Source organism: Pezoporus wallicus, unplaced genomic scaffold, assembly GCF_028554395.1.
Source record: "Pezoporus wallicus isolate ANWC-B61680 ecotype Strahan unplaced genomic scaffold, APGP_CSIRO_Pwel_v1 scaffold_2584, whole genome shotgun sequence".
Classification (NCBI taxonomy): Eukaryota; Metazoa; Chordata; class Aves; order Psittaciformes; family Psittacidae; genus Pezoporus; species Pezoporus wallicus.
This window is the reverse complement of record NW_026642851.1, coordinates 9925019-10143207: the sequence shown is the minus strand read 5'-3', so window position 1 is coordinate 10143207 and position 218189 is coordinate 9925019. Positions and strand designations below refer to the sequence as shown.

At 40.1% G+C, this 218189-nt stretch overlaps 2 protein-coding genes across 4 annotated transcripts; both read right to left on the bottom strand.

Moving 5' to 3' along the window:
* Positions 1-42273: 42273 nt before the first annotated feature.
* Positions 42274-79912, bottom strand: GAD2 (glutamate decarboxylase 2). Its single transcript, XM_057432490.1, has 16 exons — positions 79714-79912; positions 79389-79448; positions 79089-79238; positions 77734-77967; positions 72791-72881; positions 71864-71976; positions 67820-67935; positions 59085-59164; positions 54862-54916; positions 53502-53618; positions 52308-52372; positions 48769-48847; positions 46930-47079; positions 45080-45187; positions 43244-43333; positions 42274-42559 (listed from the first exon to the last, which is right to left on the bottom strand). The coding sequence occupies exons 1-16, from the start codon at positions 79787-79789 to the stop codon at positions 42386-42388; spliced, it is 1758 nt and encodes a 585-aa protein (XP_057288473.1). The 5' UTR covers positions 79790-79912; the 3' UTR covers positions 42274-42385.
* Positions 79913-82654: 2742 nt separating this feature from the next.
* MYO3A (myosin IIIA) lies at positions 82655-198948 on the bottom strand. 3 transcript variants are annotated; one of them, XM_057432489.1, is made up of 36 exons: positions 197171-197353; positions 191280-191462; positions 188303-188437; positions 167776-167880; positions 166958-167057; positions 150162-150238; positions 148685-148830; positions 146996-147061; positions 146437-146592; positions 136165-136264; positions 134244-134360; positions 133168-133272; positions 133001-133084; positions 132029-132231; positions 129348-129446; positions 129133-129247; positions 125664-125790; positions 124465-124675; positions 122344-122491; positions 115009-115162; positions 113933-114021; positions 112065-112194; positions 109600-109679; positions 109423-109464; positions 108891-108968; positions 106685-106890; positions 104471-104582; positions 102814-102976; positions 102126-102212; positions 99004-99127; positions 96907-97876; positions 96094-96232; positions 89056-89165; positions 86611-86651; positions 84701-84841; positions 82655-82852 (listed from the first exon to the last, which is right to left on the bottom strand). In XM_057432489.1, the coding sequence occupies exons 1-36, from the start codon at positions 197216-197218 to the stop codon at positions 82738-82740; spliced, it is 5106 nt and encodes a 1701-aa protein (XP_057288472.1). In that variant the 5' UTR covers positions 197219-197353; the 3' UTR covers positions 82655-82737. The 3 variants fall into 3 exon arrangements, with proteins under 3 accessions (XP_057288472.1, XP_057288469.1, XP_057288471.1); XM_057432486.1 differs by lacking the exons at positions 109423-109464; positions 197171-197353 and adding an exon at positions 198779-198948; XM_057432488.1 differs by lacking the exons at positions 109423-109464; positions 191280-191462; positions 197171-197353 and adding an exon at positions 188946-189300.
* Between the last annotated feature and the right edge of the window lie 19241 nt (positions 198949-218189).

Here is a 218189-nt window from a genome sequence, read left to right as displayed (position 1 = left end):
AAAGAAATGGTGCATTCTGTGACACTAATTTTCTGTCTTCTTCTAACTCTTCCATCACACCGTTCTTTTTCTAATATATGTAGAGTGTTTTCTCTCATTGCCTCTCTTTTCCTTCACAAACACTGCTTCGCTTTCCTTTTTCATTTCCTTTGTTAGGAGTAAATGGTACACGCTGTCACATAGCTCAACTCTTTCCAGTCTTCTTTCACCATCCCTGCTAAAGAATAGATGTATGTCACATGTTATTATAGAAGAGGGAGATTAATAATGCACTTGCAAGCTGCCTTATATCAACCTTACTGAAAGAAGGAATATTACGCATGATGTAGCTTTAATGTAGTTGTCTGCCTGAGTATTTATTTCTAAAATATATGTACTTTCCTGTGTTCTCCACCTGTTTTGGAGTTAATCACACTGTTTTTGTTGTATAGTCTCCTCCTATAATTTTGTGTAAGAGAATGAACCCAAGTGCAAGGTTTCTCTCTGGCAGTTCTGTTTTTACTTACAAGTTTATAACTCGGACCTTAACAGCTACAGTTATCTTTTCATCATCTGTTTTTTCTTCAAGTGTTCACTTAAAGATGCAGGCTTTGGACAAATTGCTCTCCTGTTCCAAATAGAGAATAGTAGTTTTCCTTGCTTTCAGCTGCAAAGTCTAAGCAGTCCACCACAGGGTGGGCACTATTGTAAGGCAGCATGAGTATGCAAACCATAGTAAGTTCAATCATGGTGTTCCCAAAGTCTGTGACAGGGGTCTCAGTGCCTGTGTATAGCCAGGCTCTCATTTGTTCTCACAAGGTCATCATGAAGGGTGCATTGAAGCTAATATTAAAGGTCTTCAGCATTTGCAAAGCACTGTCGTTGTTACAGACGATATTTTGTAGTGATAGTGAGAAGACGTCTGGAATGAAGGCATATATATCTGTGATACACAGAAGAGCTGCATTACCTAGAAGCACAGGAGTTTTTCTGGGTACTTCACTCTGGAAGTCTGCTGAGACTGAATAAAGATGAAATGCCACAGAGTTAAAGTTTTCTGATCTATCCATCTACTTTCTGTAGAAGGCTGCACATGATGTAAGAGCAGCCCTGCTGGGAGCAGTCCTAGGTATTTCTAAGGTAATATTTCAGGGAAAGACAATGTTAGAGAAAGCTCAAAATGATATACTTGTGATTTTCTTTTTGAGGAAGTTAAGAAAGTCACTGTCTCACAAACATAACCCCTTGTTTTCCTTTGCTGTTTTGCGCTATGAAGTTGTGTTAAAGGCTTCACTCCCCAGAACAGTGGCAACTTAAGAGCCATTCTAGATTTAAACCTCTGTAGCAGATACCAGAATCTGACATTAGACATAATATAGTACATTTTAGCAGAGTGCAGATGTTACTTGAATATAGTAACCATTTGCCTATATATAGCATATAGCAAATGTAATGCTATGATTTGTATGAGTATGCTTTAGTTGAGTGAGATTGTGATACCAGTGGAATTGCTTGACTATGGAAGAGACTGGTAACTCAAGTCCTGTATTATGCACACGTTGCTGGTACCTGCATTTAAGTGCACCATTGTTAAAGAATACAGAAACTACCATGAAGGTACAAGTGAACATTACTACAGCTAAGAGAGATTTCAGAGAATGAATTCTTCAGTGTAGTAAATCTTTGCAGAGGATTCTGGGGAGAGTGCCTGTAATTACCTTTAAATTCAGAGTAGATTTTCAGATGCACAGTATTTTGCATCCATTTGGTGGTGATAATGCATCTAATATGATTTTGCTAATGTCATCTGTGAAAAGGTATTCACATAATTAAAAAAAAAGGTCTACTAAATATGTAGTAATTGCAACTTACAACAACTTTAGCCTTATTTCAAGCAAGAAAAGGCTGATCATTTGAGCCTCTTCTACGTCTCTCCCTTTTGGAAAATCAAAAAAGCCTGAATCTGTAGTTCAGGCTACTCACTGACCTTGATTGTAGTAACATGAATTTGGAGGGCGTGCGTTGAAGTCAGTGTCCATTTATGATAGCCTAATTAAAGGCATAGTTTATAGCCTTTGTGTCTATGAAAATGATATATATTGCCTCACACAATGCAGCATTGAGTGGTGCACTATGATCCTAAATAAGATAAAGTTCAAGAGGAATCATAATGTACAATGAAAGCTACTTTTATGGCACTTATCCCATTTGCTGTAATAAATTGCATGTTTTATTGACAGGTATATCTTATTATTTTTACAACTTCTGAACTTCTGTATTTTTTAATATGTTTTCTTTCTATTAGCACAGTATAATACTGTGAAGTATGGAATTAATTTAAAAATTTTCATTTTGTATCTTTTGATACCATGTTCATGAATATGGTTAAAATAGGTGGAGACAGTCTCTCCAGTCCTTTCTGCCAGACAGTCTTTCCAATTGAGGTATTCATCAAGTAATAGAGTAGGTATGAGGCTGGCAGAATCTAACTGTACAGAGAGTTTAAGTTAGTAAGTACATCCAAGAAGGCAGTTTTTTTTTCACTACTGTTATGCAAATAATGGGCAACAGGTTGTAGAAAACTTGACCATTACAGAAGGAAAATAATTTAGGTTGTATAGTGCTGCTCATACAACAGGAAAAAGGATTTGGTTTAAGAAAACCTTCATTGTTTTGTATTGTGAAACATTTTGCAAATTCAAAGATCTTACCTGAGTGTCTTCTATTACCTATGCAAATTTTTTATGCTATGAAGTCAAAACCAGGCAGAATATGTTAAGTCTGTTCTAATATTGTGGATGCTTCCTCTGTTCTGTGGTCTCTGCAGATTGCAGTGCGCTGTGAAAACTACACAAGTTTCAAGTGGTGCTTTTTTATGAAATTTGCTACTTTAAAATATTAACTTGTTTTAAAAACACTATTCTTAATTCACCTCTGTTAATATTATATGTAATATGTTTTAAAATAATAACTGAAATAAATAAAACAATAAGTCTTCATTGGTGTTTTTGTTCCGTTTTGAGTAAGAGTAATTGTGGCTATTGCGATTTTTACCACTGGCTCTCCTGGGGCCAGGATTTCACAGTTGTTGTTATCTGAATTAGTTACCTGTGTTTGCTGAAGGGGCAAACTAAGCAAGAACAGTAATGGTACACCTTCCTAGAGCTCATTTAGTCTACCTGTTTTCTGTTCCTGTAGTTATAACTGTAGATCTGAGAAAATGGAAATTGCATTTAATGCTACTATACTAATAAATAATTGGGTCAAAAGAGCAGTACAGTTTATCTTAGTTGCACCACCCTAGTAATACAGAAAAGAAAAATGAGAATACATTTTCTTAAAAGAAGAAATTTGTCCTGGCTTGGTGCTTCATAAAGCTTCTGCTGTATGTGGAAACTCTGATGTTGTTGTGGATACTGATTGGACCTTTGCAGTAGCGCAGCTATGCTTTTGTCAGGGTTTGTGCAAGTTAAAGCTCATGTGTTCTCAGTAGAGACTCTTTTTGATTATTTTAAATTTCAAAACTGTTTCTTCTTTTCAGAGATGTTATTGTTCATTGTATCTGAATGCAAAAAAGGTGCTGTCAAATGACCTTCATTTAGAAATAATTTTGAAATGGATTCCTCCAAAAACCAAAATGAGACCAAATTGATTTTACTTCAGCCTTTTTCATTGAAAGCAAAAAAGAGAAATTTCATCCTATACATTTTTCATCAATTGCGTTTGTACTGATTTGAAAGGCTCAAATGAATAATTACTCTAAGAAGGGGATTACAGATGTCATTAACATAGCCTAAATTAGCCAAGGATGAAAATCAGAGGAAGGTCAGGAGAAGTATTGGTGAAATACTGGTGAAAACAATAGCATTGTCCTTGGATGGGCCTAGTTGCCCTTCTTCAGCTTGGAGGGTCTGCTTTAAAATAAGGCTCCAAACATAGTAACTGTGGTAGTGGCCCTGCATGTGGTAGTGGCACTGCCTGTACTAGTGTGATAGCAGAAAAACAGGTAGGGAGTGTGTTCCAAAATAGCTCTATACATGTCTGTCTGTCTGTGGATGAAGGAAAGCCAAATGTCTTCAAAAGGGGGATCCAAGAAGCTTGTTTGCATTAAGTAATTGAATTGTTATTGCCAAAACAGTTTCTTGGCTAGTTGCAGTTTATGTAGTTTTCTTCAGACCTTCTTTGGAGCTCTGCTCACATATTGTGACCTGCAGGATTGTATCATTTGTTTTTAGGCTCTTCAGAAGAGAAACTAGCTGCTATCCGGACAGTCTAGTGCAATCTTGTTAAATGGCATTGCTTGAAAGTAGCCTTAAAAGCCTGGATGTAATTTTCTTGCTAGAAGGGTATTAATGCCTGGCTTTTGAAGAAGCTTGAAGTAAAAGCCTATAAAAAAAAATAAAAAAAAAAATATATATATATATATATATACCTTGGGTTAAATATTATTTTCTCTAAAAGGAGAACTGTAGAAATAGGATTTTCAAAAGTTTTTACATATTTTTTTTTTAAGACAATTTCTCTGCCTTTCCTTTTTGCCATTTTTTCTACTGGAAAGGTAAAGGAAAGAAAGGAAAATAAGAAAGGGAAGGTAGCAGGAATGGATGTAGAAGGGGAGAAAGTCAGGAGAAGGAAAAAGCAATCTGTAGTGTTTAGGTAATTTAATGTATGAGATTTTTAAACTAGTCTTCTGCAGAAATTTCTGAAATAAATTCTTGGGGTGTTTTTCCAACCAGTTGTAATTGTAAATTTGTTCAACTGAAAATAATGTCTATCGGATTTGGATTCATTTCTCTCTCTTCATCAAAGCACTTCCCATCCACCAATTTCTGTAAACTTCAGTAACATTAGAGTGTCCTGAATATGTTTAAGTATTTTGTTGAACTGGAACATTAAGTTGGGTATTTGGGTTTATTAAGTGCCAACTTACATCAGGAACCCTCTCATACTTGAGGGTTCTGGCATGCAAACCTCAGTTTTCATCATTGCCTTTTAACTATGTTTATTTTGGGAACTGCTTCTCATTAGATAAATGAGCCTTCTATGAGCTCAAAGTAATCACTTGACTGCTAACGGTACCTTAACGTTGCTCATTTAAGTCTCCTTTGGGTATTTTTCTATTATACTGCAGTCAATAACATAGATATGTACTGAGTATCTTCAGGACCTCTGTATATGTGGGATGTTGACAGAACGTTCTTGTCACAGTTAGTTTTTCCTGACTTGCTTCATTGTTTTAAATTGTAGGTTGAAATCAGTTCAGGAATCCATATGATAGATACTGGCTTTCAAAGCAAATGTGACCTGGTGAGTGATTTAGACTAGTAATCACATCTGAGTTGCATGATTGAAGCCTTCTCTTGCAGAGTGTAAAAAACTTCTGAGAATATTCATAGATTAAATGCAGGTGTCTCAAGTAAAGAGCTGGAGATGTTTTGCATCAAACTCAAATAAAAGCCTCATACTCTACTCAGAAGGTCAAAAAAGTAAAAAGATTTAGTATATACTGTAAAATATGCTATTCGTTGAAGAAGTGTGTTTGTTGGTTTTATTAGGAGAGGAGAATGAAAATGTGTGCTTTATGCCAAGCAGACAAGACAAATTGCTTAGGATGCCTTCATGCCTCAAAATGCTCTGTACTTCACTTTTCCTTGAACATGTACTTAGATTTGTTTAAACCTTTGCTGCAAACTGCTGCCATATCAATGACTTACTGCAGTCTTGATTTGTGCTAAAATCTGTTTGAACCCCCTATATGCCAGGCGAACACAATACACTTTGAGTATGCCTGATTAATCCTTGGACAATAGCGTACAACACTGCAAGTCTCCTGAGAAGTGTGCACCCTGTGGTCCTGGCTGAGGCAGCAAGCTGTTATCCTCAACTGCTTCAGCCTCCTGAAGCCTTTGTCCTAAGGTGTTCTGGCTTTCCCCTACCTTTTGGTATGCTAGAGGGGTGCAGTGACATCTGTCTTCCCTGGGAAGCTGCAAATACTTGTTTTGGATCAGCCATGAATGTTTCCCCCCCCCCCCCCCCGATTTTGGTCTTTCTGCCTTCCACTCTTCTTTCATGGTTATCCATGAGGCTGAGAATCCACTTTTCCCACATCTTTATCCCTGATGTGCACCTTTACTTCTGCTCTCTCATGTTTTGGTGTGTGGCTGTGGTTTTAATTGTTGTTTTGTTTGCTTCCCTCTCATGCTAATCTGTGAAGGACCACATACGCTTAAGCACCAGTTTCCTTTGAGAGGCTTAGACATGTGCACACCCAGAGGTGTTTTGTCCCATTTGGACCTGCCTACGTCCTTGGGAGACCAGAGTAGTGACGTTCTGCAGGAATGATGGGAGTCACAACAACAGCATTTGTAAAGAGCACAAGATAGTTAAGGCATGTAACACCCCTCCTCCAGTCAAGACTGGGTTTTGAGATTCTGTATTTTGACTGTGCTAGGAGTTTCTTTCTTTTGTTTAAAAAAGAGGTAAAACCTCTAATAATTTTGAGAACAAGTATGTTTTGTGTTTGTTTAGTTTGTTTGTTTTGTTTTGTTTTGTTTTGTTTTTCCTGGCCACCTTTTCTCCTTGTTACTTGTGCATTTCAAGATAAGGCAGCAAACAGCCTGCTTGCCTTTTCTAGAGTGTCACTGTGCTTTATGCTGCAAGCTTTGAGAACATTTTGACAAGTCCGATCCTGCCAGTCTGCTGTGTGCCTTGAAGAAATACTTCATAGCCAGAATAAGTAAGCCAGAGCACAAAGTGAAATGGGTGAAAATCGAGTACACGATTTTAGGTTATCCATCAGCAGCATACAACTCTGCTCCTAAGAATAGTAACTCCTTATGGAAACACACTAAAGATCAATTCAGAGCCTACAATGTGCTTGCTACCGTGACAAGTACACAGTCATTTCTGTTCCATAGCTTGGGCTACGATTCAGAGTGGACTTTGATGCACCATTCACCCATAGGCCCTGTTCTCAGCAGAGGTTTTAATTTCCCCAGTTCCCACTTCTGGAAGTAGATAAATTCATTTACAAATTCCTATAATTCTGCTTTTCATACCTAGCATCACTTGTTTCTGTAACAGTGCTCTTGCAGCATTTTATACCTCTTAGTCTAAGTAAGGCTGTTGAAACACTGAAACTTCTTTCAGGTCTGTGTGTATGCATGTGCACTTGAGAATTCACTTATATACTGGGGAAGATGCAATACCTCTCTTTCAGTTGCCCCCAAAGTCAGCTGTATAGAAAAGATCTGCTTTCATCCAATTTTCCTGGTACTTGATTTCTGGAGGCGAAAATACAAAGCAGTGTGTTTCCTATTCTGCATATAACATATTGATAAGTACCTACAATGTTACTGGTGCGCTACTGATAAAATCTATTTCAGAACTGATAATCTTAAATCATCAGATGCTTCAGTTGCTTTAATTATGACTATAAGGTTAATACTCCAAATGTTCTAATACTAATGTTAATGTTCTGACTAATAAGAAATGTAGTTCTTTAAGATTTGCAATACATGGTTGGGGTAATAAATGTTTTAGCTTGTGGTCACAAATATTTTTTATAAAAGTTATTTTGGTGAAGACTATCATAAAGCTGCTTTTTCTCCCAACCCCACTTATTTAGATGTGGTCTCTTGGATTATGGCAGCTACAACATGTAGAACATTTTATGGCTTTTTTGAAGTTATGCCAGAAGACATTTTATTTCCAGTTGCTCTTAGAGCCATAAAAGAGCACAATTGGATTAAAATTTTCTTTCTACCAAGCTGCTCTGCTCCACACAGCTCATCTGGTATAAATCTGGCAGCATTATCGGGTTCTGAGATGGATTTATAAACATTTAGATTGCCAGTGGGCAAAATAAATGGAACAATCCTTCATACTTGGTAACAGTGGTTGGATAGTTATTTCGCATGAACTATTCCTTAGCAAAGTCCCTTCAAGTGAACTTTATATGATGAAGAAAATATTAAATGCATACCTTGATGCTGCAAGGAGTTTATTTGCATAAAAGCTGTGCATAAGTGTAAAAGTCTAAGTCCTAGAAGTAACAGGCATTCTCATGCGTGCAATAAATGTGGCTGTGGTTAGGATCTGGAGAACTTGAGCAGTAAATGTTGGTATTTTATTTACATAAGGCAGATGCGGGAGGTGTATGATGCTCAGTGACTGGTGTGTGACCCTTGATCTGTTGGCTTGATACTGTTGTTTGCTAAAAGGCACTGAAGTGTTAAAGTGCTTTCTGTAACTTTGCCTATGGACACAAGGGGTAGTGAGTTTGGCCAGCTCTGCAGCCAGTACTTACATCACAAAGCAGTATCAAATTCTTTCAAGTTTTGTTTCTGTTTAATCTGGGCACAATATTTTTTGACCAGAAGCAGGTCAGAGAGACTCCAGGATATGCTAAGCTTTAGGTATTGCTGGGGGGTGTTTGGGCTATTTTGCTGTTGTAACATTTTTGTTGCTGACTGCTATACTCCTAAGGGCAAACAATGCTTTACTTGGAAGGTTGCCCACATTCAGTGCTGTATCTAACTGCAACTTAAAGAGAAATTAGTCCCAGGAGCCCAACCTGGTTTGAATATCTGAGCAAAATACCTACAGATTAAGATTCTGTAGCACAGAGATCTTGCTGAAGTGGGATGAGTTTTCACAAGTCAGCAGGGGCACAGGGCACATCACTCGACAATAGGGAGACTTAGTCTGGAACTCTAACATATACACTTAATTTTTGTATTGTAAAAAATGCCACTGGCAGGCTCAGAGTGGCATGTTAAACTATGCAAGTATCCAGTCTGAGGTCTGTATTAGGGACTAATACAGAGACTAATACTCTATCAGGGGGTAATGTTGTGGGTCGTCCTTGATCAAGAAATAAAAAATGGTTCTGCCACAACTCAAAGAAGACCATTAATTCTGCCTGTGCTGTAGTTACCACATCTGTAGCATGTGCTGCATACCACAGTACCTCTGAGGAAATCAGCAGATATAAATTCACCGGACTTGAATCTGACGGTGAAGTTTTGAGGGATCCTAGTCACATGCATCTAAACTTATGGAGTAAAATTTACAAATTTTCTTCCACAATCATTATTTCCAGCTATCTAAAAGAACCACATAGATCTGCTCTCTTCTAATAACTAACTACTTTGAAACAGGTATTTGAATTGCAGTATTTTTGATAAATTGAAAATCCTTAAATCGGTAGCCTTGCTGTTATTAACTGACCAGCTACATCACTGAGGTCTGGATCCTTGTTTCAGGTGACAGCTACTCAATCCATATTCAAGCTCTCAGCCCAGACTTCAAACCTAAAATGTGTGGTGCCCCCACGAAAAGCAGAAACTCGCACACCTGACACCAGCATTTCCTCTGACCCAGCCGCTGTGCAGAAACATCCCCCCACATTTCATGTCCTTGCAGCCAGCCACGTGGAGGAGGGAGCCAAGCTGGGCACTGCCCACTGCAGCGCGTGGCCACGCGGTGTGGTACCCTGTCAGCCAGGGAAGGCTGTGGATGGGGGGCTGAAGCAGCCTGTTGTGAGACAGAGCCAGGAAAGAAGTTCTATGTTTTCAGGCCTACTAAGTGCTGATGGCGCCTCTGTGCCCACCCGGGCTGCCAGTAGCAGGTTTGACTGCTAGAGAGGATTTTGTTTCCTTACAGTGAAAAGCTCTGAGCAGGAGGAGGTCTTATTTATCACTGCCTTGGCTTAGCAGTCATAAAAGTGGCAATAATCGTTAGCTGATAAGTGCAGTAAAAAGGCAGGTCTCCAGCCTTGGAGAAGGGTTTGACAAATGGCTGCTTGCTAGGTTGGAGGTGTTGCTGGCCTGGAGACAGATGGGCTCATCAGATGAATGTAGGTAATGCAACAGGTAAACGATAGAGAAATTACTGTAGGCATAGTTGAGGTAGTTAGAGCAATCTCTTTATCTACTGTTGGCATCTTTTACCTTCATAGTTAGCCCATTTTTCTTTTAAAGAGACCTTCAGACACTGGGGAGTGAGGGATGAGTGAGCTCTTTGGGCACAGAGAAAAGGATGTCTTTTGCTTTTGGTGCCATACGTTAAACAGCTGTGTTTGCAACAAGTCTTTGCCTCAGAATGTTTTGTTACAAGTTGCGCGGGCTTCTGATTTTTAATCAGCTTATGATAGATTTTCATTTTGGTCTTTGCTCTTCCAAATTTTTTCTTTTCTGCTTCCTAAAGTGTATCACAATTTACATCAGCTGGTATTCACTGTAACCATTTGTTATAAATTTCTGTACAGGTTGAGATAAGTAGTAATTGAATGTTAAAGCCCATGCACATTTTCAAACTGGAAAGGAATGCACAGTCTGCAGTTTGCCTTGTACAATGCTTTGAGCAATACAGATTTTGTTATATTTCTCCTCGCATCTTTCTGAATGATCAAATCATTGTAAAAATTATGCATTGTAAATGTTATGCTTCAGGTAGCTTTTCTCTTGGGCTTGAGTCTGTTTCTGAATGTGAACATCCATGATGACTTGCTTTAGGTGCCCTGAGGTCAACAATGAAGTCTTCAAAGACTGGATTAGTCTGACGTAAGAAAATACTCAGATACAGAGGATGTAAGAACGAAAACAGAGGAGGTCACAGTCACTCCATTCCCTCAATTTCCTTAGATTCCAGCTAAACCCTTAACTCATTTGATACAACAGGATGTGTTGGCCTGCTTTATTAGAAAGAAAAAGTGTGTGTGAGCTAAGAAGTCTGGGTGTTTCTACATCACAGGCCTTGAAACTGTTTTTGGGCTTTAACTTTAATGGCAGAAGTACTTAAGACTGTTTCTAAAGCAAATTAGATAGGATTCTGTATACTCTTGACACTCATTTTTATTTGTTTTTTTTTCAGCTTGTTCATATTTTAAATTTGGAAAAATATCTGAGAAAAATATTTCTCATGGGCAGGTGAAGAAGTTCCTTAAACAAAAGTAGACAGTAGACATCTTCAAAGATGGTTTTAGGACATAGGTATTTTCCCTTTGTGAGGACTATTGAAATCAGGTTCAGGTCTGTATTAAGAATGACAGAAGTGTTGTCTTCAGCCATTTAAGTGAATTAATAGTTACCTATTTGTCCAGATAAGACAGTCTAAAAGGAAACAGTACTTTTGACAAACTAAGCAAAGACTGGCAGAAAGGACATACCATTCCTCTTTTCCGTAGCTCACATTTTGAGATTGAGCCACAGCTTAGAGAACTCCTCTGTTTTGAAGAAAGGATGTTGCCAAACTTTTGAAGCAGGTTTTCAGAACCGGCTCTGACACACAGAGCTCATAACAGCAACTCTGAACCAGATGTACATCCTGAAATTGCTATGGACTTCTCTATTCACTGAGGACCATTTTTTCTGGTGCTCTTGTAACTTATCTCTAGATTTCTTAAAAGGGCCTGAAAGCCTGTTACCATGGCCTGTGTTTTCAGGCCATCACCTGTCAGCCACAGCTTACCCTGAGAGCCCTTCACTGTTCCTTCTTCATTAGGATCTAAAAAATGCATGTCTCAGCATAGCAATTGCTATTATATGAATAATGAGAAATAATGATTGCTTTAATTGTTTCTTTGTTCTAATAAGAACAAAGTTTGCTGGGCATGTGATAGACTGGAAAATAAAATTAAAATAAAGGGTAAGGAAAACGCAGCCTGAATATTGGGTAGCATATCAAATGGTCTATTTGCCTATGACTGCAGCTTTCCTTCATTCTCCCTGAACAGGGACAACTTCCCACCCTTTCTTCTCTTCCAAGCTTACAGGCAGCTGGTGCTCCTTTGAAAGCACAGCTGAATGCAGCATGATAAAAGTTGGATTTTGATGGGTGATGTCTGCTCATTGCCTTATCTCTAGCTTTCCTTTGATATTTTAAATACATGTACCAGTATGTTTATGATAAGAGATTTTTCCTACACCTTTATTTGATTCTGAAGTACAGAGCCCCAAATCATACCCGTGTTCCCATGCTTCATTTGGGGAAGAAAGTGTCACAAATCTTGGAAATGAACTTGGCACCATTCCCAGACCTGGCAATGGTCTGATGGCCAATATGAGGAGGTGGACTTTTGTTATCTTTGTGTTCTTCCTTAGTAATTTATTGTTGACCCGTATCAACGTCATGACACTGGCTGGATCACAGGTATAACTGCTGTGTTCTTGTTTAGATTTCGGAGGTCTTGTGCTGGAATATGCTGGTATGTGATGGTATGACTGGGCAGCTGGCTCTGTCTATTTGCTTTTGCTCCTTTAAAATAGGATAAAGTGCCAGTATACTACAGGGGTGTTACAAGGGTAAAATTCATTATTAAGGACTGTGAGGTATTCAGATGCAGTGCTAATGAGGCTATATGAACGTCTGGAGTATGTGCTTCACTGCACATCTGAAGCAAAACATGTCTGTTTCCTTGACAACCCCTCTGCATCTGTACTGTTGTAGCTGCTCTCCACCGTATGTGCAAATATCAAGCATCATTACTAAAGCTTGCTCACATTTTGCTCCATCCATTTTCAGCTATTAAAAGAAAATCTCTTTGTTGCTGCTCTGAATGGTGAAGGTCCATTCCTCCCTATTGCTTCCTGTTTTCCTCTCTCTGCCTCCCCAGTAGTGCAGACCTCCCCCTCTTTCTTTACCATCAGAATCCATGCTCACCCCTTCAGGAGGCTGATTCAGTTCAGCTGACTTATGCAAAAATGAAATAAAGGAATAGTTTTCTGCTGAGCTGCCTTTCAGCAGGTTCAGCCCAGCATTTGGTGCTGTGGGGATAGCAGGGGCCGAGCAAGAGCAAAGAGAGGCAGGAGAGAGGGGAGCCATGGGAGCTCATTTAACCCTCTTCTCTGCTTACAGCAGAAGCCTCAGAGTCACCCCACCAAAAGTGGGAACCAGCAGCACTTCTCTAAGTGGTGTGCAAATGTGGTAATATAGAAACACATCATGCCCATGTCCATGCATTGCCCTTGAGAAAATTAAAACAACGTGAACTTTCTGAACAACAATTAGTGCTGCCATCTGTTACTGTCAGCAGATGTACGTGATAACCTTGTGTTCACTTCCTTGGGAAAAGCTGTGTGCATTTTACTTGTGTTATCTATAAATGTTTTCCTTATAGTAATGTAGAGATATGTGGTATAATCTAACAGTTTTATCTTGACATGTGTCCTCGTTATATGAATGCCTTTACACAAAACCAAATATCAAAGTGATCTGCGGTTCTGAGATGCCTATGAAAACTGTTAATAGATAGGTGAGAGTTTATAGCCCATGGAAGCCTAAAGACTGCTCATGTGAGAAAGTGCTCACTACAGCGCAGAAACTTTGTGCAGCCTCATCCTCCTAATGCAGCCAGTGTCTGTGTCCTTCTTTGAACTCCTGCGTGTTAAGATGATTTGTGGCACCTAAGTGAACTTTTGACGCTCTGATTGTTCCCAGCACCTATGTTTCTCTAGCATGATCCCCCAGGGTTCATTGCATCAACCGGTAATTCACTTGCTTGCATTCTGTTCATGAACAGGTTTGCAGCTCTGTGCATTTGCACTGGGTGATGTCCCAGGAAAAAGTGCCAAAGAGAAGGTCAAGGTGCTGAAAAACTGAACATGAAAATCTATTTTTGCTTAAGAAACACTTTTTAAGGGAAAAGGAATCAGAGAAAGAGGGCCATAAATTCTTGCCCTGTAATCTTCCCATTCATTCAGTATTTATGTATGTATGAAATTACCACAATTAAATTTTTAGTGAAAGTGAGACCTCCACCATTACGTAAAGTCTGGAATGTGAAAGATGGGGGAAAAAAAAGAGAATGTTGTTATTTTGGGCTAGCACAGGAGGCAGTTAGAGGAGACTTTTTACATGAGATCTGGAAAGATTAACCTAACAGTTCCTCCTTACAGTGTAAGTTCTGTCTCTTTCAAGTTTATACATCTTATTTTGCCTAAAATAGGTTAGTCACTACTAAGATCAATTTCTTGGAGTAGTATTTGTAGCAAATTAAGACATAAGGAATCACTGGGAGACCGTTCTCCATTTTAAAATCAATGCTAATTAATTGTACATACTTTAATGTTAACATAAATCAGCACCAAATTTACATGTTACCAATACCTTACAAGACAATTTTCCTTGATTCTAATGAGATCTTCCCTCAGTGTGGGTTTTTTTTTTCACTCAAGTTAATTAAGTGCCTTTGTTTTTACATAAACATAAACACACAGAGGCACCATATAGTATCTACACATTGAATTGATGGGGATTTAGGTTTTTTTGGCAGATTTGGGTAGAAATTCCCCTTAGGTATAGGACCCCACTGAAACCAAATCTTCTAAAAGATCCTAAGTAGGCTGTTGGGAAAAATGACAAATCTTATATGTGTTTGTGAGAAAGCACTGACACAGATGTCTAATTCCAGGGCAGGGCTCATGGTGGCATATCCAAACTGCAAATAGTCACCTTCTATGGCATTCATGTAGGAATTAGAATTCTTGAAAGAGATGGAACTTCTCCCTGTATCTTACTGACTGTTTCATGCAAATCCTCAGTCTCCAGGGATGCTAACTTTTGTTAGGAATGTTCAATTTCTCAGAAAGTTATGAATGGACTTGAGCATTTTCATGCCCAGCAGGTATTTTATACAGCTGAGCATAGGCTGCTCTATAGGAAGCATATAGAGAATGGCAGAATGTTCTTTGCAATTGACATACATACCAGGAAAACACTGGCTACATGAGAAAGAGATCTTATGGTACACATGTTTACTTTAATGAAGGGCAGGGTAGGAGTACATATACATGCATGTCTACAGATAAAAATATACTCCAGAAATGTGAAAGCCATATGAGGAAGCACAGCAATTCCCTGTACTGGGAAAAAGACTCAAGTCTGACAGACCTCAGTGAAAATAAACTTCAGGATTCAGTAGACACTTCTGCAAGGGATTAATGAAGCAAATGTGGCCTTGCCTTTAACAAGAAACAGAGTCCTATCTTCAATGCAAACCAACTAGCCCATTGTGTTTGGGTCACGACAAAACTTTGAGAAGCAGGGAAGCACTCTCCTTCATATTATAGATTGCTGTAGGTGTGCACCACATTTCATACTCACTGGACTTCTAGACTGTGCCCAATCAGCAAAAAGCCCAAGACCCTCACTGTGCAGTGCCTAATGGATGGTATTTCTGTAGGGAATCAAGTCAAGCCTGTGTGCTTGCTCCAGTGGGAAGTTGGTTTAAAAAGCTCCTTCCTTTCTGCATAACAGCCATGAACAAGTGTTGCAATCCTATGCTGAAATTTACTGCCTCTAAGTTATGAAGTTATGGCTGGTTTTGAGGCCATGGTGTAAAACAGGTCACTGAAATGTTTAAAATAGTCACCAGAGGCTCCAGGGCAGATACTTCAGAAGCCAACTTTGGTATCATAGCCAGCACTGCATAATCACAGAATAAATATCATAGCTGAGTGCAAGTCCATGAAGGAAGCATGGAAATCCTTGAAAGAACGTGAAGAATGAAAAATGCAGCCTACCTGTGCCTTCCAGTCATACGATAAACAGCTACTGGCCACAGCTGCAAAGAGCAAATGGAGCAGCATCCAGACCTTGGTTTAGTTATTTACTGCACATTTGATCACATCACATTATTGCCAGCTACAGATTTGTTAGGACCTGTTTCACAATTTTGCCTCGATTGCTGGTGGGAAAACCCCTATGTGATTATCCTCAGGATCCTCTATTTTTGGCTATTCCTGAATTAAATGTTTCCATTGTACTAAATTGATTATTTTGATTTATTCAAAATCAAGAAGAACCAGAAACCTTGTGTCCTGGGTTTAGCAGTAGCAATCAATTTTTCTCTTTCTTGGTAGCTGGTGCAGCATTGTATTTTGACTTTCAGCCTGGGAACAGTGCTGATAACACCGATGTTTTTAGTTGTTGCTAAGTAATGTTTACCCTGACCAAGGACTTTGTGAGCCTCATGTTCTGCCAGGGAGGAGGGGAAGCCGGGATGAAGCAGAGACAGGACACCTGATCCAGGCTAGCCAAAGAGGTATTCCATACCACAGCACGTCATGCCCAGGGGGGTAACTGGGAGTTACCTGGAAGGGCTGGTAGACTGCGGGGTTGGACGAGGTATTGGTTGGTGCTTGGTCAGGCTTAGGGCGGGAGTTATCGGTCGGCAGGTGGTGAGGTGTTGTATTCTCTTCCCTTGTTATTTCCTTTATCATTATGATTATTGGTGGTAGCAGCAGTGATTTGTGTTATACCTTAGTTACTAAACTGTTCTTATCTCAAACCGTGGGAGTTACATTCTTTTTGATTCTCCTCTCTGTCCCTCCGGGAGTAGGGGGAGGTCAAGAACGGGGGAGGGTGAGTGAACGAGCTGTGCCCTTACACATAAAAAGGTGTTTCATTTCATCCCAGCTCATCCCCACCCTTCTGCTGATAAACTTCCAAAACTATTTTGAGAAAGAGGGGCTTAAAACCAGATGTAAAATCCCTCTCGTATAGAGATCAATTATCTTTCTTTCAGAAAGCTGCCTTCTTGCAAATCTAGCAGTGATCCTTAATACATTGACTTATACTTCTGACCTATGATCTCAGCATCTTCTAAATAATAATCTGGAATAGCAACCTTGTTGGCAGACTTCAAATGCTTCTGTAGGATTAAGGAGTAAGGAATGCAGTTGTCCTGTCCACAGCTCTGATTTTGCAGGCAAATCTGCCAAACTCCTAGAAAAGTACTGGAGGCAGCTCTGGGGCACTCTCATTTGAGTTTCTGCCTCTACAAGCAGATATGGAGGAGCACAAAAGTAAAAAACCTTGATCATCCTTCAGAGTAGGAATCAGTACAAATTCAGGGTGGGTATGCCATAAGACATAACCTCTGGAAATGGACATTACCTTGAACCAGAATGGGCTGCTTGATACAAAGGATACGAGGATGTTGTGTTGCTCACTAGCTGTTCACAAAACTACATCTCAGAGAACTCTTGGTCTGCTTTAATTTATATGAACTGTATGAATAGTCTGTGACAGCTCAGTGTTAGAAGGCTGCAAAGGTGACTTAAATCTCATATGTCTGTCATGCTTCACAGTATTTTCCCCTTTTCTTGCCTGCCATGCTTGGTGGTTAATGATTAGAATTACTTTTAATAGATGCAATCATGCAGTGGTAACACAAGTCCTTTGCTGCTGCTGGGGCTACAAAACTTTTCATGTCTCAAAGAGAGTTTAGTGGGTATGGTGGAGGCAAGGTATGGGATGTTTAGGTCACTCTCCATGAGTGCGCCCAATTACAATGTTGGGTCATCGCAAATGCTGAGAATGGAAATTTAATCATGTACCAAGAGGTATTGCCTTCAGGCTATGTTTTCCTTAATTTCCTATTCTTTTAAAGTGACTGTCAAGGGTAATAATCCATTAACTTGAAAAATATTACTCTTTTGAGTCTATCCTTAAAGAAGACTCATCCATTTCAGCAGGCTGAAAGAGTTTAACATTGTCAGCTGCTCTATTTCTGGATCACTATGTGTGTGTAATTGCCTGGAATCCCAGGCTTTCCCATCTGCTTTCACTAAAGGACAGCACTTTTCTGCCTTAAAGAGATTAAAACCAGACCTTCTAGTTTTTTGGGCTGTGACCATCAGGCATCAGAAGGAGAGGACACTAAAATTTTGTTTGAAAGAAATTAAGTGTAACAGAAGCTATCTTAGGAAGAATTGCAGAGTCTGTATGTATTTAACATGAAAATGATGCTTTATGCTTCACCAAAGCCAAAAGCCAGAAAAATCCATAGTATTTGCAGTGTTTGAAAGTGTCTCTGAGGGGGTACTCTAAAAACTGGGGGGATGGTCTACATCTTCATTTTCTAGTTTAAGGATAAAGACTGAGCTTTCTCTGGGACAAGTCTGAAAATATGCAGTTATGAAATTCAGAAGAACACCCTAACAGAAGAATTTCTGTTAGGGTATTTCTTCAATTCACTTGTCTAAAATCACTATAGAGTAATAAAGAGACTAAATGCCCAGTCAGGTAGGGTCCTTACCAATACAGGATGTGATGTTTTGCAGACACACACTGAGCCCTTGAGTAGTATCGGGAAAGAAAGCAAAACACATGTTAACAAGTACTTGCTGAATCACTTGGTGTACCACTGGAAGATGTTCAGGTTCTTTGTATTATAGGAATACACAGAAAACAACATATGATTTTAACTCTTCTGTTTTTTATAACAGAAGTTACATTTCCTCATTTTATAGGTTTGAATTTATCCTCTGTAATCTAATTCTTCTTGGCTGAACTTAGAAGCAACCATGTTCACTTGCCCAAAGAGCAACTGCATTAGGGCACAGATTATTCATAAATGAATTATTGATATCTCTGAGCCTGAAGACTTGTATTGTGGACCAGCCCAGCTTTTCCATCTGTCTGCTTCTGGCTGGTCCTTTTCAGTCTAACCTCCAGAAGTTTCACGTGCTTCAGAGACACAGCTGTGTGTTTCCCACCATTCTCCTTCCCTTTGCATTTTCTGCTTCCTAAAGTGGCCTCAGGGTATCTTCGTAGAACAGTGGTGATATTCATGATGGCAATAGTTGCATAGATTTTTCAAATATTGTGATGAAAGATTTGAGTTTGTGAAAAAAAGATTTTCTTGATCTTCAATAAACTTTGAGAGAGGTGCTGACACAAATTGATAGCTTAGTCATTCACAGATAAGATTGTGCAACACATAAAAGCTTAATTCTGCTTCCAACACAATCAATGTGAAATCCCCATTGACCAGACCTGGGTAGGATCTGGTTTTGGGTACTTGATCTTATGTCTTATAAAGGCAAGAAGTTTTGTACTGAATATAACAAACACACGAATAGCCACTAGAGTACCTTTACAACATTCAGGAACTAAGAAATTCAATAATCCTTGTACTTAGTTAAAGAACTAACAAGAAAAAATGTAGATGTCTTTTGCTGTGCTTAAAATAAATCAGATTTAATTGTGTTTTCTTAAAGATTTTTTCTTTTTTTAAATAACGATTTAAATATCATTATTCAATGGAATTTTAAACATTAACAATCTACGTTTTTAATGCAACGTTTTGGCCTCCCCTTGGAGCACACCTACCATGGAACAGCTCTGGAATTTGACAGGAATACTGCCAAGAGCACGGTGTAGCAGCCACCTCTTTCACTGTTCACAATGTAATGTTTTTATGTTGTTTATACTCAAGCATATAGTACCGATGTAAAATCAATACTGCTGCCATTTCTATTTGTTGTGCTGCAAAGGGTGATGTGGGTAAGCAAATTTGAGAATGCTGTCAATACATTTATACGTTCAATACAGTGCAAGCTATATGTGCAGATTGTGTATAGATAGATGACATGGTATATACATACATTAAAATAACATCTGAATGAAAAGACAAAGCCTTAGTTTTACAGGCATGTGTGAATTATTTTTAGGAAATATGCACAGTCATACTAATCTGAGTTAGAGGGAATGTGTGTTACCCTCAGATAAATACATGTTTCTGGAGTGAGATTCACTTACCATCTTTTCCTGAAAATCTACACTTTTTTATCAGCAATAAAAAAATAAAAAGAACAGTCCAACAAAAGGCACTTTAAAATAATTCATAGCACAAGGTACTTTTCCTTGAGGTGTGAGATTAAAGCTGTTGAAGCAATGAAATATCATTTTCCCATCTCTGACCGTGGATGCTTGAATAAAAGACAGAGCAGCGTCTCCATGGGTATTGCTGAACCCCATCTGTTTTTTGTACATGAGGGAAATCTGCAGAAGGAGTCTATGTATGGAATGAGATGGGACAAATGCAGTTTGTAGTCCAGAAAGGAATACACTGAGTTGAACACTCACCTGATTAGCTACACCAATGTATTATATACACCAAGATGTAGGTGTTTAAAGAAATTGTTTTCTGAACACCACCTAATAGGCTTCTACAGACTGACCATAGTGAGAATATGTGCTTCGAAATTTCTTATGTTTCAAGGTGAGGTTACAGATTTTGAGGCTTTACTGGTGATTAGATCCAGTTGCTTTTGTCCCACGTTTCAGTCCAAAATAAGCCTCTAGCTTGCCATGCTTCTTTGGCCACAAAAGTATTTCTGCTAACCAATCTACTCATTAGGGATCACACTGATGTTCTGAGATTATAGATTTCAAATGCTAATTGTTGTTACAACCATAAAGTGTACAAATATCACTGTCACTTTTTCACACACAAAAAAAAAAACCCTACTGCTTAGAGCTCATATCATGCCATAAATATCTGGGTATGAGAGGTTCTGCTTTATAAACAGGAAGAGCAATATGGTTCTGCAGTGATGATTCAAGATGCCTTCTTGAAGGAAAGCACTGATCAAGCAGCTATTGATGGCAGGATTGTGCCTACCTCGCTGACACGCAGACCCCCTGGAGAGCCACCTGAATAAGGGTAGCTTAATACAGCTTCTAAAGTGAAGTTTTTTGTATTGCCCTTTCTCATTACCTTTTCCTACTGTACGTTTTTTTTACAGGTGAGAATTTGTTGGTGCCCCTGTGACTCCACCTTTCTGTTGAAGCAGCACAGGAATGTAAGCAGCGATGCCCTCCTTACATACACCTCTAACAACTTACAAGATAAAAAATCCCAGCCCAAAATATCATTTTCATAATAGTGTAATTTAGAAGGATTTGCAATGAGTAGTCACCTTGGAGTTTTGTATAGTTTTGGACTGATGTTTTAATGAAGCAAAATTTGCTACTTGCAAAATTTTCCAAAACACAAACCATCATATTTTTCCCACCTAATTCTTCTTCTTGGTAGAAATATATCATTACCTTTGGCAGACACTGTATGTGTTCACACTTGCCTTTGCACAGCTAGCTACTTGAGCTTTCTGCAGCAATAGCAGGTAAGATGAGGGTCAGTAACCAGAAATTGGGGTCAGTTTTTCAGATATCGCATTACATATCTCAATCACTAGCTCTTTCTGGAATGTTTCATCTAAAGACATTAAAGTTTAGCTGCCTTTTAAAGCAAGGTCATTCAGTTTCTCCAGATTAAATCACCATCCTTTGGCTTTTTAGACAAAGACCCAAATAAGATTTGCTCACAGCTGGTTCTTACCATATGAGTGGGCTTAGTTTGCTGGGAAGCAATTTGAATATTGACAGAAGGCTGAAACAATGCTGAGTTAGTGCTCCAGTCCAGTGCCTTCTTAATTTAAAGGAGATGGAATTGAACCTGGAAAAAAGCTACACTATCACAGCACTATTTTCAGCTGTGGGAATTTCGCATACAAGTCGCAACAAATGTGTGCAATTCAGAAAACAGAATTTCCTGCTGTCACATTGGAGGGATCAGTGCATGAAGTAATTGGATTATGAATAGAGCAACAGCAATGAAACACTTGTTCACAGTGTGTGAAACTACGGGGAGAACAGAAGTTTCCCTGCTGTGCTGTAGTGTTTGACTTCCCCACTGGGGAAATCCCTAGCCTCAGCCCCTGATCCCCACAGAGGAGCACAGAAGGCTTCATAGGGAGCTGCTGTGCAGGGAGCTGCTGCAGCCAGCCAAGGGTGAAGGGCACAGGCAAAGGCAGGGGTGAAGGGCACAGGCAAAGGCAGGGCTGAAATAGCTGACGTGACTCAGAGGAGACTCATGGAGCCAGCTCCTGTTTATTTGCATGCTAGTCCTCAAGCTAGTTGGTATTTTTCACAAAAGTTATGTGATGACAAAGCCTTGAAATATAGTAATTCCGTGACATCAGAGCAGTGAGATACGGCTCCTTGCAATTGCTGTCCAAATGATTTGTGCTTTTCATTACAGCAATATGATAATAAAATCAGGGCCCGGAGAAGGAAAATGACAGACGAAAGCAGACGCTTGCCAGTAGCGTGGTATAACAGTGTCACTTGCTCTGTCTGGAAATGTAAGCCTTTTACATCAGTAGAAAGCTATTTAGTTCATTCTCATTAAATTTATTGGTAGGGTGACTTTTTATAGGTTTGACACAATGATTCAGTGAAGCTGGCCACTGCATTTCTTTAGCGTCTTTTTTTCAAACACTGAAATGGCCCATCAAGCATTAAACCTGGCTTTAGTGAGAGAAAATGGTCAGAATATGCTGAGGTTTGTAAAGCAATTCCTCTGCCTATTTTTAATCACAGCTTTCTGGAGCGACACTGAAAATCTGAGAACATGCTACCAAGGAATTCAAGCTCCAGCACTTCTCTCTATATGTGTTAGGAACTGTACTAGGGAAAAAAGACAAAAACATTGCATGATTAAATGGTTTGGATAAAGTGGAGAGGCTTGATCTTAAAGCAGAATAGTAAAAAAATTAAATTAAAAAAGGGTCAATCTTTTTCCAGTAGAAAAAAGCTGATGCCCAGCTCACTGCAACCTGTCACATTCTTTTACAGCAAAGATACAGGAAGGAGAATCATCATAGGCGTAAAACTGCATGGAAGATCAGACAGTGCTTGAGAGAGATGCTTAATGAAAGGGAGCATCTTTAGAGACAGAAAGAGAAGATAAGCTCCTTGGGTAAACATTTGTAAGACAATGACATAGTAACCAGGGTCCAGAAGTTTGCCAGGGCCAGAGTGACCGAAGTTTTATATTACACATGATGGAAACACATCTTAGAATGGCATGAGGATGAGTTACGGAGGGTAGAGCTGTCTGCCTTTGTGCTATATCTCCTGTGGCTTTGTTAAGTGAACAGTAGCAGATTCTCCCTCCACAAGGGAATCCCCAGAGGATGGGGACCCAAACCCTTGGTACAGAGGATGAAACAAGACCATGCCTTACTGCTGCTCTATCCCTGTGGTGCTCCGGATTCAGAAGGATCATGCTCCAGAGAGTAGTGGGATGCCCCAGCCTCACCTCTCTCCAGCCCTTGGTTCTTACCTCATAGTACTTTTCTTGCTTACTAGTCCATGTCTGTGCCCAGATCTTGAGGCACTGAGCCTGCAATACACCTCTCAGTAGGGCCTGACTTTTCAAAGAATTGTCAAACTGGTATTTTTAGCTCCACATCTGTCACTACGCTGTATTTTAGTTGACATGTCATTTTTCAGACTGATTTCAGTAGCTGCCTGAAATTATGAGCATTTGTTTCGACAGGAAAGCCTGCACTTGTGAGAAGAAATAGCTTTTCTGATTGGTATCCTGAAAAGAGCAATAGGGCTGATGACGATGCTGGCTGAGAAAGGAAACACACACCTGAGCATGGGCCACAGCAAGATCCTTTAGAGCTCCCATAGAAAATCCAGGAGTATCCAGAATAACCTCCAGGATACTCAAAAGCAGCAAGTGAGCTGAGTTAATGCTGGACAATATTAAAATATCCCACTTAACTGAATATTCAGTGCGTTGTCATTTTAATGTATGGCAAAGGAAAGCTGGGAAAAGTACTCACAGTGTTTTGCTGTTTAAATGAAATCTGTAACATACACAGATTTCATTTAAACAGCCATTTGTACCTTAAGGAATGCAGAGATTATCTCCTTCCTATTTGTAGGAGAATACCAAAGACTATCAAGCATCAGACAGAAAATGAGGGCTGGTGAGCACTTCTAACATGTTAAGCATTATAGAGAAAATTGCTATACATACTGTGCCTGTACATTTGCTGTGGGCATAAATTGTATGCACAGAGTTATCTATTCTCATTAGTTAATTGTGGTAAATCTGAAGTTTCATCTGAATACACTGATGTGTATGCACACATTGTTGCTCAAGTGTTGAGTTCTGTAAGCAGATTTTGCTTCTGGCTCTTTATCCAAATAAGGAGGACAAAAAGTATACAGTAGGCTTTTGTTGTAAAATAGGGGATGAATCTGAAAATCACTGTTTTTCATGCACCATTTCTCAATATTTTAATTTACGAAGCAGACTAAACAACCTGAAATCTATTAAAAAACCCCAAACATATCTCTGAGAAAGTGATTTCCCATACTAAAATCAGACTAATGCAACAGTTTCCTTTTAAAGCTACATATGCATACAAATTCTCATATTTTTCTTAGAATGCTACAAACTAACTCATGACCATTTCAGAAATATCCCTGTCTTCACTGTCTTTACAGAAGACTATAATGAGTTTAAAACCACCGTTCAAAACCTGAACCACATGGTGTTTTTTCAGAGTTTTAGAACTGTGAGGTTGTTAAAGCTACAGTTTTGTGTTGGGTTTTGGTAGGGATTTTTTTCATTGCATCTCTATGTAGTAGGGCCTCTTGCTTACTAAACATTATGACTAAGTGTAGCTGTGTTTGCCTTTATTTTTTTAAACTGCCACTCTTAGAGTAGCAGCCAGACTAGGAACATGTAAAACTCATTGGAGAAAAAAAAAATAAATCCCTGTTCTCTCTTAATTCACGCTTAGAAAGTGTAGAGATTTCTTTGTAGTCTTAGCATCTCATAAAGAAAAAGAAATATTTAGTATATTTGAAAGTATTTTCCAAGTTACGTCTATAAAGTTATAGAAAAAGTAGCAGATTAGTCACAAGCAATGAAATGCAGCTGACTTAATCCAGTTTGTGTAAATGCTAACAAGCATTAATGCCTGTTGAATAATAGGTCATACATCTGTAATCTACTCTTTTTGTATCCAGAAAGGCGCAGAGGTCCAAGGTTTTCCACATCCTAGTTAATCTTGTCTTGACCCCTGTTCTTTTGCTTAAAAAGTCCCAGGCACATTCCACCTAAAGCTGTTCTAATAGGAAACATCTGCTTAGGATAAAGACAATGTCTCATTGACTATGATAGAATTACTTTACTTTCATTTTTCAACAAATGCTTGATTTCCATATATACTTTGTGTGTCTGTATCTTAGACTGAGCAGAGCTGATACCCACTCATGATACATTTTCCGAACACTTCTGTTACCCTTGCAGAATGGAATTTTGTAGAAAGCAAGCTAGGCTTCAGAATTAACAGAGAATGTAATCCAGCCATGGAGGTCTGTAGGAGGCTTCAAAAAACACGTGCAAGCCCTTGCACTTTCCTTTGGATGTTCCAGTTTCTATTTATTTATATAGCAGTGCAGTGCTTCTGTATACTGTATTGCCAAGTTTTCCAAATACATTTTCAAACAGTATAGAGTCATCATTTTATAAGTATTTTAAAGCCATTGCATGCATTCTGCTCATATTCAGATGAAACACCTTGTTTAATTTTTATCAAAGAATTGTCATCCCACGGTCCACCCAGAATAAGGGGTAACACCTCACTGCGGTGTCCAGAAGCTGGATAAACTTGCACAGTTTAAATTATTCTTTTTCCTTTATTTCCTTGGGGTGCGAATCAGCATGCATGTTTTTGGAGGGTGACTGGCAGCCCTCTCACACCCTTAGCCCCGGAGGATGGACCCCCAGTTTGTCCATCTCTGTGCTAGCCTTCAATTTTCTGCCCATCACTCTGCCTGGAAGCAGCAATATGGAAGCAGCTGATTTTACAATTTCAGATCCTCAGCCCAGGGTGGCTTTACAGTTTAGCTCTAAAAAGGACAAATTGTCAACCTATCTGTGCCAGTCTTGTCTTGAGAAGCGCAGGGTCTGGAGAGGGTACCACCTTATCTATGGTGAAATGCAGTCCCTATGTCACTGTGGCTTGTCATCACACACAAACTCACCATCAAACCCAACCACCTCTGGTGGGAGCAGCAAAGATGGCCAGTGGGTTCCTGGGACCACTGGAGTCAGCAGTGCTTTTATCTCTGACTTCAGAATGGTCAGGATTTTAGGCACCAACTGAATTAGACAGGTTGTAGGAACTGGAATTAGCTCAGAAGCACCCCCAGTACTTGCAACTTCTTTTATAACACGGTCTTCTGACATACACGGTCTTGATCTAGAGGAAAGCATTACCCCAATGCCCAGCTTTGTGGTGTGCTTTGCTGCACGTGGTACTTGCAACAGCAGACTTGGCTGGAGGTGGTAAGGCTGCATTCAGACATCATCTCCTCATCTAAGCACAGCATCCTCACATCTGCTTGCCTTGTCTTTTAAAAAACTTTCTCAAGGTTAATTTGTATTGGAGCAGAATTGTGAAATGAAAGCACCAGGAAGCTCTCTGCTCTTTGTTAGTGCTCACCAAAATCAACTCTCCTGCGCTTCAGCTGTTCCTTCTTAATGGACAGTGAATGCCTGAAACGTGAAAGCATTTGTGCCTTGCTGTAATCTTTCTGACTCACTCTTCCCCAGACCAGTTGAGGTACCTTTCTTTTGAGCTTCTCTCTTTTAAGCTACATTATGTAAAATATCCTCTACAGAAAAGTAAATGTTACTAGGCAGAAAGTTAACTACATAAAAGTACAACTGAGGTTTCTTTTATTCACAGCTTAGTAGGTTTAATTCCACGCTGCTATTCATCTCCAATGTGTGCCTCATTGATAAAAACATTATCTTTATAGACATATGGCAGTAAAATTTGGATTAAGACAAAGTTTGCTATAGGTATAAATACGAGAGGAAAAAGAAATAAAAGAAAATGAGGTACTGAGGAGAGACACAGATTCATGCATTAGAAACACATAAGAAAATAAGATGAGAGGAAGTTTCATCTAATAAATTTATAAAGGCTGGTTATTAAAATGCCTAGTTGAAAAATACGTGACTAGGAAAAAAATTAGGAATCGCTGTAATTTTATATAAAACACTGTTTAATTGTATCAGCAGCTTTCTCCAGCTACCAGTGTGTTATTAGTCTGTTTACAGATCGAACAACTTAATTGCACAGTCCTGATTCAGCCTGTCTCTTTCTAAAAATAATGACATCCAAGGTTAGAATGAAGCAAAACATTTCAGGCTGTTAAATTAGCCACCAGGGGGAAAATTATAAGGTCTCCTGAATACAACTGAGGTACAGAGAAATTACAGGAACACTAACAAAGAAATCCATCTACTTAATGATGGCAGTCATTTGCACATTAAGTGGCCTCCCTGCAAGGGTACTGCTAAACCCAGGACACAGTGTGTCAGGTAAATCCTTCAGCTCTTCTAGGTTAGTGGAGCTCTGTGTTATTGCTGTCTGATGTCTACAGCAGGTTTCTGTCCCTTCCTCTGTCAAATTCAGGTTTCCATTAAACAGTCAAACCCGCTGCTCACTAGAGGTCTGATTCTTGTAAGAACAACCGGATTGCAAATGTGTGATGTAGAAAATAATTGCCTACTCTAGAAACATCATCCTTTTTACAGAGAAAACCCAATCAAGTTCAGAATGCTGCAAGGATATCAGAGAAATCCCACAATCCTTATAATACATGGGAATTTCACTGCTGACGTGGCAAGGCTGAGGTTTCATCTAGCAGCTGGACTGCAGAATCCCTTCCCATAGCCAGGGTGCTACAACTCAGGATATTGTAATTTCTCATGTAAGCGAGAGCTCTTAGCTTGGCATCTCTTTTCCCCCCTTCTAAATCAAAACTCTTGTAGTCTATAAAAATTGCTCATTTTCCGTGTCACAGAGCTGCAATTTATAGGTTGAAAATATCCAGTCTACTGTAAGGGCTGCACCTTCACTCTTCCTGTACAAATGTAAGTTGTCCTTGGCTGCAGGAAAGCTGAAAATTTGCATTTGTGTGAAATACATTTCGGTGTACCTAACTCTTCTCTGTCTCTCTAACGTGGCTCCCAGTCTGAAGCAAGAGGGTCTTTCCTGAGGCCTTGAAGAGGCACCTAGCTTTCTTCATGAGCTATAGGAGCAACTTGGGCACTTAGGTAGTAAAATGAAAAAAAGCTGGAATTGTTACATCAGAGTGGTCAAACCACATGGCTGTTTGGTACTTTGCTGTTTTACCCTGAAAACACTGCTTGCAGGCAGAAGACTCTTGGAAACCATTAGCTGTATGGCTGGTATAGGGCATCTGGCTCCAAATTAATGACCTGGTGTTCTTTCTCATGCTACTCAGAAGCAGAGACAGCATCGCACTGGTTCCTTCACTGCTTCGCAGCACTGTGAGGGAGGGAACATATCCCCGAAAAGACAACTGGTGGACTCCACAGCATGGGGTAGACATCTCAGCCAGCTGAAGAGGCTATCAGAAGCCCCAGTGTGATGTGAAAAACAGGCCAGCTCTGAAACATGGACACTTGCCAAAGCATGTATCACCTTGTATTTCCCTCCACACTCAAGCGCTGCACACACCCTCACATGGCAATTGCTATCATTTGTCCCAGTACACAGTTTAAAACCACTTTACAGTCTGCATTTGTGAGGGGAGAATGTTTTCCTTGGTAAATGAATGTTCTCAACATAATGTGATATTGCAGCATTTTTGATGTGATATGAGCTTTTTCTCCTTCTACTTCTTTGGCCAAATTCTTGAAAACACCCCCAGTGGAAGAGGCTTGAAGAAAATCAAACATCTTCTCCCACCTGCCCTTTTCCTCATTTAGTAGAAAAAAGAAAAAGTTAAAAACACATTAACAAGTAACAGTACCCACAGGAGCATCTACTGTCCTCCGAGCCACCCTGCCTTCTGCCAGTGGTTGTGTCTGTGCTGTGTATTTCAGCTTTGACCTCTGATCTCTTACACTGTCTGATAAGTTTTTTACATTAACCAACAGCATTTTGTTAGTTTCCTCTCATTCATTTTCAACCTCAAACTGCTGGGTCCAGTACCCAGTGATCTGAGCGGAGGGAAGACTGCATGGTCACACAATGCTTCAGTGGCTCACAAAATCCACCATTTCATGTGGGAGGCAGCCAGACTGCCTCCACCTCTACAAATACACCTTTGGAGCAAGGTAATTGCTTCAAGAAACAAATGTATGACTTGGTGAGAGTGGAAGGAGTGAATTTTCACACACGGTAACTCTGCTTTGATGGAAGTTTATATTGAAGGCTCATGTCTTCAGACTGAGGGCGTACATGAGGAAAACCCCTATCTGGTACAGAGTACTCCAGACCCATTCTTCATCATGGTGCAGTGCGTGGTCGGTTTTAAACTGCTTCTTCTCATCACACCTTTGCTCTTCCCTTCCCTATCCATCACAGGCAATATGATACAGAGAGAATTGATTCATTTGCTGTAATTAATGCACAAATGTGGTCCTGTCAGGAGGTAGTGCAAGGCCACATCTGTCACCAGCCACCTCATGGCTGGCTGTGATGGACTCTGTCCGAAGGTAATTGTGTGGGATGAAGCAGAAACTCCTCCAGAAATGAAGTGAGGTCTGGATAGAAAAAAGGGCCATGTGGGCTTCAAATACAAGTTAGATCAAACTAATCTTGATCGATCACTCAGTTATGCTGGCCAAAAGTGTAGTTAACAGTTTGAACATGTTTGAAGTATGTAATTTCTGCATTTTTAAGATGAAAATGTGAAATTAATTTTGAAATAACATTTTTATGTTGAAAACCTCAACCGTGCTGAAAAATATATCAAGTTTAAAAGGCTAAATTATCCCCAAAGGAAGCATGATATTGGTTTTAACATCATTTGGTAGACCAGAAATTAAATTGTGGAGGGACACACATATATTTTTTTTGTACAACAAAAATTCATTTCAGGTTAAGTTGAATAGATTTTTTAAGAAACATTTTTCTTACTATTCGCCTGAAAAATCCATTATTCCTCTTCCAAGTCTCTTCATTCGTATTTCTTAATTTTTCCCTTTTAATTTTTAAAGGTAAATATGCTTTCTTAGTTGGATTTCCTGAGTAGAATAGCTGTTATCCAGTTTCTGGTGCCTATTACAATTCCCTCACACGTACAAACTGAATATTTACCTCCAAAAATATGTGCAGGTCAGCAACCAGGTAGTTTTCATCCTGTAGACCTTTGTGATGGTTTGCCAACACCTTACTTGTCCTGAAAGCAGATGAACACCCATCACTGGCCACTGCCTTTGACAGGGCATAGAGACCCATCGGGGCAATGTGAGGATGAGCAATCAGCTGCTTCCTCCCATTCCAGTTAACCCTAAAGGCACATTCAATTGCTTGGGTAATGCCTTGGCTGAGGTTGAAGAGCAAGTGAGGGAGCACTGTCCCAGGGAAGGCTCCCTGAGAAACAGCTATGTCCAAGGAGCTGCTTTGCAGCAGCAGTGACAATCCAGGTTTCCATTTCATGTGACATGCCCTGCCTCTCCCCAGCCTCAACCAATTTGTTAAGTGTCATAAATGGCATCGAAACAGATGGACATTAGTTCAGGCAGCCAAGACATCCTGTAAATTATGTGGCTCATAAACTCGGACCAAGTCCATTTGCAGTCAGTGGGAATTTTGTCACGGACTCAGGCAGGGGCAGATCAAACTCAGCTTATGTGGGTGTAGAGGAGTGGGATTTATGGCTGCCTTCCTCCAACACATATCTGTCAGTAACTAAGGATACAGGGATATTTTATCACCTACTCACCGCTGCACTGGGTTAATTTTCAAGGCAAGTCAGGGTGAGAGAGTATCCAAGATCACCCAGCTGGAAAGATGAATTAAAGAGGAGTCACCACCAGCTGGATCTAGTTTCTGCATTTCATCTGGGACTAGACCGCAACAGTCCTGTGATGTGCAGCATCAGTGCCTGTCCTCCTTCTCCAGCCCCCAGGGAAGTTCAGCCATCTTGCAACTACACCCATCTATCTCTCCCTTCTCCCTCCCCGTGCCCTGAAGGCGCAGCTCAGTGTAGGAGGGCTGTCAGTTTATTTACATCAAATACTGTAATATCTATATAAACAAATGATTAATGCGCCAGTGCATAGTGAGGTGAGAATACACAGGCAAAACAAGCTGACAAATTTGAAACAAATGCAGAAGACTGAGTTTGTTTCCTCCCTGGTCCTAGTTGTAAGGGGTCCAGATGAGCACCCAGGCTGCTCCTCCAGCAGAGCTGGTGAGAGCAAATCTGAACTCATCCCCTTCTCTCTCTCTTCCTGTTTTTACTTTGTTAGCTTCAAATCTCAGTCACAAGAGTCATCGGGGTTTCTTGTTCTGATCTCTCTTACAGTGCGTAGATTTGAGAATATTTTAAAGGAATTTTCAGATGTGTTTTGCAACAGTTAATGGTTTAGGAGGAGACAACTAGCTCCTATCCTGTAGGATAGCAGCAGTCTAGGGAGCTGGCAGTACGGAAGGTCACTGCCTTTGCCAGAGGAGGATGATCAGTACAGTTCTTTACATCTGTTATGACATTGATTGCCTGAGAGCTTTAAAGTTCTCCTGCAGCAGTGGATTTCCTAGAAATTAACTTCATGTTGATCCACAGCATTGTCACGGTCTTGAAAAGTGTCATTGAAAAGAGCTACGTCACAGCTTAACCCAGGGCTGCTGCCCTGAGTCACAGAAAAATACAGCAGGAAGGACTTAAGGAGGGTCCCTGGTCTGTCCCTCTGCTGAATGCAGGATCAGCTGCTCCTTGCTTAACATCATTCACTCTGCCCTATAGACCTCCAGCATCCCATTTCTCCCAAGGTAAGCTGTTTTGATGCTTTATTACCTTTATCACTGGAAACTACTTCTAGTATTAAATTGAATCTCTTCTGCTGGAGTTTGAACACATTATTTTTTTTGTCTGAGCTTTCATTACCCCAGAGAATAAGAAAATCCTTTCCTCTTTATAGCAAACTTTCAGGTATTAGAGGACTTTCATCATAAATTTTGACATGTTTTTTAGGCAGACAGTTCAGCTTTCTGTATTTCCTTGTAGACTGTATGTTTTTAGATCACTAATAGTTATTGTTGCTGTCATCTTAATGCCTTCCTGGAAACATGATGCCTAAAACTGAGTATTATGTCCCCATTAAGGCTGTACTAGTCATCACTGGTGACCAGATTAGAGGGATGACTCAGCTTGTGATGCAGGCCATTTTCCCAGTCATATATCCCAGAATGACTACATCCTTTTTCTCTGTTAGGGCATTGTTCACTAATAATTGAGCCCCTTTCTTGAAAGGCTGCTGCATAACCCACCCCTCCAATCTGTGACTGTGATCAGTTGTGCTTGAAATGACACCCTTCACTTGCCTTTACTGAACCTTAACTTATTTTTTTCAAACTATTTTTCCAGGTTGTCAGATGGATTTGAATTCAGCTGTTGCCCTTCCCCTGTTCTTTCCAGACTTCAGCACCTCCTTGCACCATACCATCTAGGCACTTGATAGACATAATCTGTATTTCACTGTCCAGATCGTTCGTGAGAAGAAGATCAGGTATGGGACAGGCTCCTGCGGAACCACTCTCTGTGTAACCCACAAAAAACTCTCTGGGCACATTTATTAAGCAGTTTTTTTACCAAACCCATCATAGCTTCGTTCAGACCACATGTCACCAGAAGGGATTAAGAGGATTTCTTGCCCCTATAGGCACCAATGAGCACTTTGTTGGAGTGTGCTGGTGTGGATTCAGATCTCGTTAGAAAAAAATTAGTTTGAACCTGAAACTTCATCGTTTGTTTTTGAAGGTCCCAACCACCAAATCACTGAACAGGAGGGGAAACCTCCTCTTCTCTGAGCCTATCTTGATCTTCAGCCTATTTCATCTGCTGCTTGTTGCTTTTCCTGTGGCAGTCCTTCAAGTTTGAGTTAGTTCACGCTCAGTGACTATGTAGTAATACAGCAAAGCATGATGGACAGCAGCAGCTAACAGCTCGTGCATGGTCTTGGGCATTGAAACTAGGGATGGATGGTCAGAAATGAGGATCCTCTCTTTGCTTTCTAAACTTCTACTTACGGAACTACTGTGGACAGTAAAGAGCTCGAGGGAGGGTTGTATCAGGTGAAGCAATAACAGAGGTCTTTGCCTCCTCACTGACTTACTGTATAGTATTTTATAACACAGTTGTTTCCGTTTGATTATTTTATGGCACTGAGCTAAATCCTTGAGCCAATGACTGTATACATCCATCTTCCTACATAAAGGGCAAAAGACAACAAAGTTCTGGAGCTCTTCCTTGAGCAGCAACACAGCAGTCTCATAAGAAATGTGCTATCAGTGAGAGCCCCTCAGAGAGGCCATTGCTACCCTGAGGACAATTCTTTCCCCATTTTTGAGGATCTCCTTCCTGTCAGTCCCATGACAACCAGAGATAAAATCAAAACACTCACCATCTTACTGTAGTAGTACCTTTTCAGATATACTTGAACAAAGATATCCTGGCATATCCTAACCCCTGCTATGTGGTATTTTCTGGAGTGCTCAGATTCCTTTAATGCATTGATCCTGTCACTGTGCCTGTCATACCTCTGTAGATTGACACCAAAGACTCCCTGAGTCAGCTGGATGAGCTGATTTGTATCAACCCTGCTGAGGGCCAGCACATTGCCCACATCCACATTACACAGCACTTTGACCAGGTCTCTTTCAGGGTACCATAGGGTAGTCCTGAGCCATAATTATTACTTTTTCATCACTTCCTGAAAGATGTGTGAATGTGAGTTAGGGACATAGTTTAGTGGTGGACTTGGCAGTATTAGGTTTACAGTTGGACTCAGTGATCTCAAATGTCTTTTCCAGCCAAAAAGATTCTATGATTCTATGAGTTCTGAGATTGCTCTGTTACAGCCTGCAGAATGATGTCTTTATGCATGACAGTAGGGTATTTTTTGTGTACTTGAGAGAGAGCAAGGATATTTCTGAAATTGCAACGTCCCGTATGATGCAGAAGTTAAACTTGGTGCGGTCTGCATCTATGCTGTCTGCATCTATGCTGTCTGCTTGGATCAGACCCTGCGGTGACCTATCCTGTCAAATGTGCCCGGTTTCCTGTAGTAAAGGATTAGTTGGTTCACTCTAAAAAAAAGCCTGGGAGCTAGTGAGGCAGCCTAAAATGTGAACAAATAGCCAGACTTTCTGGGTGGAAATATGAAAGCAAGTGATCAATAGCTACAATTTAGTTGAGATTCCTACCAGAGTTACTGCAAGAAAATTGCTTTCAAGAACTGTAATACATCAGTAATTTCAGCTGCATTGCAATTGAGGCATCTACAATCAGATCTAATCACTGGAAGGTTTTGAGTTTGATTATTTTTATTTCCTTTTTTCATAGTGACTGCAGATGAACTAGCAGAAGAAAAGGAGAAAAGTGATTGCAAGTTGTCATCTGTAGAAGACAAAGTATATCACAGTGGTAAATAAAAGGCTCACTGTTTCAGAAGCAATGGCAAAGTAGTGAGATGATCCGTGCACAACTCTTGGGTTGCCAGTGTCATTTCAACAATACGTGCTTTGCTTGTAGATTTTCCCGCAGCATCAGCTCATAAAAACGTGCCACTGTGAATTAAGAGAAATGGCAAAGGGAGAAATGAATCAACACAAATTGAACCATATTATGCACAAACAAGGCACTGAGTGTGTGTATCAGCTGACATTTTTGAGCACTACTGTTAATCGTACATATTTTGTATTTCATTTTAATGCGATTATTTTTTCAACTACTGACATCTACTGAAATTTTAGTAAATGTGACATGGAAATAGACCTCTGTTCAGTTAAGCGTGGAAAACACCTCTGTAGCAAACAGTATCGCAACTCTTTTATATTGAAGGTAAAAGGACAGAGTGAGAGATGGAAGCACTTGCACTACTTCATAACTCTGCCATTTATCATTCGCCTGTTGGATACTCATTCCAGAAGCATCTTGTTGGGTCTGTAGACTGCAAACAGGAAACAATTATATTTTTTATCCAAAGTTATTACAGAAAAGAACCTAACAATAATCTTGCTGTCTAAAAATTCCTATTGAAGCATCTATTCAGAACTGACACAAATCTCATTGAGTAGAAGGAGCTTACTGGAGGCACTCTGCATTTTATTAACATCATCCTTACCAACTCTCATTGGTATCACTATTAATGGAATTTAATTCTCTGTCTCCCAAATTTAATATAGACAGGCTTGTCTGGAGCAGCAGCCCAAACTGCTGATGCAAGAGCTGAAGCCACAGAATAAGGGATGGGGAAGGTATGTGGAAATAAATCTGTTGCAGGAGATTCACAACTCATCTAGATGTGTTCCGCTCCTGGGTGGGACCTTGGTCTCTGCTGCAGGAGGAAGGTGCACTATCACACCTCCCCCAGCAAGGACGGCTTTATTGGCCCAGTCTGTGGGAATCTTTGTCGGCACTGTGCAGAGGTGTTGTCCTGGTTTCTTTGAGCTTTCTGTAGCCAGAAGGATTTATCAAACATGCTGTTGGAAGTCATGCATCTGGGAACTTGTGAAAGGAAATGGAGCAGCTCTGAATACCCTGTGTCCCACAGTCAAGTCCATTGAAAGATTAATCCAAACAGAGAATTGCCTGAAAGCTTCATATTTTATTTCCACAGTCTCTTCTGATCATAAAGAAAGATTAGTAAATGAGAAAAATCATCATGTCAGACAAACTCCTCAGACAAGCTCTGTGCACCAAGTCTCTTCTATGCTTTCAGATCTCAAGCTAACAGTGTTACATCTTTTACTGCTACAAGGCTTGGGCTTCAGCTAGTTGCCAACGTAATATAAACAGCAGTGGCTCATCTTAATGGGGAAATCATCTAGATTAGTGTTAGCTGAGTAAGCTGTTTGGCAGGGGCTGTTGTGGAGTTGTTTCCCATGGTGGGCATTGCCTCTCAGCACAGGAGCACCTGGGGAGCTCTGCCTGGTAGTCCCGACATGTGTGCTGTCCTCAACCACACTGCCTCATCACTCTTTATAGACTTTATAGACCATCTTTATAAAGCTGCAACCTGCAGCTAACTAGTTTAACACAAGACATTTCCTTTTAGTTTTTCAGAGCAGCAAAAGCGTGTTTACATCAAATCCCAAACATCTGTTCTTTCTTCCAGAACCACTTTCATTACCAGCACAGAGGAGGATGTGTAGGAAATCAGAAGTCCCTCATGCAGGCAGTGCAGAAGCGTGAGAAAATGGAAATTTACTGATACAGAATTGTAAAAAATAATGAAAGTTTCTAGGATAAAGGGGCGAGTTCTGTATACCTGTTTATATACTGTCCTGTGTGTTAGTTTAATGCTTGTGCAGAGCATATCTTTTGGCTGCTGGATAATTAAAATCTTGTATGATTGTAGTGCCCGGTGCAGGTCAGATGCCAGCAGTACGTTAGACCTTGTTATTTGTAATACAAAATGAAGCTGTTTAGAAAAAAATGTTGCTGAGTTGTTTTCCAGCTCTTTTGAGTTGTGAGCCTCTCCAATTTGTCCTTGGAAGGTGAAGACCCCTTTAGAAAATTCACATACTGTGGAGCAGTGACTGGTCACAGACCTCCGGGAAATTATCCTTAGGGATTTATGGGTCACAGGCTGAAAGAAAATAGTCTATAGGACTGGGATTAAGCAATCTGAGTTCACATCATGGAAGTTAAGTATCAAAATGCCTTTGGAAAACTCAGCACCATGGGTCAGCTGGAGTAAAAACACACAAAGGGGCAGCTCTTGCAGAGCAGTGAGAGGTTTCCACCCTTTCTTGGCTTATGACTTTTCTGTGCCCTGACAAAATAGCCTTTGCTCTGTTCATGCAATGTGAAATTATAGAACAGGTTTTTTTTTCTTTTCTTTGTAATGCAATAATCCCAGCGGCAACATACAAAGGCTTTTATTCACATACAAAAAAGGTACATAGTCCATTGACTAATCTCAGACTCTCTACTGCTCTGAAGCACAGTGTCGTGTCACATCTATAAACCCACATCCTACAGTGCTATCACGAACAGCCCCAGTGACATGCATTAGTTTCATCTTTTCAGTGAAGAGCAAAATCAGGTCTGTAATTCTTCCAGCTGCAGTGCTTGGCTTTCCCTTAATGGCTGAATTACTCCCTTTAGTTAGGCTGGTCAGGTAGAAAGCGGATAGTTCAGACATTATAAATCCAAGACATTAGCACATTAAAGACAGTATCCTGTGGCTTTCTATGGGGCCCGCTTTCTACCTAGAATGATTTTCCACTTGGCAGATAGCCTGGTGTGACAGTTTAAGCCCAGCTGGCAACTAAGTACTATGCAGCCGCTCACTCACCCTCCTACTCCCCAGTGTGATTGAGAGGAGAATCCGAAAAAAGGTGAAAACTCGTGGGCTGAGATAAGAACAGTTTAATATAATATTAAAAAAAATATAATAATAGTAGTAGGAAATAGGGAGAGGAAGGAATAAACCCTTAATAATGGAAACAAATAATGGAAATAAGATGGAACTTTTTATATAATGGATATGATGGAAATAATGTTTAATAATGGAAACAAAAGTAAAATATAATAATAGTAATAGGAAATAGAGAGGGAGAGGGAGGAGTAAACCCCACTCACTAAAAACCCCAAATGATGCACAGTACAATTGCTCACCACCTGCTGACCAATCCCCAGCCTGATCAGAGCAGCAACCTGCTATTCTGGGAGTTTCTATACTGGGCATGACGTGCTGAGGTATGGAATATCCCTTTGGCTGGTTTGGGTCAGGTGTCCTGTCTCTGCTTCCTCCTGGCCTCTTGTGCCCCTCCTCACTGGCAGAGCATGAAAGACTGAAAAGTTCTCGATTAGAGTATTACTGAGCAACAACTAAACCATCAGTGTGTTATCGGCATTGTTCTCAGACTAAAGCCGAAACGCAGTGCTGCACCAGCTACTAGGAAGAAAATTAGCTCTATCTCAGTCAAAACCAGGACAGCTGTCTGAGTTAGCTAAAAGATGTGCATTTCCTTGAGTTCTGTCTTGCTTTGTTCCTTCCTTAACCAGGTTGGAACATGAGTTTAATACAACTATCTTGATATTTAAACTTGCCTTCCATGGAGCTATGGGCTGTAGTGTAGGTGAGGGCTTCTCTCTCGGTCTCTCCTGAAGGCTATTTGCAGCGAAGCAAGCAGCATCCTTGAATAGCCAAAATGGTTGAGACCCAGCCACCTCATCAGCCATGTCTTTGGGTGGTACAATTTGTGTTATCAGGCTAGTTGGACTGAGAGCTTCTCCTGCCTCTCGTCTGCCCCTAAGGTGCTCCCATGCTCTGACCAACGTGGCCCCAGGGAAGAGGATTTGCAAAAGCTGCAGAAGAGCACAGCTGTGCTGTTGTTTCTGCATTAACCACCTCAACAGCTATTAACTGCTGGGTATCAAGGCAAACATCACGTCAAGAAATTGCTTTTACGTATTGTGCTGCTGTTCCTTATAGCTATGGACTTCAAAATCATGTGCCATTGTTTGTTGTCCTTCCCACTCCCCCCAGAAAATCCAAACCAACCCCCCCAGGGTTTATGTCATTTGAGATATGTCTTGTCTTGATGCAAACACAGTTCTCAAGTTTCAATTCTGCTGTAGCTGGATAGTGCCAGAATTAGTTGTTTCAATGGCTGAATCTGTTTCCTGGTTTCTCATAGCATGTAGGCATCATCGGTAAAATATTCATTTCATTGACATTATACAGTTCTGCACTCTGTCCGCTTCCCAACACAGCAGCCATTTAGGTAAGAATGGATATCTTCAGTAGTGGGAGGAGTGTGTCTCTGGATGAAATTATGCACTACTGAATGAAATCCCAGAAAAACCAGTATGTTAAAGCTCCACAAAGCCATGTACTGGCGCTATGACTTTGGCTCATTCAGCCATTCTCTGCTTTATAGAACTTGGTTTATCTAAGCTTTATTAAACTATATTTTATCAAATTCAGATATAAGAAGTGAAATAAGAAACAATTTATCAAGAGCACTAACCACAATTAGTGGATTGTGGTCAGTTGGGATGACTCCAGGCAGGTTTTGAGACCTCCCTGTGTCGGTCTTCCTTGGCACTCTGCCTTGTTTTGCAGCAGACCAGCCTGAGGATGGGGTTATCCATTGATATGGCGCTTCTCATGACAAAGGAAAGAACGTGTGACTGCCACGATGGTATGCTGCTGCAACAAACAATGCCATCTCCTCTAGATTCACTACTCCCCCTGTGCAGGGTGTTTCTGGGGGGGTTGTGGTAAGGAGCAGAGAAAGCAAACCAGAGCTTTCATTCTTCTAGGACTATGGCAAAGGAGGCAGCCTTTGTGAAAAGCAGACACTCGGGCTGCTGTGCAAACTCCCTCTAGCTCGGCTATTTTATTTTGCCTTCTTTGAGCACAGCCAGGACCCTGTACTCAACTGAGTTGGGCAAATCCATTCCAGCCCCCTGTCTCTCATGGAGACTCCATGCAGCTCTGGGTGCAGCAGGTTTACAGCAAAGCCCAAGCTTCATGCACTCCCATGGGGCTAGTACTCCAAAATGCTAAACCAGTGGTCCCTTTCCCAGTGCCAAACGAAGATCTTTATTGAGGTTGGATAGTATCTTAATTCCCACATCTTCTCCCTCTCTGCAGTTCCTTCCAGAGCTCCTAGCTGAGCTCTGTGTGGGTACTCAGCAAAGGCATTCAGCTCCAATTCTGCTGCAGACTTGAAGAAATGATACAGAAAATCTCATTTCAGGCATAAGCTTTCTGACCACTCTTGCTCTGATGGCATCATTTTGTTTTCTCTCTCTGCTGCTGGCATCTTCCTGGGTAGCACTTAAGAGGGTGGAAGGAAAATACAGTAGACAGGTGGCAGATTTTGGAGGAATGAGGCCCTGGACCAGGGGAGACATGAGGATTAAAATGTTAATTTTTGTATCAGCTGTTTTGTCTTTTTTACTTCATGGCCTTTTTAAATTGCTGCCATAGTCTAGTCTGTGTTGTCCTGGAAAGTGCCCTGACTGCTTTTGCTGCTGTGCCAGAGGCTGTTTAGAGCCTATGGTTAATTTGAGGATAAGTGCTTGTGGAATAAAAAGACAAAACAAAACACAAAAAATAGTTGAGCCTGTCTGAGGAGAATAAAGCAACTAAATCTGTCTGTAAAGATAAGGTAAAGGAATGCCAGATGGCAGATTTTCACTTGTAAGCTGGTGCTGAACATTGCCTCAAAAAGGGTCTGGTGATGGAATTGACTTTTTTACGTTACAGTAGTTAGCAGAATGCATCTCACCATGAAAAAATCCAACAGGAGCCACAGAAAGTTACAATTAAACATTCTCTTTATTGGGGCCTTGCTCTGAAATGGCACAAGTGATAAACGCTCAAAGTGCCCGTCAGTGCTGCTAATGAAAAGACCCAGAGTCATGTTTTACACTTTTATTTAGATTTAGATCAACACCACAGATAAGATATTTTGGTCAAACACAAGAACAGATTGCTATGCCGCTCTTTCCTGGCTGCAGTAAATACAGTAAAGTGGAAAAAAAAGTGCTGGTTCTCCTGGAACACCGAATGTAAATCTTGGATTAGCACATACAGCTAATAAATGTTGTTTGCACTTAGCACTTCTTTAAAATGGAATTGCACATGCAAGATGTAACCAGGCTACTGATCACTTCATCACTGTCCCTGTACTAGTTTTACTTTTTAAGCTCTTTGCTTGCCTTTTTCCCAGCAAGAAAAAAGGAATCCAATTTGTGGCTCTAAGAATTTCAGTGATTACTCTGCTGATTTTGACACATTTAGCAAAGGTCACATGGAAGGCCTTCCTTATGGAATTGGTATCTCCTCTAGAGCTTGGCTTGCAACACTAGGCATCGCAGGTAGCAATGGAAGTCCACCAAAGCGAGGTGAGAGGTCTACCCAAAAGCTGATGAGGAGAGGTTAATACCAAGCAAAGATATAGTAAAGGGACCGGCATGAATGCAGTTCTTACAATATCAAGAGTCAATACTACTACCACACAAATAATGACATATCAATAATATATTGTACAAGCTTATACAGCAACACATGTTGATTTGCAACATTGTACAGTTTAAATCTAAAGTGCACAGCCTCAATCTGAGGTGACAAAACAGTACTATCAATTAATAAAGGCAACACAATTACAGACACAATTTATTTCCTCTTACTTCATGTCCTCTTGATATTACATTGACTCAATACTCCACTTATCTATTTTAAATGAAATTAAAACCACACTGCACTTTGCTTTACAAACAAAAGTTCAGGCAAAGTTGAAACCAAAACTTTAGTAGGGTTATAAGTAGACAGGCCTGAGTCGCAGAACTCTTACCAACACTTCCAGATGTTAGGGGGAAAGAGGATAAATTTCAGTTTTCATGCCAGAGACACGTCTAATATTAAAGAATGATGCAGCACATGAATTCTTCAGTAGCTGTGCCCATGGTTTCCAAAAAGGTTGTGAGGCTCTTCATGGGCTGTTTTAGGCAGATGTAGCCTTATCTCATTTTTTTTCTGCAATTTCAAAACCTATTGCAGACAAGGATGGAGTCCAGCACTGGGAAAAACCTTTGACAAAGCAGTTTGTTACTTAGACCCCATCCCTGTCACTCAGATTAGTTACATTTAATTTAGGCCTTGTCTTGCAGACCTGTACATCTGTAAGAAGCCTTTACCTTCTTAATGCAGCTGTGAGGTTTTATTAGTAAGCATCTATTTCTTTAGTAAGAATTTCAGCCAATTTTAATTTTCAATGTCATTTTGGACTGCTCATAGCATAAATGGCTATGAGGTGAGCATTAATTCAGACATGTGACTTTTTTCTGGACAGGCTTTTTTATTACAGGACACAGAAACCATCCAAATACAACCTTATTTCAGTCTTGGTTAGCACTGTATATTGATTGTGTGTCTGCTTGTTAGGCCAAGTGGGAAACATAAGTAAGAATAATAGCATCCTATTATTGTACTGTAACTGATCTTATTAAGTGGTATTAAGAGCTGCAGTACTCTTGAGGTTTTTCAGTAATCAACCCTGGAGATGTACAATCCATATGATATGAAGAAATGAGGTACTGGAACCTCTTAAGAACGTAGTATGTGGGCTTATATTTTAAAACAAACAGTAATAAATATTTGAGGCACCTCCATCAAAAGAAAAAGGATCCTAGTTAATTTTCAGTTTCTGTCCTCACAGTTTTATAACCCATATAAAATAAAAATATATAGTTTACAAAATAGGATTTTTATATATATATATATATTTCCTTTTGTAAAACTATACCTATTTAAATACATTTGAAATGCTGCTTTAGGTAAATTAGAAATTCTGTTCTAGTACTACGAAAAAGGCAAAACATTTTCACTTTTAAACACACAGCTTTTATACTCTGCTTCTCACTGTCCCCTCCCACTTCCCCCAATGTGATTTTGTTGTCATTTTGGGCAAATTTACATCATTCAGTCCAATTGCTTTTAATTTAAAGTAGTTGCTGTGTTAAAATTGGGAAAAATATTTTCAGTACCTTCTGTTCTTCCTTATTTGTTTCAATGCAGCTTTTATGTAGCTAATTATTAAGGAGGTTTTCTAAAATTCAGGAAAGGACTTTAAAGGAGCCATGTTTCTTGATTTTAAACTGTACTCTACTCCAACGCCACAATATAGAAATAGATTTACTTTGGAACAAACTACAAATACATTCGCACAGTTTGTGACAACTTAATTGTCTACTTGGAAGTCCAGGAACAGACTTTCACACCCAATTATTACAAATCTTGTCCCAGGCGTTCTATTTCATCAATCAGGAAATCAATGTCTTGGTGAGTTGCTGCAGGGTTTGAGATGACCATACGGAAGAAATTCACTTTGTCTCCCAGGGGCTGATAGCTCACCATGGTTGTGCCATACTCCATCATCCTGGCTTTTATCACCGGTGCCACCTGCAGTGTAACAAAAAGCAGGGGATTTGGACCATGTTTATTATCATTATTTTCATTATTACCATCATCCTTATTATTATTACAACAAAACACAGAGCACGTTTTCTTTTTTTTATTTTAAAAAAAGATGAAGAGCTACAAGAAGTAGTTTAAACGAAATTATGTCCAATATTGATGAAAACGTTAAACTCCATTATGGAATAAATGTCCCACTGAAAAGACATTTGGTTTATCCTGTTTCTTTGCCCTGTTCTTAAAATCACTGGGGAATTTACTCTCCTTCTTTCGCAATATTGCTGACAGGGACACAGTGGCTCTTTTTTTTCTAGTGCTGAAATCACAGTTACAGTAATTTTCCATCTTCTTTTCATATGCGAGATTGCCATAGTATTACTAAGCTCTTGTTGCATTTGTTGGGTTTAGCTACCGCAGTTGACAGTAACTTCAGTAAATACACACACAGTAAGTAAGTGCTCTACAGATGAGGCAAACCAAGGGAATACAAACTTTGAGATCAGAGTAAGGTGGTGCCAGGCTAACCTGCAGTAAAATGACCATGGAGATATCATTTGCCAGAATATTGTGAGGTGACCTTGCCCTGTGCCCTGGGAGATCATTTCAGGGGCTGCCTGCCTTCAAGGGTTTCACTGTTCCCTGCATGATGTCCTGGAGGACGCTGCTTACCTTCATAAGGCGGCTCATTCTTTCTTCATTGTCTTCCATACCGCGCAAGCTGGGAGGTATGTACCAGAAGCAGACGTTTGTGTGCTGAGGCTAAACACAGAATAATAATGGTTTACGCTGTAAGAAATGGTCATAATACCTCAATTGCAATTAAGTTCACGCCTTCTCTCCCTCTCAGCACATCATGCTGTTGTCAGCAGTCAATGCTTTTCATTATTGTGGTCCATTGAGAGTCATCATCATTATTAATGCAGAAAAAATAATTTTAGGCAACTTATTCCCAGGGTGTCAGATGCAGAAGCAGATCACCCTGCAGAGCAAATGCATTTATGCCCTACTGAAAGGCATCTAGTTTTCATAGGTGCTGTTCCCTCCAGAGGCAGAAGAGATTGTGCAGCTAAGGCTAGAGTCTCATTTAGAGATAAGGACAGTGTCATTTGCTGTTATTACATGAGAAAAAAATACAGAATGTGGTCCTGTAAACAGGAGCCACAGGTGGTGCAAGAGACAGTCTAAGATTGTCTTACATTTAATAAAATTTATTACTTCTCAGTTTGATTCAGCTAGCTGCGCTATTAACATGCATGCACCACAGCATCTTAGCTAATTTAACTTGCATGGGAGCACCAAGTAGAAAGGTGTAAAACCTAGCTGACATTTTGTGTATTTTTGCAATGTCCCAACAGTTGCTTGCCTTGCTTTGTTCCTCTTTGCTGGATGCTAAATGTATGAGTTACAGCAACCTCTGTTGCTGTTCTCTGCTGCCAGTTCCTTTACTCATCATTAGACCCAGTGGACCAAATTCAGTGATGATGTGTGAGGCAGGGGAAATAAATCACATAGGGGCATACAGGTATGAGCCTGTGATCTCTGCTTGAAGAAATCTAGTGGCTTTATCCTTGTGCTGTAGAGCACTTAGGCATGCACTAAGTGATCGCTACCAGGGAGCAATGTTCTGGGTGACAAAATCTTCCAGGGCAATTACAGAGAGCAAAAGCTATCACAAATATGAGGAAAAAAGCTAAAATGAGATTTTTTTTTTTTTTCTGTTTTACAGGCAAAACACCAGTTAACTTTGCAACAGGTCTTCACCAGCCTGTCCCCACCCAGAGAGGGTTGCCCACAAAGAGATGGCCAAACACCAATCTGATGCAGTTCACAGGTGCAGCCACGCAACCCAGGCTGCACTACCTTGCCCTGGACACTGTGCTCCAGCTGAGTACCTGGCACCTACGGTCCCATCTCAGCTTTCCACCCCATATTAAAAACATGCCTAGAGATATTTACAGTCTCCACCGTGGCGTCACTTCTGCCACATGAGCCAGCCAGGCTTCCGAGCAACACTAGCCTCTCTGCTGCATCCCATCACAGCAGGGACTGCAGTGCAAATGGTCCCTACAGGTCACCCCAGGTCCCTGCAGGTCTCCTGACTGCCCACTGGAGAACGCTGATAAAAGCACTTTGCACAACTGTCCCCATTCAGAGTTGTACGGGCACTGCAACCCACACTTGTAACAGACTCTGCTATTATGAACCGCAACTTCTATTCGTTACTTAAGAGCTGGTTCCAACTGTGTGTGTGCTGTGTTAGCCTGAGATGCCAGTGTTTAGTTTCATCAGGGTGAAACCGAGCAAACTGAAAACGTATGCACAGCTGCCTCAAATCCCTTGTCCCTGGATCACACAAGGCAGAGAGATGGGGAAATGGTGAGATTTGTTACAAGGAACACTGCTTTCTGTCATAAGCTGTTTGGTTTAAGGTGTTGGTAGCATCCCAATAGGTTGGCTAAGGCAAGTGCTGTTGCCAAAATGGGAAAAAGAAGTTGCAATACATACCTTTCCGTCAAACACCATTTCATACCCTTCTCTGTTCTTTATTTTATTGTATAGGTATTCAGCAAGTTCCAAGCACTTATCAATTTGTGCTTCAAATCCTGTGGTTCCCTTTAGAAAGAGAGGGAGAAAACAAAGCTGCATAACTGTTCTGTAAACCAGAAGAGTGAAAGAACCATGCAGCACTTGCCGAAGCATCAGCACAAGTCACCTATCGGAAGTCTCTCTGGGACAGATGAAGGATCTGATTCTGTGAGATGAAGGACTTTGCTAAGCAGAGCTCTTTTGTCTCTAGCTCTTGCCCCCGACTTCTCTATAGCCACCTCTACAAAATAAGCACCAGGTACTAGCTTGGTTCTCAGCAAAATATTACTGACACCTTCAATGAAGGGCATCCTTTGTAGATTTTGCAGAGAGCCTGAGCACAGTTTTGGATAGCCTGGACTGGCACAGAAGAGTGTGTCCAGAGGTATTGAGTTTCAGACATGGGGAGTCTCCTGCTATTTTGAAAGTAGGGGATTTTAGTCTTCCAAGGGTGATGTGCTGGGGGCTTTTCAAGAATAATTTGTCTTTTCAGTTAAATGCAGAATGAGCAGATGGGCTTTTAAAACCTGGCCTGATGCCTCTGAAAATGCACATTTTGTTTAGATACTGCCCTGCCTCTGTAATGTTTTGTCTCTCTTCTAATAAACTCAGAGGCTGTGGTTTTAAGAGCTGCAGCAGATCTTGGGTTTTCTTCTCTGGCAGAAGTCCATAATCCTTTCCCTGTGACATCATAATTGTTCCTGCAATCACAAGCTGTGATGCCACAAAGAAAGGCTCCAGCTTCATGAGGCAGGAAGGGGAATAAACAGCTGGAATAGACAAACTGTTTAAGAAACACATTATATCATTAATATTACAAGCCGGGTGTGAGAAGAGAAAAAGCAGTACAAGGCATATTGAAAAATCAGGGTTTAGAAGAAAAAATGTCTGAATAATAGATTCACGTCCCTGCTAAATCTGTTCTGGCAGTGCAGAACTGACTTAAAAGGCCACGTCATTATCCCTCTGTGTATTGAGATTTCAAAACAGGGTAGAGCTAGCACAGCCCCAGGAGAAAGTCTTGGAGTGAAAGAGAGACATGTGGCTAAAATTGGCTGCCTCTCTGGAGACACCAGTTAGCACAACAGTTACTGAGACCACAGAAACTTCCACCCTCCTTTAGAGACTCCCACACCTCCAGCGACATTTGATGTCTGCCTCAGAACTGCTTTCAGAGTTTTAATGAAGCACATGAGGATCTTCAAGGCTTTCTGAAAATTAAAACAGTGATGTCATCTCCTCTGAAAAAACTTGAGGCAACTTGACATAACAGACTGGATAAATACATGGAAGAACTTAGCAACATTCTACAAATACAGATGAATTAATCAGACTTCTCAGAGAACAGATTTTGATGAGTTTTCCTCCACTCCTTCAAAAGATGACTTTATATCTTCTGCATGCACTGAAACTGGGTATTCCAGTCTTGATTTGCCATGTTTAATTTCTGAGTGTTGTTAAAAAATCTTTTTATTTCCAGAAATTTTCTTAACAACATTCCTAGGTATATGATTTATGTTGTTAAGACTCCTATAGTTACACAAAGCAAATGCTGTGCAAAGCCATGGAGTTCAAGTTTCAAAATCATGTGTGCTGCTTTGAAGCTAAATCGTTAAAAGGGAAATCCCAGAAAATAATAATGTTCTTTCTTTCATGTTATATACAGGAGATTCAGGTCAGATATTTTCTAAAATGGTGATTGCAGGAAAAAAACCTGTATCTGGTGTGCATTATTTTAATGCAAACAAATATACTGCAGGCAGTCCTACCTTTGCCCTCCACATCAACCATAGCTTGAAGACGTCAACATGCCGCCCACACTGCAAAGCCTTGTCTCCAGTGTCATAAGACAGGTCATAGTGCTTGTCTTGTTGAAAGAGATAGGAGGCATGCATTTGATTGCAACTCTGCATCAATCCCTTGTAGAAACAAAGACACAAAAACGTGATTTTGGCACAGATGTGACTACTGTTTTGAGGGCTGCTTTGGGCAGGAAATTACAAACACCCAAATTCGCTGGAATATGTGTCGAAGGGCAAAAGGCAGACCAAAAAAAGAAGTGACAAAAGCAGACTTAGCTGGTCAGTAGTGGACTAAGTTTGTCACATCCCATTCAGGGCCCAGGACATTTAGGTAATGTGGAATGCAGTTTCAGAGCCAAGACATTTTTTTTTATTAAAAAGCTGGACATGGTGTTTCTTAACATCATTACACATTAGTTTATTTTTGGATCTTGCCTTTATACTTTTCCTCCTTTCCTCAGAAGGCATCTTTTCTGGTTGAGTCAGACAAAGCCAATTTGGTGACTAAGCAGTATTACACTACTTTTCTAATTGCTTTGGACTCTGAAATTCTGATTTTCATTGTTTCCTTTCTCTGTAGGCACAGCTCTTTTCTGCAAAGCCCTCAGCTGCATATTGGATGCTTAAGTGGTATAGAAAGCTTTGAAAAGACCGAAGAGCTTATGGGCTTTAAACAGCCAGCTAGAGCTATTTCTGGGTTTCAAGACACCATTCTGAGAGGCAGCTTTGTGGGAGGGCCGGAAGCCAACAAGGTGAAGACACCTGGCTCAGAAAAGCATGAGGTTTCCTTTTTGACGTTTTAAGTGAAATGCAGGGAGCCATATTCTGGCTCTAGTTAAGTCCTTAACCAAGTTTAAGGTATACCTTAGGGCTGTTGCCTAAAACTGCTATTTCCAGTCCAAGAAGAATCAAAATATGGCTGTTTATCATCAAGTCTAATCTTCATGTGTAACTCAAAACCGAGATAGCAAAATAAGAGCAAAAAATATTACTTTCCCCTAATCTGAGCCATGTGTTCTCACTAGAGGTCAAGGATGGTACTTACTTCAGCCAGGCAGGACTTGTCTCAGGGAACTGACCCAGAGGGCAAATAAAAGCCAGCTTCTCTTTTCCTAAGTGCAATCACTTTGTGTGCAATCTGTTGTACAGCTGTTAGCAAAAAAAGGAACCAGCTTTTTGATAGCTGGTCTAGTAAGTGATGGTTGTATAGCAGCTGTCCCAGTAACTGATGGTTATATGAGAATTACAAGCCTGGAGGGTAATTTAAATTCTAGTACTAAATGAAAAGTCTACTTTTTACTCCAAATGAACTTAGTGTTCCATTCTTAATTCCACGTGCCCCAAAGTGGATATCTAGATCAGGGCTGGATGGAAATATCTACCATAAAAATCTAGAAAGTGTAATGATGCCTAGATCCTGAACCAAATGTTCTGCACATATACCATACCATTCACCCCAAGAGGACTTGAATTTGCCTGCAGCTACATTTTATGTTACACAGCAGCTAGTGGAGTTACACAGTTATGCACTCAGTATTTATCTATGGACATTTTGAATGGAAAGCCACAAAACTCTGTAAAGATTTTGCCATGGATTAGGTCTATTATTTCTGGTAGACAGCTGCTTTAATTCCTTTTGCAGTCACAGCCTGAGCACTAGAAGTCTATTTCTCAGTTTCTTTCATAACCCTCCTCACATTAGCTAATATTAGCTATGGCACAGCTATGAAGAAAACATCCAGGATATTTAGAAGCAAAATGTCAGAAAAGATCAGGAAAAAAAGAAGCAAGTATACTGGGACATACCTCCTCTCTTACTAGCAGGGCTGAACACTGCAGTGGGACGCCCATCATCTTGTGAGGGTTCCAGGTCACTGAATTGGCCCTGGGACAGTAAACCACATGAAACTCAAACACTGTACTATGGTTGTGAAACTATGCAGACATTTAGAAATAGTTAGAATAATAATGAACAATGTGCACCTTTTTCTGAGCAAGCAAAGCTGAAAAGAGTCATGGCTGATTATTAGGAAAAGCAATGTCTTCATAAGGGACCTAATCCACAGCAGTTGGTTTTTGAATGACAATCCTGGCAACTTACCACACGGTAATTGCTCTGTTCACTGAACTTAATCAGTATTAAGCTTTCTGGGGAGTCACCTATACTTTATAAACATTGGGCAAACTTCCTGAAAACACCCACTTGACTGATGAAATTTCTGAAGTCACACAGCTGATTAAAGATGCAGATAGGAAGCCGGCAAAAAGGAGCAGATTCCTTCCTGTTGGTTCCAGTTTCAGCAAGATTTTAGTAAGTAGCTGACACAGGCATTTTTTAAAATGACTTTAAATGCTTCTGTGTGTGTCTAAGTCTCTGTGTAACTCGGAAAACCTGGCCCAAAGTAATTTTTGCCATTGCTCTGCTGATGGCAAACTCGCAGCTGCTTAATTTTAGCTTGGCTATGGTAATTCACACAATGGGAGGACTGGGTCCAAAATTACCACAGTAATAAACATAGAACCGATCCACCCTTCTACAAAAGAGTCTGATCCTGCCTCCCTTCAGGACACATTCATTTCAAAAAGAGCTGTCAGCCTAGATCTTGTGAACAAACAGGGTGCTGTTGCAATATAGCCTAGAGAAGAGACATTAGGGACTGCGGCAAGGGCTGAATGGAAGATTGTCCAGTTGTTTATTATTTTAATTTTGTGTTATGCTTGACTGGCTGTTTTTAAATTACTATTATTACATATGATGATTAGCTGATAGATGTATACATTTGCATCCTATTTGGCAGGCTGTCAAGGATTCATAGTACACAGGATTTCATGTGGTGCAGCTTTGATCATGTAAGTTGGCATAAATCAGTCAACTGGTACATAAAAAAACTTGAAGGACCCAGGATAAACTTGCAGGTAACATTTATGTGAACAGAGGTGAGCATGTTAGAATCTGGCAGTATTTTGCTTTGTAGGATTTGGAAACAGTACTGTAGGTTTATGCATATCTTTATCATTTCCTGCCAAATTGTTTCCACTCCTTCAAAGCAAACAACTCCAATATTCACATGGACAGCGGGCAGCCCTTCTCCGTTTTCTTCTTTGCTATTTAAATGGAACTGCGCAAGTGCCTGATGCAAACTCTGTAGGGAACCATCTTCCACAGGCAACATCTGGCCACTTGGCTTGGTTTTCTTTTTGAGTATTTGGCAGCTTTTAATCAGCTCAGAGTCAGTCATCTGATTACAACACCAAAGCTAATGATTCCGAACATGCATCCAGGTCTGTGAATTTCCTTTGATATGTTACTGTTTAATTTTTATCTGTGCCAATGCAGAATCAGGCGGAAATTCTTTTAAGACTTCTAGGTAATAGTAGTGGTATGGGTTTTCTCAAGTAAAAGGATTATCAACAACAACCAGATGTTAATTATCTGCCTAAAACATTTGATTTACCCTCAGGTTGCTCATTTCCCCAATTACATCCAAATACACACAGGAAAAAAGAAAAAGTAAAATAAAAATCCACCATTTTTCATTTGTTATCAGTTATTCTGGGCTTCAATCATCATCAGTCGCTGACTGAGCCAAACAGTGAAGTAGAAAAGCTACAGGGATCTACAGATGTTTTTTTTAAAAGCATGCTCGGTACTAAATAACTGAGCACCAAGTTCCTGTGTGATTTTCTGGCTGTGGGTCACAGAAAATAAAGAAGAAATGCTTTTCCTTTAGAAATTTCAAATGGATGAAGGAGAGATTCAAAACTGGCAGAATTTGGTCCTCATACATCATTAAAAACAGACTGAGGTGCATTCACTGACCAGCTGCAGCCCCAGGAAGGCTTCCCAGAGCCTGCATGGGACCACTCATTCAGCCGCAGACATGCTTTTCTCAGGTAGCTGTCATACCCTGCCTGCGACTCTCGGAGACGGACACCAGACTGAAACCCCTGATGGTGGCCAGACCTATGTGCTGCACAAACCAGGGAACGTGCTTCCTTCAGGGTGTCTTGGAGCAGCTTGAAATCTGCTCTGTGAGGACTCTAGAGCATAGAAAGAATGGTTCTGCAACTCCTCCTGCCTTTTATAGGGGTATTTTTGCTGGACTGCCTGTTACCAGAAGGATGTGAGTACTCAGAGCACAGAGCGTTCCATTTTATGATCTCTCCTTGTACCTTGCTAACCCATCAAACACGAGTACCAGCTCCAGTTCTCTTCTATTCACATCTGTAGTGACTGGGTTGTGCTTGAATATCTACCATGAAACAGGAATGCCCATAAAAGTTGTTAGTCTTGTTCTTGTTAGTTTGCTCTAAAGGTATCCACATTTGAGATTTGGACAAACTGAAACAAGCCGTGTCCATCAAGCAGAGGAACAGCACTGGAAATGACAAATTTCATTAATCCATTGCCAAACATATGGAGATGGTGCCTATCAAAGCACTAGATAAAATCCAGTGGAATTCTGGATATAATGCATATTATTTGGAAAATCCTCCAATACAGATTCAACCTGAACTTCTCATTCCAGCAGAATCTGCACAGCAATTTGGGAGGCAAACTTTCGTTCTCATACTCTGTCCTCATTGGCAACTGGGTAAATTTTTTAACTTGCTGGGTATTCTGATGTCCTTTTAATGCATAATATGTAAGTTTTGAGTGTTGGAGGCAGTGTTAATTGAATCAAATTCATAGAGCCATTGGCGGCTTTCCAAATTTTGCATGTGAGATGTATGAGAAAGGAACTGAATTATCAAGGTATCCTCCTAATCTTCAGGAATTGGATCAGGAAGTTGTTATATCACGTTCATGAGCTCATGACTACAACTGTGTATATATCCAGGCACACATTTACTGAGAAGATGTCATTTACAGCTTGGAGAGGCGGTATTCTCTCCAGATATGCGAGAGTAGTGGTCAGTGACTGCCAGGATACTTATCCAAACTGCAGGTGCACCCACCTTTATGCTTAAGACTTCACCATATGAAACCTCTAAGATTAATTTTTTAGAGAAATGCAGTTGCTAATTCATGCTGGATGCTGAATCAGAGAATGTTGCAGAAACCACTCTGGGCCTAAGAACTGATGCTGCAAGGAACAGAAAAGCAAACAAGAAACGTCTGCTGTTTCTACTATAAAACAGCTTGGTAGCTGCACTACTGTGGCACTGAACAAAGGCACTCAGCAATGCACCTTCAACTGGAAGGACAGTTTGCATAATTTCTTCATATTGTATCTTGGAGATAACATTGATTTTTGTTTTTATTTATAGACATTGCTATGGTAATCACAAGTGGGTTAAAATGCACTTAATAAATGTGTTTAATTAACATTAATAAATCATACCTTTCAACACCATTTAACTTCCATTTGTGTTTTCTTGACATCAGGAGGCCGCCTCCCCATGCTCCCTGGAAGGCAAGACACATTATCTTAATGAGAACTCTGCTTTTCTCCATGATGACATCTGTGCTTTCAGATCAGTTTGGGGTCCTTTCTTTTTTCTTGCTGATATGGCATGTTCCAAAATGACCAGGCAAATGGGGCCTGAGACATTAACTGTGCTAACAATTTTCTTCCAGTAGCTTGGAAGCAACAGTTTATAGCCCATAATCTGAGTGCCCACCCTTATCATCCTGCTGTTCCCTACCTCGACAACCTCCTCTGACACACACACATTGGGCTTCCCCATGCTACAATTACTGACTTGCAGAGCTGCCCCGAGGTGAGCTGCCTTTTCTCCTTTAGTGACGAAGTGATGATAACAAACCAGACTGGGATTTCAGCTGCTCTGGTGAGTTTTCGTCGTACTTCCAACCGCTACTGCTTACTGCTTGCCTCTTACTCATTTGCTTTTGCTCACACAGATCTGGGACAAACAGGCATTTCACATGACTCAAAGTACTTTAAAGTACATACAAATTCTTCTTTTGAATTGGGCTGATTTTGGCTGACACAGTAATCCAAGAGCAAGATGCTCAGCCCTATGGAAACTCAATGACCAAGCCGTTTTGGGGAGAGAATTCACAAAAATGACACAAAAGCCATTAGAGGACTGAAAGATGATCCTTCAGAAAGATTTATTGGCAAGAGCTCAGATGAAGCTAAGTAGCCAATCTGATAAATTTCCGTGGCATTTGCATTAACCTGTTCAGCAATTTGTAGTACTTTATTCCAGACAAATGTAGGCTTCTCTTCTGTATTTATTTTGCAGCTGCTGCAGAAATGGAGCCAGTGCTCAGTAGGTTTGTTATGTATTTCTTGTACTAATAGCATTTAGAGGTAAAGCTGATGGCCAAAAGTATTCAAACTTGGACCTCTTCAGTGTCCCAGTTGCCTAAAAGTACTGCACAGCCACAGCTCCTAAAATGTCCCCCTGCTCTGAGCCTTTCTGAGTGGAAAGTCAGTGCTTGGATGTTAGGCTTAATTACAGAAACCAAATACAACTGATTTCGTACAAGCTAACTGTCCAAAATGCTAATTAATTAATGAATGCTAATACACCTTATAATCCAGCCCCCCTCATAAAATGATACTTACATCCACATGCATCCAGATTTTGTACTTCTTGCAGATGTCTGCAATAGCTATGAGAGGATCAAATGCCCCATACACTGTTGTCCCAGCTGTGGCACTCACCAGAAAAGGAACAAATCCCTGCAAGAAAGCACAGAGGCATTTGGCAAAGTCAGAGTGCTGCACCCTCCTCAGCCGGCAGCACCCCCAACTCCTGCGTGGTGCCTCCACGGTGAGCCCACAAGCGGCTCCTAGAGGACATCCCCGCTACAATTACGCTGGTCTACTCTTACTTCAGCTGCAGTGGTACTATAATTTCTACCTTAAGGTGGCAGCAAACCTCCAAACCAGCATCCTTCATTTATTAGGATGCATGAGACAGATAAGGGCTTAGAACAATTCTGCTCCACACCACCTGCCTGAAACAAACAGGTCTGCTCTTCATGACGTTGCGTAAAACAAACCTCACCCAAGCACCACAGTGCAAGAAGTATCTTTGATGGACCGTGTGCTGGGCTGCATCATTAGCTATCCCAGCGAGTGCCTGAACATATGGTGGTCCAGTCCTGTCAGTGGGAGCACCATGTCTGGGGGAAGCGCGCAGGGGAGGTGTGGAGCTCACCTCTAGCTCCGTTCCTTGTGCAGAGGCAGGAGACAGCTCTTTTTGAAGAGAAGACAGCAATCTCTGTAAGGGCCAGGGACCATCTCTTGCATTCCCCCTGCTAAAGCCTGAGTCTCACAGAGGAGCACTCCCTGTTTTTGCACTATGATGTCTTCGGTCTGCCATTTTTATATCAGTGTTTCATTCTAAATCCATTTGTACTTATATTGATTTCATAAACAGTACTCTGAGCAGCAAAGGTGGAGTGTTTAGACTAGGGTTTAAACTATCAAAAAAGTCTAAACTTCCTTCTGTGACTGTCAGCAGGTTTGAGTGGCACTTATGTCATTTTGCCTTATTTTTTATCTACTGTATTGCCTTTCTTTGAAAAAGTGAGCTTTTAATGATGATTTGTGTTATTAATTTGGTAAGTCTATGAGCAATACTTTTCACGTGTTAAAATATATAAAAGTTCCTCAAATGATTACTCTGGTCTTGTCAATAGTCAGCTGAGTAACTGCGTCACAGGCTAATATAAAAAGGGAAGATGTTATGCAGAACAACATATTTAAATAAAGCCAAATAGCTCATGGAGATTATAAAGTAGCTCTAAACCTATTTTCTCAGCAATGCTTGCCCCACTAATTGCCAGTCTATGTTAATGGACAAGCCGGTGTTATTTTACCAGGGAAAATAAAACAACTAGCTGTATCATTCATGCTTGGGTTTTGTTTGATTTTTTCTTTTTTTTTTTTTTGGAAGCAGAAAAGCCAGTAAACTTACTTTTTGTTTGGCTTCAAGAATTCTTCTTTCAAGGTCTGATGGGATCATTTTCCCTCTGGAGCAAGAGAGAGTTGTGTTAATAATTTGATCTTGAAATCAGCTCTTGCTGTTACTTCTTCGCTTAATAGGAAGCCCAGATAGAAACAAAGTGACTTTTTTGCCCAAGGGTTATATAGCTTTGAAGAGCACAGAAAGACTCTGTCCATTAGTTTGAGTTTCTACCCTAATTATTTTGTTAACTAATTTGCATCAATATGGTGATGGTAACGGAGAGAAGTTATCTTGTGGCCACCCCCATTAAAGACTGATGCTACTCCATGGAACCTCCTGTTCCTGAAACTACAGTCCTATGAATATGCTCCAGGCTCCTAAGGAGAGGCTCAGCCCACTGTCCCAGGAAGCTCACTGGGTGCCAAATCCCACGGTTCCCTTCCAGTAGGCACAGAAAGTGCCAGCTGAGCTGCATGGCCTTGAGCAGCGCAACTCAGCTCTGGTGTAAGCAGTCACCTCTGTGTTTCCATCCCGGGGATGAACTTGTTTCAGGCAACTCTTCCACAGTTTGGTGCATTACATCTTTGCATTTGCTTGCACCAGCATAGGAGAAGAAGCCACCAGTACAGATGCATTAAATGCACTCTCAGGCCCTTTATATTGACTGTATTTGCAACACCTTTAGTATGAACCATTTACCTGAGATTCAGACTCAGTGGTATAAGGCTTGAAGGCTAATTTATGAACTCCTGTAAATGGATTAGGCACAAGATAGAACAGTGCTGATGCTGAATATTGAAGTTAATATTTTCTTTGCTTTAGCCACAAGCAAGACTATCTAAGAAGACAGTATGCATAATGGCAATACAAACATTACAGCTGCTCACATTAGGGGAATAATGTTTTCACTGGTTTGGATGTTGTCCATTTATATTAACACTACCTTTTTAAGACTTGTTCAGATTTTTTTGTTCACTAAGCATTGATCTCCTATTGCTATAAAAAAAAGAGCAATCTGTACTAAAACTCAAAATAGTTTCAGGGAAAGTAATAAAACCATTAGTCTTCATTTTGATTTTGTATAAAAAAACCCTGAAGTGTTTTCATGACATTTGGATGGATGGACATTAAAAAAAAAAGAAAAAAAATTCTTGTAATAAGATACCACTAGTTTTTCTAAGTGTTAATCCTTACACAGCTCATATTAATGCAGTACTATTTCAGTAGAAATAACAGGTTTGTATGTTTGAGTTTTCTGCAAAATCTGTTCTGCATTTCAGTTATTCAAAATACTGAAAGAATAATTGAAAATATTCTGAAAATATGATAGACTTTTAGAGAAGCTCTGAAAGCCTAAAAATCCCTACTTTTTCTTGCAGAAGTTCAAGGAAGTTCTAAAGAGTATTCAACTCACTGTGAGTTTCCGCCAGTTAGTTACATGCACATGGTCAGAGAAAAGCAGTAGTTGTCTTATCAACAAAACCTGTTTCTGGCATCATTAGAGGAATAAAAAAAAACAAACAAAACCCAAATCAAACAAACAAAAAACCCCCACAAAACACAAACAAAAAAACCATGAAACAAAACACCAACAAAAACCCCACAAAAAAAAACCCCAAACAAAACCAACAAACCAACCAAAACAAAACCAAAACCAAAAAACCCCAACAAAACCAAAACCCCACCAAATCCCATGCCAAAAGAAGGCAGTGGGTTCCTCCTCCAAACACAGATGTTGGTCTTTTAGAAGTTTCTAATTGATTGAGCTTGTGCATAGAAAAACAAGGAGGTGGGCAGATCCCTCCATTGCCCAGATTTTTACCAAGATAAGTGATTATCCAGCCCCTGGTCACATTGAGTATGTGCAGGAATTCATAGTCAGAAGAGTACGATGTCCAATCAGCATCAAGCTTTATCAAGGAGCAAGCAGTAGGTTGGCTTTGAGTATAGTCCAAGCACATACTGCAACACACAACACCCTCCGGCTCCAAATCTAGCAAGCTAGCCAACAGCATTGCTTACTTTTGCACAGCATTTTCATGTGCTATCACCTGAGCTCAGATGACCTACAATGCTTAAAATACACTGCAAAATAATAGGTTTGTCCTTTCACAAATCTTACCCAGACAATGTGGCAGGGAGTTGCATGAGATGTGCTAGATGGCAAATATCTAGAGGCAGGAGGGCTCCTGGGTGAGGCAGAAGAGATTCAGAAGCAAAAGGCTGCTGAGTGCAGAATGAGTGTTGGTGTCAAGGCATTCTGTTACCCACATGTGTACACAGTCTTCACTGCTGCCACATCAGCAGAATTGACCCTTCACAGCTTTCCAATATCTGAAGGGGGCCTACAAGGATGCTGGAGAGGGACTCTTCGTCAGGGACTGTAGTGACAGGACAAGGGGTAATGGGTTCAAAGTGAAACAGGGGAAGTTTAGGTTAGATAAAAGGAAGAAGTTCTTTACTGTGAGGGTGGTGAGGCACTGGAACAGGTTGCCCAGAGAAGTGGTAAATGCTCCATCCCTGGAGGTGTTCAAGTCCAGGCTGGATGTGGCCTTGAGCAACCTGGTCTAGTGGGAGGTGTCCCCGTGAATGGCAGCAGGGTTGGAACTAGATGACCTTAAGGTCCTTTCCAGCACAAACCATTCTGTGATTCTATGATTCCAAAGCTGCAGCTAATGCACTACTGCTACCAGTATGTCTACACAGTAGCAAAAGAGGCAACAGAAATGTATGGTTGTCCAGTCTGGGGTATGAGCAAGAACATGATTTTCTGCACATTTTTCTGGCTTAAAATTCGTCACACATTTACACTATACAGCAAAAACAGGCAAACTTTGTGGGTGCAGGTCAGGATGAGGAAGACCCAACAGGAAGCATTCCTGGTTGTGCTAGAAATATCAAAAGGATGTCATGGTACTCCTTCACTCTCCCACAAGTCCGCATCTTCATGGAGGGTTGTCTCCACCACATCAGCTCAGTATCCTGTGCTAACAGCCTGCTTTGTCCTGGTGACATCTGTTGGGATTTTGTGAGACATGAAGTAATCCTGCTGTTTACTTCAGGGTGGGCAGGGTAAGCATTGTGGTCTCCAAAGAAAATTATCACACTGAATTTGCACAGGAAGAAAAGGAATATACCACTTCATTGATCCCTGTCTGTCTTTAGTGAATAGAAACAATTGGATGTTTATTTTGATGTGTGTTGGTTGTGTTCATGATGTCATTAATTCTTCTTCACGGTGTGCTTAGTCTTTTGTTAATAAATAAGTCAATATGCAGGCGCTGTGCTTAGCACTGTGAATTGCTTAGTTGGTGCTCTTCTTTTAATGTGGGAGCAGAATATTTTGATAGCAGTAAAATCTTCCATAATTCAGTACCATATAACAGTGATATTTGGGATTCACTGTAAGAGCATTTTGTATTAAAAAGATTCTCAGTAGAATCAATAAAGAGTCGTTCTATTAATTTTTGTCACATAGAAAGTTTTTCCCTAAAACTGAAAATTTTCATTATAACATGTTGATTTAGTTAATATATCCTTGTTTTCTCAAAATGGGTTTTCACAGTGAATCAAAACTTTTTAGTGGGTGACTTAAGCAAGAAGTTATCTACCACTGATTTTGTAGAGCCTGTGGGACCTGTAGGTTAGGTGCCTGCTGCACTACTCGTTTCCATGGGCCATCATCCTTGGTCACAATGCTGCCAAGACCCTTCTTTCTACATCCCATCACAAGGGTGTCTCCTTCAAGGGCAATGCAGAAAATGTTGTCCAGCTGAGTAAGATGGTGGGGGCATGAATTAATAGAATTACATTTGCCCCTCAATATTTCACTCCTATAAAAACCCCACTTCAACTCATTTTAATGGCTCAAAATGTGAGAGTCTCTAAACACTCTATTTTGACCAAAACATGGTTCTTCCTGGTTTCTTAGCTGAACACGTAAGGAATGATTGCTAGTTTGGCATTTTGTGTCATTTCAGAATGAAAGAAAAAGAAGTATCAGAAATCCCTGAGGAAGGCAACTTTTTTGATGAGATCCAAAACCTGACTTGTAAAGAAGCTACTGGCAGAACCAGTTCCTCAAGTGGTGTTGGTCAGTGTAAGGCTGGTGAAGAGGACAGTTCTACAATGAATTATGCCAACTGCTGACCGCAACCTATACGCTTTCTTTGAGCTGAGTACCTGATGATCCTCTTCCAATAAAAAGAGATGTATCTGGCATCCCCACTTACCTTTCATCACATCTAATCAAAATCACACTATCTGTACCAATACCCAAGGCTGCAGCTCCTTTCTTCACAGAAAAGTGACTCTGAAAAAGAACATTTTTTATTATGTATTATTTTTACTATTATTTCCTGTCTAATTTAATATGAAACACTACACTCTTGCAAGCCCTTTAGCAACTAGCCCCACACAGGCAGTAATTCTATTCATATTCATTTTGAAAACTATCACTGTAATTTGAGGCTTCATACCAGGTCACTACCATCAATTAGAGAAACAGCAATCACTCTATAATCTGGATTTACTCCTGGAATATTAAATCCATAACTGTGACTGATAATGGACCCAAATTCTGTCCTTGACGCATACCTGCAGCTTCTATTGCTTGTACAGATTCAGTTATGACCTTGGTTTACTGAAACAAAAAATGTGACATCCAGAGTGATGTGCTTCTGCTGTGTAACTTCTGGCCAAATAATACACTGAGAGAAATTAAGATAGGAAGCCTAATTGTGATCTCACGCCAGTGAAACCTAGTAAAACTCCAATTAATAAACAGAGCTACAGCAGTTTTAAGCCAGAACTGGGCTATTAGTAAGACTAGTAGTTAATCTGTATGTATAAAATAAAATGTGGACGTTATATACTGGAATACAAGTCAGCCTAATTTTCTCTAGCTCATAGGACTTAACTCCTGAGCCAGTCCTGGTTTGTAATTTTAAATCCTAGTGATTATAATAATGAAATAGTTTTAGATCAAATTATACCTCCAAGAATCTGATTTTGTATTAACTTTTTCCCAGTTGTAACAATATTGTCCGAAGTAATTTTAACTACAGATTATGAAACTTAAAAAAAAGGGCAATTCTTTCTGTGTGCTATAGTACCATTATCTTAGGATGTAGCACTATTAAAAAGATCACAGAAATAAAAATCTAACAGGGCTTTTTAGGTGTCCATGACGTTAAAGAAGAAAGGAAGACATATACTCTGCAGAAGACCACAAAGCAGAGAAGTAACCACTATTGCTTTGCCAAAGGGGTAATTGGCTTCAATGGTAATGTGAGCAGCAGAGAGCTGTAGAGAGAGACGGACATAATGGTTACACGTCTGCTTCACCTTAAGGCTGTGAAGTCAGTGGGATTTCACTGCATGCTAAAGGGCTCTGTACATAATGAACACTTGGAGAAATGAAAATCAATTCTAAACCAACTCGATGAGAGAGGAAGAAGTCTCTTCCCAGCCCTATGGGTGTCCCTGAGCCCCATGATGCAGCAGTGCAGATTTATGAGAGCAGGGAGGAGAAGAGGCCATGAGAAGACTACTGGCAGGAGGTTTATAAAAATTCTCAAGTTTAGGAAGATACTTTTGAACTTTGCAAAAACCAAAGAAGAGCTAGAATATTGCCACCATAGGGACGGTTCACTGATACATTGTGTGAAGCTGAAACTGGATTTCTATTCTTAAAAAAAAAACATGTTTTATTTGTGTATTACACAAACTGAGGTGCACATACTACATAGTGTAATATATAAATACAGATAGAGATGTAGGAGTGAAGAGTCATAGATACATTTCATTGGGTTTTGAGTCAATGACATTACACTGATTAATTTTGCTTCTTATTCCATACTAGTTAAAATAGATTTACTATCGTAATTTGTTTTTCTAATAGAAAATAGAACTATTTAAAGTGCCTTAAGAAAAAAGAAAATACAGATTTGAGTAGTTTACTATGAGAAAGAAAATTAAGCCCATGTGCTCAAAGACATCATCCACTGGAATATGGCCAGGCTCAGCTGCCTCATTGAGAAGTCTCATGGCACTGCTAAAGCAGCAGTGGGGGAAAAAAAATTAATGTAGTGCTGATAGCTTGGCTGCCTGGAGGCTTTTTACAGACTGAAGGGAATACAGCAGTCAGGAACTAAAACAGGTTTAGGGATAAATTGGGAAGAAATATAGAAATCTGTGCACAGAAGGGCAAATGCAATTACAATTTCTAAACAAACTTTGAACATGATATCGTCAATCTGTATATACAGTCACAAACATATGACTGCTGTTCTGTTTTTTATGTCTTAAGTTAACATCAGAGGAATTAGTCCAATTGCCTGAGAGGCTCTAAAGAGCTAGGCTGAAAGTGAAAATGGAAAAGATATAGTTTGAAGAGCAAAGAAAACTTTGCTCACGATAATGAATGTTAAAGTTTAGGTTAATATTCCTGGGACGGTGCTGGAAATCTGGTTGCCTGTGTAATATAAAGGTAAACATAGGAAAATATAAAGGTCAAAGAGAAGGAAAGGTTTGCACAATTAAGCCTGATTAGGCTGAACTAATGAGGAAAGAGGACATTAATCGTGACCCCTTTGGGAATACGGGGCTACAGACTGTTCAGTGACACAAAGAAGTGGGCTTGAACATCATTTTTCACAACATAGCCATGTAGGAGTTATGCAGATCTAAAGTCTTCAGGTGAGAAAACCAGGGTCAAAGAGGGAGGATGGGTCAGACTGCCTGATGCTGGTCCTGAAGGAAAAACCAGCCTAGGAGAAGCTGGCAAGTCCAGGGTTTCACCACTGTCCTACGATTGTCAGAGACAGGAGGACACGGGGTGGGAACAGGCTGCCACAGCATCTTTCTCCCTCCCTCCCTTCATGCACTGCAAAAGGGTGCATGGAAGGCTACAAATACACCCTCAATAGAGCGGGACCTCAGTTTTTCTCTGAAAAGAAATGTGGTTAAAGTTCAGTGGTTCTCAGAAAATCCTCAGAAGGAGAATGTATAAAGAATTAGCCAATATTAGTGACAAAAGCATATTAGTGATCAAGAAAATAAACTGGTGATTTTGAGTCATGGGAATTTGCCCTTTGTCTAGTATTTCAAATGCTGTTAAGAATACGTCTGCTTGCCTGATAGTAATTTTTTTCGTAGTTAGATTTGTAAGTAAAAACACAGGGGATTTTTACTTATAAAACACAGTGTAAATTTATTACAGGTGCAATAATGAATAGGCCTATTGGAAAAAGGAGGAACTAGAATAATTAAAAATATTATGATGAAAATATTGAGTATTTATCTTAAATGAACAATGCTTCAATACACAGATGTTTCTCTTTTTGTAGCTTGCTAAATTACTTCCTAATAACCTGGCATAGTTGAAGCTGTCAGGAAGAACCATCCTACTTCCATGAGCTGGGTTTTCAGATTGCTGTTTCTCCTTGCTCACATAAATCCGGAGTGGCACAAGCTTTGTGGAGGGCTTATGAGGGGTAGTAAGTTCCCAAACACTGATCAAGCTGAGCCATCCACCAGCTGAATCCTCTGGCTGGCAGCCTGGTGCCTGGCAGACCTGGAACCCCAGGCTCACCCCATCAGCCACCCATCTGCAAAGGAGGTGAACACACTTTCTGATCCACCTCTCCTAGACTTTAAACAATGTGGGATCCCTGGATGTGTAGGCTGGGCTCCTTCTATCGTAATTTTAACCATCTAAACGTGTTGCTGGTCTAGGCTTGCTGTCTGGGCTCCTGCAATAGTGGGGAAGAAAAACCACCTCCAGAAGGCGCCTCATTCCTAAGGTTTTGGCACCCATTTTAGAGTAGGATGAGGTGTCTTCTGCAGATCTCGCTCTCTTTTTGTCAGCTATAAAAAGTGTATGAACTAATTCAGATTAAATGTTTACACTTCAGGTGATTAAAGTGACGTGGCATGAGTCCTGTCTTTAACATGAAATTGTAAGCTATAGCTTTTCCTTCAATTATCTACAAAAAGAGTAGACTGTCCCCCATCACAGTTTTAAATACATTGCAATGACATATGTTTCCTATTGTTTCCTGTAGCTACTGCTATTCAGTTTTCAAAGCTATTGGCTAATGTCAGGAGAGAAATTAATGTATTAGTGTTCCTGCACAACACACTAATACTTCACATTTTTTAAATGTATGACTTCATCCTGCTTTTCTAACACACTTGTTTTTTTCCAGTAAGGGTAATTTTACATTATCTGTGGATAAGAAATGTTGCACTGAGTTCAGGAGGATCCTGTAGCAGTGTAAAAGTCACAAGTTGACTCCTATCCCAAATGACTCTTTTGGGATAGGCTGCCCTAAAGCACTGTTTTTCTGGATAATGGTTTTAGATTGATTTGAATGGTGCTATTTGAATTAAGTTGCTCTTCAAATAAGACCAAATTTTCACTGTTTCCCCCTTGCTTCAAATACCAACAAAAAATACTTTTCTAGTTGTTATGCACTGGGTAATTCAAAGAAAGAATGCGCGTATCCATGAGTTTGATTCTTAGTTTCCTTAGGTGGAAACAAAACTACTTCCTACTTGCTCTATATGCTCCAAAATGTAACTTACGCCTTCATCATTCATGCTACCAAATGGAAAACATGATCTCCAGGCTTCTCAAATCCTTCCCTGGAAGCCCAGCCACACAGGTCTTGCCTCCGGCTGCTTCTTTCATGTGGCAGTCCTGCAAACGCCCTCCTAAGCTGCCAGCCAGAGGGCAATGCAACCTGCCATGGAAGCAGTGGGACTAAAGATCAGCTTTTCATTCTATGCAGAAATCTACCTAAAATCTCCCGTGGGCTGTGTGAAATTGAGATCTATTGAGATGTTTGATTTGAGACAGAAGTTACTTCTTAATTTCCTTCTGCCTCAAATGCCAAGAACTTCCACACTAGGTTTCAGAGACTGTTAAGACAAAAACTTTTCCAAAGCCACTCTTCTCCCACAGCTATCAGTGTAGTTTGCTGTATTGCCTGTAAGTAATGGGGCTTATCCACAAGGGAAAATCAGCATGCACAAAGCTGAAGCAGTGATTTATTGCTAACTGTCTCGTTTGATCTAGTTGCTGTGTATATGCTGCATCCACTATTGCTGTGAAGGTGCTCCCCTACCACCACAGACAATCCACCTCACACAGGCACTCCCCACGCTCCCCGAGATGAGATCCCTCTGAGCATGTGTGGCTATATAGAATGTGACCTTATACCTGAGCAGCCAACAACACCTCCCTTCACATGGATTCCAGAGCTGCACACCCAGTGAAGCCTCAGGCATCAGCTAGGTCACCCCAAGAGCAGTGCAAAGCGGATGCCAGAAGCAGACAGAGCTTCTCTGTGTCCCCCTGGTTCCGTAAGTGCATGAAGAGGTCCCTTATTGTCAGATCAGACTCAATCACCTGCCAGTTCTTATTCTGCATTTTCTTTTCCAGGACTACAACAGGAGTTATATTGCTGTTTCTTTGGTGAGCACCTGACCATGCATTCTTCACTGGGGGAGTGCTAGAGGGGTGGGAAATGAGAAAATCTGGACAACATAAGCACTACTGTAAGTCTTACTGAGTTGGAGAACAGAGGAGATGAAGAAATTTATATGCCTTTCCAATTATGCCCAACTTTTTTCTTATTCTCTGAACTGTGGATTGAGTCTGTACAGCCCCTAATTAAATATCAAATCCATGGAAAAACTGGAATTTTCTTAAGCTATATTTATACTACAAATAAAAAGGCCAAAGGCTGATGTGCAACCCGACTTGTTCTCTACAGCTGAACTTTCCTTCTCTACACCCATTTCCTCATCAATGTAAGATGACTGTCCTTTTTGCCTGCTACGGGTTATCCCTGCCCCATACTGTTCCCAGCTACTGCTGGATTACTGTTGTTTAAGAGTGCTAGTTGGCCAGGTCAAAATCACAAGAGGGAATGGCTTAAAATTCAGCAGGACTTAAGTTATAGACAAATGGATCAATAAAAATATTCTGAGAAGGCAACTCTCCCTTTCAGCCACTTTCTCCACACTGATAAAGGGATGTGCTCAGCTGAACACTCACAACAACCTAAAGCTAATGTGCTGGGACACAGGAGGAGGCCTTCATCTTACAGTTTTCACTGTGTTTGAAACGACAGACAAAAATAGTTTTTTATGACTGACATCCATCACTTTTACCACTCTGAGTCAAGGTCTCTTCTATCATACACAGTCCAGAACAGCTTCCCTGAAGGACATCACTTTGCTCCTGCACTGGTGCAGATCAAAGAAGTGCACTGATGATGCACTACAGAGGACTGAATTATGTCCTGAGCACAAGTGCATCTCAGTGAAATTATACCTGGGCCAAGACCAACCCAAGCAGTTATGGCGTATTTCACTGTCACTGGTGAAACAAAACCAGACAGAATCAGAGCGACAGGTAAATCACGGTCATACTGAACAGATCAGGGAAGATCCGCTTGCTGGGAGTGTACAGAGCTGCAATAGTCACATAACCTGGTTTAGGTGCCTAATGTAGGTTGAGTATATTAGGAGGCTGATCTCTCTGTGTGGTAAATGCACAGAAGTAGGTGAACACCTCCCCACCCCACACCCTCACCTCCCCGAAGGTGGTCTAGAACATCTAAATTAAGGAATATTTAGGCTCCTAATTCGGATGCTCCGCGTTTCTCTCCAGAGATGCCTCTCTTCACTGGTCATGCAGAGAATGAGCCTCCTAATTTAGGAGCATGATGCGCTCCTAAATTAGGAAGGGAATTACTTAGGAGCTGTGAATTACTCTTCCTTTCCCTTCTCCCCCACTAGCAGCTGAACCTGTCATGGTATCAGACTGAGGCCAGATTCTGATTACAGTAATACTGGCCGCAATTGTGGCATAACTTAAATTAATTTATAATAATGGAAGCTCTAGACTGGTAGAAATGAAAATAAAGTCTGGTCTGGTAGAAATGAAAATAAAGTCTGATCTGTGATGCTGAAACTCTTATCTGAGGCTTGCTGATACCAAATCTTTGCTTCTGTCTGAAAATTTTGAGAGCAAAATCTTCAAGTTTCAAAACAGATACAATAGCTTTAAGCTTTGTTTACTATCATGTCACATGTGCAAAGCAAATGGGAAATGATAGTATCCCACTTACAGTCTGCTTGTTCCATGGCTATCGTCTTACAAGGGCATGCAACTGTGACAGACAGAAACCAAAATCAGGCTGGGGAGTCTAAACCTCACATAGATTGTCAGCATGGTGTGATAAATGAGACAAATGACATTCTCTTATCTTAGTGTCTATTCAGGTTCTACACTACATTTCCTACCTAAAATGGGACTGTACTTCTAGGCCTCTGCAATTCCTGTGAAACAGCCTCTGCTGTTTTGAGGGTGAAATCCTGACCCTATATCCTCTGGGCAATTAAGTGTTAAAGGGTTCTGTCTTCACATTGTGTGGTTTCTTAACTTCCCTAGAAGATGTGCCATTACATACTTCATAAAAAACTTGACAGAAGAAAAGACAAACCTGCAATTTCAAGATATTTCTAAAATTTAACAATTTCAGATGCTGTTCTATGGATTTTCCAGTATATTTGATTTTGGAATGTTTAATTTGCTAAGGGAACTGCTTCTTCCCTGGCATGAAAACACAACTATTAAAGCTCATTTCATTATTTTGAGACTGATAGCACAATTTGGTTCATTGTTTAACATTCCATCACTATGAACACAATGACATTCTCTAATGATTAATAGGATTTGTTATTTTAAATAATCATTCTGAACCTTATTTGCAAGACTTATTAGGTCTGTAACTTCCATATGAATAATGCATCTGTAGCTGTACAGCCAGCTTTGGAGAGTTGCTACTCATTTGTAGAATACCCTTCTCTTTGACTGCTTTGGGGACAACTGTTCTGCAACACGGTGCCCGGAGTTGTGTTATTATATCTCATCCTAATGCCAGAAAAGGCATCCTTAAAGGGATTTCCTTTTAGATATTTCTGATTTTAGACTTCTTGGGACTCTTTGCTCTTCATACTTGCACAGAATGGAAACGGGTTCTCAGATAAGTCAAAGAAGGCAGCCAGGAGGATGTTGTTACCTCACAGGGACAATATCCTGCTGAGCCCCAGCCATGGAAGAGTCCTTCCTGGCTGAGCCCTTACAGCTAGAGAGAAATTTTGAAAGGGACCATGAAGCCTGAAGAGGGCTCGCTGCCTGTCTTGGATATAACCCTTCCTCTTCCCCTTCCCCCTGCACCTGCATTCTCCACTATAAGATGCAAGGATTTTTAGATGGCCATAAAGCCAAAATAAACTCCCCAGTAAGTATGACTTCTGTATGGCTGTTCAAAGAGCAAGATACTTTGTGCCTCTCCCATATCTGACCACTCCGGTATCTCTTTTGCCCACCTCCCCTTTCTGCTTCCACTGCCAGCTCCCATCAATGCCTGTGCTGAAGCTTTTGCTCACAGGCAGAAACCCACATCAGAGTCTAGTTCCCCACTGTACACCACAGCTGCTCTGCTGTACACACACAGAGCATTTCTGTACTACTCTCTTCATGTATGTTATCATCCTCTCATTAAATAACACCAGGAGTGGTTTCAGCTAGAAACATTTTGACTCAAAGCGATTTTCTGTTCCCCCAGAGTGACCTGAATAAAAGACATTCCTTGCAAAAATTGCTGAAGCCTGATGATGAGCTCTCTTCCTCTAATGTGGTCCTTACCATTCACATTGATATTTATACAGGCACAAGTGAGAGCAAAATAATGGCAGTGGTTTGTTCAGACACAGATAACAGCACAGCTCATCCCTCTACATACCAAAAAGCCAGCCCCTTCCATTTTTCTATTCCCAGTGAAGGAACAACAGAAATGAGGACAGTTGGCTACAAATTCCCATTCAGTTATTCATCAAAAATTCATACAAGCAGATGCAACAGATAGGAAAAAACAGAAACACATACATGTTCTGATGTGAAGGCAACCAGTCTGGGAATAGCTGCCATTCCTTTTTCTTTAACTTCTGGGAACATCTTGAAACGTGCAATCAACATAGCATACATGTTAGATATGGCACCACCTGGAGTCCACAGTAATATACTGTTACTTTTTCTATGCATTGTAATATCATTGCAGAACAAACGACAAGTCTTGCTACAGATTTTCTAACTCTAATGCCACATGGCAGAAACATGGGTTCTTCTTCCTGATGCCCCTCACAGCTGGGTTGCACAATAACAGAATCTACTACTCCCAAACAGCAATTTAGGCAAAAAAAACTACTGCAAAAAGGTGACCGGGGCTTCCTTTTATCCTCATTTTTTCTGCCCTTTCCCTTTCAGTCCCCAATCTTATATTGTCATATACCATCAACACATAGTCCCCACTCTGTTCCACCTCCCAAGCAGACACCTTACAAGGCAACTTCCTAAGGGGCTTTGAAGTGAAACCTAGTCTGTGCCTTCCCCTCCCAAATCAGGGTGGTGTTTCATGTCCCGGCTCTGAGGAAACCCACACAGTGAGTCCCAATAGACACTATCTTTTTGGATAACTGGAGTTTGGGGAGGGAAGAAAAAAGGTAAAGGGTCATTCTAACACATACTTTCCTTCTTATTTGTCCTCTGATGGGAGCAAGGAAAAAAAGCTATATGTCCCTAACATCAACCGTAAAATCTCTGGCATACATTCAATTAAAATACCTATAAGATGGATACTTTGCCCACTTCAAGATGGTTATTGGATGACAGCTCTGCAGTACTTTGTTCCCTTATTTCAATTGTCAATGCGTAAATTAGAAACAAGCACTTTCCTTTTCCTTTAAAAGACTTTTACAAACTGAATCTTTGTGCCCACAGTGGAACAATGTTTGGTTATACGTTAATGCTGCATGAGCACTATGGGAATATAATGCAGAACCTGAGGCAGACTCTGAGAACTTTTATGTATGTATGCACACAAACACACTCTCGCACATACACACACATAAAATCCACCAGTTTTATCCTGCATATATACTATATATATATACAGACTGATTATATATTGATATGTATATTTATATAAAGTAAAAGTGTACACTGATCATGGTTTTAGGGTTTTAAATGAACAGGTCAGAGTGCAGCTGAGGTAGAGTTCAACTAACCCAACTTTTAACTATCTAAAAATGGAGTGAAGAGCACAAGACATGCACTTCCAAAGACAGCTCAGCTCATCCTAAGGTAGCCGTTTGTGGTAAGTGGGATGACTTGCCCTGCAGACATATACACCCCTCTCCCTTGAATATATGGCAGCAGCTGTAACTAGCCTGGGTAGACACCCAGCGCTTGGATAGCCAAGTGAGATAAGAAGAGATAATCGACCCTTTAAGCAGATCAGCGTAGCTCTGGTGAAAGCAGCGACATTACACAATGTTACACCAGCAGGTATATGTGCTGGGAAATTTAACACTGTTTTGATTTTTGTAAGATTTGTATTTATCCCACTGGAGATTTATATACTGTTCCATAGCCCAGAGAAACCATGTCCTTTGTTTCTAATCAGTGTCCTAGCTCTGCTCTTTGTAGTGAGGCTACCTCTGCTCTGGGCTTTCCCTGACCCCCCTGGTCCTCCTGTGAATCCAAGGGAAAATGCCATAAAGGGATGGCATCGCTGGCAAGGGGGTCAGTACAAATCAGGCTTTTTCTTCCCCTTTCAACTATCTTGAGAGGTATGAACATATTCTTACACTTCTTTTCACAAATGACAAAAGAAGAAATGGAGAGATTAAGAGGAAATGCTTAGGTATCTGTCCCAAAAAAATGCAGATGCCATGTAACCGCTGCTGTTGATGACTTAAGTGACTGAACTAAGGTGACCAAGTCGAAGAAATCTGGCCTAACTTGTCCAAAGTCATTGGCTCAGTGTCAAAAGAATCGAGACTGAAATGTTAAGGTTCCCCAGTAATGGGCTTTCCTATTAGTATTTATTACCTTGCCATTTAACCTTAAGCGTATTAATAAGCCTGCATTCTGCCTTTAATTTTGCAGCTGTGTTTACACCCACAGTTAATTACAGGCAACAAAACACACCTACAGAATCTGGAGAACCTAATCAGGCCTTTGAGCTTTGCATGTATTGATACTGTATATTTCATTCCAGAGAATGCAGAGTGAGAATCTTTTCAACAGTAAGGTCTTCAGCTGAAGCCGTGACAGCTTGAAATAAGAAGACAGCATAGAGATGATTTTGATTATTGCCTAAAACAGCAGAACCTGAACACTGGGTGCTGCTGAAGAGTGAGTTAGAAATACGCACCTAGCACAAACCAGACATTGCAGAGAAAGAAAGGATGAGAGGGGGCAGCACTGCAAACGCCAGCACAGCCACACACACCTGCCAGAAAGCCCGACCCCAGGCAGGTTTCAGCTAGGTGAAGTGAGCTCCCATATCTGACACACTAACGACAACCTGATCCCCCCCTGTCAGGCAGGGACCTCTTGCAGACCTGGGATGGATGGCAGTTCCTCCTGAGGCATGTATCTTTCCTGACTCACACTATCCTGAGCACAGCTTGCCACACTTGGGCAGATCTGGTGCATGGACTGAGCCTCTCTCCCTCCCACCTGCCACCCCAGGTCTGGCTGAGCAGCTCTGCTCCTTCCTCTCAGGTCCCTGACAAACCTGGCTGGGCTATTAGCACCCCAAGCCTGCAAGGCAAGGAACTTGCAAGTTCCTTACAATTACAGCAAGACCAGCTGCACTGAGTCAGGCCAGGCACTACACAGTAACCAACCACTGTCCAGTTTCCAGAGCCTTTGGCTTAGGTCCTGGGCTCGTGATACACGTTTAGATGCCGCTCTGTGTAATGGAGGCCACAGGAGTGAAATAAAAGCTGTCAGAGCTTTTGCTCTCAGTGCTTTTTAAATAAGGACCCAACAAAAAGTGTAAATTCTTCTCATCCTTTTCTCCAGCTCTCTGCAAAGGCCCATGAAAAAACTCGTGCACCACTACCCACATGTGCATTCACATGTGAAAAGCTGAAGATGAGCTTTGCCTGATCCTCTGCATAGCATAAACATTACCCTCCATGTCTTTGGAGAGCTAAACATACTAGGTTGTTATCAGTGAGGCTTTTCCTTTGCTCAAGAGTCCAAACACTTTCACTCTCCATTAGGTCAATGAACTTTCTTTCCAGAAGGGCTCCCTTCCCATCAGCTATCAGTCTGTTATCTTTTGACAAGCCAATATTCTATGCCCAGTGTCAATTTTTTTAAATGTTTTGCAATTTGGTGAGATAGATAGGCCAAAATTTTTAGCAATGAAATTCCAGAATAAGACAGGAGGCGACAAAGAGCATAAATCAAAAGGCTAAGTGGAATGATTGAAATAAAAGCATGTCTTAACAATGTCATGTTTATCAGAGTCAGTGATTTCTCTACAGTTAACCACGGTCATTTTTTGCCTCACTGACTTGCCCTGAAGGAACCAGATTTCGAGCCTTTAAGCACTTAGGTTAACTAGCCACCCAAGTACCCTCCCTGGCCTCAACAGGCCAGCTCACACATAGAAAGCTAACCACATACTGTAATGTTGGCAGGATCTTGTTGACCCCACTAAAATTACTCTGAAAGGGGTGCTATGTCTTTCCCTCTTTGCTTTAATTTCCCCTGGAAAAATGGAGAGCATTGTTGTGTTTCTTCCCTCCATTATTAACACAATGGGTTTTCTATTTCATGTAATCCAAAAAAAGTGGGGGGCAAAGCAAAACTGCAAGGCAAATGTCTTTTCTGATTATGTTTCCCATGTGCCATTACAGCTGCTCATAATGCAGTGCAATTTGCTCAAACAGACCTTCATAATCACATCCCTGAAATTCATAAACATGCAATAACTTTATCTCAAAGAGGCCACTGGTGGTTATTAGCAAGTGTCCTCTCAAACATGCATATTTAATTATGTTTACTCTTTAACTACAGGGGATGTCATATAGCATAGTCTGAGAAATATAGAAAGCTTGAAATGTCATGTACCAGGTGAAAATATCCCATCGCCACAGCCCCCTGGCCAGCCAACCATCTCTCTCATTTTCCTTAGTGTGACATATTCCAAAAGTACAAACACTGGAGCAATTTCATAGGTGAACCTGAAATGTAGTAATGTCCATATTTAATGCTTCATCTACAATACTAATACATCTTTTTTCCAATATTACATTACATTATATCCATAATATACTCTACATTGCACTGGTAGAGTTCTGTTTTACAATACTTTTGATAACCTTCCTTCTGATTTGACAAACGTCTAGAAGTAGAAATGCTGAGAGTGCTTTCCATTTCCACCCTTTTCAGTGAAACCAATCTGGTGTGGCTCTTCCAGGCTCAAGGCTTTGTCCTATATTCAAGAACTGCTGAGCAGAGCCAGACCTTTGCCTTGCAAAAACCTGTGTGTATGTCTAGAAGCATACACATCAGCAGCCCTATTCATGACAAGACACTGCATGAAGCTAAGCAAATGCACAAAAATGCTTCTTAGCCCCAAAGTAAAAAGAAAGCCCACGCTTTAAATTCTGCACCTCTTTCTTACAAAAAGCAATGGCTCTAACTGCTCTGGGTACGGATTGTACGTAACTCCTCTACATGAATGCAGCTGTTAACTTAGCACACCTTTCTTTTTACATATTTATGCGTGCAAAAAGCTAAAATATTTTTTCTGTATATTTTAGGGGGAGAGCAAAACCAACATCATATCAATATGATGAAATTCTATAAGAGACAACCTACAGGACAATGTTGAAAGTCTCCATGTAAATAGCTGTAGCAACCATTTAAAAAGCAGACAACTGTTTTTCCAGCAACCTTTCTTTCTTTCATTCAGCTACAGCATCCACTATTTTAGAGTATAACTGCAAAATTATGTTAAATATTATTATGGGGAAAAAAAAATCTGCTACTTACATATTAGTATTTGCTGTTGATGTCAGCCAGTCTGCTGCCAATCCAACCATGTCCAATCCAGTTGAAAGTTGATTAAAATATCTAGGGTGCCCTGCATAAGATGGAAATTGTTACCGTAAGGCTGATGACTCTGAATGAAACTATTCAGTGCCAAGCGGTGTATTTACCTCCTGATTTCTACAGAGAAGGAAGTGCTTTCAAGGTACGAAACAAAGCAAATAGCAATAAGTACATTTCTTGGAAAAGGCAGGATTTCTCTTCTTTCTCATTGGAAACTCAGTAAAATCAGAGTAATTACACTGAACACAGAATAATGAATTCCAGCATTCCTTATTATCCTCTCAATATGCCTTGAAAATTAACACAATGCTGCCGCACAAAAATAGCTGTTTGTGCCTGTTAGTGTGTCACATGTTGTCACTGGATGTGGTTTTGCCTGGCTAGGTTTGAAAGGCAACCGCGAGACACCATCTGAAGAGGTTGCCAGTACATATAACATCAGTGATGAATGGCTAATGATTATAATAGACAGGGCGAAATGAGAAAATGGAACATTTTGGTGACTGCTTTGCACATGACTCAATGGCTGATGATCGTACGAAGATGGCAGGGAAGGTGAAGGTCCTTGTCATTTCTTCCCTGTCAGAGAGCAATTACAAATAGCCTGGCTGCTCGCAATTGTGATTTTAAACAAACCCCATGAAAACCAGCACTGCTGCCCCAGCAGAATGATGCATAAGAACATACTCAATGAGCTGACAGTCCATTTACCTGGTTAATCTAATTGGCTCCTAATTTTTTCCTAAAATCCTGCTAGAGATTTTTCTTAAAAATGTGCCTGGACACATTAAACCCCATTAAACCCAGGCACCATTAAAGCTGTGCTTTTACTGGTTGCTTCGCGCAAGCCCCTGTTAAGTGACATAATTATCAGTACAAATTACAGATGATTCACAATTACTTAAACACCATCCAACGCAAAGGAAGGCAGACTCTGCTTGGAAAACACCTGTCCTGACCCACAGACAACATGCTGTATTGCCATCAGAGAAAACAAAAGATAGAGCAATATGGTCGGCAAAATGCAGACCCAGCACCAGGAGAGAACTTATCTTTGGTCTCCAGTGGCCTCTTATCAGGCACCGACACATGGCTGGCAGAACAGCACAGGGAATTGTTCCCCAGCTCCCACCTTGCAGCACACAAAGGCAGAGTAATTGGGCTGTGTGGGCAGACCAGAGCAGGGGATAAGCGCTGGGGGTGCACATATGCAAAATCCAGTTCCCTGTGCCCTTAATCTGAGATGAGCCTCATGCCATTGCCATTCAGCCTGACTGTGTTTTGCACTGAGCCCTCCCCACCAGAGATATGAACTGGCACCTTCCCCTGGTCCATACTGACAGGTGGCTAAAGCCCTTCAGGGACAGAGGGACTTTCCCAAGATCCAGCAGGATGAACAGGATCTGGACCCTGCCCTCCATGCTGTCTAGTGGAGTAGGTGGCCCTGGGGCACATGTGCACCCCACCAGCACTGCCAAAGCCACAGCAATCCCAGGGGCTCGGTCTGCAGAGGACTGCATCTCCCCTGATAATGGGATTTTGAGAGAGATTTCAGTATGTGCAGCTCAGGTTCCGTCTCTCAGCCAGACTGTAAGCAGGGTCCCAAATTCCAACAGAAAGCAACAGAAAATTAGGAGCTGAAAACCTTAGGTGAATCTGTGCCACAGGAAAGCTTAAAGATGCCAGAAAAATTCCTGCTTTGGAAATAAATCCACACTGAAAAACCGAGGAATAGTAGAATTCATATTTGCAGCTGCAGTGTCTCAGCAGCTCTCTGTCAGCCCTGTACCCAGCCCCAGGCGACAGCCCTGTTGTCACTGCTTGTTTCTTCAAGGAACCTCACCAGCACACCTCTTGCTTTGGGAACTGCGGGAGGAACAGGGCTGGCTGCACATAGGGCTCAGGTCAGCTGCACCCTGGAGCAAGTGAGGTGGGGGAGGAGCAGCACTGTGCTCCTACAAAGACATAAGTTCAGGGTGAGCAGGAGCTGCTTCTGCTGGCACAGCTGCTGGCAAAGCCTGCAGTGCCTACACCTGTAACATGGTCCCCTACACTCAGCTCCGCTCCCTTCTGCAGCATGGCTTTAACATGCAATGGCAGAGAACACAATGCCCCAATCTGACCCCAGCCTCAGCTGAAAGAGTTTGTCCATCCATGTGACACCCTAATATATAACCGAGCTCTTTTCCCTTGGCTAGATGGCCACAGAAAATCGTGGCTTTCCTTTAAAATACAGGCTCCACTGCCAGGTAAGAAGAATTTGTGAGAGATGCTCAAAAATCACTGCCCCGGTGCCTTCTGCCTGAAATGCACATCCTTTGTCATGGCTGTCACTGAACAAAGAGGTGCCTGGAAAAGAGACCAACAGGGTGTGGGGAAAGGGATGAGATGTGAAAATAGGAGATTACTGCTTACTGATTGGTTTAGCAGTACACAGTGTATTTACAGATAATCCAGAGTAAATGGGCAGATGATGGGCATGAACCAGAGCTGTTCTCCCCATGCCAAGGTTGTTGCTTTGCCCTATGCACCCTCCCCTCAAATATGCTTCTTCCTATGCTTGGTTTCAGGCACAGACATCTTCTAGCATGAACATGAAGCCTCCACAGCCTCGACAGGGAAGAAATGAGAAGGTCTGAGCACAGCTGGACAGCATGGATAAAGGTATGGCCAGTGGCACTGTCTTTGGCCTTCTCACAACCGCCTGGTGCATGGCCTTCTGCCAGCACCAGGGCCTGCCAAGGATCAAGGCTGGACCAGCACTGGCTTCTCTCACCCTTCCCGGGGTTTCCAGGCCATTGTTCAATGCTCACATTTCAATTCCCCGGCTCAGCATCACACAGGAACTGAATTCCACATCCATCTTTCCCTGCATTTGCAAGCTGCCTTTTGCATTCTCACAGACAAAATTCTTGCTGGGGGAGGATGCTGGTAGTTGGTAAGGGGCAGAAAGCCCTGTGTGACCCCCCCCCCCCGGAACCCCACTGAGCCGTGGCACGCAGGCAACATCTGGGAGCATCCCACACCTGCCCCTTGGCCAAAAAATCAGGCAGCCAGTTCCTCCAGTCCCAACCGGGGATTGGTGCTTGGACTTGGGGATCCAGCTGTGAGGCTCTAATTTAAGCAACGCAATTTATTTTCCAATCAGCCTCCCGGGTCCCTTCAGCCAAACACAACCTAGGCTTCCCCCCAGCTCAGAAGGCACCATGTCCAAACGGCTCCTGGAAGCAGGAGCTGGAACAGAACCTTGCACTGCCCTTCCTCTGAGGGTAATTCAAGTGTTTTGCTCTGAAGCACATGTGAAAGGGCTTTGGGTGTAAATCCCGAGGATGCTGAGGAGCAGCGACAGCCAAGCGATGTGGCTCTGCACCCCTCAGCTGAACCCCACCCCACCACCACATCTCCCCCCCCCCCCCCCCCCCCCCCGCATCAGCATCAGTCCGTGGCCTCTGAACGCATTATTTTCATTAAAACACAATCAAAAAATGCCAAGAAGAGAAAGCTTCACATATTTTCAGGGAGGGAGACAAATTGTAACGTTCTTCTAAAGGGTCTGCTTTCAATGCACAAAATGAAATGGGTCCATTATGTGAAGCAGTTTTTAACAAAAAACGATTAACGAAAATCACTGAAGAAACCCTATTGTTTGATTTCCCAGATCCACAGATCCTGTTTCACAGCATTCCGTGGAAATATCTTTCCTATGCCCTGCCCAGACACATCACATGGATCACTGGACTGATTGACTTTGTTTCAGTGGACATCATTTATCTAACTATTTATTCCAATATTTTATGGGCATTTTGACAGCACCAAACTCCTACATCCAAAATATTCAGCTAGACATTTCCACATCTAAACAAGAAGGATTATACAGATCCCTCACAACCTTTACTGCGATCAGTCTGTTCTGTCCCCAGAAGGTGACAAAACCTGTTTCGTGTTTCCCCTAAACCTCCATTCACAAATCAGCCTTTTGCCTCCTTCAGTAATTGCTACACATTTATTTCTAAGCAATTTCTCAGTAATTCAAATTCCCACTAAGAGCTCCCCTCGCTCCAAATCATTTCTCAATCACAGCTACGGGTTTTGTTCGCTCTGCCGCAGTTTATTTAAGGTGACCCCGGGTACTAAGCCGGGGGGAGACCCCCGCTCGCTATGAAGCCCACACGGCAGCACAGCTAAATGGGAGATGAGGGGGGCCAGAAAGCAGGAATCAGCCCACCCTTGCCTCCCCAGAGAAAACATACAGCAACAAAAGGCTATTAAACCATTTCGGGCTTCTTTTTTTTTAATTGCTTGAGCCTGAAGTTGTGGGGGAAAAGCCCTTAATACCCTTGTGCACAGTTTCGTCAAATTCTCCTATTTTTGTGTCCTGCAGGTAACGGGAGACACACAGCAAATGGCCGCTGAGAGCTCCCATTTACAAGATCTTTATTGCGATTTTGGCTTTTAAATGGGCCGGTCCCTGCTGCCCCCCCTGCAGGGAGACACACACCCTTCACATCCTCACCGCCCGTTCCCGCTGCCTCTGGGCTCCGGTCTGCGGGGAGCAAGAGGCAAGCCCCGGGCCATCTCATGTCAGATGGGTGCAAATGGAAGGAGGAAAGTAGCAAAGGCGGTGAAAAGGCGGCTCTGTGTCACACGCGGCACCTCCGTCTCACAGAAGCATTAATTTTAAATGGGAAAGGGTGCACAGAGCTGCACGGACAGCAACCGGGATTCCATCACCCCGGAAAACCATTCCTGCCTCTGCTAGGAACTGCTTGGAAGTGACAAAACACAGTCGCTGCTTCAGTCTCTAACGTTTCAAGAGAAAATGAAATGACACCTTTAATCAATGCAGGAGACCACAGAAGGTAGAAAACGAGAGTGGCCATTACCTGTTTTAATTGCATACTTCAGAGTTGTTCTGCAGTTCAATAAAATCTCTTCCAAGGTTTGTGGCTGGTCTGCCAGTTCCCAGTTATACTCCTGGAGCAGCTCATTTGGGTAATGGAAATCAATAACTTTTGTTGATCTATCAAAACTTTTCACCACATACTGAAGTAAAATGTCCACAATGTCTTGTAGGAAAGACATAGTCGCTATTTCTCCATCACATGCTGGCAAAAGATCTGGGAAAGGAGAAATTTAAAGTTAACTTCGTTTTACAACCTTATACACAGGTTTTGGACAAGGGCTTCTTCAGTTTATGTTTAGGAAATCGTTTAATCGTGTTGAATACAGATGGACTTTGTTTTCATTTAATAAGCCAATTGATAAGACTATTTTAAGGAATGTTCTGAGAGACGATATCTAGGTTTTAATATCCTACCTAAAATGGCAATTTTTCCACACAGTATATTTCAGACCAATGTTTTGGACAATGGGAATGGGAAACAAGAAAAAAAAAAGGGAAAACGAATCTCAGGAAAAATAAGTATTGGGAAGCAAATGCTACAAGAAGCCCTCTAAAACCTGCCATCTGCCTTGCAATAAAACACCTCCACTGTGACTCTCCGATGCACGTAACTTGTTGATAATTTAAAGCCTTTTTCTGAGGCGACGTTGCACGGTGTCTCGGTGGGCAGTGGCTCAGGCGGAGCCGAGCTATGGCAGAACCCCACAATTCGGGTACCCCGGGAACTCTGGGGCTCAGCGGGAGCAGCGCGGATCTGCAGCCGCCCTCCCTCCCCTCTTCTCTCCCAGCTCGGCGGAACCGGTCGCGCCGCGCTGCCCCGCTCCGCCGTGAGAACGGGAATGTTCGTGGCCAGCGGATTTCCGCGCGGAGCGGGCGTCTATGTAGTAGCGGGGACGCTACCTCTAAGGTCAGGAAAGACGAAACGCAAAAATACCTCGAATTAAAACAAATCACCAAGAGAGCGCTCTTTCTCCCTCCTCCCCTCAAACCTTAATTACAGGCGACTTCAACGAGAAGGTCGCTGCTGTCAGTACTCCGTAGAAAGAGCAACCTGCAGGCTCCAGCGCGACGGGATTTTATTGCTCTTTCATTTTTTTTTTCCCCGGGATCTTTTGCCTTTGGAGTTATTTTTCGGAGGGTTTGGGAACTGCCCAGCTGCCACGGAGGCGCAGCAACGGGCCGGGCCGGGGGTCCGGAGCTCCGCGGAGCCTCTGCCGCGCACCGTCGGACTCCCCCCAGATCTCTGCCCACGGCGGGAGGAGGCGATTTCCCTACCCAACCGCTGTTTTAATTTGTTAGCTTTAGAGATGCAGCGTGGCCCGGGAGCGCTGTTACCTGTTGAGTGCAGAAAGGCGTAATTCACCGCCGCTTTCTGGCAGCCGCAGGGCTTTTTGTCGCAGGTACAGGCCGGCCGCATCTCCGCTGCCCCCGGGGCTGCCCTGGCTCCGGTTTCCACAGGCTTCTCGGCATCTCCGTAGAGCAGGGCTTGACAGCGACACGAACACACGGCCTCAGCCCTGCGGCTTCACCCTCGCCCAGTCCCCCCGCCCCCCGCCCCGGGTTAGAGCCCTCGGGCGCTCCGCGGTCGCGCAGCCGGGGCTCCGCCGCGGGCTGTCGGGGCCTCCCTCCCCTTACCGCAGAGTTTGTTTCCGATCCCTCCCGTGAACTTCTGGGCGACCTGGCACCAGGCTCTGGCTGCAAGAGAAAATGGAGCGGAGGGTCCGTGGGGACGGGCGCGGGCCGAGGACACCTCGCTCGACACCCGGCACTGCTCCCCAAAAACCCCCTGCCCCGCCGAGCAGAGCCGCGTCGAGCCCGGCAAGAACCGCTGCCGGTCCCCGCCGCTCCGTCCCGCAGGTCCAGCAGCCACAAAGGGGTCTCCGGTGACCGGGGAGCGCTGCCTCTGCGGCTCCGCGGCTCCGTCGGGCCGGTCCATCCCGGCTGTTGAGCGCTCCCCTACCTGTGCCGGGGCTCTCTGAGGCGGCGGAGCCCTCCTCGGCCCCGAAGGGCCAGAAGCCGGAGCCGGGGCTTGCCATGGCGAAGGCGAACCAGCGGGGCGGGCGCGGAGCGGCGAACTGCAGCCCCGGCGGCCCGAGCGACTGTGCGTGAGCGCGGCGGGCGGGTGGGTAAGTGCGCGCGTCTGCGCCGGGCGGCGGCAGGAGGGGCGGGGGCGCCCCGGGCACGCGTGGGTGGGAGCCTCTCCCGTGGGCGCCCCCGGGATGCGTTCCGCCGCTCTGACACCGCACGCTGACCCCCGACCGAGACGGGGCGGGCGGCGCCGGGAAGGGTCCCCCGCGCCCTGCACCTAGGGGGAAGCTCGGGGCAGAGCCGAGCCATGGGGGCAGCGTGATGTGAGGCTGCAGCTGTCTCGGCTGGGGTGGAGGGGAGCGAGGTGCCCTGTGCCGCCTCCAACACAACGACGGTCCTGCGGTCCCTGCGGCCGCAGCCCGGCGGGATGGGAGTGGGGAGCCGAGACCCTCTCGGCGCCGCCGAGCTCTGAGTGGAGGGGAAGGGTGATTTTCTGGGCCTTAGCGTGGTAGACAGCGACGGTCCAGCCCAGTGCCCCGAGGGGAGGGCTGGGACACGGATCACTGGGGCTACGGGGAAGCCACAGCAATCCTGTGAGCTAAAAAGCACCGAAAAATGCCCCCCTCCCTCCCAAGCCTTCACTCGGGCACACCCGCGGCTGCGAGCAGGGGACTCCCGGGCAGCAGCGCCGAGGCGGGGGAGTCCCTGGGCGGGGAAGGGACCACCTCCCGAGTCCCGGCCGCCCCCCTGCCTCGTCGGCCCTGGCCGCTGCGGCGAAGGCGAAGGGGCGTGTGCTGGGCTGGGGGAACTCCGTTCCCCGCTCTTGCCCCTGAGCTGGACAGAGAGGTCCCAGCTGCGCTCCCGCGGAGGTGGCGGGTGTAGCCCAGCGCGATGCCGTGGTGCTTGGGAAGGTTCCTGGGTCCTCCGCCTTCCGACCGGGCACCGCTCCCGGGGTCTCCCCGCAATCCCCGGGGATGGGTAGCCCGGCAAAACTCGGTCTCGGAAGCGAGACTGGAAGAGAATGAAAACTGCTCCTTTTCCCTCCCCGACGTCGTTTCTGAGGGCAACCAAACCTCCCCTTCCATCCAGACGGCTCCCCGCTCCGAGTGACCCTGGAGCCCTTCCTTGCCGTGACTGCCTCTCCTGCGGCACAGGAGGGCCTTTAAGCCCTAACCCTTGAAGGGAGGCAGGCCAGGATTCGGCCCTGCCGGGAGCCCTTGTAAGGCAGCCCCCCGGGTCCTCACAGCCAAGCCCGGGGGCTCCCAGGCTGTGGTCAGCCGAGGGCATCTGTCTTAGCATGCACCCACATGGCTGTCCCCCTGTGAAAGCTCACTGAAACGTTTTGATGCTTTAAACCACCGTCCTGATGGTAAGGTAAAATAAAACCAGCCTGGGCATCTCTATGTGAAATTACAGGTATATTCCAGTTTCCAAATCACATCAGCATTAAGGTAAAATAGAGGGCAACTCTGGCTTTCCATGGCAAGAGGCTGCTGTGAGGTCTTCCCGCTTTGGCTTGCTCATGCCCCAGTCCATGGTGTTTCCTCAGCTCGGGGTGTAATTCAGGCACAGCCAAGTGTATCACTGCTTTGTGCATTTTTTATTTACATTATCGTTTTACTAGTACACGAGAAAGCAACTTTAAAACAGATGTGGATATTTAAATAGTTTGTCACAAACTTTACATTGCAGCAATTTTTAATCCAGCACCTAGCCTTATAACTAGTTAGAGATGAGGAAGCAATGATTACCTTTTTCTAGGGAAAGAAAGGGCCAAGTGTGTGTGTGGAACAGACAAAGCCCAGCCCCTGTGGCTAGCTGCTGCTGCCAATTGTGGGATTTAGGAGAGCTAAGCTAGGGAGCAGGATCAGGCCTGTATCCTGGCATCCTGAAATTTGCCATCACTTGCTTTGCAGCTGGGAACACGCAATTATGAATCCTGAAAGGAAGCACGGCAATTATCTGTGTGGTTTCTGTGAAACAAGGTCTTTTGAATAAGGAAGGGGGGGGGGGGAATTTGAACACGGTGGCTATTGCTTTTATTTCCACTTAATTTCTAGCGGAACTGATTAAGAATGATCATTACATTTTGACAGCAATCAACCAGAGACTGTATTTCTATTCTTTCTATTCCTCTCTTGGCACCCCAGAGATTAAGATTTGTAAAAATCTAATGCAAAGGAGAACAAAGCAAACACGATTTAAAAGTTCATCACTTAGTCACAAAGCTCAGAGGCAGAGGAGAGGGCTGGATATACTCCCCATAAATGGACATTGCCAACATAAAGATTATACACACAATAGTGACCTTTAAAACTGGCTACTAGCTTTACAGTAAAGTCAATAATGAAATAAACTCCCATAATACGCTATCCAATTAATCATTTATATTTATTTTCCTTAAAGGGACGCTTGCCACAAACAGTTCATCCCAAAACTCAGGCATTGTAAATCTAAAATGAGCAGAAATTCCCCTATGTTCTTGTCATCCCCCCCCCCCCCCCCCCAGTAAAACAATTTATTAGAAACAATAACTAGGGTTTTTTTGAAGGTGCATGTGGGAATTTGAAAGCTTAACTAGGGAACTATAAACTAAATGATCTATTTTAATTGGATGAGATTGATGAAATTCCAAAAAGAACCATGCATTGAGGAATGTAAACTAGATTTAAGCTCCTTAATGTCTAATAATTTTAAGATGTAGCAGTCATATCTGAAAGAAAGATGATTTTTATATTAGCTTTTTTTTTAAAGGATATGATGCGACTGACAGTGTCCCTTTGCAATGGTGTGGGCCTGTAAACCCACAGTATTCACATTCACATGAACACACACGTTGTAAACTTGAAACATTGGAGATTTAAAAAAAGAAAAAATGAGGAAGCACATGGTATAAAGTGATAAAAAAAAGATTATGCTAATAAAAGCCAAATGGCAGCAGGAACAGCAGCAGCAGCTAGAACTGCTGGATAAGGCGCCGGCGCTGTGAGGTCTTCCGCAGCAGTCGTCTGTAGTCATAGGGATTATCTTCGGTTTTACTCTCTTCCAGGGGGCTTTCTGCAACCCTCGACCTAGGGATTCAGTACAGAAGTGGTTTAGAAATTGAAGTCAAAACATTTACCTTGGCAAACACTCCTAATCGACTGCTTCACCTCCTCCCTCAGAAGGGGGAAATAAAAGGAGAACGAAAAAAAACCAACTGACTTTGCTAGGCCTCTTCCTGCGCTGCATAAAGCAGGCACCTCGGAACAAACACACTATAGACTAAAAGCAGATGAACACAGAAGAACAACATGTTCTTCTACAAAGGGGACATAATAAAAGGACACAAAACCCTTGAGAACACAGGGGTGCTTTGCAGTAGCGTTTGCCTGATGGTTATTGAACCAGATTTTCAGTCAATTTGTTTGCTCTGTTTCTAACCTGCCTGTGGAGCACAATGTAAATGTCCATTTCATCTTATTTATGTGTTTTTTTCAGATGGCAAGATGCACCTTGGAAGCCGCCTCTGACAGGCTGGAATGGTGACCTGGCACCAGGTGTTACCGTGAAGCAAGATTAAAAATAAAACTCAATTATTTTGCAAGTGTATTACTTTGAAATAATTACAAACATTTCTAGTGTTCTACATTAGAGGTGTACCCACCAGTGGTCCTACAACAGCATTGGAGATAAACTGCCAAATAAAAAATACTCAATGCTTCACTTCTGTAGTCTGAAATGATTGTGTAGTATTTAGATATAGGTAACCCCATTTGAGAGATGCTGAAGGGCAGAAGTATTTATTAATTGCATTCATCTGCTCTCAGAGATAACAGTGTAAATTTAGAAGTTACACAGATATTTTCACTATGGGTAATTAGGATGCAGCCAGAGCAGCACCTGAAAAAAGGTAAGAAATTCCTTTTAGTAAGCTCAGTGGCAAAATTCTCATTCATCTAAACCAAACCCCAAGGTAACAGATTTGATGTATTTAAGCACCTTAGAAATTCAACATTTTCCAAGAGATGTAAGTTATACGATAACTCCCTGATATTATTATTTGTAATTCCATGCCTCCATAACACCTTCCTGAAACTAATTTAGATCCTACCTGAAAAAATCCACTCCCCCCCTCCAAAAAAAAAACCATAAAAAAGGAAGTGGCACAACATCTTTTATGAAAATTTTCTTTATTACTATAGATACATTTTCAAATTCACTGATCATCCCAGGTTTACTGTTTCCCTTAAGCTTTTGACCTTTATACTTCCCAAGTTTTTCTTACATATCTGAAGATCCAAGAAGATACAAATATATCAAGACATATAAATATGTGTTTGCATGGGCAATGTGTGTGGGTACATTGGCCAGAGTGAGAATACGAATTCCCTTAGCCCAGCAGAGGTCACCCTCTATGAAGTCTATGTGGGAAGAGAGGAGGTGGAGTAAACCATCCCTTTAGGTTTCCCCTTCTGACTGTCCACCTTGGTGGGGTCCACCATAGGCTAGAAACATGAGTGCTGCTATAGAACAGTAGGAAAAGGACGCAGTCAAGCTGGTGTCTTATCTACAGAAAGCAGGCAGAAAGTTGGCACGCATCCACCCTATTTAAAACCTAGATCAGAAATACAACTTTTAGGTTCTCCTTCAGTTTAATCTGATTTAGAACAGATATACAGCAGGATGTCTGTCCATCTCATCTGGCACTTGGGAAGCCAAAAACTAGCAGGTAGGCTGAGCACCAATCATACCACCATTTGTCCTTACTGCATAAAGATAGGAAATTTTCAGCTACACGTTTTACAAGTTAATTTGTCAAGATTGTGCGGATAAAAACATAGGTTTGAAAGTCTATCTTTCTTTATGTGAATCTTTTGAATATCTCAACAAGGTTATACAACACTTATTTTTTCCTACTATTATTTTGTCTGAATTACCTTTCAGCAGCTCTTAGTATTGAAGTCTTGCGCTCAGCTGGGTATCTCTTCTTTCTTGTGGTAGAACTGCTGTCCTTTGAGGTGGGATCAGTAGATGAAATTTCTTGATAGTAGATATCTAAATCTAGGACTTTGCTTAGACTGTCAATAAATAAGTATACTAGGTTAACAGTTAAACTTTTGAATATTACATTCAACATTCAAAAACAAGGCAACCAAATATCATGAGTTGTGTTTATCCACTGAGGTTCTAAGGAAAAGCATACGTAAGTGCCATAAATGAGTCTTTGAAATGTGACTGCTGTATGATGCAGATAGATACTGAAAATTCTGAAATCCTAAATACTTTTATATGTTCACAAAGCAGACATATATGACTGAAATTGTTTGCGTTTGCCATTATACTTCATGGAGAGGCATTTTTAGGGTATAATTCATCTGACCTATTTTAGATATCTCTTTGAGGAAGAGATGAATTATATTGCTGAAAATGACCATTTTTGTCTCTCAGTACAAAAAGAGAGTCTAAGGCAACTAGTTCAGATATCAGTGTCAAGAATGCAGATGTCTCATATTTTGTTAGATGAATGCTATCCAAGGTATCATATGTACAGAAAAAAACAATCCAACATTCAGCTTAGAATGACCAGGGAAAAAAAATCTCCTAAAAACAACCTGAAAAAAGAAGTTCAGAATTCAATTCTCACATTGGTAGCAACCAGAAATAACTCATTGATTTCAGTTGCTATGTTCTACTAACACAGAGTCAGCCCACAAAAGAAGATGCAGTCATGGAACTGATATAAGATGGAGCTAGATTTAAGATGATTAAAACCTAACTAAGGTCAAATGAGAGAAAACACTAGATTTGGATTTTTAATTTTTTTTTTGCTAAACAGAAGACAATAATAGGTGTGGGTTTTTTTCTTTTTTTTTCTTTTTCTTTTTTCCAGGATGCAACTGACATCAGAAAAAGAGCTGTAATAGACCAGCCATGGGGGACATGGACATTAAGTGGATCCTTTAAGCAGTGGCATAATCAAGTGCCATTTAAACTGTGACTGAATGAAGCTAGATGCTCTGAGCACATATTGTGTGCATGTAATGTATTTAACTTCCTTTAAGATATGTATTTTAGATACAGAGTTTGTATTCTGCAACTTCAGCTGAGGATAGTGCTAAGAGTTCATTTGTCTTACATGTGTGACCTGCCTACCATAGCCGGCATTCTGTGGTACCACAGCAATGTCACTGGGAAGCAGCAGTAAAGTACAGAAACACCGATAAAATAAAGCTACAATGTATGTCAAAAGCTGTGAACCATGTCTACAGCACACATAAGGATCTAAGATACAGAAAGGCAGAATATATCTATTGCTTGCTTTATTTTTGCAGAGATCCATCAAAATGGGTTAGTTACACTGTAAAGACTTCTAGTTGAAATTTCAAGGACTATTCTTCTTTACCTGTTATTAATAATTATTGGTTTCTTTTTTTTATGATCTATTTCCAGTCATACATTTTTAGGTGACAATTTTAAGAGTTTTTGTATTTTTGCTAACAAAAAAGAACTGGTTGCTCATTTGCTTTGACTGGAATTTTAAGCACCTTCAATTATTTTCTGTGTCAGAACTATCTTTGATGTGGACCTTATCTTAACTTATTACTATGCTTGTGTTGCCATGGTAAAGGGCCATGCTGTGGTAAAAACTGAACAACTGAATTGTATAATGGGTTTTTGCGGCTGAAAATTGCCTATTTTAACTTTGTATATGATGTCCTTCCTGTGAATCACCAAATTACCATGCTTCTTTTTTTTTTTTTCATGCTTTATTCTCCTGGTTGAAGTACAGCTAAGAACTGTTCTAGAGTACTAAAATGACAATAGAGAGATAATGAAAAAAAATTACCTTTCTTTCCTTGGTTTCCGTTTTTCGTCTTGTATGGATTTCTAAGAAAATACAAAATCATTTAAAAAATACTAAAACAAAAGTTTATGCAAAGATATAATTCATCAGCATGTTAGGTAGGAGGGTGTTGTATATCCGAAGAAAAAAGTATATCTAAAACTTTTAAGTATCTATAGTTGTTTTAATGAATGTTTTAATGACAACACTGTCTCACTGACAGTGATCAGTGTCTCACTGTGATGCCAGAAGAATTTCCATGAATGCAGGCAACTCAGTGGAAGCAGGAATAATCCTATTCTCATTAATGTCCATGCAGTCTTGTCACTTCTTGTGGCATGTCAGGTTTTAGTAAAATAAAATGGACACAGGCCCCATTTAAAAAGTAGTATATTAGGTGGCAAGAGTGCCCTTTAGGACACAAGACATCTCAAAATGCAGCGAAGATTCATAGGGAATGTGAGTAATTTCTTGCCTCTAATAGATTTCTGTCCCTACAGCAAAACCAATGTTATATTGCAGCATCTAATGCACCACTCTTCAAAAGCAGTACTTTTAAGTGCAGATGGTCTTAATTTTGGTCTTGTGCTTCTTGCAAATGAGTGAAAACTCACTAGGATTAGTAACCATAAAGTCACTGAGAATCAGAAAACCTGGTGGACTTCAGAATGCAGGCAAATTGACAAGACATATAATTTCAAAATGAAAGGCTGATTTAAGGAAATATACCACAAAATAAACTTCTAGTGCCTCGTATGAACAATATTGTCAGGCTTCATTTGTGCCTGTGTATCCCTTTAGCTCATTTGATATGCAAGGAAATGAGTGAGAATGGAAGGTGTCGAATTAATATCTGTGACATGATGTGAGACAAATTCTGTTTTTCACAGAAGATACAGAAAAAACGTCAAAAAATGCACTTAGATTGTGTTCTTTCCCTTTCATGTGATCTGGACCTGATAATCATCTAGAATACCTGCAGGTCACAGTGAATTTTAATAAGGTAAGAAATCCATGATAGCTGGGAAAGCTGAGGAAACCCTCAAGGACCTCAGGTGAGAGCTCAATGACTTACCCAAGGTCTACAGATTTAAGAACTAGTAAGTCCCCTTTCTAAGCTTTAGTGTATAGATGTTTCTGCTGAACCTTTCCCTTACCAGTGAACTTTTGGTCAAGAAGACAGGATTCTCTTTTTCACACCTTCTTGAAAAATATGAGTAATTATAGGTAATACTGATTAATACCTTGAAAAACTGCTGCTAAAAATTAGTTTAAAAGTTCCCTAGTACTAGTGCAGTTTTTGTTTGCACTGTTGTGATGGCTGTTTTCTGATATGGAGCTAGCTGTGTAACAAATCACCTTTCAGAAAATACTATATTCCTGACTGTACAGTATTGGTTTTCTAAATATGCATTTACTTCAGAATTCCCCTTCTCCTCAGAAATTTCCTAACACAGAATTCAGTGTCATGCCTTTCATTTCAGTCCTTTATGTCACCAGTCTTTCTTTCACGAACCAAATCTTATTCTTACATGTGATTTTATTCTTAAGAGTGTAATTTCTTTTCAAAATATCACTGTTCCAAAGCTGTGCTATTTCAAAGCCCCCATAATAAAACATAGTCGTATTTGCCCTTTTTGGTATGCCAGACACAACTATCCCTAAAGGCCCTGGTGACACCTTCTGTTGAAAGGAGAAGCAATTGCTATGGTTAGTTTATTAGCTGGGCTCTCACCGGCTGTTAAAATAGGTCACTAAGATACAGGCACCTCGAGCAAATGAGTTTAATTGCTTTTTTGTTGGAACTGCTTTCTGAGCTGCTTTTACATTTTCTCTGCTGCTTACTTTCTTGCCTTTTTTTTTCTATATTTAAGGGCACTGAAGTCAAGAGTGGAAACCAGCACTTGGTATCTGAACTTGGACCAAAGGCTATATATAGAGACACTCAAATCCATTAGTCTCCTGAGCTGCTGGTGTTTGCCAGTTCCTTCATAATCACAATCTGACACATTTGTAAAGGAAGTTACAGTGTGCATACTAATACAGCCTGTTTTAATATTTCCTCTCTCTGCAAGATCAAGCGCTAATTTAGATGCTCAAAATAGCTCTCCAAACAAACCTCTTTCTCTCCCATGACTTACAAAGAAACTATGGAGACCGGGCACTTAATCTGGGTATTGAAAGTGCAAATGCTGCTTATGCAGATAATGGATGTACGTACATTTAAGTATTTACCAAAAAATTGGTCTGACTTAGGTCCCCAGCCAGGGTAAGTGAACCTCAATTTCAAATCTAGTTTGAAATGTGAAGTTTGCGGCCTGCCTCCTTTCAGCAGGACACAGCTTTAATGCTGCATTAGAAAGGAATATAGCAAGTTGGGTGATTAGTAAGGAAGTTTAGGTGGAAATTATCTGGCAGCTTTAGCCCACAAAAGCTTGCTAAACTCACATGTATTAGAGTGTAGTAGGTGGAGTCTTCTGGATTATTTAATGTCTTGGGCTTCCGTGGCCTCCTTGGGGGTCTCTTCATTGGGCGAGAGTCTTCTACTTTGGCTGCAACTGTAAAAAAAGCAGAAGATTGCAATGATTATTTCTTCTTAGAATGGGAGGCTTTTATGAAAAAGGGGGAATTTCACTGAAGAGGAAAAAAAAAAGCATCCATATAGCCACTTTTACCGCTTTCAGTAATTGAAGAAAGCAACTCTTTCAGGCATTTCCACCACTAGCCTGGAAATAAGAATGCTTTTATCCATTTGAGTCCTGACTACCCACAGGGACACATACCATGTAACAAATGTCAGGCTGAGGCAGCCCAGCGGTCTACCTGGCACAGGCTTCTTCTGAAAAGGGCTGGTGCTCCACATTGAGAAAAGGGTAATGATGAAAAAATGGGAAAAGATGTGTAATGGCTACTGGAAGGCCACCATCTTGTAGCTGGATCTGGGTGCTGTGGATGCTATTTTTTTCAGGCCCAAGTTATCATTAAGGTGCTGAATCAGAGCAATAGCATCAGACCTCTGATTCAGAGGTTGGTCCTTTACATTATCATGGTGTAGATTTTCCTCAAGGTCTCCTGCTGAGGCTATTCATTTCAAGCCAAATCATGTACCACTGGGCAACACAGCATGACCATGTCCATTGCATCCAGTGTAACCTAGTTTAGTGTGCTCAATTTCTGGTCCTTATATCTACAAAAACTTTCTGCAAACATGCAAAAAATGCTTTCATTCTAATGGAAACAAAATGAAGATTTTTAACACAAAATGAAATTGCTGTTCTCTGGCAGTCTCCAAACTCAGAGTTGGACACTGACTCGTGGATTCCATTGGTTGGCACACAAGAAACCAGAAGAATCTCCTGGATATTTGCTTCCTTAAAATTTATATGCAATTCTGGCAGTGCTAAGATGTACGGCTGATACGGATTCATGCCTGTTTGTCACATAGCCAATAGAGTGCAGGGTTCCTGCAGAATTGACTGTGAGGCTGAGGGACCACAAATGTACAGCATGGTGAGCATGATCACCTTACAGTCAGCTTCAGCTACAGGAAAAGTTAATAGGAGGCTATCGCAATTCCTTCATGATGAAGGGGATTGCACGGCAGCAGAACACTGATGCTAGAGGTGGATCATTGGGACACACGCAGGGAGATGAATGATGTCACAGCACAAGGTTTAGGCACAGTGAACTGTGCGTCCAGGTATATTGCGTTATCCAGTGAGGTTTTATATTGTCCTTGTCCCATCACAGAAGTATTCAGGGGACGGTACATGAAAGAAAACATCTCCTTAGAAATGAACACAGTGTGAGGGTGGAATGAGGATTTAGCTCCCAGTGAATTACTGAATTGTGTTTTGCTGATCTAATCCTCCTTCACATGAAGCAACTTTAACTCTCTAACCCAGATGTGCTAAATACATGTGATTGAGTCTTGGAAGGAAGGATGTATTTTGTTCTCTAATGGCCATCAGAAACCCCTTTTACATGATAAAAATAAAAACTCTTGCATGTACCTCAGGCAACATTTTAATTAGGAGGTAGCACAATCATTTAAAATGAGAAATGATCAGTGATACATCAGTGTTGAAGCCTGCAAAATTAGCTGTGTAAGTTTTTTGTTCTGTGTGATAAATAAAGGCTTGTAAAGGTCACAGATATACACAGGAGCCAGAATGAATAATGTTAATTTAAATTGTAGTTGGATAATGATTACATTTATTGTTTTAGTTTCTTATCTGAAATGCAGACTGCTTCTCATGTAATCAATGAACAAATATCTTTTAACGTTTTGCACTTAAGGAAACAACAGTGTTTCTAAGCCAGGGTACAGATAATTCATGTTAAACAAAGAAATTTAGATGCAATAAATTCATTTCACTAACCTGTGTTAAATATAAATTACATTCTTTGATTTGAATAGGTATAGCAGCCCTGACTGTGCTCTTATGTGTGCTGTTGTTACCTCGCTGCAATTCAAATGGGACACCTGGAGTTACGCAAGTTTCCATTTGTGAGAGAGTACAGGCATATCTTCCCTATTTTAAACACAACAGGAGCCTAAACTGTAAACAATATCTTAAAAAAAAAAAAAGAAACAACAACCAAACTTAAATTTCAGTGTAGTTGAATAGAAACACCCAACCCTTTGTCTGTAGGATGTTTTCAAAAATTGTGTCAAATATCATGGCTGCATGAAAATCTGGAACAAGAAAATGAAGCCAAACTGGGGCTTTAGGAAAATCCCAAGGAAAAGGCTCTCATAACACCTAAAGATTTGTTATTGTTTCCTAAGAATTCATCACTATGTATGCTGTTACATTCTTTAATTCATCACTGTCAAACACATAAAGCATTATCATAGTCTAGATTACAATTATTCCAACTGAAATTACTTATATACTTCTTCTGTATGTGCTCTTCAAAGAAGACTCCTATTACACTGAAAACCCAGCATTTTGACAATGCTAAAGGTTTCAGTAAAAAACAGATTTTCATCTCTGCTTATGTGTTGTATATATGTATGAGCTATGCAAAAACTAAATAGAAATACTATGTTGGGTTAGCCAGGCTTTGAAGCTTGGATCTCATTCATTTCTATTTAGAATTACATACGGGGCTGAAAATGCAATAATGAGTTTTGTCTCCAAATCACATAGTAAGTAAGTAAAACATAGTTTGATGGGCTTAGCTTGCTTTGCTTCACCAGAAAGTGAACTTGTGATTTCCTTCCAGACTTAGATTTGTGTTCATTGCCATTGAAATAAACTGATGTGGTAGTTGTTTGTACTGGACAACTCACTGCACAAAGCAAAACTTGTTTTTTTATTAGTTTCCAGTAATTTGAGAAATCATTTAATTAGTAGAGTTAAAGATGGAATGGAAGTTAAATACCCAAGCCTGATACAGGGTGAGTTTGATGCGCTTGTTTTCCAGATGGCCTATACTTTCCTGTATTAGGTGATGAAGCAAAAAGGAGGGGTAAAAGCATTCATTTTTTACTAGGCCAATTATGTTGCTTCTAGAATCCATGACAAATAAAAGGTTTTATTGAAGCCCACTCTCTCCATAGTAAAATACCTTATATCCTATTTTTCCTTAAGACTTAAGTATCCCTAGCTAGATCTGGCTGTGTGCTTTACATGTAAAAGGAAAATTGAGGCTTTCTATCTAACAAACATTTAAAAACATCCATTACAACATTGATAAGGAAACCATTCACAACAGGAGCAGTCAAAGCACTTTGGAAATATCAGGTTGGTGTTATCATTCCTATTTTACTAACAGGGTAAATAAGATGCACAAATCAAGATACATTAAGACTTGCTTAGGGTTTATGTCCCAGTTAGTCATTAACACAACTAAGGGCTGCACCAAAGGACTGTGCTGAGACTCCTGCCTCTGCAGCCAGCCCATGCCCTGTGATTACATCCACCCGAACAGGTGCTGTCAGTTCCACAATATGTGCCTTGTATCAATGCACAGGAGAAACTGACTCCACCACATTTGGTGCTACACAGACGTTCCTTTGTAAAGGTTTTACCAAGAGGAAGACAGGTTAAACAAGTTGAAAGGAAGGATTTTCTTCAAACTGCCCAAATGCATACAGTCAGTACTCAGTCGAAACAAAGAGGTTTTGCTCTTGTGACCTGGATGCTTTCCTTTTGAACATCAAGATTGAATGCTAGCTATGCCATAACCCACACCCAGGAAGTTAAATCTCTCTCTTGCCCAAACCTGATGCAGTCTGTCAAAACATACATTTGATCAAGTGATGATAGAAAGCTTAATAAAAGTTAAGGTCATTCTCTGTCAGAATGAATAAAATACAGAGTTAAGGGTCAGTGAAGGCTTGTGGACAGTGTGGCTGCCAGGTAACATTAAAGAAAGTTTAGCAAATCTAAGAAAAATTCCTTATTCCTATCAGTATCTCAGCTAGCTCATTTAACACTACCTCAAAGGTTCCCACTTAAGTTGCATGCATACTCTTAATTCTATAGTGTTCAGTTACAAGGTATTACTACTTTCATACTCAGCCCTCACTGAAAGATCCAGATACACTGAAACAATAAGAAAATTTAATTTAGAAACAGCTAATCTAACGTATGTGTTTGCTGGACACCACCACAAACTATGGGAACTGTGGAGAGCTGCATGTGCTTGAAACATTCAGGTAGGAGCAAGAAATGCTTGAATAAAGATGAGTCAGTATCAACAGCCCTTTAGGTTGAACTGTATCTGCACATTCTGACACACAATGATAAGCTTGGAAGACAACAATCTCAAGGAATCAACATCCAAGGATGCTAATGTAAATTAACTTATGTCTTACTGCAGATCTTATACTGAAGACTGAAGGAATAGTGTGGTTACAGCTGTGATAATCATCTAAGTGTTGAAAGGTCTCTATTTATTAGGCCACCTGGAGAAACAGATAAACCTCTCTTTGGGTCATTTAAGTGAAATGTGACATGTTTGATTCAGCGCTGTTCCACATCTTATGGGGACAGAAGTATAAAGACAAGCTCAGAATAAAGTAGGAAGAAAACAAGAGTAAGAGCAGGGTTTTGTAGAGGAGCTTGGAGGAAATCAGAAAATGCAAATATACTAACTGGAATTCCAGGACTTGACAACAAGAAGTTAATAGGTATTACTGCTTACAACATTTATGTGCACGCATTTTTACTGTCCTAATTATACACAATTACTCAAGTTTCAGATTTGCATATAGAAAAATGCTCTTTAGCATTCTGGTTAGCAATTTTTAAGGTATTGTTTGTTCATAGGATGCTTACCACTGCCCAGTTTGGAAATTACACTTGATAGTGCAAGTTCTTAGCAATCGGGGAAAAAATCAAGGGATTATTCTGGCACACATCTAGAACTAGGAACAGGAAGAGACCGAGAACTTCGCAATTGCAAATGCCTAAGTCCCACCACACCCACTGAGAAAAGCAGTTTTCATCTCTGGCTGACACTAAATAATTTCTGAGAGTCTGGTAACCTAGGATTATTTCTATATCAGAGAGGGTGTTTACGGAAAATGGCTGTATTCCGCTTCCGTGATTTCCCCAATCTTATGCTCTGCCATGAATTTGGCCAACTCCCAAAACAGATTTTGTATGTCCTGGCTGCATAGTGCTCAAAGGACCACTCCAACAGCTGAGAACAACCAGGCAGCAGAAGTGCTTGACTACCCTGCTTTCCTCCAGTCCTATGCCTTAGTGTTTCCTGGCTTGCAAAGAAGAAAGACCAGTCAGTGAAAACTGCTGTGCTCTCCCAGTGCTATAGGCTCCCTTTTCCTTGCAAAGGCTGCCCATGAAACCCCTATAAATAGTGCTGGGGCAGACTACAGCAGGGGGAATCCTGGATTAAAATCCTGCCTGTCTCACTGCTTCATGTAGCTGAAAAGGTCCTCAGCTGCAGCAGAGCTACTTGTACCATGTGAATTTCATTCTAAATATAGAAAATTATCTTCCTGAGATTTTGCACTTGAACTGTCATTTAATACTTAGAAGGATGGGCACCATTACTCATCTGGAGAAAAAAAAGAGAAAAAAAGTGCTCCCATAATGATCAAATTCCCCTCACTTCAGGCTTTGACCTCAAAAAACTTGCAGTGGCTGTTTGTGCATTTATTCTGACACCACAGTAACCCAAGGCTCACTAACAGTCCAAAGGTGCAGTCCTTGGATGGAGCCATTATGTTAAGCTGAAAGCATTTAGCAAGCAAATATAACCTACTCAGAAATTCGAGCCACAGGGAAAATTGTTTATTCCAGGAACTGTGTGCAGCTTGCTTTATGCATTTTTATAAATACAAATAAATTCACTTAAGAATAACTTAACCTTGTGGATTTAGGATTCATTTCACCTTTTCGCTTGTATGTTCTTTAAACTGCAGGCTTTGTGTTTTTTATTAAAATAAGCAGTTTTGAAAATCTGAACATGTTTCCGTACGCCCTACAGCTGTCCCACAGTTCCTCCCCTTCTGTGGCTAGCAAGGTAATAAATGTTTTATCTAGCTGATCAATGGCCACCTACCCACAGATGAAGGCAGGCAGGTATTCCGACCTGGCATACAGCTATAAAATACAATTCATGTGTTATAGCTGTAAAACGACGTATAAAACTAGTGAAGCTAAGGAAGAAGTGTAAATAAATGCAAAAGACCAAACTAATTACAAATAGGTAAGTACTGCATGATTTATAGAACAGCTAAAGCTCAACAATCCTTGCTTTTATAAGGGTAGGACAGCAAAGGTAGTCCTAGAGGGAAACCTGCAGTAAAAGCCTATCTTTCTTCTGTAAATGTGCGTGTACAAATTGTACTGTAACGCTGTCCTGGGTTTAGCAGTAGCTGTGTGGCTGAGTTTAAACCATGACAAATGTAGGCAAGAAGACAAGAAGGCTTCTCCCTGTTTAATAGACAGTGGATCACTCACCACGTTTACCTGATTCACTTTAGCATGATAATATGCAGTATATTACCCCAAGTCTTTGTTTTATATAGTTATCTTGCTTTAATATCCTGTGCTTTGGTCATAGCTAGAAAGGAAATGGCTTTCCTGTTGTGTGGATTATGTTCAAAAGTGGAAAGAGAAAGCTCACATTCCGCACCAAGAAAGGTCTTTCAGTGGATCTGTTAGCTATCATAAATATTGCCATGGGGATGTGAGAAATCATGGCTTAGGTCCCTGAAGCCATCGCTCCATATCCTAGACGAGTGGCTGAGCCTAGTGTACACTGTCAAACCTGCTGTGCTGCAGAGTGATATGTCACATCATGGGCAGGAAGGCCAGCAGAAGGCAGTGCTTGACTAGAATCCAGCTGTCCTTTGTGCTTTCTTAAAGTTCAAGTCTGGTAAAAGACACGTTTGTTAAGCCTGCCATCAGTAGCCACAAAAGTTGTATGAAGTACTTGGGTCAGCAACAGGAAACAGTCCCATTTACCAATGAAAATTCTGCTAACAGGAAGGTTTGACCTTACCTGACTGACAAACATGAGAAGGAAGTCGGCCATTAGCTTGCTTATCTTTGGGCAGCATGATGGGTCTCAGCTGATGTGACAGTATCATTTCATTCAATTTTTGCTGCAATGCTAAGTAGTCTTCGGATAATTTTGATATCTGATAAGCATAACACAGGATTTTACATTATTATATGAATAAGTATACACATTCCAAGGTAATCAAAAGTAAAATAGTGGACTAGAGAATGAATTGAAATGGTATTGCTACACTTACTGTAATGTAGACTCCTACCACATTTACCTTCCCATCCTCCTTAAAGAGGAAGAAGAAGTAAAGGAAGAAGAAAAAGACTCATAAAGAACTCCACACTGCCACCCACTCCTGCAGCTACTTCATATTGGTTCACATATATGAGCAGATGATACCTTGATGATGCAAATTAGCTTCTACAGCTGTAGGCATCCCTGCACATGTGTGAGTGACTGACACAGCAATTTTGAGTTTCATTTACAGGATATTTTGCAAGTTTACTGATTTAAGGGCCTTGCCCGGTAAATGCACATTTCAACAAAGGCAAAGCTTCTGCATTTAACTTAAACCAGGTTAAAGCTAACATTTGTTGCCAGTGCTCTTTGTCTTTGTTTCCTTCCTGAAAAGAGCATTTTCTCTTGCAGTCCAAAATATGCATTTTTATAGAACACTCGTTACAAAATCTCAGTCTCAGTTTAGAGAGCAAAACCTTGGTGCCACTGAAGCCAGTAAAAGAACCTTGCCATTCTGTCACTGTTTGGAGTATTATGCTCAACATACGTAGCTTACAAGCTTCTTACCTGTCGTGAAAAGGCTGCCAAATCGCAAGCCTCTTTCTCTGAGTCTCCCTTTGGTGTCTTAGGGTCTTCAGCCTCTGTATTAATGCTTTCCCTATCTTTTATTGTCTGGGGATTATTATTTGGAACATGGACTGCTTCTGTTGGCTCCTTTAGAGTTTTCTCTTGACTTTTGCAAGGTAGTTTCCCTTCTTTTCTGAGTTGTCCCCTCCTTCTGTAACCCCGGTAAGTGCTCTGAATAACCACTGCTGCCTTCTCTTGGTCTTCAGAACTTTGTTTTTCTGCCTCAACTTGCTTCCAGGAGCCTCTTAGTGACTCTTTTCTTATAATTCCTTTACATCCTGTAGGCATCGCTGCTTCATGTTTCAGGTGGTTTCTTTCCACATCCCTCTTAGTCCTGGGCTGGACCACACCAGGTTCTTGATTTTGCCCATCTGCACTGAGTTTGTCTTGATTATCTTGCTCTTGCTGGGGGCTAGGTTCAGCTGTGACTTTAACAGATTTGTTGGACAACTCTTCCAAAGAAGCCTGCTCTTCACCTTCAACAACATGTTTTATTGCAGGGTTCTGCTTTACAGAAGCTCCCTCTCCTTCAGTAAAGGTTGCCTGTTGGTCCTGTACACTTCCTGTGACACCAGTCCCAGGGCACTCACTGTCACTAATAACATCAGCTTCATCTGGAGTCTCCTCATTTGCTACTTCTTCCAGTATAGCATTTTCAGCTGGCTGCAGTTGTGCTTCAAGGAATTCCACAGCAGATAATTCTTCCTCTGCTATTTTTTTCTGCTGTTCCTTTAATTTTTTACAGACCCTGTAGCTTCTATAATAGCTCTGAACAATGACAGCTGCTTCTTCTTCTGTTTTAGGAAGGGCTCTCTTCATTCCAGCTGGACTTCCCTCATTATCTTGAAGTTTTTCATTTTTTCCACTAATGGATGCTGCATTTTCAGTTTCTTTCTTTCTAAGTGATTCCCTGAATGGAACAGAGTTTAGGGCAAAAATTATAGCTGAAGGAGATGAAAGATAGTGACAACTTTACAAGTATCTTTGGTGGTGCTTGTGTACTAAATGGCAATTTGATACATTAAAGCATGGGAAAGATTGTAGTGCATATAGCTGGAATTCAAGATAGCAAGCTAATTGCTGTCTTTCTGCTTATTACTATTTCTGAAGTGAAAACAGACATCCCTGTTAAACTCTTCATGGAAAATTGCTAGAGGATCAATCTAGGCTGCATAAGGGCTGGTAAAACAGTAAAAAATTTATTTAAATGTTAACAAGAACATAAGGCAGAAACTTTTTATCACCTCAAATATGTATAAATACACAGAATCCTAAGTGTATTCGTGAAAGAAAACTGCTTCAAGTCACACTCACACTAGAAATGCAAAAAAGAACAATCCTGACCCCAGGTTCAGGTCAAATTTAAAAGACCTGTTCTCTAAACTGTCTCTGTTATGATCAATATCACTTCAGTGCCAGGTGAAATACCACCCTATTCCTTCCCTCTGAAAGACTCTGGACTCCTTCACAGCTGTTTTCCACCTCCCTAGACTAGTCTTCACCTACTTAAATTCTATCACTGAAAAAAACGATGGTGATGAGCAAATGCTGCTACCTCCATTTCAGAGACTGGTCCTACAACCACACTGCAGAGATACTCAGAACGTGATTCATCTCACCTGACTTCTAGCTGTTTGTTCTGAGTAAGACATCTGAATTCCTGCTGTCACCACCTATACTTATCTCAGTGACTTAAGATGACAAGAACAGTTCCTTGTAGATAACTATTTCTTGTTCCTGTCCACGTTTTATAATGAGCTACTTCCAAAAAGATACTAATCTACAGATTACATTATTATTAGAAGTAAGCACAGTATTGTTGATCTTTCCTCTAAATATGCTTTTATTCCCTGGGCTTAGAAGTATGAGAATATTTGCTACTGACATTAAAAGCCTCCACATAAAGGTACATTACCTTTGCATCTATACCTAGAATAATCCTAATTCACTTTACTTTTAGTTTATATAGTTGCTCTTCATCAGTGCAGCCACTGAAAGGAACATTTGAGTGACATAAGACACAGAAAATAAATCTACCTTTTCTTTTTGAAGATCTGCCTCTCGTTATATCCCCTGTAGTGAGACTGAATTGTAACTGCTGCTTTGTTTCTTTCCTCAGTTAGTTCTTTTCTCTTCTTCCTGAGTAAGTATCCTCTGGCAACTGATAAAAATTGTAATACAAAACAACCTTAGGCAACAAGTAATGGGTGTCCCAGACATTTCAGAGAGTCAAATGGTAACAGCATTAAACAAAAAACAGTAAGGAAATACAGACTGGGGTGGTTACTACAATTACATTTCATCTGAAATTATTCTGTCCCACAAAACTTTTTGAGATTCCCAATTTTACAAACAAACTCTTTCTTTGTGTTTTATTGGACAAAATTAAATACAGGAAGATGCAGAATGAAGCAGAAGCATAGGGCTATAGAAGTGCCTCTAGAACATAGTGTTGCCAGCTTCATGTACCTGTTTTGTCCGATTCAGGCAATTGATTTGACTCAGTCTTTCATTTGGAAACATGCGATTATCAGACTATGGAGATAACCAGGCTCTCTTCTGGCACAGGCTTGGAATTAGCTGAACATTGAACTGATCAGAAAAAAACCTGAAAATTTTATAGCTCAGCAGTTACAGAAGTCTCAGCTCATGCTTCTTTTGCAAAGATTAATTCAAAATGAAAAAGCTCAACATGAAAGATGTGCTAAGCTCCACAGTAACCACGTACACCACGTCAAGGGTACTCGCTACTTATGTTTTGTGGGAGGCACAAGTTCAAGTTTCTGGTCTGAGCCAGGATGAGTAAGGACTCAAAGCAGGGGTCTTCCCTGAGACATGAAGGTGCTGACTGCTTGATGCAGTTGCCAGCACTTAGGTATCTAGTGCCAGCTGAAGTGCTCCAGGATAGCCAAGGATTCTTCTACATGGAGCTGGCAAAAAAACCAAGTCAGACAGGACTTTCTGGAGAGAGAAAGTCTGGTATACCACATGAAATAAAACTAGAGGCCAGAAAAGATAACCTAGGGCATCTGAAATGATCCTAGATACCAATATGGGGGCAAATGAGCTGAGCATTTGGTAATTTTGAATAAAATGAATCAAACTCTGGGCTCTGCTGATTTTAGGAGGAGTTTATACACCTAGGTCACTTTCAGACATCTACACTGAAATGTTTTAATGAAAAACTGAATTGCATTCAGAATGTTGCTTCAAAGGTTCCTGAACTTGCAAAAAATTTCCTTATGGGAACTGGCACAGCCTCCACAGTACTGTGATTTGGACAAATCTGCAATTCCAGGGATTCAGCACAAATCTGCTAATCCCTGGCAAATTAAAAAGAGCATAGTGTTTTCTAAAAATACCTCTGTTGAACTTTAATTCCAAACGCAGTACCAAGGGTATGGGCATAGAGGATTCAGGTGATTTAAATACCCTGAGGAGATGGTAGATATGGGAGCTCTTACTTTAACTCTGCCGAAAGTGGTTTGTATCACAGGAAAAGCCAAGCTCACTTAAGAATGGGGAGGGAGCATAAACAGTCTATTCTAACACATTCATTTAACTTGGCACTTGGCTTTACTTGCTTTAGCATTCCCTACTCATAATTTAGAACATCTTGGGCTCCACTAGGTGCAGGGGTTCAGTGTAATGAGCACTGTATAAAAGGGACATAAAACAGGGCAAAGAAATCCAAATATTTACTGCAAGCAGCACAACTGTTTTTTTTACTGCAGTCTGACAGGGCCTTAGAAAAGCGCTAATGGCAAATCACTTGGAATACTAGCTTCTTGGACTTCTGAGGCAGTCCTCATTGCATTTTCATACAAAAGCAACTCAACAGGAGTTATTTTGAAATAAATCAGATTACATTGTCAAGGAACATGCCAATATAAGCTACGTCTGGTCTTTTTAGACTTATTCTGGTTCACTTTTGAAGTTTCCTGAGAACTATGTGATAATACCCGTTGAAGCTTTGTTTTCAAACTGGAAGAGGAGTTTTGTATTGCTTTAGAAATAAATGGGGTGGGGGAAACAGAAAGCTAAGAAAAATGGATATCATTTTGTTCTGCCTTCTCATGCACTGAAAAAAGTTGAAATAAAACTGCACAAGGGACAGAGAAGGTGCACAAGAAGCACTGGAGAGATCAACAAACAGAGCAAAGTGGTAAATTCCTACTTTTGCATTTGTTAAATACCCTAGTATAACTGACAGCTTTCAGATGTGTAATTACCTTTGGCACGTTACCGGATTTTATTCTGGTTTTAGGTTGCTTTGTACACTGATGAAGTTCTACCAACTGCAGTGAAGTGCTCTTCAGCAAATGCTAACACAGACTCAGTGCAATTAACAGATGCATCTGGCAATGATTAAAACTAGTTCTGGTGTACTCATGAAGGCGTATCTGAGGTAGTTTAAATCTAGATAGCCTGGGTACTGGCAGCACTAGCTTATATTTGCAGTTGCCACCTTTGTAATTACTAAAGTATTGTGCAGATATGTGCCAGCTGTTTTTAGACCAGTGCCCCTCTAGATGTACTGCTGCTGATTTCAGAGCATCTCTGCAGGGATCAGGGAGACAGAAACATAGGGAGGGAAAAGGGATGTCACATAGCATATGTCTGATTATTTTATTAAGGTGATTATTGCTGCAGAAAAGAAAAGAATATTTTGCTAGACTGGATTTAGCAATGACAAAAAAGAATCAGAGACATGGGTGAAATTACAGGTTGTTGTCTTCTCAAACATAATTATTACTGGTACATAACAAAACATATTTCTAATAGGATAGCATGCACACACAGATTATATGCAGACAGTGTCACATGGAACTTCAACCAGATGTAATACTTCAAGGTATCAGACCAGGAATGAAAAGGCTTGCTATGGCATTTAACCATCCCACTTCACAGCTGTGGAAAGTGGCTTTAAGCCACTCTGATGTACAGGTAACAGAATACACTGACTGGTTTCAACCACTGTATATAAATATATATTTGTATATATATAAATATATATATGTATATAAATATATAAATTATACCTCAGAATGTGTAAATGAGCACAGCCAATCAGAGTGGCTACTCAATAGCAAAGAATCTGGATCAACATATTGTGTATGAAAAGCACATTAAAAGCCAAGAAAGGAAACAATTCTTACTTGCTTGAAGCCTAGTAATATACTCTTCCACTTTTTTATTACGTTTTGCATTTTTGTATTCTTTACGAGCGACAAAACCCCTGTAAGCTGAAAAGAAATGTCACAAATTAAATAACCCATTAGGTACACAAAAAGCTGCAAGCATAAAAAAGTCTGCAACAGACCTCCATTAAAATATTCATAAATATTTTGCAGGCTTTACCTTTCAAAAATAAATGGCAAACAAGAAGAAGCAGTAAATCTACATAAAAATTATGTTTACCCACCAAAAAAGTTATTATGATGTTTGAGATGTATTAAAAATTTCAGTTGATGTCCCCATCAACAGTGTAATAGGTCTTATTATTTAGGACAGTTAATATATTTTATTTTCATTATTATATTACACAACCTTGTCAGATCATGTCAGAATACTGTTAATAACAGTATCATCTGTACAATCATGTTCTTCCGTTGTTAAAATTGCCTTTTAAATGTAACATTAATAAATGTAACATCAACAAACAGTTTGTCATAACCTGGTTAAAAGAAATTTTTCTTCATAAGAAAGACGTCGCCAAGTATAAGATATTTTGTCAAATACAGCAGCAGAAAAAAGGCAAAATCCACATCCAGCACACACATCCATCTATCAACTGTACACGTGCACTAGCTTTAAGCAAAATGTTAAATGCTTTAAAGTTATTACCTGACTGTATTTTAATAGCACTTTGTTCCCTTTGCTCCTTTATCTTTTTGTATCTCCTTGAACCTAGCCACCCTCTGACACAAGCTTGAATCAAAATAATCATGTCAACTGTCTCCTTCCGCATTAAATTTAGTTGTTCCACGTGATAGTATTTGAGGAATACCTTAAAGAGTAGGCAGACAAGCAAAAGTTTTAGTTACCTTTCCAGGCCCTGTATTCACTCAATCCATTAAACATCAACAAGAGTTACAAGTTGGTTTCAAATCATGAACAGACTCTTCAGCTGTGTGTGGTACCTAAAGGATCATTCTTGTTAAAGACAGCATTTTCATTACTTGGGGTATTAGTTTACCTTACTCTTGCTTTCAACATCTTTTGTCAGCCCCTGCTTATTCATGCTTTCGTGGGAAGGTGTTTTAAAGTCCCATTGCAAACTTCAGTCTGTAACTATAAATCTGTTTTCAAAACTATGAGGCTGGCAGTTTTGCTAACCATGCAAATCTGATGTATGCTACATAAACATGACCCAAATCTGAACTTCTCTGCTTTCCAATTTTGAATCTAAGGCATTGTTTATTTACTGAATTGCTTTTATCAAGCATGAAGCTCATACAACCCCTGAAAAACCAGTCCAGCACAATGTATCCAAACACATCCCTTCTATATATTCGGATAAAATAAAATGTGTAGAAAAAGCTCATGCAAATAAGACAATATTTATGCTTATTTTGAAGAATTCACCTGACCTTTGGTCACTCGTTGACGCAGATAAAGGTTAAACCTAATCAAAGTAAATGTAAGCCACAGATCTCGCATTTCAAGATATGCTTCCTTTGGCTGCATGCTGACCATTATCCTCACTAAGACAGCAGAAGGAAATAAAGGCTGAGGAGGAGGTAACTTCATGGCTTCTGTCCCACCTATCAAGGAAGATGTCTCAGAAGGAGAACAGTTGTTTCTTCTACACTGAGATAGTTTCAAATAGTTTAGGATCCATGTCTCTATCCATATCCTTCCTGGGCACTTCTGTTACATTAGCAAATAAAGAGACTTGGTACAGTACTTGTCTGATGCTTCTTTTCTCTGGCAGACCTCCTGAGATCTGTCAGTGGGGGGGTGGGGGGGTGTCCCTCTCTGGCACACTGCGAAGACTAGTGACCTAGAACCAAAAGCAAGGATGGAAACAGACACGTGCTTCTCTTATAATAATGTCTTACTTCACATACGTGGGATCGTTCTGCTATCTCTTTCCCCAGTGCTCAGCAGAGTTTGCCTCAGAGGCCTCAGGATGGAAAGCCAAAATCTCTTCCTCTCCTGTCTGGGTCTGATTGCTCCAGGGAAGAAGCATAACATCTTTGCCTTAAGAAAACTCGGACGAAGCACATTTGGATCCTTATTACCACATTTTTTGAAAGAAAATGCAAGCAGTGTTGTTGTCACCTACTGCTCTGCACTTGTGGCCTCACTAAAGCTCATAGAACTTTAACACTTTGCAGGTCAGGACTTTAGCCAGATATGAGGGAACAGCATCCAGCAAAGGTCATTTTTTTTAAACCAACAGAGACCGACTCCAACCAAAGCGGTAAGAAACCAAATTGCTTAATAAGTTAAGAATGACAGACTGCAACGATGCAGATACAGTATATCAGAAAATTACTTTAGTTTTTCCAAGAACCCAGTTGTCAAGGTGGGCTTTTTCCAAGATGGCAGCACAGGTTTCTGGACTGACTGGAGGATCGTCGTTTGTTTTGTAACAGATGAGGTAATACCTAAAGACAAATATATGATTCTTTATTCCATTAATAATGAGCAATAGTTGCAAATACATTTAAACCATTTATTTAAATAATAAAACAGTTACATGAAAGAACACTGGAAAAAAAACAAAACAGGACATGAAATAAATTGCTGTGATTTATATGCAGTACTGAGAAACTCAGTCAAAACTGGACGAATGACATATTGCACACCCTGGAGGGTTGATTAATGCTTTATCACACTGAAAGGAGTTTAAACAGTGTGCAGCCCAAGTAGAGTGCACCAGTTCTATGCTGCTCTGGCTCTCAGCATTCTGTGAAAGTGATTTCAGTGGCAAAATAAAAATATTTTTAAAGCTTTTTTGCCTAAATTATCTCATTCGTATCTACAAACGTAATGGAAATTTCACGTTATGTCATGTGCTAGACCATTTAATTTTGACATAGTTAACATGATGTGAGATGCATCCCAGGTCTTGTTATCCCTTTGGATTTAGTTTTGCAGATACTTTTGGAACATGCCATTATGTCAATATGTGCCATTATGCCACTTCATATATAAACATTTAACCTGGCAAACTCAAAACTCAGAATTAATTCTAACTAGGAAAAGAGATTCAAGAATAAAAATTACCCATAACTTAATCAGCTCAGCTGCTGGGTAGGAAAGTTCTTGAGTGTTCCAGGACTTTCCCAAATGTTCATTAACAAAATGAACAGTACCTATCTTGGCGTTTTTAATTCAGGAAAATTACATGAATTATCTGTGCTTCCTGACAGTACATTCTGCTTTCTTTCTTGTTATTCAGCCTCCATACACAAAGCTTGAGTTGTACCAGCTTTACACAATGGTAAAATTTTCCTCATGGAATACTAAAAGAAGAGACAATGTTGATTCCTGCATTATCACCAATTCTTACAGCACCTATTTTTTTTTTTTCTACGCAATGAATTGGCTTATTTTTATTCAAACAAAATAATTTTGCCATTATCTCAAGTCTACCTGTGAGTCTCAACTATTAAGGGAAAACAAAAAAGGACAAGGAGATAGATACTTAATAAAAATCCCTTTTTATCTGGGGGGCATATCCTCAGTGCCTCAGTGCTGTTGATCTGCATGGCCTCACTGCAACCAGGGGCATACTCTCTGGAGATCTACTCTGTTATATTCACAGCTTTCCTTTTACCTGAACAGTAAATTTTTTTAACAAAAGGAGTGACCAAAAGCCACAGCACATCCTGGCACAGGGATAACTACCTTTTCCCATGCAGCACTCTTCTGAAACAGTAACAACCCCAGGATTATTCCTTCCAGAAACAGTGCTATAAAAATACCACTTTGACCTTCCTCTGTCTCCTTGTGCACCTGCAGCTGCACTCTGCTGCTAGCTCTTTATTTCTAGTGCACTACTACTTTTAAGTGCTTTTTTCTGAAAGGGTGCTGCTTGCTTTCTCCCAGTTTTGATGCCCATTCCACAAATCTCAGTTCTGACTGAGGCAAATACTCAAGGTCTTTATTTGTGAGAGAAAAGTACAGATTAAATGGTCAGGATGAATTTTTTGGGGTGCAAGAAGAAGAGATAGTTAAAGGGCTTATAAAATCATAGTGAGTTCATTACTTTTCTTCTTAACAAATGACTAATAATTAGAAATTGTATTTTAAACAAAACTATGCACTTAATGAACTTCTTAGCTCTAGATGAGCAATACCAAATTATCATCCACTCTGCACAGTGCTGAATGTCAGAAGCTAGAAAAACTGTAGTGCCCCTTGGATGCTAATGCTCCAAATTCTCAGCTTTAATTTGAAACATTACATTTCTGAACCTCAAGTCTTGGAGGAAAACTTGCAGATTACAAGTAAGACAATTTTTACTCAATGTTCCGGGAGCCTGAAACAATCATCCTGAGATGCATCGTCTTCCCCTACCAGTCCAAAACAGTTCACTAATCTTGTGCCTGAGCTACTCTGTCACTCAGTTTGTAATTTTCTTTATCACAGAAAATGACTTTGTATTTTTTCTTTAAAGACCATGCCAAAGATACTGCTGATGCTTAGCAAACACTGCGCAGCAATGATAGGAAAGGAAAAGGCTTCTTTGCATCAACGTTACCGTTTTATGAAGTTAGCAAACAGTATACGGTGTGAGTAACCCTGTCTCCGAATTCTTGCTGTCTCCAGAATTCCCGTGTAACGCAGCTGAACCAACACTTTTTCTTTATCAAACTTGTTTGCCTGCCGATCATTGTTTGGCTTGATGCACCTGACAAAATGAGGCTGGCCGACAACCATTTTGGATAACAAATCCATCAGAGAATACTGCAAGAAGTAACAAAATATCTGCCACCAGTTATAAAACTTATACAAAGGTCAATGTGTAGCCGACATTTTATTTCATATGATTAAAATCATGACCAAACCCATTTAAATTTCAGTGACCTGGTACTTTGAAGGTAGATGAAGCAAATGACCCAATAACAATTCGGTAAGATCTCTAAGTTACTAGCATATACTACTTGAGTGAAAAACTGATTCTGAAAGGATGTACCAAGTTCCACCAGAACACTCTCACAGACTGCCATAATTCCTAACATATGATAAAAACTCTCCTTACAGTGATTTGTTTCTTTTGGAGCCCTGTTAGGTAATTACAGCCCATTTCTTTTTCCTATAGTCACCTATCTGAAGATGCTTATTTACCCAGAGAGTAAATCATCAGTCTATGCACGGGAAATGGAAGAGCAGTAAGCCAATATATACTGCCATCCCTTTGTTAGACTGGAGGAAAATAAGGTCACCCCAGAAGAGGGGCTGCTTAAACTGCTCTGATCTAGCACGTCCTATTCACTGTACTACAGCTGCCCTACCAGGAGGAAACTTTTGAGGAGGGAAAAACTAGAATTACACAAAACCACAGTTCCAAAGTTGCGCTTTTTCTACCTCACCAGGGTACCAGGCAGGCAGAGAGCATGCAGTTTGTAGCTCCCCATGCCTACTGAGGTGAATCTGGCTGTAAATAACCTTGACTGGTGTTTTGTAAAATTGCTTCATGGGAGGATCCTATTAAAACACAAATGAAGAGGCTCATTCCTCAAGATTCAACCTGACTCAGCAGAAAGAGGCAGCCAGGAGGTGATGCTGTTCAGCAGTAGGTTGGATACATGAAACTAGTCTAGGACGTCAATAGCCATATGTTTCCTATTAAAATGTGCAATTTCATTCTGGACAGATGCCGCACCATGCAGCAAAGTGCATAATTAGCTCTATCACTAGTATGCTAATTGAGCACAAACAAGTGGGACACACTAATGGATTTTTTTTTTCCTGCTCAGTATAAGGTGATAGATGCTTTTCTCCACCACCCACAGATTTTTTTGTATGAGTAAACCAGTGGGACTGAAGCAGAATCTTCATTTAAGAGCATTAGCTAGCGTGATGTGACCAGGGATTTCCACTGCAAAAAATAATAACAGAAAAGTGTAAATATAATTAACTCATTTGCAGCCTCTGACGCTAGGTGTGCTGGTAATGCACTGAGTGCATTGAGTGAGATTCAATAAATTTTTCCACCTAGAACTTTAAAATACCATGCAGCTTTAGGCCACCATGATAGTACCTAGGCTGAAATTATCCTTTGCAGTCCACAAAGCTGTGTAACTGTACCTACTAATCAGAGATCTTGATCTTTCCTGTTCTCTGTCATAGATGTAAATGAACTCTTATAGGTCATGAACATCACCTCAGCCATCTTTATGTTTTTCCTGGGAGGGAAAATGAAATAAGAGTTGGAAATTCAGAGCTGAGCCCAACTGCACCACTGGAGGAAGGTGCTCTTCACACTACTTTCTGTTGCAGGACCAGCAGCACGTCCAGTGCTTGGGAAAGTCAAGAGCATTGCTGAAGGAACCTCAAGGATGGACTCAGAACAGCCCCTGAGCAGTGAACATGAACATCTTTCTTCGGAGCTCCTGTTTCAATTTAACTTTCCCCCCTTGCTTCTTAAACTCTTGAAGAAATGCTATACCACTAATATCTAACTCCCTTTATCTCCCTTGGTGGAAAAACAATCAAGAGGGAGATTAGTATCAATCATCATACATCATCATGACAGAAAAGTGGCTGTGTAATCAAGTACAATTAAAGATGAAACATCACAATCTCTAGATATTTCCACTGCACAGATCACTGTGCCATTTATGAACTTCACAAACTCTAAATGGGTCACTGTTGACTCTAAGTCAACAGGTGCATTTCAAAAGGTGAAAGAATAAACATTCATTCTACTCTTGAAAAACTTATTAAAAGATCTGGTATCTTACTCTGAAATAAGAAGCGACTGTCTGCGTTTTCATGCTGGTTGTCTCTCTTGGATGATGTCCGGTATCTCCTGCTTCGTTCTATAAAGATGAAGAAAGAAAATGTCTCCTTTTATCTCTGTGTAGTCTGTAGGGTCTTTTCCAATGCCACAATGAAGCAGCCCTCACAAAACACAATTAATTGAAAAAAAAAAGTATTCTAAACAGAAAACGTTACAGCATGATAACTAGCACAAATCAGTTATACCAGTACATTACATTACTTTGCTACACAATACACGAATGTTCACACACAGAGGACACAATTCAATAACAGAGCATCTAAATAACTTCACAAATAACCTGACAGTGTCTGAGGTCCCGTCTGTAATTTCAACATCCCTGTTATTTTGGTAGCTCTCTAAGGAACTTGGTTATACTCCACACCAATGTTTTACTTTTTCATTTTGCTACAATACAGCTGGGAAATAATATTTTCTCACTTGAAATTGTCACAAAACTATAGCCAGAAAGAAGGGAAATGTTAGTTTTTTACCTCACGGAAGGAATATGAATTGCACAACACAAAGATATCCAGCTAAATAGAAAAGAAAATAGGGGAGAGACAAAAATCAAGGAAGGGGTTACTCACTTACTTTTAGTACCAATAACAGTATTGCCTTTCTAGTTTAAAGTAGGATTTAATGCAGAATCACAAAATCCATTTTCTTACCTTTGTATGACTGATTGATTTCTGAGGGGTCCACATTTGGTAACTGATTGTAGTTTTGCTTTTCGTGTGTGCCAGGTTACCTATGGGAAAATGAGAGGAAGCAAGCAACCAAAATGCTTACATCTCAGCTAAACAAAAATCTAAGCTGAACCACTTTATTCATGCCCCCAGTGTAACCATATGATTATAAAGGTTGTTGACTCTTCTGGATTATGTCCTCATTTCCCCCTTCATCCTTGGAGTGGAACAAGCTGTGAAGAAGTTGCATGAAGATTGAACATAGACTGAATTTTCCTCCTTCAGCACTTATGTCACCTACTAGAGTAAAAGAATAAATAAACAAACTGCTGCAGAATGTAAGAAAGATACATCTTGGAGCATCCACGCGGTTTTACCCTAATGACGTTACTGTACTATAGTTCTAAGGCTACATATATATTAGTTAAAAGCAACAATAAGTGCTAGCACCCTTCTCTGGCCCCGAGGGCGAGTGACATATCACAACACAAGTCTATACAGCTAAGCTCTATACTTAACTACTCCTTTAACCTCCTGGTAAAAATAAGGTTCTATCTTTCCACAGAGCTTGCTGGAAACCATTTCTGGCCTGTGTCCTCTCTTGAAGTGTGCCTGTGTGTTTCTGGGAGACTGCTAGCTGACATGATCCAAGACTGTCCCAGGAAGGCATGTTATCAGATAGTCAGAATAGGCAATCCTGTGGGATTGTTTCACTGGTCCTGTTTGGTTTATCAGCATGGACCTAGTCTTATGACTCTAACCTTGGAATTCTTGGTCAACTAACACTTTTATTATGATGACTTAGAGGACTAGGTGCATTGGAGTGGCTTACGCAGACACTGGTCTAAAGGAATAATGAAAACTTTGCTGAGCTTTCCATCATGTCACTCTATGTTGATAAACCCCAAACACTGCTGCATGCTGCTACTACTTCTGCTAGTAATATAACACCCCTGGAATCTCACTGTCTTCTGTAATCTCTCCGTGCTCAGCTACCATCACTAAGAGTTGGATAAACAGTTGCAAATATACAGCATGCTGAGCTAATTCATCATATATTATATAATGATATCAAGTGCTAAACTTCCCTTGGGCTTAGCTGAATATCTCAGGGTGGGAAGAAAAGAGAGGATTATTCACGCCTAACTTTAGCTAACTTTAGCTGTCTGAAAGTGAGGTGTCCACAGGATCTCTGTTTTATTCAGTGGAGAGAGGCACCTCCAGAGATTATCCCATCCTAAGGAAAATCCCTGAGGTAGGCGAGATGGGTTGGATTCTGAGTGAACCTCTAAATTTCCACTGATTCTAGATAAGTAAGTTAGATCAGAAATCCAACTTTTATCTTGTTGTACCTGGGTGGTTTGGGTCAGTTTCAAAAGGCTACACACAGTGTTTCATGATACTTAATAAGAACACTAAAACAACCTACAGAGTTATCTTATAAAACATTAAGGAAGACTTGTGATCAGTTCTTGGGACCATTTGAGACCTGACTTTGGCTCTACAGAAATTACAGTTTAGTATCCTAGCAGATATCAGTAAGTCAAAAAGTCCAGGCAAGGACACTGACTTTAAGTAGACCTTCAAGACAAAATTTTCATTCCTCCAGCAAAGCTCCCTTTGTGAAGAACAGGAGCCTTGCCAAAGCCTCAGATTTTGTAAGCTACAATAACATTTTAGAGAAATTTCCATTAGGCTTTTCCAATTCAGCTTTTCGGTTCTGCTGCAAGTACATCTCCCATGTAGTTGTACAAGAAAGTAATGTTGTAAAGTACTTACTGTATGGCATCAGTGCCATCACACAGGGAACAATACAAAACAACAGCAAACTGGTTGTAAGGAGACTTACCCATCATCCTAAAACGGCAGGTAGGACACTGTGCAAGGGCATTGTTCAATTTAGGTGCAACTTAGGAGGTATTTCTGCAGAGCCAGTCATATTCCTCCATCCCAATTTATGAACTGCTTGAGGAATTGCTCACTGATAGGACTGCATCAGTTAAGCTATTGTAAAGGCCTAAAAAACTGGGGAAACAGAGGAGTGTCTCCTCATTCTTTGAAGCAGGTTATTAGGAGCCCCAACCTTGGTTCTCTACTGCTTTAGACAAAACCAGGCAATTTATACATGCCCTGCCCAAAAATGGCCAGTGACTTACCTGATCCTTTCTGTCCAGTCCTCAACTCAAGGGATGCACTTGATTCCCTGTCTTGCTTCCCTACCCTGAAGAGAGGACCCTGAAAGAAGCCTCTACCACTTCCTTGGCACTTGACCAGACCAATCCCTCCCCTGCAGCTTGAGATGGCTGGGGCTCCATTCTGTATAGATTCTAGGGTTGGAAAGTTAAGCCACAAAGTGTATAATGTCATCAACAAGTGATCTTACGAAACCTAATGGTGGTCATCATGAAGGTTAGAGAAGAATAAGAAGATCACCCCAATAGCAATACCTGTTTTTGTAAGAGGATGGGTTACCAGCTGTCGCGTCAGATTGTTTTCAGATGATCGCAGTAGCAGCACAATATCAGCTGGCAGAGTATCTCTGTTTTTGGCTAGGAATCCACTTGCATTATATAGAACCTGTTTAAAAAGTGCATTTATGCATCTTCTGGGTTTTTGAAAAGTAATTGTAAATTTAAGCACTAAGCATGCTTAATGGAATGTGGCTTTTAATAGTATTTGAATATTTAATGTTCTTTTAATATTTTCATATTCTCTGAATAAATCAAGACACACAAATAGTTTTTCAGCCATTAGGTTCTCTCTTGCTTACAGTCTTCCTTTTGATTACTGTAAGTTCTAACTTCTCAATACTGAGAACCGTTATGATGCAGATCACTAAAAGCAAATCCAGCATTTCGAAGTAGCTTGAGACATTTATTTTCCCTAATGAAGATACCTTGATATTAGTTTTAGCCTGTGTGGATTTATCAATAGGACAAGTGTACTGTAGTCCTCCTTTACACCAGTACATACATAAATGCACAATTAGCAATGCACTCTATTTCATACCACACAGGATTAGCCATGTGACTGTACAATTTTTCTGTCCCATCCATACCGTGTTGTACTGGACTTAGGACCTGCCACTTTTCCTAGAGATCTCTGTATTAATTGAACAGGTAGTCTGCAAAATCACAAACTGCATATTGAAACTGGAAATCTCTAAAAATTTCAAGAATGGTGCACCTCACTCAAAATGTACCTTTATGGCTCTATCCCAATGATGCTGTAAAGGATCCACAAGAAAACCTGGCTTGCAAAGAGGGGTAGAAGCTACTCACATATTTCATTTAGAAAAAAAACTCACGAAACTACAAAGTTTGTAAAGGAAGAGAAAATAAATGGTTCTCCAGCTCCACAGTAAACAGGATTAGGAGTAATGAACTTACATCACAGAAATGGAGATACAAGCTACACAGTAGGAGAAACTTCCTAATGAAAAGCCATGTTGAACACCAGAAAGGTCTGATGGGGACAGGTGGAATCTTCCTGTATCAGCACTGGTACAGGGAGAGCTGGCTCTCCACTCCTCAGCAGTAAGTATGCTATACTGGTGATGTGTAATTCAGCTGCAGATGAAGTTCAGAGGAGCTACTGCAGGACTTTTGTAGCCAGCTGTCTTACATGAAGAGCAAGTTATCATCTTCCATCAGCTGATGGGCAGTATGTTGCCTCTTTCTAGGCCAGCTGCTCCATCACTGTTTCCTATGAGACAGCAAAGCTCACTCTATACCCTTTGAAAGAGCTCAAGAGGAGGTGGGATATCTTACTTTCACAAGGCAGGGTTTAGGCGACCTGTGGCATCTTGCTGCAGAGCAACAGCAACTCCTTCTGAGTCTGAAAAGCATGTGCAGCAAGTCACCTTATACAGGAGGGCAAGATGCTCCTCATGAAATTAAGCAGAAAGCAGGGCCTGAGCTATCTATCTGGCTGATTACAAAGTACAAAACTAAGTAAGGCTGATGGGGCAGTAGAAAGAACGGAGGTGGATCCTGATTCGAATCAGTGGGAAAAAGCATACACAGGACTTTGAGGAACTAAGGGGAAGATCACCAAGTTGCATAATGGTTATGTTTTGGTTCTTCTATTATACAGTCATTTACCTGGTGACATTTAAGAAAAATACTCCTGATATTACTTTTTTTTTTTTAATGAGGGAAAATAACTTTTCAATTTACTTTGAATGTGTAAGGCACTACCAGCATTTCCATGTCAGGTCTGAATAGAGGAAGGCTGAGAACCAATCCAGCTGACATCTATTTCCTAACAGCTCTACCATTTCACAATCCCCAACTTATATCATTAGGTATCTTACCTTTCCTGCATAATGATAAATCCCAAAGGTTAGATCTACTCTTTTGGGTCTCCAAAAATATTTTGACTTCAAATTATCTTCAAATTTTTCTGAAAGGAAACACATATCTTACTGGAGTTACTGCACAATAATTGTCTTCTAAAGCTGTACCTCTCTAAGGATATTGCCTGACTTCTCAGACAATGCTGAGGCACAAAACAGTGATGTTTTTAAGCATAAAGGTACCATAATAGTTTTGTAACAAAGGGTACTGGGTAGAGAATATGGGAGCTCTTGGATCAGTTACTTACTTTGTACCAATTGAAATAATGTATTAATTCTTCCTAAGGATTCCTTGGGGAATTGTAAGGAAGCATTTACCAACTGATTGATCTGTACTGTAGACTAAAATGTATGAGGATAGAAAGATAACAATCTCATATAATTGTTTTAGTATGGGCATTGCTACTAGGTTATTGTTATTAGGTTTTGTGATTGGGTGCTGGTTAAAACTCATCAAACAAGGATTTATGTGCACAGAAACCCCACTGAAACAACTACATCAACTGTAACTGCAATTACTTGGCAGCATTGAAATATTCAGGATCTGAATTAAAACATATTCAGGAGTTTTAATTTTAATTTCTGAATAAAAAAACAGGAAACATAATTTGCTGAAAGACAATGAGGCAGGTTTGCAGTCACTACCCTTAAAAGTACTAAAATTCTTGTTTGGAGACAGGTCATCGAAAATCTCAAAGCTGAACATGACTCAACATTGAAAACAGTGGTCTTGGCATATGAACCTAGAGTTTTAACTCTGATCTTTATCTTTCACGCCTTGCAGCTAAGAATTCTTAAAGGCAGAAGAACTAAAAACCTGGATCAGCAGCCTAGGTTCACTTGTACTCTGGATGTTTCTCTGTCTACTTCAAAGACACATCCATTCATGCATGCATGCCTCCTACAAACATACTGTGAAACTGGAATGTGGGCCTGATAAAAACATAATTACCGTATAGCCTAAACTGGACACATCAAACAGAAATCTAGCCGGGAGACATCCTTCAGAACTAGGAAATAAACCGTGAACTTACCTACAAGTGTCTGATCTGTTGCTTGTGGGAATCGACTTTCCTCATCCAGCAGGGACAATAAACCCATTGGTTTCTGCAAGAACATATCCAAGAGGGGCCTGTTGTCCTCATATTCTATAACTCTTGCATCAACACCTTCATACAGGTATTCATTCTGTAACAGCCAACAGAAGGCATGCTTTGTTTATGATACAGAACAGTTTCAGAAAATAATTCATAATCTGTCAATTGTAGCAAACTAAACCTACGTTGAAAAAGTATTCCCTGTGGCTAGAGACATCAAGGTTTTGGAGGAACAAATGTCAGCTGGGATGTAACACTGTCAGGCTATAGATTTTAATTTGCCTTTGCATATGTAGGGGCTTCCTATGGCATAATTGGTAAAGCAAGATACTTTCCAGGAATATGCAAGAATCAAAGAAACAGAGTTGAAGAAGATGAACTATAGTGTTTTCACTATTTACTTCCCTCAGCTGCAATGTAAAAAATATTTCTTAATCATTTAGAGCTACATTTACATTCCCAGTTTGTTGCTCAGATCTATACGATGTACAATGGCCAAGATTTACAAAAGTGACTACAGATTATAGGGGTCTCACTTGTTTGATCTCCCTCTTCAAACACCTGGAAAAGGTCTTATGTAGAGAAGAACGGGGCATACACTTTCTAATAACTCAAGAACGATGCACATACTTTCTAAAAATGAAATAAATAGTCTCAGGTTGGCCTCTACAACATTTTCACTCCTTTTAAGGAACCAGGGAAAGGCATTCAGTAAGATTAAAAAGCAGCAGAAAAGCTGGTGGGTGTTTTTTGTGGGTTTTTTGTTTGGTTGCTTGGGTTGTTTTTTTTTCCTCCTGAAGACTGCAAATATCTTTGAATTCCTACTAATAGGCTGAGAAAAGTCTGGTAACAAATGCTGTGTCCATGGTGTGTTGCAATGGTTTTATCTTTAAAACAACTTAAGTTATAGCTGAAGAATACAAGAATGACTTTCTTTAATCCTTCAGCAAAGCCAAGGACAGCCATAGATTTACCAAGAGGAGGATGCCCTAGAGACTGCTGCCCCTCCATCATTTTTGCCTGCATCACATAGTGCAATAGCAGTTATCCTCTGCACAGCGCTCCCACAGATACTGGGGCTGCCTTCAGTCCTGTACAGGCTATAATATGAAACACTTAATTAAGCCTTTTGATCTACTTTAAAAATAATCCCTCTTCCAAAGGATAAGACTTTACAAAATTATTATATTAATGTATAGTGCAAACATCACAGTTGTGCTATCTTGAATTCATTGTGAGAAGTGTCATAAACATGAATGATGGCTAATATTAATGAGTTCAAAGACCTCTAACCCTGAAAGACCTCTCTGTATGTGTCATTTGCTCATGTCTGAATGAGTGAAGGAGATGTTTCAAAAAGGAGTTAACTGCCTTATACAACAGAAAAGCACGTTATTAGACTTCATACCTCTTAATCTCTAAGCCTAAGAGAAACAGCAAAATTAATAAAATCCATAGCACTGTCCTCAAAATACAGGCCCAATAAATAAATCTACTGGTCCAGTTGAAAGAGAACATATATATAGAATATATACCTAAACCCTTCCAGTATCCATATTAATCTAATTTCCAAGGACACTCTTCACCCTAAGGATAGGTTATGGCTCAGGTTATATGCCTGTACAAGCGTGTAAGAAGTAAGAATCTCTGTTACAGCCCCATGAGGGCTCCTCATCTCAGACACATAACATTAACTTCATTCATGTCTCCCCTGGAGCAGTAAACAGGTGGAGTTTTGCTTTTTGTTTTAATCAATAACCCAAGTAGCAGAACAAGAGAGGAGAGTAATAAATGTATCACTGATATAGGCAAGAGTTAATTATGCACCTATACGAGCTAGTGGCAGGAAGGGAATGAGCCCATGCTATCTCCCAGTCATAACACTGGAGTAGGGGCCGTTTACCTTGAGGACTATGACTGTACTGACACACAGATGTTATGCTCATGAAACCAGCTGTTACTGCTTAGGATTATTAAAAGTACACTTACAAAGTGGGAAAAGGGAAGAGATTGCTCAGGATCAATCTATCAAAGTGTTTCTGTGACATTCAGATATCCTCAAAAATCCTCTCACAGACAACCTATTTAATGATTAAGTTTTTCCAACTTCAAATGCCTGTAAGAGAGGCTGGTTTAGAGAGCTGATGAAAGAGTTCTCCTCTTTGAAACTGAAAGGAGGCATGTAATAGCTGTACTACCACATCATAGCAGCAACATCTGCTCCCCTCCCTGCTCAGAACATGCTGCCCAGTGGGCTCTGACCTCCAAGCCTGCAGCGTATGTGGCCATTCAGTCTTTTGTGTCTGCACCTCGACAACTGAATGAGTACCAGTGCTGATGAGAATGGTCCTGCTGCTGTCTGCCCAGTAGGATATGGAAAGAGTTTAGTCCATTCCCACAAGCTCCTGGAGAATGGCTGACAACTAAGTCTTCCAGCTACCAGTGTAACAGATGGCTCAGAAATAAGATACCATATTACATTGTCTTATGCAATGATGGTCTTCAAACATATTATTAGGATACAAGCAGTCTTAATGATGCACATCATAAACCTGCAATGGAATAGATCTCATTTGAATTAATAAGCTGAATCAGCTAAAGGATTCTATAATCCCCCATGATGTTTTATGACAAGAAAGCCCCTTAAAATAGCAGCTACTCATTGAAATTCTAAAGCATAATCCACTATAAAGTATTCTTATGGATGTGATGTCAAAAGGAATGACTGAGTTACACTAGTACTTGGGCTCCTATCTCATCTCATTATTGCATGGTATCTTTTCTGTGATCAAAACTAGGTAATAGCTTGTGCAACTTGGTTTCACTTAATAACAAAAGAATTATTAAATGCATTAAGAAATGGTCTTCATGCTTAATAAAAATAAAGTAATGGCATTTTGTTGAGAGCATGGTATGGTGAAGCTTTGGTTTAAGTACGAACACCAGAGACTTACTCAGAAGGAACATTTCCTAGCTTAAAGTAAAAGATTAAACTGTCATACGAATGCAAAATAAATATTACATATATTTAATGCAAAAAGTAGCATCATTCCAACTGACAGTAAATTTGCCACTTTCCAAAATGAGTCAGGTATTTGACATTATACCTTTTATTTTCTACAGAAGAACCACAAATGAGAAAAATAGGAAATCTGTCTTGCTGGACAATGTTACTTGCAGATCACGGAGCTATCAGAATTACATCAGTACCTTACATTAAGGAAAACACCCTGAAGGATAGAACTGAAGGTGCTTTGCTTAATATTAACCTAAAAAAAAACAACCTGTGCCAGCATTTATTGCACTTAACTACAGTCTAAGGGACTAAGTTGGGAGCCCACATTTCTTCCCCAGTCAGCGGAGACAGATATAGATCTATTTGTCCCCACTGATTATTGGGGATCTAAACTATCCTTATTTTAAAAAATACTCCCCTCTTCAGCCTTTCTGTTAAATTAGGGAAAGGAGATTGCATTCAGGCCTAGAAGCTTTTATTCTTTGACACAAAGGTTAAGTCAACAATAAAGAATAAATTCCCTTAATTTGAGTTCTCCGTGTTGGTATGCAGACACCCTGAGCCACTGGTGGCGATAGTACCACTGTTCCTTCCCACCATTCCTATCACTTCTGAGGCCCTATTTTTGTAGGTCACACTTCAGAGGAAAGCAATCTGTGAACACTTGTCAGATTTAGATACACAACACAAACCACTGACTGCTAAAAACATATCACCTGCAACACTGAAAGTACAATTCAGCCTTCATTTACTATTTGACTTTATTGCTTATGTTGACAAAAAAATATTCACCCCTCTTAGTTATATACTCACTCATTAGGTTGACATGGGTTAATTGGGAACTAGACTATCATCAACAGATTTAGGCCTTGACTTTCCAATAAATATGTCAAATTTCATCTAATTGTATGTGGTATGGAATTGAACAGGCTAAAACAGGAAAAAAAAAAAAGAAGAAATATTGTACTTATACGTTTTACTTTGCTTGAGGGAAGTGTGAAAGAAATTAAATTCTGCAGTCTTTCTTGGGTAGATCTACAGGGGCAATGCAGTGCCACGTTAGAGATTTCTCAGATTGCACAGAGCACACCAACATGTCTGTCTGGCATTGCACAGGGCTGTGGAGAGATACTAGCCCATGCCTTTCAGTTGTAATGCAGAATAATGCATTTGTCATTTCCTGGCTCCAAAATGGGGTGATTTACACCCACACTTGCATGAAGTTAATCTACATAGCTCATTCTGCACTGCTGCGGTAGTATCTTTGGAGACTGCTACAAGATAATATAATGAAGATTCCTATAGTCTGGTGAAGTGGTATCATGTAAATTAGATATCTTAGTTGGTTTATAGGCAGGATGTGGACATTTGTAAAAGGAAATATCAGGACTAGTATAAATGAAGTATGAATGTAAATGTGCATGTAAGCACCAGAAGAAACAGTCTTAGAAGAATGGCCTATGATTTCAATGAAGAACATTTGTTCACAGCAATAAAATTGAGGAAACTATTGTTTACCTCAGGACCAGAAGGTCTTCACTCACACAGAAACACAGCGCAGCCAGCCGGTGAGTGGAACACCCTCTAAATCTGGCAACAAGAGGATGGCTGCAAGGTTACAGCATATCACATAACACCTTCCCTTTTCCTACAAACCTACCAAGGAAACAGACTGTAGGCATAAAGAAGCATATATTCTAAACAAGTAAATACAGATAATGACCTTGCCTAAAGATTACGGAGGCTAATGTAAACAATGTTCTGAGGCAAAGAACCACCCCGTAATAACTAATGATTGCTAAATGGCGTAAAAGATCTGCCCAACAACTATATTGGCAAGAACCTAAGAGACATGATAAAGACTTGCAAGCTGGCATCCTTTATTCTCTGTGTCACTCACAAATGATCCTGACCAGACCACCTGAACTCACACATCCTAGTGCTTTCTACGTGGGTGTGAATCCATGAAATCTGTGACAGAATGAGTGGGAGTGGCCAAAACTGAAATATGTCAGATCATCTTCTTCATGGATCATCTTCCCCTTGCGTAAGATCTGGAATGTCAGACTAATTTCCTACAGGGAGAAAGGGGTAAACTCTATGTTGTCAAAATAAGAAGTTCAGTTTTAACTCATCTGCTCAGCAGCAAAATAACCACTCTGACGTCACTGCAGCAGGACATGTGCAGGAGACTGTACTGTTCCTACTAGATGATGACATCACAAACTTCTGCATTAATATAGGTCTGGACAAAATGTCCTCTATTAGGATATCTAGAAACAAGTAAAGGCAGACACAGTGAACACGACGGAAGTCCCATTAAAAAAGAGAAGGAATATTAAGACAAAATTTGGGAGTACAGGGATAGGGTTAGGAAAGCCAAGCCAAGTCCATCAGCTACAAAAAGGCAACTAGGGAAATAGTGCGCCTGTTGCTGAATGCAAGGATGTGACAGAAAAGAGAAGGCTGCATGGAGACCTCATAGCAGCCTTCCAGTATCTGAATGAGGCCTACAAGGATGCTGGAGAGGGACTCTTCATCAGGGACTGTAGTGATAGTCAAGGAGTATTGGGTTTAAACTTACATAGGGGAGATTCAGGTTAGATGTAAGGAAGAAGTTCTTTGTGAGGGTGGTGAGGCACTGGAATGGGTTGCCCAAAGAAGTGGTTAATGCTTCATCCCTGGGAGTGTCCAAGGCCAGGCTGGACAGAGCCTTAGAAAACATGGTCTAGGCTGATGTGTGCCAGCCCATGGAAGGGGATTGGAACTAGATGATCTTAAGGTCCTTTCCAACCCTAACTATTCTGTGTTTCTATGAATCTATTATTCTATGATACTCAGTGCCTTCTTTGCTGTGGTCTTGACTGATAATCCCAGGTCCCTGAGACCAGAGGGAAAGTCTGGAACAAGGAAGACTTACCCTCCATGGGGGAGGATCAAGTTAGGGATCATTTGAGTGAAGTTGACATATGAAAGTCCATGGGACCTGGTCAGTGCCTGGATTTGACAGGAATAAATAACAGTGCTGCAGCCTGTGCTATTTCCATTATCCAGTTGTTAGAAAAAGCAGTAGCCAGGTGCTCTTACTGTGTGAATTTATGCACTTTGGAAAGAAGATATCTAAGTAATTATAGTAGTTCAGGCTAATTTCTCTCTGACTTTTTGATAGTATTAAAGAGAAGGAAATAAGTGTGACTGAGAATCTTCCATATAAATCTATAAAAACCGTTACAAGATTTTAGACAGCAAGACAGCATTTCCTGAAATAATTGGAAGCAGAATAAAACATTGATTCATATAAAAAAAATTATTCGTTTTACAAACAGATGTATACACCTCTAGACTGACACATGCACGTGAACACCTCCATACACAGACATATTCCAAACTTATATCTGACTCACCCTTAATACATGCAGTGATTAACACTGACAAAATACTCATTTTCTACTAATAATTAAATTAATAATTAGAATTAGTATTTTCACCTAGGTATCAAAACTCCCAATAATTTCAATAAAACAGAAAGTTTGAATGTCGACTGTTCAGCTCATTCAGAATTCTGGAATATTTCTATTTTCAGCAAGATTATTATTTCTTTTTCCCGAACATGCCATTTCTTCAAATAACAATATTGAATAATGACTTAAAAATGGTTAATTTAATTCTCATGGAATTATTTACAAAGCTAAGATTATCTTTTTTGAGGTTTTTCACTATCCTCTTGAATTTTATAAACTTTTATAATTACAACTCTATTCCTTTTCTCTGTTTTAAACAAAATTATTTACATTAAATCCACCATTATTTAGCTTAGATGATCTAGTTCCTGAATAAGAACAAGACAACTGTGAGATTTTAATTTTTTAATAATGGAATTTCGGTGTTCATTAAGCTCGTTAGCAAGGTATTATGAACACTGCACTTCAAAAATCATGTCACAACTGATTTTTTTACTGTAGAATCATACATTATATCACTCATGTTATTCCTCAAGAAAACAACATTGCATTTGTTTCAAGTCAGCTATCACTGTGTTAATGTTGCTTAGATACTGTAAATTTCAAGTTTAATGCAGTTTATGTAGGCATTTTACTTGCAAATAGCAAGCACTGCATCACAGAATACATACTCAGAAAACAATTGTTATAATCCACAATTTACAACCTATTATGGAGAAGGAATGATGCAGTTTCTCGAGACAAGGTTTTATATGTTCAGCAATATTAAAGCCTTATCAAACTACCAACACATACCTGTTCCCAGGCAAAGACATGTTGATTGAAGTAGAACTGAATTTGTTCATTGGCAATGTTGATACAGAGTTGTTCAAAAGAATTTTTTTTGAAATTCTCAAAGCCAAAGATATCAAGAATTCCAATGTTCAAACCATCATCGTTTCCACTGCAAAGATTAAATAAACTTTCTATTGCTTTATCTTCATTTTATATTGACTAGCTCCTTTAGTGTTTCACAAAAGAAAATAATGGGCCAAATCGGGAAGCCAGTTAAACAGTATAATTTTTGCTAGAACAGATACCTCTTAATGTAACAATCACTTTTTTGTTTGAAATAGAATAAATGCACATCAACTGAAAGATGACTGTATTTGCAGACCAGATACACTGAATCACAAGTCTGAGTCAAGTGATAGGCACATAGCAGAATTACAATTTTACTTTTAAACTAATATTTGCTAGTTATTATTCTATTTTTAAACTGACTACAGCACTGAAACAACAGGCAGTTCTTTTTGTTTCTCATGTAATAAGAGGCTTTGCTCACGAGCATCTTTGAAATCGAAGATTGCTGTCATTAAATATTATTTCTCCCTATTATTTATTGGCAACAACTAAATCCACTTATTTCAACATTAAAGGTAAAAAAAAAAAAAGAAATGGCTAGATCTTTTATGCATCTAAATAACTACTTTAAGTACTGGCGTGCGATATTAATTTAAATTATCAATTAAGTTCAGGGAAGTACTAGTAGTAGAAACATTGGTTTGAAATTTTAGCTAAGGCATTCTGAGAGATACATGGTCATTTCTGCAACTGGAAAAAAGTGCTAATTTTGTATTTATTTCCTGAAACAAAAAAAATTAAGAGGACATAATTTTATATAAAATTGAAGTTGACATTAGTGTGTTTTCCCTAGCTAAACTAAAAAAATAAATCACAATCTATCTATTAAACCTATTTGAGGGGCTATCTGTAAACAGTATTTCATTATTTTTTTAAATAAAATAGTAAGGAAACTAGATATGAAGAACCAGCCTCAAGATAACTCATGAACAGCAGTTGAACCTTTTTGTGAAGTCTATCTCAAAAATGGAAGTATTTAATTACTGAGGGACCAAAAGTATTTGCTGATTTTGACCTGAATTTGGTTAGTATTTTATCTGCCGATAAATTACATTTTTGGTGAATAAACTGCTGACATTTGTCTGTCTGTCTTGCTCCTTCTCAGAGCTAATTATATAAAGGTAGAAAATACAAATTACTTTAATACCACAAAACCAAAGCAGATTTCTGGGTGTTTTTTTGGTTTTTTTTTCTATAGTTACTATGTCAGATGAAACCTCCTTCCTCCTCACCAGCATAATAAGTATTCAATTGGAAAAGGTCTCTCTAATGGGTATGTGAGAGAGAGACATGGGAATGAATTCTATCCTATCACTTATTGATTAAAGTTCTATTTATTGATGCTCTGCTGTAACCAAATATTTGAAAGTTTAGACAAATTTTAGGATTGCAGCCTTGACTGCAAAACAAAGCTTCTTATTATTGATATTCCTCTTCAGGTAGTTGTAAGTTTGCCCATTTCCACCGCTACTAGCAGGCATAAAGGACTCTGACCAATAGGATCTCCAATGCAAGCCACAAAATGTGTTATATTCTCATTCCCAACATCTTTCTTGTCTCTGTGTTTAAAATGTCACCTTGTAAGGGTATAGGGTGGACATTAACCTCAGTAAATGAGTGTGGAAACTACCATCACACATACAGGAAACCACACTCATAACAGCGACAGAAGCAATGGTATCATGCAAATAAGAGCAGAATTTCACCTATGTAATCAACAGGTGAATGTCAAAAGTTGACCCTGAAAAAGTATAAATGAAAAAGTAGTTAGTATGTAATTTATGAAGGGTTAAATGAGTAAAGGTCAAACAGGAAAACATCAGATGCTTGTGTTATCCATATCTACAGTATTTGACATAGTCTGAATAGGCTAAAACCTTTTTTTTTAATATGGTGGTGTTATTAACAAAAAGGTAACAGAGAAAAAGTGTATGAGAATACTAAATGCTCTAGTGTAGATATTATTCCCACATAAAATCTCCATCTCATTTATTCTTGAAAAGCTTCTTTTACCTTAAATGTTTGTCAGGTTTGAGTAAAGTGTTGATGCGATTGACTATCCAGCTAAAGAGGCGCCCATACAGTGCTTTGGCCATGGCATCTCTGACATCAGTGGCTTTTTCCACAGTGTTGGGACGAATAATTGTTTCTCCTCGAGTCACTACACAATGAGAGGTGAGAGCCTCTTGCAGTTCATCTGCCTGAATACACAGCAAGGATGCACCTAGAAAGGAAGGTCACAAGCATAGCTCAGAAGGAGATTTTTGAAGGAAAGATGAGCATTTTTGCAATCAAAGCTGCAAGTTCACTGTATGATAAGAGCCAAATCAAAGTTCTGAACTATGACTAATGAGGATGTTCATGCCAAACAAGTGTCAGTATCTAGTTTATTCACCTACCTTCCTAGCTTCCACTGCAGCCAATGAATAAGTGATTCAAAGCAGAAGCCTTTAGGTTCTAAAGTGCTTTACCAAGAAGGCTATTTCTCCAGACTTTACACAGAGAAATGCTAGGGAATCTAGGTGACTATATCAAGAGTACGTAAACTGTGAGGTGTGAGTATCTCTCTCAGTTATAATCTATCCACATAAGCCACAGTTTCCCTTCTTTCCCTTTCTTTTGAGCCAAAACCGGGGTACTTCTTTCCCATTTCTACAGTATTTTTCTGCAGGAAAACGTTTAAGAAGATACTGTGAAGACTCTGTTAACAGTCTCCCCACCTATAATTACTGAGAAAGAGTAGCAACTTTCTTGAGAATCTTTCCTTCCTCTGCCTCCTGGCAGTCTGTAACATAAGGCATCCCTTCCAAAGAATTAGTGATCCATATTTCAACAGACGCATGTGGGGAACAAATAATGAATAATGTGAGAAAAAAACTGGGAAAAAACTATTCAACGTGTTAATGAGGTTCTCCATCAAATGTTCAAATAACCTTGGAAAAATTCTAAAGATTTGATTTTCAGGCATTTGCAGTATTAGTCATGTTCCCTGAATGCCACTGAACTGGTTAGTCAAATGAGGTGCACAACATGGAAATTTTTTCGTTTTGTATTTGCAATCATGTGACCTTGGAATTAGCTATTTTCAGCATTTAACTATTCTTGCAAAATTTCCATGTGAATACAGTTTTCACTGATAACTCACTTGCAAGAAAAAAAATTTGCTATCAAAAGTAAAGGAAAATAATCTTAAGTCAAGAAAAAATACTCACAATTCTCTAGGGCTACTGGATTGGAAATGTTGCTCTTGTCGATCATATGTTCAGATACTACTGCAGAAAATTCAATGTTACCCACATTTAAAATGGCAGCCAGGACACTGTACACACTTCCAAGTTCCTGAAAAGTATATTAAAAAAGATGCAATACTTAATAGCCAGATAGATATATCACTTTGGTTTGTGCGACAAGCATGTGTATGTGTTCTTCCTGTTGTCGGCCACATGCCCACTACTTTTAAGAATACTTTCTCAGCAGATATATTTCTTTACCTATTCTGTACTCAGCACAGTCTTTCAAGTGTAAGGCACCCAAAGAGGGCAAGACAAACTATAGCCTAATCTCTCTTCCACACTTGTCAACAGGACAGGATTGACACTGACTAGGGAAAGCACAAAACGGTGAACACAATCCTTTTACACAGAAAAAAATCAGAGGTTATTTATATCAGCCCTTTACTGCGCCTGCAGGCACAACCACGTCTAAGAATGTTATGCCTAAATCAACAAAAACATAAAAAAATCTGCATCTATGTTTCTTGGATCATGGAAACAAAGGCACCCCGAAAAATAGATCTGCAATGGCTCCCACTGACATAATCAGAAAAAGTTTCACTGGGAGAAGAGTGAGACCTCACATCCCTGATTTGGCAAAGCACCTTACCCTTCAAAATGTCCGTTAGGAACTGTGTATTCACCAAAGAACTTAAGTACGGACTTTACTTAAATGTATTTAAATTTCAAATGATTTAGTAGGTTCTGAAGAGGGATTGTGCCTTGAAAAAAGACAAATATCCATCTGAACAATGAAGTGATACATACAGTAAATTATCTTAAGTACTTACATATGACAAATAAAATCAGATTTGTAAATAATGAAACAATGCTTTCATTGCAGGTTTGACTTAGATTTGAACTGTGAATTTTCATCTGTACTGTGAATGTTTCTCAGTATACTTGATGATCTCTTGAATATTTTCTACTCAGAAATGCTGAGTTCCTGCAAAGGAGACTCTGTTTTAAGCTAAGAATCTCTGACACGATATATTTTGAGGTGTGCATTAATAGCACATTTTTTATATAGCCATTTTATAATTTTTATAATAGTTTTATAGGAAGCAGTTTTTAAAAATATAATTGGTATTTTATAATGATGGACTTTTCACAGTATTTTAATTCTTATATTCAATAGTTTGCTGGTACCCTGTCAGGCATCATATACTCAGATAAAATCCTTAATTGTTCTAGAATACTTGAGCTTGTTTTCAACACTTTCAGAAGTTAATCTAGCAGTTATTGAATTAATTATTCTTGTGACAGCAAGACAAACTAGATAAGCTCACTCTAAAACATTATGCTTAGGATAATTGGTATGCAGTTTACCTAGGTTTTAAGCAATCATTTTCATTTTAAGCTTAGGGACATAGATAAAATGAAAAGAAATGGATAGCTTAACTTCTACCATTATGCTGTACAGTGTGTATATCTGCTGACATTTTTGTGCCCTTTTCCAGAGTGTTTGAAATCTGGCTTGATCTGTCTCATATAGTGTGATTACTGTTCACCTCAGGCAGTCCTTTCCTATTAATTTTGCCATGCAGCCTGAAATAAAGCAGTGTGATTTTAAGACAGCGAGAACTGACAGCAGTTATTATTAAAGCCTGCCAGTCAGTTAAAAAGTTTTTCAAAGAAATCAAGCCCTGTTTAGGTCTCAGTTTTAACTGGAGCGTAGAAGATATTCTGTCCAAGGTTTTCTGCTAACAAAACATGGAACATGCTTATACAGAACCTCCTCCTCTGTGCACTGGCATAAATGTCAAAATTGAAGGCTGCATTACCTAACAGTGAATTTAGAGAAGGAAATCATTGTCTTGCGGTACCTTTTTCTCACTGAAAATAAATTGTCTCAGCACATGTATCCTGTATCAGAATCTCAGTGGGGAAAGGTGACTTCTCTGTTTCTGCACTTGCAAACACAACCTCAGACATGCTAATTCACCCTGTGGAGAATGTAAGACAGGCTAAAATGGATGGGGCTCACACGTAACCACAGTTAGACTGCCTGTGGTACTCAACCGGCTTCTGAAACTGGGGGGTTCTACAGGTGAGTAATTCTTTACAGATTCAGCTCACAGTGCCTTGCTGAGTTAATCAAGTAAAGACCCATGCTAGAACTGCACAATGCAGCCAGTGACCTAGCTCTACCTGGATCTTCAATATATAGGAAGGTCTCTTTTGGATGGTCGGGATTATTGATTCCATCCATCCAAGTGAACAAAAGAATTGGGAACAAAACCAGGCTTTCTGCTTTTCATGGTATAAATTAGGACTTATCAAGGTCTCCAGTGCTGTGACAAAACTGCTATCAGTGCTGAACTGTGCATCCTTCTGGATGCTGCTTCTGGAAAGGTGAAAGTACAGATATGAAAAGATGTGATAGTACAGGTGTGAAATTACTAAGTGCAGTTGTGAAAAACAACCATGTAAAGGAGAAAGAGACTGTGAATGCCACTGCTACTACAACTTAATGCAAAATTAGTATGGAGGAACAGAATAGATGAATAAATCTGTTCTGCTAGCTACTCAAATATTTACATTGAGGGAACCCAGAAATATTCTACTGGAGTAATTTTCTGTGAAAAGGTCCTTACAACACACAGTTTTGTCAAAGAAATCAAAACACACACCCATTTTGCAGCACTAGTGCTGTGTTTCACAGGTCATACCCCTACTATCATTTGTGATAAATAAAGTCAGTGGTAACCTCTAGCTGTGATGCATCACTTCCCCTAAGAGAGAACTAGCGCGCAGGATGGGGTTTCCTTCCCCTGCATTCTACTTTATAAATCCAGAGGCTTGTTTTTATTTTAATTATACCAAAGACAGCCTGAGGAGAGGAGCTTAATGGCCAGCAGAGCAATTATGTGAGATAATAAAGAAAGAATGGGTTCGGTTAACATTTAGTGATCAGATTCATTCCAAAGGGATGTAAAAACTTCATTCAACTTTACTCCTGGAGTTGTGAAAATGTATTGTGTTCATCAAAACTCAGATCAACTCAATGAATTTTTAGAACTCACACCATGGATTTCATCTTAAAACAGAGATGAGACTCATATTCACAGGCCTAAAATTATAGGCTAATATATAGTTGCAGCATCACTTTCTATGCATTTAATTTGCAAAAGCCTTTTTTTTCCTCAATTACTCAGCTGTGCTGTGTTCACTAATTTCAAAGTCTTGTTGACTAATACCCTTTTATTAGATTATCAATACCTTGAAACCTTAAAAATTTAAATGTGGTAATATAACAGTGAGTTGACCATGCAATATCCTAAATAATAAAAACACCATTGCTAAAGAAAGAAAATAACAAGGGAGATTATTTGAATGCTTTATGTAAGTTTTTCCTGATTAAGGTAGCTGTGAAAGTTCATCCCAAAAACGGGTAATCATCACTCACCTCCAGTGTAAAACCTATGACTTTGAAGCACTGTTCAATTAATTCAAACTGCGACTTGTAAAAGCTATTGTTCATGAAATCTTGCACTATTCTGAAATGATCGCTTTGCAGATATCTGAAAGAGTTGATGGATACAGAGTTAGAATATAAATGAGCTTAAGATTTCAACACCTTATTTCTTAGTAAACAATTTATGTACAAATAAACTGCATTACCTGGGAGGTCTATATTCAGGCAGTTTATAATGTGCCAGTTTTTTCTTTTCTGCCAGACCAGCATAAATATAATAAAAAATATGGAAATTTCTCTCGCCTCTGAAACAAGAGAAACAATGAACTGGTTTAGTAATGTAACCCGGTTACATTTACTAATGACATACATGCTATTATTAAACGTTATTTTAGTAATAGGCAAGCCTAATGCAAACTGACAGAACACTCTGAAAGAAGCTCTATTACATAAATTCCTGTGAACACCCTTTGTGTGCCTCTGTGTGTTTGTTCTGAAGCTGCCTGGGTGGCTGCTTGGTGCTACAGCCAGATAAATGCTGGTCTACCATGGATGCAATTGGTAGATGCTGGGTGAGATCCTGCAATTTGCTCACCCACCTGTATAAAATGGGCTGCTTAACCTCCAGCTATTTAACAAAAATCTTTTGATCATAGGAGAACTATACATTCCTGATTCACTGAACCCCATGTGTTCGCTGTGTCCTTTAGCCCTGAACCAAGAAAGCACAGAAGCAGACATTCAGCAAATGGCCTTATTACTTGGCATGCTTTGTCTAAAAGTTAGGTGCCCAAACCCAGAAGAGAAGCTTTTATTGCACATTCAAAGTTCCAGTGCACCTTATGAGGAAGAACTGGATGTTTAGGTGGAAAGTTGCTACCACCACTGAACCCTGAGATAGCCAAGTCAATCATTATGAAATGGAAAAAAGGAATTGTGTTCAAACCCCTGCTTTTCGCATGAGCTGATGCATGTGTCTCAGGAGCACTAATACATGCTTCCGTGAAACGGGATCACAGCCCGGTGCACTCTCATCTGTGTGGGGTGCCTAGATCAGAGGCAGCTTAGTTTCTGTATTTTACTGTGGACAGTCAGCAGTAGAAAACAAGATCATTTTAAGGGGTAGGAGCACATCCCTTATCTTCCCCCTCAGTGCCAGTCCCTCAGTTTCCCCCTTATGGTTACATAAGGTTGCATAGCCATGCTTTGCCCAATCTGAAACCTCACAACGTCCTGATGTTTTGTGTACTCTCTGGGAAAGGCAGGAGAACCTGTAGGTTCAAAATCTCTTGGCTTGAAGTGAGTCTGGAACTTGAGTCTCCCATTTTCTGGGTAATCAGTCACTGAGTTTTCTGCAAAAAGTCATTCCTAGCTCTCCACGTGAGTTTGGGACTCCTGCTCTAGCAGAAGAGCAGAAGAGCCACAAACCGCTTCAAGTGCCCTTGGAAGTTTATGCCACAAAATATAACCTCTTAGAGTGACTCTCATGCTGAACACTTCAGTGGCATGTAAATGCCATCTGAGGCATGTAAATGCTTTGCTGACTTCCTGTCTCTGCATGTGGCTAAATATAAATTAACAGCCAAAGAATAAACCCATGAAAAATTATGAAAATGGTGGTATGTTAAAGAAAAAACTCATTTTATTCTGAAAGAGAAGTATCTGTGCTTATGTTCAACTGTGGGAAAACCCACCACTTCATAAAACTGCTTTTAACTTTAAATTGTTTGTTGAAACATTCCAAGTGATACTCTGATGTTCTTCATGTCACAACTCTACAACAGGCAACAAGATCTTGCAGAACTACAAAATGAGTAAAAATGAGTAAGTGATCAGCAAGGGGAAAAATTTGTATCACTGACAACATTCTTTGTCTCAAACTTTGTTTTTTTCTATTATTATTATGGCAGAAATGGAGTTGCCAAATATTTTTTATCTGGTTGTGCTATGTATTAGGATAGAAAATACATGGCAATAATTTAAATTAATTGGAAATGCCATTTAATTTTTCTGTCATTTTATATTGTGAGATACACACAAGGCAGAGATGGGTCTGTTCTGCTTTTGGTCCACAATCCTTAATAATCAGATCCTACTAGATGCCCCAAAATGGAAAATGAGCACTTTGCAAACAAAACTACAATACCAAAGGAAATGTAGAGGAATTAAATCCAAGTAATATACTTAATACATTACTCAAACTTCCACAAAGAAAAGCACAACTGAACTATTAGAAACCTTTTAGAATCATAGAATAGTTATGGTTGTAAATGACCTTAAGGTCATCTAGTTCCAACCCCCCTGCCATGGGCAGGGACACCTCACACTTAACACATGTCACCCAAGGCCTCGTCCAACCTGGACTTGAACACCGCCAGGGATGGAGCATTCACAACTCTGGGCAACCCATTCCAGTGCCTCACCACCCTCACCGTAAAGAACTTCTTCCTTATATCCAGTCTGAACTTCCCCTGTTTAAGTTTGAACCCATTACCCCTTGTCCTATCACTACAGTTGCTAATGAAGAGTCCCTCCCCAGCATCCTCATAGGCCTCCTTCAGATACTGGAAGGCTGCTATGAGGTCTCCACACAGCCTTCTCTTCTCCTTTTAATTCTTCACACATTATATATCACATTTGCATTTTTATGAGATTGGCTTAAATTACCCAGGAGGCAGCGAAAAAATCAGCAGCAGTTTTCAGCTAGCTTACAGATTTATAAGCTATTCATGTATCATTTATAAGAAAAAATCCCAGTACGTTATTCATCTTCATGTTCTGATCCAAGATAATTTTCTATATTGTAGTTCTACTCTGTAGCTCCCAAATTAGGTCAAATATAGTTTTTTTGTAGCCCCCAAATTCGGTCAAATGTTTTTATACTTACACTGCCTGGTGGACAACTCTGGATTTTTCCAGGAGATACTCTGAAATCTGAGCTCCTACTACAGTGCCACCACAAGTGAATTTCATTTCCAAATACTTTCCAAATCTGCTCGAGTTATCATTGATGATAGTGCCTGCATTCCCAAATGCTTCTACAAGGTTATTCACCTGGAGGATCTTTTCCTGTAGAGTCCTGTTATTAGCCTGGATATGGAAAAGACAATGCTTAAAATTATCAGTAATCGTTCAAATACATTAATTCTTGTTTCTTTCCTTTTCTACTTTGTATTGTGAAGTGTGACATCACTAGGGAAGCCATTCCCATGTGAATCGTATGTAAATACAGGCATGCTTAAATCATGAAACTTGTCAGAGTATAGTAATCAGCAGAACTAAGGGCTGGCTGGAAGAGATAACATACATAATGATAATGACAACACCAGAAGTAATCAATTTCTGCAGCCCAGCACTCTGAGATGGCTGGCCTGCTTTTAGGATCCTTGTTAGTAACTGCTTACTGCTGCATTGCACCATATCAATAGATCAGATTGCTTGCATTTCACCTGGGACATGCAAAAATGCCATTTTATTTAGAACACTATGTGGTCACTTCCCAGAATGACATGTTCCACTGACAGAAATCTGGTTGTGGAAGGAGGTGAAAAGCTAGAAGAGGATTTTATTTAGTACAGTTTGGGTGATTTGAAGACACTCAGTTTAACAAGGGCAGACTAAGTCGCAGCCCTTACTGCAGTGGGTGCTTCACTGCAGAATCCCCAACATATTTCCAAATGACCCTAGTTCTGGAGGGAGGAAGGGGTAGACAGATCAGCATCATGTTCCAATCTGAAGTCACAGAAGTTCTTTGCAAAATGTATTACAGCCTTGCCCCCCTACCAATGTCCTGTCCATAGTTTCAGTCAATTATGCCTAAGAGCAAAGCCTTACAGAGAAACCCCTTTTGAAAACATACCTTGCCCAGGACAGTGAGCTGCTGAACCAGAAGATGGGCACTTTGTGTCTTGCCAGCTCCACTTTCTCCAGAAATAACAATACACTGAAGAGAACAAGAGCATGACTCTGAGCTCACTACATATCTCAGCCAAGCAAACGATATAATTAAGACAACCTCATGTATACCTGGTCAGAGTTGTACGTCACCATGGACTGATAACCTATGTCAGCAACAGCAAAAATATGAGGAGGGTTGGCAGTCCGTTTGGCTCCAATATACAGTTTGGAATGCTAAGTGTGGGAAAAATGAAAACATTATCAGCTGTCCCTTAACAACCTTTTGTTTTTTTATAAATCACAGTTGAGTTTTATTTTCAGATTAGAGTACAGCATGCTGAGGTTACCAACAGTGATGATTATGCTGTGAAACTCAAATTATCAGAAGAAAAATTAACACTGCCAGACATCAAGGACCAAATTATAATTCTTGGGTTTTTTCCTACTTCTCATCCGTTTAGTATTTCTGCATGATATTGATGTCAAAACTTAAGAACTTTTCTATACCTACAGTACCTTTTGTATAATGGACAGGCAAATTCACAAAAAGTTAAAATTTTACAGGGTTGCTTCGTAAACCGTCTGATTAATTAAATGGCTATGGCTTCCCCAGCTCTCCTGGGAGCAAATGCCCCCAGCTCCTACCTTCAGCCATTTACAGTTCTCCAAGAGAAGTGGACTCCCTCCCACAGAGAGGAGTTAAGATTCACATGGAAAAATGTACTTCTCTTTAGAGTTACTACTTCTGAACTAGCTGCTATGGGCAGCTAGCACCTTTACACTCCATGGGGTTCTAGTCAACAAACCTCATGAAATTTAGCACAATTTACCTCATGCAAGAATGAATTTTGAAAGTCACTAGAAGAATAACAATGTCAAAAATCCATTTCTATGTATTGATCAAAAGGGATGATTTGCTCAGATATAGCTGTTTGCACTTCAGACATGCCATAGACATTATACTATAGACATAAAGATATCAGAAATTAATTCTTTTTGGAGTTTCTCATGTCTTTGCTGAAATCCAGTATGTGATAAAGATGTATGTCAACATGCGCTTGAAGAAACAACTGCATGGGTAATTCTGTTTTTCAGAGTGAACTGCTGTAATCTCAAGAATGGTCTTACTCTATACTTAACACAAATATTCAAACTTCAATGGAAATCAGTGCTACTTTAGAAGAACCAAATTTAGATTTTCACACCTGTGAAGAATAAATATCTATGTTCCGAAATGGATTAACAGCAATAAGAATGTCCCCAACATAGGTGTAGATCTGATCCTTGGCATAACCCTTCTGCAACTGCTCTGTTACTGTGTTCTGATGGAGAAAAAAACAGGAACATTGAATCACATGAGGAAAAAAAGAGTATTATAAAAATATATAAAATATATAGTTACAACAAGTAAGGATGGAGATGGAAGGTATTAATAGTCAGGAATACAGGTGATCATGATGAAAAGTGAGTAACACTTTCAAACACATTGCCATTCCTAATTTCTTGCATCCAAACTCAGTTTGAACAATATATACTTACAGATCCACAAGTGGCTGTAGGAAAATGAGCTAATAAGTACTGCTGTAACTCGACTAATCAAAGGTTTCTGTAAGACAGTCCTGTCTTCTTTTCTAACACTACAGCTTCATGTAATTCATTATGCAAGAGCCATATATTTGAATCCATAACTGCCATTACAACTGGTCTAACATCACTCTCACTTAATGCTAAGACACAGATTTGAACTGTTTGGACCTTTCTATATTAACAGTCACTCTCTGCTGTGATTGTTCTTTGCTGCTGGAGACTCAGTTCTCCCTGAACCAAGAAAATAAAAAGAGCCATAGCGGCACATCCAATTTCTTGACAATTTTCCTCAGATTCTTCTGCACAGAGCTGTGTTCGTAATGTGCCTGATTAGGTTTCCAATCAAAACAAGACATAGAGCTGGATGAAGAAATTCAAACCAGCCTTGATACTGTTTTGAGGTACATGTAAAAATATTTAGGCTGTATCCCCACTGGAAAAGAATGACTAGCAGCAGAGGACTGCAGAAGGAACTGCTTTTCCTTCACATTTATCTGTTCACAGTGTTGTGCACTGTGTTCTGGTTAAAAACACTTAAAACCTGAATTCTCAACAGCTAAAGAGGTTACATTTCCTTTGAAGGAAAACACAAGGAGAAAACCTTGATTTACCATTGCCTTTATAAACTCTTCCCTTTTTGGTTTTGAATGCTGTTTTGCTTTTGGACATCACCAGATTCATGTTAACACATTTTTTTAAGGGAAACTTCTGCCCTTTTTACAATTATTTCTTGCACTGATAGAAGGTGTCCTGTTTCGCTCTTCTGATGGGCTACCTAAACTGGAAGAGAAGTTTGAACGGAAGAAAGAAGACAGTTTTGAGAAACTGCCACTTATATGTGAAAGAGGTTTTAAACTGGATTTGATTCAGTAAAATATCATGTAGTCAAATGATGCCTTTAGGTGGAGGCTTCCTGAGAATGCTCAACCTCAGAAGAGATGAGATACTGAGATACACTTCCAGCTCATCTGTTTTTTTGTGTCTTCTCTTTCACTCAGATTATTTATATGCTTCATGCCAAAAGATAAAAAAGTCTCACTAGCCTACGACTACTCTCAATACTAAAAAAAAATGCTTAAATCTCAGCTTTGTGCAGTAGATGAAGTTTGGATTAGCTCTATTAATATTACCTAGACATCAAATGACTATAACCAAGCTCTTGGATGATGGAAGATAAGACAATGTGAATTATCATTTATGCACAGCCCAATAGAGGAAGAATGGCAGTTTGTTTACAACCACTGATGGCTGCTAAGACCTGCAGATAATGTGCTGTAGCGTGGTTCTTCTTTCTGGTTTTGAAGCTTCAAGCACAAACACAACAGACTTCCCCCCTTTCCCTTAAGCATGCTCCCCTGCTCCTAGTGGGCTCGTTTTCAAACCTTGACAAAACAGTGAGATCTGTATCAGTAACTTTGTTAAAAGTTCACAGGAAGGCATTGACAGGTCAGAGTGCCTGACAATACACCAACAGTACACCGTCGTGTTCTAATATGTAATTAACCCCCTTCAGGAAAATGTGAAAAAGGAGATTCTTACCTCATCCAGTACCTCCAAGGTTGCTAAATCATCTACCTCTTCCTGGTTTGAAACTAGTGACTTACTGTAGTTCCCTTTCTTTGTATGAATACGCTCAAATCTAGAAAAGAAAGAGACACAATTTCCTGATGTAAGGGAACACAGAGCCGATCTTGCATCTGTAACCGTCCTGAAAGCAATTCAACCAAAAAATTCTAGCTTTCCATTGTTCTGAATTCAAACACACAAATATTTGAATAACAGGACAAGATATAACTTCTTAGTGCAGTGCACCTGTAATTCACAACTCAAAACCTATGGTTTGATCACACAGCTGATACTGTGAAGAAATTTTTGACTGTACAGATCCCTGCTTGGTAACACCTGTACACCATCTTCAAGACTGGAGCTATGCAGCACAGGGGAAAAAATAACATATTTTTAAAACATGTAACAGTCAAATTCTGGCACCTGCCTGTAAAAAGAAAAATAACCCAGATAAAAATCATGGACAGGACAAATCTAGGGGTGTAGGATGAAATAGTAGGGCAAGGATGATGTAGAGAAAGCACCCAGGATGGAAACACTTCTAGCTCAGCAATGACAAAGATCTAAAACCTGGCTGAGGTGACCACACTGTAGAGCAAAGTGCTACAGAAGCAGATGTATGTGAAATACATCCTGACCAAGAAGAATTTTCTCAGGCTCTACAGGAAAAAAAAAATCATAAAAAATAAGCAAACAAAATTTTAACCCTTTTTCTTATCAGAGTTAAATTTCAATAAAGTTTTTGTTTTAAAGTGAAATTTCTTTTCTCTTTTAATCAAACCAAAGAAAACTTTATTCAGTCTTGCAGAAATTGGCAATAAAATTCCCAAAGACTTGGATTAGTCTCTATCAAAGAGTAAAGGCATTGCTAATCAAAGCGAAAGCAGCAGAAAATGCAAGGTTTACAATTCACATTAATTATACTTGCTTTATGAGATGGGTAAAATCAGGGAAAGAGAAACTGGATAAGTAACAGCAAACTGAATCCAGCTCAGATGTGCAATATGGCACAAGCACAGAAAGACAATCAAGTAAATCTGATCTCCTTATATGACTTCACTCCCCTTAATACTACAATAGGAAGGCACTTCTTAAACACACGGAACATACACCTTGGCAAATTGAGACAGCAGGAAAACTGTGTTGTGTGAAACACACTCACTTTTTACCTTGATTCCAGACAAAATCCTTTACTTAATTTTGACATTTGGATATATGGCATGAGCAAAAGCGTGTTTTCTACCCAGGCAAGTACTTTACTGTAAAGTGAACAGGACAGCAAGAAAAGGGCAGCTGCACCAAGATGAGGTAGAATGAATGGGCAAGCTGAGAGACTTCTGAACTCCTACATTTTTTAAAGATTTACTGCAGAGTTTAATGGGCTACACCCATTCCATGAACACCACCTGCTTCACAGGTGCCACTTCAGGTCACGCAGGCTATACAGAGATGTGGGATGCAGGTTCAGAAAGTCAAGCAGGAACCCACTTGGCATCAGCTACTGATTGCCAGGACTGAAAACAGACTAGAAGAAATAGGCAAATGATGCCCTCACAAACTGTGAGTGCAATCAAGACCTGAATGATGGAACTGCAGGCATGAATGCACTTCATCTAGCATTTCTTTCAATTTCTCTTGTCTCTAACTGTTGTTCCTTGAGGGTACCAGAATAGCTTATCCTAATACACATGCCAGTAATGGTGCAGTTGACTCCTCCCTTATACAGATGCCAGCTACCACTGGAGTCTTTCCCTTATCTATAATGCAAAGGCAGGAGTTTCACACCACAGCTGACTAATTCTGCAACCTTAACATCAAGACATAAACATAAGACTTTATTATAAGAGCTAGCATAGTCTCTGTGCCAATATCACAGTCCAAAACCCAGTGTGGAGGCCAAGTCATGAGCAAGCACAATGAACAGTATGGATCAACAGCATCTACATCGCCCTGGTGGAAGAGAGGAACCAATTCCTGACAGTTTTACACCCAGCTATTTTGCGGACAACTCTCAAAAGGTTTTAGCACCCTGGGTCTGCATGAGAAAGCAACCCGCCTGCAAATGTTTTCTTGCTTGCTTTCTTTCTTTCAGTATTTACTACAGGCCCCCAAAAGACTAGATACAGTTGTGAGGATGGTAGTGAGGCCCAATTACATGAGGTGAAAAGCAACACATGGTCCTGTTACAACATAAGCAGTGCAAAGAGACAAAAAGAGACGCAGGAGGAGTGACTGTCTGTGTGGGGGAGAAAGACAGCTTTTGCTGCAAGAGATCCAAAACTGGGCTGTAATCTGTTATGTATTATACTTAAATATAATTGAAGTTGAAGCAGAAAACACACACGAATGCAAGCAGACACCATCGAAAGGGATGAGTCTGGTGCAAAGCAAGCACAATTCTCCTAGGTCTGACCTCTTCTTCCCTTTTCTTTGGAGCCCATTTTTACCGTGACAGCTGTCCTGATAGTACTGTCCTTAAAATAACACTATGAGACGATTTTTGGTTGCATGTACACCCAGGTTGTATTAAAAAGGATATGGTAATATTAAGATTTAAATTCACTCTTCAGCCTTGTATGGTCTGCTGCTGCTTGATTTGCATTTACCAGCTGAAGTACAGTATTGCATTCACAAGCCAGATGTACAGGGAAAATCCTACCCTCTCACTGGAAATGTGCCCCCTCTATAGCCCAAGCTCCCATTGACACTTTTTTAAACAGTTTCAGTTGAAAATTTAAATTTGAATGGTTGAAACAATTTCTCCTTTGTTCCTGCACGAAGGTCATTTTGTGTTCAGAGAATGCATCTAATATCAGTACAACTTTGAGAAAGACCTATCAACATGTACATGAAGGAAAGATGCAGGAAGTGCAGGACTATATCAAGCTCTGCTGTTCTATTTTTACGTCTCCAAAGGAAAACCCAAAACAAGGCATCTGTCAAAGCTATGCTTTACATTTCTGGTGGAATTGTTACACATTGAGTACTTTTTTGTTTGTTTGTTTAAATGTTACTGCCTATCAGTGACAGAGTGATATTTCCCAAGATTTGTTTCAATTACCATTTTTCATTTAATGTAGGAAGCTGACAACCACTTTGCAAGAAGGGATGGGGAATGCTCCAGTCATGGAGACTTCCCTTTTTTCATTTTTTTCTTTTAAGGAAGCGATCTCTGTTTATGGCAGGGAAGCTTAATTACATAAAATTGATTCTCCTGTAATCCTCTTCAGCTGACGTTATGATAACACTAGTGCTTGTTAAACCAGATTTTATTGTCCATTCTCCAGAGTACAGCAGAGCAGCAGATTTGCAGAACACAATATTTTTCTGCTTTGCTGTCAAAGGGCACCGTCCCCTTAAGGGCAGTTATACTGCTTCTCTTGCTAAAACTCCAACCACTTAACCCCCTCCACATCAATGCTGTTGATATCAATACTGAAATTCCATTATCATCATGCACATAGACATTGTGAACTGAAATAATCATGTTTCTCTGTTCAGAAATTATTAATTGGAGGCATCAGATCTTACAGCCATGCTCAGCAAGCAATTTAAGCAGCTAAAGGCCAGAAACATCATCCCAGTACGGACAAGAAAATGAGTCAAGGCAGCATTGTTTCTGTGCATCCTCCTTCACACCCCCTGCTTATCTTTCAAGATTCAGTTAAATCAAAATGAGGCAACTGCAGCTTTTTCTTCTTCAAATTGTCAGAATGTATTTAAAAGGTTTCTGATAGTTCCAAAAATACCATGAAAAGAAAAGTGTGACTCAAGATGCCTCGTTGAACTCTCTGCTTAAACTGGCTAGAGACTCATCTGTAGACTAAAAAGTGACAGGAAAAAGGCTGGCCTTGATCTGGGTGTAAAGAAGAAACTAGAAATAATTGGGTTTTCTGTAAGGTGAAGGTGGGAACAGCTATACACCTCCCAGTAGTTATAAAGAACATTAAAAGAGACAAACAGAAAAAAACAAACAAAAGCAACACGGAGAAACCTGTCACTGCTGGTGATTCTATTTCTCTGGAGGCTGCACAGAACAATACACATTTAAAATCAAAATTTTGTCTTCAGCAGATGTATCTGGTGGAATATGCTTAAATAAAACTGGTCTTATGTCAATGCAAAATCTGCACCTGAATTTAGAAAAGTGTCTTGATACGACTCCAGCTGTATGTGCACAATGCTCTGCAGGAAAACCTGTGCTCCCTCTATGTTTAAATGATTGGACATCACTGGCTGCAGACTGAGGGAGCTGTGCTCAAGCTTATGCAACACTGCTGAGAGCACAGCACTGCCCAGCAGAGCTACAGGGCTTTGGATTCAGAGGTGGTCCATGTCCAGCCAACTAGGTCATGTCCTGCTCTGCACAATCTGTTTGCCAAAGCCCATGCTGGTTTACCATGCCCTCCAAAAGCAGATTATTGGTCCTTCATAATCTTCATAATAGTCTCAAGGGATAGCTGTATCCCTGACAATTTTCAGGGAAAAATATGTGTTCTTAACTGAGCAAATAGATCTCTAAAAGGACTCTTTAGGATTAGTTCTTCATTGCCATCATGAGTCAGGTTCATGCTCGATGGTCAGAGCCATACTGAGAAGATGAAGGTGAAGGTCCAAAAGCAAGTGATGCCTGGTGAGGTGTCCCACCTTCAGGAGAAATGAGTCGCTGAGCATGTGCACTGACACAACAGTAAAGTAGCAGCTGTGGACCTTTACTCCCAGGGAGGCCTGAATGTAGGAGTAACTTCTCTCTCCTGTTTTGCTTCAGCAAGTAAACTATTCATCATTCAGGCATTGCTGCTGTCCACTGTATTGCATGGAAGGAGATTCTTATTCTGCTGTGGAGATGTGTATTAACTAGAAGCATGGGACTGGAGTTTGTGTTGCCAGAAACTCTTTATCGCTTCTGCAGCCGGAAAGCAGTTTGCAGCATAGCTGTCCTACAAAGCCCACACTGAATTACAGTGAGACGAAGAAGTGGCTTGAAGTGCTAAAGGACTGGTCTGGATCTCTGAACCCTCATGTTTAAGGCTCTACTCTGATAGACATTTCATCTGGAGACCTTGACCAAGACAGCCGTGGACTCCGTGTGAGCTGTCTTACCCTGCTCCTCACGCTGCATTAGTCAAGCTAGTGTGGTGATTTCTCCTCAGCTACAATCTGCACTGCAGATTTGGGCTTAAAGGATTGCTGTCAGCTGCTTTCCACTTGCAGAATGACTCAGAAAGATAGAAATAGAGAGAGAGAACATCCAGAAAATAAGTGACACAAGTCTCAGGGAAAGTCGTGGAAAGAAACTGTAGGCTACACCATGCTTTTGACAGGGGAGAATATATTTACCACCACCTTTGTGCATGTTGTACATTGAACTTTTATAAACTTACCTCCCTGAACTTTCCAAATAAATAGAGCAACTGTTTTGCATCCTGTCACTAGATTTTAGTGGTATCCCTGCGTGACCAATACAGAAGTACAAAATCTTAGGAAAGTAATTCAGCTTACCTGAAAGCCCTTGGAATCACTTTGCAGTAGCATGGGTCTCTTTCCTATGTTTACTCAGAGGGTATGTAACAATGAGGCTCTTAACCTGGGGACCAGAGTCATTTGCTGAAATCTAGGTGCAGTGAATATCCCTTGCGTATACAGCTCATTCTGGAATGAGTCATAATTCCCAGGAAATACACACTGTACTAATCATTGCACATTTCTGTAGAGATTATTGTAAAAGCAGTCAAGATTAAGACAGCCAAACAACTCCAGATAAAAGTCTTACAAGCCTGACTGTCAGGTGTAGATGCGACAGTTCTGAAGGACATTTCAAAGACAGCTATTTCTGTTGCAAAGTAAAACTCTTTACAATGCAGTTCTTTTCCCCTCATTTGCCCTAGCAAGAAGTGGGGTTTTTTAGAGCAGTTTGGGGGTATATGCTGCAGCACTCATTTCTAATAATTATTTTCATCACTAATTATAAATTCTAACAGCTATAATGTGACTTACAAGAATATAAGTATGTGACTGAAGGATTTGCTAAAAGTGAGGAGAAACATAAGGTGAATGTCTAGGCTCAAATGAGGTTATTGTTTGTTCATTAGAGAATTTGTCTTATTTTTGTTAAAGATTGTGCAATAAATTCCATTATTACGCCTTTTGTGTAACTATCAACATAGAAAAGAATTAGAATATAGTATGTAAAGAGCTAGGTGATCCTGAGCACTGGAGTAACAGATATGGGATGAAGTTTATTTGTATAAAATCTCAGGATCATACTACTAGGTTGTAACAGAATGTTTTCTATTAGTTGAAAATTCATCAATTTGAAAAGACCAAAGGAAAAGTAGTATCAAGATCATTATGAGTAATGAACCCCCCTGAAAAGAGGCAAATGCCATGTTGTGAGTTGCACAGCGAAAAAGGCTTGTCTTGTCATAGCCATGACAAAGTCAACCCCTGCAGAAGCCCAAGGCCCTTATCCTGAATGTGGCTCTCCTCACCTAGGATTCACAGTTCAGTGAGAACCCAAATACTAAACAAAACCACACAATTGCACTTAGGATGCAACTTTGCCTGCTTCACTTACTTCCTAACATTAATTTATCTCCTTCAGCTTACTTCATCATTCCAAATAGCAAACTTTAGAGACGTTTCAGTTAAGATGGTATTAGAAAATGTTAATGTATCAAGGGATATTTTCTCACGCTCTTGGCATTGTAATTTCAATGTGAGATCTGAATTAGAAAAGGTTAAGTTGCAAACAGATATTTTTAGCATGAAGAAGTGATGACTTCAGAGAAAAAATGTACTGCATTTTCTCAAAGTAAAAAAGTGGAATTCGTAATGAAGCTCATTGCTAGTATACATGCGTTTTTTTGAGCCTCAAGTAGCAGAAGATAAGCTAGTGGTATAAGACTGTTCAGAGGTTACTGAAAAAAACAGTAGTCTTCCATCACCCACGTTAAGTCTTGAGCAGGTCTACGGCACATTGCCCCTTAAGTTGATGTTTCTGGGTATTCAGGAGGTCAGTGGGCTCTGTTCCTCTTGCTAGGTGTTTAGAAAGGATACAGAACCAAAAACTAGGTTCCTCTTCACTGGAATAACAATAATAGGAAGGTTCAGAGGGCCCAGTGCAATGTCCTAATGACTCATCAGCAGTAGAAAATACCTCAGGAACACTGGTGCTAATGGCGTGATTGTAGGGTGGCTCCCCTCTGTGCCTAGAGAACACACACACTCTTCCTGAGTAGTCACAGTGCTCAAAGATTGGATCTGAAGATCTGGCCTTCTGTAAAACTTCTGAGCCTGTGACATAACCTAACAGGATCTCTTCTTTTTGAACTATATACACTGCACATTCAGCAAACAACAAGATAAGGTCACAAGTGCATCAACAGACAACCACTGCAGAAGGCAGTCAGAATCAAATTATACCTCAGCATGCTGGGCAAAGAGGGTAATCTGATTTTGAGCACAAACAGGAAGATGCAGTGGCTGGACCTCAGCTATTAACTTCCAGGCATTTTTCTTTTTCTTCTTTTGAAATACAAAACTTTTATTAATAAAGTTGAATTTGAAGAGGAGAGGAAACACATACTGAGACAATAACTGGATTCCTTCCTTACAGCCTTAAGTCAGTATTACCAAATTTCTTGAGTTTATATGCCATGCCTGTTTATCCAACATGACACAGGTAGGAGGATTTCTTCCCTCAGTGGAAGGAAGAGTTTTTTAATGCCTTGAACTACTTGCCTCCCAGTGCCAAAAAGCAGCAGAGCTTCAAATTATGGACTGAGAGTGTCAGTTGGAGACCAGGAGGGAGCTTTACAAGGAAAGTTGCCAGCAACCGGTGAAAGTTCAGGAATTTCACAAAAGGGCCCTATAGTGCCAGTGTAAAAACAGTCCCATAACAGAATAGTCCAGAAAAAAAAAGAAGCCAGAAGATTTCAAGATCAGCCTCTTCCAGGTGACTTGCCACTACACCGCCTATGCCTTGACTCTGGATCAGATTTACATGCGACTTTTGTACACATGCTGCTTTTGACGCCATTTACTCTGTGCAGATTGAAGGCCAGAAGATACATGTCATTAGTATTTAAACACTTTAAATATGACCACTGAATTCAAAGATCTTTGTATAAACCTTTTATCATACAGAAAGAACAAATGCCATTCTCCTTTACAGGCCCGGAATTCTAATTTCTTCTAAAGTAAAATAATGTACATACTTTACTAGTTTCAGCTACCTGAAAATAATATCTACTTTTCTTGCTTTTACAGGGATAGTAACAGATACAAAGATGGGCACTCTTACTGTTTCTAGGAGACAGCTAGTCATTTGCTACATGCATTGCTATGAAAGACAATCTTCCAGCAAATGTAGACAATAAACATGTTAAAGCTGAAGTGATTGTAGGTACAGTGACTGTAAAATGTGATTTTTACTTCCAGTCTTTCATACTGCCTTTACTGATCTCATGTATGGAAAAATTTGGTTAAATCAGTGCAAATGAGATTTATATTAGTATCAGCCTGACATGAAGTATGGATCAAGCTATTAGTTTAACCGTGCCATTTAAATTAGTTAAATAACTAGTTCTTTTACACAGTTTCAGATAACGTATTACTATTATTTTCAGAGAAAAAACTCCACCTTCCTTTGGGAAAATTTATTTAGAAATTATACTTGATCAACTGTAAAAACATGGGTAACTTCATCACATGGTAATACCTTCCCTTAAACTGGTTCATGTGAAGACTGAGTAAAATACAACCTAAACAGGATGGAGGAAGTACCAATAGATCATCCTGTTCCTACGACATTTGACTGCTCTGTGGGCATGCAAATTGGGCCACTTTCTTTATGCATGTATTGTATAGGAAAAGAAAGTTCATGCTATTTGCTTTATGCAGCATTTACATAGGAAAAAGAAAAGAAAGGATTTTTGAAAAAAGTATAGGACTTACAGAAAACAAATGTATAAATTCTACAGAATCGGTAAAAAAGCTCATGACAATTGACTTATAAGCCTGTTTTTTTAAAAATCAGATAGGCTTTGAAAGGACCAGTGTCACAAATGTTATCAGGATTTCAGTTCATGTAACTTAATGTTTTGGACTAATTTTACCAACATACCATTTCCCTATGTTTCATAAATTAACACTATTAAAAGTCTGGTGTTCGTTGCCGTTTTAATGCTCAGTACTGACATCTAATAAGCTTATTTCTATTCCAGAATCTTTCTGGATTAAACAAGTATGAAGTCTGCACATACAAATCCAGTCTGAAGCTTAAATTTAAGCCAACTGGATAGGTTTCCTCTGAAATGCCTGAAAACCGGAAGTACTACTCATCCCACATACATTTAAGGTCCAAGGAAACTTGAAAATTATGAATTATTTAGAAATATATTTTTAATTAGCTTTAAAGCATAGAATAAATAGAAAAATTTCCAGAGTTAAAACTGAAGACTGCTGTATATATTGTTACTATAAATATGTCTGAAAGGAAATGTGGCAGACTTCAGTAAGCTTTTTCCATACCCGATAATGCCAAAATGTCTTTTAAATTTTATGTTCCATTTAAAAGAAAAGAAAAATTGTCATGCTTTACCGTGAATCACAGGAGCAGTCACACCAGTAGTACATCAATACTAGTCTGCTACATTTCACATCTGACACACTATTTCAGTATACTGAATTGTTTTTTTTTAAATCGTAAAATTAAGCCAAGACATTCTCAGCTGTTTCAAATGAAAGCCATCAGGTGCTAAGTGATTTATTCAGAATTGATATTCCTAAATACCAGTGGAAGAAAGAAAATATCTATACAATAAGACATAGGATTTGAACTTGCAATACATTTCATTCAGTCAGTGGTATCCAATTGTTGCAGGAACCTAACTAGTTATTTTTAGCATCCTTGCTTAAACTGAACATTAGCTGACCACGTAAATGTAAGAAAATGACAAACATAATTTCACCTAACCTTAGCTTTCTGAATGCTAAGATCCTAATCTGCATCTTGAGTCAGAGGAGAAAGGAAAGGCATTTCTAAAGACTGTTTCATCCTACATGTGAATTGTAATGCCCCTCTCTTGCCATTGGCTCTATAGGGGAACCAAAAGATTAAGCTGCCTATTTTTTTGCCAGCCACAGTTATGACAGGTGAATCTTTCCCTGAGTGATAGCCGTTCTGAAACAGTAAAAGTATCAAAATTGTCCCAACTGGTCTACTTTTTTAGCTACTTTTACCTTGCCTTTTCAGTTACTCCCATTTGTTGATGAACGTCAATAAATTCCATGAGTTGTCTTTGTAGCACGTTTTCTTTTCCTTCAATTTGCTTAATAAAATCATGCTGCAAAAGACTAGATACTGTTGGACGCTTCTCATAATCTTTAGTCAAGCACCTGTGCTGGCAGAAAAAACATATCATTGTTGAGGGATTGCTGTTCAGTTTTGAAATGCTTGCCTGTAGTTTACTCATGCCTCCATAATAAATATATCTACCTTAATCACAAAAGCTCTACATTGAAAATTGTTAAGATTTCACCAAATTGATGAGTCCAAGATGTTAAATTACTTCATTTTAAAACTAAATAGTCTGTAAGAAAAACAGAAACATCAAGTGTGTTAGCATGTTATTTCACATTTTAAATCTGGACTCTCACTTCAAAGCCAAACTGGATTGACAAGGGTTTTTAAGGAAAAGTATTAGCAGCCACAGATTTCCATAGTGAATACAAAGATATTTTACACATGACATTTACACATGTTTCATATTCAGCTACTGTGCTCTCAACTGTTACTCACTTGTTAATGAAGTCATTGAATTCAGGTGACCACAGTTCAGGTTGCTGTAGTGTCGGAGGAGGATTCCTGCAAAGGTCAACGTGACGATAAGTTAATAAGCTGCTCACTTGACAAAAACAATGTATGAAGGCAGGCTGAGTAACGAGGTTTAGAAGGCCACTGAAAAAGATATTGATTTTGACTGGTAAAAAGAGCACACACTACCTCACTGGTTCTACTTTCCTTAAGTAACAAGGAGAAATAGCATACAGATGATCTATCACGCATAGCTAAGAATCACTATAATTTTTTCAGTCAAATCAATTATCGGAAGTGAAACTAACAACCCATTAATCACTATTCACTTGTAATGGCAAGTTTCTCTTTACGAGCCTGAAACAATATACTTTCTTAAGAGACTTTTTACAAAGAAATTCTATTTTAGGTTTTCCCAGAAGGACTGAATTAATCAACTTGCTGAACAAAGTGTCAGAAGAAATTAGCCCTTTATTAACTATTTTTCATCCATCAGAAATTAATCAGAAGTCAAAGGAAGGCCTAAATACTACTACTTTCTTTTTTGTCATTAGAGCTGTTTACCTTAGGTGTTAACTTGGCACAAATTGTTTTAACAGCCTCCCATTCAAACAGAGGACCAAGTATAGACACAAAGACAAAAGGAATACCTACAGACAAGGTGACTCTCGTGCATTTTCATTCAATCATCATAACTGTTTTTCTTAACTCTGTCACCTTCAGGTTGTCCTTAATGGAATGAAAGGCTTTTGATGTTACGTTTGCTTGAGGGCAAGAAGGTATCCAGTACTTGTAAGGGTGTAATCAAATGGTTTTTGAAGGCCCTGCTGAAATGACTGACCACAACAGTTTGTAACTACTTGTCCCATAGAAAGTAAAGGTAAGAAGAGCATTCATGTTCTGCTTCAGTGCCAAGTCAGCCAAGATTTCTTAAACCTGAAGAAAATTTATACAAATCTGGGTGACTTCACTGTAAAGGACTTGAAGCACTCATGTAGACTATGCGGTTTGAACTGTTCTGGCACTTCTCCAACTAGAATGAAATCCACAAACCGCTGTATGATCCTTCCCTACTGACTTTGAAATAGATGTTTCCTGAAATGCTGTAAGTGGCAATTTGGGTACTTTTACCTCCAGCTTCAAAGAAAACATGTAAGAAGTTGCTATTTGCACTGCCCAAGGACAGCAACACTGGAACTGCTAGGAGCAGCACAATCTAACAAAAAGTGGCAGCCTAAATGTATGTGAGTGGTGGAAGAACACTTTGCTTCAAAGGACATGAGATAACTTTTGAGGACAGGTATGAGGCTTGTTCACCACAGAGGCATGCTCAGACTCTGTATTTCTATCATAAATCATTCTTTATGACAAAATACACAGGACTCTGCATGCTAAGTCCTGTGCTCATGTATTTTGTGCAGCAGTCCACACAGAAGGCCTTGTGGCTTTTTCTCAAATGTAGTCACAGTCAGCTCTGAACTTCTCAATGTGTGCACATGGCTGAAGCAGAGCCTGCAGAAGACATAGCTGGACAAAGTATTTCTAACCTCCTCCTAGTACAAATAATACAAAGAAACTCTACACACAAACTTACACAGTCTAAGTTCGAAGAAAGTAACAAACAAGGAAAAAGCTCTGTCTAACCTGGCAGAAATAAGTACATCAAGATATTACCTTGGTATTTTGAAGAGTGCCCTCATAGGGTGTAAATCAGCAAGGGGTGGATCTCCATCTCCCAGCTCTATTGCAGTAATACCCAACGACCATGCATCACATCTGGCATCATAGGAGCTATCTAGCTGCTGCTCACAGGCAATCACCTATTGGAGTAAAAGACTTGAATGGTCACTGTATGTCCAAATTTAAGAGTACACCCACAGCTGGGGAAATCTCTTACTGGATTGAGATGCTCAGTGAAATTCACAGACTTGCATGCATCCAGCAACCTAAGGCATCCTGCTGCTGAAAAAAAGCAATGCTTAAACTAGAGAAAGCAGGTGCCCATGAACACCAGGTTCTCTGACCAGATGTTCCCACATCAGACAAAGGGGTGCAAATCCTTGGCCTTTTCAGCTGAAGGTGGTAAACTACATCCCATGCTTAGGGAAGTAGAAAGAAACTCAGCAATGCTAAACTGTTTTCTAAGAATTATTCCTGCAAAATAACAAATGGAGATATACTGCTCTCTCTATGAAGTGAAACAAGTAGGAACTTCTGCTGAAGTTGAATTCATTGTCTTCTACAGGGTCCTTGTTCAGCCAAATCAGCCAATTTCAAGATGAAGCTATTTTTTCAACAATGAATTTGCCACTGGATGGATTTGATTTCATGTATATTTCGGCTTACCCACAACGCTGAATGAATCTAGAATTTTTCATGCCATTAGCTATGGGTCTAAACCAACATGAATGTTTCTAGCTGCATGGGTAGACCAATGTTTATGAATAGAGTGTATTTATAAAAACATGTATAAACAGAGTAGTTTCATGTGCATGTACATGTATGTATTGTGTGTGCACAAATACTGCAAGTGCATAGGCTTATTTATAACAAAATATCTTTCTTGACTCAGCTTAAGATATCTCTTTGTATGCTTCAGTTTCAGACCAGAAAAACCTCCAAAATATGTAGTATCTTATGAATATTATAAATATATACATATATATATATATACACTATTATAGTACATCTTATTCATTCCTAATAAATTCTTCCATTTCTTGCTGTCAGTTATGGATATACAGCATTAAAAACTTTACAGGCATAGAAATCAAAAGATAAAAGCTATAATGTATTAAAAAATTACCACCCTGGGCTCCTTCCATCCACGGGTATAAGACATACCTACAGTTTCAGAGCTTGGAGGGCTGAAAAGGATTAATGGTAGTACTCTCTCCTCTTTAAGATTTTAATAAGCAATTTAACATCTTGCTCTCTGGTTTTAACCTTGTAATTTCAAAAATAAACCCAATTTTAACTTAATCCCTGCAAACATGTAAGAAAAAGAAGTTGAAAACGCTTTTTTAAAGGACACTTATATTTCATCTGGGGAACAGACCAGAGGTCAGGAAGGAAGACAAAGAGCAAGCAGAAATACAGAATGCAACCCTTCAAATATCAGTGACAGAATGTTTTGAAACATGAATCTAACCTCTGGAGCCATCCAGAACGGGGTGCCCACGGAGGTGTTCCGACGGAGGCGAGTGCTTGTCAGCTGGGCAGACACACCTGGAAGAACGAAGGGAAGCCATAATCAGAGCAACTGCTATTTCCATCCAAGACAGCCCTTCTGAGTGTTGACATCCTTGTCTTCATGCTATGACTTCCTCTACAGGCAAATCTCAGATACATCTGTCTGTCTGAGTCCTCAAAAGTACTCAGCACTTCATCTGAAGTTCTCCACATCCTTCGTTTCCAGTGACTTGAGTAGGGCTGGGATTTAGCCCCAAATGATCACTTCATTAGTAATCTGATTTATATATTTTGACTGACTAATTACAATTTTCCTATATCCTGTTTTAGTAGAGCAGTAGAGGACTTTAGGGAAAAGAAAAAAATAAACACAGAGTTCTGTACCTTGCACATATTTATTTTTTTCTTTTAATGCTCAGTACTGATATTAGACCTCAGTTTCATTATCAATACATTTCAGGTTGAACACTATAAAAGATACTTATCCTCATCTCTTAGTGGCTCTGCCATAAAAAAGAAACAGTAAAACCTGAAAGATTCTTACAAAACCAGAAGTCTCTCCATGTTCAAAGCATACTCCCAAAGCAACAACAAATGCCTGGAAATCAGCTTTGTAACATGAGCTGTAGTTTAGAGGAATTAACTATTTCAGGCCAAGAGCTAGAATGTGAACTCTGCGGTATGAAGATTACTTACAGTTTTAAATTAAAAGACACTGAAATATTAGGAATTCAAGTGGGCTACAGTACACTTCTGACCAGCCTCCCATCAATTTCTTTCCTTACAAAACAAGTTTGTATTGGTTGGAAATATCTCTAGTGCATGCAAAGGAAAGAGCACAACACAGAGAAAAACAGCTAGCATGTCCTGGACTATTGTGGATTTATGAGTCAACTGTGAGGTCCACACATGGAGAAAAACTCCCACTCCACTAGCAAGTCCCAAACTGTTACGGATTTGAGTAACAGCCAACTGTGAGGTCCACCACAGGCATAGTCTAAAATGCCAATATCATGGATGGCAAGAGAGGTGCTGAGTTCTACACTTCTTCCAATGTCTAAGACAGATACAGAAGCTCACTTAATTTGCTTTCATATGCATATCTGCTTCCTCTTCAAAAAAGTAAAAAGACTGAGTTTCACTCTGTGAGTACCATTTCATTTTTCTGAAACCTATGAAGCTCCATGCAGCACCACCGGCCAGTTTCAGCCCTTTATTGTCTGGTTTGAACGTGGGTGAACATATCTTCCTGAAAATTCTGCTGATGTTTCTTAAAAGGAACAATTCACAGTAACTGCCCAGTGGAAATACTAACTACCTCTCTGTCGAGGCAGAATTGGATTGGTTTGGGTTTTTCAAAGTAGTGGTCAAGAAATCATGAAGCGCTTGATCTGTTTTTCACTCTAAAGCTATGTCTTCAGCTCTGATTGACAAAAAATATCTGCATTTGCCTGTCACAGAAATGTACATAACTGCTGAAAATAAGGCAGCAAGAAAGATCCTGCCTTGTGTTTGTTGTGAGACAAACACAACCATTGCTTTTATGGTTGCCTCCCTCTAGACTACTTCAGGCTTGAGAAAGTAAAATCTCTCTCTCCCTGCATGCAGAAAGACCAATACACAGTGTTTACACCATGGAAAGTAGGTCAGTCTTAGCACAAAGTCCATCAGTCCTACTTCAGCTCAGCTAAGCATGGCTTTGTTTTTGGCACCTCAAGGAGTTGTCTGAGGTCCAGCTTCCGGCTGGTTGTTTCGAGCTGTGGCTGTTCCAAGCCCTCAGCAAAACACGTCATTCAGAAAGCAAGGAGTAAGCACACATCAACACACATCTGTCACCGTTGCAGAGATGCCAACAGACATCATTACGTGATCCTCGTTTTTGAAGGGAAAGGAAGCTACTCTTCCCTCTCTCTTTCTACGTGTTGTGGGAGTCCCCTGTGCTAAGGCCTTTTTTGTAGTCTTGGACAAGGAAACAGGATTCAGATCTGCAGGCAAAGAAATTTTTATGATTCCATTTTCAGATATTCTAAATAATCACGACTTTCTGTAGAGATACAGAACAAAATATGAAAGGAACATTAATCTGCACATTCTTTTCTGTCTGTGCACTGTTGGTTTTTTTTGTCTTTGAACTGTAATTATTAAACTGAAGGATTTTTTTTTCCTCCTCCACCCTTTTTTACCTTAATAAAAAGCTGATTTAATTTAAATTGTTCACCACTACCTTCTTCAGGCTCTTGAGGTTTTTTGTGTGCTTGTTGTTTGTTTTGGGTTTTTATCGTTTTGCTCCTAGCAGTAAAGTGGCATTTCAGATTATGGAGCCTAGGTTTTATGACAAATGATATTTCCTCAGGCTTTTTCTGTGTATAGAGGAAATATGATGTAATTCCACACTTAGTAACATTTCTTCCAGCATTTCAGTAACTAGTCAAGCATGTAGCTGGCCAGCTTTTTTTAACTTGTGCATTTTCAAAAAAACCCATCTTGCTCCTTCCCCTTCCCCTTCACTATTGCTTTGCTGCCATATGAGTCAAATATTCTCCTAAGAAAATCTAAAAATATGTTATAAAAGAGCATTTTATCACACACAAATGGTAACTCTTATGAAAGTTAAAAGCTTAATGAATAACTGCATCAATAGTACCAATGGAGACCATACCCCAAGGAAAATATTGGTTTCCTCCTCTCTTTTTTTTTTTTGGCATTAGGTTACTAATAAAACCTAGAAATTAGCAGATTTACACCATGACTATTATTCAAGCTTTTCATTGGAAAAACTGGCATATTGGAATAACATTGAAAGTAAAGCCACTTACTTCTGACCTTAGTACTCAGTAAAAGCAAAACAATGCAGAAATGAGCTCCCTATTATTAGGAAAGATTTGTCTCATAGTAGCATCCAATCTGAGCAGACACTGTTCTGATCTAAATTGGGAGGCTGTATAGCATCATTTTATGGTTATGTCCTGTGACAGAAGTATGCGCATTTTACTGGTTGATGCTAAAGGGGGAATGGTGAGCCCTAGCAAATTCTACTAAATTCACATTCAGCACACAGCAGGGAGACTGCATCAACAACGTGCTAGCCACTTGTCGTGGTTTAAACCCAGTCAGGTAACTCGTTCGCTCACTTCCCCCCCTTTCTTGCCCTCCCTCTGCTCTCGGAGGGACGGAGAGGAGAATCAGAAGAATGCAACTCCCACGGGTTGAGATAAGAACAGTTTAGTAACTAAGGTATAACACAAATCACTGCTGCTACCACCAATGATAATAATGATAAAGGAAATAACAAGGGAACAGAATACAACACCTCACCACCCGCTGACCGATAACTCGCCCCCCAAGCCCGACCAAGCTCCGACCGATACCTCCTCCAACCCTGCCGTCTCCCAGCCCTTCCGGCTAACTCCCAGTTACATCCTGGGCATGACGTGCTGTGGTATGGAATAGCTCTTTGGTCAGTTTGGGTCAGGTGTCCTGTCTCTGCTTCCTCCCGGCTTCCCCTCCTCCCTGCCAGAGCATGAGGCTCACAAAGTCCTTGGCCAAACCAAAACATCTCTATCAGTTCTGTTCCCAGGCCGAAAGTCAAAACACAGCACTGCATCAGCTACCAAGAAGAAGAAACATGACTGCTACTGCTGAACCCAGGACATTATCCACCCCTTATTCCATACCATTCACGTCATGCTCAGTTCCCACATTTTCAATATACCATCACTCTTATCTTAGTGCATGGACCAGTCCCTATAAAGCTGCTGAGTCCATCTGGTCCATGATGGCAGGCTCCATCTCTTGTAACAGTCTTCCAGAGCAGGAGAGACTGTGTGCAGTGTTCACGCTCGTGAATAACCTGGGCAATAGTGCCCATTGTTAAGTCCACCCCTCGATCATGAGTCCATCTCTGTGTTGCATCTCTGCTCTGATGGCCTGAAGTGCCATGGGCCCACCAGGCTTAAAATAATTCACTGTCCCCTTAAGCAGTTTCTGCAGCTTGTTGCTGGGGACTCCATACAGCTGCCTTCCATCTCCGACGCTTCCAAAGCACTGGAGGGGCCCAGTGGACTAGATACTTGCCCATACTGTCACACACACCCTGCCACTCATGACTGTCCAGCCTTGGGGAAAACCTCTTGGTCCCCCTATATTGTCGTCTAACCCCAGACAAGACCCAAACCTGACTCTGCTTAACTTTTGAGATCAGACAAAATGGTTGTGGGTAGAACACAGTCTGTGTGTGTGCCAACATGCTGATCCCCATCACAATCAGCAGGCAGGTCCCAAGGATACCCAAAGGCCATTCGAAACCTTCAGAACTCTCAAACGATGCTGCTGTACTTGTCACTGGGGCTGGTGTAGCTGCTGTGCTTGCCGGCTCTCCCACCACCGGCTTCTCTTTTCCTGAGTCCAGCTCTTCCTCCTCTGCCTTGCTGGGAAATGCTGCGTGGTCTCCTGCATCCTCCTGGGGCTCGGCGGGCGGCTTCCGGGGCATGCTCTCGGCCGTCGCGGGGCTGGGCTCCTCCGCGGGGCTCGGCTCCTCCGCGGGGTTCGGCTCTTCCGCGGGGCTCGGCTCCTCCGCCGCCTTATCCCGCTGCTCGGCAGCCGCTTCCTTCTGCTCCTCGACCGCCCCGGCCTCCTCCACCGGCAGCCGTCCCCTGGCGGCCTCCGGCCCCGCTCCCGCCGCCGCTTGGTCCCCGGGGCCGCTCTCCCGGGCCGCTTCAGCAGCCGCCGGCTCCCGGGACCGCTCCCCCTCAGTTCCCCGCAGCCTCACGAAGATGGAGAGTAGGGCGAGGGCCAGGACGGTGAAGAGCAGCCGGACGGCCAGGTACAAGTCCACGGCCACGTCCGTCCTGCCCTGCTGCTGGAGCCCACCCGTATTACAAGCCATTGCCATAAAGCACAGTGAGACAAGAACCTTAGCCCAGGTCCCACACTTGATAAACACTATCACAGCAAATACCGGCTCTAAGTAAGTTACAACGGTCTGAAGCTGTGAGATCAACAAGAACAACTCTGAGAGCCAATAAATCAGCATTGTGACGAGTGACTATTAATCCGGTCAGATCTGCCGTTATCTCAACCCTTCGTGCCCCACGTTGGGCGCCAAAAAGAACTGTCGTGGTTTAAACCCAGTCAGGTAACTCGTTCGCTCACTTCCCCCCCTTTCTTGCCCTCCCCCTGCTCTCGGAGGGACGGAGAGGAGAATCAAAAGAATGCAACTCCCACGGGTTGAGATAAGAACAGTTTAGTAACTAAGGTATAACACAAATCACTACTGCTACCACCAATGATAATAATGATAAAGGAAATAACAAGGGAAGAGAATACAACACCTCACCACCCGCTGACCGATAACTCGCCCCCCAAGCCCGACCAAGCTCCAACCGATACCTCCTCCAACCCTGCCGTCTCCCAGCCCTTCCGGCTAACTCCCAGTTACATCCTGGGCATGACGTGCTGTGGTATGGAATACCTCTTTGGTCAGTTTGGGTCAGGTGTCCTGTCTCTGCTTCCTCCCGGCTTTCCCTCCTCCCTGGCAGAGCATGAGGCTCACAAAGTCCTTGGCCAAACCAAAACATCTCTATCAGTTCTGTTCCCAGGCCGAAAGTCAAAACACAGCACTGCATCAGCTACCGAGAAGAAGAAACATGACTGCTACTGCTGAACCCAGGACACCACTGCCTTTATACATAAAAACACAGACCCTACCCCAAAAGGCTTACATTTTAGCTATTACATTCCTCTGGCTACCTCTTTCATAACCTTTCTTCATTTGTCCTTTCAGTGTCCACTTCCCAACCAAAACATCCTCTTTGTGACCTTCCTTGGATTAAGAACCTGCAACCCAACCATTCGTCAAGCTAGTCTCTGGACCAGAAACTGCTCCTGCTGTTAATCCTGCAGACCTAAACAGGCTGAAATGCTTTGAATTATTTCCCAATACTTTTTCATCTCCCAGAGAAACAGATGTAAAGCAGCACCAGCATCTTACACTGCATTCCCCATAAGCCTGCTAACAGATGCATTTTGGCATTCCTGTTCCATGTTTTTTGCTGCAAAAAGCGGCCTCTCCTTCTTTGCCTTTCTTACAGTGGTGTGAAGACGATCCCTCATAAATGACTCAACTTCATCTTTTTACTAGATCTGGAGACAACAGGTCCCAATGGTTTAAGGTTTTCCTTTAGTACCCTAAGCTTCACTTTGAGAAGAAGCCACCATTCTTGTCAGGAAGCAGAGAGGGAAGTAGCTACTTCCCATGGAACAATCGTAGTGGCATAACTCCTCTGTAATTGCTGTTATCCTTGACACTGTCTCATTTCTTTGTTTGCTTCTTTTGCGTTGTATTGGTGTAATGGGACGTATACAGACAGGATACCTTCAGACAGATCAGCTGAAATGCATACAAAATGCTAAAACCATAATACACATAATTCCGTCAAAATCCACAACAAAAGACAACAGAGAAAGAAGATTAAAACAAAGCAATTATGATAGTCCAAATGTCAACATCAAAACGCATCAGGTTTTAACTGTATTGCACTGATGGCAGCATCCCCACTAAGATTGTAAAGGGAGACCAGAATGCTGATCCCAGGTTTATTTACTTGGCATGGATAGAAAGCATAAAGGTATTAATAGAAAGTGTTACTAACAGGCCATAAGGATACATGTGTTTCAGAACATTTTTGAAACAATGTCAATACTCAGAATTTCTTACAGACAATCAACTGACCTCGAAACCAAGCTTTTAAACAAAATAGCACGATACTCTTTCTTTGGGTGAGCTTTTGGCACAAAAAGACGCATGAGAACTCAGTGATAAGGGCTCAAATATAGAACTAAAATAAGGTTCTGACCAATAAGATGGAAATAAAAATATAGGAAACAAAGTTGAAATGAGGAGCCAAAAAAAATTAAGAATTTTCAGGAGTATTTTATGTTGAAAGGTGTGTGTTACGTTATGTCATGTTATGATGAGGCATTGCTTCCTTGTCATAAATCCACACTGTCTACTAAAATCACTTTCTTGCCCTTCATATGTTTAGAAATGATTTTCAGGATTATTTGCTCCATCACCTTCCCAGGGATCAAAGTGGAAGTGGTTCTCCGAATCAAAGCCTGTGGTTCTCTGAATCCTCCTTCTTGCTCTTCTTGAAGATAAGAGTGACAATAGCTTCCTTCCAGTCCTTAGGAACGCACTCAGTCTCCAAGACCTTTCAAGGATTATCCAGAGTGGCCTTGCAATGACATGGGCCAGCTCCCTCAGCACTCCTGGGTGCATCACATCACGTCCCATGGACTTGTGTATGTCCAATTAATTTAAATTCTCCCTAACCTAATCCTCCGCTACCAAGGGTAATTTTGCCTTGGTTCAGACTTTCCCATTGGTCTCACAGATTTGGGATTACTGAAAGCAAGTCTAACAACTAAAGACCATGGTAAAGAAGGCATTGAGTGCCTCTGCCTTTTATCACCACATCCCTGTCTTCATGTGTTATTTTTATGCATGTAGTGTGGTAATGATGAAAACTAAAGTATCCCACTCAGAAAAACATGCACCGCAGATGCAATTTTAAACATATCCCAAAAGTAACCAAGTGGTCCTTTACAACTTCAGGAAGATCAAAAGCTTGGTACACAAGAAGACCACGTATATGAGCTGCCTGGAAAATTAAAAATCCGTGGTGATTACTACAAGCCAAGAGGCATGGAGCAAGAGTGGGATAAAAAATTGAGTCTGTACTATGAAATATAGTGTGATATAAATGAAAACTAAGGGAATCGAAGTCCAGTGGCTTTCAGAGTAAACTCACCACAAAGATTAAAAGCAAAGAAAAGGCATTTTTAGGCATATAAGGAACAAAATGAAAATCCTAAATCAGATACAAAATCATTATAAGTTACATATGATAATAAAATTGCAAGCAGTGATTTAAAAAGAAAAAAGCAGAACGTTACATCTATGAGATACATAATCTTTTTTAAACAAAAGGTTCTAATGCAGCTTCTTTCTTTAAGAAACTTGAGAACTTTTTCATAATACAGGAGATTGTCAGGATATTGTGGCAGTGTACTCATGCTTCCCTTAGTCTATGATTCTGCCTGTACCCTTTCCATAGCCTTCAGCAGAGCAGGTGATCATGGGATGCCCTCCACATGCTCCTGACTATTCAGTGTGGCACCAGGCCAGTGATTTTAATCAAATCTCATGCTTCAGGGCTTCAGCTAGTTTCCTGAAAGGGACGCACAGGAACATTTGTTTTCCTGATGCACAATTGGCCAGATGTATTTAGATAGGAGAAGCAGTCTTCTCTGGAGCCTAAGGGATTTGTGCAGCTACACACAATCTGCTGAAGATGATCTTGGAGGTCTTTTCCAACCTGATACTACTTCTACAATATGAATACTCAAGTATGTTGGTGAGGAAAGTGCTCCTTTTTAGATCCTGCCTTCCTACATATGAGGTTTCAAACTAACTGACACTTTTGAGACCCAAAAAAGATTATTTTTTTTTGTGTATGAATGGAAAACCCTGGCGATTTTTCTCTTTGTTACATGATATGGTGCTCCTGTTAAGATTATCTGGGTTACTGGCAACATCTGTGCTGATGGACAAAATGTTTAAAATACATAAGGATGGGAATACATCAGTACAAATGAATAATTGGGTTCAACTTTCAGGTAAAAATTAATGGATTTTAGTATACACAGATATGACTCATGAGAAAACCAAGAACAAGCCTTTGCTGGCCAGATAGGGATATCTTCTCACTTCATGTGTCTCTGGCATACGACACCACCTTTCTGTGTCAAGCTTCTTTAATGTTTAAGCCATCAGTGACATCTTTATGTGCCTTAGAAGAAAACACTTGAAAGACCAAGTGTACAGCTTATCCTGGATACAGAATTTGGCCACATGATTTCTTTTTTTTTTCTGTTATTGAACAGCACAAAGGTTTTCATTCACACATGGCCCATAAAATAAGTTTTTAGGGAGTAAGCCTTCAACAAAGAATTAAGCATTCAACAATGAAAATGTTCCACAGCTCAAGCCAACGCAATCCATCTTATCCCTGCTATCCCTAGTTTGAAAAATTTGGAATTATTACTATGATTGGGTTCAAAGCAGTCTGACAAGCTGCTCATGAAGAAAGCTTTCTTCAAAGTCTCCTACTTCTGTTGGCTTCTGCCACAGTCCCTTAGTAAATGCTTTTTAGAAGCGACGTGTGAATGTGACACTATATGGTATGCAAAAATGTCAACACAATAATAGCCTGTTTTTGATCTGAATCAGTGAAGCATATAGCTTTATTACAATGCATGCTAGAATGACTAAGGCAAATACAAGCCTTGCTATGATTCATTGCTTGAAGTAAGCTAAGGGCAGAAAAAATTATTTTATTTTTAATACTTTCAAATGAAATTATTTTAATTAATTGTTTCATTTTTGCTGAATGATTCAGACAGCATTTTAGCTAATGCAGGGCAAGGAGAAAGAGACGCAACAGAATATTCTGACTACTCCAGAGTAAGTAATCTACAAGTCTGGAAAATTACTCAAGGTCATGTTGAGTTCCTCTTCAATGGTTTCTCCTCGCAGGACATGTGAGGCTGGGAACCATGATATATATTAAAAGGGACAGAGATTAAAATGTCCCTCCCAAAAATGTTCCAACAGTGCTCCAAACCTGGATCAGTCACAATTGTTTTCTCAACCCATTCACTGAGCACAAGGTGGCTCTAGACTCCCAATCTATTGCAGCCCAAACTGTACTGTGTGCATTTGCAGCACAGTCCTGTGAGCCTTCTCTCCCTCTGAAGTGCCAGATGCCACACAAGGCTTGCTAGATTGATCTGTAATCAGTTAATAAACTGCATCTATCAAGTCTGTTCACGGCAGGGAGAGTCCATAGCACTGTGTCACAGCAAGGGAACAGAGTTGTGGTTCCCTCTTCAGCCTCTGTCCCAAGATTTCAGAAACTTTCCCCACATGACCAGCAGAAAGCTCCTCATGCACCAGAAAATCAGGAGAGGTGAGCAATTACACAGTGGAACTATTAAGATGCAGTCCTACTATGGACTCCTTAATTACTTTGAGATTGTCCCTATATTTTGGACATGCTCTATAGTGTAACTGATTTTACTACTCTTGCTTTGTCATTATAGCAGCTGCTGGCACATCAATACTTCAAAAACTCTACTGCTTAGTACAGTCACAGAATACTAAGTATTTTGACCTGTATTTCTCTATGGGAATAGACATGAATAGAATGCAATAAAACATAACAAAAACATCCATGCATCTGAACTTACGTTGATCGATTGCTACTGATCACTACTAGTAGTAAAGCATCACATAATTTGTAAGGAAGAGAAATGTAGGCAAAATTATTAAACACTCTTTCTAGGAGAAAAAAAAACCAAGAAAATTATTTTATGAACTCAACTGAATCATGAAATGAACTTAATATTTTTACTTGTTATCATCTGAATGAAATTATGCATGCATTTTAAAGTAAAAATAGAGTTAATATAAAAATATACTACCAAAAAGAGTGCCATACAATTGGCTTGTTTTAACAAATTACAATTTGCAATTATAAGGCTATCCAGAACTGCCAGCATTAACATTGCCTTAACTTTGGATGACTTCAAGTAGCTTTAAAAGAAGAAAGATAATTCTCTCCGTAACAAAATAATAACCCTATTATATTCCAAACACAAAAGCTAACCTCTGTCTACCTGCAGTTTTCAAAGTACAAGGAAGAAACAGTTCAAGTATTGAACAAAGTAATGTCAGTTTTCAGTATGTCTAAATAGAGCAATACAGTATTCCCTCCCCCAGTTCATATTAAATGTCTAGTTGACTCAGGCCACTATACATTCACGATAAAACTGTGCTAGCTACATGCAAAGTGTGATATCTGAAACTGCTTTTGGAATGCCAAGGCAATATTCACATGCAACTTTTACATCAAATATTTGATGTAAAACAAAAAGCAGAAAAAATGCAAACTGAGCATGGTTGAAGTACTAAAATCACCTTACCTTCACTATATATTCCATTAATGTTACAATACATGTTTTACTTATGCAATCTCTTTATCCACAGTATTAAAGGAACCCTTGAAAAGGTATCCACAGTATTAAAGGAACCCAGTATTCCACTAACTACATGCAGAACAGCTTGTAATTTTCCACCATCTGCCAGCACCAGTGAGATTGCATTACCTTCTTTCCATATCTTCCACTGGAACCTGCTTTACCTACAAACCCCCCCTCGATCTTTCCTATGTATTTCTTACTCAGAGACTAATGATGAAGAGTTTTAAATACCATTAATGAAGAAGAAACTAAAAATAGAGAGTGCCAGTCCTTTTCAATATCCCCTTTTCCACAGTGGTAGTCATAGGCAAACCTGGGGGAATCATGGGAACTCTTGTGGTTAAACATTGGCTTGAATTCCAAAGATTTAATGAGTCCTCCAACTTTTTATTTTCATTATGGGAACTCGAGTATTTCTAGTATCCATTTAGATGTCTGGCTTCTTGAATATTTCTAACATCTACTAAGATGTTGAGATGTCTGTCTTGGTTTTTATTTTTCCTATGACTTTTCTTGGTAATAATGTCAACAGTCTAATTACATGTGGCAAGAAAGCATGTTTTAATTAGATGCATAGAAGGACAAGGCCTTCAGCAAGGCACAATACTGCTGGAAAGCTATGCATTTGCCTATGTGATGGAGTACAATCTATACTTACATTTTTTTGTGGGCATTTCCAAGACAACAGCTGCTCATCATATTTCTAGTCTGTGGCAGCAGGCTTCAGCAGTCCCTTAAGAAGTATGAGCTACCTGTACCCTTGTTCAAGACTGTCAGCCTACAAGATTAAGCCTCGGAAACACAGCTGAAGAGGAATTTTCCATCAGCATTACACTCTCCTGTTTTTAGCTAAAAGAATGACTTGCAACATAACTCTAGATGTTTCAGAACTTTTAGTGGAAAAGTGGTTCTTCCCTCCATGAGTTCCCCACATGCAAGTGTGAAAAGCTCTGGGCTTTAAGCTCTCAGACTCACTGCAGTGGCAGGGGATTTCAGAAACACGTCAAATCTTTCAAAATGAAATGTCACTTGGACTTTTTCAGACCAAAGTTAAAATAATAAAAATAATAATACAGCTAAGATACTCCCCTTTTAAAACAGCATGTTATTTGACATCTCAGAATTTCCAAATGGGAATTGCGTCTTAGACTAATATTGTTTAATACACAAAAGGCCCTGTGCAGCATCCTGATTTCAAGAAAAAAAATTGAATTGAGAGGGACTATTAAAAGAAGCAAATATTTGTCAGCATAAGCAGATGTTATACACTTGGCTCCCCATGAAATCGGTTACACACTGTAAGATGCAGATGAATATATGAATTTTTATTACAGATGAGGTGTGCTATGCATGCAAGTGACTTCAGGCCAATTTTTTAACTGATGAAACAAGGTCAGACACCGAAAGGTATTTTGTCAGTAAAAGCTGCAGATTAATTTGTCACAAGACTTTCAATAGGTATCTAGCATTAAATTAATTTGGATTTACATGCTAGAAGTTTTTGAAAATTTTAGTAGGTGTTTTTCTGCACTTTTAGTGGTAAAATTTCTTTTCAATCTGGCTCTTTAACATCAATCCACAGCATTCAACCAGACTGCTGAGAAACAGATGTAATAGACTTTCTTCCCAGAACGCTAATAAGCAATTGTGAATATAATTAAGAATATTTATAAAATGGGAATTTAGTTCACACTTTTCTTCCTCCAAACCTTTTTATACAATATATTATACAGCTGTCTCACTTTAAAGTGCTGCAGGGAATTTACTTTAATGTAAATCTATATTTTTCCATCAAATCTCTATACTATTTGTTTATCTTTGCCAATTTAAGATGTCATACTGGATGGATGTGAGGAGAGAGGATGTGTCGTGGTTTAAACCCAGTCAGGTAATTCGTTCGCTACTGAAAACATAGCAGCTACACTTGAATATAGTGCAGCTATTTATTATTTGTATTGATGTGGTAGAGGATGCTCCTTGCTTAGAGCATAATTGCTGCAATTCCCAGGCGTACCATCCTTCCCCAAAGATTTTCTACCAGAAAAACAGCTAATTCCCACAAATGTTGAGGTAGCAAAACAGCCTTCAGTCAGTGTTCTCCCATAAGGAAAATACAAACTTTTAATGTATCTAGAAGTTAAAAGAATTCAGGGACTGAATCTGTCATCATGGGATGCTTAGAGTAGATCCCCTTGGTTGCTACTCATTATCTGTAGTAAAAAAAAGATTGATTTTGTTTATCTTTGCCAATTTAAGATATCATACTGGATGGATGTGAGGAGAGAGGATGCTTCCCTTGTAACAGCATTTCAAACTTCTTGTGGCTTGGACAGTTTAGACTAAAACTTCTATCTGGCAATACCTTTATAAGTAATTGAGATCCAGATGCATTGGTGTGGAGACGTTATAAACTCATTTACTTGATTTCATCATTAATGTCAACAGGGATTGAGTGTTTCTTAGATACGAGAATATTACTGGGGTAATTAAGCAATATTAAAGCAGGATTTTAAGGGAATGCAAAAATTTCACTCTTCAAACCAATCTGTGTGAGGCGCTGCCACAGTATTCTTTCAAAGTCCTTCTCATCTTTTTAGCTATCAGTACCTCTATGAAGGGCAAACAGTTCAGACTTTTAGCCTGAATTTTGGGAAAGCTTTTCCACACACTTCCTCAGCTACCTCAAGCAGATCAGTCTCTCAAAGTTTCAGATCCCCAACTGTTAACTGGGAATTATAGTAATTTACCTCCTCATAAGAGTGTTGTGAAGGTCATCCGTTACATTACATTACATTACATAGACTGTAATGTGTCCAGAAACTATGGCCACAGCATACACAAATACCTATGACACAACAACAGTAAGGCAACGTGTATAAACTGTGTCACAAAATGAAGCTTCTAGAAAGCCAGTACTGCTATGCAGGAAAGGACTCGGAACTGTGGTACTCTATACCATCAAGTTCAAAGAGAACAGAAAGAACAAAGGAAAGTAAAGCTATTTTCAAAGGTGATTTAATTCACTGAAAGTTAACTGTTCTTTCATTTACCACTCTTAAAAAGTTCCTAACTGTACTTTAAATAAAAAAGACAAAAAAAGAAGACACAAGTGCAAACTGTATTACCACACAACACATACAGACAGAGGATAGGTCTTTTTCTAGTATTGTGCTCCATAAGACACTTCACAGATCCGTCTTTCAGATACATGTTTTATGCACCTGTTTACATGAAAATCACCATAAAGAGTATCAGGAGAGGAGAACAAAGGGCTCTTCAGGAACACCTCATCATCAACCAGCATGCAGGAGAATGGCACAGACAAAATTATCTTGGGAATGGCTCACTTCCTTTGTCAAGTGTGTTTGGTGGCTGAAGAGGTCCTCAATCCACTGCCTCTGCTCCCCTCCCCACAACAGAAAAGTTGTGTGCATGCTAGAAAGGCCAGGGTGGTTATTTGGGTTGGTTCTGTTTGTTTGTTTGCTTGGCCCCACATAATAATTGGTTCAACCTAAACAAAAAAAAATTTGTTCCACTGAATATTTACTGGAAGAAAATGGGATTGTGCCTGCATGTCTATCTCATTCTGCAGACTGCAGATGTACAGGCTTATATATTAAAAGATGCCTATGAGTTTCAGTCCCTGATCCAATAAATGTTTATGTACAACACTCTATAGTAGTGCCAACATGAGAGATTTTGATCAACTCACATTTCTGACTTAAAAATACTCTTGGAATCTGATTAATGTGGGTTTAAATCCTCTTAAGTAGAAGACACAAATCTTACAAATCTCAGCTGAATACCTTAAACGTCAGCCTGAAGAGTGAATGGTATGTCTTCCATGATCATTTTGTGAAGACTGTAATGTTTTCCTATTTAACTACTCATTATTGGCTTCATTTTGTGCTTTGTTTTTTTTGTGGTTTTTTTTTTTTTTGTTCGGTTTGGTGGGGGGGGGGGTGGTGAAAAAAGCCAGGGAAAATTCTTTCTATCTCTTCCTAAGTTAAGGTGCAGTTTCTATATTCCTTTAAGATGAAGGACTGCAGATACTACAGGTGCCTCCTTGACCCACGTAAGTGCGTGTGTATGTTTGTTTCTTGTGCATATTCTCATCTGTGCTTTGGAATCACAATTTTCCCCATAAGATTTTAAGGTTATTTTTCAATTACAGCCTTAGCCGCAGACTGCAGTAACTGGGGAATAAAGAATTCAGGTCCTCATTCCTACATTTTGTATGTTTTGACATCTGCATAAGTGAGTTAATTTTCAGAAACATTGATCCTCCATGGCTCTAACTGCCTTCAGCACCTTAAAAAAAATAGTATACACAATACATTAAAAACCTGTGAGAAAAAATATTGATTTTGCCTCACATTAAACTTCCAGACTATCAGAAAATACTAGGAAGTGTACAGAAGATAATTTAGGAAGTCTGAAGGCTTTTCAATAGAACATTCTATCTGATGAATAAAATAGTGAACATAAACACATGAATCTTCAGAATAAGTAACCCTAATAATTGTGGGGATTTTAAATGTGAAGTAATGAGAGTTACATAAATACAGTCTACTGGCAGGAAGACACTACAGCAATGGGAGTTAAAATCCCATGATAAATTGCTATGTATCAACTGAATAAATCTTATTAAAAAAAAATTGGAGGGTAAAGGAAAATTTTCAGATTTTCCATCTTCTGAATGGAATCATAGTTACAATTGTCTGCTATGCTGTGAAGTAGTTACCAAGAAATTGAATTTAAACATTAGAAGACAGTGTGCTACCAGGGATAACAGCTCATAATAATGAGCATTGCTATTTTTTACACACACAAACACACACACACACACACACCCTTATATGGAACAGCAGTCAATACACTTTTAAGGCAAATCACTGTAGTATGGCTGATAAGTAACAGGTTGCATCCGCTTACCTGCATGTCTGCTTTTCCCTTTTGGTGGTGAAACCAGATGATAACATTCAAAAATCACTTTAGGCCTAACAGACTTGATCACATCCTTTTCACTTCATGCCAGTTCTTAGGTATAGACTTGCCAAAAATAATCTGTTACTTTTCCAGACTTTGGAAAATGGGGATTACCTATGTAATATCTCCCCCTCTACTGCTTTCTTGCAATATCTCTTGTTTTGTTTCAAATCACACTAATGAAGTATATGTGACTGAGGTGAAGCTCATATATTCTTTACAAGATCTAGTAAGTTCTAAGTCTTCTTATATATAACAGGAAGCTTTTCCCTATCAGCTTCTTATTTCACTGAAACAGCCCATGGTCCTGAAGGAACTAAGTACCAACCTCATTTGAACTCTACTAACTAACTTTGCCATTTCACTCACTGTGTCTGCCCCAAAGCACTTGGCACTTACTCCCACCAAATTATACCTTCTATTTGTTAGCCATGCTATCAAAACAGCATTACCAAAATTGCTGGAAACCCCAAAGTTGTAAAAACACAAATTCTCTGAATATTTTATTTCTATCAAGTTAGAAAAAAACTTTGGTTATCCAAGCAATTTTTAACAAAGAACTCAAAAACTTATTAAAAACATAATTAATCTTTTCTGATTTATTTTATTTTCCATACTTCAGATGTACAACATTAGTTTTATATATAAGTAAAAATAACTTACCAAAATCCACAAGCTTGACTCCTCCTTCAGTGGTCAAAAGGATATTATTTCCCTTAATATCACGGTGGATAGTTTTGTTTTCATGCAAATGCTGAAGTCCCTGAAAGATGAGATGTAAACATGAACTTTCTACTAGCACTTCTGTCCTCTAGACTACAAAACAGAAACAAAAAAGTAGCAGAGAAGTGTGGAAAACCATAAAGCAGATTTGTTTTTTTTTAATCCAAAACCACGGAGATGTCATTCTTGCTGGAAAAAAAAAACAAACCAAACACTTAGCACAACCTAAGAAATAGATGTTTTTTAATTAGTCCATTTTATGTCAAGTAGAAATTTCAAGATGAAAGCAGAAAAAAAGCACTATAACTCTACATTCTATATGACACCTTTAGAGTATAAACTCAAAGAAAACTGCCAGGGCCTAAATTCCACTGCAGAATATCAAATTCTGGTTAAAAGAAAATGAAAAATAATGACACTTGATCTTGAACAGCAACAAAAAAAGAAAAAAAAAGGATTCTTGTAGTAGTGTTTGAATTCACTCAATCTGTTGATCATCTTACTATAATATTTCAGATACAGACATAAGAAAATGAACAGTATTTGGGGCGTATTTCTGCTATTTCTCAAAAGCAAAGCAATTCTGATGCAGAACTGTGTTTACTGAGGAAATTAAGCAATAGTCAGAAATAAATTTTCATTCTCTTAATAATGAAACATAGTAATTCTTCTTCACCTGAAGACATGATCTTCATTCATTTAAAGAAAAAAAATACGAGCTGAATACTGACAGTCCTTTCACTGAGAGCTTATCTTACCATCAGAGCTTCATGTAGAATGTAAGCAATTATAAGTTCATTCATCCTTTCGCCTCTCTTCAGAAATCCTTTCACAAGATCAGTCACGGATCCTCCATTGCACAGCTACAAAATATGAGGGAAACAGAAGAAGGAATTAAGAATGTTGGAGTAGCCACCTGGTTGTAGTTTTCAGTGGGGTTTGTATTTGTAGCCAAATGAGCTCCTATGAAACTGGCAAACGACAAACTGTCCTCATGTCTACCATTTGTACAAACAACATACACAGCAACTTTTGCCATTTTTTCCCACTATTTTCTACATTTAATTATTCTTGCCCAAATACAAGCACAGCAGTCTGTATCTTTGTTTCCCTATATACACGATCGCTTTTCACTGAAACAGAAGTGGCTTCTAGTGCAATAACTTTGCTTCAAAGGCATGTTCTGTGGGCCATGCCAATTGCTTCTTATATCATCATGTGCAACTCACCAGCAATGCATTGATTATTACTGCATCAATTCTCAGGTACAAAAGCCACATAAAACATAGAAGGGATTTAAAGACAGGCAGCAGAGAAATTCTCCCAACAGGAAAATGGTGTCCAAAGGGAAAGATGCCCTCTTTGCCAAGCAGCCCTTAATTCCTAGCGTAGAAGGATGTTATACACAAGGGACGGGCATCACTGAAGATGATGAAAGCACCATGGAAAGGTAGGTCTCAGCTCCCACTGAAACAAGGTGGGCCAGGGTTGTAAGACTAATTACAGCCACTGTAGTATCAACCATGTCAGATTCTTGTTCTAGATGCAAAGCCACAACCTACTCTGGATAAACATTTCTCCCATCCAAGGTCCAGTTAGACGATCATGTCCTGTCCCACATACCCAGGAAGCAGAGATTTGGCCTTGCTCCCTGAAAAAGTCAGTGCACCCACACTACCAACAGATTAGTTTAGACCTGCAATATTTCATATATTCATTTTTATCACTTACAGTTTTTCCACAGGAAGAAGCAACAGTGTAGCTTTAGCAGCTTTAGCAGCTTACTCTGTAGCAGTTACACACCCGTAAAGAAGAAATTGGTACTTAAGCCCTTAAACTATCCATAATGCACCTAATACTCATTGACTGTACCTCTGTAAACAATACTCATTGATATCACCTCTGTAGAGGATCAGCTGCTTCCAATAGGACAGTGAAATAAATTGTAAGTTTAATATTATATCATCCGGTGGCTTTCCAAATGACAATAAATACTCATGTACGACATTTTACCAATACAGCGCAAAACAGTAATTCCTTTTGACTATGTACTTAGAAGTCTACTCAGATTAAGGGCATAACTTATAAATAAAACCTTTCAACTGCATAATTCCAGACATCAGATACCCTTTATATGATGTTTTTAAACTGTTCTCCTATACCTCTACATTTTTTTCTGTGCTGCAATTACAGAAAGACTTGCACCTTAACAAAAAAGCATTTCATAGCCCTTTGTATCCAAACATTCCAACAATTTTCTGACTACCTTTGGAACCGCTGGGTTGCATTGAACTTGCAGCACAAGAAGGCCCACACAAAAACTATTTAATACGTAAATCTTGGTGAAAGATGTGTCCTGCATCAGGTCAATGAAGGCACTGGTCTGATAGATGCCGAGCTCTATGACAACAATCTTAGAACTCTCTTAATCTCAGCCTTACTTCAGTGGGACAACATGCATGCTTAGAGAGCGAAGAACTCATATGCTTAAATGATGAGATTAAGCACTTTGCTGGATTAGGGTCAGATTCCCAAGCAGGATTTAATTTACTGTCTTTAGCCATGCTGGTCTGCCTTCTCCAGTGACTTTTTCTAGTTACTTTTTTTTTTTCTACAATAACATTGTCTTCCCTGGGTCTCTATTGTTTTAACTTTGTGACATCATTGACACGTTTAATCAAACCAAATGGATGTTGACAATTCTGGTCAATGTAATGTATTTGCATTTCAGGGCACTGAAACTGTTTCACAAGTGACAAACCACTTGTGAAATAAATTACATATATGATATTCTTAAAACTATTTTTCTTCATTATCTAATATTAAAATTGTGCTTTTCGTAGGTGGATATTCTTCTGTTTTCTTTACAGAGCTGGATATCTGCTAGTCTTTCTGTTCAACGTAAGGAAAACTAGCCCAGAAAGGAATATATTCTTTTTCTAGGTAGGAGAAGGAAGAAACTATAGCCCAGAAATTACCTTCTTCAGTGTTTAGGCAGTAAAGCCAAGACTGAATTTATTTGCCTGGGTCAGCAATGTGGTTTTTATTTTCTTAAACATGTCACTTTAAATAATTTTTCTACCCCTCTCATAAGATAGAAATCCCTATTAGGAGATAAATATCAGTATTGTAAGATAAAACTTAATTAAAATATCAGGTTATTTTTCTACAGGCTAAACAAGTCCTCATGGGTAAAATGTTGCATCTGGTCTCATTTCCTATTTCTACCATCTATTTTGTTGCAGGTGAAGCTGCCACATGTCCCTATTAACTATGCACTTAACCAAAGTTCAAACGGTGATTCTTTCTCCTGACTCTGGCTATCAAATTGCTTGTGTGTTCAATGCAAGCTTATCATAAACACCTCAAAAAGTCCCTCTCCTAACAGGATCCAAAAAAAAAAGGACGATACTCCTGCCTGATGCAGTACTGGACCATATTTGCTTGGGAATCTGAGTAGACAGGGCAATACATTATTCTTGGGGATGCTGACTAGGATCTAGTTCATGACTTAACAACTTAAAGGGGAGAAAAATCCCTAAACCATTAAAAAAACCCCACATTTCTTCTGGAACAGATTATCTGCAAGTCTGTGTTATCTCTGTCCCTGGAGATAATTCACAACTTGCATGCAGTCCTTCAATAAGAGGTGATAGGGTCAGCATTATTTAGCGGTACTGCCAGAATGGAAGTTTCCCGGTGTGCTGTTAAATATTGCAGCTTATAATTATGCTTCTTAGTAGCATACTGTCCATAGTAAGAAGCTGTGAGGTCTCTTACCAAAGTTGTTGTGTTGGAGTTAAGCCAACTGTAATTCTTGGATGACAAGGAATCATGAAAGCAACAGAGATGGTTTAAAAAAAGATCTTTCCAGTGAAGCATCTAGAGAAGAGAGGTGCTGGTAGCTGTTATTTTGTTGCAAGCACTGTGAACTCACATGATCAAACAGCTAATCAGTCTGTGTCATAAGTCCACATCATTCAGTAAAAGCTCCTCAGAATACCTTGATGAAGGACACTATAAACAGACAACATGAAATGCATGGAGAATCTGCGACACAGACACAGAGTAGAAGCTGTGTGTCTATCTGAGCTGTGTGCCACAGGGATGCTTCCTAAAGGTCAAAGTAACTCACCAAGTCTAATGCCTTTCAACCTGTCATGAGACATGTTGACTAGGGTCTAGCTCATGACTGTGAAGAGAGTATTAATCCTATTTCCCTCTCCCACATTCAAACCACTCATGCACACATTCTCTATTACGTGAACAGATGCATTTCTTGTGGTTTGTATCAGTTTTACAATACCTATTTTAAGTAGCTAGTAATTCCAGGAGGAAAAATGTGCATGGAAGAAGTGTTGGTGGCCTCTTTAGTAGTAGTAGGTGTAAACTGAAAGGACTTTCTCAGTTTGGTTCTCAGTTACCACATACTCAGGTATGTGAAGTGCATAAAAAAACAAAGCCCTTCACTCTGAACTGCTTTTAGGAAGTCTGCAAAGGCTGTATTTTCCCAGCAAAGGATAGAAATCCTCTTTTAAGCTCTTTAAATAAACTTAATTTAAAGAAAGAGACTTTTGTAAATGTCCAGCCTGTCAGACATGGTAAGGGAAGATATTAGTGATCCTCCCACAAGGATGCTACTTAGAAATGTCATTGTGATAACTTTGTACATGAGCAATTTTCATCAGTTTAATCTTAGCCACTTTTTCTATTGTTCCCTTGTGATTTACAGGTATTTTAGTTACGGGCAGTGTTTTCAGTGCCTGCAATGACAGAATGCAAATATTACCTGCAAACACAAGCAACTAAAAGGGCGGTAAACTGAACCCTGCAGGCTACCTAAAAGGGGGTGGAGAAGACAGACAGATGCTTCCCAGAGGCACACAGCAAAGGATGAGAGGCAACAATCCCCAAATGCAAGATAGTAGATTCCTACTGAACATAAAGGAAAAGCTTCTCCAACAAAAGTAGTTAAGCACTGGAACAGATTTTCTAGCAAGTCCGTGTTATCTCCATCCTTACAGATAATTCACAACTTCCATGGCAGAGACCCTATGTAAACCTGTAACATTGGAGTTGAACATCTATGAGCAGGGGGCTGGACCCAATAATCATCAAAGGTTCCTTTCAAACTATAGTTTTCTATAATTCATAATATTTGGATTTTAATATATTCAGTCCCTAGTTCAGGTATTTAGACAGCAGTAATGGGGGAAAGGACTATGGAAATCTTCCATACTCAGACCAAGGGAAAGAATAATTTGAGAGAAGTCTCGATCCATGTGAAAACCTGCATGCAAATGCTGTAGCTCAGATGGCCATACATAGGTGTGTCAGAAGAGGTGGTTGTGAGCCTTCTACAGTGGTAGCGAAGGGTTCCTCCCTTATGATTTTCCAGCACTCAAAAGGCAAAGACTCATACTGGGATGACATACAGTCCTCCACCCACCCATCTGCCACAATCCTGTACTACTTTAATTGAGCTATTTGTATGCAAAGATCTCTTCAGCAATAGATTTATAAAATAGCATGATTCTAACACATGAAATGTCAGTTAAAATTGCCATCACATCACAGTCATCCAGGTGTTCTTTTTAGGTCATATTCACTCCCCATCTGACCCAGCTGATCTATTTCTCTCTGTTGAGCTCTTCTTGATTCTGATACCCATTGAATAAGGATTCAGCATTGGCTTTGCTTTTAAGAAAACTAGCAGCTGCACCTTTGTTAGGGCTATTATAGCCTTTAATCATCCAACTGCTCCTGATTTATGCATCTGTACTAAGCTGTCAGGTAACATTTGCTTGCATCCTGCAGTTGTCAAGGTGCTTTCATCTTATTTCATCAGCTTGGATGAGAATAGCAGGGCAACTACAATTACTACCTGCCTTGTCTTTAAAGGCTGCACGGGCATAAATGACTGGGTAGCACATCACATATGCACAACTTAACAGCATGCGCAAACAATAGTTACAGAAAAGTCATATTGTCACACCTCGCTTTAATGTTATCATACATAAGAATGCTAAAAGCATCTTAGGCACTAATCTCTACTTTTTTCTCTATTTTTTTTTTTTTTTAGAATAGACTAATAATCTGACCCGTTCCATTGATCTTGCAGTACAGAAGCACTGCCAGTCTCTGAGCTGACTCTACCTTCCTTTTAGTACTGACAGCTGTTAAGAACAAAAGATTCTTATTTGCTGCTGTTTTGTTGCCATAAAACTACAGAAACATAGGAGTAAAAGGGACTCCGAGAAATAATTTATTCCACTTTATTTGCATTGCTTAGAAATCTGGTACTTTCACAGAATCAGATAATGGTTTGGGTTGGAAGAGAGACCTTAAAGATCATCTAGTTCCAATCCCCTTGCCATGGGCAGGGACACCTTCCACTAGATGAGGTTGCTCAAAGACCTGTCCAGCCTGGCCTTGAACACTGCCAGGGATGGAGCAGCCACAACTTCCCTGGGCAACCTCTGCCAGTGCCTCACCACCCTCACAGTGAAAAACCTGTATCTAATCTAAATCTATCCTCTTTCAGCTTAAGGCCATTCCCCCTTGTCCTGTCACAACAAGCCCTTCTAAAAAGTCCCTCTCCATATTTCTTGTTGGCACCCTTTATGCACTGGAAGCTGCTGTAAGGTCTTCCCTGAGCCTTCTCTTTTCCAGGCCAAGCAAACTCAATTCTCTCAGTGTGCCTTGATGGGAACGGTGCTCCAGCCAGTCCTTGACAGATATTTGTCTAATCTGCTCCTAAAAATCTCCCACTAAGAGAGACTCCAATCTTTCTAAGTAGCCTGTTTCTGTGTTTCACTAGCCTGAAAGTTAAAGCGTTTTTCCTACTACCCAACCTGAATATTTTTTGCTTCCAATAAAACTGCTTTATTTTTGTCCTTCCCTCCAGTAGTCTTTGATAATGAATTATCATTATTCTCTACTTAACACTATCTCTGTCAGACTACTGTCATGGTATGTCATTCTTTTTTTTTAGGCTGTACAAACTTAGTTGCTGAAACCGTTTGAAATCATCCATGTTTTCTAAGCTTAGACTGCCTGAAATTTGCCACTGATGTTTGCTCCAAACTGCATACAGAATACCTTTGGAACTCTTGTCTTAGCTGGGAAGAGCTGAACAAAAGACTCTCCATTTCTTCTTCCCACGGATAGCAGTACTTTTCAGACCTTTGTTTTCTGTGATTCAAAAGAATCCCTCCAGTATTCACAACAGTGAATCTGATGCTACCCTCCAATGTGCCTGTAATTAAACTAGGTTTCCACTCCCAACTTTTTATGTGGACTTTGTTTCATCACCCAAGTTATTAATGAACAGAGCAAAAGTAAGATGCCCATTTGAGAATCTCCCATCCCAAAAGTGAACAACTGAATCCAGTTTTATGAAAAAGAGGTTATCTGCTTTATTGTTTATGTATTTCCACATTTTCCTCACAAGAATGTCACACGGGACCATATCAAAACCTTACAAAAGACACATCTCATGTATTGCTTTCCCCTTGCTACACCAGTTATCCTGCTTAAAGAAAAGATTTTATTAATATGATTTGTTCTGGCACAATTCAAGTCGACCACTTATCACATTACTGGATTCTGAGTATTTCTACAGTGGTTTCTATTAACTTGTGCTGGCATAATTGTGGAAATCACAGTTAAACAGGCTGGTTTGTATTTCCCTAGGTCATTATTTTTTCTCCCTTTGTGTATTAAACATTCTTGTATCCCATTTCTCTTGTGTCTTAGTAATATAATCTTGTCTTTACCACCCTCCACATTAGCCTCTCTGAGTTTATCCTTAAGTGCCTGTACTTTAGCTGTGCATTTTTGTTTCTCCTATTCGAAGGTATTCTGAAATATTAAAATAAACAAACGCTGAGCCATTCTTACTCATCTCATACTGTGGTGTTTTTTTTTTTTCTTTTCTCTACATCAGCTAATTTGCTATTGTGTATTTAATGTCTTTTAATAACTGCCAGCTACCCTGCTTTCCCTCATTTTTACACTACTTTACTAAGCACAGGTACTTTTCAGTTTGCCAAGATGGGTAAAGCATACTCTCCTGAAGCTCATTACCCTTACCCTACACTTTCCTCAGAAGAGTGAACAAAATTATTTTGGTATATTTTCCACTCAAACTTCTTCCTTCCATCTTCAACTTTTCAAATGAGTTCTCAATTAAAATGAATCAACCTGATACAGCCAGGTCCTCAGTCACTTTCTTTGTCTTGTCTCCAAGACAGAATTTGATGGACTGTCCATCTCACTATGCCGGCTGTCACACAGGGTCAGCCGTGACCAGATCAACTCCTGTTCTTTGCCTACGGTGTGACATGCTTTCGTAAGTATTACTGCCAAAGAGCACATTCCACTGACAGTACCTGATACCTAGCACAAATACTTGAAGGTCCTTGTGAAGACTTATGGGGAACTAAATCAGTTTCTTCAACAGGCCAAGTGGTTCAACATGCACCTCCTGTCTGTGCAGCGCAGATTTAATTTCACCTCAAATGGAAGAAAGATATACACTGGGGTTCCTATTTTTCCTAATAGCAATACAAGATAACCATAACCAAAAGAAACTATAGCAATGCCCTATGCTTTTAGGTAAAGCTGATTATGTTGAATTTTGCCCAAATGAAACATATCACTAAACCAGACATCCTTCCAGAGTTATTTAGCTTCAGTGATCACAAACCATGTGGTATTTATAATTTTGCTCTCTCACATGATCAAGCACCTTCAGGGCTGTGTTAGTCACAGCCTCATGGGTGTTTTGTTGTTACTTCTGATTTCTTCACTTTCAGTTTGGCTTTTAACTTCTTATTTTCTTTGTCAAGTGCATGCACTGACAAGACAGCCAGCCAGAGGAAAAATTTGCCTATTCCATCTTATTCCATCTTATGCAATCAGCCTTCACAGATGCTTATTTTTCTCAGGACATAGATATCTCAACCTCACACTGTGGATAAACAGAAAAAGCCGCATCTATGCCCATATTGTTACTTTCTAAATTTCTGCTTTCAACCTCAGCATAACTGAATGAAGTCACTGGACTTTATATAAATGGGAGAAAAAAAAGCAGTAACCCCTCAAGGCAGGATTTATTCTGTTCTAAAGCATTTGTTGCTTTGTCTCTAACAGAATGAAAAAAAAAGCAAGTAAGGCAACAGCGCTGTACAAAAGGTTTACGGGGAACATCTTGGCTGAATTCCCCTGCTAGCTACTTCTGATGCAAACTTCATATTGCACCATCCCATAATTCACATTCTTTATGTTACAGTACATTTACATCCCCATGAAGTTGCTAATGAAGAAATTAATGTTATCACTTAGAATCATAGAATGGTTAGGGTTGGAAAGGACCTTTAGATCATCAAGTTCCAACCCTCGTGCCATGGGCAGGGACACCTCATGCTAAATCATATCACCCAAGGCCTCGTCCAGCCTGATCTTGAACGCTGCCAGGGATGGAGCATTCACAACCTCCCTGGGCAACCTATTCCAGTCCCTCACCACACTTACAGGAAAGAATTTCCTCTTTATATCCAATCTAAACTTCCCCTGTTTAAGTTTTAACCTGTTACCCCTTGTCCTTTCACTACAGTCTCTAATGAGGAGTCCCTCTCCAGCATCCCTATAGGCCCCCTTCAGATACTGGAAGGCTGCTATGAGGTCTCCATGCAACCTTCTCTTCTGCAGGCTGAACAGCTCCAACTTTCTCAGCCTGTCTTCATACGGGAGGTGCTCCAGTCCCCTGAACATCCTCGTGGCCCTCCTCTGGACTTGTTCCAACAGTTCCATGTCCTCCTTATGTTGAAGACACCAGAACTGCACACAACACTCCAGGTGAGGTCTCACAAGAGCAGAGTAGAGGGGCAGGATCACCTCCTTCAACCTGCTGGTCACGCTCCTTTTGACGCAGCCCAGGATACGGTTGCCTTTCTGGGCTGCGAGCGCACACTGAAGCCGGCTCATGTTCAGTTTCTCATCGACCCAAGTCCTTCTCCACAGGGCTGCTCTGAATCTCTTCTCTGCCCAACCTGTAGCTGTGCCTGGGATTGCTCCAGCCTTGCACTTGTCATGGTTAAACTTCATGAGGTTGGCATCAGCCCACCTCACAAGTGTGTCAAGGTCCCTCTGGATGGCATTCCTTCCCTCCAGCATATCAACCGAACCACACAGCTTGGTGTCATCGGCAAACTCGCTGAGGGCGCACTCAATCCCACTGTCCATGTCAGCGACGAAGATGTTGAACAAGACCAGTCCCAACACCGATCCCTGAGGGACACCACTCGTTACTGGTCTCCAGCCGGACATTGTGCCATTGACCACAACTCTTTGTGTGCAGCCGTCCAGCCAGTTCTTTATCCACCGAGTGGTCCATCCATCAAATTGATGTCTCTCCAATTTAGAGACAAGGATGTCATGTGGGACAGTGTCGAATGCTTTGCACAAGTCCAGGTAGATGACATCAAACTGCTCTACCCCGTCCATCAGTTCCGTAGCCCCATCATAGAAGGCCACCAAATTGGTCAGGCAAGATTTCCCCTTAGTGAAGCCATGCTGGTTGTCACCAAGCACCTTGTTGTTCTTCATGTGCCTTAGCATGTCTTCCAGGAGAACCTGCTCCAAGATTTTGCCAGGCACAGAGGTGAGACTGACTGCTCTGTAGTTCCCTGGGTCATCCATTTTCCCCTTCTTGAAAATGGGGGTTATATTTCCTTTTTCCAGTTGTTGGGAACTTCACCTGACTGCCATGATTTCTCAAATACGATGGCCAGCGGCTTTGCAACTTCATTCGCCAGCTCCTTCAGGACCCGCGGATGGATCTCATCAGGACCCATGGACTTGTGAACATTCAGATTTTTAAGATGGTCTCAAACCAGTTCCTCTCCTACAGTGGGCGCAAGGTCTTCATTCTCACAGTCCCTGCATCTGCCTTCCAAGACTTGGGTGGTTTGGTCAGAGCCTTTGCCAGTGAAGACCGAGGCAAAGAAGTCATTCAGAACCTCAGCCTTCTCCAAATCCCGTGTAGCCAGTTCTCCCGAGAGCTTCCTGAGGGGGCCTACATTCTCCCTAGTCTGTTTTTTATTTGCTATGTACTTGTAGAATCCCTTTCTGTTATCTTTAATACCTCTAGCTAAGTTTAATTCTAACTGGGCCTTAGCTTTCCTAACCTGGTCCCTAGCTTCCCAGACAACATCCCTGTACTCTTCCCATGCCACCTGTCCTTGCTTCCACTTATTATAAGCCTCTTTTTTCATTTGAATTTTCCTCAGCAGCTCCTTATCCATCCAAGGAGGTCTTCTGGCCCTCTTGCTGCACTTCCTTCTAGTTGGGATACTTGTCTACATATCTTCCCCAAAAGAGTATACAGCTGAACTGGCATCAAGTTATGGTTTGGAACAGTGCTATATAAAGCAACTGAGATCTAATTCACCAGATAATACATTTACAATAGAAAATCTGAAGAAGCTTCAGCTTCTGAAGGAGTTTCAACTACAGCTTTGCAGCCTGACAACGGTGTAACACTGGGTTTAAATTTATTTAAAAAAAAAGAAATAAATTAAAGGATCACTGTGCAAAATCACGACTAACCTAACTACAAAACTGAAAGGCACTAGTCAGTTATGAGCCCAGAACTTTCTGAGCAAATGCAAGAGGCAGGTTATCAAGACAGAACATTTTGATACTGAAAACAGTGAAATTCATCATTTTATTATACACAAGGAACAGTGGTAAAAAAAACATTTATAGTGCAAAACCATTCACTTGGCAAAGGAGAAAAACCAGGGCCTAAGTTAAGGATCAGTAATGTTAACGGAAGTATTTCTACTGACTGCTGCAAGCTTAGCTGAGGCTCTGGAAAACACACAGAATCTTGTAAGCAAATAAGGCAGCCTGTGGTGAGTGAGCACTTCACAGATTTTACTGCTTGCTCAGAATCACGTTGCTTTTGTTCACTCTTCACCAATTAAGAAAAGTTTCAAAGCAGCTTCCTCCTTTGTAGCATCATTTCTATATGATTTGGGGTCGAGACAATAGTTCCAAGTACTGCCATGTCCACACTACACATAATTCATTTTATGTCTCTGTTCCTGCATAAAGACAATAATTTAGTGCAATTCACTGTAATTTAAATTACTGCCATAGAAATCTTCTCTATTGAGTTTGAAAGAGTGGCTGATCCAAACAATGAGGCTTGTTGAAAGGCTCCTTTTAGAAAAGGAGTGAAGCTGAAACACACTCAGCCAAAACGCAATTCTTCTTCCAGAAGCGTGCAGGAGAGGTCAGCTTAACTGCTCTAGGAGTTGCCTGCCTCTCTCTGGTGACTACAAAAGGAGACACCACAATTCCGTAACTGTCATGGGACCCTATCACAGCAACAAGTGTCCTGAAGATCATTCCAAAACATTCTTAAAGAGAATTTTGTAAGAACCAAAAAGATGCTAAATTCAAAAGACCTGGGATCTTTTTAAATAAACTACTGGAATGATTAACTGAGAGACTAGATCAGACAGGACTGAAATTAGAGTGCTCTGTAAACCAAGCTCTTTCTGCTCGGTATGCAAGGCAGTTCCTTGCTTCCAGGGTTTGGTTTCACCAAAGTCAGCAGCTCTGAACTGCAATAAATGCTGACATCCTTTCTGGAGCCCAGGAAGCTTTTCTTTTTGTCACCACTGACACCTAGCTACTTCCTGCAGGTCCTGGCTCCTTGTTCCTTGCTACACCATTCTTCTTCTATAATCTGTCAACTCCAGCCCTCTCTGGACAACAAAAGACAAGGATGAGACCTTTCTACACTACAGACATATCCATTTGCTCCAGTCACTCCCTGTATAAAGGGACCCAACCTGTAAACTGAGAACTAACACAGCAAAATTATATTGTCTATCACACTCGAATTTAAGCGTTTAAACCTCAGATGTCTGAAGCATAAAGAGACAAGCCTTAGCCAAAGCACTCTTAAGATGATTGATGCCATTCCTCACTAGAGCTAAAGAAGGTCTGATAATCTGGAATTTCACCAAAAGCTATACAAATGTAGGGTTTGGATTTGATGGTGGGTTTCCTGTGTTTTCAGTAACTTCACATCTTTAGTAAAACTGTGATCAAAAATGTATAAAAAATGAAATGATGTTAAATATTAGAATGTGAGAGCATAGTATTCACATGCTATTCAATGTGGAATACATGGTGGAATGGTAAAACTCTGTTTGTTTGTTGTTTTTTTTTTTTTCTGGGCTTTTGCTTTACTCCACAGTGGCAAAACCTGTTAGTTTACACAGAACTAGCTTTTTGTATGTGCAGTATTCTCCAGCAAGGTGGGCCATAATGTATGCTCACTGCATGTTTAAAAGATGCAGACTGTGGAAACAACAGTGTAACACGAAATGCTCATTATTACAAAAATTACGAGTTTTTACTAAAACTTTGAAGCATGAAATGATAGCTGTAGCCACACAACTTTGATCTTGAGAAAATAGGATATAATTCAAGAGTGAAAAATTGCTATAATTGGGAAGCAAAGAGGGATACATTAGAAATGGAGAAATGAAGGATAATTCAGACTTGTAATGGATCAAAATATTCAGAGTTAGTCTGAATGGAGCAATTATAACCAAAGACATTACTGAAAAATGATCCATGTTGAGAAATATGAAAAAAGCAATTTTCAATAGTTTAATTTTTTTTTCTATATGTGTCATTTTGAAATACCTGATAACATTTAGACAAATGACAACTCACTTCCCCCACCCCACCCGCTGTAAACTCCAAATGGATGAGTTATTTTCCACCATGCTTATTTCCTGAAAGATTATTGTTTTAGACTAAATCTTCCACACCAAAAAAAGATGCATATATTCTTTCTTATTATAGCTGTTATCATATATTCTATTATACAGATCAACTTCCAACCAAAGGCTTTTTTAAACTCCACAAACTTGCCTTTATTCCCTTAGATGGAAAAGTATCTGCATATATTAGCTGCTGTATCTTACAAAAGCACCCCTCAGTGATGTGCTTCAGTGGTGATCTTGGCAGTCCTGGAGGAATGGTTGGACTTGGTGATCTTAAAGGTCTTTTCCAACCTAGTTGATTCTATGCTTCTATGACTGTAAACATGCCAAAGGAAAATCCTAAGTAAATTATTCATTTGTACATACCACAAGGTCTTCTATTTCATGTGAAAGAGAAGTAACTGATATAGTAGTGTCTCTAGTTTATCTCGGATAGGCTTATCTCTTTGAAAGCAAAAATGAGACTACCAGGTCCTGCTTCTAGGCATTCCCACAGATCCTGTGGGGCTCACTCCAGCAATTGCTTGTTACTCAGGGAGGCCTTGCACAAAAATGCGTATCACTGAATTTGTTTTTTCCCACTCTTGCCAAAACTGTCCCAGCAATAAGAAAAACACCAGTTTCCACACTCTTACCCATTCCTTATAATTGTATTATTTTTTAAAGACAAAACCTTCACTTGAATGGACTTCAACAACTGAAGTCCCAACAGCTTTGATGACATGAAATTGCCTGCTAAACTTCAGATATGCTAGTCTAAGTCACTCCCACTCCCACCATGCAACATCCAAAAAAGGATATTGTATGATCAGCTTCCACCCAGGCTCTGAGCCTTCCCGAAAGCTGTGAGGCTGCAGATATTTTCAGCCAAATGTGTTTCCACATCAAGAACAAGCACCACCTGCTTTGCAACACTGACAGCAGTTCCTCTCTCCCTCTTCCACACACCAAGAGGTGCTGTGAACAGTGACAATACCATTAGCTGCGAAAGAAGAGAGACCAAGCTAATGGAGAGAAAAATGTTTTACAGCCATCAGGATTCATCATGGCACTGGAAAGCGCAGGAAAAGACAAGGACAGAACTACCTGCCTTGCTCTGAGCTTTTCTTTTCTGTGCCTAGCCTGCACTGGCACAAACAGCACTCTGAAGCAGCAGTCTGTGCCCAGATGCAGAGCCTCACTGTGTTGGCCATACGTGAGTGACAGCACATTCTGACCGCAAGAACCATAAGCATCTCCTGCCTCATACATGTTACAGGATTCTTTGCCCTTTAGACTGGGATATAGGAATGAGGTGAAGGCATTGATAGCCTGGTCAAGAAAGATTATCAAGATACAAAGTTTTTAAAAATACTGATCTATTTATATAACACAGAGAACTTGCCAGTCTCCTTATAGGGCTCATAACATCAAAATTAATGAGTCAGAAGTAAATATATTGTTGCCTACTGCAAAAAGGATCTCTTTTCGGTTTGGGTTTTGTTAGGCAGGGAAGGGTGGTGGTTTTTTTTCCAATTTCTTGTCTCTCTTCATGTTTTACATCACCCAGTTCTGGAGTTTTACATCACCCAGCTCTCAAACAGCTGAAGCTTCATCCACATTAAGCTACAGAATAGCAGTGAAATATCTGGGTGATGTGCCTCTGCCTTTCTTAATGCATGTGGAGGTAAGAAAAGGACCTGAATTTCATTAATACATTGTTGTCCTGATCCTGGAAATCCATATTGTGTTTCTGACCATTTTAGCCTTCTTCTTTAAAAAAGAAAAATATCGATACCTAGAATATTGGACAGTGGTTTCTTCTCTTTTGTAGCAAACTATGCTGCAACTTAGGATTGCAGTGTTAGTATATCAGCTCCCAGCAAAAAAAAAAAAAAGATAAATCTCCATTTCTCAAGGCAACTGGACCTGCTGAGAGTGGTATTTTTTGTATTTCTTTAGATAAATATACTTCATAGATAGAATAGCATGTAACAGAGCAGAGAAATTTATTTTTTGTTGTTGTTGTTCTTTAAACAAGAAAGATGCACTTCAGTGAGTTTCACCATATGTTAGAATTACATGTGATGTGGAAAAGGCAACGTGATCAGAAACTCTTCCATGTAGAGTAGGTCAGTAAAGAATCCAAGACTATTAGCCACACTAGATTTGGGCATTAATTACACTATTTTTTCTTTATCTAACACATATGTAAATTATGCTGCCACTGTTCATTTATGATTCTGTGAGGAAAATTTATACATACTTCATGAATTCTAGGGCTCTCTTTGTGACCAGAGTCAGCATTTGCAAACATCTGGAAGCATCCGCTATGCTAAACTTCTCTCTCCAAACAGCAGATACCACAGTGCAACAGCACAGCAGACTCACTCCAGACCAGATGCAGCAGTGCAGATGTATTGTTCAGCATTCTTCATTTTACCCAGGATTTACTGCAACATCATCTTCTCTTGGCCTTAGTGAGTTCTTAGCACTAACCAGCCACCTCTGACCATGCCACTCTTCCCCTGAACCCTCATGCTGGCTGCCCCTTCTCAATCTCATCAAGCATGAGCTAGTTCCTTTTACTGTTGAGTCCCACAGCAGCCTTTCCTTAGGCAGCAACAGATCTACTCCTATCCTCAATTAACTGAGTGCTGGCATCCATTACTAGGTAACTGTAGGCATAACATGTTTTCTTTTCTGCTTTGAAGGAGCGGCCAAAACAAACAGAAAACCACAGCACTATCCTCCTTCAAATCCTCCTTAATAACTCTCCCCTGCTACCCCTGCAGTGACAAATGCTTGCAGCTGCTTGAGATCACCACTGACTTCTGTTACCTTCTTGGCTCTCCATTTCCAAATCCATTTGTTGTATCTGGCTTAAAGCTTTGATGTAAGCTCTTGCTAGGAAGGCTCACTTTTAGGATTGGAAAGGAGTAATTGATGGTCTATACATTGTGCTGAGCTCTCTATCTCTGGGCAAATTCAAAAATGTAATTCTTCTAAAGGATCTGCATAAAACCAGAAAGGAATTATATCAGAGGGTCTCAGCTTGTTACATACACATTATATGTGACTCATGGGTCAACTGCAACAGCCCCTATAACTGGTAACTGAGTGGGAACTACACTGGTTTCTACCATGCGTCCATCACAGAACAACATTTTCTGTTAGACAGGTTCTTTCTCAGTTCCTATGATTTTAAGCATTTTGGCTAGATGTGCAAGCTTTCCTGGGCCAGCCAAGTCACTGGAATTAATCCAGTAGCAATGGGCTACCATTACCCTGGTACAGCAGGTTGGCACTTTAATCTTTTTTTTCCATATGGGTCTACCCCAGTTTTCCATATGGGTCTACACAATTGCTACACTGTCCTCACTCCGATTAAATGGAATCCATACCACGGGTCTGTACTTTGTCTATGTTTCTGAAGAGAGTACCAGGTGGATTGATTCACTAAACTTTTTTGTGTTCCGTTTAATTCAAACCCTTCTGTTTACTGGGTTCAAAGATTTTGTCCTTTCTGAAGAAAATGTAACACAAATAGAAGCTTCCCAAAGATTTAAAAAGAGAATTTAGATATTCCTAAGTTCAAAATTTTTCCTCTTGATGTTAACTTTGAAAGATCAAAGGAAAGTAACAAATTTGAACCACTTTAGGCAAATTTTAAATCAGCAAACACAGCTGCCAACCGGATCACCATAATTCTTTATTATAATCTTTCTGCAATTCTTTTGAGTTCTCAATGTCTGGTTAGCAGGTTCAATTAATATCAAGAAACACTCAGGAGATCAAAATCAAAGTACACCACTTTGCCTGCAACAATGTAGAATGATACAAGCTACCAATGCATTAAACTAATTAAAACAAATAATTAAAACTAAGTTATTTATTTTAATTAAAATAAATTATTATTTAATGCATTTATTTTCCCATGTTAAAAGGTTGAGGGAATGGGAAGGCTAACGTGCCACTTCAGAAAAGCAGATTCAAGTCACAAGCTATTCTACAGTTTCACGTGGTTTCTCTGATGAAGGTTACCCTACAACAAGAAAAGGTTTCTGCATGAGAACAAAGATGAATCAGGTTCATTCCAGTCAAGACTGGGCATAACCAATGCCTGTACAGATTGCACCGGCTACTGAAATACCATTTGTGAAGGTACTTTAGAGCTGATCAGAAAACAGAGCTAGCAGTCTACTGGTAACTGTAACATATTCTTCCCTCTCAAATGAACAGGATTCTATATTTATTGCCACACACTGAAAAATATTTAGATTTGGAAATGTTTTCCTAATGTTGAAAACATTATATTCTACTATATGGAATATTATATATAGAAATAAGGATATAATAATGACACAAAAATTAAACTTCCATGCTCTAAAATAAGACTGTATGGCATGGCAGTAGCATCAAGTTTAGTGTGTCCATAAATGGACAGTAACAGAATAGTCTGGGACATCCTTAATACAACAGTCATGGTTGCTGGAGAGCATGAGGGAAATTGACTGAATAAAACTGGACAGACTCTTCCTAAATAGCATCTTCTAGTGCCACCACAGGAGACAAAATACTGTGCGACACAGACCACTGGTCTAACTCTGCAGGGCACTGTAAATGTTCTCAAAATGGTCATGTACACACTAGGAGACCAAAACCACCTAAAAAGAATATTTTGTCAGTCTGCTTGACATTCAGCACAAAGGGATGCATTTCTGTGACTTCTTGGCAATTCCCTCCACCTCTCCAGAAATGAGGGGTTTCTACAAAATGCTTTGATGTTACAAACCTGTATTTTTGGGTGGGAAGCTGCTCTATTCAAACCATATTTTTTTTTTAATACCAAGCTAAGGTTTAACTCATTAACGCAATTTTTTTTTTTCCCCTGTAAAATAATGCCTGTTCCTTCTATTTCCTATAAAAATATACTGAGCTTACTTATGTGGCTCACAAACCAAAATCCATCTCATATATGGCATGCATAATTTTGTCTTTAAAAAATGGACTAAAATGCTTCTGAAAGGTCTACATTATCTGTGTAGGAAATGAACTATAGAAATATGTTGCATTATGATTCTTGGTCTCTGGCTTACAGTAGCAAGTAAAAGCTGCGTAATACCTACCGTTTACCTTGCTGTGGTATTTTCAGCCTTCACACTGCCTTGACTAGTTTGTTATTTGCACCAGATCTTGGGCAAGGGCTGTGCCACTTGTTCTCCTACCTGCCTTTGACCCACAGGCTCATGTGTAGGGCCTAATGTTTTATCTCTCTGTTCCATCCTCATCAGCTGATTTCCAGTTATCTGAGATCTATTCCCTTCTGAACTAACATCCAGAGCAAAAAGAAATGGTCTACAGCACATGCTGCCTTAGCTGTGTCATCATGCTGGTCATGTCTGCTGACATGAAACTGCGAAGTTGATTCACCCCAAGTACATACTCAAGTGATTTCAATGCAAACTCAATAGGCCAGTTTCTTCTGCTTGCAGCTCTGGACACATGTGACAAAGCTTAATATACATGGCAAACATCCTCCCTCCACAATATTCTTCATTACAAATGTGATTAGAACAGCATCAGCACAGGAGCAGATGTTCAGCAATCTGAGTGCAGCCTATGGAGAGGGGGGATTACTGAAGTGAAAGTCAAGTACTGTTACTTTGAACAGTTGATAACTTTATTGAGAGAAGGAGATGAGAAAGTTTTCCTCCTTGATATCAAACTCAACAAATCTAAATTTCAAGACCGGATTTCCTTCTTCGGAGAACACAACAGTTCTGAAGTGAAAATGCTCTTTTATGATAAATTAAATTAAAACAAAACAAAAACAAAGCAATGGAAACAGAGTTCTCTGTAATCTAAAGCAAAGACTAATCACCACCTCTATGAATTTAGACACAAATTTTTAAAAAACCCTAAAACCAGAAAAACCAAAAAAAAAACAACCCAAAGCAACAAGACAGAATAGAGATGATTATGATATTTTCATTCTTATCAACTCTAGGACACCTACAAAACCATTGTGAAAAAGAAACTGCAATGCCTCTATAAAGGTGCATACAAGCTGAAAGGAAGGTGACACTTTAATAGAGGAATCTTTTCCACAACAGTTTTCTTTCACAGATACTTTTACTAAAGGGAAAGCTTCACCAAAATCACCACTGGAATTTATTTTTCTACTTCTGGATGTCTACACACACACCCCAACTGAAATCCATTGTATTCATGGATCTACATGTGCAGTGACAAAAAGCATCCAGGACTATTCCACACGCTCATACTAGCAGTTGCACATGTAGAGATTGGCATACAAAGAATAAATATAAAAGTTATACTCTGGATGTAGGTTTGTGGTTTTCACATTAAGAAAATAAATCCATGTGAAATATAAAAACTAAAATATAAACACTTCACTGTTTCCTCAGAGTCTGCTCCATCCTGGCAGTTTGGCATCCATCCTTTACAGGCCAGAAGTTTCACAGATGAAGTTTCAACTGCCCAGCAGACACAACAGAAGCTAGATCTTCAAAGATGCTCACTGCACAAAGAGCTGACATCTTTTGATGTCAGTCTAGCCTAATAATTTATTATTTCCAAGGCAAACTATTCTTAAAAACATCTTCCCAATGCAAGTTAGAAGAATTTGGAAAAGCTTTTAGAACTTCAGTATTTTTAGAGCTTTCCATGATTAGATAATATTATATCACTGAGATATGTGGCAGGAGATTTGTATTCACTTACCTGACAAATCATAAAATACTATCAATTCTCCAATCTCAACCTTATCAAACACCGATCAAACATCAGCAACAGCTTTGATTGTTATGAAAGGCACACTATTCCTTTCAGAGACATTCTTCTTTTTCCTCTGGGGAGACGAGGCAGTTTTTGCAAAATAGGTTATAGTGGATCTATAAAAACTGTAACAATCAAGCTCTTTGCTCCCAGACTAGTCAAAACTAAAGACTGAAACACCCAAATCACAGGCGTTACCTTGCACTGACTCCATTTGTGGAAATCCTGCTGCATTCAGCAGTATCTGGGCAGTAGCCTTTTTTTACTGACTTACCTATTTGTGCATTTACTTATATTAAAAAAAAAAAGCAATTCAATTGATTAATTTCTGTCATTTTATTTAGGAAAAAAAATCACCATAACTTTCTTTAACTTTTATGCCCTATCTTAGTCATATTTAAAGAAATACTGTTAGAGAAAGATTCCCATGACAAGACTTTCACCAAAGAAAGATTTTATGCAGCAAGTTCTATGAAGCTGTATCAGAATTTATATCCTAATTCTGAAGCCACAGCACTATCAGTATAATACCAAAATAAGAATGCTGAACTCTGAGCAGACCATTAATTCAGGACACTGTAGAGACTGAACAGCAGCATTTACCATTTCACATGCAACCACTATTGAGTTTATACTCAACATAAGAATGCCAACTGGAAGAAAACTCTTATTTTTCCAACTTGTTTACCTCAAGAACTAGCCAAAGCTGGTCTCCATTCTTCACATCTTTTTTATAGTACATGCCATAGAATTTGACTACATTGGGATGATCAGAGAGAGCTTTCAAAATGTTGTACTCTGCTTCAATTTCTTCATCAATATCCTAGTGTCACAAATGAGAAATACACAGAGGTTAATAAATAAATAATGGTATCCATTTTAAAAACCCAACACATAACACTTCTGTCTATTCAAACAGAGTTTGGAATACAGCAAGGAAAAAAAACCAAACATGAATTTGCAGATTTTAAAGCAAAAAAAATACAGACAATCCCAAACCCCACCAAAACAAAAAAAAAAAACAAACAAAAAAAACCCCAAACCCCAGAAAGTCAAAAGCCAAAAATCTACACACAAAACATACAATAGCCCTGACTGCCTTAGGGAAATTGGAAGAGAATTAGCCCCCTGTCCTACTGTGATTTAATATGGGTTTGTGTCTCCTGAGGGGTAGTCAATTTTATGATATTTTTACTATTATAAGGAGAAATGAAAATAGAGAGAATGAAATTAATAGAATACTCATTCTGTGCTATTAAAAAGAAAAATATTCCTCTGTATTTTATGAAAGAAGAAAACTTTAAATATTTGGTTGAGTTTAACATATTTACCTGCATAAGAGTTCCTCTTGTAGAGATGCTACAGGGAATATTTTCATGTGAACTTAGACATAGGATGATTTGGTTAAAAGCCCTAAAGTACAATGGTATTTACTTAATAGTCCTAAGAACAAGACTAAGAGCATTCTCAGTTCCATCTTTATATTTTCTCATTTCAACACCTTTGCTTTCCTGTTTGTTTCAAAAAGCTGAGCTGTTATTCAACACAAAGAATCCAAGAGCTCTAAAGGATTCAACATGAAGTGCTTATTTCAATCTCACATCACCCACGATCAAATACTTTCCCAGTTTAATGTGGAAATATCAGTTAAATCAAGTGAAATAAAACACATTTCTTCTGCTTATTTTCTTCAGTCTACCTCTCAGGTGGCAGAATTCTGAAACCCTCTTCAAAGAAAAAAGAACTGAAATGTAAAGAAAACATAGAAAGTATCTTTTTCTTCATTGCAATGGCTCCCTCTGCAGCCATTAATAATACTTTCAGTTTAAACAAAAAGAACTAGTTTACTGCTTTCACCCTATTTCTAATACAGGATTGCCATTTTAACAGTAACATGAAGACTCAGAAGCTACCCTACACATCCTGTAAATAAGAGGGGGGGAAAGAAGAATACTATTCTTAGAATAAAAACAATATATTCAGATAAAAGATTCAAGCCTTGCAGTGTGATGTTGACTGCATTACTGACTTCCATTTTTTCATTCAAATAAGGAATCTGGTTTTACCAGTTACACATTTTCTCTCCTTCATTTTCTTATGTTGCATATTTATCCATTGTATTTCTTCTGTGTTCTTTACATTCTATTCCCTTTTCTCCTACTTAATCTATTTCTTTCCTCTAGTATCAGATTTACTACCTCTTCTTTATTCCTGTCATCATCCTTTATCCTTTTCCTATGGCCTCCAAAGTGCACACAACTTCGACTGCATCCACAATGCCTTCAGTAATCCCTCTCTCCCATAGCCAGTTGCCACTTAAGAATCACTCCTGAACAACTGTGAAACAATGAAAGCAAAAGCACTTCCTGCCATACAAGCATTTGGATGGACACCAACTAAAAGTCCTGCCTATTCATTGTAAGCACATGAACCTTATTTACTGAAAGCAACAGAGTCAAAAATAGTTTCCAATGCACTTGAATTAATCAAGATCCTTATCACTTGGCTGCAAATCATGATTACTTTGGGAGAGGTACATATTGTAGAGATGTCTCCTTTTGTTGCTTCAAAAGCATGCTGACATAAAAATCAGATGACCAAGAAATACAGCAAAGAAAATGCAAGACGCTATGCTATCACAAACTCATTTCATGGACTTACGGGCCATGAGATCCCAGTCTGACACTATGTGATATGCAGGGGTAGACAGAGCCCTGTGTGGCTGTGCATCTCCAGACCTGCAGCATTTCATACAGCATGGCATGCTCTTCCCTCCCTGCCCAGAGACTGTGCAATGGAAGCACATGCCTCACAACCCTGTATTGGAAGTGCAAATGATGAGCTCAAAGGGGCCACTTGAAACAGAGCAGTTTTTTGTGCATGTTTCACAGGTCACTGTTCTCAAGGAAACTCCCAAACCACATGCAGCACCAGTGGGATATGCCTTTAGAAACCAGGCTGATGTTCTTCCTTTCTCTTTGAGCACTTATCTACCATCCAACAAATGTCAGTTACTGAGAACAAAAACATACTCTACAACATATTTCCACCTCCCAATCACCTGTTGCTTTGTGTGTAGGTGCTATTTCCTTTGTATTTTCCATTTGAAAAGATGGATCCCTCTGTGATATCCATGTAATCTGGCACATTATGAAAGCACAGAACCAAAACCATATAGTATGTTATTTTATTTTTAAAATAGCATTCACAGCACGTAGTCAAAAGCATGTAGTCAAAATAGAAGCTTCCAGGTACATCTAATGCACTTAGAAGTATGTAACTTTTTTACTGGCTAGTGTGCAAATAAAAAAAGAATGGGAGCACCAGTAAAAATAGAAGCAGCTAGGACTCCTGGTACTAAAAATAATCAGATCTGCTTCTGGAATTAAAAGACAAATTCGAGGTAATCAAAAGCAAAAGCAACAAACTTTAGGTATATTTCTAAATTCTACCACATGCAACCACTTCCAAGATCACGTATGGTTCAAAAAATGCATTGATACATAGCCTGATACTTAGCAGGTTGAAGAAGTTTATTTCACGATCACTTCCAATGCAAAGATTTATCAAGATTTAAAAAGAAAGAAACAAACCGAAAAAAAAAAAGACCACAGAAATTCACTTACAATTAAAGAAGAACAAAACAAGTAATTTAAGTAGCTTACGTGAACAGGATCCAAAATTTTGACTGCTGCTTTGCTGCCATTTTTCTTATTTAACACCTTGAAAACTTTTCCATATGTTCCTTTGCCAATAGTCTCAATTATTTCCCAGGTATCTGAAGGATCAGGAAAACTATCAAATATGATTGTTTTCCCAGTCAATGGAAGCATCTCAAATGATGGCTCCTAGGAAGGAAGAAATGTTAATGTTCACTCAACAACTGGTTAATAGCAATTGTTTTCTTACAAATGCTAACAGAAATACATATTCCAGTCTCAAACACTAGAAGTGGTTTTGCATGTACTGTGCACTGAAAGCATAATGTCCAGCACTCCCTGGGATTCATATAAGTACAATTCAGCCAGGACACTGACTGCAGCCTCTTCCTAAGGCATTACCTTTCCACCTCATGGGAGCTTTACCACTTCCAGGCAAAGCATTCTCTTCACCAGAAAATGAACACAAATGAGTTACAACATTTTGGGGAGAACTCTTTTTTTTTTTTTTTTTGCCTATTCTCAAATACTGTTTTGCTCAAAATTCTGTTTTGCTTTCTGGTTTTTCGTGGGTTTTTTTTTTTTTTTTTTTTGTTTTTTAAATTACTTTATACATATATAGAAATTCTTGCTATGAGGGACTTCATAACTGGGACTACACAAAATAATAAGCACATTAAGGATGATAAAGGAATTAGGATTCATAATCCCAAAACGTTGCTTTGTGGGATTCAACAATGATGGAATTTCAACATTTCTCTACCTGAGCTTTAGTTTTTAGAATTGAGGTTAGCTATTTGTTTAAGTTTTACTGGATACTCAATCTATAACTAGTGTTCTTGGGGGATGAAAAAAAAACCACAGAGAGCTCCTTCATAAGAAATGAGACCCTGTTTGAGCAGGAAGGGTGGACTAGATGACCTTTGGTGGTTCCATCCAGCTCTGTGACTCTGAGACATGCAAATCCTATCAGGGTCTGTCTACACAGAAATTATTTTCTACAGATTATGTAGCTTTCCATCAAAATCTAGGGTCTTCTATGCCCCACATTACAAGAGTACACAGTAACAGCCTTTGACCCAGGTAGGTTACGACAGGAGATAGGCAGAAGATAAAGAAAGGAAGACTCATCTCCTCCTCTTCAAAGATGAGTACATAAGATGCAGGCATGCAAAGACCAGCCTGTGCCAGAGCCAAACAGGGAACTGATACCCTGAATCTCCAAATATACCCTTAAGCAAAGGCCCACCCCTGTGCACAGAGGTTTATAGCAAGAACATTCTAACAAAAAACAATGGACATCATAACCTGAAGCTTCAGACAGCTCCCCAGGCTTTGTTAACTTCCTATACATTAAAAGAACACAGCTGAAATTCATTGACTCCCAGAATCAGTTGCTTATTTGTCTGTTGAGACCGGTACAAGGAGAAGTGTAAAAGGGTTTAGAAAACATGATCCTGTAAGTGCTATTTGGGTATCAGAGAACGTACTAGAGACACTGTCACATGTACTTGCATTTTCCTCTGCAAATCACACCAGTTGCACATCATCTTCTCTTAAGAAAAGTCACCACATACTTAAAAACAATGCATTCAATAGCTGTCATGCTTAGTTCAATAATTTAAGAGTGCCATTTCAGAAAGAATTTATTCACACTAATCCTTTGTCTTTGAATTTACAGCTTCAAAATCGTAACTTGAGTAAGTCATACTGAACATCGCATTTCCTCACTTCCACCACGTTTAAGAACAAGCCCCTGCAGATAAATTGTTTAGCTTCCACCTATGTTATTAAAAATATATGAAATGGAATGATTTCAAGTGTTCTGTTCTGGGTGATGAATAACGCTTTATTACATCTCAGTGAAGCCGAGAAAGCTGATACTGATTTAACCTCATATATCAGCAATAAATTGGACTGTCTCTGCAATACGTCTGGATGCCCAAACAACTGGGTAATTTATCATACCCCTCACCATTAGAATTTTCCTTAAAAAACCCAACAACTTACAGCTTGATCCAAACTTCTGAACTGGGAACGTACCCTTGAACTTCTATAAAAACCCTCTGAAATACTTCTGGTGTTCTCAGTGTGACAGTTCACACAGCTTCTGCTCAGATTTTGTCAAACCCGGCTGCTGCTAAGGCCTGATGCATGCTGGGAGAGGCACCATGAGGTCAAAGCCAGAACACCAGGTAGGCAGGATAGGTGGCCAGAAAGAGCTAAAGGGCCAATATGCACCGTGACCACCTCCAAATCACTACGTCCTACAGCCATTATCTTTTGTCCAGCAGTCTCCTTGGAATTTGCTAACTTAGGGAAATGATGTAGGCCAAACCTCCAAGCTTGAAAGCATAACACATCAGCTTACCCAAAGCTTCTGAAGTGGATCCAGCAGCAGCTGGAATGCTGAGGCTTTCCTGCTTCCCCGTGGGATACAGGGGACACCTACACTGTGATGAAGGAGGAAAAGATAAGCACTTCTGTTCTCAGCTTGGTAACTGTCTTCTTCCACCCCCTCACCCCCCCACAGTTTTTCTCCTAGATGCACAGATGAAGAGTTATGGGTTATAAGTTATGAAGCCTGATAACGTGAATGTTGAATAAGTGAACTTGTGCTAAATCAATCTGGACAAAAGGGGATTGAGCCCCTGTTTGTTGTGCTTGTTTGTTATATTTCGTACTGAGCTCATGAAATAAAGTTTAAACCACAGAGCACATTGTCCAGTAAATTTAAGAGATCAAAATGGACTATGATAGAATGATTAAACTCAGGGTATTTGAGGCTAGAAAATAATAGTTTTGTAGTTCCAAGACAACAAACCAATGTGGTAGGGTGGTTTTCTTCCTCTAATAGGGGGATCTGATGTTAGTTATAAGAACAAACTGGATTATAATTATTAGAAACCAGCCCCTATATGACTTCTCACTTCCTAGGTCACCTCAAACATACACACCCTATGCAGCAGACCTCAGGTTGCACAGCAGAGATATCCAGTGATAGAAATGTTTAGGTTGGAAAAGATCTTTAAGATCATCAAGTCCAACCATTAACCTAGCACTGCCAAGTCCACCACTAAACTGTGTCCCTAAGATGCCCTGGTCATCATCAATGCTGGTAGATCACTGCATTATCCATCATTTTCAGTATCTAGCTAGTTTGGAGTGGGGAAGGGAAGGGGCAGCTTCATGAAGAACAAAGTGTATCTCCTGTGGGCTATCAGATCACTGCAAAGGCAAGTCAGTGAAGCTCATTTATCACACCCAAAACCTAGGTCACATACAAATTACACTCTTGAGGGCTTTATGGTCAAGGCCATAGAGCATTACAGACAATAGAATCAAGAAGGAATAAGCAATAGGTTTTGTTCTGCAGGCTGGGTTGCAAGCACAATGGAACCTGAATTTCACATGGAATATTACACATCAATCCAGTATTTTTATTGTTGTTTTATACCACCAAAGTTTGAAGCTTCTATTTCTTCCATAACGAGCTGATAAGAGAAGTACCTTGCCTCATGTCATTCATCCTTCTCCATAAAGGGAGCCCACACAATTACCAAAGCAGATACCTATTCATATATGACTAAAATGAATCCAGCCTTTAGGTTCCCATCAGCATCTTGCCTCCTGAATACCAGAGTCTTCTGGTCTTGAAAATTAGAATCAAGACTGCCTTGGTTCAGTTCAAAACACACCTACCGATGTTATCTTTGACTTCTTTTATTTGTCCACACCACTCCCCCCTTCTCATTTCAAAGACTACTTGAGTTTAACCTGACGTACCTGCACATACCTTACCCTGTAATTTGCCAGACATCTTCACATGTGTCACAGGAGGTAGATGTCAGGAGCCAGCAACACTGGTTTACATTGCCTATTAGGTCTGTTACCTCTGTAGAGGTGACACCTGCACTCTTTCAGATTCTGGAACTTAAACCTCCTGCCTAATGGATGTCAGAAAAAAAATCACCCTAATAAAAACCAACACAAACCAACCAAAACCCAAAAAACCCACCCCGCCCCCCTGCCCCCCCCCCCCCCAAAAAAAAAAAAAAAAAAAAAGAAATTGTAGGCAATGTTTATGTAGAGACTGCAGAGGCTTGTTATATCAAAGGAAAAAAAAACTTCTCACCTCACTTGTTCACCACCTGATGCCTTTATACAATATGTGGCTTATAAGTTCTTTGGTCTGGTACTAATTGCAAAGCACAGTAGGGCCTTGAAATACTTAATGCAATATAGCACAATAAAATCCCACAACACATTTCCTCTTAATTCATGAGAGTTTATGCCACACTGACAAGAACTTAATAAGAAAGTTAAAGGTTGCTGCATGGAATCCTTAAGACAATCCAAAAGCATGAGGCTACATACACCATTCATCATACTAATACCTAGCACTTTTTGGATAAATGTTCAAATAATTTGATTATTCAACCATGAACATGAATTGCAGCTCAGATCCTGACCTAGTGTAAATGTAGCCATAATGAGCCACTTAGGCAGCATACTTTCTCATCCATCATTCAAATAATAAGTTTTGCACTGGAAATCATAATACCACCCCCACTTAATTCTAGAAGATAGTTGGTCTCTGATTTCGATGATACAACCTATATCTGAATAGGAACTACAGACAAATCTAAGGTCAGTGTGACTAGATTATCTAGTTTGGCAATTAATTAAAATCAAGTGCTACGAACACTGTTTTTCGGGTTTTTTTTTTACTTCATCCGTCAAAAGCCAAATACACTCAGCAGTACAATTTTACTCTAAAACGTGAACAAAAATATAAATCTGCACAATTACATAACTTATGTATTATCTGTGTATCTATCTGTATTATCCTCTTTGATTGTGTATCAGTTTGCTTACTACTTTCCACTCCGTACATTCCCCAGTGTTTTCCCAGAACTGAATAATTGTTTTTCCCATCTGCAAGAAACTTTTCAGAGGGAAAAAAACAACCCTTCTTTAGCCCCAGCTATGGCAGATGAAGAAAGAAAATCAACCACCTTCTCTAGCAGCCAGTCCACTTGTGTGCTTATACAAGTAAGAAAGACACAAGACCTGGAATTCACCTAACTTGATATGTGTACAATATACCTATTGGAACCTAAGATAGATACCATAATCCCATTCTAGTCAGCCAAAGCAATCAAAAATTGATTTACCTGATCTGGTTAGCACCTCCCTTAGCATAAGAAGACTTGCTCTCCAGACTCTAATGACTACCCTGGCTAAATTTCCATTGACTACAACAGGGAACTAGTTATACAGCTTCAGGAGTAGACATGTTAGGTGAAATGAATCCTAGTCTACTTACCTTATTGCTGGAAACAAAGTTATACCTTGACAACTGACAAAATTAGTATGAGATCCATGCTACAGTCAGGGAAACTAGCTAGCCACATCTCATCACTTGAAAGCTGGCAGGCAACTTGGACACTGTCTAATGATGCACAGAAAAGGCAAGAACCATGCAATGACATTGCCAAACAAACTTTGAACCGAACAACTGAACCCTAAATTAATGTAATGGTAGAAAGAAATTGTTACTTTAAAGTATTTGGAAGCAAGAAGTGGTGATAAATTTAACTGTACCTCAGACACTGTATTTCCTGGGCTCAGTTCAAAATATATATGTTAACCTTAGGGCTGCTCAAGGGAAAAAATGGGTCCATTTTTGAGGGCACTTTTTAAGTGTTTACTCTTTGAAGGACTGACTGTTTCTTCTGTTTCTAAAAACACTTTTCCTCTTTGCTGACTGGTATCCAAAAGAAATTTCCCAACTAAGCAAGACAGCTTTTAGAGAAACTTGATGCCTCTGGACTCCTTGACCTCTGTAAAACTTCTACACACAGTAGAGAAACAGAACTGTATGGGGTTGGTACCTGATCTCCTCCTATTGATAAATACATATTGGGTGTCCATACTGACATTTCATCTGCTGATTATTATTCAGCTAATCTTGACATTTTGACTTGCTGCTAACTGAACTGGTCAGCTTGCTTATGGGAGGCTCCAGCTCTTCACTCTTTGCTCTTCAGGAGACCATTGCTGGAAGAGATCTACATCAGTGTGAGGTTCCACTTTGGTTTTATTCCATTCCCCTCCATGCCCTGCAACAGTAGAAGTCCTACTGTATGCTGAGGTTTACTGTTCTCAGGAAACTCCATTGGAGAAGAGGCTTTTTTTTTAAGCCATAGGTTAAAGAATCAGCAAGGGCTGTAAGCATCAATCTAATCTTGTGCACAAGGGCTACAATCCTTCAGAGCTCAAACATGACATCAGTACAACATCCCCATATTTGCAGCCAACCTTTAGCTCTAGGAAGAGACTACAAAAAGAACATGGGAACAAAATGATGAATTTAATTACTGTAGCCAATTCTAAAAGCTCTGATATTTTGAAAACAAATTGGAGCTAAAGATTTTTGTTTCAATTGTCATTAAACAGAAAATACTTATGCAGGGGCATTACTATTATGAAAGCAAGATTAATAATGGAAGGGGGAATGGTTCATTATCAAATTGTATTTGGACCTTGTGCCACCAGAAGTAATGAACTGACATTAGCAAACCATGAACCGAATCATACCTGGCTCATTTTGTGGTTACCAGAAGAGAGGCGTTGCAAGTGATGAGAATAATTTTTCAATGGCTACACACTAGATCGATATACTAGCAAAGAACATAGCTTTCAAAGCTAAAGCATCACTTAATTTTCCTATTTTAACAAGTAAAATTTTATAAGGCCATAAAAATCAATACAGTGCAATCTCACTCACTCCCTATGTCTCAGAACTTCAAACAGCAGCTGGGTGGCAACTCAAAATTAATTTAGAAGCCGTATCAACGAGCTTTGGCAGGGCTTGAAATGAAGGTGATATATAATTCGACAGGAAGATAAGCAAGGCATTACAGACAAGAAGAAAACTTGCCAGCACTTAACATTAGGAGGTAAGAAGCTACGGGTTATGTACGCACCCCGGGACGCCGTTGGGCACGGTAAGATTCCACACGTTCTCCTTAAGGCCCACGGTCTGCAGGCTCTAACAGCGCCGGCAGCCAGCCTCAGCACCCTGGCTGTCACCGCCACAAGCACCTCTCCGGATACTCACTTTCCTTACCCCGAAACTCACCCACAGGAAAAAAAAGAAACAAAAGTAGAAAGAAGCAGGACCCGCCCCGGGACCTGAACGAGCGATCCCAGGGGACAGGGGCAAGGCAGTGCCAACCCGCGCCCTCCACACGCCTCCCGGGGAGGGGATCCACTCGCTGCGTACTCGGCCGCGCCCACCCGCCCCGCCGCTGCCTGGAGCGTCCGGCCCGACAGAGGGGCTGCAGCGGGAAGCACCGGCACACCCGTCCTGCCTGCCCGTCGTTTTCCGAGGGCCGGGTTGCCCCGAAGCCCCTTGGCGAGGCGTGGTTGCCCAGCAGCGGCGGAGCCACCACTCACCCCGCTCCTACCCTGCCCACCCCTCCCGGGACGGGGATTACCCGCAGCGAAACCTCCTGTCCTCGCAGAGCCAGCGCTGCCGAGGGGGCTGGGGCCGGACACCTCCGGGAGCCGTGCCTCGGATTCGCCCTCCTCCGCCGGACGGCCCTGGCCCGGCCGCAGTCCCGCCCCGGGGTCAAAGGCGGATGAGCGGTTTGCCCCGCTAATCCCCCGCAAACGCCGCAAAGCCGGGAGGGCTCGGTCCGCCCCGGGAAGGGAAGGGCAGGGCAGGGCACAGAGGGGGCGCCGGGGCGGCCCGTCCTCCCTTCACGGCACGGGAACGGGCGGATGCTGAGCGCGCAGCCGAGCCCGGCAAGGCTACAACCAACCGGGAGTTCCGATGCTGTTCGCGTGCGGAGAGCGGCCACAGGCGCCCGGGTCGATCCGCCCGTCGGGGGATTACACCGCGCCCGTCTGCCGCGGGCATCCCGGGAGGCTTACCTGCGCCGCTAAAAATAATTGAGACCTGGTGCGTGCACAGAGCTCACGTTAGTACCTGTTGCAGAGGGCTAGCTACAAAGCAGCAGCGCAACATAATACATGATAGCAGGGGGAAGTTGCGAGACAAAGTATTCAAAAGTTGGGAAATGGATGGATTTTACTATTATAGCTGCTAAGTAATATACGAGCCAGGCTTCAATTATTCTTCTTACGTTTTATTTGGAGGATGCTTAGCACTTCCACTGCAAAGAAGCAGCCAAACTTAATCAGCACCGTGGAATGTGTGCCTCCATTGGAGACTTCTGCTGACGCACTGAGTTTATCTTGTTCCATTTTCCCTGTAACGTTTGAACCTGGGTTTTGTTTTCAGATAGGTCTGACAGTAGGGGAATTATTTCTGAGCCATCTGTGTTGTACGTCTTTTATGAAATCAGTGCAGAGACCAAGTAGTTCGTAGCCTTCCCACAAGAATATATCTGTGATGGGAAAGGCTGCTTGACCCAATCCTGGCATCAAATAAATCACATGGATAAGAAGCCTTATAAAATTCCTCATTGTGGGAAAATAATCAATAGAAACTTATATATCCTTAAACCGCTAACACCACAAGCCAGATATTAATACAGACAAGAGGCCTCCTTAATTCCCTCCATCAAATGACTGCTTCTTTACTGTATAAAAATTGTTAACATTTCTAGACTGTGTGCAGCATTATGCACATAGTAATTCATGAGGAAAAGTTTAAGGTGCCATATAGGCTTTATTAACTCCTTTCAGCTGGATATTCTGTCCCTTCATAATCATTCCTTCTCCCCCATAAAAAACCAAAATGAGCTTCCTAGTTTTATGATCACATTTTACTAACTGGGATTGGAAGCACTAGGAGAATAGGGCCTCAGTTGTAAAAACATCCATATCTTTTAGGCTTGCATTGCTACACGAACAACACTGTGCAAAGCTTCCCTCTCCTTGAGCAAGGCTCTCATTGATTTCAGTTGTGCTTATGAGTGCTTAGAACCCACTGCCTTTCAGCTGTGTGTCTGGCTGGATGGCAGGTTACAGGCAGAAGCTTGACCAGAGCGCACCATGATGAAAGGCTAGAAGCTTCTAGTGGAAACCCAGGTACAAAAAGGGGATGGTGGACCCTCATACCTCTTCTCCCAGGCAGAGCTGGAATGCATCTGAGGCCTGGAGCAAGGAGCTGAGAAATGTTTAGACACAATCTTAAAGCCAGAAATGACAATAACTTCAGTAATTAGGTCATAGATCTCCTTCCACTCCTAGCAGTGCTGTGTTAAAATAGACCCACTCCTGCCTGCCTTGTCTGCTTCTTGATACCTGCATGCCAAAGTCACTGTCCCTTAGCTCTGAAGGCGTAAGATTTCCTTTGAGCACTCCCTCTTCTGTCAAAGGGTCTTAAAGGCAAAAATCCATTATGTGACTCAGCTGAGTCCTTTTGGAGTGAAGTGCTGTAGACACTCTGGTCTTCTGCATTAATTAATTGTTCAGGTTAAGTGGTCTGTGAAACTCTCCAAAACTGGTATCTGTTTCATTCAGATGATCCTGAATGATGTGTAAGTAATAACAGCCCATTGCTGCAGAAAAGATCCTAGTTTAAACAAGTAAAAGTCACTGCCAGCTCTTGAGGTCTATAAAGGTAGGCACTGTTCAAACAAACAGGGAGTTGCAGCCCTTAGTGAATGACAATTTACATGTCAAACAGACACTGGTTTTGGAGAAAAACTGAGATGTGGAGTGATTACCTGACATTCAGCGTCACACAGCCTAGCTACGTTTCTTCTTTCCATTTATTTTTATCCACTCACGTTCTTTCTCCATATCAACATGCCATGGCTTTTGCCCCTCTTTTTCCTCAAATTTATTGCTTTGCTTTTCTGTAGGAAGCCTTCCAGGTAAGTTTTAAAAGTTCTTGAGTGAATGGGGGTATATGTACCTTCTCTTCCAAATAAATTTGAAATAATTAAGGACAAGTATTATTTATTGACAATGTCTAGTAGAAGATAAATAATGATCATCTCCAGCTATACCTGGTATGAGGTTAAGTTGTGCTTAATGCCACAAGACAGCATCTTATACTACATTATCTTTTAAACAGATTGCAGTTAGATTGGTTTCAGACTCTCTCCTTGCCTTTCAAAATAGCTCTTAACTTCATTAGAAACTTTGTGGGTGTAAGTCTGAAAACTATTTTTAAATTACGGAGAAACATAAAAGCAGTATGAACAGATACCCTTTCACAGCATCCTCAGCATTAGATCTCACTAGACAATTGCTTACAAAGTAAGTCTAACTTTTTATTGCAGTATGATAGACCAGAAGCCTAAGTAAGCAGCATGGACCTTTCTTACTTCAGAACTGATAAACTCACATTCTGAGAAGCTTCTAGCGATGAGAAGAAAAAGAAGATGCTCCTGTGATTGAGGCACTAAAATTAAGATTATAATTTACTTAATAAAATACTTTCTGTATTGTGGAAGTCCTTACTACATCCAAATAAAGTCAGGATCCTGCTGTGCTGGACACCATGGAACCGCCTACAAAAGCGGCTCCTCCTGCGGCTAGGCTGTGAATCCTGGGCAGAGCTCAGCCATGGAGAGCCTGTGGGACCTAAGACACGTGTTCTCTCTTTTCATCTATTTTCTTTTCTTTATAATTGAGCTTTTAATACTATTCTGTGCATGAGAAGGTGTTTCGATGGCTAATTATGGACATATGCAAATAACAAGCAACAGACAAACATCAGCAGGTACAGAAAAAATAATTTAAGAAAACAAACAAACACGTTCAACTAGCAGAAGAGAGATCATCACTATAGAAATTGAAGAACTTACCTCTCTGGGGAACTGCTTTTTGACCTCCCTAGCTGCTTAACTGAGCACAGCCTGTAGCAAATAAGAGGAACTCCTCCCCTTTGGGTGTTTATTACAGGGAAACAATACTTCCTGTGACACCTGAGTAAATATCCTCTAGGAAAACCACCACAGAGTTTGCCTACAGCTAGCTTAGTATTCCTTTGGTCATAAATGCTATCCACCACAATGAAATACCAAGTATGCCCAAAAGCATGAGTTATTTATTGAATGCAAAGATTTCTCTGAAGCAACCCTGAGCTTTGCCAGGTATTTTCTTTAGTTGATCAAAAGAACTCCGTAACCCCTTTTGAAGGACTTAGATGCGTGATCCTTTTAATCACATTTAAGGGGCTGGTTAGCTCAGGAGATTGTTAATAGGATACAAAACCTTTCACATCCAACCCAGATCAGCGCAGATGGAAAGTTGTGACCATCTAGCAGCTCTTTCATGCCGTGTGACCTAACCCAGTCCCTAAAGGAGAACTGTTTGTATTACTTGAAATTTGCAGGATGTGGTTTTCAGGCTCTTTTAATTGCAAGTGTAATACAGAACATTTGAGAAACAGGAAAATAGTTAAAAATGATATGGTAATTAATGAATCCAATTAAAACTGCAATCAAAAGAATTTTCTAAATCCCCACTCCAAAACTATCTTCACTGTCTCAAGAAGTCCATAAGCACAGGTGAGTGTCATAGTAATCAAAAAGCAGGAGTTGCTGGGAAGCAGGAGTGATTTAGAAAAGTGACAGTTCTTCACTTAAATTTCACTCTGTCAGCCCCTGTTATTAGACCCAGGAGTTGCACATCTAGCATGAAAGTAGTGCCTTTGCATGTTGGTGGCCTAACTCACACTTACTGATTCATACCAAACAGGGAAAAAATGAAACCACAACAAAAACAAGCAAACATATGCAAGGCATTGTGTTCAAATTTCACAGCTGTTCCTACTCCACAGGGTTTGAGGTAACAAAGTTGTAGGGTTTTGCAGGTATTGTTTTCCATCTAAGCAAGTCCTAAGTCAGATGCAATTTGAACTCGTATCTCAAACTCCGTTTTTAAAAAAGGTTCTTTTTTTTTTAAATAAAATATCAGGGAAAGCGCTATTGGAAATTCTGGAATATAAACCCTTCCACATGTATTCTAAAAATTGCAGGAGTTAAGATCAGGGGCCAAGTGATAACTGCAGAGAAGATCTATGCTACAAAATGGCTTCTAGTGTCAGCAGTTACTTAGAGAGTACACTTATCCCTTCCTTGGAACATGCTGATCACCAAAAGAACCTTAAAGGATTTTGCTTACGTACAGTGATGTGAACTAGTAAGAAGAGGGTGGGACATGTGAGGATTGCAGCTTTCTGCGTGCCTGGGTGTAACGTAGAGCACCAGTCTTGAGAATGTGTTCAGGTAAAGATTAGGGGTTGTAGAACTGCCATTTCCAAGCTTGCAGAACGGATCTCTCATAGTCACAAAGCTGCCTTGAAAACTGTGGGATTAAAAAACTAAACTAAGCACTAAACATCAGTCACGTGGTAACACTGGTCATGTGGGTCATCTTGTTAATGCGGCAGTTCCCCTACTAACTGCTTAGAGGTTTCAGGTTTGGCACTTTATATTCTTTTGCAAAATACTTTTGAATCAGGAGGGTCTCCTTGAAGTCCTGGAGTAGCAGTGCCTATATTATTCACAATACAAGTGAACAACAATAAATAAACTGTATTTCTTTACAGCTGTATTTCTCCATAGCCCCCGAATGTTTATGTAATCAGGAGTCTAGCACTGGAAAGATTACCCATTGAACAAATATCACTATTAACATTACTAATGCACTATGTTATATAAATAGGATTGTGGTCTAATGAAGTATAAGCAGCATGAATGTATTGCTAATTCAAGCAGTTAGATTGATGTTTGTTATATACATGTAGTTATCTGTGCTGTTCTGCTATGACATTTAAATACATAATAAACAACCAAACAACAACCAAAAAACCGCAGAATCTTTCTATAAGATTATTTATACTTCTTTCCCACCCTGAATTAAAATAAGACCTAATGTCCAGAAGCTATTCAGTGTAGAGGCTCCTACATAATATATACTTGTACAGCATCTAGCATCCAGTCTCTGAGTTCATTGCATTCCAGGTGCTGCCGTTTAACAGTGCTTGTTAATGGGGTAAATAGAGGTCTTTTCATGTAAGGTAATAAAAGAAGACTCAGTGTTGAGCAAATGTGTCTTTTCTTCTGCCTCTGGAGGGGTCAGAGTGCACAAATGGAAGTACCAGCCAGTAATGATAGATGGCATTTTGTATGAGTGGAAAGGAGAGGGAATCAGTCTTGATCAGTAGCCACAGCACATACATTTCTGTACAAAAAGTTGCAAGTGAGGTCTGTCTGACCAGTAGGTCTCCAAATCACTTGCTCACTTTTCTCCTATCTGACGTGATCTTTTTCAGTCAGCCTCGGCTGGTGCAAAAGATTCTCCATGTTCACAGTTCCCACAGACACCCATCCCAATTCTTCAGATTTCAGTTTCAGACACTAAAGACATTCTAGTTTACATAAGAGCAACTTCTCTCAAGACTGAATGAGTTTCAATAGCCTTGGCAAGAGTCACAGGGCACCAGCTCCTTAATCTGTGGATTAACTGGATATTGAGGTTACCATTTGGAAAAATTAAGCTTCTGATCTTCATAATATGTAAGGAACTGTAAGATTTAATCTAAATATTCAGGAACAAGACGGACAAGAATGATAACCTAAGAAATCTCATGAGTTTTGTTTTGCTCTGCCTTCTTTTTTAAGCCATGTTTTTTTAAAGTAAGTACCATGATTTTGAAAAGATATGACTTGTGTGGTTTGCAAATTTGAGACTGGAACTACTCAAATTACTATTCTTAGAGAATTTCAAGTTTGGAATATCACATAAAATGCAGAATACTTCCAATGGATACACAATGTCTCGAGTGTTCTTTGTTCTGCTCCCCCCCCCCCCCTTTTTTTTTTTCCCTGTTTTACACTGTTTCAGACATACTAGGAGCTTGCTGTCAGTCTTGAACGTCCTTCCCTTGGAGCCAGAGGTAACAAGTACATTGCCAGACTTCACACACTTCACAAATCCACACTTCATTAATCCCAAACAGTTGCAAAATAACAAACAAATAAGTAAACCCTAGAGAATTCTCTTTTTCTGTCAGGCGAGAAAGAGTCAGGTTGGTTGTATCACACTAGCCTCAAATCAAGAATGACAGCATAATCTGAGAATAACCTGAAAAGCATTTCTTGAAGTTTTTCTCCATTATTCTGTTAGTACTGTTATAAATTCCTCAGCCTCCTAATCCGGAGGCACACCACAAATGAGTTTTATAAACAGTTTCCTATTTGTGAGTCTGTCATTAATCTCTGAGGATGTTCCAAAGATAGCTCTTGGAGGATTTGGATTTGTCATCTTTTTAATCCAGTTAGAGAGTGTAGCAAACAGTGACACAAACAGGATTACATTTTGAAGGGGCCCATGCCTGGTTACACGTGTGGCACACAGACAGGCTGCGCTCCGGTTTCCTGCTCTGCAGTTTGCTCTCTTCCTGACTGCTCCTCCTCTTTTCTGGTTGATTGTAAACACATTTGAAAAATACATACTTATTTTGGAAAAAAAAAAATCATTTTTCTTTTATTTTTTAAGAGGAAAGAAGGAGGAAAGCTGTGTGCTATCCTGGTTTTTGGCATCTTACCTGTCTTTATTACCATAATTGTGTCCCAGTGCTCTCCCAGTTAGTTAACCGTATGCAGCATTCCCAGCACTGCATTTTGCTGAATGACAGGACAGCCTTGTAATCTCAGCTGCTAGCAGGAATGGAGGCAATTCTTCCCCACTCCCACAGATGACTTCCAGCGTTTCTGTGGTGACGGTTTCTTTGGAGCCAAATTGTCATTAGGACTTTTCCAGGGAACAAGCACTTTTTGAAATAAAATCACTGGTTTTTAAACACTGAGGGTAATCTGAAGACTGAAGTACAAAAGGTACCAGTACTCAGAATACCTTCAAGTCAAGGCAAAGAATTTAAAACAATAAAAGGCTGTTAAAACATCAAAAATTCTGTGATCCTGGAAGTATTAATTGCATATTGATTATGGCAGCTGGTGTGCTAAATGGTCCCAATTGCTCTATCCGTGACCATCTCTCTCTGTTATTTATAACACCTCCAATTTCTCCCACTAGCTACAAACTTTATCAGAAAATATTTTTGCTTCCTAGCTATTGTCAGGAAAATGTTCTTTAGGGCCAAGACCGACTGATACAGACTTCCGTGAGAAACATACCTGGTTTAGAATGGTTAAAAACTTCACGTTATATTTGAGACCTACAAATAGCCAGTTTCCAATGTGTCCAGTGGTGATGGACTGATTTTATAGATTCTTGGGACTAATATATCTAGAATGACTGGCTTTGTTGTTTTATATAAGCTGCTATAGCTAGGGAGGTTTCACATTTAAGAAGTTACCTGGTAATATACTCATGTTACCTGTCAAAAATACTCATAAAAAAATCAAGGTAAATTTAAAACTCCTCTGTGTTTTTCTGAATAGGTCCCAGTTCTCATACACATCTTAGCTGTGCTGTGTTGTGGTTGGCATTATAAAAAAAATAAGTAACATAGATCACATTTTATAAGTTTATATGTAATTTCTACATCAGGTAGTACTGGTTTTGCCGCTCATATACACTTACACCACAGAGGGTTTCTGAAATGGTTTGGTATGATCTGTAAGTCACAACAGTATGGTATGGTAATGTAAATTGTCTAGAGTGAAGTAGATTATTGAATAAGCTCTGAAGGTCTCAATAAACAAGATCTAAATTCAATCAAAAAGCCAACTTCAAAACCCCAAAGCCAACAGTCAAAAAAGCTTGTTTTCTCCTTTACATTATCTAGGTAGCAAATAAAACTGTACTCTGTGTGTTTGTTAAATAATATACCTTTGCAAAGCTGAGGTAAACTTATCTGTCGGTTCTTTAAAACATTTAAGTTGCAATTAGTGTAATGGTCCAGCAGTTACTGTGTCTAGCTACTCTTCAGTGCCAGAATCAGATCTTTAGTTTGCGTTTTAAAATTTCTTTTTTAAAAGGATTCTTAAGCAAACGTGCAGAGGAGCCAAAATCGACCTAACCATGTGAAAGTTTTCAGACCTGAAGATGAAAATAGTCTTTATGAAGGTGCACTAAGGTACTGCTTGAGTGGCATAAACTCTGCTCCTCAAGCTCAGCAGCCTTTGTAGCTGCTAATGCTGAACTGTCTCTGAGGAATGTATCATGCACAGTGAAATTTAATTTCAATGAACCCTAAATTAGGAGCATCATATAGGTGACTGGGTTTCCCTTAGGGTGTCCCTAGAGTGTGAACTGGATTTGAACTAGTTTTGCCAGAGCAGTATCTCAAGGGATAAGAGAATACTGGTGGAAATGTATTGCTGAAAGTAGAGGTAGGGATGCTTCATGCACTACTACAAATCTTGTCACTGAGACCAGCTTTTCCCAAGATGTGATCTTGTCTCAGACCTGGGCAGTTGCAAGCACAGCCTGTGCTAATGACTGTTCTTGACTTCGTAACCATACTAATGTTTTCTTTAGCTAAGCTCTATGTACTATATATGATAATTTATAACAACCAGTGCTATTTCTACCTCCATCACCTGTCCTTACACAATTGTGAATCCACAAACACACTATTTGGAAAGACTGGATGAATTCTCATTTCAGATGTCAAGCTAGTTCCAAGTCAAGAATTAGGATAAGGCACTTTATACGGGGTTGGCTTATCACACCTTTGTCTGTAACAGTGCTTCCTGTACCTTTCTTTGATGGATCTGAAATTGCTCACTGCTGGAGACCCAACACTGGACGGTGTATCCCACAGGTTTGGTTCATAACTATGGAAATTCAGTGTCCCCACTGCAGCCACTTGGCCTCAGGATTAGGATGTTTTCCTACCCCGTTGTTGCTTGCCACAGTCTCCTGTGGAGAACATCCTCAGCACAAGCTAACACTATCTCCTATTTCCCTTTTTGCTAAAACACAGTACTTAATCATTGCTTTCACACACAATTGAGACAACAATGCAACTTCTGATTGCTTTGCTAAACCATGCGGAGGTCAGGGCTGCTGCTGCTCTCCTGTGCACTGCCCTCCTCAATCAGCCTGTCTGGTTCAGAAGAGGTTGTTTTTTTCCGGGAGATGGCTTTGTATCCTGAGGTTCTAGTTTTGATTGTGGCAACTGGCTTACTTAGCAGGCACCACAGGATGCAGAGGGAAAGAGAAAACAGAACAGCGGGGGGAGGCTAGCGCTCGCTGCAGAGGCACAGCAAGGAGCAGGGCCACCCACTGCCTCCCCTGCATGCGTTTGACAATTGAACTAGGATTTCTACCTTCAATTCTGCTTCAATCCAAAGAAAGGAGCTGTGTGTAGCAAGCAGAGAATTGCCTACAAACTTTCCAGAAATACAAACAATTACTATTGTTTTTTTTTAAGGGACTGCAGTTTAGGAGGGATTCAAAATCTGATCCCTATATCTTGCCACGCAATGAAAACCTCCTGACTGCTCCATTTGTAAGTGCTCAAAGGGCAATGAGATTAATTCGTTACCAATACCTGTCTGACTTGAGAAGAAACTCTAAAATTCATTATGTGAAAGCTTCCTTATCTGGCTTAATGTTCAGAACACTGCTGCATGCAAATAACAAACAACTAATCACTGTATTTGTATGACACGATGTATGTGTATGGCACTATTTTCTAGTTGGGGAGCAGATGTGGTTTTCTGGTTATCAGGTGCATCTATTAACATTAATGTTCCTAACCCCCATCTTGTTTGAGGTAACAGTAAAACTTGAGTTGCTTTGGAATGGGCTAACAACTGACCCTTGAAAAGCAGTATCTCTAAATGAAATTCAGTTATTTCCCCTACTGCCTGTTTAGATATATGACAACATAAGGAGCAATACTTTACATTTTCTGGCACTTTTTATTCCTAGGATTTCTGAATGTTCCACAGTCTACATGCCCATCATCAGTCCATTGCCAGACGTTGCAGCAGGCAGTAAAGATGCCCATGCTCACTGACAGAAGGCAAGATTTTAATTTTGAAGTCTGATACAGAAGACCTGCTGCACAGAAAGCAATAGGGAACCTTGGAAGGCTGTCTCAGAAGGAGCAAGGCACAGGGTATGATGTGTTTTGCACCTGTTATGCAACAAAGAACAATTTGCCAATTAATTCAGGTAGTGTTAGAGAGAAGAGATAACATGTCTTGGATTTCCTGCTCTTAATTTATTGAACAGCTAGGCCCTTGGGACTAATAAAATGTATTTCATCAGCCTGCTGGATGTCTACAGTTTCTGATATAATAGAAAAATACCAACTTTCAGAATGGCAAAGTATCGTTAACTGATGCAGACTGTACTCCCTGATGGGCAAAATGATAGACAATAAGGTACATGGGGTGAGTATTCATTTTTTAGCTCTCTGTTTCTTTACAGTGACCAGTCACGAGAAAACAAGGTAGGAAAGAACCTTCCTGTCACTTTCTCCTGACACATAGGTGACAGGAGACTTTCATTTTCTAGGCACTTCTAACATGGGACTGCGTCCCAGGACCTAGGTAACCTGAAGTGACTTAGGTCCTAAACCACTACTGAAGGAATACAAATATAGAGGACACCCATTACTTTTTGTGTTTGTTTAGGAAATAGCTAAGGAAATAGCTCATAGAAGACTAACTCAGTTGTTAGTTTCTTTCTCTCTGCAGCTTCATTAATGCAAATTGGAAGAACAGGTAATGCAATAGAAAGTCTTTTGGCTTGACAGCAGATTCCCAGAATCTTCTCACTTTCAAACTAATAAATAAATCAAATGTTCCTTATTCATGAAGATGGCAGTACCATCTTACAATGCTTGCTCTGATGTCAGGTGCAGTTTAACTAAGACAGAGGGTCTTATTTTTTTTCACTTAGAGGCAGAGGGCTTATTGATGCACCAGCTGCTTTAAAAGTGATGACATTTTTCTGCAAAAAGGGCTTTTGAAAATGAATCCATGTTGAGTTAATATTCTTTAAATAACTGTTTTTATAACTACTTCTAGTTTATGCTGTATTTGTTGAGCTTGTCAGCTGGAAGGTCTTTACTAAAGCTTGGATGGTTATGCATCTCCTGATCTGTAGTCTTCTTGTGCAGGTATGCTAAGATAGATTTGTCAAGCAACCAGTGGAGTTGTGATCAATTAGAACAATAAACCAGTGTCCTGCCTCTTCTCAGTAGATGCATTATCTCTTTTCCTCTCTTTTCAAAATAGGCAGCTCTGTCCTCACTAGTTTAGGGACACATTCTCAGTCTCTAAAGAATGCTTCACAATATGCTGAGTTTTAATCTCAGTTTTATCACGAGATATGGGAGTGAAAGCTTCAAATCAAACTGCAGACATGCTGAGTGTTTTCCAGTCGAAGAAGTCAGTTTTCTTCCACAGGGAGGAGGCTGTATCCTCTGAGATGGGAGAAATAATTCATCCTATTTAAAATTGAGAACTAAACAAGATGTGGTTAGTTTGCAAAGTGGATGACATGGCAGGCTGTAAAAGCCTTTGGTGCTGAAGTGCTTGTAGTGAAGCCCCCCAGCCCAGACTGAAGTGCTTACAGTCAGGGATACAGTGACAAATTAGAATTATGTTCAACTTTCAGCCGTCAAACAGTTCCTGGGAAGCCAGCGTGATTCGTGCGGCTTCCAGGCAAACCTCACCTGCAGTACCTTTCTTAGGATTCTGGCTGGAGCTGCTCAAAAAATTCATTCCAGCTTCTGTCAGTCTTTCCAAGTCTCCTTCATGTTTGTCACCCTGGGTCAGAGGTAATCCAAGTGGGTTGCTTTTGGTTTCCTCACCAGCACCTTGCAGACTGCTAGCAGGATCAGGGCCCATGCTTTTCTTCTCTAGATAGCTCAAAATACTTTTTCTTCTCATGTGTCATATGTTCTGCAGTTTCTAAATCCAACTGAGTAAATCGGGTTTACCAATGACATTAATTGTAGTTTATAACTTTGCCTCTACAACTTACCTTACTTCTTATTCAAGATGAGAATTAAGAAAGTGACATTAGATAGGCAGTAGAAAGTTTGACTGAACATTTTTATTTACTATTTTCTTTATGTTTACTATTTACTATTCTATGTATTTACTATTTTTCCTTATTTCCTGGTTGGGTTTGTTTGTTTTTTTGCTTGTTTGTTTTTCTTTAGAACCAGTAGGACAAAGAGAAAAATGTGGAAGACATCATTTTAGAGAACACTCCTCAATGCCAAGATAGCTTCCTTCACGGTTCTTCAAGAGGGTAACTTGCAAGGAACCCAACAGAGTACACTGAGTCCACACCACCATTTTTATTCATTTCACACAGGTCTGAGACAGCGTACACCTGCCTCTGGAGCTGAATTACGCCTGCATTGCTATTGAATGACCTGGCTCAGAGTTGTCAAGAGGTTTTCACAAATAGCTCCTATTAGTGCTAATGGGAATGTGACAAATTAATCTCTCATGTAAAGATGAGAGAACAAACCATTTCAATTGCAGAATGAGGAACAGTGTGAGGGACTACAGAAACCTGAACCATATAACAACAAAACACAGCTGACAGAATAGTACTTTTGGCTTGTTATTACGTGCAGTCTGAAATCAGCAGAGGTACAAAGATGATGCAGTATGTCACTCCACTCTTCCACCTCTGCTGGGATTTTTCTTTGCTGTGTTATACTCATAAATGGCAACAGTATTATTCTAGCTTCTAATAAAACCTGAGAATGAGTAACATAAATATTTAGTCTGAAATCTACATTGTAAGGGCAGAGTTGAAAAGAAGGCAATACAAACACAAACCAAAAAAAAAAATCAGGGAAAAATAAAAGCATTGATGACATTTGCTTTGATAAAACAAGTAAATTTTATATTCGCTTGTTTACACTTTATTTAAAGTATAAGCAGGTATTTCCATGATAAATGCAGTCATGCTTATTTGTTGTACTGAGCGAGTTACTCGTCAGCAATTTTGGTTTTATGGTGTGGTATCATGGCTTCTTCCCAATAAATAATTTTTGTTTGCAGTTGCTCCTTCAGCCCAAATAAAGCAGTTTCTTCCTGTGTATTTATTGTTATCTGGAACCCAGTCCTATCAGAGTGTCTTTCAAGCTTCTTGCTCCACTGTTTAAAAATGGAAACACTAAAAGGGAACATCATAGGGACAACTGTGAGAAAGATTCAGATCTCTTAACTATTTAGTACAGGACACACAGGTATCTAAACCAGGAAAAAGACCATAAAGTCAAACGTTGGGAAACGTCTGAACGTGCTGCAAGGATAAATGACAGTCTGGGTCATGAATGTTTGCAATTTTCATGGCTGCCGTTAAGAAGTAAAAGACTTATTGTCCTATTCTGCTACTTGTATATCCATGAGTAAATTACCAGAATGTGTCTGGTGCATGATGTAAACCAACACAAACCTCTCTGAGGTTCAGCAAGTGCAGTGGTGCCGCATGGTTTCAGGAAGGCCGTCCTCTCCTGAACATAACTGCCCAGTGAAGGGGAGTAGGATGTCCTTCCAGGAGTGTTGCTGGCAATGCCTTGCTGTTTTGGGTGGGACAGGGGGTTGAACAGGGTCCCAGAGAGGCCATACTGTCTGAGGACACTGCAAGGACCAGCTGCTCCTCATGTTTCTCCCTGCCAGTGCGGTGGGAGTGCTAATAACATCCCAGAGGCAGCCCTACTGACCAGACAGCAGGACTTGGGAATGCCCTTCAATGACTGTCTGGATCACCCTGATAGGCAGCCTCCCTGAAGCCATGGGTGGTTTCCCAGTGGATATGCAAACTTGATGGTTGGCATACTGGCAGCACTTCTCATTTGAACTGGGGAGCTGATTTTGCTGCATACATTTAAATGTCAAAAATAATGCTGATGCACCAGCATTTGCTAAATATATAAATAATGACTTACTGCTTTAGCCTAATTCAAAGCCAATCAAAACCACACTACATAAGACAACAGCTAAGAAAAACCCTCCCATGGTGCACTGAAATAAAAGTCAATCCCTGTGCAAATTAGTGGTTGCCTTGGTGGTCTGCTTTGATGCTGGCATGGTGTTGAATCATGAAGTGCATCTGGAGAGTTCTGTCCTGCTGTCTGAACTGAAAATTATGCCGGTGGGGGTAGAGCTGAGAATGGCTTCTCAGTGTTTGACGACCTACCTCATGCAGCCTGTGTATGCCTTGGAGGTCTTTCAAAATGCTGAGATTCCAGACAGCAAAACCAAGGCATTTCTTGAAGAAATGAAAGCAGAAACAGTGCAGAAACGAATAGCTGGCCAATCACACTTAAAGAAGCTCTTCAGGCACTAGAATAAGCTGGCAGTAATTCATTTCTTGTCACTGCCGCAGCTGCATGAAATTTATTTCTTTTTAAAAATTTTAACATACAAACCCCAAATAGTACAGTTTGGTCCCATTGAAGGAACTAAAAACACCTGTGAATGCTCAAAAAAATAGTTTTTAGGTGACAGTTCATCTGTCAGCTTACCTTCATCCACTGGATATTGCTATACTTTCCATGCCCGTAAAATACATTTTTCTTGTGATTTACACTGAACTTTTTGTTTGGCTCCACTTTGACTCCCCCAGTTTGTCTTCTGGCTAGCAATTCAAGCAGCATCCATCATGTAATTCTTTTGCTAGAGCTTAGTCTTTCTCCTTCTGGCAGTGTGAAATCTCAGGACTCTGAGAGTTTCGCTGTTTACCATAACCCTGCTGGGCTTGCCCATTTTAGAGCCAAGTGCAGGGCAGCTTCTGGAGCTACATTCATAGACTACTTTCTTGGTTTGAAAGATCCAAAATGGGATTTCTAGATTTTGTCTATATAAAGCTACCCATGAACTACCACGTCTTTCTGCAGCTGATCTGATTCCCCACAGTGAGTTTTTTCACTATGAAAAATGATTGGTCATTGCACATGGATTCAATACCTTGTCTGCAGATTAACTGCATTAATCTGGTTTGCCTTACTAGCTCTCCTTATAAAGGTCTAAATTCATTTCATACAGAAAGCACAGGCATTTGCAGCTAGCTAGCTAGCAGCTGCAGTTAGGTGCTGCACCCATTGCTTTGGATTTGCTCACCAGCACCGCATAGATTACTAGCAGGATCAGGGCCTCTGCATTTGGAAGGAGGAAGGAAGCCGCTGCTCGGTGCTTCACCTATCACTCAGATTTGAAGTGCACTAATTAATTTTCTTGCCCTTTAATCTATGTCCTATAGAAGGGCTAGAATTAAAGCACAACCTAGGTAATAATCTTCACTTTCTCACTTCTGCCTTGGAGCTGCAATCTGTCTGTATGAGCTGCTGAGATAATTTCTTTCAAACTGCAGAATTGGGAAGAGGACTTTGTAATCACCTCAGATCTGTTTTTTTACATTAGCCTTGGGCTTAAACTTGCATGTGAGACCAACCTCCCAATTTATCCTGCTGCCCCAGTTTTGACACTGTCTTGAGTATGGAGTGAGCCAGGTAAGTCAAGAAACAGCAAAGCATGAGGAGAATGCACTTGGTTGAAGCTCAGGCCCTGTCATGACAAGAGCCATGGCCATAACTATCATCAGCAATGTCTTGTGGAGAGCTCTATTCAATACTTGACTAAAAGAAAATGGCAATTTACCCACTTACGAATACCAAACCAAAATGAATTGAAATGGTGATATTCTAGGTAAAAAATATTGTATTTGGGAGTCCCAAGGCAGTGCAGCATTGCAGCCAGGGACCTGGCCCAGGGGATGAGTCTGGAATATTCGTGAGATGTGTGTCACCAGGTAAGAAATGTAGCTGCTGGAGATGGCGATATCCTTGAACAAAATCCAGAGGAAATACAGAATTGTATTCCTCTGTATTGTCCAAGCACACCTACATATCTGTTCAAATTACCAGAAACTTCTCCTGAATAGAGACTAACTAATCAATTAAGTTTGGACAGTCGCACACCACAGACTAGCAGTGTGGCAATGGAGCTTGAACTGCAGTGTGCTCACTCAGCATGGCTTTCCAGATCAATGAAAACACATAATGGGTATGGCTCCTTGTTATTACAATTTCCTTTGCTATGTCAGCCAAAAATATATATCTGTGTCTGCCCATGTGCAGTCATTTAGGACTGCAGAAAGTCAAGACCAACGTGGTGAAGTGCATTTGACAACCAAGGCAGACTGACAGATGAGAGATCCATATATTGAGCAATGTCAGAAATATACGTGGCATTTTTTAAGTGAAATCGTCACAGTCAAAGGGCCAAACTTTCACATGCTTTTTGGGTGAGAAACAATAGGCGCTGTGGTAGGTAAAAAGCCATGATATGTCAGGAAACTAAGACAGCAAGGACTGCCATGGGACTGCCTAACAGAGCCTACGGCAGATGGGAAAGAAAACGGCTGTGGAGACAAGACAGCGGGCTGCACCAAAGCTACAAGCGGGAGAGAGTGCTGGGCCTGCTTGATCCTATCTGACAATGCTTGTACCCTAAATGCAGGCTCACCCAGCCTGTCTATGACTGTGAAATAGATACCAGAGGAACAGGCTCTGTGTGGCAGAATGAGTAATCTGGTCTTTCTGTTTTGTGCATAAAACCAAGCCTTTTAAAATTAACTTTTTAAAATTAACCCAGTGTTACTACCTAATATGTTCAGTGCCACCCCTCTTTGCAGTACTTAATATGCACAGTGTCTGCCCTTTACTCTGTGCTGCTGCATTCTTGGATGATTGAATAACTGATTTTCAGACAATAGACTTTTACCAAACTTTTACAATTGAAATGAGCTGTGTTAATGTGTCACAAGTCAATGACTGGCCAAGCTACTAATGGGCTTTCAATAAAAATACAGAACAGTTTGTCACCTATCAAGGATAAAGTCATTTACCTAAGGTCTCCATTCCCACAGCCCTCCAGCTGACTACCTAGAAAATGAAACTTGAAGGTTTACCAGCACTTGTATGTACATTGTGCCATATCTACAGGTAGGATTCCAAATATTATTTAACATCCCAGACATAACAGTACAGTTGTTTGTTTTTTTTAAAACCAAACTTTGTATTTAAATGCACACATTTGCACATACACTGCAGGTGGCTAGGGGGTGGCTCATAAATCTGAATGGCATGAACCAAAGCAGTACCTTCTGTTCAGGAAAAATCATACTTGGTGAACCATAAGAAGAAATATTCCAGAGAACAGAATACCACAGAATGCTTTGAGCAAGCCAAGGCTCTCTGTGATACCGAAGGACAGAAAAGCCAAGAATCAGCTATTCAGCAATGAATTAATATGTTGTTAAAGGTCTGACCACTCTTAACATGTTTGTATCCAATAGCTTTTATCTCACTCCTGTCTTGCTGAATCAGCTTTTCTGCCTACATTAAACATCCACTGAACTAATCTAAACCTTATGTGTTCCTCTTCCTTAAAATAAAGGGGTTTTCTCTATTAGTTCTGGCTGAATTTTCTATGAACCAAGATAAATGTGAGTTGTTAACACATTCTTAAAGCACTTATTCAGGTTTCCAGGCTTGAAGAATCAAGCTAAGTACACCAGTAAGAAGTCTACATACAGCACACACAGCATCTCTATCACTGACTGTAATTCCTTCCCTCTGGGATTAAATTCCAGTGGACCTTATCCTGCAAGTCTTGCAGAAAGTAATTCATGAAGAGAGGCTATATGCTAGGATATAATAATCAGCATAAGGGTGAAAGATCACATATTTCTTGTCACACTTAGGTTGTAGTTATGTCCTGGGTTCAGCAGTTTTAATCATTTTTCTCCTTGTTAGTAGCTGGTGCAGTGCTGTGTTTTTGACTTTCGGCCTGGGAAAGGTGCTGATAACACTGATGGTTTTAGTTACTGCTCAAATGTTTACCTGGGAAAGTCAACTGGGGGCAGTTACCCAGAAGGGTTAGACCACTGCTCAGGTCAGGCTGGGTTTTGGTCGGCAGATGGTGAGGTGTTGTATTCTCTTCCCTTGTTATTTTCCTTATCATTATTATTATTGGTGATAGCAGTAGTGGTTTGTGTTATACCTTAGTTACTCGACTGTTCTTATCTCAACCCATGGGAGTTACATTCTTTTGATTCTCCTCTCCATCTCTCTGGGAGCAGAGGGAGGAAGCAGGGGCAGTGAGTGAGCGGCTGCATGATACTGAGTTACCAGCTGGGCTTAAACCACAACAAGTTACTTGGTGAAATCTTAGGACAGAAAAGGAAGTCCAGGGGACTGTTAGCTATACCCTTTCTCTAAGTGCCAAGCTAAACTTTTGATTCAGGCAGCTCAAACCCCATTCTGCATCAAAACTCCTTTTCAACTACTGGTTACAATTAAAATTGTAATTTTCCTATGAGTAAGAGATGCAGTTTTCCAAATTATATCAGCAGATAAAAATATAGATGTTTTCTGATATGTATTTAGGTTGTCCTTCAGAGCAGTCACTGGGTTGGTTTGGACATTGATTGACTACTTAGAGTTCTGTGGTTCATACTTGGAACAGTGTAAACACTTGTTCAGTGATTTATTTTCCCCTATTAAAACTCATCTTGAAATTCCAATCAATAACAAAATAAAGCAGAACTGCAAACACTCCTATCAGCTTTATCAGATTGCTCACTGCCCAAATATTTGTGAAGAGTATCCTAGGGGAATTAGCTGTGAAGTTCTGTAAACTGCTCCGGTAAAACGCCTTGCATTAGGGGCAGGTTACAGGTAACACCTGGCAAATGATGTGAAACAGCCTGGGAAACAGTAGTGATCATAGGCTAACGTGTGTCTTGTATTTCAAGAAATTACTTCTAGCCACCTGCAGTATATTTTAAGTGAAGTACTAAAGAAGTCCATAGTTCAATAGACCTTTGTGAAATACTTTAACAGTCTAAATGTTCCAGATGAGGCAAGGGTAATTACATCGCACATACACACGAGAGAAATAGCTTCAGCCACATCTGAAATAAAGTTCGATAAAGTAATTCCTGGCAACTGATTAGTAA

Excerpts from the sequence above, each read along its gene's own strand:
- GAD2 (XM_057432490.1), bottom strand. The coding sequence starts at position 79,789 with ATGGCAAGCCCCGGCTCCGGCTTCTGGCCCTTCGGGGCCGAGGAGGGC. Across the intron at positions 48,848-52,307 it reads AAGTTAAATGGTGTTGAAAG|GGCCAATTCAGTGACCTGGA; the intron begins GTATGATTTATT and ends TTACTGTCCCAG. Across the intron at positions 43,334-45,079 it reads AAATGGTGTTTGACGGAAAG|CCTCAGCACACAAACGTCTG; the intron begins GTATGTATTGCA and ends TTCTGTGTTTAG.
- MYO3A (XM_057432489.1), bottom strand. The coding sequence starts at position 197,218 with ATGTCAGTATGGACACCCAATATGTATTTATCAATAGGAGGAGATCAG. Across the intron at positions 112,195-113,932 it reads TTTATCATTATGCAGGAAAG|GTTCTATATAATGCAAGTGG; the intron begins GTAAGATACCTA and ends CTTTTTAAACAG. Across the intron at positions 102,977-104,470 it reads GGGTTCTTGGAAAAACTAAA|GTATTCCTCAAATACTATCA; the intron begins GTAATTTTCTGA and ends CTACTCTTTAAG.